This window comes from Vidua chalybeata, chromosome Z (genome assembly GCF_026979565.1).
Source record: "Vidua chalybeata isolate OUT-0048 chromosome Z, bVidCha1 merged haplotype, whole genome shotgun sequence".
Taxonomy (NCBI): domain Eukaryota; kingdom Metazoa; phylum Chordata; class Aves; order Passeriformes; family Viduidae; genus Vidua; species Vidua chalybeata.
In genome coordinates this window covers 58,222,094-58,501,181 of record NC_071570.1, presented here as the reverse complement: position 1 = coordinate 58,501,181, position 279,088 = coordinate 58,222,094, and the positions used below count along the sequence as shown (strand labels likewise).

Sequence of the window (279,088 nt, the reverse complement as noted above, 5' to 3'; positions counted from 1 at the left end):
GCATTTGATATTTCTAGGTCTTATTTTCAAATTTAGTCTTTCAACAGAAGGGCAGGATAACTGAATGATACATCATGGAATCCTAGAATGGCTTCGGTTGGAAGGGACCTTAAAGATCATTTGGTTCCTACTCCCCTGCCATGGGCAGGGACATCTCCACTAAATCAGGTTTCTCAAATCCCTGTCCAACTGGGCCTTGAATGCTGACAGAGTTTGGGCATCCACAGCTTCTCTGGGCAACCTCTGCCAGAGCCTCAGCACCCTTGCAGTAAAGAATTTATTCCTAATATCTGATCTAAAGTTATTCCCTTTCAGTTTGGAGCCATTGTCCTGTCACTACAGTTCCTGATGAAGAGTATCTCTTCAGTTTCCCTGTAGGCCCCCATCAGAAACTGAAAGGTTGCTTTGAGGTCTGTGTACAACCTTCCCTTCTCCAGGCTGAAAAGACCTCACTTCCTTAGCCTATCTTAATAAAGGGTATAGTTGCTCTATAACAGCAAATCCTTATATTTTAGCTCTCCATGGAAGATGATATTTTTTAGGCAGCAACAGGAACAAAGATTAGCTAAATTAATTGAAAACTAACAGAGGGTTTACAACATTTCTGTAGAGCCATCTGCCCTGTCTGACAGAAGGCCACCAACTTCTCTGTGCTCAATTCCTTTCTAATTAAAGAACTTCATATTAGTCGTCTGTTACAGACTTGATACTGTAGGAATAAAAACTTTCAGGAGCTCAGATGCTGAAGCAGTTGAGGTTATACAGGTTACTTCTGCAAAATTTAACTCATTTTGTGTACAACCGTCTAATTCTCTCTAATTCACACTCTAATGCCTATTACACGCTTCTATGAGCCAGGAATGGAGCAAGAGATATGACATTGCATATAAAAGGGCAACAATAATTTACATTTTTGTACTTTTGGAATTCAATTTCATTGAGACTGTTTCATTGAGACTGTTTTTCTACCTGGTTTAAGAAATTTTACAATTGGAATATTGCAGTGCTTTGCAAAATGCCCTAAACACTGTATTAGCAAAAATTCCAAGTTTGGGAGTCTTAAAATTACTTAAGCTGTTTTTTCAAGTGTTTTGTGCCAACAGAGCATGAGCCAGAATTCAGATTGTAAACCTTAACACAAGGTATTCATTTTTGCAAGATATCAGAACCCCAAAATAGTAAAGGACCTTCTTAATCTCTGTCTACATTGCAATGCACCAACAAAATAAAGTCCAAAAGCAGAGATGGGTGCTCTTTGTTTTCACTGATGCAATGATGTAGGAAGAAGCTTTTCCTCTCATACTTGCCTGTTGTCTGAAGACTTTAGTTCTGAATACTCCTGGTGGACATGAAACTGGCTGTTAGAGCTTTTCTCAAACAGCACCTCTTCACTCATAAGTAATCATGTTCAGGGAGGGACATACTTTGAAATCTCAGGTAATATAAGTGACCAGAATTAAATAATCAATCCTAGTAATGGCTGTTTCAATCAGCGTAAAACATTTTAATTCAGTTGACAACAGCACAGCTTTTCCAACCTCGACTGGATAAAGATCTAGCCCAAGAAGATGATAAGGTTTCCTCCAGTGTCTGAGTTTAAACAGGACTATTTTGCACATTTCCTATGAAGAAAACTTTTTCAAGTGCTTGTTTTCTCCCTGTGAATGGGCTTGGTAAATATTCTCATACAAGCAATCTCAGGCTCATTCTGAGACCTAGCTAAGTCAGAGGAATAAATATGTGCCACAGGTCTGGCTGCCTCCAGTAGGTTTTTTCAATATTCCAGTGAAAGTTTCAAACCATGCGCTCTACAAGCAGACCTCAAGTGAACTTGGTCTTTGCAGTAGCAACAGACCATCAGCATTTACAGAGTAAAACACTATTCCTGCCCCTCAGAAATGCCTGTTCTTATGCTTAGGACATGCACCTTCAGGGCCATTCACTGAGAGAATGATCAACAGGAGGTTTCTGCACCTGGTTCCAAGCACTCACACAGCAATTCAGTAATTTTCTTAATGGAAAAGCTGTATTCCTGTCTGCAGATAAAACAAAGGAAGAAGCATTTTTCAGCAACCTAATTTGATCAGAGTGCTCATTGTTAACAGGGCATGTTTTGCTCGGGCATCTTTTTCAAGTAGGGAGAAGAGGTTTCTTTGACTGTGGGTCTCAGAGCTTCCCAAGACAGTGATTTAGAATGAAAATCAAACACTTTGGATTGACAATGTGGTTTTATAAAGCAAACAAAACAGAAACAAACCAAACCAAACCAAACCAATCAACCAACCAACCAAACAAACAAAGATCCTGAGGATCTGATTCTGAATATTGAGTGGGAGCTGTCCTTTCCAGCAGAATTTTGCTTTCTGCTCAGGCAATATATTTTTCTCATGGTTCCTTTGTGATTCATGGATCTCAGGGAAAGTGGCCAGGTCAGGCCACATGTCAGCATGTGCCACACAATCCTCTTATGCTGTTCCTCTAATCATTATGAATTAAAGTACATTAATGATGTTTCATCTCCTGAGAAATATAATTAATTCACATATATCCATCATGTTTTAAAATGTTCTTCATCACCACATGTCAACCAAACAGCAAAACTAAGCCTGGGAGGAAGCACAGGGGGCTGAAAGAATAGAATAGACATGAAAAAGAAACCAAAGCACAAGTCAATGAAAAGCATATACACTTTATCTTTGTGGTTCAGGAAAGATTTTTTTCCTACTGGGAAGTGAAGTGCAAATAGAGTTGATTGTAACATTATGTGTTCCTCTCAACCTGCAATGAGAGAGGAAAGAGGTACACCTTAAATGTCAAGAAGTTAAGTTTTAAGAGAAAATAATGTACTTATCTGTCTGTACCAAAGGTTTCTAGTGAATTAGAGAGTAAAAGTAAAGGGGAGACAGATCTGGAAAAAGCATAAGATGCTTTCATTACTTTTTGAAAAACCCCTCAAATGCCTTTTGTATGGCATGCATAAAAGACCAATTAGGTCAGAAGAGTTTGTCTGTCCCTCTTTTGGGGGTCATTCATCCCTGAAGAAATATACTGTAGTCTTAAGCACCACAGGGTTCAAAGATATGAGATTAAATTGTTGAATAAGTCTTCATAAGAGCTACAAATGCCAGAACTCCTCTTGAAGACCTCCACAGTTGATCCATGGTGGTTTTGTTTCCTTTACCAGACACAGTGAATGGAATTACTCTCCATTCACAGAACATGAGACTGACATTTAAGGACAGTGAAATCTTTCATCAGCTACACTGGCATGAGCAGAGTATATGGTATGGTTGAAAAGCACTGAGCTTCTGCTTGCTTTGTTCTGTTTGTCTCTGCAAATAGCTACTGTAGGCAGGTCACCTCTTTTACCCTTGGGAAGGCTATATTCTTGCAACACAGCTTTCTCTCAGTGATGAGAGAAGTGTGAAAAAATAACTACAGGGACTAGCTAGTAAATAGCACATCATATGTTTGTTTGTATGTTTGTGGAGTCCCAGAACCAAAATTTGCCTCTATACATCAGCAATGGACAACGATGAACAATGTTCAAACATCAAGAGACTCAAAACTTAAATAAAAAATTGAACTGATTTGTGTATGCCAAGATTTTATAGTGAGTTAGACACAAAGTAATTCCAGGCTCAACTATCTGCAAGAACATTAAGAAACTCTTTAGGCAGCAAGGGACCCTCTTTGAGAAACAATTTCTGCTAGAGGCTTTAGAGGTCCCAGACCTCAGCATGTGAAGCAAAAGAACTGCTCACTTGCTGTTCATACATAAATGAACACCCCTTCAGATATGTCTATAGTTTCATTGTATCTAGCCCTTGTCAGCCACAGCCAAATAAACTGAGAAGGCCTTTCCTTTCCTGGAGAGCCTCCATTTTCCCTTGCATATGGCACATGCCTTCCAGTGACTCTTGGCTATACAGCCTTCCCATCTCAAATATGTCTTTGATAAACAGTTTATCTTCTTAATAATAAGAACACTCCAAACCAGAAACACCACACCCTTGGAATTTGCTGAGTTTATGTAAATATTGCACTTCACTCAGCTCCTGGCATTACTTTGCTTCCCTATGTCTTTCTGTTTCAGCTCCTTCACAGAAGTCTTGGTTAATGCATCAAATCATATTTAGGCTGAGTTCCTCCTGCTGTTACCAGCCTGGATGATTTGAGGCAGTATGTCTCACCATGTAAAGATCTTAGCAGTAAGTCAGGTAAATGTTAAACTCTCTTCAATTTACAGTGACACTGGTCAATAGCACCTTTCAGGTAAAAGCATATGAAATGCTAAACATCTGTCCATTGCACAATGAAATCTAATTGTTAGCCTACAGCATATTGCTACCTCATCAGATGGCCAGTTAACACTCTTCCAAAGCTAAGGTACATTCATATGCTAGAAGATTTAATACCTTGGCTGTTCAGCCATAATAGTGTGCAAATACTATTTTGCTATTACTAGATCCTGTGTTTTAAACTAGCACAAGTTATACAAGCGTATTTGTGTGAATGAAAAGGTGATTATACTTCTCATTATATTACTTGATATTTGTTGATTGAATATTGCTTTTAGTAGGTAGTAGCTTTATGCTTGTGCTGTTCAGAGTGCCTGATGTTAGCTAATGCTTAGAAAGTAGCAAATGTGGTGGCTGTGGTATATGTTCTAAGGACTCTGGACCCAGCTAAACATTTCTCTTGAGGTTTCCTGTATTTGTACCCTTTATGTTGGGCAGGCTACCTCCTATATGTTGAGGTATAGAGCACACAACTCCTTGGTAGCTACCTTCTTCTGAACACCTTAATTCCTGTATTATGCTATGTAATGCATGATATCATGGTTACTGTGGCTGAACGGTATTTGGGACAACTCGTGTAGATTGTTGTTATCACTTCTGCCTGTATTTCCTCTGTCCCACTTGCTGGGTATGAGTGACTAGCTGGAGTCCTATCTGGGGTTCTGTGTGTGTGCATCCTAGAACAGCTAGCTGCTCTCATCTACTGTGCCTTCTTGGCTGTCTCCCTGATCTTCCATTCCCCCTGGCCTGACTGATAGGTTTACAAGCAATAGAGTTCACTCTTTAATTCTACCTAGTAAGCAAAAGCCCGATTAATATGCTGAAATTGAAGTTAGTTAAGTGAAACGGCTTGTTTTCTGCAGAAAGATGAGGAGACCAAGAGGCACTGGGTGCAAACAGAAATGCAAGACATTTTGTCCTTTTTAACTGTAAGAGTGATAAAGCACCAAAAGCCCAGAGGGGCTGTAGTGCCTGGGTCCATGTAGATACTCAAAATCCAACTAGGCATAGTCCTGAGCAATCTGCTGTAGGTGACCCTGCACGACCAGGACAGCCAGACTGCCAGTCTCAGCTCATCTCTCATGCTGTCACACTTTCACAACAAGGCATAGGTTCATTCAAAAACACACTGCTAAAACATTTTCTAAAAACTTGACATGGCCTTTCTGGAAATGGGGTCTCATAAAGTAAATAATTTCCGGGCTTGTCAATACAGACGGAAATATGTGACTCAACCCAATACTGACAAAATTTAAACTGCTGTCTGACTAACCAGAAATCACTTACAAGACTAGGAGAATTGCTACACATTCCCTACTTGAGAATATGTTATTAACTGCATTAAATGAATGGGATAGCCTCCATGCATGCAGCTTTGCTGATTTTTATGTGTTTAATTACAGTTAACTCTTTTCAATAAAGTTCCTTTCCTATGACTAAATCTGGAGGATAAAACTAAACATCAGTGCAGTCAGTGACAGAACTCCCCCCTAACTTAATTTGAGTCAGGATTCTTTGCATGTTTGACATACTGCCAGCTTTAAAAAGTCTTTTCTAACAGTGTATTACTTGGAAAAGATTTCACGAGGAATGTAGATTTTGGTAAAGTGTGATGAATATTTTAGTTATCATGAAAAAAATGCTGAAAACTCTAAAATCAGTGCAGAAATCCAGTTTTATTTTAGTTTTCTTCTTCATTAGCTACACAGAATACTTTGGAAACTGGACATTAGCTAAATTAAGTATGATTAGTCTTCTTAAAGGTCAAATCTCTGTCCAATCAGTTTTGAAAATCATCATGCATGAAACACTTCTCTGTTCCTTTTTAAAACAGGATCTGACAAATTAAATTGTAAAAAAAAAGGGTAAAAAAATGCACAAAACTATCAAGATGGCCTAAAGCATTAAAACCTAAAAGACTTAATTAAAAACAAAAAAGGCATTGTTGTTAGTTGTATCTACTGTATTACCCATAGGTACAAGTGACTGGAAGCTTAGAAGTTTATATAGTTACTTATTACATTGAGAGCATACATCCCCATAGGTCTATTGAGAAGAATCAGATGATGTTTAAAAAACTATTTCTGATATTCTCAGTGTGATATCCAAGGTGGAGTTTAAAAGGTGTTAGAATTAGAAAACAAACTACTTAATTCTAACAGGAGCCTAAGAAAAGGCATCTAACCTCTGAAGCAGGCTATGGCACTAGTTAGCTTAGTGTCCCATAATTGGCATTTGCTCGAGGAAACTGTGTGCGGTCTGGAGACTGCCCTAGTGTACTCCGATGTACAAGTAATGAAATGGATCTGGCTGTCAGCCTTAGCCATGCAAGTCTTCTGTCCCTGGTTAAACATTCAGCAGGTCTTACGCAAATGTGTGCTGATGCTTCTCAGTTGTTCTCCTGTGGCACTCCTGTAGCCTAAAAGGAAAGAGGAGAGGTTGTTGCTTTAAGGAAAGAAGCTGTCACTGCCTAGTTCGTGGTCTCGTTGTGGACCTTTGTTCTCATAGTAACTCCTTAAAATACTTAGAGTGCATGTTTTCAGTGCTCCTTGCCAGAGTTTTGCAGAAGGCACTATGTGCCTGACAAAGTCACCCTATCTATCGGCTCTGAGTGACCATGAGTAAGATCATGGCAGAAGGGACTGCTGAGGAGTGCATCCTCCTTCAGGCTATCTTGTCTCCCTGATAGCCTGCTCTACTTCATTTTGACAGAAACTGCTTGAATGTCCAGCTTGGAAGACAGGCTGCAAACAGATACTGCCTCCCCCTGCAAAATTCCTGGCAGAAGAAACTGGTGTGCTGTGACACGCAAAACAAAATCAGTTTTCTGTCAGTGAACTTTCCTATGAGTATTCTTATGGTTTGTACTTGAACTATGCAGTTACTCCCATGGGCAAGTCCTTTGACACACTTTTTTTTTTTTAATTAAACCTATATAACTTATTGTGTATTTCCTGCAGAGTTAGTTAATCAAGACTTCATCATGGCCAGAGGCCAGAAATCACAAGGGATTTTACATGTGTTTTTTACCTATAAAATAATTAAGACAAAGAGGAAGAACTGAATGTGCTTTTGTTCGGCTGATCCTCTCACTCATAAAAGATACACAAATATACTTTACATTACTCTCTTGGTATTTATAATTTATATATCTCTGCCTCCCTGTGGCCTTCTGTGATCTGGTAAGCAGAAGAAAGTTTGCTTTTCCAGTCTGTTCTTCAGAAATCAAGTCACTGAGAACAGAAGGTTTTTGTAGCATGAAGTCATTTTAGGCAGCTGAATGGTCCAGACTTGCTAACACCTTCTTCTTTAATGGAATTCCATTTAGAGGAATTCATGAAAGAAACCCAATGATTAAGATTTAGTTCTTTCCTGTAAGCCAGATCCACTGCCCCATAAATGGTGAAAATGCTGCCAGATGGTTACAGAACAGAGTAGGGAAACACTCCAAGCTAAAATATCTAGCCTCACTTACTATCTTATGTACTAAGTATTCAATAAAGACTTAAAACAAAAAGAAAGCAAACAAACACCAAATCCTTGCATTAATTTTGTTCAGAATTCTTCCATGTTAATTACCCTTTAAAATCTGAACTATAAATTCAAATTTATTTCTCAAGAACTTTTCAAACTTGGGAAGGCCAAAATTTGTGTTTCAGCTGTTTGGTAATGTGGCAGGCTTCAGAGAAATAATTCACATGGTACTTGACAACTATATAAAACTTTAAATTGATCTGACTAAACATTCACCTTAAGAAACTCCTGAGCACTGAATTTCTGGCTTCAAGGAAAACAAAAGTGTTCAGTACCAAACAAAACTAAACAGTGTTTGAATATCTGTGGCTGAACATCCAGAATCAGTCTTTTTTCCACAGGTAAGTAGTTATTTTTCCCAATGCATGGAATAGTGCTGAAACCCTGTTAACCTCTCCCACATGTTCCAGCTTGGTTGCTCCAAAAATGGTCCTAAGATTTCTTTCCTATCCAAATAAAATCTCATGCCATTGCTCAAGAATGCAGACAACAGACAACCACTCTACTCTTAACTCTCAGAGCAAGTCTGTGAATATTGTGATTCTGAAGAATTTAATTGATTAAAGAAATATTTGCAGTAAGTTAAGAGGTTTAAAACCTCTTGAAATGTGATCTTTTTTGGCAGAACAGTTTAGGCAGGAAATGTCACACCTGACTAATGCTGGCCAAAACAATGTAGCTATTTCAGACTTTCCATGGGCTAGGTTGTATTTACTGTCATTTGCTGCCTGAAGGTGCTTAACTAGTAGCAAATGTCTCATTGATCCTCTCTGATCAGAAAGAGAGGAAGGGTACTCCACATAAGGGAAGTGCAACTCGACCACTTAAACAGTACTTGGAAACAGGTTTTATCTGATCCTAGAGGGGATGGCCCAGGAAGGGCAGTGGTGCTGACCCTTCTGCCTGTCCCGGGCCAGAGTCACTGCAGCCTGTGCAGGCAGCATTGCAGCCCCTTGCACCTGTCCCCACTGGGCTCAGAGCCCAGGGCTGAGTGAGGACCGCCTCATCTTGTACTTACACAGACAGTCCTTTCTCCAAACTGGCTGTAGAAGGTCATAGTGACTTTGTGCTTGTGCCCAGTCCTCTGATCAAAGGTGTTACAGGTGTTGAAGGGCGGGCTGTACAAATGCAGGCTAACAGCAGGCTCTGTGTGGCTTATGTTCTCCACACGGTGCAGGCCAATGGAGTCTACAGCAGCAAAGGCACAAAATGGCAAAAAGAAGGTGTGTTAGTGGGAAGATCCAATGAGATATCAATTGCCTGGAAAAAATACTTTATAAACTGTAAATCATGAGCAAATAGGCATGGCCACACTTCTATGGGCAACAAGTAACTCAGTACAGGGAATTTGACTGCTGTTCTCTAGCACAGATTCCTAAATACTCTGGTAATTCAAAATGTGTTATTGCCTTCCACAGTTCATGTAATTTCTAGATTATCTGCCACAGGGTAAAGGCCAGCAGAAATCCCAAGAAAATTAAGGAAGTATTTTTCTAGCTGTCATTCCCAAAGGACTTCAAGCTCATTTACTTTCTTAGGAGAGCTGTTGCTATACATGCTTCAGAAGCAGGAAGGGGGCAAAAGCTTTTGTGTTGCTAATTCTTTACAAGTAACAAGGGTATCAGTCACATTAAAAGTCAGCTACATGCATTTGGAGCATGGACTCATGGGCAGAGATATGGTGTCTTCTACTGCAGGCATCTGTTTCCTAATTAATCCTTCCACTTTATTGGTTTGGAGAACACATTTTTCATTTGTTTTCTGTTTCCTATAAGGTGACCAATCAGTAGTGACCGGCACACTTCCAATCATGACTGAATAGTAAGCATAAAAATGTAAGGTATGAAGAATCACATCCATGAAACAAACCATAAAATTGAGGTTTTGAGTTACTTAAGATAGACCTTGAATTTAATTTATGACCCTACTGTAAAAACAGTTCAGGCCTTTGAACTTGAATTTGTTATATAATACCTGGACTTGTGTTGTGCAACATAGCCATGGTACCCTGAGAGTCATGTGTACACTCTTAACTCTGATTAGAAGCCCTAAGAGTTGTTAACGTACTTTATCTAAATAAAGGACGTAGCAGCTGGGGGGAAAGTCCTAAATCTTTGCTCATCTAACGGGGAACTCAAATAAACAAAGTTTAGTGGGTTCTAACCCTTACATACAAGAGCAACCAAGAAGCACGCAGTAGAATCGTGAAGGCACTTGCTATCAATGTAGTTATGGCAATCAACACACTGTCAGTGTTTTCCTTCTGCTTGTTTAACGTGTTAGTTTTAAACCAAAACATCTGTTATGAAACATGGCAGAGATCCAAACAGCCTCAGAGAACTGGATACCAAATTTGTTTCAAACAGCTGAGGAAGCTTTGGGTAAGATGCACACAGTCTGAAGTAGTTTGCATTGGAAAGGACTGCATATGTACGGAAACCTGACTGAGATGGAGAACCCATGTCCCTGGCATGGGAACATCAGCAGATGTGTCAAGCTTCTTCCTGCATTTCCTGCCCTATCAATTTAGTGTTTTCATTTAGCATGGCAAAACTTCAACAGAGGGCTGCAGAACACCAGTCTTTCTCCCCAGTGCCCTCATCCCAGCTAAGTTCCTAACCCAACATGAGTTTCCCTCTAACTGGGAAGTTCCCAAGGTCAGCCCCACAAGGTGTGTTCTCCAGCGTTTAACCCATGACATACAAAGCAGATGACCTGCTTGTCTGCTGCTTCACCTTTGTTCTGTTGAACTCAAAGTGGTCCAGCATGATATGCAGGGTCTTTCATAGCACCAGCACACATTACACCCAGATGGCAATTCCAGGATGGTCTCCAGCAAAGCACAAGGTGGTAATACAGATATATGTGATGATGGCATGAATTTAGGTACTTAAAGAGCCTTACTGATGGAATCTTAGTAATTCTTAACATTGTGTTTGGTTTTGGGTTTTTTTTTTGTTTGTTTTTGTTTTTGGTTTTTTTTTTTGGTGTGGTTTTTTTTTTTTTTTTTTTTTTAGATTGGGAATTTCAGTTTTGTTCACACTGCACTTCAGCACTACAGCTTTCTGTTGATTTGGACAAGAAGTAGCACTGTCACAGGTTTCTGTTCCTGGCTGGTCAATTTATTTCATAGACAGCTTTTACATTTTCAACATAAATTTTCCATGACTGAGTAAAAGGATTACTTCTTTGGGAACCAAAAAAAAAAAAAAATTAAGCTATCTAAACTTTGATTCTCTTATTTCTTAAAAAATGCTATAATGCTATTCAAGTTTATGTTTACAAGCAATTTCAGATAATCATCAGGGGCACAATACCAAAGGCTGCTTGGGCTAGAGGAGATATCAAGTTATTGCTACAAACAATTGCTAAAATGTTTTAAGAGTGAGTGAAAAGCACATTTTTGTTGTTGCTGTTTATTTTACTGAATCTAAATACAGGCTTGTGCAGAGTCTAAAGAGTCACATTCTTAAACTGTGCATAAAGCCATAGGTACTATCCTGTTAAATGTAGGAGACTAAAAGCAGATGAACTCTTCTGTTAGGAATAAGACTCATGGACAGATAGCTGTCAAAACAAGCTTAATATCTTACCATTAATGTAGGCACATTGATTTTCCCTCAAAACTCGTTCTGATTTCTTAGTCATTTCACCATTTCCTTTTTTCTCAGGCCATTCAAACAGAGTCTCCTTTAGATTTCCCTGGAGGATCTTCATAAAGCAGTGTGAGTCAGTGTGATCATGGATACTGCTATATAGGTAAAAAGAACAATCAAACTCAGTGTGATACGCATATTTAATTTCAGTTCAAAACAGACAACGTAGTATACTGTATGGGGACAAAACCTTAGAATGAAATTCCATTCCACAAGGGACGTGCATTAAGGGATATCTACTTAAACTGCTCCTATGGAAATATATTGACATAAGTTCACATACAGCAGGATTTGGAGAAGAGTCAGATATTGGTCAGCTTATGACTTCGATATGGAGAAATATGAAGAAAGTCTGGAGAAAAGAGTAGGGCTGAAAATTTCTCCAGAAGGCAAAAATTCTTCTGGGTCAAGAAACAAAACAATGCTTCTACCATGATCCCAGGCAGAGGCTGGTAAAAACTTGCAAGTATACCTGATCTTTGCAAATCCACCATGCTCGCTCCCAAAACGTGAAGAAATGAGCTAATGCTTAATTTCTATAGCACCTTTACTGCTGGGATTCACATGCATTGTTGAAAAAAAAATGCTGTACTTCTCACTCTGATAGTACTTAATACAACCAGCTATACTAAGCTGTTGATTTCACTGGCATTTTCACATTAAAACCCAAGAGAATCTGGTAGGATTTGTTTGCTTTCTTGATCTCTCTTCTTGCTCTGAAGCATGTTTTGTTTTCCACATTTAGAGATTACATATGGGTTAGATATTTAGTTTAGTATTGGTTTCTTTTTCTTTAAGTACAGGACTGTCATAGAAGTAAATGGGATTAGGACAAAGGGAGGGCTCTCCACTCATCAGGGCAAAGGAGAAGAGGGAATTTGACCCTCCAAAGTACAGTGCTAATGAGTTTCAATCAAAAACTTGGTACTTGTACATTACTGTTTTTATTCAACAAAAATTTAGGATATCTTGCAAACTGAGATGCTGAGTGAGCAGAGCTTGCTTCAGGCACAGAACACTTCACAAATGCCACATTGTCATAGTCCTTTCAAAAAATATGAGAAAACCTTTTCTTGCAGGAAGCAAAAACAACTTGTCTCAGTCTAGCTGTAACAAATGCCCATCCAACTTGAACACAGTTTAACATAAATTACAGGCTGTGTGGGAATAGCCTAGAAGGAGTAGACGTGGTGAGCTCAGTTCCTATATTTCTCTAAGCATCATGTTATAGCATTCCCTAAAGAATACTGTACATGATCAATTGCAACAAACAAACAAACAAACAAACAAAAAAAACCAAAAAAAAACCAAACCAAACCAAAACAAAACAAAAAAAAACCACCTGTTTTAACATCTCCTTAGATTTTCTATTTAGATGTGAGAATATTTGGTCCAAAATCTGGTCCAAAATTTTGCTATTGCATTTTTTGCTTTAGCCCCCATTTCGTGAACGACCCTCCAAGGGACAGATCCTGCCCTGACATTGTGTAGGACCATGCAAACAAGTGTACAGTCTATGCATACGACTCAGGAGCATTATGATCCATTTTGAAGGAAGAGATGGGATGCATGAACCTAGAGAAAGCCAAACAGTTCTGGAAAGGGGCTGCCTTCTCACTATCTGCAGTCCTAATCCAAATCTATTTTTCTCATCTTGCCACAAAGGCAGATTTAAACACTCTGAGAGAACAAAGACTATTTAAATTGCACCTAGTCCTGCTTCTGAGGTTGGGTGTTATATGGGTCCATTGCATTGGACAGGTTGAACAGGGTTGTATCAATCATTGTATCTCTGGGACTAAAAACTTTCTCTGTCAGTAGAGAAGCTTAGCTTTTGTAGAAAAACAAAGCATTTTTGAAAGAGTGCTTTACAAATGGCCATGGAGTACAAACTTGCAAAAGTTACATATATTCAGGTCTGCTATACTAATAGGAGCTCTGGACAGTTTACTTTCCAGACACCTTCTGATAGCTCCCTCAGGACCTATTTCTTTTTCCTCTATTTTGTATGACAGTGAAAGATATGGGGAATTTATATGTTTGCTAAAATCACAGTCTTTGAATACAAACCTGCCATGACCTTCACCCCAGCACAAGATCATCAAGTTGAACTTTCCATTTCCATTGTCCACAAGATTTCTTGTATACCTGAAATACAAAGTGTTTGCTCTTTATTGAATATGTCTACAAAATAGAAAATTATACAAACATGTTTATGAAAGAAGGTTGTGACATACAAAAACTATTTTTCTTCTGTTTTCTTGAAATCCAAATTTTACTTAGAAAAAATGAAATGGTATTTATAAGTTTGCCTTTTTCTGGTAAGAGTTATTTTTCTGGGAAGGAAAAGGAATATCTAATATTTTGGAATACTATTTCTTTTGAATTACATAGATGATTGGAGTTTGGGAACTGTGAGTCAGACCAGAGTGGTAGACAGGATCAAATCAGAATGGCTATTGAATGAAGTCACTTCAGCAGCTGGCTTATAATTAGAAACAGAGGACGGCAATGAAACAAGAAAAATACATAGTTACATTCTTCTGCAATTCCTTTTCTGATATTCTTGGCTTTCCTTCTCTTACACAGAACTCATTTGTACAAAGCCAAAATAACAAAGAATGAAGATGCCAGACTTCCTGTACACGGTCCTCTCACTCTGTTCCTGAAAGTTCCATGTAGCATTTTTGTGTGGATAAAGCACCTGTGAAGGATGTTTTGCCGGCATCTACCTCTAAACAAAGTTTATTAGAGCAAAGTTTCTTTTAAAATAACATCTTATGTTTATTTCCTTTTACTCTCCTATAAGCTTCCCCTGAACTGCTGATCATGTTCTATTGAAAAGTTCATTAGAGAAAGGAATTGGATTTTGCTCTATTGCTTCCCATAGCGCGACCCTTCTGATCTGGGTCTGATGCTATGGTACAAGTAGCTCAGTGGGAGACCTTCAGATTTAATTTAGCAGTAGTCATGAGTATTTGCACTTCTCCAAGTAAAGAAAATATTTATGCCTATCATGATACTCCTCAGTCTCACCTGAAAAATGCAAGCCAGGGCACGCAGAAAGTCCACTGATGTCAATTGAATGCTTTCAAATGAGTATCTCCATAAGTCCACTCTATTTTACTCAAGAAAGGATGCCCATAAAGAACTACTTTCAAAGGAAACATGCATATCTATACACTGCCTCTCACTGCATCCACAACCTGTACATGTATTACGTAGACATATTTTTCCTATGATGTCAGAAAACAAGTAATCAATGCTGGCATTTGACAGAACTTGCTGTTATTTCTGTACAGGTCTGACTGGACAAAATAAATTTATAAATAACAGATAATTAATAAATATATAAATAAAAGGTTGCATGCACACTTCCAATGTTAACACACTTTGTTTTCCTGATTCTTAGTTTCCTATGCTCTGTTACAAATGTCATTATTTGTCCCAAATGGAAGATAGTCACAGAGAGGTGAAAGGAGGCTGAAAAAAGTCAAGCTAGAATCATGTTTTCACAACGGCACAGTTAAAAGGGAGTTTTGGAGTTTGGCGTGTTTGGAGTAGGTTTGGTTTTTTTTGGTTTTTTTTTGTTTTGTTTTTTTTTTTTTTTTTTTTTTTTTTTTTTTTTTTTTTTTGTTTTTTTTTTTTTTTTTTCTTTTTTTCTTTTTTGTTTTCTAAAGAAAACACTCGAATAAAATGTATTTATCTTGAAATTTAAGACGGCAAAGCCAACAGCAGCAGAGATAAATGAGTTGCTGGCAGAACAAGAGGGATTTAGAACCCCAACAGGTATTTTCCTTCTAGCCTGCGAGCAGCAGAGAGCCTCAATCTGCCCTACGCCGGAGCATGGGGCAGCTCCCGGCCCGCCAACACGGCAGGGCATGGAGAGAGGCACTAGATCCGCCACAGCCACCGAGCACGACCTGTGCGCGGGTCCCTCTGCGCGCCCTCCTCAGCGCTCCGCGCGAAACCCGCTCCGCCGGCGTGCTTCCCCCGGGCTCCTTCTCCTTTTTTCGCTTATTTCGGTGGCTGCGGCACACCGCTGTGTCTCCCTGGGCCATCGAGGCGGCCGGAGCGGGAGCGGCCGGGGAGGCCGGTGCGGGGCCGCCGCCCGCGCCCCGGGGCCGCCATTGGCCGCGGCCGCTCCGCCCGCTCCCCGCCCCCGGCGCGACCCCCGCCCCGCGGCCTCTGCCCTTCGGCCCCTCAGCGCCGCCGGACGGGCCGTCGGCCGGGTCGAGGCGGGGGCGGGAGGGGTTCGCCCAGCGTCCCTGCTGATCCCAGTCCCCGTCCACGGCTCTGCCTCGCCGCCGCCGCCGCTTGCGCGGCTGGGGTCTCCCTGCTCCGGGGTGTTCTCTACCTGTACTGGTCGAACTTGGCGTACTGCAGCCACTCCTCGGGGTTGCTCTCGTACGACTCCATCAGCGCCTGCACCTCGTCCACGCTGACTTTATCCTCGGCGAATATCTGATGGAGGATACGGACCAGCTCCTCCAGGCTCCGCGCCTTCCAGGTCTCCGTCTGCACCGGCTGCTCCATCACCGCCGGTCGCTCCCCTGCCGCCGCCAGCCGCTGCCCCTGGCCGGCCCCCGCCGCCTGCCTTTATGCGCCGGGAGGCACGGCGGGAGTCTACCACCGCCCCGGCGGGCGGGCCCGCGGCCAGCTGCCCGTCCCCGTCCCCGTGAGCGCGGCCACCGACCCCAGCGGGCGGGGGCAGCCGGAGGCGGCTGCAGAGGTTCCTAGCACCGCCCGCTGGTGCTGCCCCGCCGCAGCCCGGGTGAAGCGGGGGAGGTCGGGCCGAGGGGGCGTCTGGCGCTCCGGTATCCCGGGCGGGGGAAATAGGAGGAGAAGTGGCTATTGCTGCCAGACGGAAAGCATCTCTATCTCTATCTCTATCTCTATCTCTATCTCTATCTCTATCTCTATCTCTATCTCTATCTCTATCTCTATCTCTATCTCTATCTCTATCTCTATCTCTATCTCTCTCTCTATCTCTATCTCTCTCTCTCTCTCTCTCTGCCGGGGAGCGCGGCCTGCCGCTGCCTCCGTTACTTACACGTTGGTTTGAAAAAATACTTCTAAAAGCTCTACTAAGACGCACAGCTATTTCAAACACACAGAAGATTACTGCTGGAGATTGCTTACAGAAAGCCTGCCCGTTAACAGTACTGTTTCTTGAAAGCCAGTGCACTCTGCAGGAACATTCAGGGTTGCCGTAACCATTAGCGCTCAGAATGACACCCAGAAACAGTGAATGGGACAAAAGAGACCGTGCTAACACAACAGACCGTCCGCACGCTCCTCAGTCTATCCAATCTATATACTGGCAGCAGAGCAAGCAGATGCCACACCAGCCATCTTCCTTCCACTTCAGCTGTTAATAAAATGTTTATTAGTCATGAATTCTAGCAACAGAAGTCACACCATAGAACAGTGTTTTAAGAAATTCCATCTATTCTTTTTTAAAAAGAAAAAAAGGTTCAGCTCTTGAGGTCTGTCTTATGATTACGGAGCTGGAAGTAAGCAGACCGGTGGTGTGGGCTGCTGTAGCTCTGAGGCTCAAAGGTGCTCACAACACTGGCAGCTTGCAGTTTCCCTTACAGGCAGTTACACTAAGGGATTTTTCGCACACCTGCTTTCTCTTCCCTCTCCCTGACCTCTACATGAAAGTACAGACATGACAAAAAGAAGCACCATTAATAAAGTAAATACAGCTTGAGAGGTTGAATGAATTTCTGGCTTCACTGCAGTAGGGAATACTTTCCCAGTTTTAAACGGGGCTAGAATCTAGCACACTGGAGTGAAACACAAATCAATGTACTGAATAGGTACATTTTCAGCCATCACTCCAGAACCTCTCCTGGCACACAGAAAGCAGACCCTGCCTTATCAGTATTTTGTAAAGTATTGTTGGTATGTGTGTGTGAGAGAGAAAACTGCAATGATTTCAAGATTTTTTAAGGTCTGAGAGACCTAAGACTATCCTAAATCTCTTAAACACAACCCTTGTGCTGATCTCAGCAGCCATGTCCAGTCTTCCTGGGCCAAATGCAGCTAATGAACAAGCACATCACTTCCTTTGGTAACTTTTTCAAAGTCGCAATTAAGATTGAGTCTTATTTCTTAACAAACTTTGCCTCTGTTCTATGTCAGCTCTTGGCTGGTGCTCTCCAAAGACTGGATGGGCAAGTAGCACATTTTTCAGTGCACCTCAGAAGTCTCATACAGCACCATTAAAACTGCTGTAGGTTAGAAAGAGTTAGAATTAGTGTGAAATACCCTGTCATTTATTTCAAAGGTGGCTGTTGGAAGCACCACCCAAAGGAACAAAATGTCTCTCAAGAATAAATTGTAAGAATCACAATTATGGGCTCTGAAATGCAGTGTGAGGTAAGTTTTCAAGTATTTTTTTTGTCTTATTCTGATATTCACAGGATCTGATAGAAACTAATTTCCAGCAGCTATATTTCTCTGCTTATTTGTACACCTGTGCTTGGAGGTATTTTCCCTGGTATTTAAATCCAGGGGAAAAAAGAGTTATGCCACTGCCTTTAATCCCTGACACCTCAGTACTTTGACCTCTTTGCCACAATGTTGATGTGATCATTAGTTAAATACTGCAAGGAAAAGGACATTTTATACCTCCCTCTATTACAAGTAAGGGATCAGGCTGGATCTGCAGTTTCCAACTGCAGTTTATACAGTTATACTTTTTATTTGCTCCTATTCAAAAGTGTTTACAGCTTTTAATTTGGAATTGTTCAACATACTTTTTGATCCCCAAAACTTATACAGGAGTTGATTACTTGACTGACTGAACACCATTAGGAACCATTAGGTCTCTCCAACTTGTGCTTTTGCTTATGCCCTATTGACAGAAATGGCACAAGGGTCAGAGCACATACGGCAGTTATCTAGTAGTCACTAAAAATTCAATATAAAAAAAGAGAACGCTGAAATCCACACAGCATGGGAATTGTTTTTACACTCTCAGTTGTGATTCTGCACAAGGAGACTGCAGGACTTTATGCACTTTTATTGCTGGAAATCATACACCCACAGAAATTAACTATTACATGTATTTCTCAAGTATACTATTAAAAATTGTCTTGGAGAATAGGAGTTTGGGCTTTAACCACAAAAACTTTGCTTTATGTACAAATGCTGAAGCACTCTGCTATTACCCAGAAGACAGGTATAAGCAAATCAAGCAATCATTTGACATGACACCTAAATCCAAGAGACACCAGCTGAAGTGCTCAATCACTTACTGGCACATCATCTCCTACTGGGGTGCAGCTGACAAGGTTTCTCTTTTGCTTTACTGAGGAAAATCTTCAAGTCAGATCGATGGAATTATCAAAATGCAGCATTAGACACTCTGAACCATGTACAAGGCCTGTAAATGTAGCTACAAATGACTGTACTTTATTTTATATCTTGTGACTCCAAATAAAAATTGTGAGCTAGTTGAAGGTGGGATCCAAGGTCTCTAAATGACCAGACTCTTGTGGCAAACTACTATGCTGCGTTTCTTTGGTCAGTTAGCCTGGCCAGGCGATCGCACTTCAACATCATCATGAGTACTTACACCTCCTGCTCTAGATGAAATAACTTTCACTCCCCTTTTACTAAGTTACCTCTTTGTTAACTCTTTGTTAACTTTGTTAACTGTTCATCTAAGTTTCTGATGTTGGTAGAAGGCTCTAAGGACAAAACCTGGATCTGCAGCTGTACTGCAAGTTTTGGGACTACATGACTCAATGTTGTCATGAATCAATGTATCAGTGCAGCTGTCCCTCAGTCATATAACCTGTGAAGTGAGATAGATCACTCAGTATGCAGGAGATCTTTGATGAGAAACTGCTGCATGCACAGTAATTCTCAAAAAAAGCTTGAGAACAATTGTATCAAACATCATGCAGTTAAACACCATTTTCAGACTAAAAACATGCAGTAAAACACAAGTGAAATGAGGATGCCACATACAAAATCATGTCATACACTGAAAACACCAACAACTACTAAATGGCATGAGCTCTGCTGAAGGTAAAAGCAAACTCCAAACAACGCAGTGAAGAGCTGTGTGGCATTAAACCACACAGCACAGAAGGGACTCTTGGAAGAATCAGTCTGATCCACTTTTGGTGGGACATGCATGTGCTTTAAATAAAATAAAAAATATTGACATTTTTCTCTGCAAGAAAGACACTTAAATAAATTTGGTGTCTTTTTCAGTTTATGATATTTACATGAGAAAGCCAAAGTACTGGCTAGCCTCTGCATTAGGAATATTACTGTGCAGTTTTATGTGGAAATCTTTTTTCTTTCTTTGAGGTTTCCCATTAAGAGCTCTTTAGGGTTATTAGTTCTGTTACCAAACAGAGTTCAAGAGAAACATCTTTATCTGCTTTAAATCATATACTGATTTTTGCAATTGGAACACATTAACTCAAAACTTCTTTTTTAGAGTTAGGCCCTCAATGCAATTATATTTAAATACTACATTGTGTCAGTCTAATTGATATACACACATTATATAAGTAATTTGCATGTGGAATCATTCTATGAGAAGATATAGAGCAAGGATTCCAAAACTTCTACACTTAAAAAAAAAAAATTAAGTTCATCATCTACTTTTAATTAAGAAAGGTATGATGGAGCAGAGACATATAGCTAGTACTTTGCCACCATCTATAATCTGCATATTCATAAAAAAATGTTGCTGAATGTGGCTATTGGTAGGCATTTAGAGCCTATCAATTTAGTCATTTAGAGGCAATTGCATGGAGGGAATGCAGAGGAATATTTTTTTAAAAATTCCTAGATTGCTGTCGAAGTTTGACGAGGGACCATGTTTTTTCTCCCGAAGTTTAATTCTTCTCATTGCACATACCAGAGATCAAATCTCACCTGAAATTTTACCTGTGTGCCTAGAACCAAGTATCCCAAGGACTGATCCTTGGCACAGGGGCCAGCTCGCACAGAACAGATTTCATCAATGTTATTTACCTCCTGAACCCCATAACAGGCTGATCACATCTAAAGTGCCCACCAGAAATGGTACCTTGCCAGTTCCTGAATTGAGCACAGGCCAAAATCTGTGCCAGCAAGTGTTCTAACAACCAACTGTACAGATGACTGAGCTACAGTGTCCCAGAAAACTTCCTGGCACTACCAAGTCTAGTGACATAGACTTAGTGTGACAGGCTTAACATCAAGCCTTTAACGTATTCATTTTGGTCTCAGTCAAAAATGTGATTTAACTTTTTTTAACCACCTATTTTAGGATGAAACAATCTCTAAATGAGTTTTTTCACTCTAATTCTGATTAAAAGAGGCACCTGACATCTCACAGAGTTATTGCTATTAAAGCAAGAGTAAAGTATGGGTTTTTATGACATTTAGCCTTGGAAGCATATTAAATATGGTACTAACAAAGCTGAAGTGTGGTCTTTGCAAATAAAAAACACATTTTACATGTTTTCTTGATGATCCAATCCAAAACAAGGTTGAAAACCTCTTATTTTTTAATGCACATTGAATTTTATACAAGCCTGTAATAGTCACAGTCTTCATGAAAAACTCCAGTTAAAGGAATTTTTGCTCTCCCTTTTTTTTTTTTATGACCCTCAAGATAAAAATGTTGTAGTATGATAATGTCTTGAATAACCTTTGTATAATATCCCTGAAGAGTAACTGAGACTTCAGGGTAGTCAAGAACAACGTAAGCCAAAAAGCTGTGCAAACAGGCAGAATTTGATTTGCAAAATGAGCATGAACAGCAACAATTGGTAAACAGAAGCTGCTTTGGCATTGGAAGGAGTTTAAAGAATGGATGTGTGGCTCTCCAACCTCCTCACTGTGAATTTACTGTGTATCAGTATATTCAAGTTTACGTTGTGGGGATAATTAGCACAGACACATCTTCTGTTAAGATCTTAGCAGTAACTTTCCTGGACTTTAAGGTCCTGGAAATTATGACATTTGCTCAGTATGCTCATAGGCAGCACAACTGTGTATTTCATCATTATTACATCACTCTTGATGTAACTTTTGTTTCATTTAGCTTCTTCAGGTTTCTGTGTGCATTTAAGATTAGTTCAAGCTACAAACAGCAAATCTATCACTAAAGCTAGTCTCTAAACCATTATAAAAATTCATAAAAATAGTGCCTCACAATTTGAAGGGTTTGCATCTGGTGACTAGTAACTTGAAACAGGGCAACTGAATTTTGCATAGCATTATTTTTTATTATCAGAATGTTGTGAAGTACTAGGTCTATCATAAAAAGAGGGTAGTAATTTCCCCTTCCAATACTTATTTCCCCGTCTTTAAAAACTATGTATTTATTTTTTTTTTTAATTTGTCTTTTCTGTTAATTCAATTACATTAAATTAAGTGAATTAAATTACATTATAAATATTGGCAGTTCAGTATAGTAGCAGTATCAGTACAATAGCATTTTGATTGAACACAATACTCTGAGTAAATCAAGACTTCTATTTTTTTGTTTTGTACAACTCTCAGTGATCTGTCCAAGAGTCAGTCCGTACTTTCATACCCTTTCTCTCCCCCTGTAGCAACTGAAGTCACTTATATGATACCAAATGCAGAGAACACAGCTCAAGTTCTACTTGAGCTTCTGATGTTTCCAATTTATGGGAAATATTCTTTTCAAAGAGAAAAGCTTATCAGGACAATCTATGATTTTAGAAGCTATAACTGTCCCTTTTTAAAATAGGAGATATAACATGTCTCTAGCAAATTCTACAATCAATGTAATGGGAATCACTTATTTGTTCACTTGACACATTATCTACTTGACATATTAAAGAGCTACCAGAGGTAAGTACTGACTACCTCCCTGATGCAATGTACATAACCAAAGGGAAAGTGGCAAAAAGAGGACTCTCTCTGTAAAGAAGGTACAGGAGTTATATGGGGGAAATTAGCAGAACTGGAGTTGGCAGTCACTAAAAGGAACAGAATAAAGGCAGCCGCTTAGGAGCACTGAGGAAATAGAAAACAAGGGCTGGATCAGTAAGTATTCACTGTATACTGCTAAACTAGGGGCCAAGAAAAAATTACTTAGGGTTGGAAAAAAATTAAGAGCAGAAAAATGCCAAAGCAAACAGTAAAAAGTAAGTATTGTTCAGGGAACAAGCTGTATCTTAGATAAATGAATAATTCAAAGCTTCATGATTTGTTTATCCAGGTTCAAAAATGCACATGGTAAAGACTGAAAGAAATCCAGACCATTACTGTGGGTTTTACATTATTGGATTATCACATTTTGAGGAATTGAGGCAAACAGGGGTTTTTTATTCAACTTCAGAGGATAAAATTTATAGATTCAGCATAAATGACAACCTTCTACAATTAGTTGGCAGATACAATGACCTACAGTTCTTCTTCAAGATCTCAATGTGTTTTTACTTTTTAAAACCAAAACACAACGCCCCTAATACACACACACAATCAACCTTCTTGCGTCACTTCTGAAGAACACATTTGCAGTTTATCAGTAGTTTCATTTGTTAAGATCAAGTGAGGTGAAAGGCACCAATAGAACATTCTTTAAAGAGAAACAAACTAGTAGCTTATCTTAGGTAAACATACTGTCACACGGGAGAACAAACTACTTGTATTTGTAAGGCCAGCATACTATGAAAAAAATTGAACATACTATGAAAAAAATTGAAAAAGAGCCCTAGATAAAACTATGCAAATATCTTTGTCCTTGTGTACCCTCTAGTGGCTGTCGAGGTTGTGCTGGCCTCACAGCACAACTAAGCAGGCAATTTCCTCAACCAGACAGAATCAAGAGTGCTTCCCTCTGCAACAGCTCTTTTAAAGAGACGGAGATTCAGGAGATCAGGGTTCTGAGCAGGCAAAAGTATGGATTATTTGAAGTTTAAAGTTTACAACAAATTCTGCCTTGTTAGTTTAATGAAGTGAACCAAAGTTTTCCACTCAAAAAGTGCCAAGACACATCAAGCTATCTACATAGCAAGCATTCAGAGCACGTTCCTGTGTATCTGTGACATATGTGCATGCTGCACACAAACTGTGGCAATGTCAGTAAGTTAAGCTGGGTATTAGTCTTCCAGAAGTCCTCTCAGGTGGAAAAAAAATCCAATATGCAGAGACTACATAAGAGCCACTTATGTATGAAATAGCAGTTCCAAACTATTGTAAAAACATGATTTAAACTAGAACTGGGTGTTTTGTCTGTATGTGCTGAAGAACTGGATTGCATCAGGGACAAAAACTGTCATCCAGCATAAGAACATTCTCCAAGCAAACAACTAACGTTTAATTTGGTTCAGCTTCAACAAACATAAAACACTTACAACAGATATTTCAAATAAACCCACTAAAAATCTCCACCCCTCACACCCAAACTCTCCAATAAATAAAAGCAAAGGTCAGCATCCTCGTCAAGGTACTAAGTCCTCCCCATAATGGAAAAAACCTCAAGTCAACTATCACTGCTATGATTTAGCAAAAGAATATAAATTGCCTTCTACTGTTTAGTGGACGACACAGCTGGTGAAATACAAAACAGTCAAAAAGAGAATATACAGAGTTTTTAGCAGCTCATATCTACTTCTTCATGAGCTCTAGATGCAACAGCTAGTTGCATCATTCAGCTAAAGATGAAACTCATTAAACAGTGTAAGAAGAAACACCTTGAAAACTGCTGAAGTGCTGAGCCTTCAACAAAACATTACAAAATTTGTGCAGGCGGGAAGTATTGTGATACTTCCCGTGATGCTGTGCCATTATAAATCAGGTACTCAAATTACCAACACGATGAAGGCAAAGGGTGGAGTAATTAGACTAGATACCAATTCCTATATACTACAAGAAAAAAAATCAAAATACTATCTTGAAATGATATGATATAATGCACATTCAAGATGAAGACTTCACAAAGAACAGGATGTACACCACATATGTACAACAAGTCAGACGTAAACTGAATCCCAGGCTACATGTACAACGGACATTATTTTTAATAGAAAGGTTCTCTTATCTTCAGTACAGCATATGGACAGAGCTGTCCAGTCAGTTCTGCAGATAACTGAAATAGTTTGCCTTCAGATACAGCAATTAAGTAGTCAGCAGCAAGAACACTGGCTCTACTGTACATGGCAGGTGCAGGTGTTTTTTCTGTACCCCAGATCAGAAAAAAAGCCATGTGACAGTATAGCCTAACCAGCTCTTTGCTTATGCTATTCACCTGCATCATATGTTCATAGGCAGAAATGCAAAAATCCCTCTTTCGGTGTTTTTACAGCTTGAGTTTAAGTTAGTCCTTTCTCCATTTTTGAAGAGAAAACCTGAACAACTGTGTGGCCAGTCATTCATCCCCATGCCTGAGTTTTGCAGTAATGCAGTACAAGCTTGCCATCACTTCCAAAACACTGCAAGAAAACAAAAAAAACAAGAGCTGTTACAATTATTCATGGGCTAGCATATACATGAGGCAAAACAAAAAGTCTTCCCATCAGATAAACACATCATGGAATATTGTCATGAGAAAGCTCCCCATTACAATGAGAGGCATGAAAACATACTGCACACAAAGGAATGCATTTCCAGAGAGTGAATGAAGTCACATCTCTTTGGATTCCATTTACACAGATCTGTGAATATCAAGTACTCTATATTAAATACAAGCTATTACTGCTAGGGGCAGTGAGAGATTTCAAGTGCCCAAGATGTGCTGACAAATCCTGCTAAATACATTTGGAAAGGATATTTAGGATGAAAGTTACCTCATAGAGAGTCCCTACTTCCTGGTCTGGAGATGGAGCAAAAGACTGGTTTACATATATGAACTGCAAGAAAATGAGAGAGAAGAGATAGAGATCACACAATGATCCCTCTGGGAACACAGAAGAATCATTCTGCAGTTAAAAGTTCTGTTATAATCTTTAAGCATATAACAGAATACGACCAATTACTATCTTCACTTCAGCGTAGAGGAGCAACAGGACCATGAGGAGTCCCCTCTGCTGACTTCCTTTTCCTGCAAGTTGACCCACTACTTTCCATACAGCTGCACAGAGTGGTTTAGCTCTTGCTCTTATTTCAACCCAAACCACTCATGCTATTCCAGATCTGCTCAATAAGAACGGCCATCACAGAAATTAGAAACATCTTAATCTATTTTCAAGCCACCCTTCTCACTTCCTGCTCTAAAAAATACATTTACATGTATAGGAGCTAATCCTCAATGACAAAGAGGGCCTTGAGATCTGCCATGTGAGGCAGCAGTGGGCACCAAGGTATTATGTGTTATTTCCAAATAAAAGATATAAAATTCCTAGGGCTTTGTTCTTCAAGTGTAGCCTTAGGCTTCAGCCACACAGGAAGGCTACATGTTCCCGGGGTTTTTGTCCTGAGACAATGAGATGACAGTCACTGAATCAAACTGTTGAGAATGTCCTTATCATTCTTCTTTGAGATATTAAACCAGAGAAAAGCAGATCCCTCATGATTTCCAGGTGAATCAGAATCAAAAGTGCATTTATGCCTATATACTTAAATAAGATCCTCCAAACCAAGAACAGAATGAATTCAGCTACACTTTAGTTAACTACTTTAATGAGTCTAGCTTTAACTGTATATCTTAAATAAAAACTTCGGACTCTATTGAGAGTTCAGTGCAGAGCAACAAAATCAGCGCAACTGTATTTCCAGGTCTTCTAGTGTTATCATGAGGCCACTTTGGCAAGTCACTTCCGCAGGAAGAAACTCATAAATAACACTGGCAACCTGCTGCCCAAGGACAAACACTTCCCAACTCCCCATTTTAAAAGCAAAATCAGTCCTATGACAGTAGCTAAACTGTTTTAGATGTGAGTTCTAAAGGAAACAGACATTCAGATTCAGAAAGCTAATCCCAAAAACGCTGGACTGCTTCTCAAATAGTCTCTATACCCAGTTCCACCAGGTACACGGTGCCTAGCAATATTTCCCTGGGACACATGGCTGCTCAGCGTGCACACAGCTCTGCCTGGCAGATACCAAGAAATACAGAGACTGCAAAAAGCCCAAAGGTCAGTGCTGAGCACATCCACACGGTGCTGCTGCAGCTCGCTCAATATTACGTCCTGGGGTCTAGTTGGGATAGTTCTCTCGGTGCTCCTACTCCAAGCTTCCAGCAGGCAGCTGTAGCCTGGATTCCAACAGTGTCTTCGCAGGGTTTGATAACGTGGGCCCTGCGCGCTCAGCCCCCGCCCGGTGCCCGCACGTACCAGCTGTTCGGAGGCCATCAGCTTGAGGAACTTCTTGATGAAGTCCACGAGGCCCTGGATGGTCCGGGTTCGCTCCACCGCCCACTTCTTGGTCCTCATGATGGGGGTGTCGCCCACGGCCTTCAGCAGCACATCAACTGCAGGGAGCGCCGCGTCACAGAGAGCCCGCCCCCCGCTGCTCATTGGCCCGCACAGCCCGCCCGCGACGCCCATTGGCCACCACGCCTGCCCGTCACCGCGCTCGCCCGCCCCATTACTTTTCTTTCTTGCGTCGCCCGCGGGCTCCTCGGTGCCCGGCGACCCGGCCGGGGGCGGGCCCGGTTCGGCGGGCCCCGCCGCGGCCCCGCCCGCCGGGGCCTCCTCGCCGCCGTCGCTCCGGCCGCCGCTCTGCGCCGCGGCGGGTAGCGGCTGCTCCTCGGGCTCCGCCATGATGCCGCTGCTGCGCGGGCGGAGGGAAGTGACGCCACGCGAGGGGCGGCCTCTGCTGCGCGAGGAGTTTTATCCCTCGTGGGACACCGCCTTCCCGTCACGTGACACGCCGGGAGTGTCACGTGTGATACGAGCCGTCCCGCCGGCAGCGGCCGCGCCCCGCCGGTCACGTGGTGCACGCTCCCTGCCGCCACCAGCTCGAGAGCAGGACCGGGGTGGGCAGAGGGACGGAGCGGGAGAGGGAGGAACGAAAAGAAAAGAGAAGAGGACACAACACAGTTCGTCCGGCCGCCGCCGCCGGCCCCCGCCGCCGCCCCACCATGATCAAAGCCATCCTCATCTTCAACAACCACGGCAAGCCACGGCTCTCCAAGTTCTACCAGCGCTATGTACGGGCGGGCCGCTGCTCGGCGGGGCGGGCGGGGGCCGTGCGATGGCCGGGCAGCGGGTTGTACGCGAGGCCCCCCCGGCCCGGCCCGGCCCTGCCGGCTGCGCCGGGCCCCGGGCAGCGCCGTGGGGAAAGGGACGGTGCTGAGAACGCGTACGTGAAGCTTCGGAGAAAGCCGGTGCTGTTTTCGCTGGGAGTTGCCTTTTTAGGAGCTCCGGAGGTGAAGCGAGGAGGGAGGGAGTCTCATCCAGCGGCAGGCTTGTCTCCGAGCTGCCGTGTGGAAGTGCCGCTGTAAGCTCTGCTATCCGGCGGGATGCTGCGTGTCTCTGTATTACGGCAGGACTGACAGAGCCGGGGAGATGAGCTCTTAAACAGAACCTTTTCTTTCGGAAAGTATCAGTGTTTTACGAAATTGTAGTTGACGTGAACAACGTAACGAACTAGAAAAGAGCATTCTTTTGCGTGGTGGAAGGCACGCAGCTCTGAAAATGCAGCACAAACGCTCAGTCTGAATGGAAGAAGGTGCAGTGGAAACTCGTGATTTAGTTAAAGGATAGGAGATTTTAAGATAATGTTTTGAGCGTACTGTATTTCCTAGCAAATAGGAAAGGTCTGCTTGAGCATTAAAATGCAAGAAAACAGTTGGTATTTCTTAAAGTAAACAACTCGTTTTCTAGCAGTGCAGTTACTTGGATTTGTGGCCCCTTTCTTGCAGTCCTGGTTATTAGAGAACTCATAGTTCATTGGAAGGGATGTATCTTACTTGCACACCTCAGAGCAGAAATGGTGACTGTGGCACTTCAGTTTGCATGGTCAGGTTTTGAATTAAAGGAATGTTACTGGTACAGGTCCTTCTTATGTGTGACTGAAGTAGAAGGGAAAGGAGATGAACAAGTGGCCAGAGGATACCAGATTTTTTCTTGTAAAGCCATTCTGATCTACTACTTTCATAACTGGTCTTTCAACAAATTCTCAATGCTTAAAGTAGGGTAATATGTTTCTATAAACAGAATGCTTTGAATAGCAAACTAAGAAACTTTCTGGTGTAGAGAAACAGGTGCAATCATATAGATTGTATTTTTATGTGTGATTTCAATAATGTGGATTTGTTTGTGGACCTTTTGAAGCTTATACATTCTTTAGTGTCAATTGAACTGGTACTGGAGGTAAATCTCAGGTTTTTTTTCTATGAGGGGATGCATCTCCTGCTTTCTAGAGAGATTAATTTGGTCAGATCCATGAAAGAGGTACTTCATTCATAATATTAAAACTTGAAACATGGGTCTAATTTTTAGCTGATATATATGGGAACAGAAACTACAAAAAATTAAGTTAATATTATTTTGCAGTTAGGTAGAAAAATAATAATTTATGGCAATTAAAATATATGTCATCATTTAATCTTTCAGAATATAGATCTGCGGCCATAATTTCAAAGTTAAAAATTAAGTTTCTAAAGAGCCAGGCTTTTTGTGTTGAAATGACACAAACAATACATGTCTTGTTAACTGGCAGATTTAAGGATTCAGAAGTAGATAGTTTGAGAGTGCCGATATACTTTGTGTTTTACAGTCTTTTGTGCTGTTCATTGTCAATCCTTTTTAGCAAAGTGTATTTTTTTTCATAGAGTGAAGATACGCAGCAACAAATTATCAGAGAAACTTTCCATTTAGTATCAAAACGTGATGAAAATGTCTGTAATTTTCTAGAAGGAGGACTGTAAGTATCAAGTTTGAAATAAATGCCAAATACTGGCTTTCAAGTATTTTTATTTCTGATTGCAGTACATCTTTTCATGTTGTAATGTAACTGTCATGTCACTTGAGATTTGTTGATACACAAGGGATTATATAATTTTGCAGCAAGTGTACATATTCTTCACTAACTGAAGCACAGCTGTATATACCAAAATGTCTTAGGCAATAAATTTTTTTTTCCCAGTGCTATAATGGTCACAGTGTCATACCTAGTGCCATGATTGTTTTAGATACAAAGATGGAGAAAGAATGGGCAGATACTTTTTTGCTATAATCAAGATAAAGATTTCTGATCACATTTTAAGAGGCATTGGCATTTGCCATACCCACTGACTCACAGAGTCACAGAATATTCTGAAGGGACTCACAAGGTGTCTGAAGTGAACGATCTGTACAGGAACCCGCAGCCTAGCCTTGGTGTTTTTAGCACCATGCTCTGACCAAATGAGCTATATCTCTAGAAAATTAAATACTTTGGAACTGTTCTTTGATTTGAACTCCTAAAATTTGAATAGACAGCCTTTGATAGTAGGATTAGTAAAAAGGATAGTAGCCTTTTTATCAGAATTGGTTTTAAATGTGCTAACTAGTACAGTTTCCACCAAAATATTTTATTAATAAAGGAAAAGCAAGGTAGGAGGAAAGTGAGGCTTATGTGTTCTGTCTCTGTGAGACACACAAAAAAAATCTCTTTTGAATCATCTTCATTGTTTTTGAAAGTCATCTTGCTTTAGCTGAAGAAATTCTGAAATTGAGATGTGTTTTATTTTGAAGTATTTATTAGCCATTGAGAGTAAATAGATAAAAAGCCACATTCTAGAAGAAGGGATCAGAACTGGTGGAATAAGTTCACGATCTCCAGTCAGTGACAGAGACTGTCGTAGTCTATTAAGTATTATATTTATGGGAATTTCTGGTTACTGAACATTGGTCTGCTAACACCTAGATTTTCTGTTCAGAGTCAGTTAAATGCTTAGCTGTACCATATCAGCTAGCATGTCTTTATTCTTGCTCAAAATGATGCCTGATTTTTTTATATACTGTTTTTAAAATTTAAATTACTCTTTTTTGACTACTCAACTGGTGATTCTATCATCAGGTTCTTGGATATGATCTCAAGTTGGAAACATTCTGGCTTGAATTCTGTAAGTGAAAGGCAGAAGACATTTGGAGCTTTTTAAAAATCACAGCTGCTTAACAAGAATAAACTGAGACGGAAAACAGAATTCTGTCTTTCCTCCTACTGCTCAATTACAGGGTTACCATTTCAATATTTTTTTCAGTATTTTTTTTCTTTCAGGACAGGGTTCACTTTATAGTTTGCAGTTTACCCAAAGGCCACAACAGTTTATGTGTAGAACTATGTGTACTTCAAGTATGAAGTGTTTGAAAGAATTGGGTAAATAGACGACAAAAGAAGATACTTCAGTTGCTAGGTCTTTCCACTGTCCTATTGTTTGTAATAGTGTTGTCTGATACATAAACGTAATTCCTGCTCTTCAGAAACAAAGGGTTCCCCTTCCCTATCCCCATTCCTCCTCTCTGCCAAGTATTAATGCAGAGCAATGTGCTTAAACAAAAGTGACGTAAAAGATTTTTTTTTTTTTTAATTTGTGTGTTCTCTCCCTGTGAGAATGACAGAAACTAAAGGCGTGTGTTACATTGCACCAAATGTGTGATTCAGTTTTGGTACAGAATTAAGGAAAAATCATGATAGTCATGGCCATGTAGGTTCAGCCTAAAAAATACTTTTGTTTCTCTAGGAGTGGGCCTCTAACAGCTCAGAGCAAATGTCAGTGATCTGATGTAGATCTCCTGTGTTTTATGTGCCTTTTTTTGGAAGGCCATATCAGAAGAGTGGAAGAACATACCTCTTTAGACCTCTTCTCATTCAGTGCCATGATGATTAGTGAGTCCATAAAAATATAATTGCTTCTGTGACTGTAACATTGCATCAAGAACTTTTGCTTAAAGTATAATCCTACTTCTCAAGATATCAAATGTTTTGTAGCACAAGTGTTACATGTTCTTGGTTATTAAATGGATCGTAAACCTAATTTAAGGCTTTTTTTTTTTTTTTTTTGTAATCCAAGTGCCAGTCTTCATTACAGTTTTTTTTGTTTGTTTGTTTTTTTTTTTCTCTTGATGCTCTTCTGAGCAGGTCAGGGAAGGATTCATAGGCATACACTGTTAATCTGTAAAGCAGATTAATCCCTGTGCAGTGCCTGTCTGTGGTGTGGAATGGAAGTACATTTAATGCCTACTTTTTTGTGATCTGCTTGAATTGATTTTCATAAAAAGGTGCACAAGTTGATGTCATTTTTATCCATATGGGTAACAATAACTGCTTGTGTGGTGAATGTAAATTGGTCTGTCTTGTTACTTAGTCTTCCATTGGAATTACATTACAAAGCAAAAGTTGTAATATAGTTGGATTTGGGAGAGTTCCAGCTGTTAATAATAGGCCTCCTGTTAATTGAAATAATTGTGAGGATTTGCTAAGCTTATCCTGAGATGCTAACTAAGCTTTCCTTGTTTTATTTCCTCTTTAGATTAATAGGTGGATCCGATAACAAACTAATTTACCGACACTATGCCACCTTGTATTTTGTCTTCTGTGTGGATTCCTCAGAAAGTGAGCTTGGTATTTTAGACCTCATACAAGTAAGTTCTTTTTGCTGCTTAGTGAGTTTTTTAATTTTTTTTTTATTCTTAATAACTAACTCTGAAGTTGCTTAGAACTTAAATATTTTGCTTGTCTTTTTTTGGTAATATTTGGAAGGTTGCTTTTATACCAAGAAGTACCAAGAAGTGCTGAGTATTATTTTCAGATTGTTTATAGTTTTCTGGGCTGTCTTTGAAAAAGTCGTTGTCCAAGTTGACAGGAAAGTGAGGAAACTGTTGGGAGCCTCCTGAACACAAACTGTTTTTTGTTTTAGCTTTTCAGGACCTTTTTTGGCTGCAGGTAAAAATGAAACAGTTCAAACATTTGCTATACAAGTGTAGATTATGAGAACTTTGATAGGCAATGCTCTGTATGTGTATGTAAATTTAAGTATATTAATATATATCCAGACTCACACACACATACATGCATATATATATTCACTATAAATGTGTAATGCATAAATACATCCAAAACCTCTTTGGATTAAACTTTCTTTGTAGCTTATGAGATTTTTGACAGGTATGCCTTAGAAAAGGAGGGCACATGCTCCCCTAGGTACGTGTTCTGCACCTGGGGAATTGGAATGGGTAGGGTGAGGATTGGTCGGGAGAAGGATGATCCATAAGCCTAGGTTCTTTCTGTATCTCAGTAAGAAAGGCTCAACAGCACAAATGGTTTAATAAGATACCTGCTTAAAACAACAGAGTGAGAAGATGAGTGTAGATGGTAAATCTTACAGCCCTTCAGGTTCTGGGCATGCCGCCTTCATGTGGCCCCCATAGGAGCCCAGTTGGGTTTTACTGCAGTGTGTGGGGCAAAGCAGATCCTGCCTATGGAGAGAAGCTTTCCATCTTTTGAATCTTTGAGCTATTATATAATTTCCTCAAAGGAAAACAGTTCTTGCTAAAGGATATTTTTAGAATAACTTCTTGCTGCAGTTTGAGGCCATGACAAGGCCATGCAGGTGGCCTGCTCAACGGTACTATGTGGGAGCTGCCTGCAGGATCCTGTGTTACAGTGAGCTGGCTGAGTTGATCCCTTAGCCAAGGAATTTCTGCAGCACAGCACAGGTCTCTGTGTCTATTCAGGTTGTGTTACATGGATGAATAACCCCTAAACATGCAACAGTTTCTTAGAATCAGTACATTCCATACCTACGGTTCATTTTTACCAAGGACATCATAGGTTATAGATTATATTAAGAAGATCTGGCCTGCTCAGCCCAGTAGAGCAGACGTGGTCTGTTCAAGAGCACTAACACCTCAACAGAATGTCTTCTGCAAGGCTTCCAGGTACAGTTTCCTTCCAACTCAAGGACCCACTGGGACCATTGAGTTCAACTCCTGACATTGCCCAGGACACCCCAAGAATTACCATGTACCTTAAGGCATTGTTCAAATGCTTCTTAAACTCAGGCAGGCTTGGTGCTGTAGCCAGTATTTAAACTGCTAAATATGTCCATTATCAACCTAGTAACAAATACCATGTCTGGTAATATGAATGCTCCTAAGTCAAGAGGCTTCTGATTAAATCAGTGATTTTTTCAACTTAAAACTTGCAAATAAACAATTTCACCGATGATCATTAGTGAACTCAGATGTGGCAAAAAACAGTTTCACACCATTCACACCAGCAAGTGATTTATGCCATTGCATAAAGTGGATCTCTCTTTTATATATATATATATATATATATATATAACAGTAAATATAACTTACTGTTAAGCCTTTCAAAAGCTTACACATCAAAAGAATTGATTTATTACATAAGTAAAATCTGTCCTGAGACATGGGACTGTATCAATTGGTTATTTCACTGTAGAAACACCGTGGGTCTCTAAAGCCTCACAATTCCCTGCGGACCTTTCTTGAAGCTGCATAGCTTCTCACAGACACCTCCTACTGTTCAGAACACCTGCTCCAGTGTTTCTGTTCCAGACAGTAGATCCAGAAGGGTGCCTGTGTGGGTAGCAGGGAAGGAAACTCCCTTCTGGATTCTTCGGTCATCTTTGGTCATAGAACATTCTGCAATATCTGAACAGTGCAGCGTTAACGAGTAAGGTACACAATGGCTGTACCTGTTCATAGCAGTTCGTTGTACGGGGTTGCTTAATTGCCTGTTGCATAATGTGTCTTCTTACTTGGAAGTGCCAAAATTTATGATCAGAGAAAAGAAGCATATTCATATATAGACAGTGCAACCTAAATTGTACATTTACGTGGTTCAGGTGTTGAAGCAAATTGCTTGAGCTTACTACTACCCATAATTATATAGTCCTCAAACTTTTTGAATTAGAGAATTTAAACTTTTCTCTAAAATGTTTTGCTTCTTGTACCAAAAATGCTTCAATAGATTTTGATCTCCTAGTCTTTGCATTTCACATTGTTTCCAAAATGCCCCAGAGTTTAATTACATGTCAAAATAATTTCTTAAAGGAAACTGTAGTAATAAAAATGCTATTTCCATTTGTAGAAATATTTTGTTTTTCTGACTATTTTGTTTATAAATCATACAGTCTCACCACAGTACCTACAGCTGTTGTGGATTCCAAATTCTCTTACACATTGTAATGCAACCATTTGATTATAGTATAAGTATTAGAGAAATATCAAATATTAAGAGTATTGAGATCAGTTAAATATTTTTAATTTCTAGACTGGCTCAGAAGAAGGATCTCTAGAAGTAGCAATCAGAATTGAATGTATCGTTTACTGAAAGAGGGCCCTCAGAATATTTCTTATTACTTGTCAATCCCACATGCAGTGTAGACTAACAGGATATAGACAAGGATATCGAATTGAGCAAATAAGCTTTGTTTCTTCCTGAAAGTGTAGAACCATTTTTATACATCTTTGTTTACTGTAGTTCAGAGATAACGGTAAGAGTAAGACATCTGGGCTTTGTTGTGAGTCATACATATAATGAATTGTCTAAGTAAATAGATGTCATGGTTTGACATGGAAGTGAATTTTTTCAGAAAGTTAGGGACAAACCAGTCAGTGGTCAGGGTTGGATATTGGCTCCTGGAGTGACTGAAGGCATGGACATGCCTCTGAGAACACGGGGTTAAAAGCAGGAACTCCCAGGGGAACTGTCTCTTTGGTTCCGGTCAGAGGGCAGTGCAGACCCCCCTGCCCAGCCTCGGGCTGGGTGGGGGAGGGGAAGCCATGCGGCCTGGTCGAGGTAGGCCGAGGGGGCTGAAGGTCTGGAACCGGGCCGGCCTCATGCATCGAAGGGTGGAGAGAAACGGAGATGCCTTTGTTCCCCCCCACCTCAGAGGGAAAGAGACAGAGAGCTGGCGGCACCTGGAATTTGCAGGCAGAGGAGAAGGGGAACAGGGCGGGGAAGGTGCACAGCCGTGGGAATTGGAGTTCTGGGAAGAGATGTCAGTGGACCCTCAGCCCCAGAGGAGGAAGAAATGGCGGGGGGGGGACGACTGTGGTCCCAAGATGAGAAGCTGAACAGTTGTCTCTTTGGGTCCGTGGCAAAGCATCCTTAAAGGAGCCCTATGGGCAGTCTGTCCATGCACGGTGGTGAGAGCACTGTGACATGGAAAGGAGAGTGTCACACTGGCAGATTTTCTCCGGGCAGTTGCCATGTGTGACATGGCAACTGTGTTTCCTGGGGAGTCTATGGTGCAAGGGAGACTCCTCTCTCCCTCGATGGATTGAGTATTGATTATTTGAAGGGTGGCAACTTGATCAGGAATCCCAGGTGATCTTTCATGGTGGTTGTTTTGGAAATTGGGTGGGGGGAGGAGGAGTGTTTTGGAGGGTTTTCATCCTGGATTTAGTGTGTCTTTTATAGTAGCAGTAGTATAATAAAGGTTTTTTTTTTCCTTTGTTATTAAGCTTGGGCCTGCTCTGCTCTGATCCTGATAACATCTCACAGCAATTATTTGGGAAGGTGTATTTTCATGGGGGCGCTGGCATTGTGCCAGCATCAAACTGTGACAGTAGATACGTAAGGGACCAGTTTATGATGGAAAGTAAACTGGTGAAAGGAACCTAGAACTCAGTATAGCACTTCGGAGGTTTCTATCATGTAAACTCAATAAATGTATAGGAGATTAGATTATGTTTGGTAGTCTGCAGTTCTTTTCAGCAGAAAGTTTTTGTTGTGGTACTTAAGATACTTTTGTGAATGCCACTTAAATAAATCTTGACTCAGGCTTAATGAATATGCTGTATGCATTACAAATCCTAGACTCTGCCTTGTTTTAATAGTTTAATAGTGTCTTCAACTTGGATTTCTTCATTTGAAAGGCAAATTCACTTTGTTATTTTTTTCACCATTTTCTTCCCTTTTTTTTTCCTAAATATAAATATAAGTTTCTTTTTATTATATTTGCTTACTTGGATTGGGATAGGTCAGCATCTGTGCTATGCTTAGGTTTTGCAGTCTTTTGGATTCTGTAAATTCTGTCATGCTATTTTAGCATCTTTGTGTTAGCCTGTGAAATGTAAGGTTTTAGTGCATGGAAGGAAAATATGTGTGAAAACAACTAGCTGTAGGCTGCCATAAGGAGAAAATGAGGGGTTTTTGTGGGTATTCTCAGCTCAGTTAGAGAGAAAGAGAAAGGTCTAACCAGGTGACAGCCTGGGAAACAGTTGGGAAAGAATGTAAATAATTCTCTAATCTATCTTGTTATTCACATTGTTTATAGATATGTTCTGCCACTGTGTGTCATTCACTGCACACCAATGGTGTGAGGTGTTTTTACTCTAAGACCAATGAAATTCATCTTCTCTATGTTCTCTATATATAGAGCAGTACATTTGAAATAAAGAGAGAGTTCATTTTCTTAGCCTTCTGATCTGGAGTTCTCTGTTCCCGTCCTGCTCAACAGCGTCAGGTGTTTACAGTGGTACCTTAACTATGTTATGGACCTAAGATGTCTATGTCAGCTCCAAGAATTTGTAAGTGTCTTGGCCCATAGCTGTACTTCGAAGATATAATGAGTCAGCAGTCTGCAGAGTCTGTGAGGTCAGTCTTCAAAATTCACTGGAGCAGTTCAAGGTAATGGTGTTCAGTGAGAGGCATGTGGAAAGTGCAGTGCAGTTTATGTAAGATTTTTTTCTCGGTTCATAAGGATAAAGGATCTTGACCAAAGATGCTTTTATGCTAATTAAATCAAATCCAGAGAGGCATATGATTGGGATGAGAACTCTCCAAGGGCAGATTGAATTACTTCTGTCCTCAGATTTACCATTGCTGTTTAGGTAAGGAAGAAGAATGGGATATTCTTGGTAGGAGTTACTCCTGTTGTTTTTAGCTCATCTTTTGTACCTGCTTTTGTTAGTATTTGGCATTGTCTATGCTTCATTATGTTTAATTGATTAGGTGTTCTGAGTTTTCTGCTGCCCTTGTAATCTTCCTACTAATGTATGATTTACTTCATTTTTGTCTTATTTGCTTATTTTAAAAATAAACCGTTCATTGAAAAGGTGATGTTTTGTTTTGACATATGGCTGAGTAGAGGGAGCCTCAGGCTTGCATATATTCATTAAAAATTTCATATTTTGTTCATATAATTTACGTTCCCAGTGTGTATCTGTCTTTATTAAAGCATGTTTCTTACTAAAGAAAGGTGTAGCAGATTTCAATTTTTTTTCATGCTTTCTGTTTACTTACATGGAGATGTGCATGGTTTTTTCTTTTTACCATAAAAGATTATGATTTCAAAAATTAAGCACAAGGGGGAGCTAGTAATTAATTGTGCATGCATCCTTATTTTCCTGCTATTTCACTCTTTTATTTATGTTACTCTCCCAGTAATGTCACATAGTGCATCTGAACTGATGTGTGTGGAGGGTGTTTTAAAAGACCATTTATGATCGATGTAGACCTTGTCATTTCTGGCATTATTCTGAGTGAACTCACCATCATGAATGGAAGATGGGGGAAATTTCCAAAGTTTCCATGGGAAATCGTTGGTCAGTGAAAAATCTCTGTGAAGGAGTAGTCAGTGCCAGCTGATTTCCCTTAGATTAAAAAAATTTTGTTGCACATTTGGTCATGCATTGTAAGCAGAGATTTGTGAGTTTATTTAGTGTGTGGTGGGGATGCTGTGTAATAGGTTAAAGGTTTAAAAGTAACCTCTCTAACAAAGAATCAAGTGTTGCTATAGAAGCTTTATTTACTGGAAGAATGTCACAAAAGTTAAATTTTGTGTTGTTGATGTGTGAGCCTGCATGCTTGCTACTAAACACATGTGGTGGTGGGATGTTTTTAGGACTCTTGAGTTGCCTTTGTCTTTAATGAGTTCCTTTGTTTTCCAAGGAACCAGACGGATGTGAAAGAGTGTGTGAATCATGTGCAAAGTCGGTGACTACATGAGGAATAGTGTCAAACTCTTAGCTCTTGTAACTAAAACCTTTGGACAGAGGTTGCATTTACACTGTTTCCAATCTTCTTCTTGCAGCTAATATCAAACAGCACTGTCCTTGTAGCTGCATTCTCCTGAGGTGCAAGGAAAGTAAGAGAACATCTTTGGTGATTTGTTTTGCTGCACATGTTGTCAAATGTGTAGTTTTTTCTGCTTAACATACAAATTTTTTTGTTTGCTCACTTCCCTTCTTTATAGAAGACTGTTATTATCACAATGAATTAACAACTGCTTGAAGAAAAAATCCTTGCTTTGCTTAGCTTTAGTATAATTTAACAGAAGCATATTCATTTTCTTAGTTAACTTGTCACTGAACCTTACTGTCCTGAGTCTGCCTCTGAATATGCTCTGTGTTCCTACTTTAGGTGACAGATTTGTATTCTTGGTGTTAAGGAATAGTCTAAAAATGCATGGATCATTAGTTAATTTGTAGTTTGAGTTCAACATTTTAAAGACTTGAGTAGTAGTAGTAATTGCAAGGTCAGGGTGTGATGGTCCTCTCTCTTTCAGTGTGAGCAGGGTCTGAAGACCAGTGATGAAGATGTAAAAGTAATCTTTGTTGATAATGAGAAGTAGACAGTTGGGAATGGGTGATGTCAAGCAGATCTGTTTCTCTGGGTCGGTAGATATAAATACATGTCTGTAGAAGCAGGACTTCTATCCACAAAGAGTGGAGGTGAATGGAGTTATGTCCAGGTGGTGACTGGTCAGCAGTGGTATTTCCCAGAGCTGAGTGTTGGGGCCAGGCCTCTTTAATATCTTTATCAATGATCTGGATGAGGGCTTTGAGTGTTCCCTCAGCCAGTTTGCAGATGACTTTGTGCTGGGTGGGAGTGTTGATCTGCTGGAGGGATTCATAAAGGCTGGAGGGATGGGCCAAGGTCAGTTGTAGGAGGTTTAACAGCGCCAAATGCCAGGTCCTGCCCTTGGGTCACAGCAGTCCCTGCAGTCCTCCAGGCTGGGGCAGAGTGGCTGGAAAGCTGTCCAGTGGAAAAGGACCTGGGGGTGCTGGTTGACAGCATCTGAACATGAGCCAGCTGTGCCCAGGCAGCCGGGAAGGCCAATGGCAGTTTGGCTTAGATCAGCAATAGTGAGACCAGCGACTGTCCCTCTGTACTGGGCATTGGTGAAGCCATGCCTCAAATCCTTTGTCCAGTTTTGGCCTCCACCGTACTAGAAAGACACTAAGGGGATGGAGCAAGGACCAGAGAAAGGCAGTGGAGCCGGTGAAGGGGCTGGAGCACAAGTCTTACAGGGAGTCATGGCTGAGAGAGCTGGAGGTGTTTAACCTGGAGAAAAGACAGACTGGGGGGACCTTCTCTTTATATAGAACTATGTGAAAGGAGGTTATAGAGATACTTCAATCTCTTCTCCCAAGAAGGAAGAAATAGGACAAGAGGAAACAGCCTCAATCTGTGCCAAGGGGGTTTAGACTGGATGTTAAAAAAATTTAACTGGAAAGGTTATCAGACATTGGAATGGGCTGCCCAGGGAAGTGGTGGAGTCACCATGCCTAGTGTTTTAAAAGCATCTAGATGTGGCTCTCAGGGACTTGGATTAGAGCTGGATTTGGCAGTGCTAGCTTACCTGCTGGACTCATTCATCTTTAGGTTTCCAAATTAAACAATTCTGTGATCTATGTCAAAACATTGTTTCTCATTCCTATTTTTCTGGGCCTGGCAGTTTAAAATCTGGGACCTCTCAAATACTGAATAAATCATGTGGAACAGAGAATGAAAATGAGGTGTTTATCTTCCATATTGCTTCTTTAGGATTCAATTCTTAAGAATTGAATAAAAAATTGCATACAGTGACAGCTTAATAAATAATATTAAATACACATTGTGACAAAATGGCCTTGAAACATACAAAACTGATTAAATTTTTAAACAAGTTGCAGTTTATTTTATTGCCATTAATAAAAGATCAATAAATTTTTACAGAAATTAGTTTTAACTTTGAAGACCCTAAACTCAATCTTACATTTAACTTGGAGAGATCTTGACATAACCTGTATCTGTAGGAGTTATCCCTTGGACAAAGGGAGCTGTGCCTACACCTCTCTAAGACTGGAGTCTCTGACAGCACTCACCACAAGCACATGGTGATTGGCATTCAGGAACTTCAGGACTGCAAGTACAATCATCTCATTTCATTATCTGGACTAACTGGGGACCAGGTGCTGTTGGTGTACCAAAGTACAAACATAAATGCCAAGGAATCTGTTCCAGAAACACCCAGATCAAGGTGATGTACAGGCTGTATCTGGCAGGGAGCATCAGTGGCTGGAATGCAGCAGCTGCTTGGATTTTTATGCTTTTATATTCTGGATTCAGAAAGGGTTTGTTTGCCTGTGTGTAAACTGCTATAAACTTTTCTAAATTTATATGGTAATATACCTGACAGGATCATAAGACATTAAAACAGATGCCTTTTTCATCCTGGATTCAGTGGGTCTACACTGTACTGCTGCTGGAAGGAGTGATGCTGACAGTTAACAGCAAAGTTTTAACAGTCTGGTTAAGTAGGAGATGCATGCAATGCAGTAATTATTAAAAATAGTGATGGGAAAAGCTTGTTTTCTTTGCTTCATAATTGAGTTCTAATGAAATGGGAAGGAGTGTTTTGAATTACAGCTGAGAAAATTATAGTGTAGGTTATGTTACTGGCTTTTCAAGATGTATCTGTTTTTTAAAAAAGTGTGACTTTATACATACTTTAACCTAAGTTGACTTGTGCATACAGTTTTGCCCTCTACATAGATAACATATTATTGACATAATGTTAACAACATAATTACTTTAGATGCCTTTAATGCCTTAAGATCTGACCAGTGTTTAATTTCTGTATTTGCTTTTCTCAAACCTCACACCTAATGGAACTGTAGAGTTTTTGTTAGATTGACCTTTGCTGCTTTTTTTTTCCCTCTTTGCAGGTATTTGTGGAAACACTAGACAAATGTTTTGAAAATGTCTGTGAGCTGGATTTAATCTTCCATGTAGACAAGGTACTGTGATGACATCCTGTAATATTTTTGCCAAGTAAAATGTTTGATTCTGCTGATACTTGTTATTAAACTCTGCCTTACTTTCCAGAGAAGGGTAACAAAGCTGGTGAAGGGTCTAGAGAGTAAGTCTCGTGAGGTGTGGTTGAGGGAGCAGGGGGTGTTCAGGCTGGAGAGGAGGCAGCTCGGGGGATCCACACTGCCCTCTGCAACCACCTGAAGGGAGGTTGTAACAGGATTAGGGTTGGTCTCTTCTCCCAAGTAACCATGGACAGACAAGAGGAGATGGCCTCAAGCTGAAATACCTCTTCCCTGAAAGAGTTGTCAGGCATTGAGGCAGACTGCCTGAGGAAGTGATGGAGACACCATAACTAAAAGTGTACAAGAAACAAGTGGGCATGCCACTTAGTGCTATGGCTTAATCGATGTTGTGGTGTTTGGTCAAAGGTTGGACTTGAGGATCTTGGAGGTCGTTTACTTACTGATTCCTTGATTTTGTTAATTAATTATCAGTGAAATCTAGACTGTTTCTGCTAAAATACTATTTTTATTCCTCGAAGCTTCAATGGAACATGCCTTTCTGAGGAACATTAAAGTAATACAGGAGATTTGCATAATAATATTGCACATAAAGCTGTAAAATCTAAGACATCTGAATATTCTTAGAATAGGAAGAGCTTGAGGAAATAAATGTGTTCTTTTTTGTTTATAGCTTCGTTTTATATAACTCAGAACTGAAGTTGTTAAAGTGTTTTCCAGTTAGGATTGGAAGGTGCGTTTCATATGCTATGATTATGTAATTTAAAAGGTGTGTGGATCTTTCTGTTTAAAATGTCTCTTAAAAAGACTTTGTCTTTTTTCAGACACTTAGAAACAATGTTGTTGTTCCCAGCTATAAGAAACAAGTGTTGTACTTACTAATCTAGTTTAGAGAAATGTTCTTACTATAGTCACCTTTCATTTAAAAGGACTTTGGCATTTCTTGGTATTATATCCAAAATGCTGAGAATTTAATATACAGAATTTATTCCTTCAGTTGCATTTTGTATCTGCTGTTGCTTTCTGTGCAGTCGCCTTTCCCCATCTGTGAACATCTTTCTGCATCAACAGCAAAAGATGTCAAAGATAGAAAAAGCAGACTGAAAATAATACCAAGTTAGGTATCTGAAAGAAATATTTCAAACTCACTCAATTTGTTTCAAAATCAGGAAGTTCTTTTGGAAGAAATACTTGCACATTTACCAGACAGTGAAATGCAGATTACCTAGAGTGAGTGTTTAACCAATACTTAGGTAATGAAAAGTCATTAGGTTTTCTAGTAGTTTCCATTACTGGAACGTGTTGGATATTTCCAAATGACAGATTAAAGTACAAAATAGTTTGAGTGTTTATTTATTGGCTTCTGAGCTTATAGGACAAAAGTACTGCAGTCATTTTGTGGGAAGGAGTTTGATCTCTGGCTGAGATGTACTCCAAGCTGTTGCTCTGTAGCAAGTTTCATTGAAGAGTTTCGAATAACATAACTTCATAGACAAAATATTTCTGATAAAATGTAGAGAACTTAGGGGCTTCAAAATGTTAAATTTCTTGAAGAGTATTTTACTTTGTATTGGCTGTGAGATGATATTTCTTCTTGAAAATGACATATCAAATGGACACTAGAATTTAACTGTTTTGTTTGATTTACTAAAAATCTGAAAATCTGCCTGAGAGTCCCATTAAATGTTTAGACCAGAATTTTCAAACTCTGAGGAAAATGGGAACCCTAAATACTAGTTAGATACTTCAGTAAAAGTAATACATTTTCACAATAAAGGCCGGTGAAACCTTGAGTAAAAAAACTCTGAACATGATATTAACCAGTGCAGTGATTTTTAACTTCAGTATAAATGAATGAAATAGTTCAATATAGAGACATGAACTTCTGTAGTAAGGCAAGGCTCCCACCAACTGTACAGTAGCATTAGTTGGGCAACTGTGACTAATTTGATGTCATCTCCATTCTTCCTTTTTTCCCCTCGTTCAGTTTAAGTTCATCAGTATTCTTAGAGGTCAAAGAACAAAACTGGAAGATGTATTTGTGAGAATTAAATTAGAGTGTTAAATTGTCTTTAAACTGCTGATACGGTCAACTTGTCAAGAAGCATAATGTACTGAGCCTTCAGAATTAATGCATTAACTTTCTCTTTCTTGTTAATATATTTCAAGTGTGCAAAAAGGAAAAATAGCAGGTACTGCTGTTTGATCTAGACAGTCTTACTTATGTGTGGGTGCTGTTTGGGGTGAAATCTTTAATATATTTGTATTTTGAGTGGTCTGATATTGAGAAAAGTGAGGATTAACTAAGTTATTTGAATGAGAGTTATTCTGTGTCTTTAGTTTTTGATGGAGCTGTGGGAGGTTGCTTTCTTGCAATTCTCTTGTGAAAGCTGCCTAAACCAACATTTTTTCTTGTAAAAAGATGACGTGGCATGTAGAAGAGTTAAACTGTGTAATCTCAACAGCTGTTGCCTCCTTAGTAACATTGTATGTGGTATTTCTGTAAGGAAATGTTTATGCTCATCAGGTGTTTATAATTGTACAGGACTCAGCAGTGACTTAGAGTAACCTGGAGCCATGACAGATGCTTATTCAAGAATATTGATAGAGTATGATAAATTCATTTGGAAAATGGAGTATGGGTGGGGAATGAGTGTTTCTAATGTGCTGTAGCAGATGAGGACTTGGGGTGTTGGGAAGTGTAGTTCATACAGGAGAGAATTTAACTTCTCTTCATCTGTATTACAAGCAGCCAAAAAACTTGCTATAGCTGGAGCAAGAAATTTTCACGTTTTGTTAGGAGGAGGAGCAGGTTTATTTCAGTCCTGCACTGATTCCCACACTGAGTCCAAGAGCCTAATGCTTTCTGATGAAAAAGGCATCACTGAAAGCTATTATACAACTAAAGTAATAGAATACATTCAGCTAGGGATGTAAGGGTATACTTTGTTTTTTTCACTAGTCTTTGGCACCTATTGAAATATCTCTGGGAGTATCATGATCTCTTGCAAGAGTTTATTATCTAACCAGATGAGTGAACCATCCAGAATCAAATTTCTTGAAGACAAGAAAATGTGTTTTGCCAAATTTTCCTTAGAGAGTTTTTTCTTCATAAATTCCTTCTTCTTTAGAATATGCATTCATGCTTTTAGAGAGTGCATCAAACATAAATAGGAAGCACTCTTGATTTTTGTAAAAACACTTCAACATCTTTATTACATAACAGCAATTTCAGATTTTAAAAAGTTGATGTTCTCAACAGTCAGATCCCTTTTGGAATATAAGATGTCTGTTTGTTGTGCCTTCAGTCTTTCACTTAAATAATATTTTGAATACACTATTGAAGTCTCTTTTGCACTTCATTTCCACTTAATGCATTTTTATTTAAGGTGTTTTTTTTGTTGTTGTTTCTTAGCAAAAATAATTAGCAATTTTTTAAATAAGAAAAAATAGAGACAATAATGTGTATTTGTACATTTAATGTGTATTTGCAATGAATTTTAATTTGAAAAGAAAAAACAGTTACTGCTTATTTTTATCTTGCTGCTGCTTGTATATGAGCAAACATACATTGAAGAGGAGGGAGTCAGTGGATTATGTAATAGTAGTTATGTAACTTTATTAGTCAAAACTGTGATTTCCTTTCACATGGAGATTACCAAATAAAATTAATTAAATGCTGTTATTTAGAAAGCTGTCTCTTTAGAAGAAATGTGGGGCAAGACAAAATAGTCAAGCTTCTTTAAAGCCATCTATGCTTTGAACATTTTTAAATACTGTGTGTTAGACTTCACTATTGCACTCTGAAAGTAGGAAAAAATGCAGAGAAAGGTAAGAAGCATGACCCAAGGTATAGGGTGGTTTGCATTGAGGAAGAAGTTAAATATTCTAGAGACTAGAGGCAAAGGAGTAAGAAGTATATAGAAAGAAATGTTTTGGAAGAGCCCAAAGGGGCCTGAAGAGGAGCTGTTTTCAGCCTCTCTAGATACATTAATTATAAATTTGTACAGAAATACACTTAAAATTTATCAGGGAAACAAATTAAATCTTGCTTTTTGGGTATAGTACAAAACCAAGAGCTGTGTTGGTTTTTGATATACTACCTCCAGGTTATTTGCTTTAGAGATTTACTTCTATCCTTGATCCATTGAGAAATTGGAAGAATGTCCAAAATAGTAGTTAGAATTATGCTTTTGAGATATGAGATTGTACATGTGTATTTCTGAAAAGTAGAAAAATACTCTTTGTCGTCAGATTTAAATACTAATATAGGATTAAAATATTATGCATTACATGGTAACCCTGGATTTTTACAAGTGTGCAGAAGGATGCCTTTTAAAAAAGAAAAATACCCAAACCATGTCTTTAATATGGTTTGAATACAGACTCTGAAGTAGCAATTCATGAACCAAGGCTTTCATCCTCAAGTCAGGGCTGCAGGGAAGAGAGATATTCAAACATACCCATTTCAGTAATGTCCCCAGCTGGTTTATGTGCTCCTGCAGTTTGAGTCCTAGCTGACTGTCTTAGCTGTAGATACTGAAGACTCCCTATTTATCAGGTGTCTCAGGAATGTCAGTTCTACTTCTGAGTCAAATCTTGGGATCCGTGATAGGTGAGCGTCAGAGTCTCTTCCTTCTCAGCTGTAGCCCAGAGGAGTGTTTACACATCTGCTTGTGAGCAATTTGTTTAGTCTTGTAGGACCTGCTTCCTAGAGGTGTTACTGCTGTTGATGCTAACTCAAACTCTAATAATGGGATGGAAAATGGGAATAAAGAAAGAGTGTGGAAGTTTCTTAGTGTTGATAAGTGGTATAGCAGATGAGTTTGTAATAGAGCTGTGAACAAAGATATTGGAGAAATGGACATGAAATGATGAGCTTTGTTTCCAACTTTAGATTAAATGCTAACATTAATTAAGTGACTTACAGAATACATGTTTCCCTATACTGAGGTACCTAGACCATTTTTCCAGATTGTATGTAGAATATTTTGCATTTTTAAATTCTCTCTTTTGGTCTCTTTTAGGTCCATAATATATTGGCTGAAATGGTCATGGGTGGAATGGTTTTGGAGACCAATATGAATGAAATTGTCACTCAGATTGATGCTCAAAATAAACTGGAGAAATCTGAGGTGAGAGTATGCACTGTGTAGTTTCTAAACTAAAAACAGGGTTCTAGTAAATGCATGATATATAATGCTCTTTGTCCTTCACAGAAAACTAAATAGTGTAAGCTGCCTGCTTATAGTGCTGAAAATTTGCACTGTATCTCAGGGTATTGTGCCTTTCATCAGAAGTAATAAACTGCTTAGTTGCTGCTGATTAGATTTTACTTTTTGTGTCTAATTGCATTGTGCACCATTGCTATTAAGATACTTCTGTAGTTCTCTAAGTTTCTGTTGTAGAAAACCTCTTTGTTCCAGCCTATTTGTTATGCTGAACTAGTGACTTCAGCACTTAAATGAAATTAGATAAAGAAACAAAGTGTGTCTTCAAAGACTACATATTCGTGTCTGATAGCATGCTTCTGAGCATCTGAAATAAATAGCAGCAGTAATACTGCAACACAAGGAAATAAATTGAACTGAAGTGGACTAGATAGACTTTAAAGCCCAGTTTTAGACACTTCAAAGTATTCTGCAATTTTGATAATCTGAACCTTTGGTCTTCAATGAGTGAGAAAATGATATTTGGTATTTGTCCATAATGGGCTGAGTGAGGGATCACACAAAGAGTTTTAGGAATCCTTTTTCAATTCAACAATTAATTTGTGTTTAGGAAAGACATTTGGATTAAGAAAGGATCTTAGAATTACTTTATCTTTGATACAGAATATTACTGTCCCATTAACGTCACCATATGTGCCTTGTAAGCCAAAATGCTGCTGATACATCTTTGCTAAGTCTGTGCTGGATTCTAAATGATGAGAGTAATTCCACAGAGGAATTCACCAAAGCAGTAATATCCAAGTTTCTAAACAAGCCTTTGCTTGAATTGAAGACTTTCTAAAGTTGAAATCAGCTGAGCAGACTGAAATCTTCGAGGTGGCATAAATATGAACTAAATGGCGTTTTAGGAGAAGACCCAAAGAACTTCTTAGTTCTAACTGAAGTGCAGTAAAGAGAAAAATTAATTTTTCAGCTTTTTTTTTGTGGTACAATGTATTCTGTTCTTCTGATTCTGCAGTCTCAAGCTGTGCCACCTCAGGTTTTTTTAATACCTTTAATTATTTGTTTTGCACAACTTCCAAACTATATCCAAGAACAGGACAACATGTGAAAAACAAGAAAAAGCTAGGTATGATATGACACAGTACATAGCAATATGCAACTGAAAGGATTCTATAGTAGATTTTGAGCATATCCAAAGTGTTCATTTTAATGTTTTTCTCACACTCAGAATGAAACCGTGATCACAGAGATTAATATTTGGAGTTATTCTCATAATTTTTTATATATTTGAATAACTTCTGTATACATACATTTTTCCTTATTTGATAAAAAAGTAGCTGTGTTCCCAAAAGCTGAACTTGCTCAGCAGCTGTGATATTGCTTCTATCTGAAAGCATTTAATTCTGTAAATTTTGTTACCAAATCAACAGTAGACCAGTCTCTGACTAGTCTTCTGAAACACATCGATTCAGTGCTGCCAGCTGCAATACTTGCTGTCTTCCATTATTCGTCCACAAGTCATTCTTTCTTTTAAGAGCTTTTAGTATAAAAGTAGACAGATGATCTGAAAAAAACCCCACATATGACTTGAAGTATATACAAAGCAAGAGGAACTTGCTCCTTTACATTCAGCAATGAATTATAGAAGGTAAAGAAGTAGCAGTGGTAAATAAAAAACACTTGGTGACTGGGATGAAACAGAACATTACATAATCTGCTCACCACAAATACTTTCTTTTTCCTTAGTTCAGTGACTATTTCTTTTCAAATTTAACAGTTACTGTAATGCTGAGATACATCACAATACCTGATAATTATTTCCTTAGATACTTAATCATTTGTTTCATGTATATCCACAGAAAATTCCTGATTGCTATTTCTTTTCCTTTTGTATTTTTGATCAAGATTTTAAATCTTCAAGTATGTCTTTCCTGAACACATATTTTCAAGACACAAGCAACTCCATGTCAATCAAAATAAGTAATAACTTTATAAATTTTGAATGCTGGTCACTAAGAAATCAAAACTAGTGAATCTTCTTCTTTTTCTTTAATTAAAAAAAATAAAATTTAGAAATTAGTATTGATGGAGTCCATAGTTTAGAGGAGTGCCACCTGTGCCCCACAGCACTGTTGCTTTAGTCCCTTTGGCTCTTAGACCACCATCATACCTCCTGCATTTATACAGCAGCTATTTTAAGGTTAAATTGCCTTTTCTTTTATAGCTGAAATGATGAAACTAATAAAGCTGTAACTGGGTTACATTTTCTGAAATACTCCAGTTTTTATTGTGCCCATCTGGCTTTCAGTAGTGCACAAAATATAGCTATTTAATATCAGGTATTTGTTTAGTTGCGTACTAGGTTTCTAAACAGGCTTTCAGTTAGACTTTAGTGAAAAAGACTGAATGTATTTATTAAATTCACATATATTTGAGCAAAGTTACCAGCTTGAGTAATTTTTGAATATTTTCAACAGAGATTAATTAAACCAATATAAGGGAGTCCCTAGCTTTGATTTGCGATTCAGCTAATATTGTTTGGATGGGCTATAAAAGAAACTATTTGTACCCTGAGAAATGTTGTCTTATATGCATTTCCCTGCCTTTGAGTTTAGTGTTAATCTGTGAATGGGTTTCTGGTCAATCCTAAAGCCAAAGAATCATTGTGATAAAGGGAGGGAATTTGGGAGAGGGGTCATTGGGATTTTATTCTGAGCTTCTGGAAGTACTGTAGGTAAACCTGGGCTACCTCTTCTCTATTTGGAGTGTTCAACTGCGTATGATTTAGATTTTTAAGCTCGGCCTCATTTTTTCTGAACCTCCTGATCTTTTCTGGCTCTTTCCATTCTTCTCTCTTACAGACCTTTATCTTTCAGTCTCCCAGACAGGACAGGTAGAAAAAGGTATTGCTGACTTTTAGAAAAAAATGTACTTTTAACAAAAAGGGAAAGCAAAATGATGTCAAAGGCAATAAATTACGTAGGCCAGACTCAAAAATTATGTGTAAAAATACCCATACTAGTCCTTGTAGCCTACTTTTTGTGCTAGTTTCTTGTAGTTCCCTCATCTTTTTATTGGCTATAGTGTATTTTACTAGCTTTTCATTGACATCATTTTTTTTTATTTCTCTTTCTGCATTTTAGAATTTAACTTTTCTTTATATTATTGTTAAGAAACAAAGGACTATGAACTTGTGTAAATATTCGCCACAAAATGCTGTGAAATTAATGTCAATAAAAAATGAACACACAGATAACAAGATATGATGACATAATACAAATAACTTCTTTGTTGGGTGAATTTTGTCCCTGATAATCTAAAATAAGTAATATGAACTCTTTTGCTTCACCATTTAGTATTTTGAGATAAAAACAAAGAACTTTTGCCTGCTTGCAAGGAGAAGTTTCAGAATAAGCTTCAGGTGAATGAAACATTAAAAATCCCACCCCCAAAACCAACAAACTGAAATAGATCTGTATAGAGAGAATAAAATTATCAGTGCAATTTGTAAAGATGGTGTAGCAATTCCAAAGTTGATCATCCAACCTTAAGTATGTTGAACATAAAATGAGAAGGGCTGTCAGCATGTACTCAGCTTCAGATGTACATTTGCTGTCATTATAATCTGAATGTCTGGATTTTGCCCTAAGATATCCTGGTAACTGCAGTCCCTGAACATGAATGTTAACAAAGAACAGAAAAAAGAGAAGGAAATAGTAAGTTTGAAGTTCAGTTTATGGTCAATGTCAGCTGCTATTTGTTGTTTGAAACATTTAATTTAGCTCAACAGTTTGAATGATCAGTCAGTGTTAATGGCAGTACTTGAAAATTAATTTCCACTTTTTTTAAGTCTCTGTGTATTCAAACTGAAGGTATTTTAAACAGGTGGAATCTTCAGCAATTGAAACTTATTTACTTTATGAATAGCTTTGCTCTTTACTTTTTATGTGATCTTCCTAGGATAGTGTACTGCAATACCCTTGAGATTTAACAAATATCACTCCACAATTTGACTTAGTAGCACTGAATTGTAAAAGCATTAGCTAAAAATAGTTCCTGGTAACATGCGACATTTTAACCTAAATTTGAAGTATGCTACAGCACATGAAGAAAATCAAGGACTTGACCTTCATCTGCCTAAGATGTTAACTAACACTTGTAACATACATCCATATTTCATTGGTAGCACTAGGGAGCTTGATCTCAGATTTTTGGTTTGGTTTCTTTTTTGGTTTTGTTTTTCTTTTTGTGCAAAGCTACTTTTCTTTTTCTGTGTTCTGCTCACACATACTCTGTTTTTATTTTTGGGTCTGGCAATGAAAAACAAACAAAGAAATAATTAATCATTCCCATCCATTACTCTTTTTGTGATTCAAGTGCTTAAAATTTCTAAGAGTATGTCTTAAGTCTTCTTATCTGTTTGGCCTCATTTTGATATACTTGCAGACTTCATTTTGGTTTTTCTCTAATTACATTCATTTATTTAACTTCATGAGCAGGGGACATGATCATTCCTTTATATTATGTATCACATCCTTTCATGATTTCATATCCCCGCTGCTTTGAAGTCATACTTGTTCTGAAAAGAAGCATTGCTATGAAACACCAGCAGCAGAGAGGTCCTAGTACCTCTGAAGTATCTGGAAAAGGGTGGCTTCTTTTGCAGTGTTAGCCTTCATTATTTTGTTTTCCAGTAGGCTGTGTTTTTTTATATATTTATTTTAGTGCTAGCTAGCTCTGTGTAGAGTTATTTGGGATAACAGTTGGAACATTTTTATTTGTATATGCATATTAACAATGTTTGTGATGTGCAATACTTTACCCAAATGGTCTGAATTTCTTTTAGAGTAAAACAAGGTTGCTGGGATCTCTTTGATATGAAGTTACCATTTGGGCATTCTAAGAAAGGATGATGATAAGAACAAAGAAAATTGATTCCTATGGTGATTAATAATGACCTAAGTAAATTAATGACAGCTTAAGTTTCTTACTTGGTAGATTAGGACCAGTAGAGTAAAAATCCTGTTATTAAATGTGTCTATTTCAATCTATGAAATAGGGTCTTCTTTTGTTTATATGGTATTGCTCTTTAAAAGTATATGAACATGTTTACAAGCAGTTTTTTTGCAATAATGAGGCCTAAAATTTTAATATGCAGCTTGTCAACACTAAAGCATATCCTTCAACAGCAAATGAAATTGAGAGTACAAAGGAGCTGCAGCAAAACTATGTTGTATTGGCTTATTGTTATACGAACCGTATGCAATTCATCCTGTCTTTCTGAAATTGCATTAATTATATCTTAAGAATTTTTAGTTTCACTTGCTTCAGTCATTTGCTTGCTGTGACAGACAATTCATCACTCACTGCACGTTTGAAGCTTGCTACATGTTTTGTTTTTTCAAGTGGAGCAGTTTTCTCTTTGCACATCACCAACTTACCTGCTGAATTACATGATAACAAAGGCAGGTGACGTTTGTTGAGTTCAGTGTTACAGTGGAAGCTGTATTAATCAGGTGTCTCTAGAAGATGCCTCAAAAGCACATGGGGCTGAAAGTGCTTACCTGTTGTACCTTTGTGTTTATAAATACAGTTCACTTCCAGTAAAAGAAACGGAAGGACTACATAGAATCATTTGAATTGTATTTGTTATCCAGCTTGGGAGTTCAAGTGCTTTTCAGTCATTTTATCCATTAGACATTTTTTATGAGCTGTTTGCTCTCTCTTAGAAATGCTGTGTAACTGTATTGTGCTTGATAGGGTGAACATTAATTGTGCTAAATAGCATTCTACTATGCATTTTATGTATCCACTATTGTACAAATTCACTTAATACAGAGAATTCCAGGAGAAGAGAATGTAATAGTTTGAAAATCTCTACTCCAGCATCTGATAGTGAAAGATAATCTCACTGTCAAGAAATGAGGTAATCTAACAATCACAGCAGTTTTGTCAGGGATCTTCACTGATCTTGATCCAGAATGGTCCTCATGAAACATGACTGTTGGAAGTTATGACTGTGTAGGGGGGTGGAAGGGCAGTGATCGTGTCAATTGTGGTATTTTTAATAATTCTCAATTGTGTCTCCATTGTATCCTATGCCATTGGGGCGGGAGGCAGGGACTGTAAGTCTGTATAAAGAGGATAGTAGAAGGCAGGTAAAAATAATAACCAGTTATACTAAAAATGTTATTTGTTCATTAAGAATAAATAACTTCCATTAAATTAGGGTAAAGAATCTCCATCCAAGTCACCCAGAAGGCACCTCTCCTTTGAATTGCCAGCCATGTGCTACCATGCCATTACTTACTATATTTTTCTGGTTTCCCATTGTTTCAGTTATAGATTGTATAATCATTGCTTTTAATTAGTATTTTCATCTTCTCTGTGGAAAACAGTTTACACTGCCCCATTTTGCTTAGTGAATTTTTCTTCCATTACTGCAAATAGAATTCAGAGGATTAAAAGTATTTACTGTTTTATCCAATAAGATTTCACTGGAAGTTACCTCTTGATTTAAAATTAGTATTTCCAAGTTCTCAGATCTAACAGGACAGTGTTGGGCATCTTCATGCCTTCTGCACTGTTTTTTAATAAATAGAAAGAAATTGCAATGCCTAATACTGCGCCTTTAACTTACTGCAGATTCAGGGATGCAGATTTTGGATACTTTCATTTCTTAATACTGCTAGTGTTAGGTCCAGGTTTTCCTGGATTTCCTTTCCTTAAAGGTTTTCCCCTTTAAGAAAATACTGCTATTGAAAGAACAGTAGTGAAGTGAATGACCTAAGGAAAATGAAGGAAAAAGAGAGTTTCAAAGTACTTTTTTGCACCTTTTGAGTTTTACTTAGTCTGTATTTCTAAGAACTAATAATTTGGGTTATGTCAGGGCCAAAATGAGAGCAAATTTGATGACATCAGAGATGCAGTTTTCTGAGCTATCTTCTCTGCCCCCACATGCTTTTCCCAACTTTGGCATGTTTCACATAGGAGGGTTTGACAAGGAAGATATTGTTAATAGATGACATATAACTTTCTGGTCTCTGTTTCTTCTTCTGGGAATCATCCCATGAATAAAATCTAGGGATTTATGATGCTTTAGCCTTTCCACATAAAGGGTTAGTTCAGAATCAGAAATTTCAATTGGTTTTATTTTGACTTGTGTTATGTTTTTAAGGGGAGAAGGAAGAACAGTAGGTAGGATTTTAAGTGAAAATCTTATGTTAACTTGACTTTATTTCTTACAAGAGAGTAGTAAAAGGGAGAAAATACTTTTTTTCATAGCCTTCAAAAAGTAGAGTTGTTGTCTGACAAGTGTGTGGGGTGTCTGTCTCCTTTTGTGCAGTAGACCATGTGGACACCGTGGAAGTCAGGTGTACGTATGCCTCAGTAATTTTACCCTGCACTTGCAGTGAATTTCAGTGAAAATCAAGATTCTCAAAAGGTTATATTTTGAGTGGAAATCATGTACCAACACTTTTTAATAACCAAATATGACACAACCTTCTCAAGGTTTTTCTTCTTTCATTTTGCTGTATTTCTTGTTCAGAAATACTTTGTATGCAAATGGACTGGTTTCTTCATTCTTTGACAAACCTAAAATTAAAGATCTTCCATTTCTACTGGTTTAGTCTTTTTTAAAACCAATTCCTAGCATCTTGCTTTGTTTCTTGTGGATTGTTCCTTTTTACTGGACTTGCAAGATGCCACACTCTAAAACTAGTCATTCTGAAAATCACTGTGATTTTTATTGTTTGTGAATATTTTTAATCTTACTTTTAAAACATCAAAGTAAAGGTTAATTATTTTTATATATTCAGAGAATTTGGAATATTATGTCTTTTTCTGCTAATAAGAGCCCTTCTTACAAAAATCTTCCTTGCAAAAATAAAAATTATTTTTACACTTTTGTGGGAAGCCTGAAGTAAAACCACACTGCAGATTCTAAATTAACATAGAGAATCTAAACTTTTAGGAGAAACATTTCCATACTTAAAATGAATAGTATGGTTTTTTCACAACTTCAAATATAGTAGAAACACTTACCAGTATTGTTTTATTTGTCCTTAAAATAGCAAGGTTTTGAATAGGTGTTTTCAGAAGCAATAGGGGAAGATGATTTTTGGTATGGCTTCAGGTGTCTGAGCTGCAAATTGTTAGCATTTCATAATATACTTCAGTGTGCAAACTTGGCAGCTACTTTAACTAAAAGGATAACTAAATGGAAGTCAGTAATTCTCTATTGTAAAACTTGCATGTTTATACAGAAAGGCTCTAGTTTTGTATGCAAAGGCACTGCATGCAGTAGAGAACTTTAATAAAAAATAGTTGCTATTTAATTTAATAGTTTAATTTAGCATAACTGTGTTGTTGTGTAATGCTCAAGGGGATGCAGATATGTTAGTGTAAAATTAGTTACTGTAGGACAACAGGTTATTCTAGTTTGTCTGGAGTCTGCATGCTCTTCATCAACCACAAATGCAAGGTGTTTATCGTTTTCATCTTAGTCTAAGCCTCTTTGGAATACCTTTGTGTGTACATATATATGTATTTTTGTATGTGCATATATATACACACACGTGTATGTGTGTGTGCGTTTTGTATGTGTTTGTTCATTGACTTGACTGACATTCAGCACGCTGTTACTTTGAGGTTGCTTATTCTGAACCTGTAATCGATGCTAGTCAAGTGTGAACCACTTGAACTTTTAGAATAGGTAAGAGCAAAGGCAGCACACTGGACACCCAACACCTAGAGACTGTCTGTTCTGTAATGTGCACATTACACGTGCTTGGATAAGCCTCCTGTTCCTTCCTCTCATACTTTTCCATCCAGTTGACATTACATGTTTTACCATATAAAAAGGAATATGTGAACTGTTTTCTCTTTCTGGTTTAATATTTCCAAGTAACCCATTTCATTCCAAACACAATTACCATGTGGTCTTTCTAATTGTGTAACCGTGGAAATACTTGAAAAGTTAGTTGTCTGTGTAGATTTCTGGTGAATCTTCTTGTAACTGACTTTGCCTGACTTGCATTTTTCCTCACTTTATATACAGGCTGGTTTAGCAGGAGCTCCAGCCCGGGCTGTTTCAGCTGTAAAGAATATGAATCTGCCAGAGATCCCAAGAAATATTAATATTGGTGACATCAGTATAAAAGTACCAAACCTGCCCACTTTTAAATAACATGGCTACTCCGGGTAATACCAAGGAAGAAATGTAATAGAGATTTATTGCATAATTGTTTAGTAAATAAACATGTCTAACTTTTACTGTTTGGTTAAAACTCAAGGTACTGCATAGACATAATCTGAAAAATCAGAGTGTGGAGTTGAATGTTGCTTTTGTCTTGTTTGTGAAATTAAAGGAAAGGGGTAGTTCCCATGTGATTTCTAAATTACATTCCTATGCCCTTGCAAGGCATATCACTGTGTCTCAGCTGCTGCAGTATTTTGGGGAAGTATTTAAGGTGTTCTTTACTTTGTATAACCTATAATGCTGAGGTTTTTTGTATATTCACCAAAGTCTACAATTAGTGTGTTCTTTAACTACTTCTGTTTGTCATGATTATTTAAGACTTAAGTGCAAAATCTGCATGAAAACTTTTAACTCATGTTTTGTTTAAATAAAATCATAACTGGACTTTGAAATACCTGTTTTTTGAAGTCTACTGTTTGCAATAAACAATGTTATTTCCTATTCATGGAGCCAATTGACTATATATAAATACTGTTGTAGCAGGCATTGATGATGTAGTTTAATCTCTGAAGGGCTTACACAGGGGTATTGTGCTGAACATACTGGCTCTTTACATTTGTCACAAAAGCTGTTCATTATTTTACTGAAGGAAAAAACCACCTTTACCGAAGATCTGATTACTTTTGTTTACATATACATGTAGCTACTTATACAATCTGATAGACTTTCACTGATGGTCTGACTTTGTTTTGGGGAAAATGGGCCCTGTCATTGCCGTATGTTGTGAGAAGCACAGAATGGGCTGAGGACACTATATTTGGGCAGCTCAAACCTGTACATGAGAGTCTATCAAATAATGTGATAAAGAAAGGCACTCTGGAAAGATAACGGGGGATACTTTAATAGGGCCTCTGTGCCTGATGACATTTGTGATTCTCTACTTTGAGAATTAGATTTATGAGACACATAGTATTGTCAAGATCTCAGAGAAATCTAAGTGCTATCACCTCTGTGTAAGTTGCTCAGCTCTTAAACTCTTCTGTGATTTAAAAAACATAAAAGGGGGATAGTGATTGTTTTTTATAATCATGCTCTTAACCTCTGTGTGATGTACAAGTCTATTTTAATGAATAATAAAAATATAATTGGGATATTTAAGAACTCCTGCAAAGCCTTTTTTTTTTTCTCCAAAGAAGTATTTAGTTCATACTGTATATGAAAATGCAATAATACTGTATCAAGAACCACACATTTCAGGGCTAGTCTGAGAGGTCCTGCATTGCTTCAGGAATTTGGATGTGATGTAAATTCAGTATTGTATTCCTTTCAGTTGAATATTAAGACATAGTCTGTAGGATAAGCTCTGAAACACATCACATTTTCTGTTTGATCAACAGTAACTAACATCGTTTGGGAGCATTTGAAAGAGAAAAAAAGAGAAATTACTTCTGACGTAGAAAATCTGATATGATCCAAGGAATTTTAATGTATTTCTTAGGGTGGGGGTAGGGGGAGAACAACAACTTCATGTATATTCTTTGTATTACATTTAGTAAACATCGACTGATATACACCATTTAAAAAATGCTTTTGAAAACAGAATGGCTCTCTCCCAAGCTCTCGAAAAGAATATTTATTCTTCCAAGTGAGCTTTCTTAGTTTGAGGCTTCCAAAAATTTCAGATGGAATTTAATTAAGTGCCTCTTTATCATTTTGACCAAATAAATTGAGAGAGTAAACCATGGGGCCATTTCCACACCCCCCCCCACCCTTGTGAGGTATTCCTCAGTAGTCCTGAATTGGACATCTTAGTACAAAACTGAAACTCACCATTTCACCGGCTTTTGCCTACTTTTGTTTATCTTCTTAATGCTTGGCACATGTGACATTGAAAGTAAAGATGTTGAAAGCTTTCATCATTGTTGCCCCTGTTATGATATGGTTAGTTCTCTTGCCACTGGAGGAATAGGACATTTTGAAACATTTGGTACTCTGACCTACAGAATGTTCTTTGGGCTATTTGTTAAAGCAGCTCAAAATTTCAGAAATTCTTCTGAGTCCTCTAATTTTGTCTCACTTTCTTCCCTCTATTTCTTTTTTCAGATTTGTAAGCTTATGTAGTTAAAAAAAATTTTCATTCCTTGCAGAGAAATATTTTCTGTCTTTCTTTGGATGAAACACCCAATAGAAAGTATGTCTGAGATGCCTCTTGACATGAAGCATATTTCAGATAACTACTTACCTGTCAATAGCCAGCCTGTCTTTCATTTTAGTGATCTAGGTTCACTATGTTCTTCGCTTTTAACAATTATATGGCTATTCTAAATTCTGTTGGTTTAGTTTTATGGGTTTTATAACTGTTGTCTGTGCTGCTTTTTTCTGACCTGATGTGTCTTCTGCCAAAAGACTTTTTCTCTGGACAGCTCCTCTACTGACACCAGGCTTTTCATGAAGCTTCTCTGTGACTAGCCAGCAAATACTTAATGTGAGGCTGTAGCTCAGAGCTGGTGCTTCCTTATTCAGAAGATCTTTAGATGGAAAGAAACACTTAATCAGATTTTTCACAGTAAAATTGCACTCCTTTCAATGACAAATTCTCATCCATAGAAGAGACTCAATGGTAGCACTTCCCCTAAAACAAACGCTGATGCTATGACCATGTTGGGTAGCTGAACCTGTCTGCTTGCCACCCCTTTGCCAGAGGAATATCTTTACTTTGCCTGGGGAGGTACTGTCCTCTTACCATGTTGTTACACACTGCTGGGAAGAGGGGATACTTGTTTAATAGAAATTATAGAAATAGTATCTTTTACCTTCTAAGGCTTACCTTGTGTCATATTCAGATATTCATAGGCTTGCCACAATATTGATCTGCTTTTGTTCTTCACCTTCATGAGAATGATGTGCCTTTTGAATTCTTTCTCCTATTTCATCAGTTTCCTGTCAACCACTGCTTAGGATTTAAAATGGAAACAAAATGTGGAATCTGAATGATTAAGCTCTTGATTATGAATTGAAATGTTTTTAATGCTTTTATAACAGAAAAACCTACCCTTAGCAGATATAGGTGTTTGTGTATATGAATGTCAATATAACATAAGTCTTTTGCACATTGTTAAAAAGGAGAAAAGGTCATCTTGAGTCATCGTCATGTCACCTGCAGAAGACAGGCAACTAATTTGACATTCTCCAAATCCATAGGGCCTGCCTTTTAAGTGGTATTGTTAAGGGTACCAGCATGTGTAAATGAATCACTGAAAACCATTTTTCCTAACTCCAGTCCTCTCTTAGAACTGCAAAATGGATTCTTCTAAACAAATAGGGCAGAAAGGATAGTATTTCAGTAGGATGAGTGGGCATTATCGTCTGCCTCCATAGACCTGGAACAGAGCAGCTAGTTTTCCTACTGGGGCAGGGGCAGTAAGTACTGCTGAAAAAACATTTGGCTTTTCTTTTGTTAAAAGGTAAGTATCTCATATTGGCAGAGAATGCTGTCTGTGGTATCGGCAGCACAGACAGTGAACATGCTGTGTCATTGTGTTCTTCTCTCCTCCCTGGACACCACTGTTTTGAATATATTGCAGGGAAAAGGGAAAATTTTACATTACAATTGTATACAGAATTCCTCCTCTTTAACAGCTGTTGCTGCTGAGATTCATTCTGCTTGACATGGATGGGTGGAGGAAAGTGTCGTTTGTTGCAAGGAGAAACAAGTTCAAGCCAAAAATTCAAATTGCTGCTGCCTTCCTGTGAGCTCATTTGACCTTTTCTTTCTAGCAGCACATTTCAAAAAAATGCTAAAATTAGTCCTGAGTTTTACTTAGGCCTATGGTAGTCAAATGAGAACTTGCTACAGTTCTAAGGGTTATGTCATAAAACTCCTTGATACAGAATTATAGCATATGCAGGGCACACCGAAGGAATTGTCTGCTTATAACTGTTAAAGAAAAACAGAGGCTAGGTCTTGCAGAAAATATATTTCTCAACTTCTGCACAGAATATTCATAACTTTTAGGAGAAACAAGGAAAGCAACCAAGTACTGCCAAAACCTGACTGAAGGTGAACAATTAATTTCACAAAAAGTACTGTTTTGTTATTTGCTGTTAACAATTACCATAACAAATCATAAATCTTTTTCCATTGAGGAAAATGATCTGTCCTTGCAATTTTTGGTGTTGAGTGGTTACCCCAAAATATTCAGTTATTGCTTTCATTCTATGGGCAAGAACACAGAGGTAGTTACTCTGCAATGTTAGCTTGGCAGCCAGATCTCTTGTGTGCTGGTTTTGGTTTTGTGGCACAGTAGGAGTGCAGTGTGACCTGGAAGCAACCACAGGTCAAGACACCCTCTCTTTGCACAGAGTAAATATACCCATGATTGGAATCCTAGGGATATTGGATTTGATCCAGTATCCATCCCATGAGGCAGACTGACAGGCACACTTGTGTGACATATTCAACTGCTTTCCTGCCCAGTTGGGCTTTTCTGAGCCTCAGCAGCACACACAGACTTTGGGTATCCCTTTCTGTGCTGGCTCTGCTGTACAACCAGCCAGAAGGGCTGCTGGAGGAATGGAGCAAATCCCTCCAGATTCTTTCTGAACAGGACTATAAGCTTGTTACCAGAGCTGCGTATAAGCACAGGCCTGTAACGACAGCTGTGAGCTGCTTAGATAGACACCTCTCTGTAGCCTCCTTGTTTTTTGTTAGTTTTCACAGATAAATCCATAGAGCTTCTTCTCATAAGATTGTTAGGATTTGGCCAGTAGAGTTGCTGTGGAACATGAGTTGAATGTCACAGGTTGGGATGTGTGCTGGGTAACTGCATGACGTGTGTGCATGGTAGGATACCTGTGTGACCAGCACTCTCTGTGTGCACCTGAGAAACTTCACTGATGTAGCCACAGTGTGTGGCACCCACATCTTCCCTCTAAAGGGCCATCTGAATAAGTTTGGCCCAGCAGTCTGTAGAAGAGAGAAGCAAAACTGAAATGGACTGTGCATTTGAAATAGTCACTGCAATAATTTGCTCTGCTGATACGTGTCAGAATAGCAAAAATCTTTCACAATTCAAACAGCCATCCCATTCCTGAGTGAGGTCCTGTTTTATTTAATGTGAGAACTGTTTGGGATATAGAACAGAACTCATAATTTCTTTCCTTTCCTGAGACACTGTGACATATCATGTGTCATAGCTTGTCTGCCTCTCATACAAAGTCTGTTTCCACAGGGAGCCCTGTCTGTGTCTGTTTGTCTGTCTTTTGTGTGTTTTCAAGATGGGTACTACAGCCAAGTCCAGCAGAGCATATCCTGCCTGCTGTCCCTCCTCAAGGTGTTGAGCAGTCATTCAAGATGTGATTGTGCTGGCAACATGTAAAATATAAATTCAAACTGAGAGACAGTGAGTTGAGTTTACATGTTAGGGAAGCATTCTTTACTGTCTGGGTGGTGAGGCAGTAAAACAGGTTGCCCACAGAAGTTGTGGATGCCCCACCCCTGTAAGTGTGTAATGCCAAGATGGAAAGAGCTCTGAGCAACCTGCTTTAGTGAAATTTGTCCCTGTCCATGGCAGGGGCGTTGGAACTATGTGACGTTTAATATTCAATCCCAACCATTCAGTGATTCTGTGAATATGTTTCTATATAGAACTGTGTTAATACAGACATCTGCAACCTGGCTGAGGTTTCCCTTGCTACTTTAAAATCAAGGGCAGGTAAAGGTTGGTTAGAGACAAGCCCTTCTGTGGACCTTCATGCTGGAACCATAGTGCAGGCAAAGAATGGAAAATGAAAGTTAGTATGAAAGCCTTTTGCCAGAGGGTAACTTGAGACTGCAGTATAGAACTGATGGTCTGAGGAAGCCTGATGAGGTGCTACAGTTGTTCTGGGGGCTATGAGGCTACACAGAAGGCTTAATCCAGGTCTTCAGCAAGAGGTACTTTCACAGAGATGATCTGCAGGAAAAAAAATGGCAGGTGGGAGCAGAGAGAGTATTTTACAATTTAAAGTCACACAGGAAATCAGAAGGAAGGTAAGAAATAGTGCTCATCCTTTCCCTCATGGCATTAATGCAACAAATTGCAAAAGCTTTCAAGTATTACTCTATTAAATGGGCCTCCTTGGTCTTGGAAATTTCAGTTCTTACGAATCTGTTACAGCCCATGTAAGTAGTTTAATGTCACTATAATGTTCCTTTAGTTTGGTCTCAGTTTACTAAAATACTTAGTAATGTACTTATCCAATATACTTATCCAATATCCAATAATTATCCAAAAATATTTACCCAAGTATTCTGAATTAGCACAACACAGGTTAACAGCTGTCCCAGCTGTGTCGCCTCCCAGCTTCCTGTGCACTGCCAACCTGCTTGGAGTGGGGTGGTGTCAGAAAAGGCCTTGCTTGACCCTGCAATACCTGAAATGGGAGTGCTATCTGTGCTGGTTGGTTACAAATCCAAAACATAGCACCATACATGCTGCTATGAAGAAAATGAAATCTGTCCCAACCAATTCCAAGGCAATAGTACTAGGATGAGGGAAGATGATGTGAGAGGGTAGTAGGTCAATAAGATGTTGTATCATGCATGAAGTCATTACTTTAAATTCATTCTTTCATAAGTATGTATGGTGAAAGGCTTCTCGCTAAATCTCACTTAGGTTTCCCAGGAGGCAAATACCAAAGAAAGGGCTTGGGCAATAAGGAACTGGTAGTTTGCAGAGCAGCTTGGAAAGGATGCTGCCCAAAAGCTATAAGAAAAATGAGTGTGATTAAGGTTGTAAAAGAAGAAGGAGCTAAAGAGGCCATTTTATACTCTGAGAACAAAAGTGTGATGTAATTGATAAATCATTTATTGGGTTAAGAGAGAGAGAGAGAGAGAGAGAGAGAGAGAGAGAGAGAGAAGGAGGGAGAGAAAATAGCCATTGCAAACCCAGGTCTTTTTTGGCTAAAGACAAAGCAGCAAGCTTTAAACTGCTGAACCAGCTGACAGTTGCTGGTTGATCTAATTTTGCTTTTCTGACAACCATTTATCTAAAGGCAGCATGAGTGATGAGGAAGCACTAACAAAGATGAATAGAAAACAAATGGATTTAAATGAGAGAAAAGGGAAAACTTGCTGTTTCTTAGTAAGTTCTACATAGTAATAGCAGCATTTGTGAACATAAGAAAGTACTTACACCATGTTTGTGCACTTGCTGATGCAAAACAATGATAGGGCTGCTGTTGGGGTGAATATTCAAGGTATGTAGTATTAACAGATGAGTTCTCCAGTCTCCCTTTCCCCCTAGCCCACTTCTACCTGTGCTACCTATTAAATAAATGACAGCCTAAAAGGATTCCTTCAGAGTGTATGTCAATTTCAGTGCCAAGACTAGGATTCCCAAGTGATGTTTCCTTTTAAAAAAGTTTCTCTCCTGCCCCCCAGAAGAATGAATAACATTCCGGAGTCATTAAGTTTGCTTGGCATCCATGTTTTTCAAGTTTTCAGATATTTCTATTTGTAAGAATATAAGGAAGACAGAGACTTTTGATCAAAATCAAGAGTGAAAATTACAGTTTGTTTCATACTTCAGAGTTGTATTTAGAAATTCTTTTCTGAGTTTGACTGTAATGGTGTCTATCATCCACTCACTGTTCAGTGTGTGCTGTGACAGTCATACCTGTTCGCAGGAGGACACACTTCTGGATTTTCAATTGTCTCTCCTTGTTCTTCTCACTCATCATTCCTTCCTCATAATTTTTTATCCAAATATTTCCAAATAAAAGTTTGAATATGTTGGGAGGGCTAGAATTGTTAATGGAGATGGCAAGAGTTTTAAGTGAGTTTTCAAAACGAAGGTGCTTTGGTCACTTCCTCCCAAGCTGATCCTCTAAATTTTATCTTTGTTGCCAAAAAATGGGTAAAATGAAAACTCTTTAACACAAGTGTAGTATTAAGAAGCAGGCATTCTTTATTTGGGTGAATGCACAGGGACATAGCTCCTCCAAGATCCATGCATGCTGAGTACAGGATTGTTTCTGCTTTTATACTATATTTTACACATATAATGATTGATTGTCCCAGAATAAACATACATATGATAATCATTTCCACAAAATCATTAACATATTTCCCCTCCCTGCTATGCATGTATTCGTCTGGGGGTTTCTCTGGTGGTCCCTGCTGGTTGTAGACCCCACTGTTCCGGGTGACCTGGCTGAGTTGGCAGGGCACTGGGGCTGGTGAACTTCCAGTTCTCCTTCTTACACAATGGGCATTGTGCAGTTTTATAGGCCAGTGGTTTTGGGGAACAATCATTGTGTTAGCTCACCGGGTCTAGACAGTTTATCATCTGGTAACAGCTTCATCAGCTGGAGATAATATGGTGTGTTAGCAGGGAGCCTGGATTCTTCTAGAAGGGATGGGGAAACTGCAGCCTCCCGTGAGCTCTTCAATGCACGGCATGTATGAGAGAGCTGAGAATGTGCTACTGTGGCTTCAGGCTACAGATTCACCCCAGGGTGGACGGCAAAAGTAGAGCTGTGTCTAGACAGCAGCAGGGTGGCTGAATGCAGGGTGTTTCAAGTTAGGAAAAACAGTGAAGAAAATAGTCCATTGCCAGAAGACATACTGCCACATAAGTGGCTTTTCACTTACTTAGTTTGTTACATGTAAATACTGTCCCAAATGTTTGGGAGTTCCGGTGACATTTAATGGCCAAAGACCTATTTAGCATACAGGGTTTCAGCACAGAGCCAGTGCAAATATATTATAATTTTGTTCTGTTCCCAAGTTAATTATTACACCATATGTATTCTTTGCCTTAGCAAAATTGTTCTCTTTCCCCCTTCTTAGCTTCTGAGTTTCCATATAAAAAAAGGCTCACTTGGAGTTTTTGTAGAGATAGGATTATAATCATCATTGTCATCATTACTATTATTACTCTTCTTATTGATTTAGCAGATGAGGGGTTTGGGGAGGCAGTTTGAGTGAAGCACTGGTTTATTGGTGATCTGATGGACAGCTTGGGCTCACAGCTTTGTGTGTGGGAAGACCTCCTAATTCACTTGGGTACAGCACACATGGGGAGCTGCAGACTCCTCACTCTAGCTGGAGACAGAACTGCAACTCTGGTGCTTCTGTGTGAGAGGCCACTGAACTTCCTTGCTTGACATCAGGCAAGAGTGGTTTTGACAAAATGCATTAATTTAATGGATTCAGATGAAAGAAATAGAAAACTTGGGGATGCGAGTGGAATCTGAAAAGGGAGTTTCTTTGCAAGAAGATAAAAGAAATTAAACACAGTTTGGGAAAAGCGATTTGAGAGAGAGGTGATGGAAAAAGTCATGGGAAGGAGGACAGGCACACAGAAGCCATATGTAGAAATTTCTGAAGAAAAAAATCCCAGAAAGACAACTCACAAATGTAGGATGGGAGAGTAGGAATCAAGATGCCACTGGAAGACTCTGGCAAAAGGTGAAGTTCATTAGAGGACTGCCAGATGAGAAAATCAGGAGGGGCTGTGGCTTTGCTGCAGAGCCATTTGACTGAATGAACAATATGGATCCCATCAAGCCCCTGGGGAGAAATATTGGTGAAATTCTGTCTTTGGAGGGCTCTGAAATGTCTTCTCTTGAATTTTTTCAAAATTAGAGTTTTGTAGAAGGTGCTGGGTTGTGACCACAGCTGTTAAGGAGTGAATCTGAGCTGACAGGAATTTTTAATTACAGTTTTCACTGCATGCAATTTTTGTTTAAAACCAAATGTCTTTATGTCTTCATCATAAATGAAATCTTAGTACCAAACTCACATTGATTCTATTTTGTGAACACAGTAATATAAAATATATACATACATACATATACATACATATATATGCATACATATATATATGTGTGTATATATATGTGTGTGTGTGTGTGTGTGTATATCTATATATAAAAAATCAGTTTTATTCATGATAGAGAATTTGCATTAGTTATGTTACCATATTTGCCAAAGTATACAGGTCCAAATGAGTGCTGTACAGCTGCTTAGCCTTGGAATGAACACGTAAAAGTTGTGGTTTTTTATTAGTGCATTGTTTTAGTATAAACTTAAGAGTAAAATGGTACTGCATTTACTTTCTGGTTATGGAATTGTTTGGGTGGAGGGACTAGAAGAGAGAGGAATGTGAATCAAGGCTAGGGCTCTAGGAGTTATTGTTGATGCTTGTGCAGGAAAATGGGATTGAAATTGTGTAGGAGTTATTTCTAAGTGTGCAGGACGAGGCTTAAGCAGGAGATGAGATAGGCAGGTGGAGAGAGAGATACACAGATAAAAGTGCAGTAATTTATTATTCTACTACTTTTTGGAACTCCTTTTATAACTGTAAAAGGTACTTTGTCCAAGATGAATAAACCATAGCCTTATTTACATGGCAGTTTTATCAAGATGACTCTACAGTGTACACAGTGACCAAGGAATAAGCACAACAGTCATAATTAAACTTAATGTATCATGGTTTCTCTGCATTTTAAAACAACAAAATATCTCCCACAAAAAAAATACATACATACCAACATCAAATTTCTATTTTAGGTAGCCACTCTTCTCTTTCCTCTGTTTTCTATTGAATAGAATTGTACAAAAGTAAAGCAGTCAAGAAACTGGAGTTGTAGCTGTCTAAGGTGCGCTTCCAGTCTTAAAAGTCACATGCCTGTAGTTAAGAAGTAATAAGATACAAAAAAACCCAAAAAACAAAACAAAACAAAACAAAACAAACAAAAACAAAAACAAAAACAAAAAAAAAAGAGAGGTTGTGAAGGCCAGTATACTTAAATCTCTGGATTGTGTGTTTCAAAGTTTGGGTTGTGTTTGAAAATGTTCTTGTCTGCCCCTTTTGAGTATGAGAATAACCTTAAAAAGTAGATTTTTAAATGCTTTTGAGTTTGAGGTTGTCTGAGCAAGTGTGACTGGGATGTTTTCAGATCTGTTAATGTAATAGAACACTTGTTGAGCTCTGCCACACTCAGTCATACCACTTGTCACAACGAGCAGCAAGGCTGTGTTACTGCCTTATGTAGAGCTTTGTAGTGAGAGCATAAATGTCCTGACATAAAGGAGATTTAAGATTGTAACCTAAACTTTTTCAGCTGTGATGATTAACTAGTGCTGCTAAGAAATCAGCTGTGCTTGGGGAAAGGAAGAAGGACAAGTACACTGTTTTTTGAAGCAGTTGTAGAACTTCAGGCACAAAACTACCCTATTAACCAGCACTCTATTGTGACTCACTGGTGTAATTAGAAACACATCATGTTTATTTGTATCCCTAAAACTAATCAGCTAAACTTACTCCTCCTCTAGGAGTATTGAGATCCATCTCATGTTTCAGTGGATAACAAACAGAGGCTAGTGTTTTTGTGCTCAACATCATTGTTTATTTAGAAATGTCCCAATTCTCTACCACATAGCAATTCCCAAATGCAATCACTTGTAAATTAATACAGAGCAGCCTGCTTATCTGGGGAGAGAGGCATCAATTCAACAGATTATGAATTTTTTCAAAATTAGAGTTTTGTAGAAGGTGCTGGGTTGTGACCACAGCTGTTAAGGAGTGAATCTGAGCTGACAGGAATTTTTAATTACAGTTTTCACTGCATGCAATTTTTGTTTAAAACCAAAGCAACTACCAAAGCAGCCCTGGTGCATGGACAGCTAAAGCCCTGAAATCAAACAGTGGTTCCAAATTAACAAAATGTTACTATCTACTCTGAACTTCTCACTCCCAGTTTCTTTGCAGGGAATCTTGAAACATCTTGGGTTTCTCCCTAAATGGCACAGGAATAATTTTCAAAGTTGGAACAGTTTCCAGGCACTCTTCCTAACCCATTTTAACCTGTAGTTGTCTTAAGACACCATCTTCCTTACTAGTTAAACTTGAAAAATATCTGTTAAGTCCTATTCACTGAAGGTTAATTGTGTTATTTGTTTTTATCAGACATTTCCCTAGTGAAGACGAGTGTGGGATTTAAGGTGATATGCAGCTAGATTGTGAGGAGGTTAGTGGAGTTTACCAAGACAGGGTGTTTCAAAGGTACTCACTTTGAATCAGACTTGGGTAAGAAAGTTATGTGTGATAAACAGCTTTTCACAATTGGATCCTAATGATATGAAGGTTTACTTCAGGCCTATAGGTTTTTTTCCTCCTTTGCATGTCAGCATTTAGAAAACAAAGGTGTGTTTTTACAGGTTTTCACTTTTCAGAATTGTTTCCAGGTTTTGTTATTGAGACTGATTATTTTGAATGTGAGTACATTCCTGATTATATAAATATGTGATTCTGAAATGCAATACATTACAGTGCTTTCTTTAGTGTAACATGACTACATAAAAACAGTTTGTTCTCCCAAGATCCAAACAAACAAAAATATGTTCTGTATTTACTTCATGGGTTCAACCACAAGAAATTTGAACCTTTTTTTGCATAGTTTTTTTCTGTTTCAAAACATGCAATATCCAACACATTCATCTACCTTGTATCAAAACCACTATAAAAGATGATTTTTTTCTCAGTATGTGACATCTCAAACTAATAGGACATTGACATTTTTGTTTTCTGTATTATGCAATAGCAAAAATCTAATACTTTCAGAAGGTGGAGAAAATTCTTTGTTTCAGGTGGCAGTTAGTGTTATACCGGAGAAATATGCCCATATTTACAGTTACCATTATTTATTTATATGAAACATTATGTCTTTATATAATTCTTCATATCCTTCCCATTTAAGTTATGAAGGTTGTAGGGAGAGGTTAAAAGCCAGGCTTATACCATCTGGAGTTTTTTCTTAGTCTTAAGCACCAGAAAACAGGATCAGGAAATCCAGAGCTCTGACCATAGAGAATATGTTTTTCAAAAATGTCACGCTAGTTTTAACAGAGTTGAACTTTTCATTTGCGACTCCACTCAGAATTAGTGGAAACAATCAGTGTGTATAGCTGCATACTGGGAAAGAAACCAATAAAGCTACAATTTACATTTCTGAGGCCAAGCAGTACTGTTCAAACCAGCTTCCTTGATGCCCTTGCACCACTGTGCATAGAACTCTGACAGGAACAATGGAAACTGAAGATAGATCTTGCTTTGAACACAGGATAGCTTTATTTAACTTTAGTATTTTTTAATGGGACTAAGGGGTTAAGCAAGTTTCATGAAGCGTCTTGAAAGTAGGATGAGGGGCTGAACCCTGTGATCAAATTTGCCAGTGTTGCTCATGCATTTTTGCATTCTACTGTATTCTTTTGGGACCTTTGTAATTCTGGAAGCCTCTTTGGTATTACAGTTTGCACAAATTCCTCTAAAGAGTGTTAAAATTAGCAAAGACTGGCAAAGAGTGACCTAAACAAGTCTGTCTCTCCAGGGTCAACCTCAATGACAAACTCAGCATCATTTTGAAACCACATACCAAATCAAACCACAAAATCCTAGCATTCCTAAATGGTTTGCAACATGGCTGTGTGTGCAAAGACAAGGTCTGTTAGGCCATATTTAAAAGGCATTTGAACACCTAACTGCTACCGTCCTAAGCCAAGGTTCATGAAATAGCTTTGGACCTCTGCTTATGGTGCTCTTTTTTCTAGATAGCAGTAGAACAGTAAAGAGAACAGTAAAGAGAACCAATCTAAATTAAAGTTCTTTCTTTACACAGATAAAAATCTCTTTCTTTACACATATAAAAATCTGCCCAGCTGTAGATGAATGAACTAATGATAGGCTCTGCCTCAAAATAAGGAATTGCAGCTCTCCATCTACCTGCTTATTTGGATTGTCTTCCAGACTTCAGAAAAAAATAATCAAACAAGATTTAAAACAATAAAAAGGGATTAGAGTGTATTTCTGCCACCTGGATTTCATGGCCCAGCTTCTTCTCCAGTGGTTTTGGAGAGCTTGGCTTCTGAGAGTCTATCCACCCAAGCAACAATGCATGGAAAGGTAATCACTAGGGATGCTGAGAAAAGAAACAAGGATTAAACATTAAAAAAAGCACAAGAATCAGTGTCTGGGTGGATGTGTCTTCCTGAGCATATAATGAAGTCTAGTTAACCTTGTTAACCACTCAGTGGAAAGGTGCTAACACCTATGACACCAAAACAGGTGATTCTTGAGGGTTCTACATACTCTGAAGCTCCTACTGGCTTGGGGCTCTTTAGGGTTCACTGAGCATCCTGACTTGGATTTTGGTCCCTAGCCAAGCCGACTGACAGTCGTGAAGGCAAACAAAACAAATTGGTTGGAGTATCATATGAGTACATTATATTTTGAGGAGGGTAAAGGTAAATATTTCTAGCTCTAAATTAATATGAGTGAATCTAAAACAAATTATTCCAGTTGAAAAAGGAATGCAAACCAGGTGTATGATATTCTCAGTTTTCCTGTTAAATAGAAGTAAGTGAGTGTCTGCAAAATGGAGAATAATCTCTCTGGAGTTTTTTAGGAGTGGGAAAGCAGCTACATGTTGCAATGTAGGGACTTTTTTTTAGCTGAAGCGTTCCTTATTTGGATTTTGAAAATGTATTTTCTTCCTACTTTCCATACAGCAGGACACGTGTATTGTTTCCTGGAACTGGAATATCGCCCATTCTTATCCAGAGAACTTTAGCCAAGCATTATTTTCAAGCAGCAATATCCCATGACAATTTAATCTCAAAAAAAAGAGAGCCTGTATTAGAATGCAATTCCTAAAAGATCAGAAATTGTTGTTAGAATACCAGTGTTCCATGTGCTTGCTGAAACTTGGTAAGTAAACCAGAAGGAAAGACAAGCTATTCCATGAGCAGCAGAACTAGTGAATCCTGATTTCCTCTAAAACCATGCACTCTCTCATGCAACACCAAGCCAGTTTCCCTTCCAGTATCCCAGGACATGTGCATCTCAGTAACTTGAAATCTTGCTGTGGTTGCTGTGTTCCCAGTTCACCACTTGCCTCTATATTCTTGTCTCTTTTCCCATCCCCTGTGTTTCTGAGGTGATGGGACAAACACTGGCTACAGTTAAGAACAAGCTAATGAGCCAGGCAGTGCCAGGTGCCCAGGGGACGGCCAAAGCATGTGGGATGGATGGCCTGCCACACCATGCCAAAGGGAATGGTGTATAGCAGTTCCCTCAGCAAGAATACTGGATTTCATTTTTTTCTCTCTGTAGATACAGAACACCTGGGTAATTAGACATCTTTGAGATGTCTGGTTTTGTCACACATGCTGAGATGGATGAACAAAGTCAAAGGTGAGAAAGATAAACTTAAAAAGCTTTCTTCCTTAGATATGCTCATAATATTAATGTATCTCCCACTTAGCATGGATAAGCATAGCTTTAGCTATTTGAGACACCTGGATGGCATGTAATGATAGTAGTATGGAAACTCAGGTATACAAATAAACAATTACTAATCTACTGCAGTTGGGTAATTCAGTTTAGCATAAAAACCAACTGGCTGCCCTCTCATCTTGTAGAGCTGGAGGGTTCATCTATAAATTAGTACATGGATGCAGTGTCTGCTCTTATTTCCTTAGTCTTAATTATGTGATGTATAAAGAACAAAAGTTGAGCTCTACAGATTCTCTTCTTAAAGTTTTTGCTCTGTTTAATAGAGCAACCAGATCTGACTTCCCAAAAGACATATTATTTAGAATTGGATTAATGTGGTTAGCGTTTGGAAAGTTATATTTGTTTTCTTCACCTAGCCATGCCAACTGTGTTCTAACAAATAAACACAGGTATATTAAGTAATTTTTTAAAAAATTCTAATACATTGTGCTTATGGAGTTACAATATCATAAGCATATTGCATATGTTATTAACATGAGACCATCTAGAGAAAAGAGTGCTTTAACCCTTACATGAATACTAATCCAGATTCTTTTATGAATTTATTTCATTCCATTATATGTAATTTTTCTTTCACTATGGATCCTCGCATAAGGCAGTAGTTTAAGTCTTTTCCTCTATTTCTTATTAGGATTTAAGACTTCACTTGTTAAATTTTATATAATCCACATCAATGGATATAACTTCATTACACATTGATCCGCATCAATGCTGTAGCTTGATTACTCTCCAAAGGTCTTTTCATGTTGATCACATTGGGATAGCTTTCTTCATGTGGCTAGGGCAATTATATTAAAGTCTCAAGAGCAAAGACTGTATACTTTGGGAAATGGCTGTGTTAACTGGATCTGAAAGTATATGCTATTCTGTACAAGTAAATGCCATGTAATGGAAACATAAAAATAAGTAACCTTAAAGATTCAAAATTATATGTGCTTTTCTTGCAGCTCACAAAATAACTTTTACTAATGTCTGGTACAGCTGTTATTAATAAAATATGTTTGTGATTCAGTTGCTTACTTCTTTTGGGTGACAAAGTTACTTAATAGACAGCCTTTTGCTTTCAAAGAGATTAAAAATTCTGGAGAATTCAATACCTATCTACCTATTTATTGTAAAAGAGAATTAAGCATCTATCTGTTTCAACTGAGATGCTTGATTCACTCTCTGAATGCCTACAGCGAAGTTTAGTACTTTGTGCAGGTGGAAAGTTCTGATTTTTTTTCTATTCCTCAGCTCCCCTGTTTTATTCTCTTTCTTGTACAGAATACAAAAGGTCCATTTGTCTTTAAGAAATTAATCCATTGTGTATTGTTTATGTCCTTTTGCCTTTTTAGTAGCCTGTAGTAGTTTGTAGTTTTAGTAGCCTCTAGCTGTTGCTTCTACTCATTATTTCTCAGAATTGTTAGTAGCCTTTAGTTATTGTTCCTACTCATTGTTACCTTGCCTTACCTGCCTGGAAAAGGGTTCTGTTGTGTCACAAAAAGCTCTTCAGAGCTGCACAGACTTTATCAGACATGACATCACTCCTTTACAAAGCCTCCTGCTAGGTCTTGTCATTCATGCATGATGGATTGCACATTGCTCATCAATCCGAGATGCCTGTGCTGACTGCTTGTGCCAAAGTGTCTCCTGCCTCTCTTCTCCTGACTTGGAAGGACTCAGCCTTAGCAATCCATTAAAACATGCAAGGCTAAGACAGATAAGCCTCAAGACAAAGCAGAAGTGAAAAGGGGCTCCTGAGATGAGTTGCAGAGACAGATGCAGTGTAGGAGGTGTGAAAGTGTAATTCAAGACAACAACCTTGTGCTGCTTCTCAGTTTTTTATAGGACCTGGAGCATGTCAATACATCCTCAAACAGTATCTCTGCTTTTCCTTGACCTCTGAGCATAGAAAAGCGTTGCTGGCCAGTGAAACCAGCCATGCCCTACAACTGTATAGCTTAGCTGTGTTTGGATGGGTTTGGCTTTATTGGTTACTGAATAATGATAACAGAATGTAAATCTTTGTCTGTGCTTTCTCCCCAAGGCTCTCTATTCTCATGATTTCTTCTCTGCAATGTCAAGATTGTGGTCTTACCCTCACTTGTCAACCCCAGATAAATTAACCACAGGATCACTGAACCTGAAGAGACCTTATGTCTTTCCTGGTGTGTTCTAGGTTGACTGTATGATGCTTTTATCCCCAATCGTCTGTTCTGTTTATGCTGAATAATAAGTTTTGCACCTTTAAGACTTGTTCCAGGAGTGAAAGCAGGGAGAAGAAGCATGGAGTTTGTTTTCAGAAACTGCACTCACTCCACATTCCTGCTGCTGGACTGTGTTGTCTGTGGACAGACAGACAGTGAGACAGAGCTCTCCTTTGCTTTTACTTAGTTTTAGCTAGCTGAGGCAAAGAAGTTCCCTGGACTGTGGCTTTTCCTTTTCTTTGGACCTGCTCAAACCTGCTCTGCACTGAACACCCAGAAGAGCACCGGCAGCTCACACCTGTGGCCCAGAGGGCCGGGCCTGGGCTGCGGCATTTCCAGCGGCAGAGGGACTGATAAGAGACTGAGTGAGCCGAGCTGCAGCCTGGGCAGGGGGGGATTTTTCTGAGTTTGTCTCTCTTTTAAAGCGGCAAGAAGTTTCATTGTTTAATATTGTTCAGGTTTTATTGTTTAATAAACAGTTTTTTCCACTTTTCTCCAAGGAGGTATTTTTTCCCGAACCGGCTGGGGGGAAGGGCCAATTGAATCTGCTTTCTAGAGGAACCCCTCTGGGGATTCTCTCCCAGATTTGCCCTGAACCAGGACACTGGTATTACAGTTGAATGAACCTGATGAGGTTCATCAGGCATTTTAGTGGACCAATTTTCAGGTGTTTTCTGAATCTTCATCTGCCCTGTGCTGTCCATTGTAAGGAACAACAATTTAATATGTAGAGAGCCAAAGGACAGGCCTTTTTGGATGCTTCTAGGCAGTATATACTGTATGATCTTTCTGAGAAGTTTGGGCATGCAGCCAGCTTATTTAAAGGCAACAAATCAAAGACTAGGGTAAAGGTTTCTCTGTTAAACAGCCTAACATGAAAATTCTAAAGTGATAAAAGGCTAAAATGAATAGGTGTGGGAGCAAGTGTCTCCAAACACATGTTAAAGTCAGCATTGTGCCTCTGCCAACTACTCTGTTTTTCTCACCATGTGCTGGCAAGGAGTCTGTGGCTCTTTCAGTATATCCTGTCTCTCGATCAAAAACAAAAGGTTGTTATGGCTTGGATATTGTGCAGAAGCCTTCCCAACCATTGCATAAATCCTTTGCATTTTTTTCACATGCAGATGGTTTATATTTTCCATTCTCTCTTATATCTGCATTGGATAAAGTTTTTTTTCTCTTACAGTGACTTCAATTGAAAAATAAGCGCCCATCCATTTTACCCTTATACTATGTTTCTTTGTTTGAGAAAGAGTCTGAGGAGAACTCTTCTAAGTTTAGTACCTTTGCCTTAGAAATCTTAGGACTTTGTAAACCTCTTTGACATGAAGTACTCATTGGAAGCTCTGTAAGAGTTAGGAATCAATAATTCATATGGGATTCCATCTGCACTTTCTAGTCAAAAACCTTAGAAGTGGAGGATAGTTTTTTTTTTTTCTGGGCTCAGAAGAAATGGTAATATGTGGTAAGATGTGTTTCAGAAAAAGATGATTTAGTACCCTTCCAATTTGCTTCTCCAAAAGTACGTTCTTTGTTATCATAGTATAACAAGATGAGTGCTTTCTTCAGCCAGTGCTGCCAAGAAGAGGGTGTAGCCTCCATGCAAGTCATTAGTTCATTAATTCAGCAGTCTAAACACAAAGTTTAGAAGGCAAAGTCATATCACTTGTAGTAATTTGGCTTTATTCCAGTATTCATGATAAAAAACAGTTTTGTTATGCTAACCCAGAGTTTTGTCTGGCTTGCTAGCCTTTGAAGATCTAGATTTTAACTGGGAAGAATACCATGCTAGATTGTCACTCGGAAAATGATACTGCACAGGAATTGACAATCCTTATACAGATTTATAGAAGAAAATAATTCATTAAATATGAATGGAAAGGGGGCAATTATCACTTCATCATTGCTTCTCTTTTTCCACTCTCTGAATTTCTTCTTCAAGGGGATGGGGGAGGTTTATATTTCTTTCCTTTGCTCTCACAGATCCTAACATTGGCTCAGCGCAGGAGGGTGAACAGCTGCATGAAGGCAGGATTAAATAAAGGACTGAAGGAGGACAGGAAGTTTTAAAATCAGTGCTGTCACTAGAGATGTGTAAGATGAAATTTCACCTTCCACAGAGCTGAAGATTGGCTGACGTACCAGAAGTCTCACAGAGACATTCAGTATATGTGTATATATCACATGCCCAGAAAACACACAACTGGCTGCAGCAAAAAATCCAACTGGTGAAAAGTTCCAGCATTTCCACATATTTTTCTTTTCACTTTAGTTGAAGGTTCTTTGCTGAATTCTAAATACTTCACTCTGAATTTAGATTTTTTTGGGCCTTTTTTTAATAGTATATGTATTTTAAGTTATCATTTTCCTGTATGTTTTTTATTAGAAGTACTATAGATATTTTAGTAATAAATATATTAAACTTTTTTCAGTAAATTAATTACAGAGGGTAGGAAGTTGTAGTCATTATTTAATTGTTCAATGTTTCATAACTGATATTAAAAATGATGATATGACTATATAAAATTAAGACATGAACAATTAAAAAAAACATTTCAAAATTAAATAATCTTGGAAATTATACAGTCTGATACGTTTGCGGTGATTTGCTTCACATTAACTCAAAAGTATCACTTTAATATTTCTCACCAAAATTAATGTTTCCTGGTTTTTGCTCAAGATACACACATATTCTACCTCTGCCATCTAGCAAGATTTCCCTGGGTAGGTGTGCTAGCTAACAGCTATGAACTTTTCTGTCTGCAGTGGGCAAGAATAAAGCTAAGGATACAGCCTTGAGCACGCCACCTCAGTTGTGAGAGGCTTTTGAAGAGTAAGTAAAGAAACAATAGAATAAAAAAAAATTCAAAGGAGAATAAAAAACCATGAAAATGTTTTAAAGGAGAGTAAAAAAGGTTAAAGGAGAATAAAAAAAAGCATGCTGGATGCAAACTCCTAGTATTACTTTACTACTTAGAGTCTCTCTTACTGGTTATTTGGTGCTTACCTGTTTTTCTGGACCTCAGCAAGCTGTGCATTTGATTTTATTCATTTCACCAGATGGCTCCAGTGAATTGTATGGTCAAGATCTGATTCCCAGGGCTATTAGAGGGCCTTGTCCTTTCTGTATGGTAAGATGCTTACATAGCTCTACCCATTTCCTGATACTGCATTCATTTTGTTGTGGTAATCAATTTTACACAGAAGAGGTTAGATACTTTTGAAAACAACCACAAAAACTTTCTATATTAACCAGAGAGAAGTATGTTTACACAAAACATTCAGTGTAAAAGTTGTAACATTTGACCTCTAATAATTTCTCTTTTGGTTTTGAGGCAACAGTCTTTCTACAAACATTTAAACATGTAATGCAAATAAGGGATTGATCATTCAGGATTTCCTCTCTCTTTTTTCCCACTCCTCCTGTTGGAACTCTGTTGTTCCAGTTCTCTGATTATTTGGACCATTCCTGGAATTCTTGCTTTTAATTTAAAAATTCCAGAAATGTTGTTGTGCAGCTTGTCTGCATCTTTTTTTCGTAATTGCAAATAAAATCACTTTGCTGGCAGAATTTACAATATAGAATAAGAGAATCTCTAACTGTCCTAACCAGCTGTCCTAACCAGCTGTGTATGTTTACGTTCAGTGTTTCTCATTTGAATAAAGAAGCATGTGCATAAGTTGTGGCATTTTGTGAAGGTATCCTGAGATCTATTTCAGTGTCAGACAGCAGAAAAGTAATAATGTGCATATACATTATTACACATAATGTGTATGCAGCATGATGCATATACATCAGCATGTATGCCAAACTTTTAAAAAGGGGTTATCAGAAATTTATGCTCTTTTAATTGGCAATATATATGACATTCCTCAATTAGAGATACATGGACACCGTCCTTTTACCTGTAACATTCATACTTTTACATGCCTTCATCCCACACTTCTTTCCAGTTCCAAATCTGTCACTCAGTTCCCACTACATGGCCTCTTTCCCCTTTGCTAATTTCAGGAAAGCTTCTTTTTTGGCATAACAGTCATGGCAGTGGCAAGTGTTGGGGTGGCAACCCCCCCCCACTGGCCATGACCAGTGCCCAGATTTCTGCATGTGAGGCATTCATGCCTGGCAGGTTAGATGGTAAATGAGGCAATAGGCTCATTTTGGTGTCTGTGACCCATTTTCTTCAAACTGCTGGTGAATATCATTATTTCATAACTGCTAGATAGATATGTGGATGATAAAAATTGTGAGTTCCTCACAATTTATATATTGTGTACAATATATATCCAGTGTAGTACTGGATATATAAGCAACACTCTAACGAGAGTTCAGGCAAGGAAAACTGATGGCTGCAGAAGTGGAGGATGTCTCTCCTAGGAGAACTTTTAGCTTGGCCCTGTCTTCCCTGTGCAGTGGTTCATTGTCACATTGAGCTGTGAGCTGCTGGGGTAGTGGGGAACCTTCCTGAATGGACCCTCTGTGATGGTACTAAGGGATACAGCATGGCAACAGAGATATCAATAAACACAGCTGTTAGGCAAAAGTTACCTTGTTTGCAGTTTTATGAGGACAGTCATGATGTTAAAATGAAGGTACCATTCCCCACAGCAAAGTCTTTAGTTCTTGCCTAGTATGATCACATCACTTTGTTTTAGGATTGACACAATGAATTTGGGAAGAGTACTGAGATAATTCTTGGGATACACTCCAAACTCCATTACTTCTGCTACATATCCACAGCAAGGAGTCATTAAGATATTTGAAGCAATCCCTGGCTGCCATTTTATGATACAATAAAATATGTTTATGCAACTGAAGTGTCTATTATGTGAGAGAAGGAAAATAATGATTAAGTAGTGTAAAAATAGTGGCATACTGCCAGGGCTTTGACTCCCTTGCACTTTTTATTAATACAACCATATTAACTAAACCTTGAAAACATTTTCAGTTTGAGAAGTAAAACCCACAAAAAGTGACTATATGCAGTAGTTCTGGTTTTGAGATGGAGTCCTGAATAGCTGTATTTGTTTCAAAAAGTTTGTCTGGGATATTCCCCCTGGCAGTCTTTTGAAAAACTACTTATTGTTAGAGAAGATTCTCTAGGAATGGGATTAACGCCATAATAAACAGAATGTGATCAGAGGGAAGTAAATAAATTGAGAATGGAGTAGGTCATTACCGTAACTGTAACTTGATGTGCATTTACCATTCAAGCAGAATTATTTAAGGGAAAGTTCATTACCAAGGGAAAAAAAACCATGTATCAGGAGAAGCAGCTACTGAAGAGATAATGGGAGGGGTAGTGCGCTTTCTTTGGAAGGTGTATTGTCCACTGTGTTCTACATTGCTTTTTACACTTGACAACATCTTCCTGGCCCAGAGAAGTAGTGGTTAAATACTCTACACCCATATAACACCAAATTAATTGCATTGCTGTCTATAAAATTTCTGGACAAGTCAGCACCACTCCCTATTTTATGACAGCATTGGCCAGGGATTATGATCCAGAGACTTGCAGAAAGATGGTGAGATGAGATCTGCATTTGCCCTTTGTGCTTCCTAAGACTAAATGCAGGCAAGATGATCGTGTTCAACACTTGAGATTTCCATGTATTTTGAAATTAAATTGGACAGATTGTTGTAAAGGTTTGGATTCTAATGTACTCCTGTTTGTATCCAGCTATAAGAAACTGCTCACAAATGTCTCTTTGTTCAATACAGGTGACGTATCTCAGCCTTCACCTGCACAATACTTACAGGAAATCTTTGCTGAATATGTTTTAATGTAATCTATGTGATATAGGAGTATCCCAATTACATGTTGTGTGTCATCTTTACTTTGAAATATATTCTCTCCGGTCTGACCAAGGTGAAGAACGGGCAAAAGGGGAATCAGTAAAACGTGTGTAATGTTACTCTGCGCAGTGGTTTCCAAAAATTTGCTAAAGTAGAAGGCCAGTGATGGTGTCATTTTTTGACAGCCCTGGAATTGTTTTCTTGCCTTTCACAATTCATGCCAAAATCATTCTGTGTTTTAATACTTTAACTTTCCTAGCTGCTCTTCTGCATTTTGGAATGTCTTGATTTATGGAACAATACCCTACCAAGGCTCAGGGTAGTTATAAACTCGCTTGAGATGAGTAGTTGATGCTGATGTGTACTCTCTATGGTGAGCTTCATCTTTGTCTATCAACCACAGCAGGAAAAACCTTTCCTGTGAAGTATCTGTTTATAACCTCTAAGGTGCTAACAGCCTAAGCAGAATATGGAACAGTAGTCAACTAAAGGGAAAAGAGAACACTTTGTTCTGTTACAGAAAGGAACACTTCAGGGTTCACATTTTATTGGCACATACATTATTTTGTGCACATGGTGAGGGAAGAAGTCATGCAACAAGGGACCAAGGGAATATTAAATGAGTCAACATATTGAGGAGGTGCTTGAAAAGGATAATCAAAACCAGGAGGGTTTGTTACTTCAGAAGAGAAAACACTACAAAGAATAGACTGTTCATCCTGGACATCACTTGAAATGTGCATGAAATGGGTGTAGGTTTGGTAATAAAAACTCAGCTTGCCTGACAATCTTCCAATAGCTTCCCATGAGTTCCCAGAACAAAAGTTATTTAAAACTTCCCATTTGTAAATGAGCCCATGATAATCCTGGTATAGTTATGTTGGACATCTGCTTAGGCTTTGAGGTTTATCTCTCCTGGAGTGTCAGCTTTGGGGGATGGGACATGGATCTTGTGGGGTTCAGTTTTAAATTCTGGTTAAAATTGCAGCTGGGATCATACATCCCCCACTCTGTCCAGAAGTGACCCCAGGGGGAAAAATTTAAGACCCATTCATTATGCAAGGGACAGGAACTGAAAATGTGTGCATGTCCTATGATCTCTGAGGTGTGCAGTGGTCCCTCCAGAACAGGGGAACTGATGTGAGGACAAGGGTGGTGCACTATGGCTATATAGTGATATGCTGGCATTTAAGATGACTCTGAGTCAGTATGATACCAAGGCAGTATAGGAATTACAGTGATCCAAAGAGTTCCTTCAATATGTGAATGAAACCCATTAAGGACTGAAGTTCACAAAAAAGGCATCAAAAGTTTTTCTGTCCAAGTTACTGAGTGTATTATAAATTTGCCAGAAGTCACTAGCTAAGACTTTAATAAATAATTCTGGCATATGAGGCCCAGTCACCACAGCAGATCATTCCAAAGGCTTGCCAGGCAATGGGAAGGGAAGAATCCTGGGGTCCCTCTTCTTTTGAGTGGCTAGCAGTACAAAACCATGCTCTTTTGCAATGTCAGCATTCAGCTTCTAATGGCCTGAAACTTTGAATACTTTGCCAGGATATCCTTGCTTTTTCCATGGTATTTGTTTTGGTTTATCTGTATGCTAGGCTACCCTCTTCCCTTACCTCACAACTAGATTTGCTGATTTCTGAAGAATGAAGAATTTGGCTAGCAGCCCATTTTTGTACTTTATCAATGTCATTCTTTCTGTTTCCAGAACAAACTAATATGTTGCATGCACCCAAACTTTCTCAGGTTTAACTGTCTTAATTTTCAGTAATTTCTCAGTTATGAGTTGGGATTCTTGGCATGGAGACTGTGTTTCTGTCACCCCTGTACCAGACATGAAGAGTGGGATGCTCCTTTTTGTGACACATCCCTCTGTCCCTCTGTCCAAGACTGAGCACCAAGATGTTTCCTATTACCATCCGAGTAGCAGTTGCATCTGGACAGTTTTCCTTATCTCCTGTTAATGGGCCCATCAATGTCTTGCCTCATGACTCAGAGATAACACTCTCCAGGAGCCAGTTCTGTTTAACAGGTGATTAAGGACACACCTTGTGACTCAAAATAACATCAGCCCCTTGTGAGATGCTCCGCCCAGGAAGAGAAGCTAGGCATTCCCACCTGGATAAATCCAGGAATTTCTAGACAGAAAGGCAGCCTTTCCACAGGTTTCCGAGAAGACACAGCAACCACATCTGCCACTCCAATTTAGACTGTTACCAGCACGCTGGCCAGGTTGTATTCTGACTTTGTCAGTGGTCTTCCTTTTGTATCATTGCGTGTATTTTTGTCTTTTTTTTTTTTTTCTTTTCCCAATAAATTGTATTTCTGACTTAGAGTCTCTCACTAGTTTTGCTTTCAAACCAGAACACCCTCATAGAGAGTTGATAATTTCATAGTTTAGATTGATCATAATGACACAAGTTCCTAATTTTGACTTTATAATAAAATTAGCATTCTGCAGTTTGGCTTCAGTGATTCCGAAATTATCCCCTGAATGAACTAGTGGTGTAGCCTGCTGCCTTCTAGGCCCTGTGCCTTCCTCCCATTTTGCCTCACCTTGCCATTAGCTCAGAATCTTCTTCTCACTGATCTTCATGTCACTTCTGCCATCTTCCTCAGAAGTGTATCCTGACTGTGCTCTCCTAAGACTTTTCCCATATCATCTCAAAAAACACCACAGCATACTTAGGAGTTGGCGACATGGGTCAGCCTGCAATTCCACACAACTCTACCAAAAGAAAAATCAGAAATGCTTCTCAACTCTTATTTTTACTGAGCTGTTCTCAAAGGCATCTACTGTATCATTAGTCCTGAACGAAAATCCTGCTTTTGTAGCTCTAGCTTTTCCAACCCAGATAAATGAACAGAAGTGTTGTATTGGGTTTCTTCTTTGTTTGATTTTTGGGGTTTTGTTTTGGGTTGTTTCATTGGTTTATTTGTTTGTTTGTTTAATATAAAAATATATCCAAAGGCTCACCTACATCCTTTATTATATTGTGGTCTTTTTGGCATCAAAGACAGGGTCTAGTAACTAGCAGCATTATTATTTTATACACATTAATTTTAAGTGAAAAATTTATTCCTGTCCTCTTGTGAGTAGGGATGTCCTATTTCTGTATCTTATGTCACAGTCTTTGTAGAAAGCTGATTTATACAAGAGCTCAGAGTACATTGCCTCCTCAGGTCCATCCATGCAAAAGATTTATGAATTATATCTTGTAATTTATTTATTTTGAGCCTCTTCCATGGTACGTGTTTTCTTGAGACAGTTCATATGTCACCAAATGTAGACACTTGCCAAAAATATTGGAACTCTTTGCCTCCCAGTCACACAGGCTTTAGGAAGATTTTTTGGTTTTTAATTGTCTCATTGGATCAGAGCATTTGGAGATCAGATGAGATCAGCTTTAGGGTTTATCAGAGTACACCTAGCAAGTAGAAATGAAGAACTGCAATGGGATTGCAAGCTGCACCACAACAAGAATTCTAAACAGGTACTGTGCTCTGAGATGCCAGAAGAACATACTAAGGGGTTAAACTGGAGACCTGCTTTATTCCGTTTATAAATCAGGCTCAAACCTTAGTACATTTCCGCCAAAGGCCTGCCAGAAAGAGGCCCTGGAAAACAGGCTGTCTAGGGAATGTAGGGATATACAGAGCTCTGGCCAATTTGATCACAAGTTGACACGTAGCCACATTCTCCAAAGAAGAGAGTGTTTTGTGAAAATTTTCAAGAAATCTATCTTTCAAAATATGATACCTGGAATCTGGGGATAAAGATGATGCATAAGCTTTATATCTATTGGAGTCTTGGGTATTTAAGTCTCTGTCAGCATGGGAATTCCCACTGATAATCTTCAGGTCTGACTGGTTTAGTGAAGATTTTAATGGAAGATTTTAATTCTAATGAAGATTTCAATGGGGAAAAAAAAGTGTGGGGGAATAACTGTACTAATTTCTGAACAATTTTTTAAAATCTGACACATCTCAAAATGTGTCAAACAGTTTATAATCTTAGAGGACAGATTTAAAACAGTACTTAGGAATGTGAACTGTATATACTTTATTTGTTTTTTTGATGATGATGAGCCAGTGGAGCTTGCTGTATATATGCAATAATAGGGCTCTGTTCAAAGCTAACTCCCAGTACAGAAAAATAGAGCATTTTCTTAGGAAAATGGGCTAAGAAAGCTTAAATTGACATTTATAGGTGCAGTGACCCTAAAGAAGTAAAGCAGTCAGTACAGAGGACCCCGTGCCCAAAGCATGTGCATTTCAAGGGAGTTAACTTTGGATTAGCTGTGATGCCCTCTCTCTTCTGTGTCCTGGCCCGAATGCCCATCAGTGGCTGGAATGCACAATGTGGCCCAGGAGAGAGGCTTCACAAGTCCTGACAAAGACTGAGCATGGCCCACTGTGCTGGACAACTGAACTGGATGTCACCAGCTTAGTGCAGATGAAGAGGTTATTTCCAGCAGGAACAGCTTTGTCTTCTGTTACCCTCCTGTCCTAACAGGAAAGCAAGCTGGATGCGCTAAGGTTCTTCTTATTTCCCTTTCAGCTCCCTCTGCAGCTCTAGGGCTGAGGTTAGCTTTGTGAAGCATTTCCTGTACTTGGCTGTTGCAATCTTAGGCTTGCATACCGTCCAAGAGGCCTCCTTGCAACAAAAGCAGATGAAATAAGAGGAGACATATGGGTCCTTGATCCAAATCCGTTGGTCCAACTCCATGGATGAGAAAAAGTTTACAGTATCCCTATACGTCAATTTTTCAAAGTTTTACTTCATATTCCTTCTAGAGAACTGATAAATTTCAGTATGACAAGTGCTCAGGGGACAAGTACTACATTCCTGGTTAATTTCAGTGAAGCTCCCAGAAAAATAGTGGGCATCTAAAAGCTTGTAAAACATATAATAAAAAGAGCCAACAATTTAAAAAATGACACCATTCATTATATTAAGCAATATCAATCTACTAACCACTTCCTTGCAGTCTGAGAGGATGCAAGCCTTAAAATGTTGGCATATTTGGAGAAAAGCTGACACCTTTACAAGTTGTTTTTAAGTGCAGTAATAATCAGAAAATATTAAACTTCACAAGAGGAGGTTAAATGGTGTCTGGAACAAAGTTTCACGGATACACTCATCTTTTTTTCATTAAATCTGAAACAATTTTTTCTTTCAAAACTTCATTCCAGAGTGCATTGTTCCAATGGGGCTTTTTCTTGCTACGGAGACTGATGAAAATGTGATGTTTCTTTGCCATACAGCCTCAGCTGTAAGACTTAGTTTATCAGTCCTATCGACTGCCTGCCAAAACTTCAAAGCCAACTGATAGTATCACCAGCTATAAAAAAAAAAAAAAAGAACAAAAAAACAAAACCAAAACCAAAACCAAAAAAAACCCACAAAAAACCCCAAAAAACCAAACCAAAATAAAAAATACTACTTACAAAAATGCAGCTTCCTTAATTGTCATCCTCTGCTCAGATTTTGGTTAGTGGTTTTCATGTCAGCTGTGTATATTTCTGTGTAGCTTTCCACACTGTTCTGTGGATCTCTTCATGTTTCCTAGAAATGCTTTCCTGACCCTCCCTGTGGAGGAGTTGCTTTTCCCATGTATCCTACCTTCAAACAGGGCTGCAGGTTTTACTGGCTTCTTTGAATACCCTCAGCTCTTTGGAGCGAGTCTTCAGCACTGTACTCTGCTCATGGATTCATCATTATTCTATTTTACCGACACCATTTAGGGACTACTCTGTTGTCCTCCACAAGCAGAAATACCTAAATAGCTTTGTTTTGCTCCAGTGGCTGTTCTTTCTCCAGTGGTGAGAGCTGTTGCTCCTACCCAGCTTTTGCTCTTCAGATCCAAACCATCCCAGTAGTACACAGATATACAGAGGCAGTCAGCAAGGCCCTGATAGATAGCTCACAGCTTGTTCATCAAATGAGAACATAATTTACAAATTTTTGCATGGTTTCATCATCTGCTAGACAGAAGATTATCAGTGGCCTGTCAGTCTGAAACACCAAGGAACATATTTTAATTACAGCATAGGTTAAAAAAACCCTCCAGTTATAGATCATGCATCATTACCAATAATGGTAGTATTTCAAGCATGCTTCCCTGCATACAACTTTTTAAATAGATGTATAACTTGTGGTGAAAGCACTTGATTTGCTCATATAGTGACCACTGCACAATGACACCTGACTGAAAACCATTAACCTGAATTTTCTATTCCATGCTATTTGATGACATTGCAATGCTTGGTCAAATGTGACCCTTTTAAATTTGAAATCTCCACTTTGCCTTTCTGTATTGCATTGCACTGGCCAAGTAAGACAGTCTTATCAACACAAATACAGATATATGTTCAGTTGATACTGTGACAACTTTTAAACTTTATGTCCACTCACAGTTCTGTACCAGGAGTGTACAAAATCTCTTGAGGGCAGAAACAGTGGAACAGAGTCTGGGTTTGGTTTCTACTTGTTTGTTTGGGTTGCTTGTTTGTTTGCTTTGTAGTTTTGTTTTGGTTTTGTTTGTTTGTTTGTTTGTTTGTTTGTTTGTTTGTTTTTTCCTTATTAAGGAAAGAAGCATCATTCTTTCAAGTCTAATTCTAGTTCTTTGGTGACAAGTATCACATGTGTTGAGTTTGATATTGAAGATACATACTCCATAAAGAATGACATAAAGTATTCATCCTGAGTTGATAGGAAAGCTGAGAACTGCTTAAATGTGTCCAGGCAGAAGGTAAGGTCCTCAGCTGCTCATACTTTGTTCATCTGTATAAAACTTATTTGCAGCTAAGCTAACTGTGCATGGTCACCATTAGCTCACACTTCCTACTTCAGATGGCTGTGAAACATCCTGAAGAATCCACTTATTTGCACCTTCACAGCAATGGTAAAAGTTTATAGCTTCAGCATATTCCATGGAATAGTTCCTGCCACAGATGATCTCAGGCATTACAACATTTTTGGCTCTGATACATTATTGTTAAAGAAGGACAATAAATGATGCAGAGAAAATTACACTTTGTGAAATGAGCAGACCGAGTTTTAAAAAAGCAGGGGGAGGGGGATTTCACTGTGCACATGATTCTTCATGCCTAGAAGTTCTGATCTTGTAAATACAGAAGAAATCAGGCACTTCCCCAAAATCTGAAGAAGAAACATGATCAGATCTATTAAAAACAAAGTTTCAGGAGTGCTGATCACCCTCGACTGAATGCTGGAATTGCCATATAAGCCATCACTCATCCCTCAAATTAGAATGAACAAACTGTTAAGAATCTGATTGAGGGGATCATCTTTCAGCATAAAAATGATTTCACACATTGCTGAAACATATGATTATCCTATTACAGACATGAACTGTAAACTTTGAAACACTGTTGTACGCAGCATGAGGAAAGCAATACCTGTATTCTGTATAGGACAACAGGAAAAGTTATTTCTCTTAATTAATAACTAAATTAGCAGGAGATACAACCTTTAGAGTGAGGTCATTGAGGTGAATTTGCTTTAACTCTGGTGACCAAACAGACTGTAATACCTAATCCAATGCCTCAGTTTTTCAAACATAGATTTTTGGTGTTGTTTGGTGTTGAAGATGGCTCTTGTGCAGACTACAAGCCCCAGGAAATTATCTTGGGTTCAAGACAATGTGGGGGGTGTGTGTTGATTGAAAGTAAATTAAAAGGGGAAAAAAAGGAAAAAAAAGGTGAGGGAAACCCTGCTTGTAATCCTATTTACAAAGGGTCCAAGGCAGTGGCATCCAAGATCCACTGTTCCTGGCTTCTGCTCCTTCTGTTAATGTATGGCTCATCGTGATTTAAAAAGGATCTACAACTGAGGAAAAACACTGGGAAATTTTACAAGGTTTAATTTTTCAATCTTGCTGGCAATCTGGCCTCAACTGGCAAACCCTTTAAGTATGTGTTTAAATGCGAACATGGGATTGATACTACTGATTGTAATGGGGTTAACTATGTATGGACAGCACAGTGATGTTTATAGCCTCAACTGAACTGCAGGAAATGAGACTCTAAACTATTTATTAAAAACTCACTTTGGTCGCACTTTTATGTACCAAACATTTTTCAGACTTGATCACCTAGCATGTAGATTTCCCTTGAGAACAGATAATGCCCTAACCACAACACTTGCGCTCCTCAGTGACCCTGCCATTTTCTCAACTTTTCTCCTGCCACTGTGATAAAAGATGTAGAAGTATTTGTGTGGTTTTGGTTTTGGGGTTTTTTTTGGTGGTTTTTTTTTGGTTTTTTTGTTTTGTTTTGTTTTGTTTTGTTTTTTTTTTTTTGTTTGGTTTTTTTTTTTTTTTTTTTTTTTTTTTTTTTTGTTTTTTTTTTTTTGTTTTGCTTGTTTGGGGTTTTTTGTTGTTGTTGTTGGGTTTTTGGGTTTGTTTTTTTGTTTGTTTGTTTGTTTTGGTTTTTTGGTGGTTTTTTTTTCCGGCCGGTACATGGGGAGCTCCCATCCCCGGCCCGACGGTCGCCTCGGGACCAGAGCTTTCTGCAGCCCCGAGCCGCCGCCCTGCGCTGGGACACGGCCGGGACCACCGCGGGGGCCTTTCCGTCCATCCAGGCAGCGCCGTTATCCCTCATTCCCGGGGGTTCCTCGGCATCCAGCATCTCCGGCTCACCCCCGCCGCTGGTACGGCCGCCTGCACGGACATAAGGAGCGGCTGCTCGGCTGCCCTCCGTGGCGTTTCCCCCGCAGGCTGTTGAGGAGGACGGGACGAAGGCAGACGGCAGCTTACCCGCCTAAGGCTGCCGCGCCCCCCCTGCCCGCACGGGGCCGGTGTCCCCGGGCAGCCCCCCGACCGGAGTAGCCCTTGGCGGAGAGGCTTCCCCTGGCCGGGGGGGAACCCGACTCCCCTGGCCCGGCTCGTCCCGCCCTCGGGCGCGTTCACTCCCCCGCCCCGTAAGTAGCGGCGGCCTCGGCCGTCGGTGAGCAGAGCCGCGGGGATGGGGACCCGCGGCGGGGGGCTCTACGTGGGGCGGAGGGCGGCGGCCGTGGGGGCCGCGCTGCTGCTGGCCCTGCTGGTCACGGTCCTGGCGCTCGCTGCTCTCTACGGGCGCTGCCGGCAGGAGGCGGCGACGCCGCCGCCCTTGCCCCGCGCCCCCGGCCCCGCCGCCCCTCCGCCACCCGCTCCTGCTGCCAGCTCCGTTCGACGCCTGCCCCGCCACCTCCTGCCGCTCCACTACGACCTGGAGCTGTGGCCGCGGGTGCGGCCGGGCCAGGCGGGGCCTTTCGCCTTCACCGGGCAGGTGAACATCACGGTGCGCTGCCTGCAGGACACGGACACGGCGGTACTGCACAGCGCCGGACTGCGGAGCCGCGGGACCACCGCCGTGCGCGGGCCCTGGTCCGAGCCGGGCGCCGCCGTGGAGGTGGCGGGGCTGCGGCAGGAGGAGGCGGGCGAGGTGGCGGTGCTGGAACTCCGCGGCCGGCTCCGCGCCGGGCACCGCTACGTGCTGCAGCTGGGCTTCCAGGGCCGGCTGAAGGAGGACCTCGACGGGCTCTTTTTCACTCGCTACACCGACCGGGGGCAGAGCAGGTAGGCGGCGGCGGCCGCTGCGGGAACCCTGAGCCCCTGCGCCGACGGCAGCGGGGGTGCTACGGCCGCGGATCGGGGTCGCCCTTGCCGGGAGGCTGCGGGAGCTGGTACCGCGCCGGGCGGAGCCGCTCGCTGTCGGGCGCTGGAGAGGGGACTGGCTGCTCCGCACGGCGCGAGCACCTGCCAGGGAGCGCATCGCGGGCTCCAGAGGGAGCGTGCCGCAAGCTCCGGGCTGTGCCCAGGCCGGCCGCTCCGCGCTCCGGAGAGCATCGGCCAGGCTGCTCTGGCTCTCCGTCGGCAGGTTACTTCACCTGCAGCACCGGCTGGACAACTTCTGGTCTCTCAGTGCCTTTGACTGCAGCGAGGGGGTCAGACAGTACCTGTGCCCAATGCCTGGGAGACGGAACCCCTTTCAGAATCTTCATCCCGGCCCCACACATGTCCGTGTAACAACTCCCCACCTCCTCAACCTGTGTCTGTAGGGAGCATGTCTTTATCAAGAACTCGGGATTCTGGCTGTGTATTTGGGCATGAGTGTGGCGACACTGACCACATACAATTTCAGAAGCGTGGTGGAGTAGGATGGATGGCTGCTTTAAACAGCTGTTCTTTCCTTCCTTGTAGGTGCTATTGCACATGAACTTGTTCAGTTGTCACCAGACAATCCATGATTTGCATTGTGGGTACTATCAGGATGCTTTTCTTCTCTTTTGAACTGCAAAATCAGTGCTGGGACAGTGTGAGCTTATCAAGTAGTCAATCACCTAAAACATTTTCACCCTCAAAACAATTCTTTTTCTTTTTCTTTTTCTTTTTCTTTTCTTTTTCTTTTTCTTTTTCTTTTTCTTTTTCTTTTTCTTTTTCTTTTTCTTTTTCTTTTTCTTTTTCTTTTTCTTTTTCTTTTTCTTTTTCTTTTTCTTTTTCTTTTTCTTTTTCTTTTTCTTTTCTGGACGTGAAACTTGCTAAAGAAAAGTGAAATTTAAGATTAGAATCTAAGTACTTCCATTGGAAGACAAGTTTCTCAAAATAAGAGTTTGAAGAAGAAGCAGATGAATTGCTGGCTTTAAAGTTATCTCTTTTTTTAAAAAATCAAAGATGTGATTTGCTGAGCAAACACTGAGTCAAAAGGAAACTGGCAGTTAAAATTTGAGTATTCTTGGCTCTTGTCTATGAGTCCACTAAAATAATTTCTATCTCAGCAGTTCATAGGCTTCTTGTTTGAGCAGGTAAAATGCAGTCACAAGATCCATTCAAGCTTCTGCAGAGGCTGCTCTCTAGTAGCAGTGACATGAAATCACAAAATGAAGTTAATAGTTTTTACTGACATGGGGGAGGACTGTGTGCCTCTTCTCAACAAGCTGGCTTTTTAGCTGCCAGCTCTTGTGTAAATCTTGATACCATTGTCTGCCACATCTGGAAAATGCAACTTATACAGGTCTTTTTTAAAAAATATTTTTCTTTTTCTTTTTGAAGAAAAAGGTGATAATTTGGTAAGCCTTAGAGAAAAGTGCAATATGACAATAAGTATTTTAGGAAGCACATTCTGTTTTAATTTAATTGCTGGTTCTTCATTCACTGATTGTTGTTCACAGGATTATTCCTGCTAGCTAAGATAAGAAAAATCTAGAGTTTTTTTATTTACATAGCTTTATAAAAATCCAAACTAGAAAGGAACAACTACTTAATTACTTAATTCTGTGCCCGTGTGCTCTCTGATGTGGTATTAATTAAATGAAATCCTATCTGAGTGATGCCTAAAGATTTTTGGGTTTTAAGTATTTTTTATATATTTGTAGCTTTTTGGACCATTTATATGTGGTTATATAGAGTATTGCAAGGGCTTTTCTCTTTTGATATCAGGCAACATAAGAAACACTGAAGTAGATGCTGATTTTTTTTTAATTCAGGCTGTATAAAATTCAGAGTATCTGAAAAAAAAAAGTTGTTATCAGCCTTGCTGGAACAGTAGAAAATAAGAAAAAAAGTTTTAAATCATGCAAATAATGTGTATAATTAAGTTTCCAGTTGTTTAGAGGGTTTATGACAAATGCTCCTTTTCATTCTTAGCTCATCACAAGGCACTAATGAAATGTGAGATTGCAGTCTGGTTCAAAAGATGACAGTGGTATTTAGACAATGAAATAAATCAAAGAAAATCCACTGAGTGCAGATGTATTGTTTTTTTATTTGTTCCTGCACACATAACTGATATTATTGAATGATTTTTCTTTTTTTTTTTTTTTTTTGCTTTAAAAAAGGTTCCCTCTGAATCAAAGGTATGCAATAGTATCTTGTTATCTTTACTTCGCTAAGATTTAGGTCATCACTTTACCAGCTGTTTCCTAACCTGATGGGCTCCAAAAACACTGAAGGGGTTTTGCTTGGAGGAGATACGTTTTGAGTGATTTGACACATGTCAAGGTGTTAATGACAGAAAAAGCTGGATTCTAACGGCTTACATAGATGAGGAGTAATATAAAAACTTTCAGCGCCCTTCAGCTGTCAGTACAAAGCCAGTTACTGTTCTGCAAGGAAACTCCCACCTTCAGCAGACTGTCCTGTAATTTTTCTAAAGTGACTCGTACCAATCTTCAGCAGACCCTTGGGTCAGTTTCCTGCAAAGGCTTTCAGCACCTGACTGAAACCAGCAGCTGTAGTAGAAAATGTAACCTCTGTCTACGGTCATGCAGTCCTGTATTTCTGGCATGTGCTAGAAGCCTGAGTGGCTTTTGTGATTTCTGGTTGAGGAATGGCTGGGAATCTCTAATTTCAGAAGGGTCTGAGCAAGGCAAGCTTTGAGAAGTGAAGTCCCTGAAATATTTGTTCCATCTGAACTTTCTTTTTTATTGGTCATATTTCTTGGTCAGCTAACCCCACTGCTGTTGCTCTGGGTTGGAAAGCTATTCGGAGTGACAGCTATTTTCAGAAGTCTTAACCTCTGTGAAACAAGAATAAACCAAGGCTCCAACTTCACTGAATATCCAACGCAGAAATTTTTTATTATCAGTTTGACCTTTGGTGACTGTATGTGTTTTTACCAATGCTGACAATTCCTACTACCCACCTGATCATGTCTTATACACAAAAGAAAACTGAAAAATAGGAGCACTTGTTATGGATAAAGGGTAGCCCATGTCTGCAGTGCTTGCAGGAGCAAAGTGAAAAGGGAAGAAGCTCACACTTCTCTAGCTTTAAATGTCTGAAGGGTTTCCTCTGGAAATAGGGAAACAGTATTCTGCATGTAGCTGTGGTAGTCCATATCAGGACCTGGTAGGCAGAAAGATACAGAAACCAGTTTTACTCTTCTTTTCTAGCACTGCTGGCTCAAACATACACAATGCAGGGGTTTTGTTGTTCATTGTTCTGCACAGTGATCTTCTTGCACTGCCATGAATGAGCTCATGTGTGCTACTTCAGGGTTAGAGGATCCCATAGGCTTTACTATGAAGTGCAGGCTTTATGCATGTCACTGTTCGCATCAATATTTTAAAATCCTTTTGGAATTTTGTTTGGAAGCCACTCTGCACATGTCCTGTGTATAAAATACTTGACTGGATAGGGCTGAACAGGCATTCCAAAATGTAACTGAACACAGTATTTGCACTGATTTTTTATTAGTTGCTTCTGCACCAATTACAAGAATATAGTGCAGATCTGAGTCATTACCCACTATGTATGGGTGCTGTCCTGATGGCTCCTGGCTTGTTTGGGATACCTCAGTGCTAAGAATAAGCATTTCTAACCTTGTTGTGAATAAACTGCTGGGGAACACCTCAACTACAACAGAAAAATATTTGCCCTGTAGTAGTGAGGTCACAGAAGCAGGAGATCATGCTGTTCTTGTGTGCCCAGCTGCTGGTACTGCTTGGCTGACAGGTCTGGAGCTTTGAGCACCATTGCATGTGTATTTTTTCTAATTCTTGGTGTGGATGCCCTCATGTGAACAGCTCAGATGTACAGCTTGTTGAGAGTTCTGCCGCAATACATTGATTTATCTTTTGCTTCCAGCAAGTGTGTGTTGCAGAAGAGTCAGAGATAACTCCAACAGTAATTTCAGGTTTTAATATTTAACAATTAATAAATATTAAGTAAGTATTTAGTAAGTACGGATGGATTAGAAGTCAATGCTCTACACTTAAAGTTATGATGGGGTACAAAGATAATTGAGTAAGTTCCCTATAAAAATCTTGAACGTTGCATGCAGGTAAAAAATGTCACCAGCTCATCCATGTCTGGTGCCAGGTAAAGGGTCTTACAACTTCAAGGGTAACCTTGAGAGGTATACCTCCTTGAGGGGAGATCACTGCCCTGCAGCCAGGTACTGTGGAGGCAGAGCTCAGCAGACTGATAGCTGCAGATACTACGGTGTAAAGTGACTGCTTTGTAGTCAGTTTTTCTGCAATTAATGCAGTTCCTGCCATTTACCAGTCTAGTCCAGTCTCCAGTTTTAGTTTGTTGCTGAATTCTCACTGACAGCCTCACGCAGCAGGATTAACCTTGATTGGACCTACTTGCTGAGAATCTGGGTGGAGCAAAGCTCACTTGGTTCACACAGGAGGATTTCATCTGTCACAGTGTGCCATGGAGATCTGCCTCAAATTAGGTATAGCTCCTTAGCATAAAGGAGCCTTTTGAATATTCTTCTGGGCTTGCCAGTGCACTGGGACAGCACTGGTGCTGTATTCACAAGAATACTTCCCAGTGGCATTTGTCAGAGTTGTGCAAGTGCATGCATATGCAGATAGTTAACAGTTATCACAATGTTTTATAAAAATGTGTGATTAATTAATAATAAAAGAGCATGCATTAGGGAGAAGACCAGGTGTAAAGAGATACGGTCTGCTGTATGCAAAGCTTTATTCGACTCTGTTTTAGCAAACAAAATAGAAAAGCTCAAATATTTAATCTAGAAAATGCTTGCAAGGAAAAAACCCAAATGCAATTAAAAGAGACTGCTTTTCTCTACAAACATCCAAACTGAACTGGCTGTTGGGTATGGGGATTTAGTCATGACTTTAAATAATAGCTGAATCTTTTCCAAGTCTGCACATCTATGTGCTTCACTTGCTGCTTTTTCTGATTTGTTGTCTCTATGTGTTATATATGGATTTTGATCAGCTGTAGCATACTGGATTAATCTTATTTGCATTTTTAATACAGAATGTTCATTGCCTCCCAAATGGAACCAACGTATGCCAGGAGAGTTTACCCATGCTTTGATGAACCTGCCATGAAGGCCACATTTAATATCAGGATTATCCATGATCCAAGCTATGTGGCTCTTTCCAACATGCCTGCTATTGGTACGTAAACAACAACTTGATGTATGTTTTTTTCTCCCCCTACATTACTTTTAAAAAGGGTGCAATTCATCTGAGAAGTTTATGTCATCCAGAAAAGTGTTCTGTTGTCCATTTGCTAGTGTCTTCAAAAGGCACAGAAAATCTATGCCTACAAGCTTAAAAATTTGGGCACTGTTATTCATAATTAATGTCTCTGATGGTAACCATTCTGTTGAACAATTTTATCAGTTGTGGTGTGCTCTCCTCTGCCTGCTGGAGGCTGCACAGAGTTTGATTTCTAGTATTTACTGCTTCATTAGTGTGTCTGTTGTACTGTTTGATGTAATTTCCAAGCAAAATGGCGGCCCAAGAATGCAAAGCCTGTATTTGTGATATCAAGGGATTCCTTCAATTCTCAATAGATGTTAAGATATTTACAACAAACAAAATTTTTTTTCCAGGCAGAGACATTCTAGCCTCCTGTCAGAATAGAAACAAGAGGACTATAAGGCTCTGGAGATGCTCCTTCTGTCCCTTGCTGGGATCTCAAGTGGGATGTCTGTGGAGTATAAGATTCCAAACAAATTTTCTAAATTAGTGTTACTAGAGAAATCCTTTTTGTCTCTTACCTTCTTCTTAAAAACTCCTTTTTTTTTTTTTGCAGTTCAATGCCATGAATCTTTATTTTTCAACTAAATAATTTTCAGCCATAAAATTAAGTTTTATGACATTTGCATAGAAACTAAGTCACTTAGGAATTATAATAGGTAGGATTGCTGTGAGAATCGCTGGAAGCATTTTCTACCCCAAAGAATCTTGCCTATGTCCTTCTTACTTAGAGGGAAGGTAAGTAATGAAGTATTTAATAATTCTCAGGCGGACCTGACCAATATTTTGGTCATAACAGGTTGTATGTTTTAGATAGGTAGCATGGGATAAATTGTCCTCAGCTTGCCCACAACTTAAAATTGATGGAGTTTGATATCCTTCCAAGACTTCAGACAGGAAGCCCAGGAGTGAATTTTTGCTCCTTGCATGGAAGGTCACAGCTCTGGTACATGTCAGTAGCAACAAGTCTGGCTGCTTTCCTTCTCCCAGGAACATATGAGTTTGTGTAGGAATACACCATATTGAAGAACGGGGTAAAAAATAAATATGCAGAAACCTCAAAATTCCTTGTTTATTTTGGAAGAACTTTTGGTCTGAGTATTTCTTTGGTCTGAATATTTCTTTGCCTTTTTCCCTAGATGCATCTGAAGTGAAGGATGAAAATGGAACCCTGTGGACAGTTACCACATTTAACACTTCACTGAAAATGTCAACTTACTTGACTGCTTTTGTGATTTGTGATTTCGATTATGTCACCAGAACTGAGCGGGGAAATGAGGTAGATATGAGGCTGCCTAACACATGATAGGAATTTACAACAGAAGTTGGCCCTCTGGTGCATTGTGTGGTTTGAAGACATCACAGACATTAACTGTGTAACATTTCCAAACTATGTGCTTATGTTGCAAAACTGCTAACATTTGTTCCATAGATATTTCTGCAGAAAGCTTTCCTTTGGGACTATTAGGTTATTGTCTTGTCCTGTTCATTTCGTACAACTGCACAAGTAGGTATGGCCTATGAATGTTAAAATCTAGGAGCAGCTACTCTGCAGAAAGTACTGGTTATAATTCACGATCTTCTTACTTTCTTAGGTGTTTTAGTTGGAAAACATACCCACTTCCACTGCTGTCCACTGATGTTCAGTGCCTTATTCCTTAAGGTCCTTTGAGGAGCCACATGGTGATATCAGTAGGAATAACACTGTGCTCCAAACATTTTGTATACTAGTATATTAACCTTATATTCCACAGTATGCACACTTTTTAGCCTCCAAAAGTGACTGTTTTGGGTTTGAAGTTTTTTCATCTGTAAGTATTCAGTTTTGCTCTTAGAATAAAATGGCCAAGGCTTGTTGAGAGGAGCTGTAAAAAAATGTACTGCATGGCAGCAGTTGTTTCACTTTCTTTCTTTCATTCAAAGTCAACAGGGAAAAGAAGTACCAAGTTTTTCCAAAATAAATAGTAAGTTCAAGCATAAAGCTATTAAAGATAGAATTTACTTTATCTCCTTATTAAATGAGAGCACTTCATGTTTAGCTCACTCTCATCCTACTGGGGAAAGGTGGGACAATGTAAGTGGACAGTGCAGAGATTGTCTAAGAAACACTAAAAAAGAAGTCTTTTTTAAAGGGAAGACTGGATTTGGTATGTGAGATCTGCCATCTCCTGTGCTGAACTTGGTGAATACTTACAGCTATGGCTGTGGTGGCTTTTTCTTTGGCCTGAGTTCTTGGACTGAGGAGTCAGCAGAGCAGAGTATTCAAATGAGCTGTTTTTCAAAGGGAAAAGGCACCACCTGTGTTCTGTGAGATGGAGTGGAGAGGGTATTTCATCCCTTGGTTTTGGATGGAGATGCTCAGTTTATACCTCCACAGTATTTGTGTGAGCATGTTTATTGTGCCTATTTTGATGTTTCTGGTAACCTGAAACACTCAAAGCTAATACTAGGATTAGGATTTTAAGATGCTAGTTGTGTTTAGGTTTTGCAAAATTAAATTATCAGGTCTTTGAATCTCTTCTGAAGCCTTGGCTGAAAAGAGGGCCTCTCTTGACTGAATATGCTTAATTCTTTTTTTTTTTTCATTGTGAATTAAAACCTAATGCTTCCCAGTTATGCTTTCAGGGCTTGGCTGTGCAGCTCCTTGTGAGATCACGCATTGCATTTAGATACAAGAAATGAAGGTTTTGAGCTGCTGGGCACGTGGCAGGGTGTCTCTTGTTCAGAGATACATGATGGAGATATAAACCTTTTCTCAGGCTACTCCATCACTTTTGGGCAAGCAGCTGCTCTTTTTAGTATCAGTACAAAGTTGATGGGCACAGGAGAGGAAAGATTTCTTCCTGCTGTGGTCTTCATTACTCAGAGGTACAGATGTCATCTGCTCAGATGTTACCTGCTCTCTCCCGCAAAGGGGAGTACTGCTGCGCGTCACTTTTCCTGCCCCGACCGACTCCCGAGAGTGCGGTTTGGCGCCTCGGCTCCTCGTCAGGGTTGGTGCCGCCGCTACTTCTGGGCGCTTCTGTGGCTGCGCCCTGGGATGGGCTGGCTGCGCTTTGTTGTCGGCGTGAGGGAAGGAAACAAAGAGGCAGGGAATTGTTCAAACCCGTCCGTGTCGCAGCTGGGCGCTTTATTGGTTGCAGGAGCCGCAATGGAGAAGCCGCAGCCGCTCCCAGCCTCGCTTGGATGAATCTGCCCCCGAGGCTGGGGTGCCGCAGAGGGATATAGGGGTGGGGCAGGGGAGGACTGGAGCTCTCTGCCCAATGAACACAGACGCCGTGGCGGTGACGTTGCCACAATGGCTAATGGGGACACAATGGGGGCAGACACGGGGGTTCAGGGCCAGTGGGACCGCGAGAATGAGGTGACGAGCACGGAACTGCCAGGGACCAGACGGGGGAGTGGTCACAGGAGTGGCAGGGGAGAAAACCCAATGGCAGGCAACCTGGGGCTAACTTCCGTGGCGGGGGATAACACAGGGGATGCACGAGGATACATGGAACCGGTAAGCTAACAGAGACCAGAACCCCAAATCTGAACCTAAAATCCAGGATGCAACATGGAGGCTAGTGGTCTTGGAAAAAGTTCAGGAAGAGAGAACATGTGCATGTTAGGACTGCAAACACTATCTGGACATCTATTTCTCTCTCTTCAGGTGGCTAAACACAAGCTTGTCACCCAGACACACTCAGTGGAACACATTGGTTTAAGACATGTAATTCTAAATAGTTTTACAGTGTTTTCCACTTAAGAAAATAAAAGCTATGATTTTATTTGTTCCTGCAATGTATAGTTGTATTCAAATCTTTGTCCTTTTGAAGTACTGGAACTCTCCTAGATTTTAGAAGGATCAAGGTCTGTGCTGCATTTCATTAAGTCCAGTAAAACTTCAGCTGGACTTTTTTTAATTAAAAGCTTCATTGCGTGGTCTGGTGTGGACAGTCAGCATTTTTCATTTCAACAGAAGAGAAGGAAAGAAAATGAAATTTAAGGGTTGTTTAAAATAATTCTTCCTTGTTTTATTGCAGATACGTATTTGGGCCCGGAAGGAGGCAGTTAAAAATGGGTATGTTGACTATGCTTTAAATATCACAGGCCCGATATTTTCATTTCTGGAAGACATACTTAATGTCAGCTACCCTCTGCCAAAGACAGGTGAGACGACTTATTTTTTGATATGGATCAGAAATGGCTGCTGATGGTGTAATGTTCACAGAAGCTATGGGGTTTTTTTCCAGGGTCCTCCTTTTATAGTACCACATTCATGGAATAAACCCGCTAAATTTTAAATCACTGAATTCTCCTTTCTGTCTCATGGCTTTTACTAACCTGTAACTCAACACTCTTACCTGTGCATTCCACTCATTCTTTTAAAGCCAATTTTCCTAAAAAAAGGGGCAGGTTGGACAACAAAGTGGGTTGAAAGGTGTAGTTCAGTCACATGGGCTGTCTTTGGGATCACAGATCACAAAATGCAAGGATGTTGTAGTTCCTATGTCCTTGAAGTAAATCCATGCTGCCTGTATGTAGCCTGTGTCCCCACAAACATTCCTTGCTTTCTTCAGTATCTTCCTGTCTTGCTTTGGGTGCTCCTGCACATTCCTCCCCAGAAAAACAGGGAGGATAGCCCTGCAGGAAAACATTGTTTCTACTTCAGATGGACATTGGGTAAGTTGGTTCAGTCAAACTTCAGTGAAAAAAACCCGATGACACCATGTAGTTTCACTGTAGAGTTTGTTAGCTACTTGTACTTGGATTCTTAAGGGTTTCAGCATTAATATTATGGGTAAATGGGTAGAATATTGAGAAGACAGTAAACAGTTCTTATCTAAAATTAATTCTGGACCTGCCAATTATTTTAGAGGATTGCAGTACTGGGAGAAAGGAATTTCTGTCTTTTCTTGACTGGATAGTTTGTGGATTTGTCAAATCTGTATTTTGGCACTTGAAATAAATAAATTTTAATATGTGTGAATTTATTATCTCCCAGTATATTTCTCATAACTTGTAGAATTACTCACTTCACTTCTTTTGGAAAATGCAATATATGCAGTCTACACTCTTCAAATTTTCTTGTTTTAGTAATCTTACAAGCTAGTCAAGGGGTGTAGATTATTCTGTTTCATGCTTGTGTTCTTGTGTTTAGCAGCAATGTCGATACATTCATTCATTAGCATAAAACTATTACACAACAGAAGTAGAGAAACAGTGTTGTAGACTTCCTGCTAGGCATGATTTCAGTTTCAGAGAGGGCTGTAATACCATTACAATCTCCACTGTAATGCCATGCAATATCCACTGGATTTCCCAGTATCTTTCTTTGAAGTTTCACTTAAAAAAATAGTAAAATTAGACCAATCAAGAGTGCCTCCTTGTAAATGCCAGAGATTTCTATTGCAAACTCCAAATGTGAAATTAAGAATGAACACATTTAAACCCAGGCATCTTTAATGGTTTCTGTACACCTGATTTTAATGCCATTGTAAGTTAGGTCTCCTGCCCCAAGGCTGGATAAGGGCTACCTCACCAACAGTGAAATACTTTTGCTGTAAGATAGAGGCAATAATCTCAGTTGAGATGCAGCCTATCTGTAATGGGATTCAGCACCTTGCTTGCATTAATTGCCTTGCTTTTGGACTGCAACTTTCTTGTGGTCAGCTGCTTCTAAATGTTCTGTACACCTTTTCCAAATTTTGATTTTTGCTGCTCAGTTTAAACAGTGTATCTTTCCTTGAGACCCTGATGTTTTGTCCAGCTCTCACATTTGAAAAGTAATCCCTGCGCATAAGGCAGAAGGGGCAGTACAGGGGTGACAATCTTGCTGTGTATATAAAGAGATTATGTTTCTAAGGCACCTTTCAAACAAGAGTGGAAAAGATACCTCTTCTTACAGAGCTGAAAGAGCAAGACTTCTTTTTTATCAGTTGCTAGTCTGAAAAAAAGGTAATTATTACCCTACCCAAATACAGGAGAAACTCCCAGAGAAAAATTTCTGACAGCCACCAGTGAACATATATTCTCTTCTAACCTCCATTTTAATTCAGAACATTTGTAGGTAGAAAATACAGTACAGATCTGGGCTTTGAGGGAATTAATTATGTGGCTTCCTGAAAGAATGGCATCATAGGTGAAAAGCATGACAAGAAGAAATTTCAGTGATCATTTGCAAGTTTTGCTGTAATGCCACAAAGAAGCACTACCATGTATTATCCTTCAGTGGGGTGCTGAGCCACTGTGAGCATTAAAATTATGAGCATTTTATTTATGAAAATGTTTAAGATAACTTTTTGTGTGTGTGTGTGTTTGTTTGAATCAATTTAGATCTGGTTGCACTGCCTGATTTTGGAGCAGGTGGTATGGAAAACTGGGGACTAATGATTTTCCAAGAAGCATCATTGATGAACCTCCCAAGTGATAAATTCACAAGCAGGAAGGCAATGATTGCCTTAGTTGTGTCACATGAACTAGGACACCAGGCATGTGGTAAAAAATTCTATACATGTATTTGCCTGTGACATTGTTTCCTCACAGTTGATGATGATGCAGTTACTGATTAATAGAAGCAAAAGAATCACTTGGCAGTAGAGGGTGTGTGTGAGCACTAGAGAACTGAAAACCTATTTGATCATACATTCTGCTGATAAAGCAATGTTAAAAGTAGGTTCTGTCATCTTACAGACTGCATACTGATTGTACAAGACTCATTGATACAAAACTGTTAATGGGATACTTGATTTTTTTCTTACACAGTACTTGAATGCTATGAGAGAAGATACTTCAGGGATGTAGGGATGACAGTACTCTACATACAATAAATTTACCATTTTGTTACAACACTCATACTGAGTTCATCAGTATTCTTTTGTAGTGGCAGTGTATGTACATACTGCAAAGGGTATTTGTTTTTCTGTAAGACATAGCCCATAGTACAATAGAACAGAATTAACGTGAAAATACTTTGGCCTGGATCTTTGCCCAGCTTTCATAGAGATTTCTGAATTCTTTCTTACTTTATTTGGAATGATAATACACTTGCACTTCCTTATTGACAATGTTTAATTTCCTGTTATTTGCCAGAGCAACAACTATTTGCACTTAGTCAGTAAAATTAGCAAAAAAAGCTTAACTTGGCTAATGCCCTTTTATGCCTTTCTGACAAGGTCTGTAACTTTGCAGACCTTCACATGAGAAGAGTGTTTTTACTGCAGGGCAATGAAATAAATATCAATGGTTAACTAAAATCCATTTTACAATAAACTTGTAGTTCTGGTTTTAAGTATTAGCAAATAAAATATAAATCCAGAAAGGATCAGTTTTTTGTTAAGTATTAAATGCCAGATATGAGTACATAGCAGCTGTTTTGGAATATTTGTACTTGGCACGAGAGGAGTTTGCTGGTTTTGGAAATGGTTATTTCCCCAGTTTTGTGTATCATTCCTTTGACAATTTCTCTTTGTTAAGAGCATGGAAAGATGATTTTGTAATTTCTTGATAAATGCCCTACTTTTAATAATAGCCTGGTATGATATTTTAGAAATTTAACTTATATTGAGAAGTCTTTAAAATGAAATATTCTATATGAATGACATAATACACTGAGATTGACCCTCATGGTATGAAATTGTCGATTAATTAATTTAAAAATTACTGCCCTGAACCTCTGACTTTTTCTAAAGTACAACTTTTTCTACTGAATTTTCACTACCTGAAGGAATGTTCAGCATTTTATTCAATTTACATGTAGACATTAAATAAAGTTACTTCAGCCTGTTTATGTGTGTTTAACCTGCAAAAACTGGAAAACAGCACTCCAAGGAGATTTTGAGATATTTTTTCTTTCAATTTAAGTGGTTTGGAAATCTGGTTACAATGAACTGGTGGAATGATCTGTGGCTTAACGAGGGCCTGGCATCTTACTTTGAGTACCTGGGAGCTACCTTTGTTGAACCCAAGCTTTCACTGGTAAGTGCCAACACTCACTAGCAAAGTTCCATCATGTACAAAGGAAAGGAAGGTGTGGGAGATGGGAGTTAATTAAACTGTGCTATTATAAACTTTACTCCTGGGGGAAAGACCAGTAGGTCTTGATTCTTTCCCTGTAGGTCTTCATCTGTGAGGGCACCGTGATCATATCCAGCCCTCTACAGCTGATGCAAAGGACAGGTGGACAGCTGGGATCCTGCAATGGCAATGAGTGGGTGTTTGGCCCTAGATCTGTCATGCAGCAAACCCAGATTTCTCTCCTGGATCCTGTTGTAGCTGATAGTTTTCTTCCTCACCTGCCATGCTCTTTTCTAATTATCCCAGTCCTCAGGTATCTTTACCAGGCAGAGATTAGGCTGGGTCATTTTGAGTCTGCTTACCCCACTGGGTCCCTGGATGTCTGGTTGTAGATAAGACAAATACAATGCACATAGCTAATCCAACAGCAAGGGTAAAATTCCTTCCCATTCTGCCCAAATGGGAATAAGTATAAATCCCATAGCATATTAGAAGACTCCATCCATTGTTAAACTGAGAGACAGATGGATAGGGGCTGGTAATTGCTGTCATGATATGAGGCGCACTTAAATGTCTGTTCGTAATGCTATCAGCTTCTGAAGGAAGGAAGGGCCTTAAATCTGGGCAATTGCTCCAGGGTGCTTTTTATTTGGCTAAGTTGAAACACTATTTGTCAATTTCCTTTTCACATTCACCAAAGCTTTAATTACATGTTTGATTAAAAACAAATAAAGGCATGCAAAAAAATTTCTGTCAGGAGGATTTCTAGGTCATGGGATATGCCTATCTTCTTTTTTGAACTTCAACAACAGCTCACTTTATTCTCTGCAATGAAGTGTCTTAATACCACTGAAAGGTATAAAAGCCCCAGATTTTAAATTGGAAATAAATTATTGACTTCTTTTTAATTTAAACATTAATTTAGAAGATTGCCTTTCTGAAAATCAGTAGTTGTTATTTGTGTCCATAAAGTAAATTTTAATACTGGGCAATAATTCGGTTTGATACATTGCAGTTAGGTAATGTGCCTTGGGAATGTAGAATTAATCACACAGATGTAAGAATATAGGCCTCTCTTGCAAGGTTTTGTGAGTTGTAAATGCTCACAGAGTCACAGAACGGCTGAGGTTAGAAGGCACATGTGGAGGTTATCTTATCCAGCCTCCCTGCACAAGCAGGGCCACACAAGATCCAATTGCCCAAGACTGTGTCCAGACAGCTTTTGAATTATCTCCAAGGATGGAGGTTCCAGATCCTCTTAGTGCAACCTGTGGAAATACTCAGTCACCTTCACAGTGAAAAAGCTGTTCCTGGTGTTCAGAGAGAACCTCCTGTGTTTTAGTGTGTGCCCATTGCCTCTGGTCCTGTCACTAGGCACCACTGGAAAAGCCTGGCTCTGTCCTCTGCTCAGCTTCCCTTCAGGTACATACACTGGCGAGATCCCTCTGAGCCCTCTCTTCCTCAGGCTGAGCAGTTCCAGCTCTCTTAGCCTGTTCTTACAGGAGTGGTGCTCCAGTCCCTTCTCTGAGCTGTTGACTGTGGTAGGTGACAATTACTCAGGAGACATTTTCTGAGGAGCCACTTTCCTTCCCTATTTTTCACGGGGTGACAGCAGCAATGCCACATCACTAAACCCTGGTACCTTCAGTAGCTTAGGTTTTAGGTTATTGCTCAGAGTTGCAGCAAAAGAAATGGGGAGTTTAGGAGGAAAAAGCTGCCATATTCATAACAGAAGTAAATTAAATACAGGCTTTCAGTTTTCAGTATTTGTTCATTTGCTGTTTAATATAGTTGACTTATTTTTGCCTGAGGATTACACTGTGACTGTCAGGCCCAAGCCCACAGTACTTTGAAGTTGTAATATTTTCACTGATCACTGATGCTGCATGTAGAAAATGTCAGGATCAGGTATGTGGTCTCTTGTTCTTCAGTAGAAAGCTAGGGAGTTGGGGAGCTTGCTTATAGACAAATTATTCATAACAATGCTAATTCCATACTCCTCATTCTCTCCAGAGAATTAGTTTCTTCTGTTTATCTCACATGACAAGATTTGTCTTCTTCTTGCAGGATAAAATCTTTTATGCTCATGTTGTACAACCTGTCTTAAGGGAAGACAGTAAAATAGCTCGATCACTGTCAGAGAGTGAAGACAAGATCAAAGGATCATTTTCTTTAATGTCTCTGTTTGACAACATCACATACAGCAAGGTAAAAAACCAGAATTTTTTTCCCATTTCTTGCAGATTCTAAGCTAACATTACAAGGTAGATTTGGGAGGAACTGTTGAACAAAACTACTTTGTCATGCAAAACATGTTTCAGCTGCACACACAAATTTATTGGGTATTGCAAAACTACTTGGCTATGAAGGAAGAGGTGAAAACATTTTTAGCCTCTGTGAAATATGAAGTGTGGGTGTAGACCAACTAGCATCTCTGGAATATTTGAAAAAATATTGCAACAGTAATTGCAAAAATAATTCATTTTTTCTCATATTTTTTATTTTGTACTCTAGGGGGCTTCTATAACCTGGATGCTTTCTGGTTTCCTGACTGAAAAGTTGTTCATCAAGGCACTTACTGTAAGTTTAAAAAAACAACCTCCTTGTCTTGATTTATATGTTTGAAAATGCCAGTTATACAAATTGCTTGCCTTGCTAATGGTTTTCATTGAACCTCCATGACTTCTGATGCTTCTCTTTGTTTCCTCACAGTCGTATCTGAAAGAATTTTCCTTCTCAAATGCTAATCAAGATGATCTGTGGACTCACATCCAGATGGTACTCATATTATGTCTCTAGTATTCTTTCCCTGGTGTTTGGCACAATCCAAATTTAAGGCATAAACTGTTTGTAGAAGACTGCATTGGAATGTGGCTATCTGTAGTGCAGTCTTTCTCCTGCATAAAATTTGCTTTGCCGGTTCTCCCAGCTAATATCTTTTCAAGTGTTTATTTGGTTGCTTTGCTGCACCTGAGATCAGTGAGACTGAGTACAAGGAGTAGAGAGATGAGATGAGATAGGAAATCAGGACCAGGCAAAGTTTTGTGTTCCATGGTAATTACATAAGCCTACATGAAGTCACATAGCATATTGTTCCGGAGCTTGGGTTTTGCTAGATCAGAGTGTGTGATGCCTTGGGCTTGATGATCAAAGATGCTGGTATGTCACACATCAGCTGAGTCTATAGCCAGGGCAGTAGCTCAGCATTTCACCTTTCAATGGTTTTGGCAGAGATCTGATGAAGAAAAAAAATGCTAATGTTAGGTTATTTTTTAAAAATCCACCTTTCTGGTCCTCTAAAGAAGGCTTCTGTTGTGTTTCAGACTCTGTCTTAAGAATGGGAGGGCTAGAATTTCAGATATGCAATTCAGATATATTTTAAGCCAGTGAAGACTGTACCAATTCACACTACTTTGGACTCCTGCTTAATGTCTTTCCCAATTTGTCTTCACTAATTCAGTTTGTTTATTATGCCACTTAAAAATATTTGTGTTCCATCACTTCTATTTGAATGAAATTAACTAGTCAAGTCTATCATAGCCATAGAGATGTGTAAGTATATTAACACTAAAAAGGGAAAAATTAGCAGCAGGTTGTAGAATGAAAAATGTCATCTCAGCATTTCATAATTACTGAAAAAGGCTTATGCCTGTATTATGTCTTTATTAGGATGTCAGAAAGGTTCCTTGGAATATGTTACATTGATTTTTTGCATGAGCCAAAGACCAGCAAGCTGCTAAGCATTATTTTCTCTACTGCATTAGGAACACTCCCAGAGATTCACTGAAGCAATATCAGTAAATACCTGTTCATCATAAATATTTCTAATTTGTCTTTCTCTTTCAGGTCGTAGATGCACAGGATGAAGTTCAGTTGCCAGCACCTGTAAAGCAAATAATGGATTCCTGGACATGCCAAAATGGGTTTCCAGTTTTAACATTAAATCTAACAACTGGAACAATCAGACAGGAACAATTTTTTAATAAAAACAATAGAAAGAGTACTGATTCTTACAAGTATGTTTAGCTTGTGTTTTTATTGTATGTTTATATCCCGTTTTTTACAGGAAATGCTTCAGTTACAACAACATGTTTTGACCATCTGATTTTTTAATTTATGTTTTTTTCTTGTGACAAGCAGTCAAGTTAAATCTGTTTGAGATTTTGCTGGAGTTTGCAATAGTTCTGCAAATTCTGCTTGTTTTTCCTAAAAGTTGCTTTCCTCTGGAATAGTTACTTTTCCGGCCACATACTAATCAGACATTGGTGATGAGCATGTTGCAGGGAGGATTTTTGCCTGGCATTTTCTTCTTTCCTCATCCCTAAGGTCCACAGACTGGGGACCTGGATGCACCATGCTTAGCTTCTTTCCAGTGCACACATTCTCAATCTCTTCTGCCTGACAAGGATAGAAGGGTTGCATTTAAATACTTAAATAAATGACCCATTTTTCAGAAAAGTGTTGGTATCTGAACAACAGTTTTAAGTTCTTGTCAATGAGCCTTGCTAAGTGCCCGGGGCTTTTGAAAACGTATTTAGATGTCTGAAAATGATGATAGAAGTAGCTGCTTTTTGTCACCCATTTTGGAAACTCCTGGTTAGGGTTTGAGCATTTATGAAGAAGCAGTTGACATGAGTTTTGGGGTGCATGGATGGAGCCCATGAGATGAGTTGTCATGAGAGGAAAAAGTGTAAAGGAGAGCAAAATCCAAACCAGTTTTTTCTTGGAAATTATTGCTGGTAATACAAACAGACAAAAGGAATTTTGACAAGAGCCACAGGGTTTCCTTTGCTCCCAATCTCCAGGAACTAAATCTCCAGGAATGTAAAGCATTAATCCATTCAATATTCTTGTTATCTCAGATAAGGCATTCCAAGTCACAAATGTGAAGTCCTGTACAGTTAGAAAGCACAAATTATCATGTGAATGTAAGAAGGCCCAGGACCTGTATTACAGAATTTTTTAGGCATTTGAAGCATTAATTCTTTTACCAGAAAGGAGTTTTACATTCCCTCAGAAAGAAATTAGAGTTGTTGGAAAGACAGTTGTATTGCTTTCCTGGGACCTTTTTTTGGTAGGTATCTTTCTGAAAAGTAGCTTTAACGTCTCCAGAAATAGGATGAAGTGTAATAAGTGAGGAGAATAAAATTATTGCCTGGAGAAGGAAAGACAGCATAGAAAGACAATGGTATTGAAATACCTAGCACTGAACAATATTCTTGATATGAGTGCCTTTTTAAAGCCATGCTAAAGCTCCCTTTTGGAGAAGATAAATGCTGATCCAGCAGAAGTACCGTTATCTGATGAGGTTGCATGCATCAGAGAGGATAGAAGGTAGATGGAGATTCTTGTAAAATGGAACTAACCTGCACTGTAGTTTAGCATCAGCTAAGAGGGTTTTTTAAATATAAGAATTTTAATAATATCCTTTTATTTATTAAGTAACACCTGGATTGTTCCTATTTCTTGGATGAGAAATGGATCATCACAACCCTTAACCTGGCTAGATAAAAGCAACAGTAAGTAATGTATTTGTTTGCACATTCTAAAACTGAAGTGATGAGACACTCCGAAGTCTTTTTTAAAAGTAGGATATATTTGAATTGAATAGGGAGATAAAACTTCAATACAGAAATGTCTCTGTTTATCTATTGTAATGATTTTGTGTCAAAAAATAGTGGTAGATTTTCAGTTAGGTCGATATAATGTTCTTTTCTATGCTGCATCAAAATTCAGTGTAAGCTTGAGATTTTAATAATATGGTACAACACATTTTATGGGTAGAGATTTCCACAGAAATTTTGATTTTACAGTTTTTTACACAAATCCAAACATTTAGGTCCTCATGCTTCTGTAATATTCTTCCCCCAACAGATCTTATTGAGGTTAATGACAACTTTTGAATACAGACAGGATCTCAGCTGTGAAATACCAGAAAATTATCAGCTCAAGTAGTAGATAGAAGACTGAAAAAAATAACACTGGCTTTGGGAAGTGACCCAATTATTGTTACACATTAATATCTGTAATAACAAAAATTTAAAGTTTTCAACTACATTTAATTTGTTTATGCAAATTAAATTTAAAATTATCAAAATAGTAGGATTATTCAAGTTTTAAAGTTTTATAATAGAAAGTGATTTTTTGGGCATCTCCAATCAAACTAAAAATTCAGTTTTTTCTGAACTCAGTGCTTTCCAATAGCTTTTTTTCTTTTTTTGAGAAAGAATTAGTATAATCATTAAAATGGGGTAATCATTTTGCTTTGGCAAGTCAGGCATGCATCAGGTTTTAGATGAGTTAAAAGATAATACAGAGATTAATGCAGTGGAATGCTTAAGAGCAAATCTTCAATATGCTGTGCGTATTGCAGCTCTCCACCCTCTGTTTGCAGGGGTTAAAAGTTACTTCCTCTCTTTTTTAGGCAGTAAGATAGCTTGAGTGATCATTAATTCAACTGTATACAGACAGGCAAATAAGAAAAAATGTATGTATATTCCTCTGAACACAGGGTGAATCTTGCAGAACTTGTTCTGTCTAAACACTGGAGTCTGAGTCCTCTGTTCAGAGTAAAGCACTGATGGGTGTAGATTACTCATCAGTATTGACTTACTGTCCTAACAGAGTTTGCCTTTTCAAATCAGGATGTGAAAAGAGAATACTCTTCTGATGAGGCAGCTTAGAGCCTTCAAGGCTGCACTGGCTCCTTAAAGCAAAGTACGCTCTCAGGAGCAGTCAATCTGGCAAGAACATATAAATAAGTAGTGAGATGGACTGCAGGAGGAAGCTGCTAGTGAGTGATGTAACTCAAAAGGACTATGGGACTATAGTCCTTAAAATAAGCATTTTCAATTAATTGTCTCTTGGTTAAACTTAACAGGTTTTGGTTTTTTTCCTTGATCTGCATTTATCTGAATACTGGTAGGTGGTCAGTTCTTCTGTGAGGTGCTGAGCACTGTGTTTTGGAGCTGGGAGCAGCAGGTGTGCTGTGAGTCCTTGCCCTACAACAGGTGTGGGAGGCTATTTCTCCTTATCCTGAGAGTTTATTCTCAGGATAAACTTTCTGAACTCTCACAGCTGCCTTTGAGCTACAGGGCTGGAGCAAAGTGGATATTCAGCCTACTCCTTAGAATCCCAAGGTGCTCAGTACCTGAGGAATCATTGGCTTGTTGAAGTCATCCTGCTGTGCAGAGCAGAGATCTCAAGTCCACTGAGCTTTTGGGGGATTCTTTTTGAGTCCAGTCTCAAACTTGTGTCTCATATCTCAGAGGAGCATGAAGTTCATTGTTTGTAAATTCAAAAGAAGCAGTGCATGGAAAACAAAATGATACATTCTAATGTCACTTTACAGAGATGTTTCCTGAAATGCAAGTATCAAAGTCAGAATATGACTGGATCTTACTAAATGTAAATTTAAGTGGATACTACAGAGTGAATTATGACCAATTAAACTTGAAGAGATTAGCATGGTTGCTTGAAAATGATCCAAAGGTAAGATCATTTTTGTTTTCTCAAGCTTATGAGCAGAGTCTTTCCATATATTTTTTCATGCAGTTTTTACCTGGAATCACATTGATGAAAACTTGGAATAATGACAAACCCACCATTGCACCACTAAAGTCACTGGCTTTTTGTAGTGTGGAAGATGACAGGCCTGAACAGTTTCAAATAAACATGAAAAAAACCTTTATATTATATTTTGTCTTCAAATTTGTGTTACTAGCTTGTGGCTCTTCTGCTGTCTTTAAATCTGGCTCAAGGAGCTTTCAGTATGAATGCAGGATTTGAGCCTTAGCTGGTATAAAGTAATCATGAAGAAGGAAAATTTGTGAGAAAGTTTATTTCCATGTTTTGTCAAACCACAATGTTTCTGCCTATGGAATTAAAAAAAAAAAAAAAAAATCCACTGACTTTTTTTTGGGGGGTTTTTTGGTTGGTTGGTTGGGGTTTTGTGGATTTCTTTTTTTTTTTTTTTTTTTTTTTTTTTTTTTTGTTTGTTTGTTTTATTTTGTTTTGGTTTTGTTTTTTTTTTTTTGTTTTGTTTTGTTTTGTTTTGTTTTGTTTTAGATTTTTTTGGAAAATTTTCCTAGAAGTTCCAATCAATTCTATTTGAGCTCTTTCAGTCCTCTGTAGACACTGATTTAGAATAGATTTCATCCCACCTTTGACTTGCCACGGCTGAACTGAAGGTGGAAGTGGTTACAGAACAAATGTGACTCTATATGGGGTTGCATGGTTTCAGTGTTGCCTAATCTTACAGTGAGTCAGAGGCTGCAGTAATAATGTCAGCTTATTGGTTTTGGTAACAAAAGTGAGAAAATTTAACCTTTTTACCTAATAGTAATCAGTGCAAGTTTTCTCTAGAGAGTCTGGACACAAGGCTGATCAGAGCACATTAAACCTTCCTACAGCACAATGGCTTCATTTCTTCTAAGCTTCTTTCTTTCAGGGCAATTCTACATCTTCAAGATGTTTGGTGTGTGCTGACTTGGAGCCATTTTTTGGCACCATATATAGTTGCAAAATTGTAACTGGGCCAGACCAGAGGTGCAGGAATAATCTATTAACTATAGGTTTGGTCACATTCAAACAAGACAGGTTCACAAGTAGCATGGGTTATTAAAGACAACAAAGTAGTTATTTTGGATTGATAGTGACAAGTGCATTAACTGCAGAACAACTATGGATAGCACTAACAATAGGACTGCAATCACAAGCCTAATTTCTTGAGTGAAAACATTTGGCATGGCCAAGGATGCAAATCTTACCATAAAGCATCCCTTCTGGGAAGGGATCTGTGGGACACATCGATCTGTGCTACAGTTTTGCATCAAATTCTCACAATCCTCAGTCATGTACAAAATCAGGGTGCATTCTATGCCTTATTAACCACAATTGTGCGAAGTGTCTTGGGTGGCACTGTGGTCAAACCATCTGCCCTTTGCGGTAATGCTTCCTGGTGGGAAGTATTCTTGGTAGCAGTTGTGCAAAACCATCTGTTCCTTGAGATCATGCTGTATATAATATTTCTTGGTATCAAGAGGTGGAACAAGAACATGCAGCTTCCATCCAGCCTCACATTCCTGCGTGGTGGGTGTCAGCACAAGCCACCTGACTTCTGTGTGCTTTCAGCATTTCTGCACTGCTTTATGCTTCTAGCTGTCAGAGGGAATGTTTGCTGAAGCAGTGACCAAACTGCAGGGGCGTGGAACAGGGAGGAGACAAGGAGGACAGCAGTCCTGCCACAAGAGCATGAGATACATGCATGTAAGCAGAGATACACCCATGACTGTGCCTTGGTCATTTATTTCATGGTAGTGATAAACACACTGCTCTGCACCAAGTACAGATTCTGTATTTAAACCTCAAAAGGAAAAAATGTACCAAAATTGTATAACTAGGATATTTTTAAGAAATGTGGCATTTCCATGTTTTAATTTCAATGACAGGATACAAGTAAGAGGGGTCTTTAAATTCTCTGGTTAATGTACTGTAGTTATATGTTTATATACCATATATATTATGCAGCTCTGTGTATAGCACATATCTCTTAAAGCACATAAATAATTTCAGTTTAAAATTCAGGATCCATTTCTCAAGGTTTTGTAGGCTGTTTTGATTTAGAAAACCTGTTAGGGATCCTTCTGAAACATCCCAAAGCTTTTTGTAAATTCTTAATGACATGTTGATATTGACTAACACAACACAAATGCTTTCTGCAGGCTATTCCCGCTGTCAGCAGGTTCCAGCTGATAGATGATGTTTTTGCATTGGCAGAGTAAGTATGTTTCCAGTATGTTACAGAAATTGATTAAACAATATGATTGCACTCAAGATTTCTAGTTCTGCTTCCTTCGTTTCTACCCATGTGTGCCTTCAAAGAGAAACTGCTTTGACAAAATGGTGGGGGAGATATTTAATCCCTTCTTTTGTCAGTGCTAAGTGAGTAAAAATTTCTTTTGTTCCAGCTCCAAGGAAATTACTTTAAATAGTGGCACTGCCATGAGTTCTTTAGGGATTAACCTGTATTTAATGGACAAAATATTCCAAATGAAGATTCTGAATCTTCCTTCATTTATTCTGGGCTATCTCACCTGTGCTGTACTGCATCTCTCAAAACCGCTTTAATTTCTTTTGCTGAGTCATGATTTGGTTGTTAGGTCTGTGGTGCTAAAGAGGTCAGCAGTGTTGTGGGGAGCTGAGAAGCATTAAGTGTGTCTGTGCCTCACATGTACCGGAGGTAACAAAAGCATCAGACACCTATGATCCCTACAATGAGGGACCTCAGGAATGAGGTGGCCAAAGCACACTGCCCTGCTTCAGGGCCTGTGGAACTACCTCTGACAGGAGGAAGTAAAAATTCCTATTTCTCCTCCCACAAAAATGTCCTTTTTCATAAGAGAGCTCAAAACTAGTAGCTAACAAGGAATGTAACTGTGAAGTACAGAACTGCGGCGCTATATAAGTACACCAAAAATATTTTTTTCTGGAGGAGAGGGGCTTGAATTGGAATTTTGTTGTGAAAAAATGAATTCCATGCTTATTCCACACTGAGGGACAGAAATGCCATGATGAAGTAATTAATTCTACAAATAGTGTGCATGTGAATTGAATGGTTTGACTTTTACAATATTCCACAAAAGAACATGTAATGAAAATAAGTTGTTTCACAATAAAAAAAAAAGTTGTATTATAATTAAAACAGTGCTTTTCTTCTTAATTTTGTTCCAGGGGGACAGACACATGCTATCAATGTATTTGTACCATATCCTGCAGACACAAGCAGATACAGTGTGCATACTGCCATGCTTACTGCCATGACTGGCCTATTGCTTTGATAGCAGCACAGTGCTCCTTAATAGATGTTTCAAGAGTTCAGGTCCTAAAATCACCATTCATTTATATTTCTTTTATTTTTTCCAGTGTCTTTTCTAGGTTACTTTCCACACAGTATCCTGATGTTTTACTGCCTGTTCCATAAATAAATATATGTGGTAGGTGGTAAATGTGAATGAGTATGCTAAAATGTGTGGGGTTTTTGTTTTGTTTTGTTTTTTTTTGTTTTACATAGCTTTGGATATGTTCCAATTGAAACAGCACTTGAACTAACTAAATACCTTGCCAGAGAAGATGAGCTCTTCATATGGAATGTGGTATTGTTAAATCTAATACCTGACAATTTAGAAAGTACACTGAAGAACCATGAAGTATATCCACTTTTAAAGGTATGACCATTTTGATAGTTACCAAAGATATTAGACTATGCAAATACATCAGTCTAAAATTAATGCTTTTTAAATTCTCAATAATGTAGTGGTGGCTATGATGAGTCACAGTGTTTGTCATTCCTTTTGCATGACTTTATCAAGTTTTGATTTTTTTTAAATAGGAGGAGGTACGTTATATTAGTCAATAGATAAGTCTCATTGAATCTTGAGCTGTTTCTTATTGAAAAGAAGAAATACATTCACATTCTTTACAGTAAGCTTCATCCTTGTTTTTTTGAAATGGTGAATTTGGAAAACAGAACTGTCAGTCAGTAGTAAGTGAAAAGACCAACACTGTTATGTATAAAAGGTATGTGGTGTATTTTTGGTCTGTGCTTTCCATTCACTTTCATGGAGAGAAAGGAACAGTGTTTAGATATTAAATGAAATTATTCTCTCCCATATTTGACTCACCTGAGATACTACTGTCACATTTATTTCCTTGACATCTATTTGAAGATTCCACTTACGTTTGAAGTACAATCCCACAGTATTAGTTCTCTTAAGCTCTAAAAAATAAAGGTATCTTAAAATAAGTGAGAAGAACAAAGTATTTCCTATTGAGAAGGGTTTTTTCCTGTTTCTCTGAGAATTTGTTGTCTTTTATAGTAAGTTCAAATGTCCTAGTGATGTGAAATGGTAATGTGCCAGTTTGATTTGAAGTACAGGTATACTGCATTTTAGACTCAGTTAAATTTAATGTTCTGTGTTTTCAGGACATTAATTGTGATAAATGTTTAGGATAAATCTGAGTAAATAAGGAAAATAAAAACTTGCATCTAAATTAAAGTAATTTTTCTTTCCCTTCTTTTAAAAGAAATACCTTTTAAAGAGAATGTTGCCAATATACCATTATTATGCAGGTTTTATTCGTCAAAATGCTGATGCTTTGGAAGATGACTATTTTGCTCAGTAAGTATCTTTTCTTAAGAGTTTTTTCTGGTGTGACTGGATTTGATATGTTGCAGCTTTCTCATGTAAATTTAAATACAAGACACAGGAATAATTCTCTAACTAATGTGAATGTAACTGAATTGTGATTTTACTGCCCTTAAAGTGTGTATTCTTTATGACGACACCTCCAGTGCAACTGCAGTATCAGGATAGAAGCATAAAGGATGATAATTTAAGGATCATAGTGGTAGCTCTCGTTTGTCAGAGAACAGGCTCAACAGGCTGCTCCTAGTTGAAGAAAAACTGACAGCAATGAAATCAAGATATGATTTTTGAGTCAATTACTAAAACTTAAAAATACTTCATTTTGCAAGGCCACTGCAGCCAAAGGCTTAAACATTAGAATGATTTGGACTAGACACAATCAGTACCTTAAAACTTCCAAGAGGGATATAAACCACACAAAAAACTTACAAAAAAGATAGTACATTGGTTGCCTCACAAATATCCACTAATATTAATGTCTCAGGACCATTATTGTTTGTTTAATTATGTTATTAAAACTTATTTGTTCTTAGTAACTGAGGTTCTTTTGGGTTAATGGCATCATGTTCTGAAACTGTGGTGGTCAGGCACAGATCAAGTACTCCAAATGTGGTATGCATATCTTTCATTCTAACTGTTTTAACTTCCCTTCAAGAGTGTATTTGGAAAAACTCTTGGCAACAGCGTGCTGGCTGGGCCTCCAAGACTGTTTGGACCTGTCATCTGAACTGTATGCTAAGTGGAGGGACAACCCTGAGTACAAGTAAGAATGGTGATCTGCTCTTAGAGGTGTGCATGTCTAAGGGAGATGGAAAGTTAAAAGGCTGTTACAAGGGGGAGGCAGAATGAGAAATGCCTCTGTACACTGCTCTTATTTCTCAAAAGAATGGCAGAATTTAAGACAACTATGTCTGCCCAACCTCCTCCTCTTCCCCAAATCCCAGCTTTATTATGGTTTCATAATTGCTGCTTTTTACATAGACTTCACAGGCTGGAGGAAGCAGATTTTGCCATCAAGACCAAAAGCTGGTTAGCCATGTAACAGGTGAACCTCCTATGATTGCTAATATCCCACATGGCCCAGTCCTTTTGCTGTAGTACAGCCTGGGGGTTTTCACACACACCAACTCAGCTTTTAAGCTTCTCTTAACAATACTGAGTGAAGTGATGTTTGCATGATACAGCCATCTGCCCATGGTGAGCCCATCAAAGAGCCTTGCATGTTCTGTGTTCACATAAAGAGGTGCTGGGAGCAGCTGTCAGTCCTTATGCTGGTACTGGAGCCTAGTGGTCAGGAGTCTGGTCTGTGAGAATGGACTCTGGACGCTACCAGGAAGAGACTTTCTGTATTCAACCATTGCATCATTAAAAAAATTTACAATGTATTGAAATTCTTATTCTCTTTTCCTCCCTCTTTCTTTTGATGTCTTTCTATGCAATAGTCAAATAGAGTTGGCACTGGTGAGTGAATATTTAAAGTTTATTTTTATTTGTTGTAGTTGTGATAAATATTTTGGTTTTATTTGAGATATATTGGTACATGTAGTTGGCTACATAAACTGAACTTGTACTATTATATTTGAGTTTTCTAAAATAGCTTCATAGTGATCATACTCATAAAAGCCAAACTGAGTTTTGCAGTTAGACTGAAAAGTTTAAATAGCCTACATATATTTTGTTCCATTCTAGAGAGAATTTTCTTGCAATTCCACACTAAAAGCAATAATAATATGCTGAATTGTCAGTCTGTTTTCAAAACAGTCATCTTTCCCTACTAATAACATTTGAGGTGATGGAATACAACATACCTTGTTTGACCTGAATAGCTGAAAAGTCTGTGAAATATATTAGCTGACTGGGTTTTGAATTTGATGAAGAATATTACTTTTGATGTCCTTCTTGGCACAGAGAAAAGTTCAAATGGATTTTACTGGGCTATATGTGTGGAAAAAATGAAACTCTGAATTTGGTTACGTGAAAAAATGATCATGTTTTAAGGAGAAAACCCCACAGAAGGTAGGACACTTCTTAGGTTTCAAGTGACAGATCACTGTTCCCATGCAGTTAATGAAGAGATTTTACATGTGCTAGGTAGGAAAGGAAACAAGCACAATACACTTTTGACCTGTATTTCACAGACAAATCCCTTCAGATGCTCTTACATTCTCCATGCTGAGAGCAAATTCATAACAGCTGTTTTGCCACAGGTGGAACCCAGAAGGATTCTCACATCTGTGGAATGAAGTAATGCATTTCTGTTTCAGATTGAATTATCAACTTTCAGCTGAACATTTCCAAATTTTTCCTGGCAGAACATAACTGGACTTAATACAGTGCATTTTTATCTGTTTTGTGGAAACAACTAGAGCTGTAATCCCCAGCCAGTTTCTCAGTTTTACTCTTTTTTCATTACAGGAGTGTAGTGAAGCTTACTAAATAAATGTATTCTCTTAGATGCTGTTACTGGCTTGTCTTTTGAAAGAAGGAAACTAGCCTTGGGGGAGGGACAGTATTTCAGTCCATTTTACTTTTTTACTAAAGGTTCACATATACTGCTGCTACTCTCAAAAGTTAAGAAATCACCATGTTATTTCTGGTTCCAAAACAACAATGTAAAATAACCTGCCCTGCTTTCCAGCAGCTTTTTGCATCTTCCCCAAGATCCAGAAATGAGAGATCCTGGCAGGCCAGTAATCTCAAATCACACAGCCAGGAAAAACATCAAGATGAATAAGTCACACCCCTCACTTAATATAACCTCAAGCTCCAAAGTCCCTTTTTGGACCATACTGGACACCCTATGGGAGCTACACAACATAAACCACTTCAGGGCCACCACAGATGTCACCAGCCAGCAAACCATTGCCCCATAGTAGGCTACCCATCCAACCTGCCTCAAATGTTGCACATCAGAGCTGCAGCCAAATGATACACAGAACTTGTCTATTCACACACAACTTTACACTTATTAATGAACATTTTCTTGCAACTACTGGAGCAGCAGTAGTAAAATAAATAGCTGTATTTGGCCAAAATAGCCTTACCCTGTTGTCACCTTACAATGACCTCTTACTGCAACATTATGAAAAGATTATTAAACGAATTACTAGACCCTGTAACTCAGATCTGTTAGAGAAGGATTCCTCACAGGGCAATACTTTAGCCTGACATAACTACTCTACATGTCATTCTTGGTGGTAAATCCCTTATGTCCCAGCAAATATCTAGGTAAATGAATCCAAACTATTTCTTAAAGTAAATATAGAACATGCCCACACTTTCTGTTAGTATGACAGCAAAATACCCCATCTGCAACAGAACTACCAAAATCCCTGCATCTTGCCTGTTCACTAACCGTGATGTCTGTCATGTAAAATACCCAATTCTCTAGCTCTTTCCTACTAGTTTTTTGTTTCCAAAATTTATAACTTCCTTTTCTCTACCTTGTACTCTAAAGATTGATGTCATTTATCCTTCCTCCTGACTGACTAATTCTGTTGGCATCATCCTCACTTTCTCTAGGATAGTCTGCTGAAACTCAGGAATTTTTCTCAAATTGTATTTAAATTTGAATTTGCTGTTTCCAGTTTTGGACCTGAAGAATGGCTTTTCTGACCAGAAACTTAGCTGTTTTTCTAAGTTTATCCCCTAATCAAAGAGAGGGTAATTTTTACACCTTGACTTACAACCTTGGCTTAATGTAATAATAAGCAGACTAACAGTATGACATAGGGAAGTCAAATGTTTTGCTTACAGCAACGGCATCCATTCTTCTGTAGGGAATTAGTACAAAATACCATTAGTTGAAACTTTTTTCAGATAGCCTGCATAGTAGAATACTGCTATCACTGAAAAGTGTTTACAATGTCTTAATGTCAGGGACACAGCATTGCTACAGGAAAAATTTCCTGTTCAGCCTTTGCATATGGAGCATTATACTGGTAATGTTTGCATTTAGTTTCTGTTATGAAATTCACTGCCATGTTGAGGACTCTTCCCTGGGGTGGGAGTAATAGGAGGCTGCCTGTTGCATGGAAAACTGTCCCTTCTGTTTCCTTCTGTGGTGCAAATTACTTTTCCTATTGGGTGCATTCACGGAAGAAACTCAGAAAAGGCTTGTCTGGGATGATGCATATATGCATTTGTACACCCTTTAATGATGTGATCCATTTCCTAGGCTGTGATGGGGAACAGTGGCATTGACACTGTATGTACACAAAATAGTCTGGTCCAATTGCTCTAAAAATGCTGGGGTTTTTGGTTTCCTTTAAACTGCATGTTTTTTAAATGCTTAAATCATAAATAAAATAATCAGATTTCCTATCCTTATTTACACTCCTATTTTATATGTGCATTGTTGTGTATCTTTTAACTGTAAATAAACATTTTATTTCAGTTACGCATTAACAGGGTTTGCCTCTACAACAGTACAGTACCTTTAAATTGTATTTTGCCTTGCAGAATCCCCTTTTTAATTAGAAGAACAATCTGCTGCTATGGTGTTGCAGTGGGAAGTGATAAAGAATGGAATTTTGCATGGGAAATGTACAACCATACCAACTCCATTGAGGAAGATGAAGACATCCTACTTTATGCCATGAGCTGTGCCAAAGAGTCATGGTTACTTTACAGGTGACCTTGATTAAAGTATATCTTTGTGTATGTAGAAGTAAATTGCAATACAACAGTAAATAATAAGAACAAAAATACTGTGCAAAGCTGGTAGAGGTTTGCCTGCCGCAGAAGCATGTATCTTGTCAACCATTGGTAAAGTTTTAAAGAGTTTTGTTAGGCAGCAAGTATGAAAAATGCAAGAAACACAAATAAACAATCCTTCTGCAAATACAACATGTGGGTCATAAGGTCTTAAGTCCTGACTCCATGTGGGCCAACCAAAAAGTTAAGACATATATTGAAGAGTCTTGTCCAAAAGTTTCCAGAACATAGTTTGAAACACTGTGTTTATTTTCTTTTACTGGCATTTGTATTTTTGTCAGTAAAAAGATGTTAAATTCTTTAATCAGTCATGTTTGTATTACCTAAAGCATTTGTTAAGGCATGGAATTTTGGCAGTGATGCTCTAAAGAAATATCATCCAAACATTCACATAAACTCCATGGGTCTAAAGGTGTGGAAGTAACATTTTAGTCTTTCCAGCCACCTGCTGTAGTGGTGGTCATTTGGGAAGACAGAAAAATATGATTGAGAATAAGACAAGAAACGTTGCAAAGAGATGCCCAACCAACTATACTAATTTCCTATGATGCTATTGCCTTGTTCTTGGAACAGGCTAGCACCATTCCCTGATAAATCAGGGAGTTGTGATGAGCTTCTTCCTCCATGTACTTCAGTAGCTGACAAACCAATCAATTTTTTTGAAATGTCACCCAGGGAGTGTTTTGGGGTGAAGAATGTTAAGATATGCTTTCCCTGGCCCTCACAATTATGTCCATTATGTTAAGCATAGTGGTAGCATGCAAAGGGGAGAAACCCATCTCAACTACTCTACCCATAAAGTAGCTGCCTGGAAGACCCTATGAGAAAATAACTAAAAGGATTCATTTGGAAGTAGGAACATCAAGGTAAAACATTGAGGCAACAAAGAGAATAATTACTTTTCAAGATGTTCAGGCATTCACTGTCACTGACATCATTAGAAGACACTTCTGAAATCCTGCCTTAGTCCTCATGAAAAATCTTCTAACTGAGTCTTGCTGTAGGGGACCTTATAAACAGGTCGTTTTTGTATAAAAGTGTCTCACTGCTGGCACACTCTGTAGGCTTCATCTGAGTCACAGTGATGTGAATTGCCTGAAGGTGAAAAGCAGTCTGCCTTTCCACAAGCTTGTCTGGTAGGAGCAGTTGTCTTTCTGGTGCAAAGATAAGAGACACATCAGTGTCCATTTGATATTCTACACCCTCACTTTACTAAGAAGTGAAGAAGTCAGTGTGCAAGAACAAATGTTGAGGACAAAACTCGAGCTGAATACACAGCTCAGAGTGACACCAACTTTGGTATAACCTTCCACATGCTGATATTTGTTGAGGTAGGAATTTTTGTGAACTGGATTGTATTTCCAGATTGCAATATTGTATATTTCTGTTATAAACCAGCAAGTGATAGGTTAATTTCTTTCCTGCTTTTCTAACAGATACTTGCAATATGGACTCAGTGACACATTATTTTCTTCCAATTGTACTTCAGTCATAATCTCACATGTAGTGACTAAGGATATTGGGCACCATATAGCCTGGGAATTTGTTACGGAAAATTGGCCAATTTTAAGTCAAGGGTAAGCAACAAGTTTGGGCTTCCTTTAATTTCTGTGGCTCTTTGGCTTCTTCCTCTATCTTTATGTTTGAGCTGTAAAATTCAGTTGCAGATTTTCCTTCCAGAGAAAGCTATTTGTAATGACTGATTCAATTAATATGCAGAACAGAGTTTTCAGAAGATTTAACTCTGATCAGGCTTTAATGCCAAAGAATAGCTCATCAAACACAGAAGACTTTAAAAATTGGTCTGTTCATAACTGTTTCTGTACTTTTAAGTACTCCTGGGAATTCTGACTCTAGAAGTGGGTTTATCAACTAGGATTTTACAAGTGGGTGTAAATGCTGTAAATTGTGCGTGTAAAATGCTGAAGTAAAATTCTCACTTCTTTTCCAAAGAGAGTATGAAGAGCTGCTAGGACCAAACACAGTGTTATTCCCTGACTTAACTCTCAAACCTATTGCCAGCCTACCCGCACTGCTGTAGGTAAACTGCCAGTGAGCTTGGGCTACCTATTTTGAGCAAAGCAAGTATTTTTGATGTCTGTTTGAAGACTCCCTCTCTCCTTGGCAATTGTGAAAAGCAGCAGGCTGCTGACAGATTCCAGCTGCTTTTGATGGCAGAGGAGGTTATTGTGATCTAGAAGCAAAGTCAGCCATTTAGGAGCATTCAAATGTATAAATTATTGCTAGCACTAGAAAAGGCAAGTTGTAGCAGATGTGTGTAATATCAACTTGTTCTTTTACAGAGCTTTTCTGTGTTTTAAATTTATGAGAAATTTGTTGGAAAATTGCCCCCTTAGTTTCCAACTAAAAGAATAGTGCAAGTATTTATTTATATGCCACCCTCAAGATAGCAACAGGAGCACCAGTTTGTTAGACACTAGTTAGTCTTTTTAGCTCAGTTTGGCTGTATGGCCTCAGAGAGATTATCTGTTTCATGCAAAGAATTCATATTACCAAAGTACAAATACCAGATCCTTCTAGGAAATGAAATTGAAGGGTTATTATTGTATTTCATGCAGCTCAAATGTCTAAATTGAATATTAATGGTAGTTCTTTAAAAGGGGAAGAGTCCATAGTTGCAAACTTCAGCTTAGTTGGTATTTGCAGCATAGTAAATAATCACTAAATAGTGTAAGTATTTTCAAATTAGATGAAATTTAGTATATTTGCTAATGTGCTATTTGAAGGACCTTTATCTCAATTTTACAGATATGGGCATGAATTACTGCATGATGTACTAAAAGCCATGGGAAGATTTGTTAAAACAGATGTACAGATCCAAGAGGTAAACCAGAGAAGCATCTAATCTCAACTTCATGGCCAGTTTGTAAATACAAGTTTTTATTCTTTAAAGAACAAAAACATGTTCTTTAAACATGAAACCTCTACGTTTCAAGCAGAGTCCCCAAAAATTCTATCAAAACTGTCTCATTTTTCTCTACGAAATCTGTCTGTAGAGACAACCTCTGCCATGATACCTACTGAAAATGTACCAACATTCGGGCAGCTGGCCTGTTTGGTTGTCATACTGATATCTGTTTAATCCCTTATATTGTTCAATCACTGCTTCCCTCAAATATTTATTTACTATTCTTCACTCCTTTCTTGTCTTTTGGCTATTAAGACTGATGAGAAAGATTTCTTGTTCTGTGATTGTAGAACAGGCAGCACAAGAGGATTCTTCTACCCAACTAGTCCTAGACAGTGTGGTACCACCAGTACCAGTGAAGTTGGCTGCATTTGAAAGGATTTTTAGAGGAACAGGAAAAGGGCACATTCTTGATATGTAAGGAGTTTCCCACATTAGTGCAAATCAGTACCCTTGCCCCACCCCCTCTTTAGTCTCTGTCATCTGCCCCTTTTCTGTGCACTTCTGTCTAAAGCATCTGTCAGGCACACAGTTGCTTGCTGCAAGTTATTTGTGAACTAAGCTCATGTTTATTTCTTCAGTTGCAGGTTTTTTATAATGCTACTTTGGAAGAGGATGAGAGAGAGGCTATTACTATGCTACTTGAATCTGCAAAACTTGAAAATATTGAAAGGAGAAAACTACTAATCAAAATTGCCAGCTGGTTAGAGAAAAACATAGATGATTGATTTGGAACACAATTTCCAGTGTATTATATGTGATTCACTATCATATTGGTATTCATTATAAGCTGTAATTAAAGGTAAAGCACATTTTTGAGTCCTCTGGTTGTCTTTCCAATGTAAAGTCTGGATAAAACTATTCACAAAGAAATCAAGGATTTAGGAAAAGACGTTATAAACATATTTGAATCTTATATCTAAAATAATTTGCTCCTGAATGAGGTCTTAGGAATGCATTGCTAATAATAATCTAACATATAGGTACAGTCTTGAATCCTTTGGTGGTTTTCTTCTGAATATCCAAATGAAAAGTGTGCTGCATATTTGTAGCAAAAAACCACAAGGAAGCTGAAAAAGTTTATATTCTGTTTTGTTTCATTTGTACAGTGATCTATAACCTGTCTCCACTTCTATGGTTTTAAATTGCAAAGAGGACACTAATTTAGAACAGTTCTGTGAAACATAAGCTTCAGAATTACTTCAGACAATTAGGGAGGAAAGGTTTAAAGAATACTCAAATTGTAATTTTAATTAAGAAATTAATGCCTTGTCATTCAAACTTTGTATTTTTTCAGCAGATCTGTACTTAATGTGTCTGTGAACTGGATTATCTTTGGATAAAATTTATCTCCTGGTGTCATTTTGTCCATGGCATTAGCTCTTCTGGAACATCACTGTTCTAATTGCACTGAGGTTCTCGCTGATCACAGAATCACTGATTACGCTGAGTTAGAAGGGAACCCATCAGAATCATAGACTCCCAACTGCTTTGCTGTAGATTCAAAGTTAGTCACCTTGATTATACAGCATTTTGGAGGTGACAGGCAGAATTCAGCACATTTGTATTAGCAAACCATATTAACTTGTGCATAGGAAAAAGCATGGGGTCTTCAGTCCACGCAAATAATTTATTTGTAGAGTAACAGTATTGTGGCAAGATTACAATACCAGTGATCAGTTAATAGGTTATGGATCAGGAAACACTGTTATGTGGGAATGCAGGAGACAAAATAAATTAGAATACTGCTCTATGAAGAGACACGAATAAACTCCAGACATGTTAATACAAAGGATTTTTCACTGGTGCCCTCTAAATACATTTAGGAAAAATGCTGCCATGATGACTGCATTGAATTTCCTCTGCTCTCCATGACTGCAAAGAAAAATTCAAACTATTTTGAGACTACTTAAGAAGCCCTTTACTGTATGAGAATTACCAGCTGCTGACACAAGTTTGTGCTGGAAACAATTGACCTCTTAGCATTTGATCAAGTTAAGGATAATACCAATGAAAATTGTATGTGTTCTTGCAAGTCTTCTTCAACTTGACTGAGAAAGCAGGGGAAGTTGTCAAGGCTGTGGTGAATTAGAGGGGTTTTATGATAGAATCTATAGGATGGTTTGTAAGGGAGCTTAAAGATGATGTAGTTCCAATGCCCCTGTCATGGCATGGGACACCTTCCACCAGCTTGGGTTGCTCAAAGCACTGTCCAGCCTGCAGGGATTGGAAGTCCACAGCCTTCTTGGGGAACCTGTGCCAGTACTGAAGCTATTTTGCTTCAGCATTTTCTGTGATTTCCACTAGTTAATCACTGGCTCTGTATGTCTCATCATGTGGGTTAAGCAAAGCTCAAGAAACATCCCATAACTTCACCCTAGACCCAGCAGGTTCAAACCATTTCTCTACAACCGTAAGCAACCATACTCCCTTACTAACCAGTCTTTCATGCTTTTGTCACTTTTTTCTTCATCCGACTGCACAAAACTTTTAATTTGAACTGCCAATGTGTAAAACTTACTAGAAGAATTTAAAATAAGAAGTTATTTTCAAATAAAGGCTCCTGACTAAAGTCTGCTTCCCAGTGACAATCTATATTTCAGAATTTCAGCGTAGTTTTCATGGCAGAGGCAGAATAGTGAAGGTGATTGCTAGGCAAGCTGCCTAAGTAGCAGCAGATCTGAATCACTTCCAGAATCCACACATTAGCACTTGGTAGCATGTATCAGTGGCAGCTCTTGCTGCTGTTGAGTACAAGCTTAGTGCAGAGGTCTGGAGAGTGGCAACTGGGAAATACAGCAAGCGAAGAAGATGTGCACGGGAGGAATCCGGGGAAAGTTGGGAAAGCTGCTTTATTGCAGAAAGAATCTGGGTGAAGGAGAAAGTTCATTGGAAATGAGTATGAGGACATTAGGAAATGAGCTTTAATAGTACTTATGCAGACTGTGTAGGTGTTATGGGGCATGTAATTGTGAAGGTGTGCACGTATGGGGCAATTTCCAGTAAAAACAGCTGAGTGTCATTGATAGGTAGGATACATTCAGTAGGCCCTGAGTGGGGAGAAAAAGTAAAGAGCAGCTTTTTGCTTTAAGTCCTGCTTTGATAAGTTTCACTTTCACAATGTCTTACTTCAATAAAACTACTATGGTTCTTTAAGTTGTGGAAATCTTCCCCATGTCAGAGGGACAGTGGGCTCTGGTCTTTGGGGGGGGTCACTATCTGTCATTCTTTGTGATGGGATGAGACAAGGACCTGAGTAGGCAGAGGGGGAGGCTGACCTTGGCTGCCTATGGGATACCCATTGTGATGCAAGAAGAACATGAGGTGAAAAAGCACATGTGCTGTGAGAAAGACAGGGCAATCACTTACTGCCTATCATTAGGGTCATGTTGTAGTTAAGGAATGGCATTCCCCAATTTAGCACTCACTCCATCCTTCCTCCTCCCTCTGCAGCTTGATGGAGAGGAGAGGAGACACAAAGGGCCATTATTACAGGTTGAGATATGAACAGTTGACTGCAAACAACAATGAGATATGAAAACAACAGTAACAGGAACAGTACTAATGACTGACAGTACAAGAAAGAAGCAAAGATTCGCACAGAAACAATACCTGACCTGTTCTTCTGCTGACCCTTGTCAGAGGCCCTGCAAGGCCTCAATGCGGTCACTAGCCTAAGATAAGAAGTGCAGAGTCATGATGAGTGGACCAGAGCTGCCCCTCTTCCACACTCAGACCCCTGTTATCTCTCTGTAAGGCTATAGGTTGTATTCTCCTCAACCCCAGCTATTGAACCATTTCCAACTCCCTAACAGCCTACTTAAACCGTCACCTCTGCCCAGTTCAGACGGAAGAGCTGTCACTAGAACCCTTTGCAGAAGCTGCCAATAAAGACATCTCTGCAGAACTCCACACAGCCTTCACTTCTCTCCATCCCTGCGTCTGCCGAGGCACTTTGTGAGCACAGAGCTGAAATCACTGAGAGCTGAAATCACTGAAGCACTGAAATCACTCCACAAGTGCTCGCTAAAGTAGCCTGCGGCTTGGAGCCCTGGGACTCCAAGCCGTGATACGTGGCAGCCCGAACGGGATAACTGGCATCCTGGTACTCCTGAGAGCAGCATTCCTTTGTGGATCGTTACTGCCTTGGCCCGCCACGACCCTCTGAGGGTAACTTCTCCATTACAGAAGAAGTTATCTGGAAGAGGCGTCCAATGAACCTGAATATCACCATCTGGGATGAAAGTCCTCAGGAGTTGGACAAAGCAGACCACCCACCCAGCAGTCTCTGACCTAGTTTCGGCTGAAAAAAGTATAAGTTTAAAACAGCCTTTCTGCGTGCTTTTCATCTTGGGTCCCCTTTTTGGTTTTTTTCCTTTTTTTCTCTTTTTCACTGCTGGGGGGCAAGGGAACTTACAGCAATGGGATCAAACTCTAGTAAATTAAAACAATCCCAGAATGAGAGAGATATATATTTACAAATCCTAGAAATCCTAAATGCTAACAACTTTTCTTTCTCTAAAGGCAATCTTTCAAAAACTAACTTGAAAAAATTTGTAACATGGATCCTTTCTCAGTTTCCAGACTTTAACATAAGCATGATAGGTTCAGACTCCTTTTGGGACTTAGTAGGGACAAGAATGTATGTTTTCCAAACTAAAGAAGGCTTTTCTGTTACTAAATTCCTGCCTCTCTTTCACTATATCGCAAAAACGGTGGAAAAAGCTAACACAAGCAGCTTCACAGCAGCTGAGGAAATTCCAAACTTATCTTCTATACCAGATCCTTCAAATGCTAATCTCTTGGCTCACTCCTTCCTGGGATGGGGAACAGGGGAACTGCGCGGCCCCCACCCACCCTTCTTGCACCCGCGGGGTCCGCGGAGCCCGCCCATCCCTCCGCCCCCACCCTGGACATGGCAAGCCAGAACTCAGCTCCCTTGGTTACGCAATGCACAGCACGGTGCCCACGCTGCCCCCCCCCGCCAAGCTCAGGTAAAATCGCGTCAATCTCAATCGGGTCCGCCCAGCCCTGCTCCAACACCGCCGTGCGGCCCGCCGTGCAGCCCACCGTGCAGCCCACAGCATCCCCTCCTCTCCCCCCTGCCGCTGTGCCTCCCCCCCTCGCCCCAACTCTCCCCACCCCCGTTACCACCCCTACCTGCCTGCCTGCCGTGGTGCCAGCGGCAGCAGCTCCCCCCAACCCCACCGCCTCCTCTCCCCTCCTTCTCCCCTGCCTGCATTTCCAAGCGATGCATCGACCCACCCACCCTCAATGCCCCCCTACTGGCAACCCCCCATACTCTGTCCAGTCCCCCACACCCCTGCAAAATGTCGCTCCAACACGCCCAAAAAAGCATAGAGCACCTTCTGACCACACCTCATCAGAGGACAGTGAGTCTGAATCTGACATAGAAGAAATTGATCCATGGGCTCCAATTAAAATGGAAGCGACTCAGGCAGGGGATTGGGAACTAGCTCAGAGAATTACTGCTTTCCCAGTATATTACATAAAGGGGAAAAGAGGGGAGGGCACTACTAGAACAACATGGGAACCTAACACAAATAAAGAACTGATACAACTACGAAATATAGCCAAAGAACATGGTAGAAGTTCACATATTTTCAGAAACTTCCTCGAAGCCCTTTTTTCCTTGCATGTCCTTGTCCTTCATGACCTTAAAAACATTGCCAACTGCCTTCTTTCCCTGGCAAAATATATGCTATGGGAAAGACAGTGGAAAAGGCAATTAAAAACATTATCAGACACCTATGCTCAAGACGCAAATAAGCCAGATTTTACAGTCCAACAGCTGACCGGAGAAGGGGACTTACAGAAACCCTCTGACCAAGCTAACACCTTACCTAAGGCAGCCCTACAAGATTTGGCTATTGTAGCAAAAACCTCATTGCTTCTTACCCCAGATGACTATATTCCTACCCAGCACTTATCTAGTATTAAACAAGGAATAGATGAAAGCTTTATCAAGTTTGTAGACAGAATTAAAGATGCTCCGGAAAAACAGATAGAGAGCACAGAAGCAAGAAAAGAACTGTTGTGCAAGCTTGCTTTGTCAAATGCAAACAAACAATGTAAAACAATTCTGAGGGCTTTACTCTTGGATACAGAACCCACCATAGAGCAAATGGTGGAAAGCTGCACACGTCATCTGTCCGTTGAAAACACAGTGGCCGAAGCAGTCTCTCAGGGTATCGCAGAAGGAGTTTCTGGTGTGTATGCAGTAGTAACTTCCAAAGACCAGGATCACTGCTATTACTGTGGGGAATTTGAACATTTTATAAAGGACTGTCCAGACAGGTCACCTACCCGAAACCCCCGTAACACCTACCAAAGACCTCAGAACCAGCAGCGATACCAACAGCGCTCGGGAAACTTCCAGCGGAGCACAGCCAGGCCCTGCGCAAAGACAACAAATCAAAAGCCACCCAGATCCGGTCACGCGTCATCCCAGCAGATTCCAGGCCACGTGGAGAGGATCCAACCCATGGAGAGATACCGATGGGAACACGGTGCCAGTTGGTAACTGCTTTATCGTGTTCCCACAGGCAAGCATGGGCCAAAAGGTGGTCCTTTTAACATCTTAATTATAGGGGACACTCTCCATGGCCCAGAGGAAATCTTTGTCATTCCAGAGGTACAAACAGTGCACCCAGAACAAGAAATCTCTGTTCAGCTGTGTTGCACGGACTTACCTTTTTTCTTTCAAAGGGAACTCTTATCGCACAAGCCTTTCTACTCCCAAAGAATCACAGGGAACAGCTTCCTCTCAATCTGACAGTAATGTGGGCACAAGCTGTGGGACCAAGTAAGCCTACCATCGAGTGTGGTCTATCCAACAGAGGAGAAAAGTTCCACCTACCAGGGATGCTGGACACCAGTGCGGACGTAATCATCATCGCCCGCCCGAAATGGCCAGCACACTGGGGACTACAACCGGTAGCAGGAATGATTTCAGGGATCGGTGGAGCCACAGTGTCCATGCGAAGCAAGCACAACATCCTCATCGAAGGGCCTGAAGGCAAGCTGGCAACCATTCGCCCACTCGTGGTAAGAGCCCCCATCACCCTTTGGGGAAGGGATGTTCTATCCCAGTGGGGGGCCTCCCTACGTATTCCCAGTCAGGATTTCTGACTGGGGCCACTGAGGAGCGCGCACTACCAGATACCCCTTGGCTCACCTGGAAATGCATTGACCAGTGGCCCCTCTCTAAAGTGAAACTGCGTGCACTACAAGCCCTTGTGGAAGAACAGCTCGCCAAAGGTCACATCGTCAAGACCACCAGCCCTTGGAATTCTCCAGTCTTCGTACTGCAAAAACCTGGGATGGACAGGTGGAGGCTCCTCCATGACCTTCGCAAAATCAATGCGGTCGTCAAGGACATGGGCGCCCTCCAGCCTGGCCTGCCTTCACCATCGATGCTGCCCCGAGACTGGACACTTACCATCATAGACATTAAGGACTGCTTCTTCAGCATTTCGCTCCACCCCCAGGATGCTCCATGGTTCGCTTTTTCTGTTCCCTCTCTTAACAGAGAGGCTCCACTCAAAAGATACCATTGGTTGTATCTCCCCAAGGACTAAAAGTCTCACCCACCATATGCCAGTGGTACGTCGCTCACATCCTGTCTCCTGTTTGGAACCTATTTCCAGATGCCACATCTACCACTATATGGATGATGTCCTGGTCTGTGCATCAGAAAAAACTTACTTAGAAAAAGCAGTTAAAGGGACAATCGAAACCATAGAAAAAGCAGGGTTCAAGATCCATGAGGACAAAATGCAATACACCAACCCATGGACTTATCTTGGATTCCTGATCCGAGAAAGGACAATTGTACCCCAGCAGCTTGCTATCCGAGACGACCCAAAAACCTTGAGGGACTTACACAGTCTGTGTGGATCCATCAACTGGGTACGCCCCTTGCTAGGAATTACAACAGAGGACCTCGCTCCCCTGTTCAACCTTCTTTGTGGCAACGAAGACTTAGACTCTCCATGCATGCTCACAACAGAAGCCCGAGACACCATCGCCAAGGTCCAAGAAGCCCTGTCTTCACGCCAAGCCCATTGCTTCGAGCCCAAGCTGCCTTTCCAGTTCGTCATCCTTGGAAAAGCACCTCGGTTCTATGGACTGATTTTCCAATGGGATCTTCAACTCCAAGACCCTTTATTGATACTGGAATGGATCTTTACAAACAAACAACCTTCAAAGACAATTACCACCTTCCAGGAAATAATGGGACATTTAATAAAAAAGGCCAGAACTCGCCTCCGCTCCCTTGCTGGGTGTGAGTTCACATGCATATATTTGCCACTGACCATGGGGAATCTGGAACATTTGCTCCAGACCAATGAAAACCTCCAATTTGCCCTAGACAGCTATACAGGCCAAATTTCCATTCATATCCCAAAACATAAACTTTTTAATGCAGTCTTTAATCTGACCCCAAAATTACTCCAAAGTAAAACAACACTCAAAGCTCTAACAATTTTTACAGATGGCTCAGGGTCATCCCAAAAATCTGTAATGACTTGGAAGGACGCTAAGACTCAAAATTGGGAGTCTGATATCCAAATAGTGGAGGGATCTCCACAGATTGCAGAATTAGCAGCTGTTGTCAGAGCCTTTGAGAAATTCAAAGACGAACCCTTTAATCTGGTCACAGATTCTGCATATGTTGCAGGTATAGCTATGAGAGCAGAACATGCTCTTCTCAAAGCGGTTTCCAATCCAAAGTTACATCAATTGATTTCGGCATTAACACGCTTAATCTCTCACAGAAAGAAACCTTACCATATAATGCATGTGAGGTCGCACACTGATCTCCCAGGTTTCATCACAGAAGGGAATAGGAAAGCGGATACATTGGCCATGGCAATAGAAACATTCCCGACATCTTTGCCCAAAGTACTCAAACACATTTCGCCATCAAAATCAGGTGCCCTTATTAGAATGTTCAAGCTTTCAAAAGATCAAGCAAAAGCTACTGTCGCCACATGCCCAAACTGTCAAAATTACCAGATACCCTCTATGGGGACAGGAGTCAGTCCCCGAGGACTGAACAGCTGCCAGCTGTGGCAGACAGACGTAACTCACTTCACACATTTTGGAAGCTCAAAATACATGCATGTATCGATCAACACGTTGTTGGGAGCAATATTTGCATCAGCTCCTCCAGGAGAAACTAAACAGCACACCATAAAGCACTTCCTCCTTGCATGTGCATGTGCAACCTGTGGGTTTGTTCAAAGGACAGTGACGATGATAAGCCTTCGTTGGAAGCAACCACAGAAAAGCCAAAAAGACCCCTTAGCAACAGTGGAGTATGCGCCATGCATTATAGTGTCTTCCTGATTTTTAAGATTTTCTAAAGCCTTTTGAGTTTACATTCTTGTAGCAAACTTTCTCACACATTTTCTGTAAATAACTTGTTTTTGCATTCCTTCATAGAGGCAGAGAAATTTGATGGACTGGTAGTTTGTCCAGTGTCGTTGGAGAGGTGGCACTTTCACCCCCCAATCCACTGTCACCTTTGGAAAACTATAAATGCTGGAGTCAGAAAATAAACTTGCTTTTTTACCTTTACAATAGCAACGGCTGGCGTTGCACACAAGGTGCTTTCTTGTGTCCTATAGTGACATCTGGTGACCGCCGAACTGCATTGCAGCTTAGGCTGGGAACTGAGTGCAGATTGCCGGGTGGGATCGTGCTTACCCCCCTCCCCCACCTCTGGCGTTTTGCCTGCTGCTATTCTAGTAATGGAAACCTCTGTGGGTTTAATGATGGAGTCTCTGGTTTTGGACCTCTGGAGGGACCTCCTGGAGCGGAAACGTGTTTCCGTTTCCTGGAGTGATATTGAGAGATTGTTTCTGTGGGCGAGGCAGCAAGGGTTCTCTTCCAACCCTGCGGAGGCGCTCTCCAGGGAGACGTGGTCTCTCGTGGGAGGCCGTCTCATGGACCCCGTTTTGTAGACGTGGGACCACTGCTGATGCAGTGGAAAATGTTAGACGCAGTTTGTCGGGTGATGTAAATAATAAAAGGGCCAGGAGACCTTGTGCTCCTTTCTTGATAAGGCCTTTATTAAAAGATAGCCTAAGGGGGCCGGTGTACGGGGTTCACCACGCCGCCGCTACTCCCAGATGAGTCGACGTCCCAGAGGAGGAGTAGACGATTCCGTCGATTATGGCAGGGTCAGAGTCTCCACCGTCGGAGGATACATCCAGAGACTCCATTATGGCTCGTTGGTCTAAGGTGGTGACTCCGTTTGAACCTCTCAAGTTATGGCGGCCATCTCTAGGGATGTTGAAAGCTTTCTCCACTTCTCTGAGACTTCCCTGCCCTGTGTATGTGGACTGTCGAGCAGGTCCTACTTTGGTTTGTGGTTTAAGTCCATTTTTAGTCCTCTGTTGGGGTCCGGCAATCAATATGCAGCACACGCTAGGCCTCCTGGGAATCAGGAAGTCGCCTCAGGGAGCAGCGGCTAAGTTACTCGACGCCATGAAGGGCACAAAGAGGGTTTAACTTACTAGGAAAAGGGGTTCCAAAACTAGGGGAATACAATTGGAGCATGGACCGGGGATAAGGGCAAATGCATCAGGTAGGGAGAATACAAACAGGGGTAGAATCAGTGAATACATTCAAGCGAACTTTCAAACTGTGGAATAAACAGACAAAAGGTTAAACATACAAACCAATGGTTAAACCTTAGATTTATTCATAACATCGGGGGTCTAGATTTTGTAGCTCTCGGAGTTCCATGGGGGACCCTTCTGTCTCGGACGTGGACGACGGGGAATTTGAGTTCCTGCGGTATGCAGGCGCTTCCCCTTCCACCCGGGACAGTGAGCCGGAAGATGGCTCTGCCTCCGGGGTGGATCGGGCTCCCAGCCAGTTGGCCCCGAGCGGCAAGTCGGCGGACGGAGCCCCGCAGGCTTCTGGGGGCTCGGTGGAGCCGGCTCGGCCGCCCCGCCTCGCCCCGTCCCGCGGAGGTGGCGGGCTGGGAGAAGAACCGCCCTCTGTTTGTGCCTTCCCGGCGGTCGGGGGCGGCGGAGGGCCCTTGGATCAGCCTCCGCCTCTGATTGAGTCTGATTCGGTGACAACACTTTGTCCAAATTGCGGTGTTTCCACCACATACCCACTGTGGGCGGCGGGAGCGGGTTCCCCCACTCCGAATTCGAGCTCGTCTCCTGGGGGAGCGGCGTCTTCCACTTCTGAGCCTGCGCAGCCTGCTGGGCATGCGCAGGCGGTGGGAGCCGCCGGAGGCGGGGCGTTGGTCGGTGTTCCGTCAGGCCCCGCCCCAGCAGGCGGGCAGCCCCGCCCCGCTCCGCCCGGCGGGGGCGGTGCCCGCTGCGGCCGCGCGGCTCCGACGCTCCCTGGGGCCGTGCCGGACTCCCTTGTGTCGCCCCGCGGTGACGTGTCTCCGCGCGCCGCGGCTCTCTCTGCGCCCCACCCCTCCTCTGCGGCGGGGGCGGGGGTGCCGGGTTTGCGGTCCGCGCCGTGTCCGTCGCGGTGACCTCTGCCAGGGCTGCGGCGGACGGCACTGTCGGGCTGCCGGCTAGTTCGGCCCCGCCTTCCCCGCCTTCCGCAGGTGTCGGGGCTGCGGCACGGCGGGGCCTTGCGGTGTTTACCTTGAGCGCGACTGCTGATGCGGCCGGCGGGAGACCGGTGGGTTCCCGTGGCTGCGGACCCTCCCCGTCGGCTTTGTGGACCCTCCCCGCCTGCCAGGTGACCGTGCGTCCGAGGGACCATGGGCGGTTTTGGCAGGAGGTCCGAGATAAGGCCGAGGAGGTATGCGCATCTGCCTCCTCGCAGCATCTGCAGGATCGCAGAGGAGGCTCCTCTGGCTCTGCTGATGCTGCGGGGGCCGTGGTGTCAAGTGATGTTGCACTGCTCCGCAGTCCAGCGGCTGCCGCTGTCCCTATGGAGCCCACGGGACAGTACACGGCAGGGGCGGCAACCTTGCCAGGGGGTCCCCAGGCTTTCCCTGTGCTCAGAGGTGTTACTCACAACACGCATCAGCCTTTATCGTTTAAGATAGCGAAGGAAGTCCCTGATACAGTTGCCTGGCATGGTGTCGGCTCTGCTGAAGTCATGCAGACACTAGTAATGCTTGTCGCTGAGCTGCTGACACCTTCTGACATCCATTATTTGGCACATGCTCTTTTTGATCCTGTGCAGTTTGACGTTTTTGAGACCAAGTGGGCTTGGTTGGCGGCCAGCACAGTGCAGCAGAATGCTACGCTGGGGCCGCAGGATCCCAGGCGTGTGGTTAGCACTGACATGTTGATGGGCACAGGCAATTACACTGATCCTCAAGGACAAGCCAGATACGATCCCCTCATGCTTGACCAGTGCCAGACACTAGGCATGGCAGCAATGTTTCAGACCCTGGAAATGGCTGCTCCCCTGGAGCCATTTGTGACCATTGTCCAGGGGGTTGATGAGGCTTTCATGAAATTTGCAGGGAGGCTGACTGCCTCTGTGGAGAGGCAATCGGCAGATCCTGAGACAAGGAGAGTTGTGATTGTGAACCTTGCAAGGAGCAACAGAAACACAGACTGTAAGAGAGTCATAAAGGCTCTTCCTGGTGAGCCTACTGTCTCACAGATGGCAGAGGCTTGTGCAAACCTCAGCCCCTCGGTTCAAAAGATGGCTGCCTGGGCTACTGTTGTGCAGCCGGTCTGGGCAGTGCTGCAGGGCTGGCAGCAGCAGCAGTGGAATGCTCGGGCCAGCACCAAACGGGAAGAAAGTGCAGAAGGGCAAACTTCCCATGTTCTTGTATGGCCGGTGTGGAAGGCCAAACCATATGACAAATGTCTGCAAGGCAACTGTTCATGTTAATGGTCAGGCACTACCAGGCCCGGGAAATGGGAAGCAGAGCGCAAAGGGTAGGCGTGCTCAGACACAAGTTCCTCTCCAGACCCCAGAGCCCATGGAGGTTTGCTCAGCCAACTTGCAGCCAGTACCTGAGGCTCAACAGGTGTGGCTGTCTGCACAGCAGCAACAGTTGCTTTAGAATCTTGTAAAATGCACAAGGTTTCCCTGGATGCCTTTGGTCCCTTGGGTGTGGGCATGAGTGCTCTCCTTATGGGGAGGTCTAGTGCCACCCTTCAGGGCATCATTGTGCACCTGGGCCTCATTGATGCAGACTTCACAGGGAAGTTGTGTGCAATGGTCTCCACACCCACCCCCCCATCACGATCCCGAAGGGGATGCAACTTACTCAACTTGTGCCTTTTAAGTCTTCTGTTCGCAGGACAGCTGACCGGTCACATGGGGCTGGTGGCTTTGGATCCACTGGGCCACCTCAAGTTCACTGGACCACTGTCCTGACCAAAGACCATCCCAAGATGCTGTGTACCCTGTCCATCCCTGGTGCGATGCCATCGGAGATCCACCTTCACGGGCTTCTCAACAGCGGCGCTGACGTCACAGTTCTCTTCCTTGCTGCCTGGCCTCTGGATTGGCCCCTGAATCCAGTGGAGATGCCTGTCATGGGACTGGGGGGAACGGCGTGATGTTATGTGAGCCAGTGCTCCGTGCTGGTCACGAACCCAGAGGGACAGACGGCCTGTGTTAGGCCTCATGTTATTTCTACTCCTGCTAACCTCTGGGGGAGGCATGTTCTCTCTGCGTGGGGTGTGTGCATCAGGACAGGTTTTTGATGGGGGCCACTGTGACAGAGGGCACAGAGTGTTCTACGCCTCCTATACGGTGGCTGGTGGACACACCTGTTTGGGTGAACCAGTGGCCCCTCCCTAAAGATAAATTGATCACCCTTCAAAATCTGGTGCAGGAGCAGTTGGACCAGGGTCATCTGGAGCCTTCTACCAGTCCCTGGAACACTCCTGTCTTCTGCATCAAGAAAAAATCTGGGAAATGGAGGTTGTTACAAGACCTCCGAAAAGTCAATGCCATGATGGAAAGCATGGGAACATTGTAGGTGGGCATGCCACCACCTACCATGCTTCCTGCAGACTGGCCGATCTTCATTGTGGATCTGAAGGATTGTTTCTTAAGAATTCCTTTGCATCCCAATGACAGACCAAAATTTGCCTTCTCGGTGCAAGCAATTGACAATGCTGAGCCCGCACAGCGATATCAATGGACAGTTTTGCCCCAGGGGATGCGAAATTCTCCTGCCATATGCCAATGGTATGTGGCCCGTGCCTTGTCTGGAGTTCACAAGCAGTTTCCTGATGCACGTCTGTATCATTATATGGATGACATTTTGGTGGCTGCGTCCACCCAGGATGAGCTGCTGAGGATTCAGGCTCGGTTGCTTGATGCTTTGCATTCTCATGGGCTGCAGGTGGCTCCAGAAAAGGTTCAACAACAACCTCCTTGGAGGTATTTGGGGGTCAGAATTCTGGAATGGACGATCCGACACCAGGAGGTGCAATTTGTGCATTTGGTGAAGACATGATGTCCAGAAATTGATGGGTGTCATCACTTGGTTACATCCATACCTGGGTCTAACCGACACACAACTGTCTCCTGTGTATGATTTGTTGAAAGGAGACTCCGATCTAAAATCACCTCGCACATTGACCCCTGAGGCACGTCAGGTGCTGGAGGAGGTTCAGCGGGCTGTCTCTGCCTGCCAAGTTTATCGCATTGATCTCTCTGTTGATGTCACTGTGTTCGTTACCACTCCAGATTCGCATCCCACAGGTATCATTGGCCAATGGAGTGACAAATGGTCCAATCCCTTGCACATCTTGGAATAGGTTTTCCTGCCCCATCAGCTGCAGAAGACGGCAACAGCATTGGCTGAGTTGATTGCTCACTTCGTAATCAAATGTTGGGAATGGTGTTTGCAATTGATGGGTGCGGATCCCGCAAAGATCATACCCCTGGTATCCCGGGAAGATTTTGACTGGAGCTTTGCACACAGTGTATCCCTGCAAAGTGCTCTGGAAAACTTTTCAGGGCAGATCACTTATCTGCCCAGCCACAAGCTGGGCACCACTGCAGGTGGTGAAATCCACACAGATTTCTTTGCAGCCCAAAAATAGTCAGCAACCTGTGCAAGGACCCACCGTCTTCACTGATGGTTCGGGGAAAACAGGAAAGGCCATTGTTACTTGGAAGGATGGATCTGAGTGGCAGGTTCTGGAAGGTCGTCAGGATGGGTCAGCCCAATTGTTTGAATTGAGGGCTGCTGTCATGGCATGGCATTTGAGAGATTTTCCCAGGAACCTTTCAATTTGGTCACGGATTCTACCTATGTGGCCGACATTGCACAGCGATTGGGTCATTCGGTCTTGAAGGAGGTCAGTAATCCTGCCTTGTTTCATTTACTGAAGACCTTGTGGTGTGCCATTCAGGTCCGGGTTCATTAATTTTACGTTTTGCATGTGAGGAGTCATACCATTTTGCCAGGCTTTATAGTGGAAGGTAACGTGAGGACTGACAAGCTGGTTAACCCAGCGTGGGTAGCACCTCACTCAGCCTGATACACTCGTGCAGGCCAAGGCATCACATGGGTTTTTCTATCAGAACACACATACCTGGCAGAAGCAGTTTCAGCTGACACCAACTGAGGCTCGTGACATTGTTGAGTCCTGTGATGACTGCCATGCGCTTGCTTTGCCTTTACTGGCAGGGGTAAACTCCAGAGGTCTTAGGGCCTTGGAGCTTTGGCAGACCGTTGTCACCCAGATTGCTGAGTTTGGCCGGCTCAAGTATGTGCATGTCACTGTGGACACGCTCTCTGCAATGTGGGCTTCTGCTCACACTGGAGAGAAGGCCTGTGATGTCCTTGCCCACTGGAGGTAGGCCTTTGCCATTCTGGTCATACCTTCTGCTGTGAAGACCGACAGTGGTCCTGCTTACGCATCACAGAAGGTGCAGCAGTTCCTGCAGTTGTGGGGTGTGTCACACAAGTTTGGTATCCCTCATTCTCTGACTGGTCAAGCCATTGTAGAACACACTCATGGTGCTCTGAAGCAGGTTCTTCAAAAACAAAAATGGGGAATGCAGGGTGAAACCCCGCACAGTCGGTTGGAAAAAGAATTGTACACCATCAATCGTCTTACGGTGCCGCAGAACTCAAATAACCCTGTCATTTTGAATCATCATTTCTCGTTGCAGGCTACGGACGAGGCACATCAGCCTCGAGTGAAGGTTCGAGTGTGCAATTTAGTCACCAAACAGTGGGAAGGTCCCTATGACCTTATCGCTTCGGGGCGCGGGTATGCTTGTGTGTCCACAGATACTGGGGCACGCTGGGTACCTTCGAAGTGTGTTCACCCTGACCTGCAACCGCAGAGAGAGAATCTGGCCGACGGGCAAAATGGAAACCGTGACCAACCTGAAAGGCATCAAGTGGGTGAATCGTTGAGTGATGACTCGGATGCAGATGACACGAGTGATCACTCTGATGATTCCTCCATGAATGGACACTGAACCTTGTTCATTTTTTCTTTTCCTTTTTTTTAAACTGAGAAGGGTGAGATGTCGCCCTGATTTTTTAAGATTTTCCAAAGCCTTCTGAGTTTACATTCTTGTAGCAAATTTCTCACACATTTTCTGTAAATAACTTATTGTTTTTGCATTCCTTCATAGAGGAGGAGAAATTTGATGGACTGGTAGTTCGTCAGAGAGGTGGCACTTTCACCCTCCAATCCATTGTCACCTTTGGAAAACTATAAATGCTGGAGTCAGAAAATAAACTTGCTTTTTTACCTTTACAATAGCAACGGCTGGCGTCATGCTTTCTTGTGTCCTATAGTGACAGTATAGTGATGTAGATTTTGAGAATTGAAAACAGGAGGAGCTTTATGGAAAATATTGATGAATATGTATTAGCATACAGTATATAAGTTTAGCTGGGATTTTGCTTTTGTACGTGAGGCAGGGTGAAAATGCCCTTCCTTGTACCCCGATCGGTTTTGCTTATGCCTTATTAGAACCTTAATCAGACTTAATTAATCACTGCCAAACTTACTTTGTACATGCTTACTTGATTGTATTAATTATATATAAAATTGCTGCTCAATTTAAATTGCTGCTAAATTTTAATTTTTTGGTTTATTAAATTAGACATATAGGACTTCATTCATAACAACAGGTTGTAGGTTTTTTGGTTTTGGCTTGTTGTTATGTAAGTACCTGGGATACTGTGATTTTTTTTTTTCCCTGGAGTAATTTCTGGTGTACTTTTCACAACAAAACCCCCAAAAACCACTCTGTGAAGCAAAATGAATACATGTGTAGCAGCATTTGCATCACCTACGTAAGGTCTGCTGCTTGAATGATGTATCAGCTTTTGGGTTTAAAAATGTTTGGAGGGAAAGAAAAATATGTTAAATAAAAAATGTATTTGCCTCCATCAGAGAATGGGCGGATACAGCTGATTAAGATAAAAAGACATGTTGGGCTATCTGTCTAAGCCACAAAAGGAGAATTTATAAACTTGACAATTTCAGATGCTTAGGAATAGCTGTGTTATAGAGAAGAATATTGAAAGCTATTGGTGATTACAGCATGCTGAAAATTAGCATCTGAAGGTATCAGGAGAAGGCTGAGTTGTCAGCAGTACTGCAGCAAATAAACTTGAAAGGGAGCAAGCTGAAACATGAGGTTGCACTTCACTTCAGGAATTGGGGAGCATATTTATTTTTGACTTCTGGAAACAGTGAATAGAATCAAGAACATTTTATCTAAAATGGTAAAATATTTCTTTACTACATCCACATCCTAAAAATGTATCACTTTTAAATATTTTTGAAATAAAACCCACAATATTTTATTACAGGGTATTTTTATTTACTTACCTTTAAGAAAAAAAAAACCTCTAAGAAATACATTTGCTCTGTTGTTCACAGATGCAAGTGAGAAATTAGAACTATCATCCCAGTTTATCCAATTTCTTTATTCCCACTCTTTGTACTCAGTACTATGTAAAAGCCATAATTAATGAGACAGAAAGTGTAAGGTCCTTTAAGACAGTTACCTGGCACTGTCTTCAGCCTGCTTCTCTGGGGAGCACTATTTTGATTATTTGTCTTCTGTTTCAGTCTCTCTGGGACTGATGTCATACTTCCACTATCAGAGGACTTGTGCAGCAGTAAGTCCAGGCTGTGCCATTCCCCTCCTCTCTCTGGTAAGTGCAGTTTAAGATTATGGAGACCCTCCTTGCTCTCTTGCTGTCTGCTCTGAACTGAACATACACCCTTCAGAACCACAGGTTTTCAGAAGGTATGTAAGTACCTGGCAGTACCTCTTCTGCCTATTGTGTGACAATCAAAAGTTGCACATGATTTTATAATTAACTGTTTAACTTCAGCTACAGGAGCCCTCACTTCCAGATGCAGCAGAATGTGTCTGGGTTTGGGAGGGAGAATTTATGAGGATTTGTGTTATTTTACTTGGAGAGGGATGTATTTGCTCCTCCAGACCCCTGTTAAAGAATGGGCTCATTGCGTTTGTCAGGGTTCTGGTAAACCAGCTGAGTTACAAGAGATGATATCTATTTCTTCATCTGGTCTGTGTTTCCTACCTGGCTTCAAGGCTGTCCTCTGAACACACATGCATATTCATGGCTGTGAGAGAAGGCACAGATTAGATGCCAAGTGGTCTTTCCACAGCTTTACAGTTCAGTCCATAGTTGATTTGAGAAAGATTAATTTGTTCCCATTCTTAATTTGGCTGGCATCAGATGTCCTATAGAAATTCCAAGATGTGTACTTGAATGTGCCACAAAATTAACTGCTGGTTCCTGAGCTCACAGACATCTCTGCAGAGCTAGGCTGTGAGGAATATGGGACTATTGCAATAGGTCTGTCTAATCCCTGTGTGCACTTAAAAGCATTGTGGGATTTAAAAGCATAGGGGCAGAATCTCATCTTGCCCTGGCGAAGGTGATGAACATGCTCACATATCTCAGCCAGAGCATCTCTAATGGCACAAACAAATACAACTTGAAAACAATACAACTTGAATTCACTCTGGCAATCCCTGCAGAGACACTCGCTTTAGGCTGCTGAGATCAAACAGCCTGAAGTATCTGGAATGTTAGTCACCACATTTCACACCTGCTGAAATATTTCGCTGTGTAATTTGCTGGGATCATAAACAGAAATATTAAATTCTTGAAAAAACAGATATAGGAAAATATTTATTTTATGTGAATCATAAACAAATGTAATTCCTTCCAAATCCTAACAACTTCTGAAATCGTTCTCTGAGCAGAAACATCTATGTTATGGATAAGACTCTAAATATAACACAGCCTCTGATTTTCTTCCTCCCTTACTCTGCTTTTAGCCTGGTCAACTGTTTCAAGGCTCTGTGCTGAAATTGCCAGTTCTTAGCCATACACTGTAGCTACAATGGGATGTTCAGCTGTGGGTGATCACCTCCAGAAAAGTACTTGATGTATTCAAAAAGCATGGGAGAGCACAGGTTTTGGTGGAGGAAGAGTGCAATTGGTGGTTATCCTCAGAGTTGAAATTCTTATGGAAGAGAAAATGCAGTGTTCAATCCATTGTCCCCAAATTATCGCTACAGTCAAACTAAAAATAGTAGAAGAAAAAAAATCCATTTCAGGACCAAGAATACTTTCCTTTGTATAACTAGGTTCTGCAGACTTCATAGTGGGTGTCAGTGTCTCCCTCATTTCCATCTCTCCTCAGAACACACTGTGGAGGATAATCAGTCCTGCTCACTTTGTTATTCCTTTTTTGTTATCTCTCCTGGAGATTAAAATTCAACATTATCTATTTAAAGTGTATATATGTGGAGACAGAAGTCTGCTACATTCACTGCGTAGGATATTTTTGCTGAGGTGCAAGGGCATTTGAAACACGTCTGTGGAACAAGATGCTAGTTCTTTTCTGTTAGTATTTAAAATGAGGTCTCCGATTTTGTGTGTTTGGTTCTAGATAACTCTTAGGACTTAGTTGTCAAAGCAGTCAAATTCTTACACTGCCACAGGACACATGGAAACTCTCCATGCTTACTTACACTGGTAGATGCTGATGGCTTTTCTGCTCCTGAACCTGGCATACTGTGAAAAAACAGGCATGGATGACAGTCATGCATACTCATAAAGAGCTTTAACAATGCTGGATGTATGGTTGGACTCAAGAGGAAAAGTAGGAAGCAAATCCTTAGGACTCCAACTTGAGTGCAAATGAAGAGCAATACTTGCCTTCTTTAGAGTGCTGCCCTTCATACTTTTTTCAGTTGTGGACCCCTAACAAATTTCCAGTAGGAAAGCAGGCTCTCCCATCCAGTAAATATTAATTGCCTGGTAATAGAATTCCTTTTCTGATCCTAAAATGATACTCAAGTCCCAGAACTAAAACAGTTGCTGTCAAACCTCCCATTATGAACAGTGTCACATCTGTCATTCTTCAGGTTACTGAAGGGAACAGGAAACCCCGTCTGAAACTGGCTGAAGGCTGTTTCACCTCTCTAAAAGACATCCCCTCCAGGTAATACAAAGTCACTCAATTGTGGTTCCTATTCTCACTTTGACTGTCGCCCTGCAGGAAGTGGCTGCAAGAGAGGAAACCTAAGGCTTGGACTCCTGCTTATTTTAGAGAGGTGATGGTCCTTCGGCAGTGGTGAAATGAAGTTCTTCTCTGGGATAGGGCTGGGGCAACAGTCCTGAAATACAGGGAAAAGTGATAGAGGCCACTATGCTAGCTTTCAAAAGTGATGAGAGAGACTGGGCAGCATGTGGGGAAGGGTTGGAGGAACTCCAGAAATCTTAAATTATTTCTGGTTGTGTTTGGGGTTAAAGTCTGAGGCAGTGATACTGTATATATTGCATACAATTTTTAAAGTAAGTATCTACACAAGGTTCACGTTTGTACTTCTCCTAACTTCTTAGTTAATTTTTAGAACTCCAAAGATTTCAAACAATGTTTATCCTCTGGGCGCCTGGGTGTCTCACCAGACTGATAGTCTGGTGCTTACAAACTTAGAGATGAGATTTTCAAAGTGGCAGGAAGAATTTGAATGCCTAGTTTGGTTACTTCAAGACCTACTGGTATTAAAAGACTTATCCTAAGTGTTTAAAGCCAGATACTCATACTATGTTAAATTCCATTATAATGGTAACAGCAGCACTAAGCTTATTGATTTGTATTTTTCTTTTCATAATCAAGACGTAAGAGGTAGGTGATATCCATGCTGAACCTGTATTGATGGCAGAGAGGTGGTGGATGGCATTTGTAGGATAGACTCACAGAACCCACAGACCTCCCTGGGTACTTTGTTAGCAGAGTGAGTGATGCCCTTTTTCATATTAAACCTAAAACGTCCACATTCTATTTTATTTAAAAAAATCTTTCGCAAAGGAGTGAAATTCAAAAGCCAAGCAGCTTAGTTTATTCCGTTGGTTAGAATCTCCGGGAAGAGCACCGTGGATCCATGACAGGGAATGTCGCGACAGGCGCAGGGCGCGCCGCCGCGCACGGCTGGGGCAGCAGCGCCACCTGCGGGCTGACGCGGGGACTGCGTGCGCGCCGCACCTCGGAGCCACGCGTGGCGACTGCGCTGCCGAGCTCTGAGTCATTTTAACACCTGCGGTTTTCCGACATCTGCTTAGCGAATTATGGAGTGGATTTGGTGATACAGCTTTTGTACATGCTCGTGATATTGTTGTAATACAGTTTTAAAATCGAGCTTGTTACTGAACCTCATTTTGTTCTGCATTTGCTACTGATTAAGAATTCATAAAAGCCTTGTGTGGATATCACCTGCTCACCTCAAAACTTTAAATTAAAAGTCTGTTTATACTGTTGTATATGTTTAACAAATATGTGCGTATTTCACAAGGGTGGTCAAATGAGTGATCTCGTGGAAGAAAACTGCGAGAAAAGCTATTCTTCCCAGGAAACATCTGCAGAAAAAAATGTGTCTCCTGATGAGGACTGCTCAATAAGACATAAAAAATTGGTATGTCTTCTCCAGTACTATTTTATTATCAAGATACTTAAAATTGCCTTCAATTTCTTCAGTTATTACAAAAATAAAAAGCTGGAGTCAAGAGGGAAATGTCAGTAACAACAATGGTGAAATGGATCAGGTTTGTAGTGCAGTGATTTAGAGGGCAAAGAGCAATACTAAGTAAGTAGGGAAACATAAGAGTAGTCTTAGAGGAAGGACTATCACCTTATTATTCTTTTGCAACTTAAAATTGCATTATTTATGATCATGAATGCTGATGATGCTGAAAATCTACCCCAGAGTCCAAAGCAGACATGTCTGAATAAGGTACATGAGATTGCCCTGTATGTTTTCAGAAGGGTGCAGCTGAAGATTCACAGCATCAACCACCTTGGAAAAAAGTGCACTCAAGTGCATGGACATTCCTGAATCAGCAGATTGGGCTGAGCCACCAGAGCTTTCCCCTGAGAAACAGTGAAAGTGCTCAATTTTTTGTGGAAAATCACAATGAATTCTGATAGGAATGACACCCTCCAGGGAAGCCAAGAGTTGGCAAGGCAGCTCCATTTACATAATAGGAGAAAAATATAATTTTGTATGTATTTTTGTGTCTTTACATAATGAATGACAAGTGTACGGTCAAAGCTTACAGACATTGTCCAAAGGGAAATTGTTTGACATGATGCTTATATTTGCAGTGACTTTAGAAGTATCTGTCAACATACGTGTACTAAGTGGAATGGTAATACACAGAGATAATATTTTAGCTTCCAAAAGTATTCAGCAGTTTTAGCTAATTGTAAACGTGAATTCCATAAAATTGGCAGAAAAATGCATCCTCCTATTTCTCAGAAAACTGTGCTTCATTAAGCTTCTTTGTTTTTGTCTCTGTGTTAGGTTTTTTTTCCTCATACTTCTTGCTTGTTCAAATGTTTCCTTACTGTATTAGTTGCTCCTTCAGACATTTTTCTTGCCCTCAGATTGTTTGACATAGATAGTTTCTCGGCATCTGAGGGAACAGTGAAAATAAGAGTGAATCCATTTGAGATACTTGTAATCATAGTACTTGTTTTTACATTTTAGATTAAGATGAAAAACAAAACACATAATTCTGCCTCTCATATAACAACTTGCAAACTCCATGCTGCTGTACCAGAGTCATGTGTTCAAAGTCATGATTGTCCCATCTCCAGTCAGGATGCACAGTTGGTAAAAGGAATATTTGATTAATAGTTAGACAAACAAACATTTTAAATAATCAATATGATCTTATAAGTCATCAGGAATATTAATTTTAATGTCACTCAAAACCCAGTGAGGACACTTGGCTGCTAATAAATACATTTTTTCAATTGTACTAATTAAAAACTTTCTGTTGTTTTTTTATAGCAAAAACTTGAGAAACAATTAAAATGCTTAGCCTTTCAAAATCCAGGACCTCAGGTAGCTGACTTCAATCCTGAAACTAGACAGCAGAAAAAAAAAGCATGCATGTCACAGATGAAACAAAATTTTTTTTATGAGTCCAAGTAAGACCTCTAATTTATTACCTGATTTACTTAAAAAAATGCTAGTAGGCTGTTCACTGAATCTGAATTAAATTAATAAAGGCATTGTTTTTTTGCAGAGTGATTTCTTGAAAGCCATATTGGGAAAACAAGATTTTTCTGTGTGACTTTTAGGGAATTTTGATATAGTATGGCATGCGTTTATTTTCAGTACCAATGGATGTTGCAATTAGGATATAATGATGGTATTTGTTTTTGCTGTGAGTTTGTTAAAGACTAAATACTTGTACAGATGTTTTCCACATGTGTTTGGTTTAGTGTCTGAATGCGTTGAAGCACTGTCTGAGAATAATTTTTGTTCTCTTTCACAGATTTACAAAGAAGTATGACAAATATGGCAGGCTGCTTTTCAATGACATAGATTTATGTGATTGCCTGGAAATGGACTGTCTGGGTTGCTTCTATCCTTGCCCCAAATGCAACTCAAACAAATGTGGACCAGAATGTCGCTGCAATAGAAAATGGGTTTATGATATGATTGAGACTGAAGCTGGGGATGTGATCAGTGAGCTACCATTTTTTGTCCCTGACTGATAATGTTCTGTTAGTTTTTGTGCCTGAACATTATTCTTTTTTCTTCATGTTTTATTAAAGTAAATCACCACCTGGCAGAGGTGCTTGTGCTTTTTTATTGCTGCCTACCTAGTAAACTTTACCATTCCCCATCAAGCAAAAGTCTGTATTTCATTCTTCCTCATTCTTGTGAGCTTTGCTGAGGCACCTAGTCAATCCTTTCTAAATCTTAACTTTCTAAAATTGAAGGTGTCTGAACTGTTATGGGAAGATAATTTTCTTACCCTCAGAAGCTGAACTGCGTTAGTTGTAATGAGTGTTTTTTGCCAATTTCTCTGCTGGTTCATTTACTCATATGTGTGACATAACTCTTTCTTATGTGTCAGCTTGTCCAAGAGCCTTCTCATCCTGATGCATTCATTCCTTGTATAGGTGAGGCAGGAGGCATTTGAGATAACACTGTTCTTTGAAACCAGGTCACTACTTTCCATGTTTGTCTGTATATTAAGCAAAGGAGAGTGGAAACAACTCTCTCTCAGCAATTCTTTCTTGTTGCCCAGGTTGAAAAATTGAAACTGAAACAGAAACTTTAAGGAATTTAGAGATTTTAGAGAAGCTAAGACTTTAGTTAGAGATAAGTCTTACTACAGTTAATTAAAATAAATGAGTAGGCCTTGATGAAGTTAAGAGTTAGTAGTTAACTAATAATTGATTGCTTGTCAACACAATGTTTAGTTAGATGGGTTTGTAATGAAGAATATAGAAACTGACAAATAGCTTTTAGGAACATAAGACAATTATGGGCCTCCTCTGTTCTGAAACCAATTGAAGACAGGGAATGGGAGTTCTACCAAGAGTTCATTTGTCATATTTGCATTGAAAATGTAGAAAGGTCAGAATGAGGAAGACTTCATTTACTTTCTCATTTTGGGGCCGCTCCCCATGAAAGGGACCACCGACCCATTTCAAGGAACAAGCTACGCATGCTTAATAGCTTTTGGAATGATTAGCATACGAAGCGAGGAATGGGAATGGGATGTACTAAATTATGAATATGTATTTGTATTTTGGGTATTCAATTCTTGTGTGGATAAAAGGACTCTGTAATCATTTGAAAGGTGTGATGTGTATTTGGGAGCTATCCCGCACGCTGCCTGGCGTCTCAATAAACATACACTTTCTAACTTTAAACTGTTAGAGAGTTTTTGTCCGTCACAGTTGGGTATCAGTACTAGATCAATATCCATATTTCTTTAATAAATCAAAACCAACATGTACAGTCAGCATTATTTTTTTACAGCATGTGGCACATTAAGCATCCACCAGTTATTAATTATACGGCTAAATAGAGTGGATATTTTTCCATCTGGACAGAAAAATCTCTTTAGTTCCAGAAGTTTCCTCTTCATGTAAGACATGACAGATTTTAAATACAATAACCTACACCCAGTCTCCTTATGAGGTAGATATTCTTATGAGGTAGGTATGAGGAGTGAGGTCTCTCTAGATCTTGAAGGCAAGAAGGTTGCAGATGGTTGCAGGCGATTTCCAGGAGCTTGCTGCTAGTGGGGAAATCATTCCTTGGGCGTAGTACTCATTTGTTTTTGAAGAGACTCTCCTAGCTTTGAATGTGACACTACTTTTCTCCCTTACCACCGGCCATTCTCTGTGACAAAGACCATCTGCTCCAAGACAAAGGTATCTTCCGATAAAAGAAACTTGGGAACAGATCCCAAGAATGTCTTAACACCAAAACCTCCTTCTGACTTGCTGCCTTGGAAAGATTTTTTTGTTCCTCTCAGCTAACAACACTTTAAGCTTGTATCATTGCAGGCAGCATGGGCAGCAAGCTGGAGGAGCTGGAAGCCATTGTGCAGTGGGAATGCTGTGACACACCCAACTGGAGTGCTGTGATAGATGGCTGTAAACTTTTCAGAAGGAATGGGTGAGGAAGGAGAGGTGGGGAGGTAGCCATGTAGGTTAGGAAGAGTTTTGGTTGTCTCAAGCTCAATGACTGTGACAATAGGGTTGAATGTTTCTGGGCAAGAATCAGGGGGAAGGACAACAAGGCAGATATCCTGGTAGGAATCCATTGCAGACCACCAAACAGAAGGGAGGAGCAGATCAAATACTCTATAAGCAGTCTCACAATTCCTTGTTCTTCCTCTCTAGGGGAACTTCAGCATTCTAGATGCCTCCTGTCAACACAATGTAGCAGAGAGGGAAAACAGTCCAAGAAATTCCTGGAGTATATGTAAGACCATTTTCTGACACAGCAAGTCAGCCAAGGGGAGGCACCTGTTGGACCTGTTCTTTGTGAACAGAAAAGAACTAGAGTGTGATGTGATAATCTGAAGCAATCTTGAGCACAGTGATTATGAAATGATAGAGTTTTGAATTCTCAGAGAAAAAAAGGAAGGGGGTCAGCATAACTGCCATCTTGGATTTAGGAAGGTCTGTCAAGGGGCCTGGTTGTCAAAATCCCTTAGGAGGCAGTCCTGAATGGCAACGGAGTCCAGGTTTTTCAGGAAGAAAATCTTCAGGGTGCAGGCTCTCCTCATGTGCCAAAAGACAAGCTGATGTGGAAGAAGGCCATCCTAGCTGAACAGAGAGCTTTGGCTGGAATTCTGGGTAAAAAAGAGAATATATCACTTTTGGAGGAAGGAGAAGGCAACGTGGGAGGACTACAAGGACGTTGTGAGGTTATGCAGGGAGACAAAGCCCAGAAATTAATCTGGCTACTGCAGCCAGAAAACATATAAATGTTCTTATGAATACACTAAATGTTTTCATAAATACATAGAGAAGTGTTTGGACAACGTTCTCAAGCACATGGTATAGCTCTTGGGATGTCCTGTGCAGGACTAAAAGTCCCTTCTGACTCAGCATATTCTGTGATTAGGTGATCACAAATAAAAGTTGGGCTAAGGAGGATCTCCTTACCTCATAGATGTGGGGAGATGCATTATGACAAAGGATGAGTGTCACGATCTGCTCGTGCGGGGTGTTGTGATGGTTTGTTAACCAATCCCAAAAGTGCAAAAAGGCAAACAGCAGGGGACCATCAGTTTAATCACAACAAATGCACCTTTATTTACATACCAACAGCAAATGCGATAGAGGGGACAGAAAAAGAAAATAAAGAATAGAGAGAAAAGAGGGGAAGGGGAATTATATCTATCACCACCAAGATGAGGTCCTCAGTGGGCCAGCCACATGGATTCATCATCATCTGTGGGGGTTAACCGAAGTCTTGGTTAACTTAGGGGTCTTTTATAGTCCTCTGCTGAGTGGGGGGAACAGGTAATGGGGAAATGAGACTACTGAAAAGTGGGTACAGACAGTCCATGTTCCGAAGCAGGGCAAGTCAATTTCAGCAGTGAGCGAGACCCATTGTTTTCTTGGTCCAGTGAACACGCCTGCAGGCAACACCTGGCAAACATTTGCTTCAGTCAGGCCAGCTCCTCCCCACCCATGATAGGGGTCTCAGTCTCAGTCCTTGGGAGGGAGATTCAATCTCCGTCCGTCACGGTGGTTGTGAGGCAGATGACGGATCTTCCATGGGAGATCACCAAAGATACCCCAGAAAGTTCATTTGGCCAAGAGGTGGAAAATTCATGGGTTTGGGTATCGTGAAGCAGGTGTAAGTGTACAGAGCAAGCCGCTCCTTGCCAAGCCCTGCTCAAAGCGGTGTAGCGTGGCGACACAGCAAATACACCTGCAAACAATCACTTGGCGAGCATCCACCTCAGCTAGGCCAGAGCTACAATCGGGGTCTTCAGGATCTTAGTCTCTGCCATTGTGACCATCGTGAGGCAAAAATGAGGGGAACTTCGGACTGTCTCTTACAATGAGGAAAAGGCAGAGGTACTTAGTGCCATCTTTGCCTCTATCTTTAATAGCAAGATAGGTTGTTCTTTGGGTCCCCAACCTCATGAACTGGAAGACAGGGATGGGGATCAGAATGAAGCCATGACCACTGATTTGTTATGCTGCTTAGACACACCCAAGTCCATGGGACTGGATGGGATCCTCTGGAAGGTACTGAGGGAGCTGTCAGCAAAGCTCACCAAGCCACTTTCTATCATATACCAGCAGTCCAGGATAACTAATGAAGTCCCAGATGACAGAAGGCTGGCAGATATTATGCCAATCTACAAGGAAGGTTGGAAGGAAGATTCAGGGAACTATAGGCCTGTCAGTGTGGCCTCAGTGCTAGAGAGGGTCATGAAGCACATGCCTTCACTTGGCATGTATGGAGCAACCAGGGGATCAGGCACAGCTAGTCTGGGTTTAGGAAAGGCAGGTCCTGCTTGACTAACTTAAGGGTCTTCTTTTGTGAGAGGATGACCCTGCCTAATGGATGAGGAAAAGACTGTGGATGTCTGCAATGTCTACCTGGACTTCAGTAAAGCCTTTGACACTGTTCCCCATGGCATTCTCCTGGAGAAATTGACTGCTCATGGCTTGGACAGGGGCACTCTGCCCTGGGTTAAAAACTGTCTGGATGGTCAGACCCAGAGAATGTAGGTGAATGGAGCTACGTCCAGCTGGAGGCTGGTCAGCAGTGGTGCTCCCCATAACTCAGTACAGGGGCCAGTTCTGCTAAACAACAGGTTTGAGTTGCTCCCTCAGTTAGTTCAGAGATGACATTAAATTGGATGGGAGGGCTGATTTGCTGAAGGGTAGGAAGGTTCTGCAGAGGGATCCGCAAAGGATGGCTAGAGAGATTGGGTGAGATTCAACAAGGTGAGGTGCTTGGGCCATAACAACCTCATGCAGTAGTTGGACAAGAGTGGCTGGAGAGCTGCACAGAGGAAAAGAACCAGGGGTGCTGGTCATCAGCAGCTGAACATGAGCCAGTGTGTATGCAGGTGGCCAAAAAGGCCATTGACTGGTGGTGTAGCCACCAGTACCAGGCAAAGGTGAGGCCACACCTTGAGTGCTGTGTCCAGTTTTGAATTCCTCACTACAAGATGGATGTTGACTCAGGAGCATGTTCACAATCTGGAGTGAGTCCAGAGAATGGCAAAGGAGTTGTTGAAAGATCTGGATCTGGAGCACAAGCTCTATTAGGAAAAGCTGAAGAAGCTGGGGATGTTTATCTTGGGGAAAAGGAGGCTCAGGGGAGACCTTATGTCTCTCTACAACTACCTGAAAGGAGATTGTAGACAGGTGAGGGTTAGTCTCTTCTCCTGGGTAACAAGTAAGAGGAATAAGAGGAAATGGTGTCCACTTGCACCAGAGGACTTTTAGATTGGATTTTAGGAAAAATTTATTGACTGAAAGGGTAGTCGGACATCGGAATAGCCTAGCCCGGGAAGTGGTGGAATCACCGTCCATGAAAGCACTCAAAAGGCATATGGATGTGGCACTTGAAGACATGGTTTAGTAGTTGGACTAAATGATCTTAAAGGTCTTTTCCAACGTAAACAATTCTATGATTCTATAAAAACACTGACTGAAAAAAAATCATAGGAATGTCTTCTATGGTGGTTAAAACACTCTGTTTGGTAATTGGAACTGGTAATGTTCTCTCATGTACTTCATTGGTCCCCAAGTATCCTTTGACTTCTGCCAGGAGTCCAAATAGCCTACATTATATCTGAGCTATATTTCTTAGGGTAGATGTAAATCCTGCTGATGAGTCAGGAGTTAGGGATTGTTTCTTGTTCCAGATATGCCATAGACTCATTCTCGATTTGATGGAACAAGCAGCTCTTCAAGAAGATAAAGCTGATTTAAATTGACAGGAAGATGGTAGCCTTTGTCATAACCTCAAGATCTGAAATGGACAGGTTTGAATTATCATCTAGTTCTTTCTATTTTAAGGCAAAACCCTAAAAAGTTTATCATATGGATTCCTGTGGTAAGACTACATGTTACATTTTTTGAGTAATGTGGTTAATACCAGATTGGTGGAAATCCCATTGTTGAATTCATTTGTGTTACTCTCTGGTTTTTAAATTGGACTGTGACTCAGTTACAGTCATAGCTAAATGCAAAGTCTAAGAGAACTCCTTCACAAACAAACTTATTGCAACCTTGGAAATAGAGCACAAAACCTGAAAATAAAAGCAAGGTGAGAGCAAAGATAAAGAAATAATAGGGCAGAGGCAGTTCTGCTGTGGTTTGAAAATGACTCTACCATTGCAATGATCCTGCTAACTTTCCCCCAAATTCCAAATGAGCAGTTCAAAGTGCACAAGTATCATTCTAGTAGGACAGATGTACATGGGGAAGAAGAAAACTTGTTATACATATTTTTATATGGATTGTGAAAGTTAGTGGTAGATACAAATAGCAACACAGTGCCCATATCTAATAGTTTTCTTAGGCAATTATATAGTACCACACTGCATGACATTATGGTTTTAAATCCCTACAGAAAAATGGTAGAGAACATTTCGTAGCCTCTTGAGAGATTGGTTATGCTCCAGATTACATCAGATCGTCTTACATCATATAAATCAGTCTAAACAGAATATTACTTTCCCTACGGAGTAAGTTTGCTCTAGAAAGCTGATTAAAATAAGGGAAAACAGATCAATGAACTCTTCCTTAAGGTCTTTGTGTCCTTCTTCTCTCTCTTCCCACTTCCTCCCCTCCTCCCCAGATTATGCAGTTTAAACAACTTGTGACTCTGTGAATTTACTTTTCCTGTCTTTTCCTTGTCCATGTGGCTGCTTTGCTCATGGCTGCCAGTGATCCCATTGTGGCTTAAGGAAAGGGAAGAGTATAGATATACACAGATTAAACGACACCCTAAGATACCATCTTTCAATGTCTTGCCTAAAAATTGATTCATATTGTTTAATTTCAAATTATTGTGTCTTCCATGGTATTTCCCTTGATTACAATCATTATCTATTTGGAAGGTGATATTCACCCTGTGCTTTCTTAGATGTTATTACTACAAAAAAGTAAATCTCAGGGAAATGAACAGTGTGTTCCCATATGATTTTTGCATAAAGATGCTTCTTTCCCTTCTAAGCTCCTATGTACTTGGGCATTGTCTTGTTGGAATTGTTTTAATTCCAAAGACTACACTGTGCATCTCCTGCCTTTACAAACTTGAAAACTCAGAAAATAAAATTAGACTTATGCACAGTATCTTCTTGTTTGCCTGCATTGCACTGAGTTAGACAACAAACTAGAAATCTGTCCAATAAAGACACTCTCTATTTTACAATGTGTCTACTTCTCTACATCTAAAGTTGTCACAGCTTAGAAAAAAACCCACAATAGCTATCCTTTCATATTGTATTGGATACTTACGACTGCTTCTACAACAAAGGCCAATTAAAAGGAAGTATTAATAGAATTATTAGCATGTGGCTCAGAAGAGGCAAAGGCAAGAGCCATTAAATATTATGACTTTTAAGATGTAAAAGTATGCAAAAGACCATGAACATCTGAGGCTTTATCAGATGAGTTAAGAGATGTGAGTTTTGTATTGGGACACAAGGCTGGCTAGCTAGCCAGCTGTAGCAGGACAACCACTCTCGTCTACCTCTATTTCTCTGCTACTAGAAGGGACACACAATGTTGATTTTTCCCTTGCCCAGTATTTGCAAATCCTTCATGCAAAGTTCCCCAGTGAAAAATTTTATAACATAGCACTTCTGAAACACAGACTAGGAGTACAATAGATCATAAAACTACAGGCAGAAAATTGAGATCTTCTTTCCCAAACTACGCTCGCACATTTTTATATAAAAATTAGTGTGGGATTCCTGTCCAAGTGGGGACTTAACATTAGGTAACTTAAGTAAACCACAAGGCATTCAGTTTACCTTCAGTGCTTTAAAACAATGAGGAACAGTCAGTCCTGGGAAAAGTCAGATCTGTGGTTCCAGAAAGTCTACATATTTCAGTTAGAAGACCACTAAACTGCTCCTCTTGGCTTAAAACTAACTTCTGCATATGGCAAAGTGCCATTGAATTCCACTGTATAATTAAAACATAAAAAAAAAAAAAAAAGGGAAAAGAAAAAATATACATTTTAAAATTCTTTTCCAGACAATTTCCATTATCCTTTTAAAGACCTCCTATAAGAACACAATTAAACTTTGTCTATATCCATTCATACTATGGTAGAATAGATATTTTACTCACTTTAGGGCAAAAACCAAAAGAGATAGACTAAAGAAATATAGACCAATGCTTTCTGAATGAATATTCAAATATCCTTAAATAGGTATTTGCACCAAATGCATTGCAGTTACTACAGTTCCTTTGAGGTGGCATGGCAGGATACAGAGAATAGGGGAGAGCAGTGGATGTTGTCTACCTCAGCTTCAGCAAGGCTTTTGACATTATCTCTCACACCATTCTTGTAGGTAAGCTGAGGAAATGTGGATTAAATGAATGGGCAGTGAGATGGATCAAGAACTGGCTGAATGGCAGAGCTCAGAGGATCATGACCAGCAGAACAGAATCCAGGTGGAGGCCTGTAGGGATCAATACTGGGTACAGTCTTACTCAGCCTGTTTGTCCATGATCTGGATGAAGGGACCAAATGCACCCACAGCAAGTTTGGTGATGAAACAAAACTGGGGGGAGTGGCTGATCTACCTGAAGGTTGTGCTGACATTCAGTGCAACCTTGACAGGCTGGAGAGCTGGGCAGGGAGTAACCTTATGAGGTTCAAGGAAGGCAAGTGTAGAGTGCTGCACCTGGGGAGGAATAACCCCAAATTATTCCCAGCACAAGCTGGGGGCTGACCTGCTAGAGAGCACCCACTCTTTTTGTCTGTGTGCATACAAGTGTGCATGTGCTGTACCAAATGTGGGAGAAATGCTGCTCTCCTAGAATTTTAACTGCTTAAATTGTTTAAGCTATAAGTTAAGTTAAATGCTTTTGAGTTGAAGTACTTTTTAAAATGCTATTAAGTGCTGTTGGGCCTTTGGGCTGTATTCCCCTTTATCCTTCCCCTTTCTATCCTCAGTGTCCCTTGACCACTTAGTAAGTAGTAAAGAGGGCCTATAGAATCTATTATATTAAACCTGTTTTTACTGATACTTTTGCCAGTGATTCTTTAAACAATCTTAAAACATATTCATGACATGGGTGCAAATGCAAAGTAATAACAGATGAATGGATGTTTGATAAATCACAACTCTTTAGAATTCTTAGTAACAGAAAAGGTATTAGAATAAAAAGTTGTATAATGGTGCACTTGACAGCACCATGTCAAGTTAGCTCCATTATTTATTGTTTCTAATCTCACTTTACTGTGTTTCTTCAGTGAGGGTCTGAACACAGAATCATACAGGGTAGAAGCCTCCAGAGTCCGCAAGTCAAACTTCCTGTGTGAAGCAAGTCAAACCTCCTGTGTGAAGCAAGTCCAGCTGGAGCCGGGAGGTTGCCCATTTGAGTTCTTAATGTTCATTCTCCTGATTATTAATTTTAAATATTCATTTCATGCAGCAAATTGAGAAATAAAACACTTTAAAATAGGTCCAAGTTGTAAATCCAGAGAATTGGCAGCAAATCCAATATCTTTATCAACTGGAACACTGTGAAATAAGTAAGCAATTGTCTAGACTTCCTCTTGCTCTTGCTCATTTTGACTGAACAAACTTCATAAAATTCTGCTCTTGGGGGAGATTTCCTAGAACAAAACGATATGTTGGGTTTTTTTCAGTGTGAAGCAAAACACTAATTTTTCTTTTCTAGCCAAGTAAATTTCTTGCAAGAATATTGGTGGTTTTTTTTTGTGTTTTATAAGAACACAGATGAAATAGTTGAATATAATTGTATTTCATCCCAGAACATTAGCTTGAAAAATGTAATGGGCATTCATAACACTGACTGTGTGTCCAACTTCTGGTAAAAGTTTGTCTCAGTTTAAGACAATTTAAAAAGTGGACAATCTGAAATGAATTACCTCCCTTATAATTTTAACCAGTCCATTTCCATCATAAGGAGAAATGAATATGGGTTTATGTAAGTGAAAAGAATAAAGGTTTACTAACATGTGAAACAGCAGTAGGCAAATCACAGGAATCACCATTAGATACAAAATTGCTAAATCTCACTGGCCCTCCCAGAAAAAAGAGAAACTTAAAATAGTGGAGTGACCACTCCTCCAGGATGATGGCCCCCACAGCTGGCAATGTGGTTTGAAAGACAAAGGGAAGCTGGTGACGAATCTGTCCTGGGAAGGTAGGAGCTGGGAATGAAGCAGTTCTGGTGGCAGATGGAAATCACGGGCATTGTTGGGATGCGACTCTGGTCCCACAGTGTCACACTCTGGTTTGTTGGGTGTGGATGCTGCTGTCTCTCTGTTTCCTGTCATCCACTGGACTCTGCTGGCATTGGTGCTACTATTCCTGAGCCATTGGAGTGTTGGGAGGGAACAGCAGGGGGGAAACAGTCTCTCAGCACTGATGTGTGGTGACCCGACTTTGACTGGCTCAAGCTTTGCACAGGTGTTGCAAAATTCACTCCAAAAGAGGTTCTGATTGTAAAATGCAGCTTTTTGGGTTGCTACTGTTGTGAGCCCAGAAAAACCCACCTGAACCAACATCTGCCTTGAGCAAATGCCATGAGAGAAGTGAGCACTTGGCTTGGGCACTCCAACATTTTAAAGGGATTGGCACCACCCCCACCTGCCGTGCAATTCTGTTTCTGACTGTGGCACTGGGCCTTAAAGTGTAACTGTTTTGGGCACAGATAGATCTGGAATCCAATAACATTTTGGGTTACCCAGGATAGAGTATAGCGCAAATGTTATAAATGTTATTTAAGTCTCAGGTAGGAATTCTCTACTTTCAAACTCCTGTTGGAATATGGCCACATTTCTCACTTTTTTTTTCTTTTTTTTTTTTTTCCTGTTGCTTCTTAAGGCCCAGTCTATTTAATCAGATATTATCTTTTCAGGTATTCTGGCTGCAATGCTGACCATATTGAAGTTGACCCTGCTGACTAAATTCCCTTCAGTTAATTGTGGCAAGATTACAGTATATATGTTTATAAAACATTTCTTCAGAGTACTCTCAAAAATTTCCAACCTTTTCCAACCTGTCTCTTGAGGTTACCATAACTTATTATCATTTATTACCTTTGCGACACAGTTTATAAACCTTTGCAGCCTCATTCTGAAGAAGTTTTCAAAAGACTTTTAATATTTTTAGTTGGCTTCCTAGGAAAACAAGGCTTATGCAGTCATGCTGCCTGTTCCTCTGTTTGTTCATCCCAATGTCTTTGATCCTGTTTTTCAATTTCAGCCAAACTTGATGGAAAATAGAGGTCTCACAGACATTATATCCATTCAAGTGGAGTAGGAACACACAATTCAATGCTCGAAAGTTAAAGGTTCTGTTCATTTAGCTTGAGAACCTTGTACTTGGCTTGAAACAAGGCAGGGTGTGCTCTGTCTCCTATGCAGGGGAGTTCAATGGTGTGGGATGGGGTGGGACTTTGGGAGAATTACCTGGGCACAGGTTATTTGCGGAAGGTGGGAATTCAGCCAGTCACTGTAGATTCCACAGCCTCCGTGTGATAAGTTAGAGAAGACTCTTTGTTCATCAAGACAGAAAGGAGAAGCCTTGTGTAGATAACAGAAAATCAAAGGAGAAACCTTGTGTAGATAACAGAAAACCAAAGGAGAAGCCTTGTGTAGATAACAGAAAACCGCCAGACAGAAACTAGTTAGTATGTTGATTACTTAAGCTGGTTGTGTAATTAGAACTTAGGTGCATATGGAAAAGACCATTACAGGGCCGTGGACTTTCGCCGGGGAAGAAGAGAGGAGCTTCCCTCGGGCGACCACCAGAGAGTAGAAGACGACTCCCTAGCAACAGAGAGCGCAAGCGCAGAGTACACCCAGAGATACCGCGGCCCCGGAGAAAAAGAGTATAAAAAGACTGCGGGAAGGGGGAAACAGGGTGAGCCGTTGGCGGAGCAGGGACTCCCCGGCTGCACCCAGCGCTGTTTGCTGGCCATCGCTTGCTGTAATCAATAAACTTCTGATTGACTCTTGAAAGGCTGAACAAATTATTCGCCTCTATTTATAACATCCGGAACAATTGGCTGTTGCTGTAAGGGTGGCATCTTGCTTTGACAAGTTCACAGGACCGTGATGACAGGTATTTTAGGGCTGACAGTGCACTCCATGGGAACAAATGTCCCTGTGGAGCCTGAGGGGCTGAACAATATCACATGTTGAGGGCTCAGAGATAAGACTCAAGGATGAGCAGTCGTTCCCGCTGCCTGCTGGTGGGTACCAGGGCGGCTCGGACCCGTCCCGTCCCCGCCGGGGGTTCAGCCGAAGCCCTTCCGCCGCCGCCGCTGCGGAGCCCCGCGGGGAGCGCTCTCGGGCCGCCCCGCGCCCTCCCCACTGCGGGAGGCCCGGCATCTTCTCTCAGGCTACCATCGACGGGGCGAGAGGACACAGCCTCAAGCTGCGCCCGGCGAGGTTAAGGCTGGACCTAAGGAGGAATTTCTTCACAGAAAGTGTAATTAAACATTAGAATGGAATTACCAAGGGAGGTGGTAGAGTCACCGTCCCTGGGGGTGTTTGAGGAAAGAGTGGACGTGACACCCCAGTACTGTAGACTAGCTGACATGGTGGGTTCCAGCTCGATGATGGGCTGGAACAGGACGACCCCAGATGTCTTTCTCCATCAACTTCATTCCGTGATTCTGCAGGTTCGCGCTATCCTCGCTGAGAGCGGCGCGGCAGCGCTTGGCCTCGCCCAGCCGCCGTCGGGGGCGGGCCCGCGCCACAGCCATGGCGACGCCCGTCGTGCCGGAGAGCGACAGGTACCGGCGCTCTGGCGGCGTCGCTCCCGCCGGGCCGCGCTGCCCCGGCGGGCCGGGCCGGGCCGGGCCGGGTCGTGCGGAGCGAGGCGGGGCGGGGCGGAGCAGTTACCGCCACGGTGCCGGGGCGCAGCGGGGCCAGGGCCCGTCTGACACCCTTCCCTCCTTCCTCCCAGCATCCGCAGGGCCGTGTCGCTGCTCAACGCCGTGGACCCGGGCCGGTTTCCGCGGCTCCTCTCCCGCCTTCTCCAGAAGCTGCACCTGAAGGTTGGCGGGGCGCGGGGAGCCATCTGGGGGTCGTGTAACGCTGGGCCGGGCGGGGCGGGAGTGGGGGCTTGGCGGTGCTGGAAGGACGCGGGCCCGGGCCTGGCCGGAACTTGGGTAGCGCGGCTGCGGACTCTGAACGCAACCCCCGCTCTTTCTTAAGGATTTTAGATCTGGATTTCATTCATCACTAGATCTTCAGAGCTGTATCGGGGGCATGAAGTAAAAGCCGTGAGAAGGTGAATAGCGTGAGAACGAGTGATGCTTGTTGTAGCCCGCTGCCTCCAGGTGCTGGTGCCTCCGAGAGTGCTGTCAGAGGACCCGCGAGTTGCTTGGCCTTTTGCACAAACTTTTCCTTTACCCTCGCGAATGTTGTCCACAAAAATCGGATTTGATATCCGGTTTGCAAAAAGCCAGTGATTACACACTCGAGTGAGACATTGATTATTAATTTCAGAATTGTACAAACCCGATTTTCAGTGGTGTTCCCCAAGGGAAGCACCCCAAGCATCAGAACTTTTTACCATTTATACATTTTAGCAAACAAAGGCTTTAGTGTTCATTGACAAAAGTTACATAGTTCTTATTAGTTAATATTCTGTCTTCTACTGGTTGATGATTCCCTCACTTCCCATGCTAATTAGTCTGCATGCTCAGTCTTTCTCTTCCCTTGAGTCAGTGAGCTTCTTGGGTTTGTGGTCTGTGAGCTGGTGGTCACAGATTCCTCTGCAGGAATTACCTTTTACCCAACTGGAGCTGATTTCAGCACAGTTATTGAATTGGCTTTATCAGTTTCTCCCTTATCTTGGGAGTTCTGCCAAATGTCCTTGAGGCCCATACATTCTGCATTCTTGCGTTTAGTATTGGTGGTACATCCTTCCCAGGTTCTGTTATCCTTTCCCTAGGTCTGAGGTCACTGATGCATGTCAAGCCCTAAACCTTAACAAGGCAATTCTTTCAACAAGTATTTTGTCTTTCTAAAATCTGCACACCAGGCAGAGCTTGTTAGCTGCTCTCTGTTTCATAAATTAAGTCACCTTTCTTCTTGATTAGGCTTGAAAGTATACAAAGATTGACCATCAAAGAACATCCTTGCTTAAGAAAATGTTACATGTTCTGCATTTTACAACGCAAAGGAAGCACTAAATGGGTGCTTTATGTATTTTTCTGCATTTGTGGATGTCCATCAACTAAAAACACCTGTGGAGTTGAGGATAAAAGTTAAATGCAGAGCTTTTAGTGAATATTTCTGTCATCTTTGCAGAAGACGGTTATTGATTGCAGACTCAAAAGAAATAAAATAAATAAAAAAAGAGAAAGTAAATCAGTAGTCACTTTCATTTCACAGTGCTCAAATGTCAAATGCAGACTAACTCTAAACCTTGTACTAAATATTACAGGGGAAACTGAAAAATGAATCTTACACCAGAAATTATTTTGTTAGTTTCATTGTCTTACAGTGTCAGAGTTTGTTTATTCCATTGTTTTGTGTTTAGAAAAAGTATAAGAAGAAACACATAATTTGTTTTCTATGCACATATACATATAGACTAAATGGTAAAATATTACAGGAGCAGCATGGAAAAAAATGCAAATATATTAAAAGTTATAAGTCTGAGATTGTAAGGATTCATTTGATTCAGCTGCTGTTTTTTTTTTTGTTTTTGTTTTTGTTTTTTTTTTTCTATTAACGTCACTAGCTTGGATGCCACTGTTATTGCAGAGAGTTTTCTCTGTTTTGCATGTGTATTAGCTGTTAGGTGACAGGAATGCATCACCAACTTTTTGTTTGTTTGGTTTGTTCTTTTTCACTACTCCATAGCATTTTAGTAGCTCTTCACAGTTTTAATTGGCATCTATGTGAGCTGAAGTGTTTATTGTAATTCAGCCCACTCAATCTCATGAATAGTTTTACTTCCTGAAGTACCTAAGTAACTAGTTAAATTGCTGGACGCTTGAAATGAACTTCATTGCCTTAACAAAGCAGACGCTGGGAACTCTGCGTTTCCTTTTAACAACTAATGATTCAAATAATGTTTCCATTTTGATACTCTTGTTATAAATGTTGTGATCGTTGAAAGTTTTGTGTAATTGCCTCATTTTTTAATTTGGACAGCTAAATTGTTTTGCTTGTCTAGCTTTGCAGTTTTGGATTACTGAGTGGTCTAAATGTGGTGTTTGTTAGTAATTGGGTTTTAAAAGAAGGCAATATCTGCATTTTAAATTACTATTTAATTTGCTGTAGTATAGTAAGTACAACTGCTGTATTTTAAAAGTACAGCACATTCTCAATTGTCTTCAGAATCTCAGGAGGCTATAGATTCAAATTTGACTTTCAAAATAAATATTCATTAGGCCTTTATTTCCTTTGCAACAGCATGTGTGATTTTTTGAAGGGTATCCAGAATGGAAGACGCATACATGACTAACTTAACTACAGTTTTGCCTTCTGTTATCTGGGGTGTGATTTAAGTAATGCAGTTTGTATTTGCCTTATTTTTATTTATAAAAGTTTGTTGGAGATTATCTGATAATTGGAAGAATAATATTTCTGTAGTGTCTATGAGGTACAAAGAGAAAGCTTTTTCTTTTGATGTATGTCAGATAATCCTGTAGTACTGTGTTGGCTTTTAATTTTGATTTTCAGTGAGAAGAATTGCATCTGCTTTGTAATTTCTATTTAGAAACAACTGGATAGCCACTGTGTTTATAAAGATGAGGAGAAAGTTTTTACTTTGATAAATATGTTCTTGGTCCTTAAATGAAATGTTAGGACTAACCATTTTTATGCTTCAGGCTGAAAGTACCTTCAGTGAAGAGGAGGAAGAAAAACTTCAAATAGCTTTTTCATTGGAAAAACAGGATCTTCATCTGGTTCTTGAAACTATGTCATTCATTTTGGAACAGGTATTTTGTTTTCACCATTAGGCATTAATAAATGTATTTTTTTATCCAGCTATAGATTTCAAAAATAGGACAGTGTATTTAAAAAGGAATTAGTGAAAATATATCTGTAGTATATTTTGTATGTTTTGGGGTTGTGATTTAACTGCTTTTTGTTTCTTGTCTTTCTGATTTAGATGGGACTAGGTGCCTTTGTGCAGTGGTTTTTCAGCTAATGTAAATATTAATAATATGAGTGAGGTCTGCAATACTCCAAGGGAACTCTTAATAATTATGCGATATAGTATTCTCTTGTATTAATTGTATCAAGCAGCCATGCATTTTTTAGTTCTTGTGAGGAAAATCCTAGATAACATTACTGAGCACAACTTAATTTATGTTAGGAGTCAGTTATGGAAAATTTTCAAGCAGTCTGTACTGAGGTGAACAGGCACAACTAATATAGCTCAAGCATTTGGAGAAGTGGGTGACGCATGGTGTAGCATGGTGCAGACGTGTTGTAAACAGAGAAGGTTTTCTGATTTGGTGGTCTACCTCTACTAAAGCTGGGAAGCTGTTGTATTAACCAGTAAATATGGTAACTGTTTTAAAAATTGTTAAGCTCATGCTGTTACCCATCCATTTAATGCAAATATAGAAAGTGGAGTCTTGTGCAGAGGGCATGCATAGTGGTAGTCTTTTGGAGGATTGAAATCTGGTTCTTTCTTACGCATGTCAATTTATGATCAGTTCACTTAATTAACACATTCCACTGCATTAGAAATAAAACAGTCCTCCTCGTAGCTCTCATCCACCAAAAAATCAAAATGAAACCTGAGGTCACCTCTAGACTGCAATTTTTAATTTTCATCTCAGCAAAACAGCACAATTACCTGTTTACTCCCATGTCCGGATTTTGTCAGACTGCTTAATTTATATTATAATTATTGAAGATTAATAGAAAAAGCAGTTAATTCTCTTAATGCTTCTTTTGCATTAAAAAAAAGAGAGAAGAATATGAATATCTAAAAAAAAAAAAAAAAAAAAAAAAGAATCCAAGATGGACTACATATTGTATGAGAACTCTTTGTTTTCCTGCTGATAGCTGGGCTTCTTGGAGCAGCTGCTTATTCTGTCAGATAGTAAGTGTTTTAACAGCACTTTGGTCTGTGGAGGCATTATAAATAAAAAGATTGCCATACAGTCTTTGCCACGTATGTTGTTTGCTTTTTAAACTGACCTGGTGGTGACATAGTCCTGTTTTAAAAGTGAAGAACCATATAGAATGTCTTCCACAAAAAAATTGATGCTAATAGGGAGGTAATATTGAACTCATTCAGTTTAGGCAAACTGTTCCTGGTTTTCCAGAATATTACCTTGTAGTTTAGTTTTGTTTGAATAGTGTGAATTTGGAAAAGTTCTCCTTTCTTGAATTGGCGTCAAAGTGCATCTGTTTTTCATTGATAGCTGCTTTGCCATCATATAGAGTGGAAACCTGTACATATACTCAGATCTGACTTGGGTCTACATTTTTTTGTAGTCTATCTTGAGAAGAGTAATTTGTAACACTGCATTTGAGATTGTTACAGTTTTCCATCCACCAAGTAGCAGGATTAAGATGAAAAGCATGCAGATAGTTCCCCTAGTGGAGTTGCTAGTAAAAATCTTATGTGAACACAGTGGCCATTTGTGCTAGAATGTATCTGCTATGACCCGTAGAACAGCACTTTGCAACAGCACTTAATTTTTCCTTTAACAGGCGGTCTATCACAATTTGAAGCCTGCTTCACTGCAACAGCAGCTACAAAGCATTCACCTGGATCAAGACAAAGCTGAAGCATTTGCTAGTGCATGGGCAGCTGCAGGTCAAGATCTGATTGAAAAGTTCAGGCAGAGGGTTTTGACCCCTCAGAAGGTAATGCATGTGGCTTTTCTTCTGAGAGAGAATAAAGTTGTATTAGTTTGGTTTAAACTAAGGTGCAAAGTTTGTGACAAACCAGGTCACTTACACGTACTAGATAAATTTGATCAGGACAGTTGAATTCTTTTGTTTTAAAGAGATGTTACATGTTAGCTGAGCTGCTGTAACTGCTGTAACCCAGCTATATATGCACTATTAGCAACCTGCATACTGTTTGTGAACACGCTTTACAACATGCACAGGGGACAGTGTGTTCATGAGCATTTGTGGTGATCGAGCACATCAGGTTGGTCATTCTCTGTGCTTGTGTCTGAGCTCCTGCATCTTTAATTTTGTAAGCTAGTTGCATAGTGAATTTTGCAAGATACTTATTATAATTTTATGGTGTTTTCCTATGATGGCATATAATATTGCTTCCTATGTGTGTATTGCCACTTAAAACTTGCTACATGCTTTGGAAGTCTCATTGTATCTTTAGACATAGACTCTTTATCTATGACAACGTATAATAACATAATTTTGTTGATTCATAATAACCCTTCAAATGCATAAGGAATTGTATATACAACACACCAGTGTCAGCCAGGATCAAATTTTTAGAAAGAATTGTGAAACACAACTCTGTTATTCTTACTTTATTTTTATCATTGCTTTATATTTTGTTGGGATAGGATTCAGTTTGTTAATTAATGATTTGATGAGTAAGATAAACATAGAAAATAAATTGTATCTATTAAGTATACGTGATGCACAGAGAGAACTATAACAATGTAATTTGTACCAGCTTGCTTGCTCCTAAATAAATCTAGAATTTCACTTAGGTGTAAAATTCACATTTTGAGAATTTTGAGAAGATGAGGTATATCTATGGAACAGACTGAAGATACTCTGAATTGCATTACAGTTGATTTTTCTCAAAGTATTTAAACTTGATCCTTTGTAAAACTGGGTAATTTTAGACACAAAACTTACAGGATTCTGATATGCAAAATTATAATAACTCGTGAATCTAACAGAGTAATTGACTGATTGTGTAAGTATAAAAAAAAAAAAAAAGAATCAGCAAGATATTATGTGTTTCTTGTTTTTTTTGAAATAATATTACCAATGCCAAGTGTACAAGTCCCAGAATTTAAATGGTCAGTGGGATGGTAAGTATAGAGGCAGGTATGACTGTCCATTGAAGGAGGTAAGTAATTTGAAAACCAAGTGAAATAATGAAAGATTATAAGGTAAACTTTTCAACATACAGAATATATGTGCAGAATGAAAGGCAATTCTGAATATAGCCTAAAGCAGATGTCTTTAAAATTTTTCTTCAGGCAGACTATGTATTAATACATGTTTTACTGCTGGCTCCTCAGCCTATGAGAAACTAATAGAAACACCTTTCATCCTCTTTCATTTCCAGTTTGTACCTTACATACCCAAGGTCCTTCTCTGACCGGCTTTGGGAATGACTTTGCTCTGTTACTTGTCTCAAGTTTTGTCAGCCCTGCAACATAGAATGTTTCTGGTGTGTGTTACAGTTTTGGAGGTTCTTTCTAACTTCAGCACCATCTGCCAAGGCAATGGTGTTTTCCTACTATATTACATCCCATATAAAGAAGTTTTAAACTGTCTCTTTAATTGAACTTGCAGGTAAGCAACTGCAAAAATATTGTAGTGCCATTTACTTGTTTTTTAGCGTGAAAGCAGGTTTAAATACAGGTATGTGCTGCTACATATTAAACCATCATTTTCCCTCCTGCCTTTTTGTCCAGATAACAAGTTGAGTTTCAGTTTAAGCTGAGCTGGAACTTGAATTTGCTTTCTCAGTTTGTTTTGAAAGTCTCTGAAGTATTACTCCGGTAGACTTGAAGTTTATGAGAGTTTTCCTTAAAGATTAAGTTCACAAAACTAATTGCTGAATAAAGAATTAACTCTGCTAGCAAGAAGTAAAAGATTTTAAAACTTGAATCATAATGGAAGAACAACTTGCCATGCCCTTAATAATCTTCTGAATCTTTTTGTAATATCCTACAAGTGCAGTAGGTGACTGCATTGTTTCCTTCAATATTGTTTGTAATTCCATATCTGCATGTATTTTCTTTACTTCCTTTCTGTACCTTGAAAAATAGTGGGCAAAATATTCTCTTACTTGTTGTACATTGCTGTACTAGCCAATGTTTTGTAATGTTCATCATCATCTCTTCAACTGAAGTTAGAAAAAAGTTATAATCCTGATAAATGCTTAGAGAAGGATGATTGCTTTTTCGATTACAATAATATACAATCTAAAATTTATAATTTCAGATTACAATGATATACAATTTAGGTATTTATATTGATTTAGAGATTATATTAACTTATTTCTTTGTAGAAAAAATGTGTAGTCAATTATTAATACCCTCTTCAACATGTAAATATGGGTATAACATATTAAATAATTGATCCTATAAATATGCCCTCTATATCAGTATTTATTTACGTGGGCATATATGAATTTCTAATTTACATTGTTCACTTCTCTTCCAGAAGCAATATTCTGTACAGAAAAAGATTGACACTTGTATTATCACAGATTCCAACAACATAGTCCCACAAGCTGGGAGGAACTTCTGGAGTGTATCTGATCCACCTCCTCTGATCAAGCAGGGACATGTAAACCCAGTTGCTCAGGACCATGTCTAGACAGCACCTGAACATCTGTGAGGATGCAGATTTCACAATCTTCCTGGGCACTCTTTGTCAGTTCTTGGCCACCCTTGAAATGCCTAAATGTTTTCCTGTGTTCTGAGAGAGCCTCCCATGTTTTAGTTTGTGCCTGTTGCCACTTGTCCTGTTACTGGGCCTCACTGTAAAGAGCCTGGCTCAGTCTTTTCAGCTTTCCTTCACATAAGGAGTTAAAAAGCTCTCTTGGGTCTTCTTCTCATATGTGAGGTACTCTTCCATATCATCTCCCTGCCCTTCCTTCATTTTGATGGCCTTTGCTGTACACTTTACAGTACCTGCATGACTCTTATACTGTGGAGCCCAGCGTTGATTATGCTACTCCAGGTGAGGCCTCACCATTGTTGAGTACAGGGGAAGGATCATTTTCTCCAGCCTGAGGCAATACTCCTCCTAGAGCAGCCCAGGATGGCTCACGATCAACTTGGGTGTCCACCAGGAGACTCAGGTTCTTTTTCACAAGGCTTTTTTCCAGCTGGACAGCATCCAGCTTGTACTGGTGCTTGTCCTTTCCAGTGCAGGACATTTAACTTCCTCTTGTTGAACTTCATGAGGTTCCTGTCAGGCCATTTCTCCAGTCTCTCCAAGTCCCTCTGGATGGCAACACAACCCTTTGGTGTACCAACCACTCCTCTCAAGCTCTTCTCAGATCTCACATGGAGTATTGCATGAGGGGCTGGCTGAGGGGCCCCCAGTACTACACAGACAGATCTGTTGAAGTGGGTCCACAAGAGGGCCAGTGATGTGATTCAAGGGCAGGAAAACCTTTGCTGTGAAGACAAACTGAGACAGTAGGGGTTGAGCAGCCTGCAGAAGAGAAGGCTTCAGAGAAACGTTGTAGCTATTCAGTTAAAGGGGGCTTACAAGAAAGATGGAGAGGGATGCTTTACTGGGGCATGTAGTGGCAGAACAAGGTGCAATGGTTTTAAATGGAAAGATTATGGATTTGGACTGGATTTAAGGCAGAAATTCTTTATGAGGGTGGTGAGACACTGGAGCAGGTTGCCCAGAGAGGTTGTGGATGCCCTGTCATTGGAAGTGTTCAAAAGATTGGATGGGGCATTGATCAACATGATCTAGTGATCAACATGTTCCCAGCCCATGGTGGGGAAGTTGGACTAGATGATTTTCAGAGGTCCTTTCCAATCCAAACCATTCTATGAGTCTATGAATGCTAGTTGTTTGTTGGTTTTTCTTTTCTCTTTCATGTTCTTTTAAAAATACATACTGGCTTTTTGGTTATGATTGCATATTTGGTATGGACTGTTGCTGACTTGTTGAGGTGGTGTGCAGCACTACATATGAATTCAGAATTTAGTTCATATGTGATTCTTTTGTACTTTTGCTTATCGTGTGCTTCCTGCACATTAGTAACTCTGAATTTTCTTTATTAGAAGCTTTAGTGGGTGTGTAAAGGGTTTGCTTGTGTGGATCCAAGTGCAGAATCAGAGTCATGATTAATATTACTGAGGTCTCGATAGTTGTGTTCCAACAATACACAGTGTCCCTGCACACATTCACAAGACAGAGTTTATGAAATAACTAAGATATGTTTGGAATTTTATATTGTGTTTTACTAAAATCTGTGGGGCAAATTAATTCTAAGTCTTTCCTGACACATGGTACTTAGAGGTTGTCTGTTTTACAAGTATTGAAATGCTGACAGTACAGTATTTTCTGTCATGTACACAAGAAGGACTGAGCTGTAATCCATTTCTGTTTCAAAACAATAAAAAATGATGTTTTTTTTTTTTTTTTTTGTTAGGGGTATGGTTTACACATTAAGAGAACATTGGAACTTGTGTGATTGATTAGCTTATGGTCACAAACTAGTGGGTAGCTGAGTGTTCAAGCTTGTTATTTCATAATAAAGCAAAAAATTTGACTTCTGCCATTTTTGAGAGTAGGCCATTGCATCTTTTGGCTTTCAGAAGTGTTCAGGTTTGGACTCAAGACCACTAGTTATTATGAGAAATAATTTCTTGTAGGTAGTTCTTCTTTATTGTTGTGCTATTTCTCTTAAACCAGATTTTTTTTCTTGCCTGCAAACTGCAAGTTGTTAAAAAGTAGCATTCTGAGTTCTGGGTCTTTCGGTCCTGTGCAAGGGGTGTAGGTGGTAATGTGCTGGTTGATACCTTCATTAGGTATTGTGAAATTGTGTTTATTAGAGCAGCAGAACAAGTATTTCCTAGAATTCTGATTAGGTGAAGTTTACTGTGGCATATTAAACACTATTTCTAATTGTTTGAGAAAAACTATTCTTTTTTGAGTATAGGTTTTTGAATTTTTTTGTGCAGACTTCTTAGTAGATAGGGATACTATTCACCTGAGAAATTAATAAAAACTGTGGAGTTAAAATAAAGCTGTACTGTTTAATACTATTTCTCACTTCATCTTTTCATTTTTCTTTGCTGAATTATTGGCAGTCTTCAGCTGCACAGAGTTATATGTATATTTTGCTGCTGCGTTAATTGGTTCTTTAGTCCTTACTCATATGGCAGTGCCTTTATTATATTATTTCTGATGATGATAATACAATCCCAGTCAATTAAAATTATGGTATTTGTATAATGTTTTTCTTTGAACCCATTCTTAATCTGGCCTTTAAAATGATAGGCTGGTGATAATAGTTTGGTATCAATCTGATCCAGTTTTTAAGTCTCTTCTTGGTAATGTATGTTTGGAAATGAGGGCACACTGATCAGATTAAAATGTTTTTTTTCCACCCTGCAAAGAAGAGCTAGATTTTTTTATAAGGTTCACTATGAGTTCTCATGGCAGTTTTACATCAGTTTTGTTGCTTTTTTCCACTTCTCCTCCCCCAAATATAATGTTCTCTGTATGTGTTTTGGTATTCTGTGCAAATCTTTGTTTAAAGGAAGATCAAGCTAAGTGCTTCATAGCTTTCTAGTTTTGGAAAACTATTCAGGGTGTCCAGGTGTTAAAATATACATAATGAAAAAGATACAAGTCCTATGTTGCCAAGCAAGAGGAGTTTTTTATAGCTTTCAGACAGCATTGCTTAATATAATGACGTGTGGGAATGCAACTAGTGAAATAATGTACCTAAAATTCTTGACAGAGCTGTCAGTTCTGTATCTTGAGTGCCTATTTGAAGCCGTATGGGAAAAACTCTGAAAGCCATTTTCTCAGAAATTAGCCTTCTTGCTAATGGGTGTAAATGTAATGTTAATGTGCTAAACTCCCTCTGCTAAATGCTGGCACATCTACAGAAATAGTCTGAAACACATGCATCCTGTGGTTATGCCAAAAAAAAAAAAAGAAGAGAATTGGTGTGCTCTGTATGTGTATGTCATGGCAGAATTTTTTTTTCTAATATCAGAAGAATGCAAAATAAGGGGGAATACAGCTCAAACTATAAGAAATAATTTTACAGTTTCTTGTTAGTACCTGATCAACTAATTGTTCTTACAGTGACAAGCTGAGGTCACAAAAACAGTTTTGTACATAAGGGCATTGTCACAGTGAATTGTGAACCGGCTTGCATTATGTGATGCCAGTGCACTCACAAAGTGTATTGATGAAATACAAAGTAAAACTATAGTTTTATACCTAATCACCCGCTCCAGCACAAGTGAGTCTTACTCTTTCACTCACTCAGCTTTGTTAGTAGGAGTTTTAATTTTTTACAGTTTTTAGGTACTACTTCTTAAGGATTTTTTAATGATTTGCTTCTTATCTTTGCCCTCTTCTGTCTTCTACCAAGAAATTATATCTTAGGAAGGTTGGAAGAAGGTACATTTCGAGAATGTTTAGGAAGATCTATAAGTTTTGTTCTGTTCCTACATGCAAAATAGCGTTTTAAAAAGTTAGAAAGATTAGTACTGTCCTTGTCTTGTGTAATTTCCTGTGTAATACAAACCATAATTTTTCCTCAATATGTAAAAGAGCTTTTGGAACAGGAGTCTGGTTGTGATTTCAAGGCTTGAAATGACAGATAACATCTGAAGGTTTTTTATGGTTACTAAAAATGTTTGCCTTATCTCTAGTTAAAAACTGTCCAACTTAATCTTTCCTCCATTGGATCCTGTTATATTTTCTGCTAGATAAAAAGACCAGTCAGCCATGACTTAATAAAAATGGTCACAGACTGGTGTACATTTTTACTGCAGCTGTGCCCACAAATTTGCCATAGATGGATCACAACAGCACATTTGCCTTTTGCACTAAATACTACAGTTTTTGAAACTGGAATGCTTTTTCTCATGTTTGTCATAGAGTCTCTTTCTATTTGCTTTCAAGCTAGCTGTTTATCAGTAAAAATCAGTGGAAGATGAAAACTTGCAGTAACTTCAAATATGGGAAAGTCTTTTGAAGTTTTACTCTAGCTTAGCACTAGTTTTATTTACTCTACCAATGTCATGTCATATTATTTCTTTTGTATCCTTCCTTTTGAAGCATACTGGTTCTTTTTGGAGTGTGTCTTTTTCCTGATTTCTAAGGTTAAAGAGATGAGGGGGTTTGGTTTGAATATTGAACCAAGAAGTCTGAAAATACCACTTTTCTTGGTATACATGCTAAGTAAAGTTTGCTGAAAAGAAAAATGATTTTATCCTTGAAGACAAAAATGGGAAATCAGAAGAAATTAACCTCCAGCTAGTCTCGGATGAAGAATCTAGTTAAACTTAAATATTCACTAATAAGGTGGATTTAGGTGCATAATTTGCGCATATTTTTCTTTTAGAGTTAAATCCTAGTCTCTTCTATTTTTAATATGCTCTTAATATCTTCTCTGAGAGGTAAGTGAGGTACTGGCTTTTTGTTTTGCTCCTGTTGCTTTTTCTAACATTAATTATGAGCCAAAACTACCAGTTTACAGAGTTAAAAAGCTTACTGCTCTTCATTTTAATTTTTTTTTTTTTTGCTGCCTTATTAAGTTACTAATGTTCTTTGGGAAAGTTATGCTGAGAGGTCCAAGAGTTTACATGATTCTGTAAATTCACTTCTGTCTGCCTAGCCCAATCCAACTCTTTCCTTGCCTTTATACTACAGCTACTTTTATTTCTAGCTATTCTTGTCTACTGGTGAAAAGTATAGAAGTATAGTTTCTCCTTTTTTTTTTTTTTTTTTTTTTTTGTTTGTTTGTTTTTTGTTTTTTGCTTTCCTGTTTGCTGATGGTCTCACAGTATCTACAAGATTTGGAAAACTAAGGCAGAATCTGGTTTAACATTGTATTCTAGTATTGTTTCTAGGTAGTTAGGATCCATCCAGTGATTCTTACTTTCTTCTGCTTTTATGACTGAGAAACATTGCAAAAATATCATTAAAGTTTCAAAGTCTAGTCTTAAAAATTTAGTGTGAGTCACTGTAGTTGACTATGCCACTTCTGCTTAACGTGGCTGTGCATTTGTGTTATGACTAACTGTAACTACAGACTTGTAGTTCATGAAAATCTTCAACCTATTGTACTGAATATGTTATGTGGCTGAGTGGTTGTACCTATGGTTTTGTTGACAGTTACGTACCATTTTTATGGGGACTGCTCTAAGTCTTGTGTTTAATTTGAAGATTTGCATAATACTGTCAAATGAAGGTGCTAGTCTCTCATTTTGTATTTCATATATACAGGTGAAATATGCATGTTACAAATTTTAAACCTCTTATGAAGGAATACTTAACTACAAAATGCCTCAGTAACCTATTTATGAAATGGGAATGCTGAATTTTATTGTAGTTGAATATGTTTGTCCAGTAGAAGACAGTTTTTTAACTACTGTATACTTTATTTTCTATTTTCTGTTAAAAAATAGAAATCTTTTTCTATGGCTGTTAAAAATTTGGTAAAGGACTGCAGTCAGAAATTTCATGCAATCATATGAAAATCCAGCTGTTTTACTGTAGGATTGCTCACCTGTGGAGCAATTGTTACAGCGAAACCTGCTGAAAAGAAGCTGCATCTTCCAGAACTTCCTTCAAAGATATTCGTGCCACCTGAGTTCAACTGATGTCAGTAGCAACAATCGAAAGTAGAAATCAGTGTGTTTGTACAGTCATCTCCCACACTCACAATGCTCAAGCTTCCCATCTGGAGAAAATTGGTATTTGATCTGGGGCTTATCTTAAAGGAAACATTCTCTTCCTGATTACAGATTATTTCTGTTATGAAGACCCTACCTGTGGTGATTGGCAAATTTTGCCTGTCAGTCATTGCCTTCTCTTAAAAATTTGTCCCTTTTTTCTGTTTTAATATTTGTTTGCTATATTGAGTACACTTTTGGCTACGTCCTGCTGCTGTTTCCTCTGCAGTAATACTCTTTTCTTTGTATGGAGAGAGTTTTTGAAGGAATTAATAGTCAGGCATGTTTTGTCACCCTTAAATCATTCCTAAATGATTTCCATCTCCACAGCAGGCAAAATTGATATTTTCATGTCTTATTTTATTTTTGATTCTGGAGTGCTGTGTTTGATGATGAAAAGTGGAACTGGCACCTCCAGCTGCAAATTTTAGAGAGAAGAATTAACAGTTTCCTCTGGTTTTATGCTGGTGTGATTACACAGGAATGAAGTTAGAGTAATGCATTGTAAACCAATTTTTTTTTAAACATATAATACACATTTAGTCCTCTCCCATCATACAAAACTGATAGTTAATATATTAAAACTATACATACATGTTGCAATACTTTCTTTAAGTGAAAATTATTGGTGTATTTTGTCTAGTTGATTATTGAAAGATGAGGGGAAGAGATCCTCAAACTTTAAACATGAATATTTTGATTTTCATTTTTTTACAATGAATTGAGGAATATTTTGTCTTCAGTGGAGGAACAAAGTATGGCAGTTACTCTTTCAAGAATTAAACTGAGTGAAAGGATGGCCATACTAATTTTCTTCTAGTTATTTGCTTAGAACAACCAAAAAAAATACAAGTGAAAGAACTGCATTAGAAAATTTCTTACATTGTGGAGTATTTATTTCCTTGAAATATTTTGTTGAGTGGAAAATATTTTAAAATATTTTGTTGTCAATGTGATATATACTACTGTAATAATATGAGAAAAAGATTTCCTGAAGATGTCTTGCATATCCCATTGTCTCTTCACTGATCATAACAGTTTCAGTTAGGATAGTATGGATGGCTTAAATATCACGAACAGCTCTTTCAGTTATTCCAGGAAGTGTTTAATTTTTCAAGTTGGACTATTCCTCTCAAAATAGAGGGAAAAATAACTGAAGTGAATGAGTTAATATCTGAGATAAAATGACAAAATTCTGATTTCATTTGTTAAAAAAGATTTAATTGCTCTCCTTCTGTAATTGTTGTATTTGGGACATTATGGTCCCCTGCTAAAGTACATTGGGCAGAGACATTAAGTTGTAATTTTCCCCATTACTGCAAGCTGTGAAATTCTGTAGTGCACTTTTTCAGTTTGTCAGGCTTCATTTTTAAGGTATAGTTTTGCTGACACTGGGGCTATTCAAGGATAGTTCCTTTTTTCTTCAGATGTGAGAAATCTACTTCCTCAAGAATAGGCTGAAGGTTGGGTTTTCATCCCTTTTTGTGCTCTCTTCCACGGTGTTATTTACTCATTCTTAACACTAAAATAGTAGGTGTTTAGACTTCACAATCTTAAGATGTCAATATTTACTTTTAACTATGAATTAAGGTAGCCTGTTAAATAGGGAGCTTTGATGTAGTGAAGCTGAACTTACCTCCAGAGTAGCTGCTGTGTGTAAATTGAAGATACACCACATTTAGTAGAAATAGATGAGGAGACTGTAACTTTGAAAAATATTACTGTGCACTTGTGCATTATTATGGTGTTTTTAATAGAAAGAGCTTCAAGTGTGTCAATTCCTTTCTCAGGCTATGAAAAGCATAATCTGATGTTCAGTAACACCACAGTTATCACAAATACCAGATCATTTTGAACTGAATGGTCTCTCAAAATAAGGATTAAATTATTTGCAAATAAATGTGTGAATCTATATACCAGTGGAGCATGACACTAATTTCTGTATTGCTGTAACTGACCTACTTTATCTGCAGTAGTTCGTTAGGCTTGAGCCTATTGGAAGACTGTTTTCTGTGGTACCTGTAAAAAATGAACCAGTAAGAAGTTATTGGCATTCTGTTCCCTTTATGCAGGTTTTTAAAATCTCAGAAAAAATGAAGTCAATTTCACTACTTCAGCATGTCCTCAAATTAATCAGACTGCCTGAGAATGGAAGTAACTATAGATGGACTTAAACTACCCTGAAATCAGTCTTTGAGTATGGATGTAAAGTCAGGAGACCTGGGTGTTATTTCTTAGCTATGCAAGTCTACAGAAGCATTCTGTACTGTAGAAAGCTGCTGGCAACCAGGAGCAGGGGTGTTCATGTTAATCAAGTCTTTCAGCACCACCAGTACCAGGAGAGGTTGACCCCACAAGGAGAGCCTACAAGAGAGCTGGAGAAGAAGTACTTTTTACAAGGGCATGTAGTGATAGAATGAAAGGAAGAGGATAAAAACTGAGAAAGGACAGGTTTCATTTAGATGTTAGGAAGAAATTCTTTGCTGTGAGGGTGGTGAGGCACAGTACCATGTGACTCAGAGGAGTTGTGGATGCCCCATCCCTGGAAGTGTTTGAGGCCATATGTGTCTCTGCATAACCTGGTCTAGTGGAAGGTGTTTATGTGTGTGGAGGAGAGGGGAGCTGGAATTAGATGATTTCTAAGATTCCTTCCAAACCATTCTATGATTAGAAGCACTTAGCTTTCTGCCAAGATTTTAATTTGCAGAAGGAATGGTAGGATTTGTTTTCATTTGTGCTCATGTTACTGGCTTTTAATTCTGACTGTGGGCTACAAGCTCAGTTTGCTTTAAAATTCTCCTCAGTCATGTTAGGAGGCTTTAGCAGTTCCTTAGCAACTTTGTGGTAATGAAAATCTTTTGCTACCTAAAAAGGCACATGTTGGGGAGTTTTGTTGCTTTAAAAAAGTTCAGGCAGACAAACTAAACCATAGCCCATTAATAGTGGAAGAGATACTGAATAGAAGTAATACCATTGAAAAACTGCATTATACAGCTGGCTTTCAAAGACTACAATTATATGGTAATGTTATCACTTTTATTTACCAATTACCTTTAAGCTATACTGAAAACATTTTGTACTAGTTGTAGACTTCCACAAATTGTATATGTTAGTTTTCCTATGCTATATGCTCCTTTCCCATCCAGGGCTTTCATAACCTTTTTTCCTTCATAAGCATAAAACTATATGACACTTGCTGCTAGTTTAGAATTGCTTCTATATTCTCTCCTCACCAGGCTTGTTAAGCAGTTCAGCCCAGAATTGTGTTTTTCTCCCTTTTTAGGTTTTAAGATGAAACACTGTTTCTGAGCATTCTTCTTTGTCCTTTGCAAACTGCTAATCAGCATCTATTGCTCTGCCAGTAGAAATGCTCATGGTCATTTGCTTGCCAGAGAGGCTAATACTGGATATGACAAGATCTTTATACTGTTTTCCTGTAGCCAGGTTATCTGTAGTGGATCATTAAGTAGCATTTAACCTGTAACGCTGATTAATTGTGCATGTATTTTGAATCAAGTATGTTTTCTGAATGTAACATTTTATTCTATTTAGTGAAAGCTAGGTGTTCTGAAAACAGAAAATCTTGCCAAGAAAAGGGAGAGCAAGAACCTGAACAAAATAATTAGATCTCCATAACAGGTTAAATTTGATCTGTAAAGCAATTGCCTGTTTCAGAACTGTCTAAATGCCTGCTGGTTATAAGAACATCGGTGCTGTTGATTTGATGTGTCCAAGCAGTATTTCTGTAGTGTAGTTCTTGCAGGTTCATTGCTGTGTTGAACAACTCATCGTTGCCCTTGCTTTCCGTGAGTCTGTGCTTAAAGCACTTTCTAAGGGACAAACAGGTGCCAAATCATGGATGAGAAACAGTGGTTTGCATTGTATTATGACATCCTGCTGGCACTGTGGTAAGAAGTCAGCTGCCACATCAGTGAGTTCTGAGAGCCATATAATACTGATCTTCTGTAGTTTCTGTAATGATTTGTTACAAACCTTTTAGAATCAGGTAGTTTACATGAAAATTGCAGTTTTCTGCTTTAAAATTAAAGCAAACTTTAGTCTTTATGGTATAGAGACAGACAGGAGATGTGATGTCAGTTTATAAGCCAAGACTAACTGAAAAATATCCTCTTTTCCTCCTCTGGTATTGACTGAGTATTTAAGCCCCTTTTTTCTGTTGTCCTTTAAAAATACTGGACTCTGCTCCAGAAGTTTGGCTGAAGTTGGAGGTATTAGGTAAGAAATTTTAGATGGATACATATTTTCTGAAATTCTGTTCTACTTAATTGTCCCTGTTTCACAATATTTCTCCTTATTTTGTTTCTTCAAATTAGGTCATTGCCAACCATTTTTAGTGTCAGTTTCTTGTTCACTTAGGCTCTGTTCTTGCTGTTTCAGGTTGGAGCCCTGCAACATGCCTATTATTAACATTTGTTCTGCTTTCCTTCTCCAAGTTGTAGTCCTTCATTTTGAGTCTGACAGCCTGGTTCTTGTATAGTTGAGATGATTAATCTGAATTTCTTTGCTAAAGAACATTTATTTGATTTCTCATTGAAGAGTGTAAAATAAATATGTAGTGTAGTTGAGAGAAGTATTTTTTGACAACCAATATAGAAACTTGTCCTATTTGACAGACTTCTTGAATTTCTTCTCAGTTTAGGTTTAATTTGTAATAATGTTTATGGGCAACAAAAAGTGGAAGTAAGGAACTGTGGTGAAGATGTGCTGGGAAGAGACAATAGAGCATGTCAAAACACAGTGGGCTGTAAGAGAAATGGTGGATTCTGTGGGTGTTATTTTTGACTGTGTAAACCTTGATTTAGCTGGAGATTGTGCTTGAGGTTTATATCAGCTGTAAAGGCTGCCTTGACGTTTAATGCATTGGGCTTTTTCAAGAGAGTGACTTTCACACAAATGTTTTACCATAGTTATGTTAGATTGGTGATGGTCTTGTCTTACTGTGTAAAATGCTATGCTCTACTAATTAGCATGTCTACTGGATAGGGCTTGAGTTGGAAAATCCAGTGTTTTACACTGGAAGAAAATTGCTGTGGCCATCATGGACAGACCAGGTGATGTTTCTATGTACCTGTAAAGGTGCTGCTCATGTTCAGTTGAAGGGTCAGATCTTATAGTAGGGGAGCTAGCTGCTTTCTAGTGTGGATCTGCCCTGTGATGGCTGTGGATGGCCACTGAGAAGCACTGTGGGTGAGGGAGTACAGGGCTGGTTCAGCATGCAATGACACCTGACCTCTTCTACAGTCAGCACAGAGTGAGTTCTGGAAGGGGAGGTGCATAAGTTCTTCCATGTCTTTGAGTCCCGAGTGCCATGGTAATCTCTTCAGAAGCCTGAATGAAACAAAATGGACAGAACAAATGAGGATTTACAGGGCTTATTGAAAGCTTCCTCATATCTTTATTGCCCTGATTTATTTGCCAGAGGGTTCATAAAACAGATCTGAAGCATTTTCATATGTTCTTACTATCGGTTTTGTTTAGTACCTGTGTTTATTTCCCTTCCTTTTTTCCAGCTTGCACCTGTTTATTTTTTGTTGTGTTTTTTTCCTAAGCATAACCTTGAAGTTAAATAAGTGCCAGAGAGATCAGTGGGAATTTACAGCAATAAACAGTATATTTTCAACTGTGTTTAGTGTTGCAGTGACAAGGTAGCTTGCATATTTCTCACCTGCTGATGAGAAATTGTGAGAAGAAGCTAAAGGTCTACACTAGCTAAAAACATGGCTTTGTTTTCATGCTAGGCATGGAGAAATACTTCTCCTCTGCCCCAGTAAGTGCTTTTCAGTTAGTGTATCACAGATTCTGGTGCCGTTCTTCCATCATTCTTTTTTCTGTAACAAGTTTTATACAAGAAGTAAAAATAATTTTATAGTCTTTTCATATTTGAAAAAAATGCCCTAAAGTATGTACCATCTTGTGACTAACAAATACTTTGCCTTGACACAAATGCCATGGAGAAATGTATCACTACTGTCAAAAGGTTAATTAACATAGCAGGATGTTGTATATCTTCTAAGTAAACAAACACAACCATTGGCAGATCCATGTTGCATTTTTCTTTTAGGAAAATGGGCCATTTTGATGGCTTAGGCAGCATGCTATTTATTAATTAAAACTTATTCTCATAAAACTATGTTTAAAACAGAAAAATACATGAATTGTACAGGAAAACAAAGTAATTTTTAAGGTAAATTAATATAAAACGAGTTAAAGCTGCTCCTCAGCTATAAACTCAGGCAAATGTGCTGCCACATGTATTGTATTTGTTCTGAGCTCTCTACAGTATTCTGGGATAGATGTGTATAAGAAGTGAAACAGACAACACAAACTTGATTTCTTTATTTTTGGTGGTTTGTTCTTCAGTCTACACAGAGTACATGGTATTTAACAGCTTCAGAAAAGTCTTAAAAGTCAGGCTTCTTTGTATATGGTTTTTGTCTCTAGTGGCATTGTCTTATGATCCTGGGTAAACTGCTATCCTGTCTAAGGCTTGGTTTCTGTACTACAGTAATAAACTGTTTAAGTAAGTGATAGAAAGTCCTTTCTAACTTGAGGAGCAGAGGGCTTGAACTGTAGTGACTGTAGTATGAAGATATGTCACATTTCAGAGCTCGATGTCTCTGTTTTTCTCCTTAGTGGTTAGGTGTTCTGTCTAGGTGGTACTGTTACCAGTTGCCTGGTTTGGCCTCCTTCTACCCCTGTAACCCATAACTTAGGATCTGAGTCCTTTTCTGTTGACAACTATCAATCTTTGTAACTGAACTATACTTTTTTTTTTCTTGATAAAAACCCAAAAATTATTTAGTTTGGTTTTTTATTTCTAATGTTTTATCTTTATGCTCCTGAAAGAATCGGAGTTAGTTCCTTAATTTCATTGAAGTTTGTGGAGAGAAAAATGTTTTCTAGTTGTATGATTCTGGTATAATTTCCTGGAAAATAGGGGCTGGCACAGGGACTTAGCAGAGTTGTCCATTAGTGTGATTGACTTGAGCATGTATACAGAATCCACGCCAGATTGTTTTGTACTTTTGAGTGGGATGGGCTATGCACTATTATTTTCACTAAACAAGATGTAATCAAGTTAGAGAAAATCAGAGCAGAATTATGATTAAAAAATCATCTACTTTTATAAGTTATGTAACTTTATTTTAAACCATCTTCTAATTCCTAAGCTGTGGGCCTACTGTTATTAAAACTATGCTCAAAATGAGGTGGACCGGACTTGGAACATCTTCACTGGGTCCCTTTGTGTGGTCTGCATGCTTTCATGGATTTTATTAAATGTAAACTTCCTTATTTTTATGACACATTGAAGTTCAAATGGTGCATTGATCGTGGAGCAGCTGACAGACTGCAGGCTGACCTGCTGAAGTTCTTCCTGCTGTTTTGTTCCTATAACTGCACACAAACTCCTTGACTAAACTCTGTAACCATCTTGTACTGGCCTTGATGGTTAAGATATATCATGATACGTAGTTTTCCTTCTGGTATGCTTAGTTATGTGGTGGCCAGTGCTTGTTACATAGTTCTGCTATTCATCCTGCACAGAGATAAATACAGTATAACATAGATTAGTTTGGAAGTGTAAATCATATAGCTGCAAGAAATTTTGGAAGTTCTGTCTTTGAGCTGTGTCCATGGGAGAAGCTTTTGCCACCCTTTTCTATCTTTCATTTAGAGATTACTGTCACTGTAGGATGCAGGGCATGTATTGCTGTTCATAGTACAAGGCATTTGGCATGGCTTTATTCTGTTAATGATTTTAGCTGAATTTAGCTATTAGATTGGTAAGAGATTAACGAAGATGTGGCACTCTTTCACTTTTCCAAGATAAGTACAATATTTACTAGAAGAGAGGAGACCCTAGATTAAAAAGAATTTGTGTGTAAATTATCTTGGCAGATGGTAAGACTTTGTATTTCCACTTCTTCTTTTCACTAAGGCCATGAAGATCATTTTGTGGAAGCCTTGTGGTTCTTTTGTTGTGTACTTCATTTGTGCATGAGCTGTACCTTAATAATGCTTGAATATAACTTCAGATTAATGATGAAAAAAGAATTTGAACTGGATTTAAAAAAAAAAATCTATTAAAAATTCAATTGCTCACATGCTCATCTGGGTTTTGTCCTTTCAGCGTTAATGATTCAAAAAGCAAAATTATTTTTGTCATTAAGATCTGCATATGGTACAACACACATGAGTAGATCTGTGGATTAAGAAATCACCATTTTTAGGTGGTGTACTATTTATTGGGTTTTTTTCTTTTTCCTGAAAGTAATAAATATGAAATGAAATGGCATCTGCAACTTTGCTGATAAACTTCCACAAGAAGAGGAAGCTACTATATTCTGGATCTGTAGTTGTGTTCTATGGATTGGGTCCATCAGATCTGAGACATAGGAAGTTGCTCCATATGAGTGGGTGTAGGCAGTTTGAACGGTAATTTTGACAAAACAAAAGCACATCTGTCCTGGAGTCCAGGATAATTTAAGGGAAATGCATATGTGTACAAATACTTAACATTTGTAGAGTGTAACACTGTGTTCACTGACACAGACCGCTGGCAGTTCTGACAGTTGACGTCAGTGCTTCTGTACTATCTGATTGTCATTTAAACTTGTGTTTTGTAGCTTGAAACAGTTGGATGGCAGCTTAATCTTCAAATGGCGGAGTCCATGCAAGCAAAGCTGAAGACTCCTCAAGCTGTGCTAGAGCTGGGAGTGAACAATGAAGATTCAAAGGTAAGAAGTATAAGTCAGCAGAGTTGGAATGAATTGTGGTGATGGCCTTATGTTAAAGTTCTGTTAAAGGCATCCATTAGAACTCTTAATGTTATTATTGTCATTATTTTTGTTTTTATATTTTGTATAGGTTATAGTAGGTGCTTGGAATTGTGAAATACTGATACAACAGTATAAATATTCAGCAGACTGAGTGAGAGCTGTGTTACCAGCTCTTTAGGCTGTAACAGGAGAAATAGGGAATATGGTTATTTTAGGTCTCTAAAGTTTTTGTAGATAGTTTATTTTTATCACATAGCATGTGATCGTAGTTCTTATGCTTTTAATACATAGTAGGTTGCAGCCTTCTACCATGTGTGTAGTTATGTAAGACATTGCTCATCACTTGCAACTTTTCTGTGCTAATGATATATATAATTGAATGCTGACACTATGTGAGGCCACAGAAACCCAGTATTTGGAGGTTTTAAGGTAGAGTCTTAAGTTCAAGGATTTTAGTAACTTGGTGGCATATCAGAACCCAAACTCACTAAAGAAGATAATTTTTTATTCATAAAACTTATGTCTTTGGTTTGCCAGCATGTTTCAAATTAGACACATGATTTGCTTTTAACCTTATCTTGCTAATGGAAATTGGAATTTAGTTCTATGATGTCTGTCAGAATGTTTACTGACGTCAGAATGTTTACGTATGAAAAATTCAGTATAAGGAGTTTGAGGGGAGAAATCAGAATTCAGTGCTGCTTTACCATTGCATTTAATTCAGTAATTTTGCTAATATGAGTGGAATTTCTGATTTATGGTAAAATAAAAGAGAATACACAGCTTGTGTTTGTGCTTCTCACTAAGACTTGCAGCAGTTGTATTTTTTTCAGCATTTCATTGCTGCAGATACAGGAACTGGACAAAATTTTGTGTCCAAGCTACATTGGTGAACACTGAATACAGATTCAGTCTTATGGCAAAACTATTAAAAATATAGATGGAAAAATGTCACTTTCATGTAAAACAGAAATTTCTGTTTCTTGTACAAACAGAATTCAGATAGTGGACTTTTTCTACTGTTTCCTCTCTTGCTTCTTTTTGTGGATATGTTTAGATACCAAGATCAGAATTACTTTGAGATAATTACAAGTCTAGAATAAACTTGTGGTGAGCATTTAGATGAAACAATACAACAAGAAAACTGATCCTCTCAGAGTACAGACGTTAAAATCTAAAAATCTGGGTTGGTATGAAGATCACTACAGGATTACGTCCTAGTACATAAGATTGACTTATATTTGCTTAGTGTGGGTAATTCTGCTGTATCTTGCATCTTTATGATCTCTTGGTGCATTAAGTATTGTATCTGAAAATTGTAGCTACTGGATACCTCTTCTTTTCCTCTATGAAATTATGTGTCTACCTTTTGTGTGGAAATGTGGTGTGAATTTAAAATGTATATTCTTAATGATTGTATTATTTTCTCACTTTTTTCATAATTCATGGATATAATGACTTGATTTTTTTTCAGGAAATACACAAAATGCAGAGGAGCTTTTATGGTCTGGCTCATTAGGGGGCAGTAGTGCTCTTTGTCACCCTGGTTCTTTGCTTTTTTTTGAGATCAATTCGGAAGTCAGTCATTGTGGGAAGTGTTTAAGTGTTTACATTTCTAATCTGTATATGGCAATAGAAGTTTCTCTTGTGTACAGAAAAAATACAGCCTATTAATAAAAAAAACATACTGAGCAAGGTAAATTAAATGGGCTATTATTTTCACTTTTGCTAACTAAAATTAATTATACTAATACATTTGTGTTTACTACAAGTCACACTACTTAAAGAACATTTAAACAGTTCTTATTTACAAGATGACTTTTAAAATTAGTATTTAAATTAATCTCTTCGGGAGAGGTAATCATAAAACCTGTGGCTATATGGATATTACTTGTGTGTTGAGAAATAAAAAGAAATCTGCTATATGCTGTATAAATATTTATAGAGTACATTTTGTCAGCTTCAGATGAAATGCAGAGTCCCAGAGGAATAAATCCATCATAATGCAAAAGTAAGGTGTACTTTAGTTCTTTCAGGTGGTTCAAGCTGCTAGTGACATTTGCATTTCCCAGGAAATACACTGCTTGTAATTAGCAAGAGTTGTGATCAGAGCTCATGATTTTTGTTAAACTGTTTTTACTGGGTTTTGTTACAGATTTGCTGTTTGCTTATACTCAGACATGGAATTATGCTTGTGTTAGCTCCAATGTGAGCAGGGGGCTGGATCAGGTGAGCTGCCAGACACAGCCTTCCAGCCCAAGTTGTCCTGTGATCTAGGCTGCTTTGGTTGCTGCTGATGTTTTGTATGAGAAAGAGGAAAAAGGAGCTTCCAATTAGAAATCCAATTAACAGTGTTTTATTACAATGATTAATTTTTTCAAATGTTTAATTTATCTCAGAATCTGAGGGAAGTGAAATGTTGATGAACTAGACACATGAAACAAACTGGTATAATAGGAAACATATTTTTGATTTGAAAGATCCCTTTGCTTCCCTTATGACATTTTGATGAGTTTAGGTGGCATTTGAGAACGAATGTGTAATTTATCAGCTGTACATAAGGTTTTTTTTTAATAGTAAATTTGGTTTCAGATTTTTGGACTGTTGATTGCAACATGACAATCTGGAGATTCTGTACAGAGTATCATTATTTTTGTAGCTATAGGTTCAGTTGTCCAGTAGAAGGAGCACAAATTAACAATCCTGACAATCTGTGTTGCTAATTTATATTTTTGATTTGCAAACAAAGACTGATGCCCAAAAGTGCTGTGGTTTTTAGTATTTCTTTCCTCCAGTAATCTATCCACATAGACACACACTCTCACATTCCTTCCCACTGTTAATAGCAGTAATTCCTTAGGCTATCTAATCCAGAGTTTTTTAAACAAGTGTGATGATTTTCTATAACCATGGGAGAAGCCACATAAATAAATAAATAATATCAAAGTGTGTAGAAAGACTGAAGGGCTTCAGAAATGTCACACAATTGGTGCTGAATATCTTCACAGAAGAATATGGGAAGTAGGAGTGTGTTCTTAAAAGAGTTGTTGCTATTACTCATCATTAAGAAGATCCAGTAAGTCACATTACTATATAAGGTATTTGTTACTGTGTATTTTCACACATGATCTGTAGTTACCATTTATGCTTGAAAATCGTTAGGATAAATAAATTATTCGTGCTCAGTGTTGTCTATCTATAGTTATCCAATTTTCTTCTGTAAATTCACTCCACAGATTTTATTAGATTCAGTTATCTAATTGCAGTTTGTCCTATGGAAGGCTTTGCTCTTTTCTTGTTCTCCTTCTCCTTATTTAATCTGTGAATTTATTCTTAATCATAAAGAACTTCTTGGGGGAGCTCTGTTTTTCAGTATAAATACTATGTAGAGATTCCTTGTGAAAAATCAATATTTTGCTTCTTTTGTTCCTTCTTTGTAGATGTATTTGAAGAATTTTTACGGGATTTTGTCTGCTAATGCAAGACAAAAAGTAACTGATAATTGTGGTGGTTTGTTGAACCTGCTAGTGTAATATTTTTGGTAAAAAACAGACAATATTATCCTGATTTACTTTTATTTCCTTTTAAATAATTTTCCCTAACATCAAGATGCTTTAATAGGGGAATGTAACACATGAAAGACTGCAACAAATTAAGAGAGATGGGCAATCACTAACCAAATGAATTTTAATCAGGACAAATGCCAGATTCAGCACCTGGGATGGGGCAACCCTGGGTATATGGACAGACTGGTGAATGAGATGCTGGATAGCAGCTCTGTGAAAAGTGATTGTGGGTTGATGGAAGTAGAATCGGAGCCAGCAGTGTCCTCGTGGCCAGGAAGGCCCAGCGTCCTGGGGAGCATCAGGGACAGCATCACCAGCCAGGCAAGGGAGGGGATTGTCCTGATCTGCTCTGCTCTGGGGCAGCCTCACCTCAAGTGCTGGGGGCAGTTTGGGGTGCCACATATAAAATAGATGCTAAGTTATTAGAGACTGTCCATGGGAGAGCAAGAAAGATGGTGAAGGGTCTATAGGTGAAGTGATATAAGCTGCAGTTGAGGTCGCTTGCTCTGTTTAGCCTGGAGAAGGAGAGACTGAGGAGGCATCTCATAGCAGTCCAGAGCTTCCTTGTGAGGGGAGAGGAGGGGCAGATACCGATCTCAAGCCTGACAGAGCTCAAGAAGCTTTTGGACAATGTTCCCAGGTACATGGTCTGACTCCTGGGGCTCTGTAGGGCCAGGAGTTGGAGTTGGACTTTGATGATCCTTGTGGGTCACTTCCAGCTCAGGCTATTCTATGATTCTGTGAAAATCAAACTGCAGACTGATTACATTTAAAACTGAGCTGATACTACATAGTCATCATTCTACAGAGTAAGTAGAAATATAGAAATCTGGAATTATTATATTTTACTTGTTAAAATAACAGCATATGTGTTCGGCTTTTTTTCTCCTGTTTTTTACAGACTTTCCATATATTTATGGACAGTGAACAAAATTTATACATTTTTCTCTGTTTACTTCAACAAGTACACCATTCTGCTTTCTGAGTTTGCCATTGTGATTACTTTTCCCATCTCTTACAAAAAAAAAAAAAACAAACCCAAAAAACCCAAAGCAAAGTAAATGAGAAATCTTCTATCAGAGCTACATCAGTTACTTAATTCACACTATAGATTTTCTGCAGCCTTTATGGCATGTAGGCAGGACCTGCCCATTGATCAATGTTTAAGGAAATATGGTGGTACTTCCCCTTCCACCTCAGCTTAGCCCTTTGTTTTGCTCTGAAAATAATTTGTGTTTGTGGAGTGGCACAACAGTGAGAGTTGGTGGATGCTAGTAATATGATCCCACTTCGGAGACGTAAGAGGTGGCAGAATTGAGCGTGTTCCCCTTTCATTTGTCATTTCAGTCTTTGCCTTTGGGGATGATGCATTTATTGGGCTTTAAAATTTTTTTTTCAAAATAGTGGAGTAATTTTTATCTGTAGGGCCTTCAAAAAGAGGACACTTTAAAGTACTAATGCTGAAAGAACTATTATGAGGTCCAAAGATGAAACAATTGTACTTCCCACCTTCAGCTCCCTCTCAACCACTTTCTTTTTTGATGAGAACATCACTCTTTTCCTTCTCAGAGCACTAACGGCCTTGTATGTACACCCTGGAACTGAGCATAGTTTTCTCATCAAGCATATTTATAAGTCTCCAGCAATTGCAAAAAGAAGGTAGGACAGGTCTTGGATGAATGCAATAATATTTAAGGATTAGATTGAGAGAAAAGGGTTTATTCATTTCTGTTCGGAGGAGTTAATTGGAGACCTGGATAGCCTCAGACAGCACAGACCTGATTCAAGGTTTTTCTGTGTTTCTGAACAGGCAATGTTCCTGCTTTTGGCAAGGTGTACATCAAGAAATGAGTTTTGTTCTGAGTATTAAACCCTAATAAATAGTGCTGCTGTAAGGAAAGAAGAAATTTCTCTAAGAGGACATTTCAGAATATGAGAAGGTCCTCATATTTGTAGAAGCGGTAGTAAGAATGACAGTATAATCTTGAGTGTGTGGAAAAACTCAGAAAAATGAGCCTGAATTTTGTAACTTGATTCCATTGCAGTCAAATTGCTATGCAAAGATGACAAAAATTTAATTCCTCCACCATGAGTGACAGAAATTCTGCACTTAGGATGAAGAGCAAATCTTGCATTAGACTGTTTGATTTTGATCTATCATAGCTATTACCTCTGATTAAATCCATTTAAATAGAGGAAAAAATGAAGCTGTGGTCCAGAATTTTTAAAATGCTAAGAGGACTTCTTTGTTTTCTTACCAGCATACAAATGGATGCCCGTGTAACCTATGTTCTGTAAGTTAGGAGTAATTTGACATTTTTCTTAGTAACCATTTATCAGATGGTGTGGCTCCGGGAGCATGCACTCATCTCTGGCAATTGTAGTGCAACATGTACTTAATTTTCTGACTTAATTTGTGATTTTGTATTATTTAATTATCCAGCTTATACTAAGGATCTCTTTTCAGTATACTTAAATTTCTTTCACCTGGCTATATGCAAAATTTAAGAATACATACTGTAGCGCATAAATTTACAAACCTTTACAAACTGGTTACAGCCTCTACAGCTCTGTTCATGGCAGAACATCCTTAGGACTTCCTCCCTGTCTCTTTGGGTCTTGGAACTAAAGAAGAAGATGGTGCCAGTTGACTGTTTATAGTTGGTTGGAGCCTTGGGCAACCTCAACATACAGTTAGAAATGAATCTCTTGTTTTGTGCAGGAGTAAATGTAATTGTCTGTAATGTGTAGCTGTACTGTTGTCAGTCCAAATAAACAGCAGAAAAGTAGTTCAAATAGTGAAGTTTAAACTTGGCGACCCATTTCATTGCCAGGCAGAGTTAAATTTAGCGCCTTGAGGGAGTTTGAAAAACAGAAAGATCTGGTGAGCTTTTCATATTTAATTGTTGTTCATAACATCTTTTTTTCTTAGAAAACTTGTTTCCTGTTTGTCCCAAACTGGTTTTGTAGGCTTGGTCCTTCAGGCTTTTCAGATGAAGAAGACAAATCCCTGGAATTCATGGCAAATTCTCAGGCATTTATATACTTTCTTGCCTGTTATTCTCACAAATCATGCAGTGCCTTAACAGATGAACTGTTGCTTTTATTTGTATGTAGCAACGGAAGATAACCCTATTTGTTTGAAGCGATACGCAGAATAAATAAATAGACTCCACAACCTGGGGTAGTTATGAAGTGGGTATGTATGTCAGCGCCCGGCACAAGTGAGATAGCTCTCCAAAACTTGTGCCCTGAGCCTCAGTCTGACCCACACCTTTATTCCCAAAGATGTTCCATATGCCATACATTGCACAACTTTTTCATGCATATTCAACCCCTGGCCCCGCCTGTCCTCGCCTCTCATGCTAAATAGGTCCATGCCCTTCTGGGCACGCGTGGTTTGCTGTGGGGGTCTCTGGTGGTCTCTTGAGGCTGAAGATTGTGGTCTTCTTCATGGCTGAACTTTTGAACTTTTCTCCTTTGCGCGTGCGCTTTCAGTCCTTTGGTGCTTATCTGAGTACCGTCTGTCAGTCCCGGTAGGCGTGGGGACACAGAAGCCTCTTTATCTGGGTTTTTTTCATCTTTGGTCCTTTCTGGTATTGCTCTTTATGCAAGAAGCTTCAGAAATTTGCATTTTCTTTTGCCCTTTGTACCATGGCAGAGGTTTCTTAAGTAAAAGGTTAAAATTTAGCACATAACTCTACAAGCTAGAATATAAATGCTTAATTCATTTTGTTAACTTAAGTGAACACCAAAAAAAAGTCTGATTCAGTTCAGTACTTTTGCTATGCTTTTGCAAAACTTCCGGACATTATTTTCCCTCTGCTTTTACTGAGACAATAAGCTCTGTGCTTGACGCCGCGCCCCGGTCGCAGGAGAGAAGGGAGCGGCACTGGCTGCGAGCGAGCCCCGACCCCGCTTAGCGCGTGTCACGAGCGGCCGCCCCCGCCTCAGCCACCGGCAGGCACAGGGCAGCGGTTTGGCCGTCGGCTGCATCGAGGGACCGAGGGAAGGAAGAGGGAAGGACCCTTTGAGTCTCCGAGCAATCTTTATTCTTCCTTGCGCCGGAGGGCAGTGGCACAGGGTGATACCGTGTAAAGGCGCGAAGTAGGGAAAAACGGCGGCTTTAAAGGGGGGGGCTGCCCCCGGGGGGGGGGGGGGGGGGGCGGGCAGCCTAACAACAAATCAAGGGCTGGATAGGAGGAGTATGGGATGGATTTGTGTAAACATAAAACTAATAGGGAAGGAGAAGAGGAGAGTGCATACATAATGTACCAATGAGTGAAGGAAAATATCATAACTGAGAGGGAGGCTTCCAGATAAATGGGTGTAGCAAACAATGACAGACAAGCTGCAGGGGCAGGATTTAGAAGATAGGGAAGGTTCTGGAAATAAGGGAGGTATACCCCAGGATTGACATGGGGAAAGGCAGGAAAGCAGGTGGAAAAACAACTTTGGGGAGAGACTATTAGGAAAACTGAACAGGGGTGAATAGGGACAAGCCATTACAATTATATTAAACAATTTCTTAAACATAAACTTCAAAATCCCACTACTGCGGGGACTGCTGGGCTCCAGGACGGTTTGGATGGGTGATGATGAAGGATCTCTGAAGCCAGGTCTTTAGAACATATGGTTTATTGTAAAGGGTTAAGGGCCCTGCTTGGAGTTGCCAGCTGCAACTCGTGGCAGGCCCAGGGAGAGCAGGGGGGAGAGAGAGAGAGAGAGGGAGGGAGAGAGAGAGAGAGAGTCCCAGGTGAGCATCCCAAGAGGAAGGTCCAAGAGAGCGTCAGGTCTCTGGCCACACCTTATCAGGGGGCTTCAAGGTGGGCTGGGACAGGACTTGGGCCAATGGGGTTACAGATACCTGATACTTCAGGGGAGGGTTACAGATGTGGGATGAACCATACACTGGGGGGTGAGACAGAACATTCCATTTGGCCTTTGGATCTATCAGAAGGGGGGATTGCTTTCAGCTTGGCTGTATTATTGTTTTCGAGATGCTCAGTAATTAAGGTTTGGTATTTCAAACCTTGTTTTCATCTCAATATCTGTATTTTCTGACTCTTTTGCCAGGCCATCATATTTATAGGGCTTTGCTATTTCATCTTCCCCAACACACTACAACATGTGGTACCTTCACAAATATGTTAAAACCCCTCATCTCTCCCATGTGTGTTTTTTACCAGCTCTGTAGCAGAAAGATAAGGTAGTCTAAGAAATGAGTGAGGTTAGGGAGAGAGGAATGTGAAAGCTGGACTTGCTCTAACAGCAAATCTAAGGTTGCCAATATTGCTCTTCTGCCTTTTCCTATGTCACACTGATGTTGACTGTTGTCGTTGAGAATTGAAGGCTGAGGCAGAAGTGGACAAGGTATAACAAGAAGGACAGCAGAGCTGGTGAAGGTTCTGGAGTCTGATGAGAAGGGCCTGAGGGATCTGGGGATGATCAGCCTGAAGAAAAGGAAGTCAAGGTGAGAAACCTGATGGTTCTCTGTGACTGCCTGAAAGAAGGTCGTAGCGAGGTGGGGGTCAGTATCTTCTCCCAGGCAAGATAGGACAAGGAGAAATGGTCTCAGTTTGCACCATGGGTGGTTTAGACTGGATATTAGGAAAAATACCTTCACTTACAGGGTAGTCAGACATTGCATATGAAACTGCTTGATTTGGGTTAAGAAATTACAGATTCTATTACTGTATAAAATAAGTAAAGTAAAAATACTGTGCAGCCAAAAGGAACAAAACTGATTTGTGGCAGAGCATTTGCATCTTGGTAGGACCAGGCCCCACAGCTTACTTTGGGACCACTTTGGGGCTGTGCATCCTGTACCTAGTCATGTTTCCTCCTCTGTACACAATCTGTCACATGTCTTGTGGAAAGATATGTACTTATCTTTTCTTCCTGATAATGTCAATACTCATATCAGAAGAGGCTGTGAAAACAGTTGAATGAGTGACAAGGAGCAGCTGCCAAACCAATTCAATACAAGGTGCAGATCACACCTTGCTTTTTGTCATGTACCTTTAAAAAACATTATGTTAAGAAGGACCATTTCCAGTTACTCTGTTGGTTCATACCTTGCCAGCAGTTCTGTCTTGCTTAGACTATTATGAACTAATTAGGTGTTTTATGTGACAGGCATCTCACCAGGTCTGTTCAGAGCAGTATAGAAAGAGCCCACACTTCTTCATTTGCATTCAGTTTACATTTCTGTTCACCATTGTAATTCTCTCCTGTGCTTTACTTTTTCTTTGTCACTTCTTTAAATTCATTGTTTTGTGAGTTTTGGTACAAAATGGTACTGTCAAGGAAAAGTAATCTTGTGGTAATTAGTTTCAAAACAAGCATCTTTAGGGGTTAATAGCATGGTTTTGAATTTAAAAGCAGTTTTATTGCCCACTTTGCAGAATTGCTGGACTTGTGTTCCTGTTACTTTTGCTAATTTTTTTGTCAGTTTGTAACTAATGTTATTGTCAAATCTGGCTTTCTGGAGAAATAGTATGTCTGTTCTTGAAAGAGTAGAAAGTTAGCATCTCCTGCATTGCTAACATCTGTGCTGCTCAAGGCAATAAATATGCACTACATGCTGTCAAACAGTATCAATGCTGAGAATTTGACATCAGCAGGTGTCTAACAATGTTGTTGTTAGACAACAACAACAAAGGGTGTTAAACACCCTTTCCAGTCCCTCTTCAGGTGGAAGAAGGTAAGTCATCACCTCAATCACATGCAAGGGAGACAAATTTCAGTTGTCTTGTTTCATGTTGTTTATCAGTGACAGGAATTTGGTGCCTGAAACTGTGTGGCATCTCAGTTTGTGCCACTTGGCTTTGTATGAATGTTTAACAAACTTTAAAAGCTGCTATGACAAGTGACCTTTTTCACTGGTTAAAATACATGAAATATGACCTCTTTCACAGGAAAACCACAACCCACAGCATGGCCTACAGCCTCTGAGGAAATCTTGTTCAGTATGATTGTATAAAATTACTATTAATGAAATAAAACATATTTCTAGAATTGCACACTCAGTGGCAAGACAGAGATTTCAAGGGAGAGAGCAAAAATATTTTTTCCATATCGAGACTGATACTGTAACTAAGAATACATTTTGAAGCCTTGGAGTAATGAAAGGATAATACAAAAGGCAAAAGAGAGCCAAAGGTACTGAAAATACTTGTCTCTCTTTTTTAGTAACGCCTGAATTGCAACTTTTTGTATTACCTCTGGTGTATAGAGGCAGGCAGCAGACTTTTAACAAGGTTAAAAATACTAGATTATTTCTCTGTCCTCTTTTGCAACAAAAACAAGAAGTTGGGAGATACCTATGCTTGGAAGTAAGCCTTGTTATGAGACTAGGAATTTGACAGCAAAGCAACTTGCCAATATCTAGATTACTGTGGAGCTCTACTACTTCTACTTCTGTCCTGTTGGTGTACAGTTCTTTGATTAGGTACTTCAGCACTAACGGGTTGACTTGCCTGCTTCATGAGTTGGAGTAATATATTAAAGAATTATAGAATCCTTAAGGCAGGAAAAGACCTTCAAGATCATCAAATCCAACCAATAACTTAGCATTGCTAACCCATATCCCCAACGCCTGTTTGAACACTTTGGGGATGGTGACTCTACCATTTCTGTAGGCAGCCCATTCTGATGCCTGATCATGTCAGTGAAGAAATTTTTCCTTTATATATCTTTAGGAGAGTCACAGGCTTAAGCTTTCTGGAGGATGGACACAGTATCTCAGGGGCTGCCAACAGGAAATTTAGATGTGCCATCATACCTAGTAGTTCTGGAAGTTTTACAGTTTGGAACTGAGTGTAGGATTCAGTAACTGCAGAGAGTTCGAATTCATGTCATCTTTACTCCTCTATTCTGAATCCTAAATAAAGGAATTTCAAAAATCTAACCATACACATGTGAAAACAAATGCATCTTATGTTCAGGAGCAAGTGCATTTTTAGGCAAACACTGCCTGAAAATACCTGAACTTACTACTAGAAAGTAAATTGCCTTTTATTAGAAGATCTTAAGAATAGTCAGGAGGAGAAGGTTTATTTGAAGATGCAGTTAAGAGCCAGGAAGAACACCTTCTGTAAATTCAGGAAGGTCCTTCTGGCTACAGAGAAACAATTCTTGAGCTGTTTTCTTCCTTGTTGTCATTTCTAGATCACTTTGCCTCTTCACATTCCCATTCCTTCTTCTTTTTTGTCATCTCACCTTCATAGGAGCAGATGCATTGTTCTCCTATAAAAGAAATGCAACAGATTCCAAAACATTTTTGAAATTCCTCAAACATCAAAGTTGCCATTCAAGTGTGACAGAATTCCTCAATTTGATACTGTCTAATAAATTCAATACAAGCTCTCAAGGGCTGCCACATATAGCTACTAACTTTTTTTTTTCCTATGGTTGTTTCTGTTTATTTTATTGTTGAACAATGGTTGATTAAGTAATATATCATTATAATACTTTATTAGATTGGTTTCCTTTGTTGTTGAGGCCTTAGAGCCCTTCTTATGCTGTGGGGTATCTTTTACCCCAAAAGGATGTGAAGCACAGTGTTATATAAATGCAAGATGTTTAGGCAGTTTTTACGCAGTTTCAGAGTTCATGGGTGGCAGTATATTTCTGTCTGCACTTTTGAATGCTAAAATCAACCAGGTTCTTGAGTGAGCATTTTAGTTTCCTCTTTCTGAATTTGCTTTCCGTTTAGTGAAAATGAAAGTCTTTCTTGTGAGGACCGAAATGGATTGGTAATAATATCGATGATATGAAGAAAAGCCAGGTTTTAGTATTGAAATTGATTTCTTTGATTTCTTTCCAAGTGTGGATGTATTTGAGACACCATACAGGAGGAAAAGGTAAACCTTTTCAGGAGAGCTATTTTGCTGTAGCAGCAAGGAGCTGCTCTGTTGGAATGCATTAATTTGCATTAGCCAGGCAGATTCAGGCAAGCTGGTACAGTGTTGTTTGAAAATGGTATAGCACAGAGCAGAAGTGCATGAAACAGATATAGGGAGGTGGAGGCAGTGAAGAGCACAGAAATGCAAGAAAGTAGTGTTCATTGAGAGCTACCTGAAGTTGAGCCTGGAGAAGTTTTTTGGAGTAAAACTGAAGATAATTATCATGGAGGAAAATGATGACTCTGAGAAGGGTTATGCAGCATGATGCAGTGTTTTGTTTTCAAGCACTGAACAGTCATTCTGAAAAGCTCTTGAAAATTCAACTCAATCATAATTTGATTTTATTTTTTAGTGGAATTGCTTTAAAATTCACATTACCATTTCAAACTGCAGTTGTATACTTTTGTGGCCTTCAGAAGTCACAAAGCATTGAAACCATCCTTGACTTTGACATTGAGGGCTTTGATGCTTGTTTAAGATGATGTATAAGTAAATTGTGTTTGCTACTTTCAGAAGATAAGATCATTTTTCTCTGGGGGACTGCATTCCAACAGTGAGCCACAGACCAACAGCAGATCCTTTGAGGAAGTGTGAAAATAGTAAGGCAGAAGAAGGATATGACAACAAAAACTCAAAAAAAACCCAAAAATTACCCAAAAAAGGCATCTACTGTATTTGTTCTTTATGGATAGACAAACGAAACATATTTATCAATGCAGAGCATGCGATATGCAGTGCTGTAACTTAAACATCGCAGTGAGGCATCAGGTTGTGGATACTTGTTCTAAATGCCTTCTTTTCAATAAAATAATTTGTTTTCAAAACATTTCAATCCACCTTGAAAGACTGCTGGCTTTTTATGGGGATGTGGCTTTAGATGCTGGAAAAAGAAATTAAAAAAATACTTCTGTTCTTCCCACTGTTTTATGAAGCAGTTCAGTAATGTGCTTTCATCATTAGCCTTTTTACTTTTCCCTTTTTCTTCTTTTTTTTTCCTTTAAATTTAACAGCGATGGAAATAAAAATTGTAGACCAAACATGGATCAGCATATAAAACTGCAAAAATAGCTTTGCAAAGTGCTATTATTTTAGTATGTGTCTTCATATGCAGATAATCACATCCCATTTGCAGACATATGTGAAATTGGTATGTGTTTAATTCTGTCAAAAAAGGTTGCAAGAGTAGGGCAAGTTTGAGTGTCAGGAAGACTGCACATTATTACTACTGGAAAGTGTGCTGGTCTAGTAATAGGTTTGGAACAAGTGCAAAAGTAATCTGCCATTGTATTTGTACATGTGTTGATACCTTCATATTACCTCAGAGCTTGAAAAATTAAATTATTCTTTGGCTTTGTGGAAGCAAAGGGTTTTTTTTTTAAAGTACCTATTTACCTATTTCCATGGAATCACTGTTTGCTTATTTGCATCTAATTCCTAGGCTTCCGGTAGAAAGCTTCCATAACTTCTCTTCAGTTATGGGTTTGAGGTTTCTTCTTGTGAGTGTTTTTTTGGTGTTTTATAGAACTATTTTTGTGAGGGGAGTTTGGGTTTGTGTTTGTTGGTTTGTTGTTTTTTTTTTGTTTGTTTTTCTTTTAGTTAAAGAGTACTAGTATCCTTACTGATGTAAAAATGTTGAGAAGAAAGCCTTAGTGGCTAGAAAAGTGTCTTGTAGTTTGTGCCACAAAATGACTTTCAAGTTTAACTGACCTAAACTATATAAAAATTACCATTTGATTTCTGCCAATGGTTTTTCATAGGACTCCTGGAATTTTACCCAAACTCTAGGTCATTATGAGCATTCTGAGCTAAGGTCAGGCTTTGATGTCATTAAACACCACACTCTTGGCACTGTGGGGAGTATGTAGTCCAGGTGCTGAAGATAATGCACCTTGGAGTTGAAGAGGGCTTGGTGCTGCTTCCTGCCTTGAATGTTAGTACAGGGAGTTAGCTGCCTTCTCTCCACTTTCTGAACATGGTATATAAGATAATGTAGAAGATGATAGCTGATATTCCCACAGGTGGGTGAATGCTCTACAGAAAATAAAAAACCCCACCATTCCCAGGGAGTATAAAATATAAAATATACTATATATAAAATAGGACACACCCGTACTAGCAGAAAAATGGGTGAGGTGACCAAAAGGATTCTCCCAGTAAGTTTTTTGATTGTAATAAAATAATTTCCTAACAAAAATTTTATTTACATATATATATATATATATATATATATATATATATATATGAAAGTAAGGGACTGCATATGTGCTAGTGACATTAAAATCTGTGTTGCTCTCAATTGTCTTCCTCTGTCTGTGGCTTGCATAGCGCCTGGAAACTAGTTCAAAATGGGGCAGGAAATTCTAGACCAATGAGGAGAAGATTACCTTTGGAACAGGTATCAAGGACAATAGCCTATCGTGGGGAGTTCTGTTTTCTTGACTATTCTTGTTAGAATATTGGAGATGTTTTTAATTCTTAATGATGCTTAACTTAAGTGGTATTTTTTTGCGTATGAAAGTAGATACCTTTGTCAGCAATTGTCAAGTATCCTTCAAGGCTAGCACAACAGCAGTAGAACAAACTGTGATTGTAGATAGAAACCTTGAAAATAAAAACAAAGCCAGACCCCTTTCTCCTTCTGTCAGTTGAGAATCGTGTTGATTCTCCTTCTAAATACATCAAACCTCCAATATTGTGGGTTTTTTTTCTGTAGAGGGTGAATGAAGTTCACATTCTCATAGTTGTGTCTGTATGTTTGTAAAGCTGTGCTACAAAATGGAACCCTGAAATTAATTAGAAAATGAAACAAAACTGATGGCCTGAAGGTTCTTAGAAATTATGAGACCTTATGTTTTTGGTGGGATCTACAGAAAAATTGTACTGGCGCTGGAAGGAATAAACTGATTTGCAGGTGGTTGTGAGTTGTTAGCATGGAGAGGGGTGTGACATAGCAAAGAAAATACAACTTTAAGCTCTGCCCTGTTGTTAACTGTTATCACTCTTTTTCACAAAATAGCAGTCATCTCCCATATTTAGTAGGCATTTAAAGACTATCATTCTGCTTTAAAGATGCAGATAAAAGTGAGGCTATTAAATATGTATGTTTGTCCCTTTAGTATTGTACTAATGCAAAGATTAGGATGACTAAAACTTATTCTTTTCAAAGGCAGAAAACATAAATTACTTGCATGGAATTTGTTAAAGTTGATGCATTGGCATTTCTTTTTATTGAAATCAGATCGAAGGAGAGAAAACTAAATATTTTAAAAATTCCCCACAAAGTAAAAAAAGCAGGAAATTGCTTAGCACCTTTTTTTTTGTAGTCATGTTTGTCTTTGTCTGAAGTGCTATTTGATTTGAATGTTTCTCTGCTATTAGCAGTGTTGCTCATAACCTCAACCTTAAAATGACGTAATCTTTACCCTAAACGGTTCACTTTAAAAGAGCTGTTGTATAAAATTTTAGAGATGAACATATTTTGTGCTGCTTTAAAATAATAGCTGTTTTAAAATAATTTTCCATTTTGTCCAAACATAAGCCAAAGAATACAATATGAAGAATTTGATATGTAAGTGAAATATATAGAACTGAAAGATACAGGTATGAAATAGCAATGATAAGAAAGAAAAGCTTATGTGGTTGTAACAGCATGCATTATGAAAGAGAAAACAGGAGAGGGAGAAGAATGGGAATTAAGGAAATGTCAATGTGGGCCACATTTAGAGTAAATATTGGGCAAATTAGTAATAGATAAGATAAAATGAAGTCATAATACTTTGGTTAAAGGATTAAGAGTGACATGAAGTATATGAAATTGATCAAGGCAGGAGATGAATGGCTGAGAATCAAACTCCTCTTTGAGCTGCAGGAATTAGGCTACCACTTTGTTTTTGCCGCTAATAATTGGTGTGTATCTAAGGGAGCTAAGGAAATAATGGATGAGAGGGATATTGTTCATAATATATCCAGTGATATAAAAAGAAATTCTAAAAGTGCTCAAGAAAAGCCAAAAAAGGGTTGCAATGATCAGAGCAACTGCAACTGAAATAAAGAGATACTTGTCTATGATTACAGTGATTATTATAAAAAGGATTTCAGTGTATTCCTTTAGTATTTTAAGTAACATTTTCAAGGAGGGGAAAAAACTGAGAACATCACTGGAAATGCCTAAATATGGTTTGGAAGAATTGGTTTCAAACTTTTCAAACTTGAAATTTGAAATTTTCACACTGTAGAAGTGCTGTCTTCAACTAATATATGAGAAATAGACAACTGTGGGGTATATGTTGAAAATTCTCTGCAAAGTAAAATATTTGGACTTGCAGAGGTATCCCTGCTTTGAGCAGGGAATCTAGGGATGGTTGGGCTGGATGGCGTCCTGAGGCCTATTTTCAGGGTAAATTATTTTGCAGTTATGCAGAGATTTCATTTATGAAAATGTAAATAGACTCTTCTAAAGAACCCTGAAAAATACACTGAAGAGATTAATGGTACTTTTGTATTTAATCTGCTCTGTTTTGCTTAAACAAGAAAAGTGAGAGTGTGTGGGTTCCAAAGATGAACCTTTTGTGGAAGGCTTCTAATTTGTTTTGACTCTTTCTAAAAACCATGCTGTACTAGCCAGTTTTCCATTTTGAGTTTCGTGTTAAATGTCCAACTGAATTTTCATTAGAAATGCTGCTTAATGGGAGATGTAAAAAAACCTCCCAACCTATAGCATTACAGATGAGTTCTTCAGTGAAATTGATTCTCATTAAAAATCACTCAGTCTTTATTAGATAATGGAAAATAACAAGTAGCTTATAGCCTGGCAGACTTGGGACCTATGTCAAACATTAATCAGTAGTATGATAGTTAGCATAGCCTGGCATTATAGTAATTATGTGAAACATGCACAATAAGGAGCAGTTTGGCAAGAATGAGCGCCGAAATAAGGTAGAAGCTATTTACAGGATAAATAAACCAAAGGCAATAGCTGTTCTGTGTTTAGAGTGCAAATTCTGTGGTATCCCATATTTGTGGTTGCAGTTACTCTGGGCATGGCTTGTAGTTTGAAAAACAAACAGTTTGAGACCTGGATTCTGATCTCTTGTGACTCTTTACGATTATGGACTTAGTTTATTTTTACTAGAGTAATACTAGGGATTTAAGTTTGTTTAGTACCAATAAGCAGAGTAGCATTTCAAGGAAACTTTCTTCTATTTCTTCTATGAGCCTGTAATCTGATTCTGCGTTTTACAGTGTAGAATTTGATGAGTGAGGCATGAAGATTAAATATTAAAATTAATTATTTTTTTTTATCCCTGGAAAGCTTCAACATTTCAAATGTTGACCTTAATTTTGCTGCATATTTCTTTCTAAACTCTGCAGTGTTCTGCATGGAGAAAATACATTGTTGTAATAGGTAACTTATATGATTAATTTCCCCTGGAAGGTCTGAAATTAGTGGTAGATTTGTTTTAACTTGTTACTTTGTGTGTAAATAAGCATTTGTAAATTCCTTGCAGCCATGATCCATTTTTGTTGTACTTAAAAATAACAGATTTTTGCCACAATTGGAAATTATTCCTTCAGGCTGCTGCTAAAGGCAGTTATTGATTTTAGTCCAGCAGTTTCATATTTCCTCATATCAGTGTTCTAAGTTGTTTACTGTTACACCTCGAATTCTCTCTGCTGCTTTCTTTAGATGCTAATTTTAATACAATGCTAATGCTTTCTAGAAAAATTGTGGAAATGCTGTGGAAGTTTTGGATTCTGCATAGCTTTGTCTCTCTTTTTCACACGTAATGAACAGTAGCGTTCCTTATTTTAATCCACTGGCTGCTAAAATTGCATCTTGACTGTACTTCAGTGTGAGAAGTTACGCACCCAGTTCACACCTGCGCCCAAGCTGGCGTGTGTCATGGGGCAGGCACACACCTGTGCTGCACTGCCAGCTCAGGGCTGCTTAGCAAACACGTCTGGCTGCTGAAGCCATCGGTGGGATGTGCAGTTCCAGCACATCCCGTGGCACCTGGCACTGCACCTGTGTGTCCACAGTGCCTCCACAAGCAACTCAGGTGTCAGGAATGTGCTAATGAAGTTTCCCTTAGAGGTGCAGCCAAAGCATGCACTTCCTTCAGTTCACTGCAAACACCACCAGCTTGAGGGTGGTGAGTGAGGGCAGAGAAGCTGGGCAGCTTGCTGGGGAATGTGGAATAGTGCATGGCTGCATTTCTGTGACATTGCTGGGTGGTGTATGTAGGATCACTTTTTAAACCTACTGAAGGTGTTTGTAAAACAAAAAATGTGCAAGCCAGTTGTTGGACTGAATTCACATGTAGTTTTCAGAAAGTGTAAGGAACAGAAAGATGGTAGTAAAATGTTACATTACTGTAGTTAATAAATAAAAAAAGTTTTTAGAAAATTTATCATAGAATAGAAAATACTGATTATTATTAGACTAAGCTTGGAAGCAGGATTTTGCTTGTTTTTTTTTTTTTTTTTTTCTTTAACCATGGTAATCTGCCAGTGGAAGGTGCTCATCCTAACATGCAATGCTTGCTGGTGGTAAAGGTATGTTGTGCTTGTTACAATATCTAATGGCAATAGTAATGCTGTTGCCTTCCTCACTTATTTATTGTAATAAAAATTATTTTTTTATTTAAAGTAAAAAAAAAAAAATTACACACTGAAATATGTGCCTTACATCCCTTTGAGTCTTGTTTATTTTATTGATTAAATTCTAAAATTAGACTTTTGAAAAGTTTTGGAAATGCAAAATTAATCCTTTCTTTCTTTATCATATGAAACAACCTTTGCAGTGAAGGAGGAGTTATTATTTTTTTTCTCTCTGAATGCTCTTGTGAATTAGTAATGGAATCACTTTTGTAAATGGATAAAAGTTTAAAAAAATATCAAACCAGAACAACCAACATAAATTCTGTAATCTGAAACAGACTAATGCACAGAGGTAAAATATTAGCAAAGGATCATGCTGCACTTTGGTGGTAAGTTCAGGAATAGAACCCAAGCACTTTCTACTGGGAAGCAGGGTGTCTTAATTCTACTTCTTGTGAACAGAAAGGAACAATGATATTTGTGATGTGTTTTGTAACAGCTGGTGGACTCTGAACTATTCTTACACTGTCAGATTCTTAGAAGTAGTAAGTATGTCTGAGGCATGGCCACTTAAAATAAGAAATTCTCACATGCTTTTATTATCTTTAATTCTGTGCTGTAACAATTTTTTAGGTCTGGACTGTATTACTGCAGCTTATTCCTTTGTTTTACTTTTAGCAGTGCAAATATGACATGCAGAGCAACATGGTGGGGGAGTAAAGGAGTGGATTTTGACAGGCATGATGTTTATGTGTTGCATCCTGGGATTGGGTTTTAGGGGTTCTTATTTGTGTTAGCTAGCCGAGTGCTGTGTACCCCCACGCTTCCCCCATGTCGTTCCCCACCCCCCCACCTCGTGGTTTCTAGCCCCATGCTGCCTGCCGTTGGGCTATCCCCTCTGCTGCTCCTGTAACCACTCCCCAGTCCGGCCCCGGGAACCCTGTGTCCGCTACCCCATCCCCACGATCCCACTCAGCCCGAGGCTTGGTGTCTGCCCCTGCGATGTCCGGGTTGGTCGCTGTCTTACGTCATCATCGCGGCACCTGTATGGATTGGGGGGGGAGGGGGCGTCTGCCCTCCCTATCACATTCCCTATATCATCCCGCTCCCTCCCGGGTCCCGGTGCCATTTCCCCCACATGGAGTGGGAAGCACAGGTTGCTACCCCCCCACCGCAGCTCTCCGCAACAATAAAGCCTTCCTGCTTTCCTTCTTGGGTGATCTGGACATTCCTTCCCTCTTTGTCTTGGATCCCGTAGCGCGGGCGACAGAACCCAGCAGACCCCGACCCACGTGCCGGTGCCAGCGGCACACGGGAGAGAAGCGACGGACCCGGAAGTCCGGGGGGAGGCGGCACCGGAGGGCGCCGGAGCTGCCCCAGACCTGGAAGAAAGAGAGAACGCTGCATTTATGGCACAATTAAAACAGTGTAAATGAAACTTTAGATTTGCATCTCACTGGGGCTATATATTTTAAGTAAGGTTTTATATAAGTGGATAATCTGAAGAAATCTTAAAATCACTGGGGTGTGTTGCCTTGTTTTCTCTAAGATTTGCATTTACAGTGGCCATTTGTGCAGGAGCTTTTTTACAGCTTCTTGTAGCATGTGAGTTGTAACTTCTGACAAAAGTGAAAACTAGGCATAATTTTTAGACTAGATTTAACCTAATAGTCCTGTCTTTCAGGTCTTTGATTGTAGACATACTCATTATTATTTGAATAATTTATTACAGATGCTCTTTAACAGGATATGTTATGTATTATTCTAGTAATTTTTTGACATCATAATTTGATGGATAACTTGCTTGTTGAAAGTAAAAAGCATGTTATTTACTTTTTCTTGATTAATTTTTTTTATGAGCAAGGGATTAATTAATTCCTTATACTTTATCAGTCCAACTGATCTAGTTTATTGCATTATGTCCATGATACCTATGACCTTGGAAAAGCCATAAAAATTTCAAATTACCTCTCCTGTTTGCCCATTTTACTTTAAAGGACAGTCCTTCTAGGGTAAATGGCAGCAAGCAGAAACAAACATGCAATGTGGAAAACAAATACCTTTTTCCTTCTTGCTTCTATATTTATGTTTCAATACCTAATTTGTGTTTTGAGAGGCCAGGTTTTTATAATCCAAATAACCTGAGTAACCTGAATTCTGCATTTGACATGCCAATATTAATAATTGACATTTATATTCATTGCTGGACAATATTTCAGCATCTTTGCAGGAATCAGAGAACTCAGTGCAACAGTTACTATGAACATGGTACACAAGCTAAATATATTTGTGGAGGTGGTTTTATAGCTGTCTGTTGAGGAATACTGTATGACTTTGTCCTGAAAGATACTTTTAAATTGGTGTTTAGAAGGAATAAGCTCTTGTTTCCCAAATGTCAATATTTGTAAACAGGACATTGTGATCTAGTGGCACTGTGAATAATGTGGCAGGCACTATTATAAATTCTGGTCTAACAGGTATTTTTGTCTTAAGGATTTTTTTCTTAAATAATACAGTTTGATAATCAATTAATCATAAAACATGGATTGAAGTTGGAGCAGAATTGTTGTGCACTATGGAGATACCTGAATATAATGTTACTGCTGTCCAAAATCATTGGAGTAGTACATTGAACAGAATAACTGCATGCAGTACTGACTCAAAAGAAAACAGTTGTCTCTTGTTTATCTTTTTGCTGTGACCTCTTTTTTTCAGTAGCAATTAGAGAGTGTGTTAAAATCAAGTGAAGTGTATCACTGTAGGGCACATGTGGAGATTTTCTTTCCTAAATCAAATACTACAGTTTAGCAAATAAGATTGCATAAAATATTTTATCATTACATTGTTTCAGACTTATGTCTTAGTTTTTTCTGGTGTAATAGTGTAAGACTTTACACCTTGGGTTTTTTTTTTCTTTTTTTGTAGTAGTAGTGGTAATGTAAAAGGTTAAGGAACATTTTACATCTAAAATTGTGTTTCTGATGAACTCCCATGTTCCCATAGCAATTTTAGTAACCATGCGCTGTTTAACTGGAAGAGCAACTTGAGGATATTGCCTGGTTTCTCTCTACCTCCCATGGTAAACCTTCTGTTTGTTTTGTCAGAGGTGTGTGGCTAAAACTTGCCATCTCCTACTTAATGATATTTCACAGCCAGCAAGGCTGCCAAACTGCTATACAACTTTTCTTTTTCCTTCATTAAGCAACACAGAGGAGCAGATCAGAACAATTCTTTTCTACCATAATGCCTCCTGTTGACTGAAACATTTAAGTCTTAGATATAGAGCAGTACCATAAAATAGAAGGCTTAAATGGGAGATGGACATCTTCACAACTCCAAATAGGTCTAAGGGGAGAAAAAGTGCAGAGACCCAGGTTAAGAAAATTGAGCTTTTTCAGGTAAGTGCAGCATGAGTTGAAAATGGTGAGAAAAGGTCAAGCTATGCTTATTATAGTATATTGTATTAGAGATAAAATTTAAACTTTTTTCTTTCAGCAAAAACACACTGAAGGAACAAAATGGAGCTAAGTGTTTCTGCTTTCCCTAGTGGCAACACTTGAACTGTAGTGACACTTAAAATAATCTGTATGCTATTTTGCAAAGAAAATGACTTATTGGAAGTTCTTTAGTAACTGTCTGACCAACCTGCATCTGTGATGGTCTAAGGGTAGAGCAAAAGTAGTCTGATAATCCTCTTCAGATATCAAAATGGCTTGCAATATGAATTGTTTAGTTGTGGTTATGAAGTTTGTGATTTCATATGTGTATTTTGGTTTTCAAGTGCTGTAATTAAAAAAAAAAAATATATATTTCCTTCTTTCTTCCTGTCTTCTCTCCAACAACAAAAAATTGGCCCCTCATTCATCTGTAATAGTGGTTTTGGCACATGGTGTTTTGTTTGTTAAAAGGCAAATAGACTCAGTGCTTGTGTTAGCTTGCCTTCAGGGCTTTTTTCCTTGAAGCAGCAGATCAGAAAAAACTTTCAAGAAAAGAAGGTGAAGAGTGGACAGTAAAAAAGCGTTCTGTGTGCAGACCACTGTATCCATTTAAAACACTTCTGTGGCTCTGGGAGAAGCCTGCAAGTCAGTCAGAATAAAATTTGATCTCCACAATATATGATAGCAAATTGTTAGTACATACATGTGTTTCAAAAGTGTTTTTTCTGTTGTAGGTGGGCATAGATCACAGTTAATGGCTAGACTGTGGTAGTGGTGGTGTTAACTGAGGTTGTGTCTTGCTGAGGACTTACTTTGCTTGTGAGTTCAGATTTCACTGGCAATTGGGCAATCGTGATGATGCATTTGCAGAAGAAAATTGCCACTTCGATAGGCTTACAGTGTGACAAATTGTGGACAGCACCTGGGGAGGGCTGGGAGATAGCCTGCTATTGTTTAGTGGTTTTACATTGCATTGAGGATTGATAGATTAGGTTACAGCAAAGAATAAATATATAATGATTCTTCTTTTTTCCCTCTTGTCCTATAAGGAGAGTAGGTTCTGGAGCTTTGTCCGTGTAATTTTTCATTGGTTGTAGACTTGTGTTACTGCTTAATTTACATACTGATGGAACCTCCTGTCAGCTGCTTGCAGAGTTATATCAGTAGCATGCAAATTACTTTGCTAATACTGCCTGAAAATACTCCAGAACATGCTGCTGTGGGATAGAACACACTGAATTAATCTTGCACTTGAAAATTAGAGCTCTACAATTCTGATTGTTTCTATTCTTCAGACAAACCAGGACAAAGACAAAACAGGAGAACTGACTCTTACAGAAAGCAATTTTGAATTGTTGTCCCAAATTTCCACTATTTCTTTATTTGTGTTTGTTATTTTAACCTGCTTATCACTTTAAGTCTAGGTGATGATTTCTAGAGTAGTGTCTAGGCTGTCATATTCAGTTACGGCCTTTTGATAAAATAATTTTAGCTCTGAAAATTTGACATTTCATTGTCTGAGATTCTGTTACTTGTTCTGGCTTCATAAATTTTACCCTGAACCTCTGGCCATTTCAGCTTATTTTTGCAACACAAACCTGAAATAATGAAAATACTGAATTATTTGAATTGAAAATGTCAAATTGGGCTTTGTGCAGCAAGGTGAGCCATGACTTGATAAGTAATCAATTTTGCTAATTATGCATTGAATTAATTGTAGAGGAAACTACTGGGAATTCTCTTCTGCTATATTTTAGGATTTTTCTTGCATGATTTTCTCTAAGGAGTCCACAGAGATCACTTTGTTGAGTAATGGGTTAATGTAATTAGTTGAGTAGACATAAATTCTCCTTCTGCATTTAAACTAATGAAGCTGCAAAGAGGCTGACTGTTTTCCCCTGCTGCAACAAGCAAAAACAGGAGATTTTTTTAATGTGATTTTGAAGAAAATATGTAAGTGCAAAAACTAATTTCTGTTACTATAATAAAGGCATTACAGATGCCAACTCCTCATTAGGATGATACTCCATAAAACATACAGGTCTGTGCAAGTCTGTGATGTGTGCTGACTGACCCAGTGATACCTTGGAGTACTCATGCAGAGTCCCAGAGCTGTGGTGGATAGAGTGGAAGAAGACAAAAAGAGCAAAAGTGAGCAAGTTTTTTGAACAGATGACCTACAAAGCTTCTCCTGTTACAGTACTGGGTGTCATTTGCCTACTGTGTGTCTTAATCCACTGCAAAATACTCAGTCATGCTTCTTAAGAAAACTAAAAGATGCCAAATCAGAACCAGACATATCACTGAGCTTCTGGATTATTTTTATTTTCTTGCTTCAGGAGGTTAAAAAAAATAAGCTACTTCTCCACCAGGAAAGGAACCTATAGAAATAAGTATGCAAGAGCCAATAATAAGGGCTGGCAGTCTGCTAAATAACATTAGAGATTAGACTGAAAATATTAAGCTTTTTAAATAGAACTTTTATTATCCCATTATCTTTTTAATTAGACTGTAAATCAGGAGTTGTTTTAATTACCACTAGAGGTTTTAAAGAAAAAGTATGAGCTGATACCTTATTAGTGTTACTGGGGTGGTTGACAAATCCAGAAGCACCAAGGACAAGTTGTAAAACACCATTCATTCTTAAAGACAAACTTAGTAGATCATAGGATACTATAAACACACTACCAGTCAGTTTCCTTTGTTGTAAAGTTTAGGTGTATCCATGTGCATGTTAGAAGTGCCTTGGCTTTGATTAACTCAGCCTGTAGGGTGATAAGAGCTGTAAGGTAAGAGGAACAAGTATACAAGTGGTTCCTCACAGTTGCCAAGTTTTTCTCTTAAGTGCTAAAGCTTGTTTGTGTATAAACAAACTCACGCAATGATTATAAAACAAAGCCTAAAAATGAAGGCAATAAGGGTCTTCATGCTCAGACTTGGTCTTTCTTATGAATTTGTTATGCTGAGCTTGAAGTTTTTACAAGATAAAAGTGGGATTTTTTTTTTCCATATGTGCTGCAATATTGCATTATTGAAGAACTTCTTAAAAAAAAAAACCCAACCCTCTGAAAGATATTTGGTCATTGAGGACTAAAGCAACATTTGCATCACTGGTCTTTTACTTCCTTTTGCTACATTTGGGTTTGGAGACATTTCTGAAAAACACCGTATCTGAGAATCCTGGAATGTTTTGTCCTAATTTGGTATTTGTTCAGTGCTTGCACTGTACAGCTCAATGTGAGAAGACATGATTTTGGGAGACCATGCAATACTTGCATTAAGTGCTTATAGTGCTACAAGCTTTGGTGGTTTTAACATGAATTTTTCAATTTGCCTTTATTCTCACAGGTTTCATGTGAGAATCTTAGATTTCATTTTGTCTGAAAAGGGGTGAGCTCTTTTTGAACTGAAACCTAAGTGCCTTTTCTTGTTCAAAAGGAGAGCCTTTACGGTTGCCAGATAGAAAGATGACAACCTGCATACTTGTTTGCAGTGTTTCTTGTAATGTTGACATCCACATAGCTATAACTGGATTACTCATAAGGAGTAACTATTTGCTGGAAAATACAGAATTTTTTCTTTTATGAAGAGAATGGTGAGTAAAAAATGGTGAAATTGAGATGAGGATTTATTCCAGCTTTTTAAAAGGTTGAAACTTTCAGATCAGAGATCTGTTGTCTCTGAGTTGATTCAAGAAAGAAATAATGTGTTTATAACATCTATTAATAAATGTTTGATCAATTGAGCATTGTAATGTCTGGAGGTTGGATAAAATACTGGAACATAGCTGGATAGATATGCAGCCATTCTTTATTTTTTATTTACAATTTTAAATGATGATATTTAAAGTGTGAATAATCTACATGTAAAAATCTGTTCCTGTGGAATAATGTAGTCTTTTTAAAATAAATAAATTTACAGTAATGTGTCAAGACAGTATTGAGAAAATAGACCCCAGCCACCTTCCTTGAAAAATAAGTAATAAGTCACTCAGTATTACCATTTTTTAAAAAGTGAAAACAAATCTTAAACAATGCTAATGTTCAGATCAAAGTGGGAGTTCATGGCATATGTGGCCGTCATAAACCCAAACAAGCATTCATTGTCTAGTTTCTTCTACTTTCTTGTATTTGCATTTATTTGGGTTTAACCTTGTGAAGTGTAAAACTGGTTTAGGTATGAGGGATTTCTTACATACTGTAATTTTGAACTGTACATAGGAGGTACTGAACAATACATAAAGAAAACTGCACGTACAACCCATTTACTTTAGTGTACCTAATTATTTGCAGATAAAAGGGACAGTTTTAGTCTGGAAAACTGGTATTCATGCTTTCACCTCTGTGCAGTGAAGAACTGTCTGCTGTTTCATTAATGCCTTTTTCAGGCAAATGTTTTTTCTCCTTGTTTCAGGCATTGCTGTCACTACCCCACGGGTCGTAAAGCAGTAGAAAGTGAACTTTTATCATCTAGAACCACTAGATATAGGAAAAAGAGAGAAAGATGCATTTAAAATGCTCCTATTTAAGATATGTAAAGCAGAATTAAAATTTGGTTTCTTATCAAAGTAAGGCTTCAGTGCCTGAACTGACTCCAAAAGCAAAGCAGCAGTATATAAAGCAATGCCACTTTTAGGGTGGTTTAGCAACACACACCTAAGCTTCTTATCTTGGTGTCTGCTTTTCACAAATGCATACAGTGGCCTACTTAATTCTTCCAATTATTTTAACAAATTTCTAAATGTCTGCAAGCAGTGGCTGCTATGTCGGAAAAAATACTCACCCCCAGCAAACCCAGCTGAAATGCAGTTATAGGTTCATCAGCTTTTTCCTATTGTAACATCTTTTACAGTATTTCAGCGTAATTAGTTTCAGAACTCTGTTTGAAAGGACACAGATATATTTCATGTCCATTGAAGCTTTCATATTTCTTTGAAGTTTTCAGTGTCTATAAAGAGTGGGAAAGGAAATACTTCATGAAATTTTGCAATGAGAATAACATATTAAAAATACTTCATAAGCTTAATAATAATAGGAAAAGGGATTTTTTCTTTTTTTTTTTTTTTTTTTTACTTTCATGTGTACATTTTAGAATTGTAGCTTTAACTTCCACAAGATTGTTAATAACAGTGTTATTAAGATTGTATAATAAACTATTAAATAGATTTCTGAAATGCAGCAAGGACATCCAATGTTCAATACAATACTGATTTTAATTATATAGTGTTCTTGTCATGCATCTTATTCCAGCCAATCTCCTTTTTAATGATTCATTTGTTGGAATTTAATACCATGGCACATGATTTTTGTTTTAGAGGTTTTTTTGTTTAGTTAGTTTTTCTTTTTCTCTAAGGAACAGTTTTGTACTCCTAGTCAAATTTCATGGCTTCCAAGTTAAATTTCATATGAAATGTAGGGAGGAAAGATCATTATGATGCTTATATTTTCAAAAGGAAGAATCCCAGGAGGGAAGCCTTTCTTAGTACCATCCAGAAAGCAGGAAGTATTGAATTAATTTATTTTGTATTGTGCAGTACACCTTTGTTTTGGCATTTGTTATCACATGGCAGTAATCTCCATCAAAGGCTATGATTTAAGGTTACTGGTCTGGATGCTGTTAGCAACATACTGTTCATCTCCATTCTCTGGCATCTCCAAAGTATCATGCCAGTCTTTACCTCAGAGGGATAGTCCTGGTCAGTCGCTGTAGGAGGCATCACACTGTCTATGCAACTGCCTCATCCCAGTGAGGGAGGTGTACTGGTGCTTCCTGTGCTTCCAGATGATGTCCTAGGGGCCTAGTCTGCCTAGTGGTTTTCTGTGCTTTAAGCCAGTGCTGTTTGGAGTAGCTTTTCTGCTTCTGAGATGAGATTTTGTCCTTTTATATTCCAGTTGAGGAAAATGAATATTGCAAAGAAAGAGTGGAATTAATATATGTTTTACTTCAAGCTAAATATTGAACTATGATCTATGTAGTAATTGCAAATTGAACTCTACCACAGGTAGTCATGTTGGTCTTGGAGAAGAAGGACATTATGAATTTTTTGTGGTCATGGGCTTGTGCTAAGTTATTGAACAATTGCTTTGGGTAGAATAGCAGTAGACCAGGGCACTTTGCTGTGTATTTCTATTGTTTGTAATAAATTGTCATTTAGCTGTGCTACAAGCTTTGGTGGTTTTAACATGAATTTTTCAATTTGCCTTTATTCTCACAGGTTTCATGTGAGAATCTTAGATTTCATTTTGTCTGAAAAGGGGTGAGCTCTTTTTGAACTGAAACCTAAACTTCATCTAAAACTTCATCTAAAAGTAATATTTTATTTAAGCTGAGTATTGAAGTGGTATACATAAGGTAGTAGATACTCAGGTATCTTGAGGAAAGCACTGAAACTTGAACATTGCAGTGCAACTGCAGATGTAGCCAGTTTCTCAGAACACTTTGCTGGAGTGTTTCAAATATGAATTTTGGACAGAACAAATTGCACTTAGAAAAGAGAACAAAAAATGGCAGTCTGTTTGTAAGGCTATCGTCTGGGGGTGTGGATACATATTTTTAGGCAGCTGGTCTGAGATTGTCTGTATACAGTCACCAGTTGGTAGTGGATATTAATAATTTGGACAGTTTTAACAGATGCTGTGCTCAGATAAAGCTGTCTTGTGGTTGTATTACACATTTTTTTTGTCACTGAGAAATAGAAGCACATGGAAAAAACACCAGAGGGTGAACATCACAGTTCCTGATACCTGACAGATCCATACTGTGATTTAAATAATTTTAAGTGCCTAGTTGGATTTCCATAGAGCAGAGCACACGTATAGCCTGTATTTTTAACCTTGTTGTTCTTCATCTTGTGTAAATACCAATTTTTTTAGTTGTATTCTCTTGTATTGGTATTTTCGTGTTTTCTGTCCACAAATGCTTTAGGAATTTAGGGAAAGAGCTACACAAAGAATTATTAGATTTTCAATGTCACATTTGATTTAAAAGTTTGCTATATTATTTTAGCCATTTTCCTCAATCATCACCTTTTTTCAAAGACTATACCATTAAAATAAAATCCCTCTTCATGGTCTGTTTCAAAACTGATGGACAAACCATACAATAGGAAAATCACATGTTGTATTTTTGTAGCTCTTAAACTAAAAGGAATGTCTTCCTCAGATTAGCAACAGAAGGAAAAATGACAGTGAAACAGAAAATTAGTTATGGTGTTACTTTTGAAAGGTAACTTTAAAGTACTGATTTCTAAGGAAAATATTTTAATTTAAATTATTATTATATCTTCTTCATTTGTTGTCATGGAAACCTTCATAATGAATCAAGTAACTTCAGTAATCAAATATTTGTTGTCAAATGAGTGATTTTTAGAGAACCAATGGAAATGCTGGTATCTGCTGAGATTATTGTATACTTGCAAAGAAGACTAAATATGTTTAAGCAGAGAATGCTGTTTTACCGGAAAGGACAAATCTCTCAATGAAAGGTTATTGCCAAAGATACCTCATATTTTGGTTATAGGTGAAGGGCTGCATGCTAGCAGAATTGAAAAGGAATGTATGATTCTCAGTCTAATTATAACATTACAGATGGCCATTACATAAGCAATGCCTCCAAATCAGTATCATCCATGTAGAGAGACTTCTAAGTATATACCTGATCCTGAAAGAGCAGCAGCTTGGTATTTTTCCCCAGGAATGTAGCTCTTGAAGCAGCAAGGAAGACCTTCCCTTCCAAGTTACCTTCTTGGTTGTGCTGACTTGGTATTTACATTTGATTTTCCCTCCCTGATCACCATGCTACCTTCCTTAACATGGTTTTCTTTTTATTGTATGCATGCATCAAGCTGAACCACATATTAGATGGAGACAGTTATGCTTTATTAAAAATGAATGATGAGTACCCTTGTGGCGTTCTGCTGTTTCTCCCAGGTCCGGAGCAGCCACCGTGCCTGGTGGGGCACCACGGCTCCTCCGATCCCGGTCCTGCCACTGTTGCCGGGCGCCATGCGCTCCAGGAAGGTGGGTCGGCCGGTTCTACCGCTGCGCGCGAGGGACCTTGATAAAGAGGGGTGAAGGAAGGACCAAATTCCCCATGGCAGGAGCTGACAGCATTTTATTGGTGTGCTCCCAATCCCTGTATTGGGGAATATGGCTGCCCAGCTCCTGTCTCATGGGAGTTTTATGGAGGGTGGAGCGGGGGGCGTCACGTGGTCTGGGAAAGCCAATAGGGACGCAGTAGGGGATGGCACCAGGGCCTGGGGTGGTCTCAGGGCATGGCGTGGCCCGGGGGAGCCAAGAGGGGCACGGCAGGGGCGGCGCCGGGGCCCGGGGCAGTCCCGGGGCTGTGGGGGTGTGGTGTGGAAGGCAGGAGCCAATGGGGAGGTGGCAGGGGTGGCGCCGGGGGCCCGGGGCGGCCCCGGCTGGGGGGAGGGGTAACAGCAGGAAAGGACGGCACGGGTCCAGTGAGGGCACGGGGAAGGAGTGGTCTTACAGAGGGAACCAATGAAGGTAACAGAAGCTGAGAACTTACTATAACAGGGGAGTAGATTAAACACTGATTGACATTAACAAGGGAGGGTACAATATTTGAAGAACAGGTCCCCTTAGACTTCTGTCACCTCCCACGGGAGTGCAGGGGCCCCTCCCACATCTCCCCCCTTTTTGTTAATTAAATAAACATTCCCTAAAGTTTTGGTCAGGGTTTTCTTAAAAAATGGTTAAAGCTAGTGAAATCATAAAGGTAATGATTAGAATCCAAATAATTCCTTTTAAAATTGGAACCACCCACCCAGGAACACCCCATTGCATAAACAGTTTATTCACCACGTCCACAGCCCGAGTTTCTGTCTTTAGGTCTTTGACTTGCGCTTGGATCTGTTGGATGTTGGCCTGGATGGATCTGCTTCTAGATGACAAGCTGAAGCAGCACATCCCCTCAAAATCCTCACAGCTGTGGCCATGGGTGAGCAGCAAAAAGTCTATGGCTGCTCTGTTTTGCAGGGTGGCGTGTCTGGTGGTTTCTTCGTCCGCCAGCAGGTCTGATAGGGTGGTGGATGTAGCGTTGGCTTGCTTACTTAGCCAACACCCCAGGTGAGAAATCTCACTGAGGGCCTTTGCTGCTACATACCACGGTAGAAAAAATGGATGCAGTGAGCCTCTTGGTCTTGCCCCAGTCGTAAATTTCGGAGTCACAATTTGGATCAAATTCTCCATAAGACCGTTTTTGGCGAGCCAATTGACTTTCCTTTTTGCAGTCTAGAATTTGGGTTTTGTTGGGTGTCAGCGTAGTAAGTTTGCCAAGGCTACAGGGACCCCCTTTGATCTTGGAGTGGATCCCAGCCCACACTCTGTCCCCGCAGATCAGAAACACTCCCTGGGGGAGCTCCTTGGGATATGGGTAGGACTTGGACCACACAATGCTGGTAAAATTGCACCAATCATCTTTGTATTTTTGATCTATTGGGGAAATGTCCCTAACTGTGTTATGTGGGTTTATTTGTGGAGCCTTGTAATAAAATCGAATACAAACATGGGCTCTTGTGGACCCCAGTAAGTCCAATTCCTGAGGTTCCTGTGGTGCCTGTGGAAGGGTCCTTATCCACCCAAGCCAGGAGTCCGCCAGGTTAGGTTTCATCCCTGTGTAAGGATATTCGTTTTCAGACAGAGGGACTCCCACCAGACACGTAGACAATAGGTTGTCTACATTGCCCATGGCCATACAAAAGTGGTCTTGGCCGATGGATTTTGCCAGCGTGATCCACACATTTTCTTTGGGCTGTGGTACAATCCAGCTTCTTGCCACTTGAATCCATATGATGAAAGCGATGGTGATGGCAGCAAGCTGGTTGCAGTGGGGTGTTCCAGCTGGTAAGTTGTTGTTCTGGTGGTTCTGATTTAATAATAAAGCAAAACATGCATTAATATGGATGGCTTTTCTTTTGCTCTCTTCTCCCCCGTTTTATTAAAGGTTATAAAATAAATAAGAACTTTGGGCTAAGGGTGAGGGGTAGAAGGTCGAGGGAAGTGGTAAGAGGGAAAAGGATAGGGAACAGAAGGGGGTGGGGTAAGAGGGTGTATGGTAACAGCCAGTGGGAAGTGTCTGTATGTAAGGATTGCCTGCATGGCGGTGTTGGTCAGCACGCCTTTCTTCTTTTTCCTGCGGCCCCAGGCTCCAGAAGACGGTGTCTTCTGCTAGAGGTGACGTCTCGGGGCAGTGGTCTGGGGGGTGGCTTTCATTGGAGGTGGTGTCCAAATACGGCTTGATGTATTTTCCTGGGATCCACTTGGGGCCCTGTTCGGTGGAAACACATCCATACCCTCTCCCCCAGGTTACAAGAGGATATGGACCTTTGATGGTTTTGGACTCAGGGTCTCTAAAGAGCACAGGGGGTCTTTCCTTAAGACCCCTTTCCTTAAGACGCTCTGGTGTTATTATGGAAATGGCACAAGATGGGAGGATTTGGCTCTTTGTCCGAGCAGTTCATGAAATTTAGAACATAAAGGGCCTTACATAACCTCTCTACAGGGCTCATTGTCATTGCTGAATTATGTTGCTGTTCTAATAGTATTTTAATTTCTTTGTGGGTTCTTTCCACAATGGATTGCCCTGTAGGGTTGTGGGGAATGCTGGTGTTATGGGCAATACCCCACCGCTGCAGAAATTCATTGAACTGCTTGGACGTGAACCCTGGTCCATTATCTGTTTTCAGAGACTTTGGGACACCCAAAGTGGAGAAAGCCATATAGAGGTGTTTGATGATGTCCTTGGTTTTTTCCCCTGTACATAAGGAAGCAAAAACTGCTCCCAAGAACGTGTCAACCGAAACATGAATATATTTGAGTGATCCGAAAGAATTGAAATGTGTAACATCTGTCTGCCAGATTTCTAATGCCCCCAATCCTCAGGGATTAACCCCGGTAGCAAGTGTTGGAAGTGCATAGGATTGACAATTGGGGCTTGTACCTATTATAGCTCTAGCCTGCTCTCTGGAGATTTTAAATTGGTGGCTAAGTGCCGGCGTATTTTGGTGGAAAAAACACATGGCTGAGCTTTGCTTGGGTATGGATATCTGGCAGGGTAGGCTTCAGTATTGTGGAATTTATTGTATGGTCATCATCGCCAACATACCTGCCTTCTGGTTACCCTCTGTGATCTCTCCTGGTAAATCTGTGTGTGACCGGACATGCATTATGTGGTAGAGTTGCTCTCGGTGGGAGATCAGCCAGATTAATTCGGAGAGCAAGTCATATAAGGTTTTGTTTTGAATTTCTTTGAGCAGGGCATGTTCTGCCCGCTCTGCTATCCTGGCCACATATGCCGAATCAGTAACCAAATGAAAAGGGTGTTGGAATTTTCTGAATGCTCTCATGACCGCAGCAAGTTCTGCGATCTGGGGGGGAACCCTAAACCAATTGGACATCAGACTCCCACTTCTGGCTGTCCGGGTCCTTCCAAGTGATCACCGATTTATGGGATTTACCAGAACCATCGGTGAACACCGTGAGAGCATTTTTTATTGGAACCTTGCTTTTAAAGGATTTTGGAGCCATATGTAAAGTGTCTTTAAACAATTTATGCTTGGGATGATATATGGAAATATGGCCTGGATAGCTGTCCAATGCAATTTGTAAGTTTTCATTTGTTTGCATTAAGGATTCCAATTGTTCCAAATTTAGGGGAAGAAAAATTCATGCCGGATCACACCCAGCAAGGGTCCAGAGGCATTGGCGGGCTTTCAGGATAAGTTTTGACATAAGTTCTGCAGGGGTTGTGTTAGTTTTCGCTGGCTGATGAGGTAGAAACAACCACTCGATGATAATGAGTGGGTCCTTTTGGCTCGCATCCCACTGGAAGACAAGGCCGTGCAAATTAGGGCACTTACCCAAGATGGCACAGGTAAGTGGGAGGGACCATACCACCCGATGCGCCTGGCGGGACTTGAGGGTGTCTGTGACTCTCTCCAGGGCTCCACGGGTGTCAGATGTCAACTCGTGAGGAGATGCCAAGTCGCCGTCGCCTTTAAGAAGATTGAACAGGGGCGACAGCTCCTCTGTGGTGAGTCCCAGGAGAGGTCGAATCCAAGTGATGGTGCCGCAAAGTTGTTCAATGTCCCACAATGTCCGTGGATTCTCCTTGGTGGTAAGGGTCTGGGGTGCAATGGTCCTTCCAGTTATCAGAAAACCTAAGTACCTCCAGGGGGATGACAGCTGTATCTTCTCATCAGCAATTTGGAACCCTGCAGCTTTGATTGTCCTGATGGTCTTGTCTAGAGCTGCTTTTGGATAGGTGCTACTAGCAGTGCAGATAATAATGTCATCCATGTAATGTAGAAAGATGGCCTCGGGGAAGAGTTTACGTATAGGTGAAAGAACCTGGGCTACGAATGTCTGGCAGAGCACCGGGGAATTCTTCATTCCCTGGGGCAGAGTGGTCCATTGATATCTCTTGTAAGGTTCCCTTCGATTAATTGATGGAACAGAGAAGGCGAACCTGGGAGCGTCTCCGGGATATAGTGTGATGTTGAAAAAACAGTCTCTGATGTCAAGGACTGCAAGCTGCCAATCCTGGGGAAGCATGGAGGGGGAGGGAAGGCCTGGTTGAAGGGAGCCCATATCTTTGATGACTTCATTAACCCTGCAGAGATCCTGGAGCAGGCGCTACCTGTCTTTGCCGGGTTTTTTAATAACAAAGACAGGAGTGGTCCAGGGACTGGTGGAAGGTATTAAATGCCCCAGGTGCACCTGCTCTTCTACAAGTTCATTGAGCGCATTCAATTTCTCTACCAGCAGGGGCCACTGGTCCACCCACACCGGTGTATCAGTTTTCCAGTTTAAGGGTGGGGAGGTGTGCTCCGCAGTGGCCCGTACTAAAAATCCCACACAGGATTAGGGATGTCAAGTCTGGCGCCCCACTGGGACAAAACGTTCCTTCCTAGCAATCTGACGTTGGAAGAAACAACAAAAGGCCTAATCATTGCTATCTGTCCCTCTGGTCCCTCCACACATACCAGGTGTTTAATTTGATGGGAATTGACAGCTCCTCCCACTCCGGAGATCGTGCCGCAAGGGGACACCAACTCCTAGTCGCGGGGCCACTCTGTCTGAGGGAGGATGGTAATGTCCGCTCCGGTGTCTGCCATTAGGTTCAAAGTGATGGATTTCCCCTGAAAAGAAATCGTAGATGTTATTAAAGACCTTTCTCGGCCTTTAATATGTCCTTATCAGTCCGATCGTCTTCTTGCGCATTGAGGATGTAACATGATGCGAACGGAGACCACTTGCACAAGGTGAATGGTGGATTGGTGCAAACTACGGAGACAGTGATCTCAGTGCCTGGCTCAAAGCAAACAACCTCCGGAATGACGGTGATGTCGTCTGGTGTGTGGGTGGTGTTGCCGAGGAGGAGAACAGTGGCAGATTGGTGGCAATAGGGCGATGGGAGGAATCCCGCAGGGACATGGACCAAGTCCTCGTCGGGGAAAAGGACGTGGATGTTACTGCGGAGGACTTGGCGGCAGGTGTGACTTAGCTGTTTTGTCCTGCGGAGGAGCCAAAGTCCATCCTCATGGCTGCGGATGTCTGGAGAAACGTACTGCTGGGGCAGTGGTTTTCCGGGAGGGTTGGAAGTGCAGGATGTTGGGACGGACCATTTGATGTCATCGTGCGGCCCCTCATCGCGCTCTGCCATCCGTTTCCCGACCGAAATGGCTGTTGCTGGTGGGGATTCCTGTAAAAAGGTCTTGGGGAGGGGGTGTACTGATGGTGAAAACGTTCTGGCAGCCAATGTGGGCAGTTCGCTTGTATATGGCCCAATTGGCTGCATCCAAAACAGCGGATGTTCATGAGGTCCACCATTGCCTTCCCTACCCCTTTGCTGACCGCAAATACCACTGTCTGCTCCATGGAGGTTGCCTTTGAGCATGCCTTGACCATCTTGGAAATGGTGGGCTCAGGGTCTTGAGGCAATGCCCGTAAGATCTTTTTCATCTCCGAGTTTGCATTGGTCAAGGCCATTTTCCTAAGAAGTTCTTCCCTGGCCTCGGCATTATCTGTCTATCAATGGCCTCTTTAAGTCTGTCAACAAATTTTATAAATGTTTCCTCTGGGCCTTGAAGAACAGATGAAAAGTTCTGGAGAGGGGTCGTGCTGTCTGGTATTTTTAGCAATGCCTCCTTTCCAGCATCACGGATTTCATTTAATAAGTTCTCTGGCAGCAAAATTTGATCTTCTGGTTTGCTGAACTCCCCCTCTCCAACGAGAGCTTCAAGGCCCTCGGTGCCATCTCCTAATACTTCTTTCAAGTCATATTTTTGGAGGAGTGGCTTTATTAATTTTTTCCAATGCATCTCCCACAGAAGAAATTCCATGGGAGAAAACAAGGCCTTGACAATGTATTTCAAATCATGTTGAACTAAGGTATGTCTGGCAAAAGTCAAGTCCAGTACATTTTTGAACAAAGGCGAATTACGCCCGTAGTCCTTGGCCGCCTTCCTCAACTCTTTTACCTTGGTGTAGGGTAATTGTTCCCACCTTGGCTCTTTTCCCCTCCTATGGGTGACCGGTGCTGCAAACGATCCTAGATCCCTTGCAAGATCTAGGTCCCCATCTTTGATGGCCTCAGCCCATATCTGAGCCCAGCCTCCCCCCGACTTTGTGGTAGGTCGGGTGCCGTCACTGTCCTCATCCTCTTCTGAGGATGAAGCAGGACGGGCTGGGGCGTAGAGCCTCTCCTTGACCAGCGGGTCCCGTGACAGGAGACCCTGCAGGCCAAGATGGCCTGCTTCCGGCCAGGCCTACTTCCAGTTCCGGTAGTGTGGGAACCGGAAGTGGCAGGAGAGGGGGTGTGGCCTTCTTGTAGGTCTGTCCCACCCACAAGGGGCCCACCCAAGGGAGTGGTCAGGGAGGCAGGTGGGGAGGGTCTTGATGACACAGAAGTTGAGGCAATGGAGAGGGAGGGACCCGACGCAGGGGCAGCAACTGATGAGGAGGGAGGTGACACTAGAGTGGCAGGAGCCTGAGGGAGTGACGAGGAGGTACAGGCACCATTTTGTGGGCCATGGCAATCAGCCATGATTGATTCAGTGAAACAGTGTTAGAACCACTAGAACAACTGGGAATAGAACCGGGATTGAGGGTTTTTGGAGTGAGGGAGTGGATAGAGTTCATGCCAGGATGGCCAGTCACAGCACAAGAAGAGGACAGAGTGGGACAGGAAGCAGCAGGGAGACAGCAGCAACCCTGTGCCTCTTTGTGGCAGGATCTGTCTCCCGACCCACCCTTAGGGGAAATGGGATTAGGAATGACGGAGGAGGAATGAGGGGTAGGAGACCGGGGGCCAAACTCTCCCCTTTTGATTTTACTAAAATAAAAATAGAATTATAAATAGGAAAGAAACGTCCCACTTTAAAATTCCCCGAAACTTGAATATCATAAATGTGCCTCCCAACTTTTCCCCAAAAGGAAACAGATAAAGCATCTTCCTTTGTAACATCCGGAAAATGCTCAAAAATAAAATTAACAAAAGATTTAAGAACCCTCTTATTGAAAGGAATATTTCCCAGAACAAGGGAGGATTTAACTTGGGAATAAAACTCTCATCTCGCAGGGGAAAGGTGATTGCCCGTGTTTCCCACTGCAGAGAAAAATCCCAGCCAAAGCAAAGGAAGAAAAGAAAAGCAAAGGGCCTGCGTCGGCTGCTAGCACAGAGCAGCTAAACTCACCAGACCGAAGAAGAAGGATGCAGGCGAAAAGAAGGGAGCCTTGGCAGGGTGGTGGAGTTCTGCCGGTCTCGTAGAATCCAAAGCTTCCCCCGAAACTATGGAGTAGGATGTCTACGAGGTGTCGGCAGAGCCAGGAAACAGAAGTCTTCTCAGAATAGAAGTAGAACTGTCCCTGGAATTGGATCTGAACGACGCTTGAGGTCCTGAAGATCTGGGTCACAGATCTGAGAACTTCGAGGAGACGTTCTCGCTGGCCAGGGCAGTGGTCAGCGTGTTCGGGCGCCAATTGTATTTTGCCACCTCAGCCCGGGTGCTGGGTCAGGTGGGGAGACCTTCGACTGGCCGGTCTGCGGGGGGCGCTGATGGGGTACGGATAGTTCCACCAGAAGGACAAGAGGTCACTCAGGCTGCTGTGTTCCTCGAGGGTTTATTGAGGGAGAAGATAAGGGTGCAGGGAGACAACCACTCAGGAAAGGGAGCAGGCTCCGAGAGCCCTGAGGGAAGGTGGGGCTGGATATATAACTGGAGAGGAGTGGGAGTGGTTAAGGTACAAACAGTCCAATCGGGAAAGGGCTAAGGGGAGGAGCAGGGATGGGGTGACATATACAAAACCAGTGAGGGCATGGGGAAGGAGTGGTCTTACAGAGGGAACCAATGAAGGTAACAGAAACTGAGAACTTACTAGAACAGGGGAGTAGATTAAACACTGATTGACATCAACAAGGGAGGGTACAATATTTGAAGAACAGGTCCCCTTAGACTTCTGTCACCTCCTACGGGAGTGCAGGGGCCCCTCCCACATGGATCGACCACCGCAGGGGGATACATGGGGGTACACAGAATTTGCTAACACACATTAGAACCCTGATCTAAACCCAAAGTCCAGGATGCAACATACCCTGGTTAGGATTTTTTCATTAGAAAGAAGAGTATGGTGACGCAGAGACTGAATTTAGCTGAAAGGGGGTAAACCAAGCTAGCAAGGGAATAATGTACAGAAGCCATAGTTGCCCAAGCTAAATTTGTCTTCAAGTGCCTGCAGAAACGGGCAGTGGGCTTTCAATAGCAGCAGTAATTAAGATTAGTGTGTTAGCACACTACCTGCAAGCGCAAGCTCTAGTGAACTGGAAGGAAAAGTAACTGAGTAATATAACAATAATATAATAGTGGTGGGAATTGGGCAAACAAGTTGCACAATTTAAGTGATGATTAGGCCTAATACAGGATTAGACATTAAACAATCTATCCTATTTTCATACTGAATGAAAATACCTCCCCATCGCTAGGTAAAGAGCTCATCACTCAGCACATAAGGAGGATTGTGTTTGTATCAGTGGTTCATATACTTCACATCTGTAACTAAGCATACACTTCTGTGTTTAGTTATGTTCAATTCTATTGTCATCCACTTTTAAAATGCAAAAATACATGCTAGTTTGATGGTGTATTCTACACAGTTTTAAGTAGTGTAGTCTTCCACCTGTATCTGCACTGTCCTGGAATTGCTTTTCTACAAATGACTGGGTAGACAATTTTGAAGGGTCTGAACACCAGGGATTTGGGATTTGTGTACGCATCTGTCTTGCTGGATGCATGTTCATAAACTAGCCAGATGAATGCAAATAACTAAGGTGCTAGATAAATCAAGGTCATATTAGAGGAAGACCATTGCTAGTCTGCTTGGATTTCTGGACATGTGTCTTTTCATAGCAGAATACTCTTCATTAAGATAATGTGCAACTTCTGGGTAGAACAAGCAGTGTTTTTACAGTCTGCTGCCCCTCTGTTTGAAAAAAATAGGTGCCTTGCTAGGTTGCTATCACGGCCTGGTGTCCCGGGGGTCTGTCCAGCCCCCAGGGCAGCAGCCGCGTAGGTGTCCCGGATACCACTGTGCTGATGAGGCGCAGCCTGTCTGGGCCCCCTGGCTAGCTCCTAGCCACAGGCATCTTTAGCTAGCAATTGTGGAGTGATTTCAGCTCTAGTGAGTTCAGCTCTCAGTGATTTCAGCTCTGTGCTCACAAAGTGCCTCGACAGATGCAGGGATGGAGAGAGGTGAAGGCTGTGTGGAGTTCTGGGGAGATGTCTTTATTGGCAGCTTCTGCAAAGGGTTCCAGTGACAGCTCTTCCCCTGAACTGGGCAGAGGCGAGGGTTTAAGTAGGCTACTGGTGGATTGGAAATCCTCCAATGGCTGGGGTTGAGGAGAATACAACCTATAGCCAGAGAGATAACAGGGGTCTGAGTGCAGAAGAGGGGCAGCTCTGGTCCACTCATCATGACTCTGCATTTCTTATCTTAGGCTAGTGACCGCCATGGAGGCCTTGCAGGGCCTCTGACTGCTACAGGTTTCTATGTGTAGGTTCAAATAACTATTACAGATGTAGCATATGTACTAAATTGAACATACTTCGACATGATACAGATTGCAAAAGCACATTTCAAGCTTTTGTAAGGTCCCTGCAATTGTTGGGTTGCATGATCTCAGCTACTTCTGATTGTGAAAGGGTACTAAACAGCTAATACACTCTTTTCAAGTGTTACAACTTTTACGCATCCTTATTTATTTTTTTATGTTTAAATTTGGACCTTATTTTTAAAATGCATTATCTTTTTAGCATTTAAATAATGACATTTGTTATCAGTATGATACAATCATTGTGTGTAATGATACATTGCATGACAAAGTTATATTTCTTGAAAGATTGAAATCCTTACATAAGGTGCTCACAATGCCAGGAGCTTGCTTATATTAAATAGCGTGGTTAGAGTGCTTGGCTTGTTGATTTAGTTTGTTCTACATTGCAGTACAGAGCAGCTGTTAGTATATTACCAGCTTTCTCTGGGATTACAATATAAGGATAGGGAGAAGAAGCTGGAATTGGCAAATTGGTTAATTATGCAAAACAGCACGAACAATAAAGTTGTTGTCTGGTGCTGCTGCATTAGGATGTCTTGCAGACATCAAAAATACCCTAAGTTTTTATTTACAGGAGAACCTGACAAAACTGCCTCTGCACCTTTAGGTTCATTAGTGGTTAGGTCAGAAAACACTGGTATTTTAGCTTTTCAGTTGGAGCCTTCAGGCTGAGGGATACCTCAGAGTAAGGAGGTTTTGTAGGCAAGTGTGTGCAAATGGTTTTCCACACTGTATGTATGAAAAGATAAGATGTGAAAGAAATGGCAGTCAAAAGAGTGGTTTGTGAGCTTGGAATATGAGTAAGGCACAGACCTATAGAAAAAAGGACTTCTGAGATCTTCTGGCTTTCAGCAACAGTAGTACTGTTTATAACCAAACAAAAAAATCAACTTACTCCTGTGATGTTCCTTGCCTTGACTACTGCTAGCAAAAATCATTCAGCATATTGTCCACTTGGTGATGAAGGCTTCTAGTTCCCAGCACTGCTTGTTAATACCCACTTCTTGTGTGCCAGTGTTGCCTATAGTTTAAGAGTTTTTCTCCTTCCATTTTCTTACATCCCTGGTTTGTTTACAGAGAGTACTAACTGCCTCTCAGCTTTCATTTTACTAGTCTAATTAAACAAGCCTCCATTGGTATCCTCTTTATACTGTCCTCTCCTTGCTTCTGTGGTTATTCTTATAGTTTTCCCCTGCACATGCTGGAGCTTAAATCATAAATTTTTTAAGACAGGTGACCAGAACTATTCACAGAGCTCTGGATGAGATTTTACCAGTTTCTTGTAAAACATCCCCATCTCTACTGAAAATTTGTCCCTTGATATAGTCAGATTGCACATGCCTTTTTGACAGCTGTAGCTCTTTGACAGGTTGTATTCATCCCAACTGATTAATACATCCAATACATCCGATCTCCTGCTCTATTATTTTGACTTGATTATTCGCTAGTAGAATTACAGTAGAAATTTGTCCTGTTCCCAGAATGTCTTTGTGCTATCACTTTGTGCTATCACTTTGGTCCTCAAAACTGTTCAGTTCTTGCAATATAATATTCTGATTTTACTCTGTATTGATACTAGTTCCAATTTTATTATTTTTTTAACCATCATCAAGTATTGTATTTACGATCCAGGGCTTTTTGTTTATTTTTGCTACAAGGTCATTTCTCACAATGGTTTGTAAGGAACTCCACTCTTAATCTTAGTTTTAGTTCAATGGTTTTCTTCCACATTGTAGCCTCACTTTTTCTAGTAAAATCTTTGCTGTTTTGCATTCAGTTGGTTTTTTTGTATCTTACTTACTAGTGTGCTTGCAATTTTATACTGTAAGACTTCCTGAAGTACCTGTTTTTGTAAGACACATTGATTTCAGTCGTCTAAAATATTAGTTACATCCACAACAAGTTACCCTGGGCTATTGTGCTTCTGTATGTGAACATAACTAAGTCCAGCCATTTTTGTTTGGGTGAGAATCTGTTCATTAAAATGCAATATGAAGTTGATAAAAATGCTTAATGAAGAAAATTAGGTTCTTCAGTATCAGAAGAACCATTAGTCACTCTTAGCAGTCTCTCTGAATTTCTTATGAAGTTTTCTGAATGTAAAATGTGCTTATTTATAAGCTTGTCTGTGCCTTTTTATGAGACCTTTAGTTATAAGACTGTCTAGGCATACTTTTCAAAAGTGTATTAGGTAACTGGGAACCCTGGTGACACTTCATTTTTGGATTATAAAATTAATGTAGGCTCAGAAATACATTGAATTCCTGCTTGCTTCATGCTGTGAGAAAGAGGCAGAGCATTTTACATTTTTTTTTTTAATCATAAAAAATTCCTTTTTTATGATGTAAAGGATTATAAAGGATATTAAAAAAAATCTGTGAATATTCCACTGGCAGGCCAGCCACAATATTACAGAACATCTTAATGAAATACACTATTCAAGACTGTCTTTCTTGAATGAAAACATACTATGCAAATCTGCTGGAAAAGGCCTGTATTAGAGTATGCCTGCCTTAACCAACATGACTGTTAGATGTGACTGTTAGATCCTATCTGTGTCAATCTTGCTAGCCTTCATCTTGATAGTACCTGACTGTCTCCTTTGTATTTAAAAATAGAAATTACAATCTCTCTTCCTCTTCCTTTTTAGCTTGATTAGTTCATAGTTGAAGGTGTGAGACACTTGAGGGAAAAGCTAAATTGAAGGGTTGAGGCTCCCATTCTGCATGTGGTTAAGATGCATTGTTCTTCCAGGAGCAATTGCTGCTGTCTTTTGTCACAGTCACATGGACATCTCCAATTTCAGTGCTTTCTATTGTTTGTCAGTTGTGCTGGTTTGGAAGATTAAGGCTGTTGTGCTATTGGAATAGGGAATGGAGAGGGAACCCAGCCTTTCAGCAGCCGGAAGAAACACTGGGAGATGCTTAAGGCTGTGCTCAGGACACACCAAAAACTGCACCAAAGGAATGGGTGCTCACCTTCCTGTCATATAGGCTTTCTAAACTCATTTATGTATGAACTGTTTTTCTGTTAATGTGCTTGCAGTGTTTTTGCACCCACAATGATTTAAAGAGTTCAAGGTGGAGGTCAATGTGGTATAGTTTGTTTTTTGTCTATCATGGGCAGTGATGGAATGAAAGGTTACTGTCTATCGATGACTATGAGTGATCTTTCTCCTGTTTTTATCTTAGTGTTTAGTGACACTGATGCCATCAACAATGTGTGATGCTAAGCAGCAGCAAAGAAAACATTACTGTACATGCTTCTATGAAAAAGCAGTTTCAGTGGTTATACAACAAAAATAGATGAGATAGGCTTTGTGCTAGGTAAAGAGACAGTGTTTGGACTGAATACTGTTCAAGGGGAAAAGGAATAGAACTTCCTTAAGGGATATGAAAATATCTCTTCCTTCCCTGTACTGTATAGATCCTATCTAAAGAAAACGTGTGCTTAGTTCTTTCTCATGATTCCTCAAATTTTTCTTAACGCTGGAAATGACACTTCTCAATACTCTCTGTCTGGCTCTAGTCAACATTATTGTAATTACTTGATGTAATTAACATTTTTTATTATTCCATAATTTTGTGCAAGGAGAATCCTGTTATTTACATAATATGAGTAGTATCTTATGAACAAAGAGAAAAAAACATAAACTTACAGATAAACCTCATTACTGTACTTGGAGTTCTCTATATTGCAGAAATGTAATTCAGGATTTTGTCTTTTTGGTAACTGAAGCTGTTTAAAAATATATACTTTCACCTTGATAGCATCAGATGAGTTCAGATGCACTAGGGTGAGTCTGAGGTTTTTGTGCAGCTTGGGGAACGTGTTTAAAAACAAGCGGGGGACAGTGTTTAAAAACAAGACAGTTATGAGAAAGAAACACTAAGAAAATGTGAATGTGTCACTTCAAGCTATGTATAGAAATACAGTCTATAGATATTCATCCCCTCCTTCAACCAAATATGCTTTTTTTCTTTTGCCAACAGAGGGCCTGTAAGTAGCTCTGTATTGCTACATTTCTGTGTTGAAAATTATCCTACCCAGGGGCAGGTTATGATCCTTCAGTGCTGTGTTGGCAATTATGGAATGCAGAGAGGGAGAAGATAAAAGAGAGCTTGGTACATTTTCTCATGGGAGATAGGACCCAGGGCACAATGGAAGAGGCATTGCAGTGATGCCAAACAAACTTCTGGAGCATTCAAGCTCAATTTGTCTCCTCTAGTAACCCTGCTTCTGTGAAAATACTCTCAAGTGTAGCAGGGAGGGAGCATGGCCAACTTTCTCTTCAGGCGAGTTTGGTTTAGCCACTGGGATTGAATGTTAATTTGGAAACCTACTCAACCTGAAACTTCATCTAACAGAAAAAATGCAGAACTATGATATGACTGAACATATTTATTCTGATGAATTTTTGCAGATGCTGCACTGAAATAACCCTCTGAAAATGATGTGTTTAAGCCCTGTATACCTAGGTTTCAGACTGTCATAGACATTTAAGTAATAAGGCAGTCCTGTCCTACAGAAATATCCCTGTGTTGTTAGAAACGCAAAATAAAAAAAAAAGAATTTCTTGAAGCCATTCTAGCAGTGAGTTGCCTCTGTCTTGTATAAACTAGAGGAGTTTTTTTTAAAGTATTTCAGAAGGCATAGGAAGTTGATGCACAAAGATAAATATGAACTTCTGTTCGTTGGTTTATTTATTTTGGGCTTCTGGGCTTGGGATTTTTCTTGAAATGTGAAACTTGATATTTGTTCCTTTACTTTTTTTTTTCCCACCTGAAAAAAAAAAGTAATATTCAACTTAATTTTTCAAAGATCTCTTATATTAAGTGTCTTTTATTTTGTGTTGTGATGTGCTTGAATGCTATTATTTTTATTATGAATAATTATCACTGTTATTATTCAGATATGCTTGACCAACAAGAGGTTAGTTCATCCCATTTTGCAGCTACTACTGTTTGCAGTTAAAACCAGAAGTGACTGTATATCCCTTTTTTAATACAGAAGCATCTTGAATCCTTCTACATTACACCTAGGTCATAAAATGAAACTTGTGAGAATCACACATAATGAAGAAAAAAGAAATCACAAAAAGAGAGCTCAGGAATAAAAGAGGTAGATGTGTAGAGGATAAGTCTGATGAGTAGGAAGGAAATAGGTGTGCCAGAACTCCAAGATTTGCTTCTCAAACCCCATGTACTTTGGAAGAAAATAACTCAATGGGCGTAGCCTGCAAAATTCTGTAAGTTAGTGTGGACATTTAAGAAATATGAAAAGTATTTTAATTTCCCAAAATCTTCTCATTGTAGAATACAACTAACATACTAGAGTTACTGCTGTGAGACTGTTGTAGCTCAGAACAGGCCAGTTGTATGTCTGTGAAATGAAGGGCTAGTTAGAAACTCTGAAGTGTTGTCACTCTTCATGTATCTAGGGAAGATAGAATTGTGTTTCTGTCTAATCGTATACACATAGCAGAATATAGCATTTAAAATATTGACCATCATAACTGTATTCATAAAAGCCACTTAAAAAAGCAGTACAGCACGTACTTTTTATTCCTCTTTTGGCAAGTCCCAGGATCAGTGTTGTCCTTGGTCTTGGTGTCCAGTTGTCCTTGCAGTTGGTATTTAGGATATCCTTTTCAGAAATATTCTAGTTACCAATATATATTGGTAACTAGAAATACATTTCAGTGAAATTACAGAAACATAGCATTTAGAGTTAAGAGATGTAAAAATAGGTTATAATTGGAGGTTTATTTCATTTTGGCTTAGTCTAAATATAATTCACTGTAAATCTAATATGCAGATAAAAGAAGTCCTTACTTATACAGAAGATTTAATTAGTCTAGCAGCAATGTATTAATTTTCAGATAACAGTTACAGGTATACTTGTGTATGCATTCTGAGCTGACCATATGGTTAAAGTATTCATTAGTATTTTATATATTTAAACACTCGGTACTTGTAGACACTGTTAAGCATTCCAATAGAAACATCCTTTGTTTAAATGTAGATGAAAAAAAAAAAAAAAAGACTAGCTTCCAAGTTGCTCACTAAATTATTGATATTAATCTAGCTATGTGCTACTTGCTGATCCTTCATTGTACTGTAAAGTACGTGTCATGATTACTCCCTGCCATTAGGTTGGAGCTGTTAGCAGTGATGTAATTTCATCTTTGTGTTGTGGAATTGGATGCAACTACTTATTTAAATTGAGTTTTTTTTTTTTTTTCTCAGTATAGCTGAAAACAGCTCCCAGTTTGATTGCAGGAGAATCTCTACATTCTAGCAGTTTATTTTACTGCTGTAAATTGAAAGTTTCTGTGTTAGTTACTTGAATCGTACCATACTAATGTGGTTTCTTCATGAAGCTTGTGTTGCCTAACCCATGATTTGCGCAAGTACTGCTCCAGTACTTCTTCTTGCTTCCTAGCTTTTTTAAGTATTCCTTTTAAAAATCAATGTGAAGGATTTGATTTAAACCTTCAAGGCTTTAAAAACTGCTTCCAAATTTTAAGTTGTCTTTGTGTTATTCATGAATTATCCAAATAACTTTGTCCACTGCCTGTATTTGACACTGTAAGAAGAGAAACAGTGGGGATTTTATATGGTTATATTTTATTTTTCTTTCCTTTTTTCACTTCTCAGTACAAAAATATTGGTAAACTATCTCTTAGAGAGCACCAGCAGCCTTCTGTTCTTAAGTACATCTCTAGATAAATAGATGTACAGCCAAAATGGAGTCAAGAGTCAAGGATAGTAGACTGACTATCAGCAGAAGGTATGAATGGTTTGATGGTGAAAGACACCATTTTTAAGTGACTGGTCTAATGGTGAAAGAGACCACTATTACCAGACACTAATTTGTCTTGTATTTTGTGATTTTGTCTGTGACATTTGTTACAGTGCTTTGTATATTTCTTATAGCATGATAGCAAGTGTTTAATAACCCGATCTGTGGTGTTTCGGCTCCCTTCTACCAGTTTTCAGTTCAGAAAAATTGACTTCTAGTTTTGCCGTATTGGATTTCTTTGCTGCTATACCTTCATCCACAGCACATATATATACAGAGGAAGTAAAGCTTAGTCTGTTATAATCCACATTCATCATTATTTGCAAATCAGACATTGTGCTTGGTCAAAGTAATTTACGAAACTCAAGGTCCTTTTTCACCATGTTAATTTGATCTTCTATAAATGTCACCAAAAGAAATGATAAAATGCCACATGCAAGATACACATATATGCAAAACTGCTGTAGAGAGCACTGACTGCAGTTTTTTCACCACAGATGCTCAACCTTGAGAGTCAGTGCACTTATTTGAAGTGTTTCTGCTTGTGAGAGGGAAGATTAGCTGTCATTTCATTGAATATCTAATTGTGGATTGATGGAGGAGCAGTCTGTAGAATTGATGCATGTTTCATAAATGATCCTGAGTTAATTACTTGCGTAGCATTGTGGAGTTTAAGGCTGCAGATTCAGGCACAGGACGTTAGAGGGTACGTCTGTGTAACATTCTTTGACTAGAGGACAATGTGCTGTTTTTTCATAACATTTCTCTCTTTTGTAGAAGATGTATAATGATGTAGGCAAATGTATCAGGAAGAAGAAGAACAGTTGTGAGACAAAGAAAGTGGGATATTCCTTGAGAATTCTTGGAAAAGCTAAATGAGTGTTTGCCAAAAATTATTTAAGTGAATTTAAAAGTAAAGTCTGAGGCAGACAACTCCATGGAAAATTTTAGCCCAAGAATTGTTTTAGCAGTGTTGCCAAAACCCTCCTTGAAAAACCCCAAAATCCTATGTATATGCTTATGCAAACTGGGATTGGACAAAGTAGTTAGTGTATATGAAGATATTAGATAGTTACTTGTTGGGGACAATACATCATATTCTGTTGAGATTTGGTCCCTTGTAGCTAGTGACTAAATTTAAGGCACTTCTAAATTTATTCACAAAAAGTTTCAGAAATATTTGCATCCAATTTTTATTACTCCAGACATGTTTTTTAAAAAAGCACAAAACACTTAAGTTTGAAGTTGGGATCATGTTTTATTTTATCTTATTTTTGAATAGGTAGGATTTAAAAAAAAATCTAATTGGATTTTTTTTTTGCCTACACAAAAAGAGTGCTAAGCACTAAACAGAGTCACAGGTTTCGTAAATTTAACTTAGTAGACAAGAGATTTTAGTTTGCATTATGATTTATGGGATCTGGGATTTTAATGTGGTAGTTGTGGACTAAGCATTTTAAATACAAATCTAGGGTTTGAAGCTGATAGTGATAAAATACTGCCTGTTATTAAAACACTTCTTAATAGACATTTCTTAATAGATATGCACCTATAAATATAGTTGCCTTTCATTTTTTATTTCATAACTATTGCATCATTCATTTTTATGACTTTTATGTGACAATAAATTGCAAAAAGTTTATCACTGAAGTCAAATCTTCCTCTAAAATTCTCTCTGCACATTTTAAGGTAATTTAATATTTGTTCTTGTCATGTGCATTTTGAAATACTTTTTTGACTGCACCATTTGTTACATTATTTTAAAAAATACTAAATTTAATAAAAAATGAAAGTCTCTCCCTGCTGAATTGAAACTGCAAATAAATTACAGATAACATTTTATACATAACAGAATTAGTGACTCCTTTATAATCTGTGCATTAGCATTTTCTTACATTACCCTGTCTTTATTTTGGATTTGAGACCAGTACTTAGACTTAAATTGCATGGCATTGCTTATCATAATTTTGCAATTATATTGCACTGATAGAGGTACCTAATATATAAGTTGGCTAACCAAACACAATACAAGTTTATATTGTTGGATAAAAAAACCCTAGGTTTTCTTAAATGCCTAATAGAATTTCTAGTGATGCCTGACTGCTGTGGTCTCATTGATGTGACTGGACAGCTCTTACATGTCTAGAAGCACTGTTTAGATGTTTAAATCACTTACAACAGAATGTGTAAATTGGATGGTAATTTAGACTAAAAATTTCACAATTTCAGCAGCTAGACAGTGGGATGTATAAAGACACGTTATAGGAGAGAGAGTAAAACATGTAGGGACATGCCTAGGTGGAGGAGTATTTCAGGAGAACAAAAAATAGAAGCTAAGTGAATGAAAAAGCAGCTCAGCTGGATTGCAAATTGTATGGTGATGTGATAGAAATCCAAGTTATATTTTTGATCTCTAAGTTAATTCTGTAGTGTTTCTTTTGTGGCCTGTGTATGATGTGTGGGAAACACTATAATGAACAAATCCCTAGTTAACGCGTTTATTTTATGATCTATTCATACACTGCACCTTCCTATACTTGCAAGATGGGCTGCATAAGCTCAGATGGTTATTATGGTCTTGGAATGATCTTGGTATTAAAAAACAGTTTGTGAAGACAACTGTTTGTGGTGCTGCTTTTTCACTGTGTTTTGTTGGAACGTAAAAGAAATGTATTGTTCAATTGTTTTCTTTCACTGTGTAGTTACAACAGTATAGTTTGCTTTTCTTTCTTTTAGCTACCGGTAATTAATTTTGATTAAAAATAATTTAATCAAATGCAGCCTGAAATTATGATACATATGAAAATACATACTCATTTGGGGAAGATAAATCTCTCATAATGACTCAATTCTTCATAAAGCATATTAATAAATAGTTACTAATTTATTAACTAAATCCTTAATTTATTCAGCAAACTTTTCTTTACTGTTCCGTTATGGCAGATCCAGATTTTCAGTGAGGTTGGGAGTGACCAAAATTGTTGAACACACAGATCAAGCCATTTTTGACAGTGTAAAACCTTGAGTAGGGAGCTTTAACTATATGTTCTCCAAAATCCCTTTCATCTTCACCACTTTCTGAATCTGGAAAGGCTTCTTGTATTGCCTGCTTAAATGGAAAAGTGTAAGGGAGGAGATGCAAAACAGGATCCTGCTCAATGTTGCTGGATTTGCATTAATTCTTCCTTACTGCAGAAAATTTGCTGTTTCTCTAGATACAGGAGTAGTTGGCTGCACATGTTTTGGGTGCCACATTTAGTGGTCTGGCCTGAAGTGCAAAGCAATAAGATAAAGTCTTAGGGCTGCATGTAAAAATACCTATGGTAACTGCCCAAGTTGTTCTGGAAGCTATCCTACATTTGCACACTTCTCTCAGCAAAATGGAGAAAGTGGCAGGTAGGAAGTAATCACTGGAGAGCAAAAGCAAATTCATGGAAATTTATGCTTAAGCCTTTTTCAGGAAATAATTCTTAACTGTTGTTTGCATTTCCCAGTGGCAGAGATTCTTAAGTTTCCTCTATACATTCTACTGATGCAAATTTTCTTTCTAGCTCCATGGATATTAACATTAAATCTCTCTGACTGCAATTTGGTCTGTTTAGTAGTTTTATAATGAAAAACACCACAGAGCACAGATCTCTCTTGTAACAGTTTTCTGAACATAACAAATTGTGAAATATATAGCCTTGATCAATTCTTTTATTAGAAACAGATTATTTTTTCAGTTTTTTAGTTTATCATATTCTCTCTTCATAAATGTTGCTTCATGCTGGTGCTTTTCCCTGAATTCATTTCAGTTTGTGCACATTTGAAGTGAAGTAACTGAAATCGAACACAGCTGATGCTTTTTCTTTTGCAAAGAAAAAACCTTAAACAAAAAACCTCTGTGTCTTGTTTGCAGCAGTACTCTTAAAGCACTAGAGAGGGCAGCATCCTCCCACTGTTGATTCAATTTGTGGTCTGAAGTAGGTTCAGGATCCTTTTCTACAGAAAGGGCTCACCTCTGAACATTTCAGCATTAAATTTCTTTCAGTAATGGTGGCATGGTTCCTTTGTTGGCAATGGCTTTGTTTTCTCTTTCCTCCAAATCTGGAACCATTTTTCATTCTGTAGCAAAAGAAAAGGAAGGGGAGTTATCTGCATTTGAAACACTTGATATCAGAGTTCTGACAGGTTGATTGCTTTTTTAAAAATTTTTCTTCCTGTCTCCACTCTTTTCCACCCCCCTCACCCCTACCTCTGAAATCTGTAACAATGAAAAGGAGATTAAAGAACAGCATTAGAGACTCTGCAGAGTCTGACTGCAGAGGTCACTCTTCTATAGAGAAAAAAATCTTAAGACCTTTTTTTTTTCCCCAAGGAGAAAATAAAAAAGTTTCAGGAAAGAAGGCCATAATACAAATCTTTCCATTGGAAAGTCTCTGAAAAGAACAAAAGCTGGCTTAGGAAGATCACAGAATTTTTCATTCACTTTTATGGGAGCAAGCATGGCTCTTTAGTCTTGGGGTCAGAGCTTATGGAGAATACAGCTTGCTTTTTTTTTTTTTTGTTTCCCTAGGAACATTTGAATCTATTCCTTGGGTTCTGTTTCAGATCCCATTTCCCATAGAAGCATATGAAGCAGGATGAATGCATCTAAATGTAAATCTACCATTCTTGTAACAAATTGTCATTAAAAAAATAAGCAGAGTCAACCCAACAGTTTCCAGAGCATCTAGTATTTTCTGCATCCTGTGCAGGTCTTGTCCACCGTGACTAAATGATGCTCTATGGCAGGAACCTTGGAAAAAATACAAGTGATGAAATGTTTGCATGTTATATGAATACTGCATGAAGGACGGAAAGAGCAGGGAGGAGGAGGGAGAGCAGGGGAATTGCTTGTGTAAGTATCTTGTCTGGATTGCACTTCAAATATACTGTAAGTCTAAAGTAAAAACAGTGATACAGATTTGTTAGTCACAGTAAGATTAATATGCAATTGACTTCACTTGTGTGTGGCATTATATTAACTTTACAATATGTTTTTCTGTGGAGAAGTGATATTAATGAAACAGTGGTTACAAGGCACGTGTCATTTTTAGCCACTCATGTTTGTACCAGTCAAATGTCTGAGACATGTCAGTGTAAATATTATTCTGTCTGAGTCCTCATCAGAAACTTCTGTTGAAAAAGATCACTTCAGCTTCCTGTATGGGTGGGTAAGGCACACTGTTAAGTACAGGTAAATTTAGTCTGGATAAAACCAAAATGTGATTGTATTTGGAGTTTTCATTACAATTACAGTAAGATGCTACACTGCCTGATAGTTATCATGTTGCCTAGTCCGTGGCCATGAGCACAGGATTGTGTGAGGACATAAAATTGCTCTTTTTTTTTTTACTGGAAAAAAAATATCTGAATACCATCTTTTTGCTGAAAAACCAAGTAGCCTTGTTTTTCTTCCCTTCTTACAAATTCTTTGAATTTCCTATCCTTTAAAGCTCATTATCTAGCTATAATCACTTTAGAGATTAGTATTGAGGGGAGGATAAAGAAACAGTGGCATTGTTATATGAGTAAAATTGTGTTAAGAATAAGGATGGTATTTATTGCAAAAATAAACTCAGTTACTGGAAATTCTTCCTCCACTCCTCAAGCTTTTGTTGACATGCAAAACAGATTTTAAGTAAGTAAATGAATTAAAATACAAAGCAAGCAAGCAAACTGACATATGCCTCTGGCCTACTTTTAGTTTCGAATGGGTTCTGAAATTTGAGATTGAATACACTTTCTTTCCCAGAAAATATCTAGGTATACTGGTTTATAACTTACAATTTATTATTTGTAACAGCTGCTAGATTCTGAATTTTCATAAGCCCTGAATGCCATGAACGGTGTAATTGTGGTTTTTTGAAGGTTAATAAGGTGTTATTCTCTTCAATCTTCATATTCTTTCATTAAAGGCAATGAAAACTCTAGCCTGAAAGGCCATATGAAACATTGAAAACAATGGTGAACAGACTTATCCTCATGCTACTATTCTGCATAGTTAATTTGCTCAATGGAGTCTCACTAGTCTGTCTCTCAGAGCAGTATCTGTTCTAAAAATCAGATCTTTGTCCTTTTAATTCTTGACTCTCTTCTATTATACATTGCTGTTGGACATCGCATCAGGATCGAGTTAAACACTTTCCTGACAAAGCTGAAGACAAATACTATCTTTCTTAAGTTAAGTGCATTTAATGGTAAATATTTATGGACTGATCTTATTCAACCGTGTGGGCTAATTCTGAAACAGACTAGAATTTTCACTTTTTGAGTAATCAGTGCACCATTGTTTTGTTTTTTTTTTTTTTTTCTGTTTTCCACGAGTCTTTGGATTCTACATATTTGTCTTCAAAATAACTGAAGAACAGCATTGTCCTGAATTCCTCTTATTCAACTTGAATCCATTGTCACATCTTAAACTGTGATTCTGCTGTCACAAGAGCTTTTATTGCTGTTTCTGAAAACACAGAACTCCTGTAGTAAATCAGTAAAGCACAGCCTGTTGCCTTGGGAGGGGCTGTCACACCTGGTGCTGCTGCCTGTTCCTGCAGGCACGAGGGTTATCATGACCTTGCTGTATACTGTGCCAAGGCTGCCAGCTGAATGCTGCTGCTGGATGAGGAGTTGGCTTCTGCTGGCAAGCAGGAATGCTTGCTCTCATCTACAGAGGCTGCTGTCACAGTCCCTTGTGTCTCTTCCTATAGCAGCACGTAGGTGAAATACTGTACTAGTAATAAACCCCTACAGAAACTGCATGGATTTCTGTTGTTTATTAGTAATTATGTTGCAAAGATTTTTTACCTCTTTCAGAAGCGAGTTGAAATATGCTCCTTTTTAGAATTCTTGAATTTTACAATTCAGAACGTATATGATAGTGCCAATAATGGAATGGTTCATATGGCTCAAACCTTTGGTTTATGGAACTTATTTGCATTACCAACTACTGTGAGCACAAGTGTGAGAGAAAGAGTAATACCATTGTTATAGAGCAGGGAAATATACACAGGAATTGGAGAGACAGGAATGACTGAGGGGGTCCACAAGGTTATTAGTCAAATCTTGGTCTTGAAAGTTTGTATTTCTTCACAGAAAGTGACAGCAAAGAGATTTCATAGAAGTTTCTATTATGACAGCTACTATGCTTGTGGTTTCATTTTGTGAAGTCTTACTATTTTGAAATAGCAAGTTTATATTTTAGTTCTGGAAGTTTTACTCAACAGTGGATATTTAAGGAGATGTTCAGCTTTTTGTATGAATTGTGCTCTTCCAAGAGGAGAAGTGTTGGGTGGTATGTCAACACCGTATGTATTTCTCCTGCTGATTAATTAGATCTAAAATAGTTCAGATGTTGGAGTAACACTTCTCATTGCTAATGTATATCTGTCCTGGCACCCAGTCTGAAAGGGAATCTTCTGGAGTCTTTGGCATATATTTCGGGGTTACTGAGTAGACCTCTCTAACCTTTTCCCATTTTCTATGTTTAAAATATTAAAAGCTCATATTTTAAAATTCATTCCCAAAGTCAAGTTTTTCCCTCCTGCCCCCAGTTATTCAAGATCTGTAATTTTTGTACTGTTTTTCTCCTTTTGTAATCAGATTCACGGGTTACTGAATCATATAGTGAAATAAGATCTTTTCATCTTAGGGGCTACTAGCATAGCATTTAATTATTTTCATAGCAAAATTATATACTGTAATAATTAAGACCATGGTAATTTAGTGTATTTACTGCTGCAACTGGTATGGCTACTTGCTTGAATCTTTATGCTGATTACATTTTAGGATTTGATATTGAAAACAAAGTGTCATCTAAGGGGAAAAATTAATAGGTGTAGAATGAAACTGAAAGATATCTGGAGCTGTGTGATTGTTATATGCAGCTTTATTGTACTTGGGTGGTTTATCTTTGCTATTGCAACTAAGTTTTTGACCACTATCTATGCTCTGAGAACAATGAGCTTTTTTTATTTGGTCTCTTTTCAGTCTTCCCTCCTTATTTGTGTGTGTCTGTGTGTAAGAGTTATCTTTCATCCTAAGACTTTTCTGTAATGCTTCCTCTGACATTTAAAGAGCAATTTTATTCCTTGATTGCCATTGTATTGCAATCCTATGCAAGCCAGGCTACTTTTGTTGCTAATGTAAATAAGCTTTCCATTCCCAGAAATTCCTAGCATCCTTTTCCTGTTCTTCTGCCAACTTGAATCATATTTTTTGCAAATGGATCACCGGATTTGCCTGTCTCAGTTCTGATGAGGTCTTACTGGTACCCTGTACTGTGGTTTGCAGAGTGTTCCAGCAATTTAATGGCTGGGTTCCCGCTCTTGTCCTGTACTTTACAAGATAGTAAACCTTGTGTCATCTGTGCAGTCAGTGTTTGTGTTCTCAAGCCCTAGCAATCTGAACCTTTTATTCATTTCCTTCCAACTTTGGAAAAAAAGGGTATCAAAGGTAATTTCTTCCCTGCTAATCTTGAGATCAGGATGTAGAGCATTCTGTAAATCCTTGACTAGATTAAAAGCTACAGAATAAGTTTACATGCCATCTGGCAAAGAGAGTCCATGCAAGAAAGAGAAGTCAAAAATGCCTCATCTTACCTGGACCACACATGTGTGTGCACACAGGTGCATAGCCTATTAAGGACTGCACTTAATTGTTACCAGTTCATTAGCTTTCCAAGTTTTGTTTTGCTTTCTTTACTTCTCCAAGAAAATTGCATACTCACTCAGCAATATGAAAGATCTGTTTCGTTTGATTGCCATACAAGTTCTCAGATTTTTTGGTTGTTTTCCAGGTATGTTTTAAAAAAATGTCAAGGTCTTGCCTTTCAAGTCACTGAACTGAACTGTTCAATAAGATTTCACTGTTCTTACATGTTACTGTGGAGCTCTACTCCAACAGACCATTTATATGTGGTACAAGTTGTACCTGTGATACTTCTGTTTCCTTTCATGGGACTACTCAGATATTTGAAAATGATCGGATTTCTATATTCTGTTGAGTTGGAGCAGCTGGGGTCAGAAGATAAGAATTACTGCATCTGCCTCAAAATTGCATGGGGGATTTGTGTTTGCATTGTCTTAAACAAGGTTAATCCATTCATCACTTCAGTGGAGTACTGAGAAAAGTGACTTAGGCTTTCTGGGTTGTTCAGTTTTGTTTTGCTTGTTGTGTCGTTTTGATTTGTTGATTGGTTCTTTTTTTTTTTGTACTCTTGTTGGATGGTGAGATTACTTCCATGCCTGAAAGCAGGGTAGTCTTGAATGCTAAATGCATATACTTCAGAGCACTGTAGGGTCACTTGAATGGTTAGTTTAAACAAATTTCAATATTAAATGGATACATACTTTGATAAAAGTGGTTTATTAGCTGTTAGAAGTGTTGGAGTGTTGAAATCTGTAGTCAGTATACAATAATACTGCAGCAACAGAAACTGCATCTGTTGAGTTCTTGCACATTTTGTCACCTTTTAAAATGTTCTTCTGAAACTATGGATTTGCTATATTTTCAGAAAAAAATGTCTTGGAGTAACATCTCTCTTGATAAAATTCTAGTTGTGTGTGAGCCTATATTGACTCGTCAGAGATGTATAGAGACTCAGTTCTTCTCTCTGAAATTACTGATTAGATGAACAGTAATAGGTGACTGTTGCTTTTTAGGGTTTTTCTCATCTTTAGTAAATGGATCAGTATACAAAGTCCACTTGAAATATATTGAAAAAGCAGTCTAAATAAAGAAGTCAAGCTATTTAACTGAAATGTGATTGAAACTCATCAAGCTATTTAACTGAAATGTGATTGAAACTCATTACTTCAGGAATAGACAAAAGAAGTTATTTTTGGTCTCAGGAAGACAGGCTGTATGTGAGGCTGGCACTTTCACGGAAGTGACATTTGTGAACAATACTGTTACAAGAACTCCTCTTACAAAATAAAGACGTGTTAGCACATATGTATCTCATGGATATCATAGTGTTTAGGGAATGCTTAAGCTTAAGTGTACAATCAGTATTTCAGATCTTCTCTACCATCTTACTGAGAGGAAACAGCATGACAAATATAGCCCAGTTATTATAGTTTTAAAAATATATACAATGTCCTCTGAATGGCTTCCTTTTTTTATTCTTACCATTACTTTGTATTCTTTATTCTTGGCATTTTGTATATTGACATGGTATTATGGATATTAAGAGCTGGATTGTTAAGAAACAAAAATTTACCTTAATGAAGCTGTTACGTTTGGAAATAAAGCCTTTCTTTAATATCCATAAAACTCAAGATCACTTTTTCTAGCACTTAAATTAGCTTTCACTGTGCACTTCAACATGCTGTAGGTCCCCTGATTCTCATGACATTTTTGTTTTATTTAAATCTGAACAGAGGTTAGAGGGCAAAACTATAAATTAACTTTATGGGGTGATCTTAAAGAAGCTGAAGCAGACTGAGTAGATGCAGTACTATTGCTACTTGTTCTTGAAAAGGATACCTCTTTAGTTTTGAAGATAAAAGATACAACAGGGTACAAATCCAAAGAAACTTACCTATGTGGAATGAATGATTGTTGTCTGTTATCATTTAACTTTTCCTTGGACACTGACCACCCTTCTAAGAATGTTTTATGAGAAGAGCTAGATGTAATGTGATAAAATGAAAATGGAGAGCCAAGAAATACTACTTTTAGTGTCTCTTGCCGAAGTGTGAAAAAATTTCTGTTTCTGAATTCCTTTGGAGTCCCCATTGCGGTTCCCCCAAGTAGCTGGAGAGGTGAATGGCTGATGGCAGCAGCCTTTGGCTGCAATCTGGCTGCCAAGGAAAGCATCCAAGTTCATGGGATAAAGCAGTAGGACCAGTATTTAATAAATACAGTGCTATTCCTGCCTCAGCAAGCCTGCGTGTCCCCTTCTGTGAGATTCTTTTCACCTTCTTAGCCACCCAGCAGCTCTCATGCCTCCACTGAGTAAACTCAGGCTCTGGGATTTTCATCTTCCTCCAAGTCATATGTTGCTTTATAGTGCTATAAATGATGAATCAAATCTTCTTGATGGAAGCTTTTTAATAAAGGTGAATTTTAGACTGTTACTGACATGCTGAAATGTAGTGACCAATCTGAGAATGAGGTAAAACTGAGTGATACACAAATGTAGCCAGGACACTAGGGATGGCCCTAAAAAACAACTTTACTTAAGCAGTTGGTATTGTGAAGTAAAAGAAAAGTTTCTGGGAGCAGAAAAATTTCCCCAAATTGAGTGAAAGAATAAGGGAGTAAGAAAACTAATGAACATCTCCTTAATGAATTGCATTTTGATGGAAGGTTTTGCATTTGTATAATGTATCTCATGTGACTAAAAAAAGGACAGATCTTCACAGGAGATGAGGTTTGGTGGGTGCCATTGTGTGTAATCTTTTTCTAGAATTGTGCCCTTTATGCTGAGCAAGTGGAATACTGCTTTCCCTAATGCCATGTAATGATAATTATACAAGTTTTCTGGAAACTGTATAAAATAAGTTATCATTTGGATGAAAGTGCCATATTTTACAGGAATTATTCTTTCTTAAGTATTCTAATTTGGAAGTTAGAAAAGTTAGAAAATTTGAAACTTTGAAAATGCTGTATCCTGCTAAGCCACTGGTATTTCTATTTTCAGTACTTGGTGTGCTGCTTGAGTCATATTGATTTCCAAATACTTTTATAGTGTACAAAACAGGAAGAATGTAATAGCCTCATACAGCAACTGAGATGTTGATGGTTTTTTTTCCCTAATTAAAGTATTTATTAAAATTGCAACAGGAATTGCTCAATGTAACAAGAAGCTGCATTTCCTCTGTTTGCAATCCAAGCTACTGCTTGAACTGATTCCAGTTGTTTCTTGTTATTGTTCAAGTGCAAGCATTATCTGCTGTGGATGAAAAGTAAGGGATGTACTTTCTTTTAATGTCTTTTCTAAATGTAGGAATACACAATTTGCAGGTCAGTGGTGAAGTCTAACAATACCAAATTACTGATGAAATAATAATTTTCCTTGTGTCTGTGTTATCATTGTTTGATCTATTTATTTGAATGTCATTATAATAATTAATATTGCAGAACACCAACTTTTTGTAATTAGAGTACTTTTTGTTTCTCTTACCTTGAATATTCTAAAATATACAACCTGGATAGAATTTTAGTTGTGAAATAGTGTTGACAGTTCACATTTACATGTGAGTTTTGTTTTGTTTTTTTTTAGTGAGAATGCTTGCAATATTTTTACTTCTAAAGTAAGTTGCAAAATTCAGGAACAGTGTTAGTGTTTTCTGTTTCTAATATATATGGGTACCAAATACTTCCCCTTTTTTCAGGCAGAAAAAAATCCCTAGAGCACCTGTTTGGTTCCTCTCAGGAGGTTTTAAGTTCTGGGATTTGATGGTTCCGCATAGCTGGTCATGTCCTAAGAGTGATCAACAGTCTGCCAGATTTCCTGCACAGACATTAAGAAGTCTGGTGGAAATCATCCAGTAGGATTTATTTTTGTGCTCTTAAGTGACTTCATTTTTTCCCTTCCTACACGCTTGTGATTTCTCTGAAGGACAGGGACAAATACCAGAGGCTGAAGCCATCACCATCAATGTGCACCTTCCTCCTGGAATACAGAAAGCTTGCCTTTTGCTAGTTGCGTGATCCCCATACTGGGAGGGAGAGGTGGGTTCCCATGTGATGCTCAGTGTTTTGGCTAACAGCATTTTACAACTGTGTACTCAGCCTCTGGTTTTCACATACAGCTCATACACTAAGTCGCATGTGGCTAGACACATCTTTTTTATCCGAAGAAGAGCATCTGAAGTCTGTTATAAGCATTGCCTGTTATAAGCTTAGGTCCCACATAACATATCCTTTATTATTACTGGTGGAATTCTTGGTTTAAAGAAGGAAGAAATCAGTGATAATGTTACATTTGTCAATATAAAGGCTTCCTGAATCTGAGGAGTGCAGGGTAGTTTGGACCTTCTCCAAAGCTTGATGAGGTGACTGGGTTATTTCTGTAGCTGCCTGTGAGCTGTAACAATAGCAGCTTAAACACAGGAAAATCATGGGATAATTTTGAGCATAGGTGAGTTTTAAACATTTTGCTCCAAACTGCATAATGAACTTGTAAGAGCAGAATATGAAGTCCAAATTTCATAAGGCACAAGCCCTGCCTTCATCCATCTTCCTCTTGTACTGCTGATCCCTGCTTTTTCACAATATTTTAAATATAGCCTTTTTGTAAGCTGGTCCTTTGCTATTCTTGCATCCTCTGCTTTTCAGTTTTCCATACCTTTACTAAGATTTCTCTTTCTGGGAGAATACCTCAAGAGTGTGAACCAGGCTGTGCTGAACAGCAGAGAAATGGGAGGATGATGTAAGGGCAAAGAAAAGTGTAACTAGAGCATTCTGTATTCAGAAGTATCTCCTCAAAGAATTCACATAAATGGAAAGAAGGATTAGACCTCTGAATTAAGGGTTTGCCAGGAAATCTGTTGCTTTGAAGACCAAGGAAATAAATGAATAAAAGCTTCACTAACATGGGGTTAAGATTATTCATTGGTGCTCTGTAGTTTTTGAGGATGTAGAGAATAGCTAATACAAAGACTCTAGAAACCAGAAAGTGAATGATTTAATGTGTTGGGCTTCCACTACAGGGTTTTAATTCTGAATTTCTGGAATCATGCCTTGCTATATCTTTACATGCTCTACACAGCCTCTGCAGGTGCTCTAACAGCTCTGGCCACAGAACACCTAGGCTCTTTGCCTGGCAAAATTTGGATTTTTAAATAGGTATGGTAAGTAGGGTTTTTTCCCAGCACTGAGGTTAATCTTCACAAATTATACCTGACTTGCCTGGGGTTTCATTCTGAGATACTCCTTTCATTTGCCCATTGCTATACTTTCAGGATTCATTGTCATATATGCCAGTAGGCTATTAGTAATTCCATGACATGGAGGCATTTTTGTTCATCTCTAGGGAACTTTTCCCACACAATCAATTCAGTTCAGCCCTGAAAGGAGGCATTCTTGATTCTTTGGGATAAATATATACTCTTTTCAAATCACAAGATGCAGCTCCTCCAGGCTGCTCTCACTAACAACTCCACTGGTTGCCACACTGAGCGTTAACATAGTGAATGCAGCTGGAGTGTTTGCAAATATATGCTGGAATGTAAATGTGTGAATACAGCATAAACAATAACACATTGTTCTAGTTCATTCACATTTCTATTCATGTATCTTGTAGCAATTTTCAGGCCCCTGAGAACCATCATCTAGTCTGGCCTCTTGGCTATCCTTTCTGTATGGATTTCTCAGACAGTAGCTTTTTTCAGGAGTTCGTCTTTGAGCTCCAAAGAAATCAAAATATGGACAACCTCTACTAACTGCAGAGGTTTCCCTATCCATAAACACTTGTCACTTAAGCATTCCAAGAGACTGTTGGCAGCTCCCTGACTTTGTAATCAAATGTATCCCATTGCTGAGGTGATAAGTATATTATATTTCATTTCCTAAGGCACAGTCTAAAAGCATCTGGGGCACCAGTGGCACATTTGAACTGCATTAACTTAGCTTTGTGAAAATTCAAAACATACAGAGTTAAAGAGTGGTTTTTTTGTCATATTTCTTTCCATCTTAACTTTTCATACAGAAATGTGGAAGAGAGCACTAGGTTTCTTAAAATACACTGTTTAGGTCCAGGTGTAAGATTGCTCAAGTTCTCCTGCTTCATTCCTGTGTACATGGCTCAGCAAGTCCATACAGGCTGTAAGTCAGATGAAGAGGAGTTAGCACATGAGTTGCCTTAAGGGGAGATCTTAAGAGGATCCAGCTGAGAAACAATACTTTTGTTGAACTTGAGTTTTGAGTATTCACTAGCACCAAAACGTAACAAGGGTTTGCATATTAACTTGTGGACTGTGTTTTCTCAGAGTGTTTGCTATGCTCTTCCTCTGTTAATTTTCTGTATGTGATTGAGCTGTGTTTTGGGAGAGCCATAGTCTCTAAAGCCTTAATGCTTTGTATTAATTTATCCGTGGTACTTTGCCGGCTTATTATGAGAATAACGGTTGCCAATGCTCTCTATTAACTTTCATAGTTATCCTTGCAAAGAGTAATTGATCTTTTGGTGAATTTAAATATCCTTCTTCAAAGGCATGCTGGGAGATTTTTTTTCTGTGGCTGAGCGATAATCTTTATTATATTTACAACTTTTAACAAAGCTCTGGTTTCTCAGCTAATTAAATTGTGTAAGGTTTCTTTCTTTTTTCTTTTAATAGAAATACTTTAATCTTCACTGCTTTTTACCTCTTGAGATATTTTTAAAATTAAAATGATAATATGAAAAAGCCACAAGACATATGTTATCCAGTCTTGGTTTAGACATTTGTAATGGATTCTTGAGCCTCAAGTGAGAATGTATCAAGAAAAGTTTAATTTACTTAACCAGAATGATGAAGGAATTTTGTTCATTTTGACACAATAGTAGTCAAATTTTAATAGAATTAACTCCTGATCTGTTGCTTGTGCGTTAAGACTGTATTAATTTCCACTTCTTCTACTTGCTGTATTTCAAATATAACTTTTAAAAATTAGCTGTTGATGGGTCCTACATCATGCGCCTCTTCTTTTATCCTGCACATATGTTGCAATATAGGTTGCATTAGTAGAACTTACGTTATTTGAAATAGTGTCTGAAAATCTATAGTAGCATATATGTGTTTCAGAATGTGTTATTTTTCTATATACACATATATTTTTACTTTCCTTTTAAATCATTGCAATGTTCACTACTGTCAAATCAGGTTAAGTCAGTACAAATTTTTTTAAACTTGGTCTGGGAGGAACAAATAACTAATGATATATTTTTACTGGATCAGGAAACTTTCTTAGTGCAAATGTGAGTTCTGTCTCACTAACGTCATTATTCTTATATGAGTTTTACATGGATTCAGCAATCTAAATTCTTCAGCAAAACAAATAAAAGTCTTTTAATTAATAGTCTTTAGGGTCTTTTCAGTATTCTGTCCTGAAAGTGGAAGGTTTTTATTGTGCGTTTTTAATTAAGAAAATTAATTTTGTCTTTATCTTACAATGTATTTTACCCATGACATACTGAGCAATGCTATTTTTTTCTGCTGGTATGTGAAGTATTCTAGAACTTCCTTGGAGTCATTTGGCTTTGTTAAACTAAGTACTTTGAACATGTGAGTATGTACCTTTTTCTCCTTGATGTTCTGTATTTTGAGAGGTTCAGCAACTAAGGCATCTATGGGCTTCACAGAGTAGACACAGTTTTTTTCAGACTTTTCCATGCTGGGTAGGGCGTCAAGAGTTTGGTTTAACCATTTGGAATACTTCAATTTCAAGGGTTACATTTTGGGGGATTTTTAATGAATTTTTATATGAGCTGCATAAACAGTAAAAGGATGGTGGTATTCCCTTTCTGGAAGCTGCATTTGAGAAATCTAGTAGAAAGATGGGAGCTTTATAAATTTGAGCCAAGTCTACTTATGTTGAGAATGGAGGAATAAGATTTTTTTGGTGAGCTGCATTACTAAGGATAGAGAAAGGTTGTATCATATTAAAGAAAAGGTGCCAGTAATTGGAGTTTTTTGTATTTGGGTGAAAGCATATTTATGAGGACTAGGCTGCAGATTGAAAAGAAGGGACCCAATTTTGAAATGCTAGAAATAAGTTGTTTTTTACCATCATGTAACTGGTAAGCATGCTTGCTAAGGACAATAACCCCTGCGGTATAAATGAAAGTATACTGTAATTAGAGATGCAGTAGGGGCTTTGGACTCTACAGTTAGTATCAATAAATGTGCTTTTCCTGATCACAGGACAGTGGTAAAGTGTGAAGGCTGCTCACACTTTCCTTACAGAGCAAGTTCTTTTATAACAAGCTAGAATTTATTGTTCTTCTGCAGCATCAGGTTACTCAGGTCTCTGAGTAACCTGATCTAGCTGGAGATTGTCCGTGCTAATTTCCAGGGGGTTGGACTAGATGACGCGTAAAACTCCCTTCCAGCACAAACCATTTCATGATTCTATGATTTCTTCTCATCAGTAAGGCTAGAATTGAAAATATTTAAAAGTCAAACCCAACCAGTCTGACTACAGTATATGAATTTCATCCAAAAGAAGCCTGGAAATCCCTTTTCAGCATCTGTAGAGTGTAGAGTGTAGGGAGAAGAAATGAAGAGACCACTGCTGCTGTTGTTTGGTTGGTTTTTTTTAATTCCGGATGGTTAATACATGAAGACTGTGTTATGATACAGGCTGTGCATAGGCTATTGAGGACAGAATGTATGGCTTGTGGGATAAGCAAGTGTACCTGATCTCAGGCCCTGATTGTACTTCACAGCATGTGCGGAGAACGTACTGTCTCAATGTGAACATGTCTGATGCTTTAGTAGTTGTGTTGTGTGTTTGTTGTGTTTTCTTAGAGAAAGAAAAAAGACTTTTACCATTTTGACAGCCTTTATTCAGGAATATTTTGGGGGAAAATATATTCTCTGATCAGCTGTCTCCTAGGCAGTGTACTGGAAAGTTCTCACTGATTTTATGGATTTAGAAGTAAAGGAACTGAAACTGAGGGAGACTGTGAATTTTGTCACTGCAAAAATATTCAGCAGTTTTTAGCCAGTGTACTCTTTTGAGCTGCTTTGCTCAATTTGATAAATTATTCACAGATGACTGCAAATTCTAGCCAAATTGCTTATTTAAATGCATCATTACTGGACACCTCATCAGCTTCTCATCCATTTTCATCACAGTGTACTTTCTACTTCATTTCAAAGCTTATTTTGCTTAAGAAACCACTCTATTTTTTCTGAGTTAGTGGCTTTGCTCAGAAACTTATGATTTTACTATTCTTTTTAAGCTGTTTATGTGTTGCTCACGTTGCAACAGATACAATGCTTGACTGTAAGGCTTTTTTCATGCTTATTTGGACCAGTTTATATGATAATGTGTAGAGTAATCTGTTATTTAATAAACAGTCGTTTATTCGATTTTACCCTCCAGATTAGGTTGGTAGATATTTCATATGGAATGGGTCAGGATTTCTGGATCCAAGATGTCATAGTACATGTAGTCTTTTGCTATTCGAATGTTTTAGCTGAAATGTAAGTGAGAACAAATCCAAATTTTGTTGGGGCAAATCCAAATTTTAGGGGGCAGACGTTCTCTTGGATGATACCACAAATGTGGTTAAATCAGTTGCCTTACAGAGTACAAAATTAAGTCCTAGTGAAGGGGCAAGGGAAAGAAAAGATTAATTTATTACATTTTCTTTTATATTGTTTGAAACCCCACCAGCAACACAAATGAAGACCAGATACTTACTGTGTTTTGTCCTTTGCAACAAAAAGCCATTGCTTTTATCAAGCAGGCTGAGGCTGTAATAACTACAAAGCCTTCCCACACCTAACAGTAGGTGTGGGAAAATCATATACAGATAGGGATCTTGGTTTCTTACAAAGGAACTTGTCAGATGCCAAGATAACCCCAATGACTTTGTAAGCTACCCTGTATGACAGACTAGCAGGTGTTTGGCCAGCTGCCACCCAGAAGTGCTGGTAGCCTTGGGGATCGGGCTGGCCAGCAGACAGCCTATTGGCCAGAGCTTCCAGCAGGTCCTGGAGGTGCTACCTTCAGGTCTGGAGCTCAGAAACCTCAGTATCTTCATTGTGCACAAGCTAGGACTGGCACTGCTTTGGAAATCCCAGCCTGTGGCTGTCTCAGTATTTTTTGCTCTGCACCAGTCCTCTGGGCAAAATGGTAGAAAATGTGGGAACTCTTGTGTCCTTCCCAGTCTTCAGGCTCAGGGAAGCCAGCAAAGAAGCAGACAGAAGAGAGGCATGTTTCCAGCTAGTCTTTTGTTAGAATTAGAAATTTTTTCAGGGATATGTCAAATTCAGCATTTTCTATCCAAAAGTTACTGTACTGAAACATTCTTAACTGGCTGTATTGAATCCTTAAATTCTTTCAGCCTGAAAAAGAAAAAAAAAAAAATTAGGAGGTTGGAAGTTGGTGATATCTTGCATATATGTGTCTACAATAATACTGTTTATGAAGTCAGGTCAGAAAACTAAAATATCCAGAAGAGATAAGGATTTGGATGTTTGGTTTCCAGGAAGGAGCTTGAAACAGTATTAAATGTTTTGCAGTTAATTTAGATTTTTTTTTTTTTTTTTAATTTGACGGAGGAGAAAGATATTGGGCATAAGAAAGAGGTTATAAATAATTTCTAATTATTCTCACACTTTAATTCTGATTTAATTCTGAATTACAGTCAACAGTTTGCAAGGCAGTGTGCCACCCAAGTTTTCCTATATTTAATAGTTAAAATCTCAAAACATTTTCATTTTATGTTTCTATTCTTGAGTATTTGTTCAACTTCTAAGCACCTGGTTTAGTTTTTTAAAACTACAGAGCTTAATAGCAAACATTTGATCTCAATTAAATATTTTTATTTTAATTGCTAGCATACCAGAGAAGGGGAGAACAGTTTGTCCTGTTTTCAAATACATTTTAAAGCTTGATGAGACTTACTGTCAATCAGAGCATGACAAATGTGCATGTTCCTGACTGAATTTTTACAAAGATTACCTTGAGCACAATTGTTATCTTTGTCTAATATTAATTAAACAATGTATCCCAAAGAACATCAAGAGTGAACAAATAAAACCCCAGGTGGATTGCTACTCTCATTTGTTAATCTTCTTTTCTTTCTCTTCCCTTGTCTCCCTAGAATTGATATTTCTATTTGAAAATGCTAGATCTTAAAGTGGATGTTTTGAAAAGTTACTGCTGTTAATGTGGCAGAGCAGATTTATCATTTAGAGAAGGAAAGATAGCTGGGAGGAGGCAAGAAAAGCAGGTGGCAAGAAGCCCCTTTTCTGTTGTGCTTCATTCTTGTGTGTCTCTGTGCAAATCCAGTACTTTAGTACTAAGACTGTAATACTACATCATCCATTGTCCTGGGGTTATGGTAGTTATGCAGACATCCACATTTAGCAGTAGGGTAAACTTTAATTTAGAATGAAGGATAATATTGAAATGTTTATAGAAAAGTAAAAATAATAACAGAATAAAATTTTGTAAATCCTTCACCACCAACTGCTTGAAAAGACTGACCATTTCAAGACATGTTCAGATTTTTTAAACTTTGTGTTGTTCTCACATGCTGGAACAGCTCCTTACTTCTGTATCAAATCTATAATGTATATTTTACACATTGCCTCTTTTTTATCTCCTGTTCTCAACAGAGAGATCCTTGAAAGTAGCATGTAAAGATAGGCATTGTGTTTAGTGGCTTTATACTGTGGTAGCTATTGACTTGTGCTGAGAAACACTGCTCTTTTTCAAATATTTCAAATAAAAAGCATAATCCTCCTTTTCTTTTTCACCATCATAAAATAAGTTATTCAGACATGATCCTACACTATGGCTTCTACGAACCACTTAGCTTGAATTTACATAGTCTTTTATTAATTTTTTCTTAGTGCTCATGGTCTCTGATGTGTGAATTTGCTATTTACTCTGTGTGTGTTCATACAGACATATGCCTGACAAGGAATTTGCTTGCTTTGTCATTGTTTTGTTTATAGCTCCTCTTTCTTCTAAAAAAAAACCCCAAAACCCTAAAGATGCAAAAGATACTACTACATGTTACTTTCTTTACAAGTTTGCTTTTAGAAATCAGAATGTACCTCACACAGGTCCTCAGTTTTCAAAGCAATTTTTGAGGAATAGGAAACTTTTCTTACTATTTGAGGGTACTTTCATTAAAAACATTAAACTTGTTTTCACTCAAGTGCAGATTGTTTAGTTATATGCAATTTTTGAATTGTGACAGGATCCTTCCACAAAATCTCCTAAAATCAGCTTTGCAGTTTAAATGTTCTTTTTATATCCATTAGCTGAATGAAAGCACAAGAAGAAAATTAAAATTAGTTTCTGTTGTGTATCTGAAAAAAGCATCAGAAGACTGCTTTTAAAGAGAAATTTGAATGAAGAAAGCTTCAGGTTATTCTGGTGCAGAAGCAATTGGCTGTAGGAGATGAGATGATATGGAAACAGGAAGATTGGAGATTTTCAATTTGGAGAAGAGCTGACTGTTTTCTTTCTGTTGTGTGGAAATCAGTGCTATGATTGGTTTAGGATGTTTGATGTAAAATTAGGTGTGGGAGAGCTGCTGGTTAGAGTATGCAGTATCTTGGGGATGGTACACAAAACTGAGGGTCTGGGCATAGTGGATTTTTATCTTACAAACTGTCACAATATACTGCAGCAAAATAAATGGATATTCTGTCTGATATTCTGTCACTTCACAGTGGTAGAAAGCCTCCTTCTGAGATTTTGTAGGTGTGACAAAGTTAAGGTGCATGTTGCTATTGATGATGTGTTGGAAGTAGAACTGAAAGCTTTATGTCATGTTGGGTCATATTAGCAACAGTATTGCAATCAATGGGCAAAGAGTAAGGTATATGGGGGGCTGCTTGTTTATTTTGAGCTTCATGGTTTTAAGGTTCAGTGGAGGCTGGTGGCACTAGCTGATCTTAGCTGTCAATATCCAATGGATTTTTGGTTTATTTTTAATGTGGCTTAATATTTAACATGCTTTGAGAAACTAATATTCTCTAGTACCTCTGAATTTACTTTGTTGTAATATATTTAGTGGTATAAATACCTTCTGATTCAGGGTGCATCACTCTTTAGATGAGAATTTAAGAATCTGGAGCTAAAAATCTGCTATTATTTTATTAGATTGCTCTGTCATATAGCACCTTTGTAAATTCTCTGATCTTCATTATAAAATTAATTCAGATTTTTTCCCCATTACTTTAATGGCAAGACTCTTCTAGGCTTATCTGTCACAGTGATTAGGAACCTTCATTTCAATTTGAAGTGAATATTTGTCTAATTAATGTCCATTTGTTTTCATTCCAATGTTCTTTTACCCTCTTCTTTCTCTCTGTTGTATTTATGCTCTGTAATAAACTTAAAGAATCCTGCATTGTGAAAGAATTTGAGGGAGCCGAGGTAAACTCTCTTTAAGCATCTCAATAATTATTTGCTTCTTGTAATAAACTTAAAGAATCCTGCATTGTGAAAGAATTTGAGGGAGCCGAGGTAAACTCTCTTTAAGCATCTCAATAATTATTTGCTTCTAATTTTCTCCCTGCCTTTATACTGGTCAGTCTTCTCTACATTTAGTGGTGTAGCATTATACCACTGTCATGGTTTTAAATGCTAAGTTTTCAGTACTCCTTAGGACTTGTATTCCCTTTCTCTTTCTAGATGCCCTGTACACTTCATGCTTGATGATGTAGAATACTATGTATAATATTTCCTGCATGTATTAGTGCTAGATTTGCTGAACTTTCTAAACATTCAAACTAGCTATTGCAATATAATTTTAACATGATATTCTGTGCAGCATTTTATTTTCCAGCAATGAGTATGTCAGTGTCATCAGCACAGATTGCTTTTGTTCAGTTCCTTTTATTTAGATGGACCTCAGAAAAGTATCTATTATGTATGACCTCTGCAGATGCACTGTGAAATCATAAGCTGTCCAAATGTTGAGCTGCTTTTTTGTTACACAAGTGCCAGTAAATTTACAGTTATCAAATACTAAACTAGTTCTGTCCAGAAGGACCAAGGCAGTAATGTGCATTCAACAAGTTCTTTGTTTTCTTCATTGCTATAAAGACAAAGATCAAAAAAACACGTTGTCAACAAGGAAAGCTGGCTAAATGAAGAACAGAGATTGTCTCTGCAGCCTGTATTTGAGATTCTTACAAAGGGAGCTGAGGAGCAGCAAGATCTTCAGCTAGAATTGTACTGCTGTTGTGCTGAATTTTATAAGCATAACAGGCTTGATCAGAAATTAATTTAAATAACTGTTAGGCTAATCTTAACAATTTCTTAGGTGTAGATACTCTTTCTGAAAAATGCTGTGACATATATTCTGAGAGAGAAAATCACTTTCAGCATCTTTTAATATTTCCCTGTATGTAGAGTACATCTTGTCGACTTTTTTCCTCTTTTGCATCTCATTTCTCTGCTTTCTTGCAGAACATTAAAGAGTGAGTATTATTTTATGACTCAAGATTCATCAAGTCATTACAGTAAATTATGGCTTTACAGTGTTCTTTTTTTCCCCTTATATTATGAGAATAATAAGCTTGCCTATTGTTTACTTCTGTAAAAAATGGTGGGCATAAGTATATGTATCTTATTAAAAACCTTAGTCTTAATTAGAGTTATGTTAATACAATTGCCTACAAAAATCGCAGAATTCTGTTAAAGGTGATGAAAATATTTATTTGTTCTTATTAGAAGTAGTACATGATAAGCAGAAACCTTGGTGAAAGACATCATACTCCTCTGGTGGAGAAAAAGATACAGCCTTAGAAAGTAAATAAATTGTTTAAATGTTGACATATGTGAATGCTACAATGTTATTCTTATTTAGCTTACAGTAGACTCCAACTAAGACTAAGAAATTTGAAGGGTCTACTCATATGTCCTTTAGATTAAATTTTAGCTGCTTAGGTCCTAAAACAAAGATTCGAACAAACAAAAGGAACCCCAGCAACAAACAAAACAACCCCCAATCCAGTAAATAAAGTGTTCTTGATTGTTGCAAAAACACAAAGCAATGTAATGGGTACTAATGCTCTAAAAAGTATTTCCTATGCTATAAAGGATATGAATTCTTTTACTTACTAAATTCAGACAAGTTGTTGCTTTACTATTGAAAAAAAACCTCTGAAATCTTGGTAGAAGAAGGGAAATCTGCTGCATGTTCAATTTGGGGGTGGCTCGTGCTTCTTACCATGTGGCTGCATACCAACTTTGCAATGGCTTGAAGCGGCTAAGCTTTTGTGGGAATGTAACATCTAACTTCATTCTTTTGCCTGAAAGTCTTTGTGGATTTGAAAAATTGACTCACATTACCCAGCTTGCTCCTTATGGATAAAAGTATGTCAGCTGAACTCTCCTGAACTGTGCTGCTTTAACCAGCTGCATATGCATAGAAGTCAGCTGTCTTTTAACTTAAGCTGATAAACATTTGACAGCTATAGCAAAGATTTGTCTGGGTGGAAATACTTTTTTACGTTAATGTGCTGTCACCTAAAACTGTATGAAATCTTGAAGCATATTTAGACATGTTTAGGCAGAGTCTAGTGTTTAGCAGCTAGGAATTTCTGCAGTAGAGCAGCAGACTACATTTTAATGAAAGAAAGGGAGTCAGTAGATGAATTGAAGTGATAGCCTTGCATAGGGGGATTGCACAAGGAAGGAAAAATATTTTACCATCTAGAGAAGCAGTAGGTCCTTTGGCAGGAAAAAATTCATCAATTACATACTTTTTGTAGTCTGAATACATTTTTTAGTATTTTTACTGTAAATTTGATGTTCATTAATAGTTAATATTTTTATCCAATATTTGAGAGAAAGAGGGCTCATTGGGTTCTTAAATTTGAACAGTGTGAGTGTAGAGGAAACAATATATACTAAATCTGCAGAAACAATTAAATCAATTACTGTACTTTGTGTTTACTTAAAAAATAATATAATATTCTGTAATAATATTCCTAATTCTAAAGGACAACAACCGTTTCATAAAAAAATGGGCTTTAGGAATGGAAATGCAAAACTGAAGGAATTATCCACGTGTTGAAAAAGAATATTGTGGTAAAAAATGCATGTTTGCAAGAGGGTTGATGGCAAGCAGTAATTCTGTTTCACTACCAATGTAATTTCATAATAGTAATAATGTTTCACTACCAATGTAATTTCATAATAGTAATAATAATGATACTATATTTTTTCAGAATCAAATAGAACTGAAAGCAAGACATCAATGCTTTTCTGAGTTCATTCACATTTCAAAGTCATATTTAGCCAATTCCTGGAATTAAGCGTGGGATTTTTTTCCTGAAAGGAAGTGAAGACCTCACAAGGCCTCTGTGTATAGAGAGAAAACTAGATTCTCAGGAAAGAGCAACTGGAAAAAAGGTGGAAAAAATGGAACTGAGAGTTAAGGTGCTTTGGGAGTTAAAGCAAATTCCTTCTTATTGCATTATGAAATATATCTTTCTAAAGCTGAGTGGATAAAATGCAGTATGACCTTTAAGCAGCAACTTAATATATTCTCAATTTGACAATGGCATGACAATTAACAGATGAAGGGAAGGCATTTACTGACATTATCAATACAACTGTCATTGACTCATACTAACTTTATAAACTGGGCTGATACATCAGGAAGTATTTTTAATTGAAGTGAAAGTGTTGGTACGGTCACAGAAGTAATAATCCTTTGGGAAGCTGTGCTCAAAAGTGTGGTTGCAAACTTTTAATGTGAGTTTAAGGAAGGATGGAACAAGTCTACGAATAGAGGTTGAAGGTTATTAGACAAATAAATTCACATGAGACTGAAGAAATCCAGGTGAATTCTGAAAGGGTGTCTGATGGGAATGCACGAATACTGCCTTTAAAGACTTTGGTTTCAGAGTGTGCACAGTGAAATAGAAGAAACCTGAAAATATTATATATTTTTTAATATATAAAGCTGATTATTTTTTAAGAGAAGCTCTGCCTGCACATTTCCTTTATCTTTTTCATTCCAATCTTTGTTCCATAATTTCTGGCATTTTGATCCATGGGCTGACTTGCTTGAGAATTTGTCAGGTTTTGTGTTGTGATGTAGAATTAAACTGAAGTGCCATTTGGTCTAATTCTGTAACACTAAACAAAAATTGTAATGACCAAGAGTGTATTTCCAAGTTAATTTTGCCAATTAAACCCCTGCACAGAAGGGTTATTTTGATAATGTAAGTAGATTTGTGGAAAATAAATGAGCATTTGATGATTTTTGAGGGCCAGACACATCATTGCAGGAGGTAGTTTCAAGGAGCATTGACAGCAATACCAAAGTGTTTGAAATACTTACCCTGCAAATGCATGAAGGGAGAAGAGAAAGTCTGAAGAGCATTTACCAATTGAAATTGGTGGCATTTAAATGGCGTTGGCAGTTCTGGTTAGCAGAGCATGACAGAATGTGTTTCTTTCTGGACCATTGAATTGATTTCAAGTTTGAAAAGTTTGTTGAGGGCTTTAGGATCAACTTGGATTAGGAAGGTAGTCAAGCTCAAATATGACTTTGATTTTCAGAATTCTTTGATCTTCTGATATTGCAAAATAAAATCTGTTGCACTTCCCATCCCTGGAAGTGTTCAAGGCCAGGTTGGATGGATTCCTGAGCAACCTGATCTAGTGAGTAGCATCCTTGTCCACTGCAGTTGAAATGAGATGATCCTTAAGGCCCCTTCCAACACAAGCCAGTTTGTGATTCTACAATGAAAATAGCTTACTTCTCCAAGATTGAGTCTCTGGCTTCTATGGTATTACTAGATATTCCTGTAACATGCTTCAAAGTCTCTTGTTGAAATTATTTCTAACACAGGAAAAAATGCATTTGCTATCTTAGTTTTGTTTCATGGTAATTTTTCCCCATTTATTTTTTCTCTCCTCTGCCAGTTCTACTTGGGCAAAATCAAATACAGCTATGCATTTTAAAAATTATGACACTTGGTTTATCCTCGCTGTATAAAATGCATATGTCACTATTTTGAAAAAAGTAGTTCGGGACAAAAGGTTTGCCATTGAGAAAATTTGTATTGTCAGTCTCCTTTCTGTACAGACATGTGACCTGCTCATGTTAAGACTGGCATTCTGATTCCATGCTAATAGGCCCATTGTTATTAATATATGCTGCCTGTTTCTGATCTTCTCTGCTTAGAATTCATGTGGGGTTTTAGTGTGTGTGACATTTAAGGGCTATGGATTAAAAAAATTAAATTTTCCAAAACAAAAAATATCTCATACATTTTTAACAGAGTTTACAAAAGAGCCATTCTACATTTTCCCTCTAGCAAGATGGTACAGTATTAAATTAAGTGTTATTTCTATGATCATGTAAGACTTAATGTTCTGGGCAAAGATATTGTCTTTTGAAATGGACAGATGGTTTTGCCTAAAACCTGGTTGTTAATTAATTGGATTTTTGAAAAATACGTAATTTTCAAATGAGATTTGAGTCTCAATTTTTTGATAGAGACTTTTTTGTATTGTAGGCATGAGGTTTTTTTTAAGAAGTATATTGTGTGATGTAACATTTCCTATTGGATCATGAAAGTAGAATCTAGGTAGGAGAGGAGTTTACATCATCACTTGTGCAAAAGATGTCCAAACCTGGACTGAAAATAAATAAAAATTACTCAAGAGTCAAGGTGTTACAGCTCTTCATTACAATGTGAGGAAACTGAATTTACTGATTTATACAGATCTGCACTTTACTCTTAGTAAAAAATATAAACTGCTAGTAGGAAATGATATATGAAACAAATTACCACTCTTAGAATCTCCTAAGCTTTTTCAGAAGTGGCACTTCTAAAACTTCAGCTGCTAGTGTTGAGGGTCAAGAAGAAAATCAAGTCAGCAGAAGTGTTTGCAAGTCATTTCATCTTTCTGCAAAAGGGAGAACTGAACATCAGAGCTGTGGCTAGGTAAATTTACGAAGAAAGCGTTAGACTGTATAGCTGGTCTAATCTCATCTGCTGTGCTGCAGATGACACACAAACCTGTGAACAAATGTAGTATATCTTTGGTAAATTCTCGGGGATGCTGGAGAGCTCACTTGTGTACATTTTTATACACTTGTGTACACTTTTGCAGTTCTTTTACTCTACACTGGTGTAGTATTAATTCAGTGAACACAATAAAAGCTCGTAATTTTACCCTGTTTCATTCCCTCCTTTTGTCCACTGATATTTATCTTAATTATAATAAAATTATTTCATGCTAAGCATTTACATAAGATATGGATACCCTTGAGCACATTTCATTTTTGTTAGAAATTATCTGTAAAATGAGTTTATTTCAGGTGCATTTTTCTCCCTGTTATTCAAAAAAGCTTGAAGTGAAAAAAAATGTTTTAAAGAAGAGAATACAAGATTTTAAGTAACGAATGCTGCATATAAGCACCTAATATTTTCCCACAGGTTTTAGGGCAAGATTTTTATACTAGATAATAGTAGTGCAGAAGGAACCATTTCTGATATAACATGGATAGGCTTCGTGATAGGGGGCCCAAAAAAAATTAAAATGCCCAAATAACATGTTCACTGCAGTTCACTGTAAAGCAGCTAAAAAAACAAACAAACAAACAAATGAAATAATAAAGCATTTCCTACAGTTCACTGAGAAGTAGCTATACTGGCAAAAATACTGGGCATACTTTGAGACTTTAGCATCAAGTGAATGAAAGATTCTTAAAATTTGCTTAATTAAAGGTGTTAAAAATTTATTGCACTGATGGGGCAGAAACTTTTTATCACTGCAAAACTTAATAATTTTACTTGACTTTATAAAAACATATTTTAAAAAAATTCTCTGTTACTACTGAAGCACTCTAGTCAAATCCTTATTCAATAGGAACAAGTTGATTGTAGGTACATTTTTTAAATAGATGGACTTTGTGTTCTTTTAACTGTGGTCTCTCAAAATTGCTTTTTGCCATGGAAATACAGAGACAGACTGTTACAGAAGCCCAGGTATCTTCTAATTGGTTGTTACAGGCATGGCAAAAGACGGACTGTCTTTCCCTCCTCGCTCCTAGAATATGGAGTGATGGCAGGGCTGGACAGAAGCCACTCTTGCAGAGTCTTGATCCTGAGGTCTGTCTTTTCCAAGGTCTGTGTTGATTTCTAGATTGAGCTCCATGAACTAATCACTTTCTTTGTAATCCCAAGTCACAACTGATTTCACACATTTTCTTGATTGTAAAGCTATTTAAACCACCACGATCAGGGTGGAAAACATTATTTGTGAAAAAGTTAAATTTAGTTTTAAAATCTTTGTATTATTTTGTGCTTTCAACTGTAGCCATCCAACTAGAGAACATTTTGGAGCTTTTTGTAGTCAACTAGAAACAGTGGGATGCTGGGATGATTGATATGATATGATATGATATTATAATTACTTTGTAGTCAACTAGAAACAGTGGGATGCGGGGATTATATGAAGTAACTAAAGTAAATTACCTTAAAATTTCATTAATTTGTGTAGGTTTTGATTATGAGTCTCTGTCAGTGTTTCTTGGTTTCCATAAAACAGTGTTAGAAAAACATATTCTTCTGGAAACTGCAACACTAGGGAGATGATGCCATGCTGCATTAGAGAATAGTGTAGAAAATACAGCATTTTCTGGTAGCCAATGTTATTATTATCATCTGAATAATGGCCTGTGAGATTCATTCTGGTATAGCTTCAGAGTAGTGAAATATTCCAGGTAACTTTTCAGTAAGAGCAAGGTAATTTACAGCCCCATTTTGATATCTATCTTCACCTCTTCAGTCTCTTATTTGCTTGACAGTATTGCCACATACTGGCCTGTAAATAGCATTTTCAGTTCAATTCATAGCCAATCAGTACCCAGCTGTGAAATAAACAAAGTCTAATTTCACAATTAGGTTAGCGCCATGGAGTCAAGGCATGATTTCACAATCATTAATACTATATCTCTGCACTGCTGGATTGCTCACAGTAGAATTGTAATGTTGGGTACAAAATAGCCATTCTGTCACATTAACTGGAATATATGCAGCTAATACAGAGTTCATGCTAGTCTTGTGTTTTTATGATGTCTTAGATTCTGAGACAATGGGCTATGCAACCACTAATGCAAAATTAACGTATTGACTTTCTATTAAGCACATTTTAGTGGTTGGAGGTAATCTAGTTCCTTGTATTATGTGACCGTAGCATTTTCCCTCTAAATCAAGAACCCTATGGCCCAGTGGTGCTCTGAATGGTAGTATCTAGAGAGGTGTAACTGACTAATAGCTGCAATTTTTTATTTGAGAACTCTGGACCCTTTGGGTATTCACTCTTATACTTGCTTTTTATGGATGTTTTATACTCTCTTTAAAGTTTCAGAGTTATTGAAGTTTGTGCTGGAATTTTTTAATCACCCTTCAGTTGCAGCACTTTCAAACTGCTGGTGATAAACAAACAGGAGGCCAGTAAATCTTCAGATCCCAAGACTTGATTGTTCAACAACCTTGTTTCTTGTGAACTTCAGTGGCCTCCTACCAAGTTATCTAGATCATCTTTCTGGCTACTCTCACTGCTTATCAGTCAGTATCTATTGAAATGACTTCTGCATCCAGATATAGGTCTTTTAAGAGTGAAGAACTGTGGCCATCTAAAATGGGCAGTCACCAACTTTTAAGGACTTTGGATCAGCTCCCTGTGAAAAGTATCTGGAGAAATTGAATGGTCATGAATGGATTGAAATTGTATTCCTTGTCAATTCTTCAGCTAAGGGATGGTTATTATTTGTTGCCAAACATGATTCTTTTTTACAGGGTGAACTCCTCAAACAGATGAGGTCTCTAGTATTTAACAGAACAAAGTAAAATCACCTGTCACAGCGGTACAATTTAATGCTACAACTGTTATCTATACACATATAGGTGTATAGATTTGAAACAGTTTAAAGAGGTGGGCAGTCTGAAATTAGTAATTCCCTCCTTGATTCCAACTAATCCCTCTCACCAGTAATGAATGAGATACCAACAGATGTAAGTGAAAAAATAACAAACAAAGTGGCAACAGGCTAATATTAAATAACGGCTAGATAGCAAACTGCTGCAAACTTGTGATCTGCTGCACCAACAAAGAGACCTGAAATGCTGAAGATGCCCTTCCTGAGACCAGCAGGGATGGCCTCAGGCTTGTAGGACAGAGGACGAGATGGCAACGAGAGGATGAGATCCCTCCTGGAAGGCAGAGCTCATGGGGCGGGTGCAGCAGCAGATGGAGACCTGATGGCTCCCCAGTGCCGGCACCCTCCCTCAGAGGCCCAGCAGGGTGGGGGGCACTCGGTGTTCCCTGTCCCCTCTGGCCTGGGACACTTGGTGTTCCCTGTCCCCTCTGGCCCAGGACACTTGGTGTTCCCTGTCCCTGGCTGGGCACTGCCGCTGAGCCATCAGCGGCTCGGCCGGAGTGTGGCCACTGCGGGCCAGTGCCTTGGCTGTGGACAGGCACCTGTGGAATCCTCCCCAGGGCAGCCCAAAACCACTGCTGCTGCCTCTCCAAGATGAGGAAAAAGAAAAAAAAAATTAAAGGAGAACCCAAAAAGGAGAAAATCTCTGCTTAAGCGAAGACCAAAGAGCCAGTGAAGCTGGTACCACGTGGCAAAACCCAGGAAATCTCATACAAGAGATGATTGTAAAAGCACCTGCGATAGCACACTTCCCACCAGGGTTCTCATTTGTAGGGTCTTAAAGATATAGTGAGAATTTTTTGGGCATAGGTAGAGATGAAATACAATATCATTAAGGATTACATCAGGATGATAGGACTGCAGGTAGATCCCCTATTCTTAACCCTCTTACAAATCCAGTATATCTCGATATACCAGGTGTGAAGAAATACTACTTCTAGTATCTCTTCACATCTAGTATATCTGGATGATAACCCTTCAGATCAACTCCCCCCAGTTTTCAAACATCTAACCTGTACTGGGGCTGTGCAGGACTGGAAGCAGTATCTCAGATGAAGCCTTACAAGTGCTGAACAGAGGAGAATCACTGCACTGTGTCTGATGGATGCTTTTTGCTAGTGGAGGTAAACATTCTCTTCTCTTCTTCTTACAATGGAATATGCTTGAAGATAAGAATATCTTGTCATTCGTGTATTAATCTTGAAGGGTGTATTTTAGAGAGCAAAGTTTTAGTTCCCAGAAGAAAAAAGGAATGGAAGGTCTTTCTGGATCTTCAGTATTCTGGATCTTCATTCACTGTTGTACCAAGGATAGCTATTGTTAAATGGCTTGTAGCTTTTGACCTCCCATATGTTTATTTTCACATTTCAATATTTTCAACACACAGAAAATATGAACAACTACTGGAGAAACATTTTAATTCAAATACAAAACCTTATTTTGAGTATTTATCAAAGTTCTTGCTGAAACACACATGCAGTTTATTTAGTTTATTCACACATGCAGTTGACCCTTTATCTTGTAATATCAGACTTTGTTACTACATTCTAGAATCTCATATGTGTAGACTTCAGCTTTAGAAGAATATTATATAGAAGGATTTAGAGGATATTACCAGTGCCACAAAACCCCAAGTGCTGTGTTTATCATTTTGAGAAGTAGATTGCCAACTGGCAAATCAGCTTTTTTCTTCTTTAGGTAGCCACAGAGCCATTGCCTGACCATAGAGTCCTGCCTAGTTTATGGTTGTAAACCAGTCAACCATTTTATCTCCAAAATAAACAAAATAGCATTACTTCCAAATAGCATTACTTCTCTTTCAAAACAGAGTTTTAATCCTTTCAAAATAATGCTCCCAAGTATATTAGACTGTTGTTCTCATTAAAGAAACTGGTTTGCAATTTGGGCAATTCAGTCTTCCGGGATTGGGTTTTGGAATTACTTTCTTCAACAGATAGAAAACATTTCTCATGCCTGGAATCCAGTAGCATCTCCCTTTGGTGTGTGTTCAACTGTTAATTCTGTCACACCAGTAAGAAAGCACAGATACTCTTAATATGCTCTTTTATAAAGACTGCCGTCACCCTGATCCTGACTAGGATCATCAGGCTATCTTTCTGGTTCACCAGTTCAGCTGTCACCCATTCATTCTTCTAGTTCATTTTTCTGCTGCACAGAGACCAGTTCTGCACCTCAAATGCAACTGGTTACTGCCTTGGTACTAACAGCTACCTCAAAGGAGGTTGTGGAAAGGTAGGGAACTAGCAACAGGACAAGAGGAAATGGCCTCAAGCTGCTCTGGAGGTGTTCATGTTGGATATCAGGAAGAAATTCTTCCTGGAAGGGGTTGTTAAACATTGGAATGGACTGCCCAGGAAGATGGTAGAGGAAGTGTTCAAGAAATAACTGGGTGTGGCATTTAGTGCTGTGGTTTAGTTGGCATGGTGGTGTAGGTCAAACCACCATGTTTTCCAACCTTAATGATGTGTGATTCTAAAAGAGTAATATCTGCAAACTGACCTGTAACATCTTACTATTCCATTTTTCCCTTTGAAGAACTCATATGTTAAAAAGATAAAAAAGACATTAAATTTAGTTTAAATATTAATTTCATATCTTTGTGAAAAGATGACACCACACAGACTTTTTATTATATGTTTTTTATTGCTTGCTCTACCATTTTAGTTTTACATCATGCAGTGCTGCTTTGAAAGAGAAAAATGTAATTAATTGGGAGCTAAATGGGTTAGCTTTGAGAGAGAAGCATAAAAAGTATCTTGGTTTTAATACTTATTAAAATCATTGCAGCCAGCCTGAGTACTGGATTGTGCTCCTGCCATTTGTAAAATAATCTGAATCTACTACTATATTCCTTCATATTACTTACTGTCTTTTAAAGCAGCCTGTATGAACTGTAATTCAATAGAACACAGACTTGAAGAAAATAAAAAAGGATTTGATATCCTCTTTTGAGTTGCTTATGTTAGCCAAAAGTTGTTTTTTTTATTTCCTGAGAGGACATTACTTACACACTTATGTTCATAGTCTGGCTTTGAAGGAAACTATGGGTGAGAGATCTCATTTCATCTTTGGTGTATGTGAAAACACACAGAACTTGTACTTTCAGTCCTTAGCACTTTGTCCAGTTTTCAGTAAGCAGTGAGAATTCACACCACTCCATTGCATCAAACTTTAAATAACTTGTCATCAAAAGTAGAAAAGCAAAATTGCTGAAATTCCATTGTCTGAAATCCAAAATAGCTAATTTTGTGTCATTGGAATGTGTATAACCTTCAGTGACAAATGAGAAAGTTGTTGCTTGGTTGCTTTGTAGTATAGTGGTTGTTTCCACATTCTTATTCATTTTGTGCAGTTGTAATGAAAAGACTGTATAATCTATTTGTAATGCTTGTAAAAAGGCAAAGCTTTTTTGTCTGATTTGAGAAGCTTTGTACTGTGGTCTGTTGTCTGAGAAATGTTCATGTTTACTTGGTCAGGCTAGTGATGCAATGTAATTTTGTTCACACTCTGACATCAGTGTGTCCTTGATACAAACAGGTAGCTCTGGTTCAAGGCTTTGCTGGATTGCTTATGGCAAGGAAGCATTACCACCACTTATTTGTAAATTATGAGCATTGTAGCAAAAGCTGTAGATATATTTACCCTTAGAATGCATTAAATGTGTAAGTAGGTGACTTCCTCATAAAAATAAGTAAATTTTAAAAAGGATAAAATATACATTACTTTACAAACAACCTTATTCCCTAAGAGTTTTGCCTTTGGTTCTGCTGGGGACTAGACTGATAGTTAACGTCCCTCATTCCTGCATGACTTCCCTGTTTTTCAGCAGCTGAGATTTTTGTGCAAGCCCCCAGCTACTAGCTACTGGAAGGATTTACCCGCTGGAGAGTAAAAACATACTCGCTGACAGCCACTAGCATCTCTGTAGCACAGAAAAAAAAAGCCCCAAACATTTTATCTTTGCTGATCTGCCAAACAAAATCCAAATTTGTGATACTCCAAGTGACCCATTTCAAACAAAAAAAACTAATTTACAGATTGTCTAATCTTGACATTTTGTAAATATTTAAACGGATTTTTGAAAGATGTTTTTACATCAGTTACATTGATTTCATGTGGATCTGAGCTTCCTTAGGTCTTTCCTCTCACTGCTGGATAAAATCATCTTTTATCCAGCTGCTTTTCTTGTGCCTCAGTAGAAGCAATAGATACTTTCAGGTATTCCAGTGGTGAAGGTTCTTTATGGTAAAACAATACAGCATTGCAGTTTCTTACTGAACCTGATAGGCTCAGAAGGTAATAATTCAAAAAGATGCCAGCTTCCTCCATTCCTAAATTTAGGTATAAACCCTTCTTAAAAAGTCATCTGCATGACATCACCATATAATATTTCTGTCATATCTGTAGCTCTAGATGTGGATGCAGATGATAACGACCCAGGTTTCTTCTCTGGACAGAGGAGGTTTTGTCTGTTTTTTTGACAAGAACAAAGGGGTGGTTTCCTGAGTGGTTTGGATGAGAGTTTGAGCTTCCTCTAAATCCAGCTTCAGGCCCAGCATTGGATGTGTGACTGATTAGAATATAAAGTATGTGTAACTCCAAGTTAATTACATCAGCTGCAAGCAAGCTGTGTGAGAAGCTCTTTAAAACACTTGGTGCATGGTGTTGCACTGCTCTTCTTGGTAATAGGGGGTTTTTACCATTGTATATCTAGATGCAAAGAGTTTTCGGTCTGCCTTTGATGCTGTCGGCTGAGCTTCGCTGTTGCATCACACTTACCCACAGTGCATTGTTTGCCATTTAAGCTCATAATCTTAAATTGGTGGATGACAATACTGGGCACTTAATATTTATACTCAGTTCTGTTAGTTTCCTAGAATTTGATTATTTTCTGATCTCAGTAATGAAAATATTTCGCAACTATAGCTACGTGACAACTTTTTGATATATAGTTCGTAAAATTTAATGGGGCATCAAATCAAAATGGCATCAGCTGTGGTCAAATCTGGTGAACATGTGAGGTCAGAAAAGCTTGAAAGCATTTCTGGTGCCAGCATGCCTAGGCTTTCCGTTTCTTCAGCAGAGGTTATCTGTGAATACAATAATAAGAAGAAAAGTGAATTCCTTATAATTTAAGGTGAATATAAGACTGTTGTGTTAGTTTTGATGTGAGCTATCTTTAGAATGGAAATGTGAACTCACTGGTCTTCATGGCTTTGAAGACTTACATGCTAGCCCCAGTAAAAGAAACACAGAATCACAACTGCCTGGTTTTCTTTGCAGTGTTCCTGAGCTTAATTTTTTAAATGTCATAAGTTCTGTGACAAGTGAGGTGTACCAAAATGGGAAAGATAAGAATTTAATTTCTTCTGAGGAATAAAACCACTTATCACAGTATAGTTCTGGTTAAAGAAGAAAGTTGTATTTTGATATTTACAGACAGTATAAAAAGTATGCAACAATTAGGGTGTGTATGATTTCCTGTGAACTCTTTTTTCCAAACTTAATATAGTGAAATTTAATAGGAAGAACAGCTGTTTGGGTGGGGTTTTTTGTTTTGTTTTGGTGTTTTTTTTTTTTTTTTGGTTTTTTTTTTTTTTGGTTTTGTTTTTTTTTTTGTGTGGGTTTCCTTTTTAAATGTTCAGTAAGACTGCTTCTTGTGAGAGCTTTCTGCAGTATTTGAAATACAGTAGAATTTGCAAAATTAGGTCAGAGATGAAACAGGAAAATAATAATTATTAGGACCTGTGTTCCTCAGATTAATCTGTGATGTTCTTAGTAATTGTGGCAGCCTTTCAGTGAATGAACCAATTTTTAAACATGTTTTGTTGAATATACTGTTTTTGGAAATTATGCATGTTTTGCTATTGAATCCTAAAAATATAACAACATTCATGTGGATGGAGGCTTGTTGCTCGTAGCGAGTGAATCTATGTGGAGTCTGAGGAATCAATCAGGAGCTTGTGCAGTGTGTATAATTATCATCAAAGAAGGAAAGGGCATGTGAAGGTAAATACAAATACAGAACTGACATAAAGCAAGTCAGCCTTTCAATAGATCTTCTATGAGCCATTTTCTGTACCTGCAACATACAGGGAAGTATCAATATAAAAGACATGCTTTTAAATGATAGGCATACACTGATACACATCTACCACCTATTTCTCCAAAAAGCATGTTTGTTCACCGTGATGTTTTTCTAAAAGTGTATTTAACGTAATCTGCACAGAAGTGTCAGCACTCTTCTCTAGATTTATGGTTTTTAGAGGTTTTCCATGCAAAAGTATCATTGAAAGACCAACCAATATAATGATGGTACTTACAGGAATGTAAATTGCTAGGAACACTTTTCTTGGATACAGCTATTGGAAAAAAAGGCTTTTCAATCTCTCTTTTCCTTAGCAAGATGGTATTTACTCTGACACAATGTACTGAGGTGAAAACTGTAGTTTTGGGGTTTTTTTTTCCTCAGATAATTCTCTCTGTTTTAAAAGCATTTTTCTTATCTACTGTGAAAAATGGGACCTGTCTGCCTCTAATGTTCTTTGATCTTCCCAGCCTATGTTGTCTTTTTAGTCATTGTGTCCCATTTCCTGTCTATAGTTTTGCATCAGTTCATTCAGCCAGCAATGGATATTTTTGTGAGGATGGAGAGGAACAGGAATAATGAGAATGGTAGTGACTGACAATTCTTACTGCAGTTTGGAAGTATGTCAGGTCTTCTCTAGGTCTCCAAATGCCTTCAGAATCTGTTGCCTTATTATGAAATTGGACAATAAATTCATTCTTGCAAACATGTTTATTCACTCCATGCAAACATATTTAAATCATCCTGAATCTGCTGGAGTGAGACTCAAGATTTATCTGTATCTCCATAAATCCCAGTAGCACATTGGTTAGATTCAGGAATCAACACAGACCTTTGGTTAGGATTCTTACATATAGATTGCAAAGAGAGTGAAAGACATCTTTAGTACTATGCAGATCTTGATCTCCCTGAATCCACAAAGAATTTGAATTTCTTAAGCTTACATGAAAAAGAAATACAGCTTTGAAAGGTAGAACCCAGTACGTTTATGAACTAAATGTTAATATGTTGGTCAGGAAGAGTGGGTTAGTTGCGGCGTGGGTTTTTGCTCTCCCCGGCTGCACGCAGCTCTTGGGAGCCCGGCTGTGGCGTAGCTTCCACGTGCTGCCGGAGTTTGCTGCCGCGGGTTCCCGGACACGGCTCCGTGTCTCGGGCGCGTGGGCTGGCCAGTCTCTGTTACCGTGCGCTAGGGACCCGGCAAAGAGGTAAGGAACTTGTCCATTTACTCCGTGCTTGGCAGGAACGGTTTATTGGTCACACATGGCGCGGTTCGATGGAAAGACGCGACTGCTCCCGGCACTCGCATGGGAGCAAATGGCGTCTGACTGCCAGCGGGATAGGGCTTTATAGAGGGGCGGGGCGAGAGGATCCACAGCCTGCCGGCCAATAGGGGCGGCTGCCGTGGCGGTGACGCCAGCAACAGCGACCAACCAGAGAACCCCGCAGGGGCGGGCACTGAGCCTTGGGCTGAGCGGGATCATGTGGCTCGGGGTGGCCAGCACGGGGTTTCCCGGGGCCGGACGGCAGGGTGGTTACAGGAGCGGCACAGGGGTAAGGTCCGGCAGCAGGCAGCGTGGGGCCAGAAACCGCGGGGGGGAACAACGCGGGGGAAATGCGGGATTACAGCACTTGACTTATTTTAACATAAATTAAAAACCCTAATCTAAACCCAAACTCCGGGATGCAACAGTTAGTATCTAACATTTTATAACAGTTACACACTGAAACTTTAAATGCATGTAATTCAGTTATAAAACATGATTTTTTTTCTCTACAAAAATAGTAATTTGGTATTGCAAATGGAGATAAGCTTGGAAAAAGAATGAAGTTTACAGGTCACATTTTTTGATGATGTGAAAGAAGTTTAATTAGGAATATATTAGTCTGTATTTAACTCCCAGTGTTTTGCTGAATTCCTGATCTGAATTACATCCATCTGTAAGAGTATGAATAAGTTTTAATTAATGTCTCTTATTTGCAGAGAGTTAACAAACAGGTGTGCTTCTAAGAGATGCTGGTCTATTTTAATGCATACGCTCTTAAAATTGATCTTCCTGACAAAGCAGCAGAAACGTTTTTATAAATTCTTTGAGATACAAGTAGAAGAAGGGCTGTAAGTTGTAAGTGCCTAGGTGAATGCACAGTTCTCTGCGGTCCAAGCAAGTTTAAAGGAAGTCTGAATTAATGTAGCACAAAAAATGATAGGTCCAGAGGGAAATGTAGGCTAGTAAGAATCAACTGGGGTCTGTTTAGGAATGAAGACTTAATTTGTCCATAAACTGATTATCTTAGTTACCCATATAATTCTGTTATATTTGAGATTTTAAGGATATCTAATAGGAATAAATTGGAGAATGGATAGCAAGTCTGAAAATATTTTTTCTTTCAAACCTAATGGAGATGTGGCTCAAGATAGTATTAAAGGTTATATTAGAATATGAAGACTGGGATGTATGTTATTTAAATTAGTTACTATTAAAAAGCTTTGCTGAATACACTATTTTTTAACATGTGCTCAGTCACAGAACATTATCATTATCAGTAGACATTTAGCTTATAAATATATAATTCAGCTTATCTCTCCATTTGCTTCAAAATACTTAGCATTTATTTGTTCAAAGTCACTGAAGTAGTTCTAGCTTTGCAGTTGAGTACAGTAGTATCAGTTTTTTGTATCCAAGTTAGACTTAAACCAGAAGTTTAGCTTTCATTTATAACTTCTAGTGCTTTACTCTATGTTTACGTATGGGGTTGGAGACTTAAAAGTATGGAATAGCTGTGTAGTATGTAAGGTTGCAAAACTCTGTCATTGTTAATAAGGCTTTTCAGAGTAGCACATTAAAATGTGAATATTTAGAGCACTGTATTAAAAAAACCAACAAACCACTACAATAAACATCCCCACTGTAAAACCAACCAACCAACCAACCAACCCCCTAAAAGCAAAACCCAATCCTTTGGTTATAACCAGAAATTTGCCTCTGCTTTCTGAAGTATTTTAAGGAGATAATTTTTGCTTGGTTTCCACAGAAAAGTTTTGCAGCAAGAAGGTATTTGTATTTAAAATAGTTAGCCAAGATAATGGGAAATTGGAGACTCTGACATGTCCTGTATGTTTGTATCTTCATCATTTTATGCTGATGATCATGTTCACCTAAAAAATTTGCCTATTTGGTGGTAGTTGCAACCTAAGTGTATATTGTCTTTTAATATTTTGTATTTTGTAGAATTAGCCAGACATTCAGAATGGCTGTTTTGGTTAGGATAACATAATAATATTGACTGTGAATACAAAGGTTTTATCTTCATTTTCCTCTCATTTATCTTTCCTCTTCCCTGCCCCCCTTCCATCCCAAGGGAAATTTGATTTTAGACACTGATGAAGATGTTATTTTTTAAAATAATAGCAGACAGTAAGTGAGAAGATACTTAAGGGTAGAAAACAATCCTAATCAGTTAAACTTATTAAAATTTCACAGTTCTCAGGAGGCTGTAAGTTGTAAATTGATACAACCCTGGGGTGAGAGAAGAGGTGGAATGAAATCAGATTTCATCTAGATGTATGAAGGCAAAATGGCACTAAAATCTAATTTTTACATTTAAAATACATTCACTAGTGATACATGGTCAAACATGTTATACCACACATTTCAGAAAGCTTATTACTGTATTCCTTGCAGTGAATTCAGAGTGATACAAAGATTCTTCTGGTGACACCTGCAATTCACACATACCTTTCAGGTAGTAAATGCTATGCTTTGTCATGTTTTACAATAGATGAACACACTGAACTTAACAGCAACTTTGTTTATCTAATGTGCTGCACATACTCTTTAGCTATACTCATTGTATTGCTCCAGTGCTGTCCCTGCCACCCTTCATGGATATTGTGTCAGACAAAAAGCCTGTCTCCTTGTTTTCAAAGCAGCCCAAAGAATGAAAGTTTGGTACTTTAGAGGTTTCTTTGTCTTCATAAGAATAGCGTGTTCAACTATGTTTCTCTGATGCTATGAAACTGTCACACTCAAGGCTAAAACTCTTAAAAGTAGGAGCTAGGAATTAATACTGGCACAGCAGCAAAATTTGGGATGTAATTAGAAAAACTGTTGTACTGACAAAGTGTGACAATGGGAATAAATTCAGTTTAGTGTTCTGGTTGCTTAATTTAGTTTTCTTTCACATGAAGATGATAAAAAGAAAGAGAAAATGAGATGCCAAAAAAGATGGGGAGAGTAGTGTGAAGGTGAGGGATGGGAAGATATTTATAAGGAAAGAGGAAAAAAGAATGATACATTTGATAGAAAGAAGAAGTTAGACATCCAGCAAATTGCTGTTTTCTTATTTATGTCTGGGAAATACATATTAGATCAGAGGCAACATCTGAAAACTTGTATGTGCAGATAAAAGAAGTCAGCTTAGCTGTACTTTTCATAAATAGGTTGAGGCTTTGTCTGCACACAGTGACATTTAATTAAGTAAGTAAGCTGAAAGCGATTTTTTTTATCCTGTGTTTTAGTTACGGTTGAAATATTATTGGGGTTTGTAATTTTGTATGCTTATCTGAGTAAAATTCCATTAAGTATATTAGGAGTTTGCCTGCTCTGGGGGTTTAGCAATATTCTATCTATACAGTCATTTTAAAGACAATTTTACTGAGTAATTGAAGAACTGGATGGTAACCTAGTCCTGTGGCATACAATTTTAATTGCACTTGTTTATATTCACATAGAATAAAACAAATAAGTAGATAATGGATATCTTAGCTAAAAATGGGGGGCCACCTGAGAAATAGGGTTTTTTTGTAGGGATCTAGTTATGATACAATATTTTTGTAATTTGTATAGAAACTCCTGACCACATAATAATGATAATTTGTCACCTTCCTTAACGGACTCATGCTAGTGAGAAATTTAATATAGTAAAGTAACATTTTTAACTGGTGCCATATTTCTGCATGGGTTTTTTTCTACACCAGTTTGTGTTGAAGTGGTGTAGTAGATGTACCAAGTTTTTACACATACAAACAAATGTGTTTTAGCAGACAATTAAGTGCAGATAAACAACATATTTCATACAAGATTGTTGCACCTCTCTCCCATTGACAGTCCTACTCCCACCCCGGAACAGAAACACAGCCTAGCATGCATGGCATGCTTTCTTTTGGATCTCCACAGACATTTGCCTGCCACAATCCAGCATAAATTTTGTCCAAGTTATCAGAGTATGATTATTAAATAATAATGGGAAGAGAGATCTCATCCTGTTCATAAAGCAGAGTGTTTTTTTTTTTTTTTAAGTGTAAAGAGAATCTGAATTCAAGGGTCTACACTTCTTTTCATTTACATACTCTATATTCTAACTAACAGTAACTAATGTAGTTAGAAAATATGAAAGACTAGCAGTGAGAGATAGAGAGAATTTATTGTGCTTGCTGATCTGAAGTAGTACTAGAAGATGCCCAACTTGAATGAGACACGGTGACTGGAGAAATAAGACCTGATGGTCAGAGGTCATTCTCTGCCCCTCTCTGGAGGCATTGCAAAACTGTCATATCAAAATGCAGCAGACTCCCCTTCCAGAAATCATTCAAGAAATTATCCTATCTATTAATTGTGACTGATAAACTTCTAAGATACAAGATATCTTCCTTTTGGTGAACCTCCTCTTTGCAGTTCTGATTTCTTCCATTCAGTTGTCAAAATCCTTCTAGGAAGGCAAATCCCAAGCAAACATCCCAGCTGAAATGGCAGATCCCTTTCCTATTAGTGTATCTTTCTTCTTTCTTCTACCCACTTTCTCTTGTGAAAAAACCCTTGTTTGCTTTCTTTTTTGTTTCTTAGCTGTTAGAAAGCCTTTAAAAGTGCTTTTACTTCCCTGTCATGGCATTATGCTCTTTGGAGGGAGGATCAGCTGGAGTCATGGCAAAGAAAACTGCTGTCCTGGTAGTTTTATTTTGTATTCACCGTACGATTCACACTATTGCATTGTTCCTTCCCAAAGGGGGAAGATTGGTCTCTCATGCAAATCACTGGTCCTTTTCTAGGCTTTTGTAGCTGTCCTGAAATTGTTGGAAGGGATCCTTCTTTCTGCAGAGCGAGAAGGAGGAATTGCACCAGACAGGCTGGCCCCAGTTTTTTTATCTCTTTCCTGTGTCTCTTACAGCTCCTTTTGAGGAGCAGGCACCAGGCAGTACCTATATTGTGTTCCCAGGGCTTCTGCTGGTCTTGTGCATTTGGTGCGCCAAATTCAGTGACATTATTTGGCATAACTTCAGACTTGCATTGCTTTGAGTACACAGAATCTGGCCCTCAGCCTTGTCTGTATGCAGAACTGTCCTTGCTCATTTAAGCTGAGTGGATAAACAAGTGTTTTTCTATTGACCCAAGTGGTATCTGAAGTTGCTACCAGTTAAGGAAACGTGGTGTGTGTACATTATTTCAGCTGATAATATTTTGTGAGTAGAGGTGTCCAGAGGTTCAGCTTTCACAAAGCCTTCTTATTGTTCATGGTAGTGCAGCTTTTATCATCAGAAATGCCTCCAAGCCTTGAAAAGTCTAAGAAAAACAAAGAGAATGTGCAGAAATAGAAATTTACTTTTAAATAAATAAATTCACAAAGTGAAGATAGATCTGCAATGTGATTTAAGGTAACAGGCTCCAAGAAAGTTAAGCAGGACAGAAGTTTTAATTTAACCCCCATCTTCACAGACATCAGCACATGCATGCAGAAGATTATTACCACCATCTGTTTTATCTACAGCAGTTTTCATCAACTGTGTTATTTTGTGGTTTTTTTAAGTGCTTAATCACTGTTTTGAAGCTGTTGTGTTAATTGTTATCTTGGGCTGAATCTGCATGGATGCCTATAGCAGTTTCAGCATGCTAAGATTGGAATTTTTTTTAAATTAATGAATGGAAATATCAGCTCTGTGCCTGTGAAGTACATTAATAGCTGTGCCAGTTCAATCAAATACACTACTGACTTTGTCACTGTGAAATGGTATTTACCAGATCTTAGATGGATTGCTGAGAAAGGTGAATGTAATCTTTCATTTTAGTCTGACTTAAAAATAAGGTAACTAAATTCTTTACATGAATTGTTTTATTACTGTTCTTCACAGGAGGAGAATAAATATACTGGTAGATTTGAATTCTTCACTTAAATGAAGTATACATGTATGAGGAACATTGTAGTAAATAGAAGGAAACTAACCATAATCTTTCATATAGCTTAATCTCATATTCTGATTTAATGGAGTCAATGTTAAAGAAAAGAAAAGAAAAAAGAAAAGAGAAAAGAAAAGAAAAGAAAAGAAAGAAAAGAAAAGAAAAGAAAAGAAAAGAAAAGAAAAGAAAAGAAAAGAAAAGAAAAGAAAAGAAAAGAAAAGAAAAGAAAAGAAAAGAAAGAAAAGAAAAGAAAAGAGAGAAGGAGAGAAAGATAAAAGGAGTATGCTTATTCCTTAATTTTTTTAAATTTGTTTTTTCTTTCTTCTTTACAGAACTTGAAGAAGGTGTTTGTAGAATTTAGCCATCAGGAGCTATTTGAGTTCTACAACAAGGTCTGTAGATTTTACAATACTATAGTTTCTTTGTAAACACCTTATGCTGCTCAGCAGGAAGTGTTGCCTATATTAATTCAATCTAATAAAACTGGAAAAAAGGGATCCATCTTAAATTAAGGCTGTTGGATTCCTTTGATCACATAAACCATTTAAAGAAGAGCCTGTGCATGCAACTTTGGAATAGGCAGGGCTTGGGTCGCTGTAAGTGTACCTGGCAGTTAGATCAGGAGGAGTAGCTGATGATTGACAAGTGGGGATCTCTCTGGAAACAGCATCTTCATGTCAAGATGCTAGGCTCCTAATCCAGTCAAAATTAACTCTTATTATGATTTTTTCCCTGTTATTATGCATTGGAAATTCACAGAAAAACATCTGTGCAGGCTAAAGAGGTAATATTTAGACAACTGTTTCTTTAAAATTTGAATATTTAAATTGCAGCAATGAATTCTAATAGCTTCATGTAAAAACAAATATTCATGAGTACAGGATTTTTATATTGGTATGCAAACATATTTGGTATGCATAGTTGAAGATATTGGATATTTCTGTTTGCATGTTTCTAAACAACACTTTATGAGTGGAGGCTTTTTTCTCTCTTTTTCTTTCCTTTAAATAGCTGGAAACTATACAAGCACAGCTGGATTCCCTTACATGATGTTTTTGAAGACTTATTTCTCCATCATGCTCCTGCCACCTCATTATTTTGAATTGAAGACAGATTGCCAAGCTGCATTTCCTGAAGGATTCAGTGGGTTGCTTCTTGTAAAATTATGTGGCTTATCTGCTTTTCAGACCAGTACCATTAGCCAGGAGTCTGTGTCAAGGGTCTGAAGATTCTAATGGACTTTCTCTTGTTTGCTTAGCAGCTGTGAAAAATGTCCTCTTTACTTACAGTGGGGAAACACCCTGCCCACCCCCTCCCCCCCACAAATAATGCTACCCTGCTTCAGAAATATCTGTTTCATTCTATTATGCATATTACTTGGTTCTGGTAGAAATTTGCATATTAGTGAGAGACCTGTAAAAAAACCCTTTTTGTAGACATAATTATAGAAGTTGTAAGAAAATACACAGCTAATAAAATCTCTATCCTTTTAAAATAACGTTCACACAATTGGTAATGCTTCTTGCAGATTTGTCAAATTCAGAATATTAAAGTTTATTTTGAGGCTAGTCACACTTCATTTCATTATCTTTGTTCTATTTTGGTTTGGTAGAGTTTTTTTCTTTGAAATAATCAACAATGTCTCTGACTTCAGTGTTTACTCTTGGCACTAAAAATAAACATGGCTTCTTAGCACTGCATGCCCACTAATGAATCTAAGAAGTGTGGTGTATAACAGACGGGAGAAATCTCAGAGTACAAAACAAAATATACTGAAATGATCTGACAGATTTCTGAAAGCTTTGTTGATTCTTTCTCATGCTCTTTTTGCCATCAGCTTTTTTACATTGAACAGGAAAAATTGAAGTATAGTGATTAAAGGCCAACTTAGTCATACTTTCACCCATTAGTTGCAGATGATTCATGAGCAGCAGGAGAAAGGTGAAAGTTGTCTTAGTTCTTGTTTGTTGCCATTTGTTGACAGGCAGCTTCTTGCTACACAGTATATGACTGGGCCTATAGAAGGTGAGAGGAAATTTGCTTGTTCAGAGATTTAAGAATTTTTTTCTTCCTGATGCCTACATCAGGGAAGGTTAATACCAGCCTACAGTTTCATTCTGTAGTTTATTTGCTCATGACTGTAGATATAAGTACAATCAAATGTATGTTTTGAATAGCAGGTTCTCCTGAATAGTTTAGGTCCTCCTGTGCCAGATTTCCCACTTTGTTGCTTTTTTGTGCCTTTTTGTTGCTTTGTTGCTGTCAACTCTAGAATACTGTGAGGCTTACACAAGTTGTCCAAGCTGAAAATTACTAGATTCAGATGATAAAGACATTAACAGCCTATGTGTGAGTAAAGGGCACTGAAGAGAAAACACACATTTACCATCGTTCTTAGCTCTTAAAAGAAATGCCAAATGATACTCTACTGCTCTGGTACAGTATCACTGTTACTATAGAAGAAGAAATGAGTCACCATTGCTGGGCAGAATATCCTCAGCTATCCACTATAGCTTGGGAGGCTGGTTGCCAAAATCATTTTGTGTCATAAGCCCCTGGCACACATGCCATATCTTCTGGAGATACAGATGTCACCTCGTCGGTCTGGCTGTTTAACAAGAGCTTGGCAGCTTGCTCATCTCACCCTGCATAGACTGGTGCATTTCTGCAGGTGGATACATCCCCACCATTCCCTCTACTTGCTGACAGTAGCAGTGCTTTGTAGTTAGTGCAGCTGGGGGAATCTCCTTCTGCATGACATGTCTTCTCTACCAGTCTTGTGGCACAGTATGCTTTGTGCAAGAACACTGCTCTTGAGCCTTTTCTTGGAGTTTCCAGATCTTATGTTCTGGAAGTCAGAACATAAGTCAGAGTTCAGACTTTCCTGTGTGGATATGGACATACTAAGGCAGTTGTGTGAGGGGTTTCAGTTATCTTTGTGAATGTAGGCAGTGATTGACGAATCCCGGAGGAGGAGGTGAAGGCTGGAGTTTGGAGAGCAAGAGGCTTTGGACAAATCAGCAGGCACATCTTAGAAAAAGAAGTCAGAGTAGGAAGAAATGGGGCACAAGAAAAATGAAGGGTAGAGAAATGGATATTCCCAAGGATGGAATTTGGGTGTTGGAAAATACCAGGAAGAGAGCAGAAACACTGGAAAAGATGACAAAAGTATATATACAAAGAACACATTATGCAGAGGGGTAGAAAACCTTACAGAAGAGTGAGAGGAAAACTGGGGAATCAGAATAAAGGAGAATTAGCTGTGGAAACTAGCCAGTTGTATAACTGCATCTAGTATTTCAAACTAACCCAGAACTGCCAACCTTGGTGCAAAGTTTACCAAGATGAAATTATAGGATAATGAAATACAGATTTTAAATCTAGCTTTAATAGGAAATATTTTAAAAATCATAAAATTATGTTGAAAGGGAAGAAAATGCCTCAGGTTGCAGTAATTTTGTAAAATTTATTTAATGTTTATCCTTGTTTGCAGATGACTGAAAAGATTGATGATTTCTTTACAGTGGCTGCCTTTTATTTTTTTACTACCTGTACTGAATTCTTCGTGTCAAAAGCTTTATTGTAAGAAGTACAATGGTTACCTTCAGTGAAGGACTGCTGAGAAATAAATATTTAGTTTAAAAAGACTTTTCTGTATGTAATGGGAAGCTTTGGGGTTGTACATTGTTATGGAGCAAGAGCATAACTTGTACCATCTTAGAAAAGAGCACTGCCACTTAAATTTAAGTGCTATTGACTAAGGAGAGAAAATTGGCTAACTGAGAAAGAGCAGAAGACTTTGTGGGGTTTTGTTAGGTCTTGCAGAAAAGAAGGCTTTTATCCTGGTTGCTTCTCTCTGAGTGTGAGTGGACCTGGAGAGGGGAAGATTATTCTTCTCCTGAGAGAAGCTGTCTCTGCTTGGTTTGTATAAAGTCCTGGTGTCTCAGAAGTGTCAGTGAACAAGAGTAAAAGCAAGCACTGGCAGAGACCGGGTCGTGTGTGGGTACATCTGCCTGAAGCAGGGACTCAACTCAGTGCCTTAGGGGTGGCAGAAAGAAAAACACTTCTGGGAGGATGGCAGCATGTAGACTACACAGAATGACCACACCAGGCTGGTGTGAGAGCCTAGACAGGTGTATGCATTCTGAAGGTGTTCAAGCTTTATTTATGGGTACTGGTGAAAAACAGAACAGTGAGTCTCAGTGCTATTTTGAATAGCCCCAAGAAAAAAAAATTGAATTTTTTTATTGCAGAAAACAAAAGGGATGCATACCATGCCCTTTCCAGTTCAGGATCCTATCATACTGGCCTGTAATACTTCTTGGACATGATCGAGATTTAAAATTACCAAGGCTTCAGATAGTGTTGAAGGAAAATATTTGCAGAGATTTATTGAACTCTAAAACTGGAAATTGGAATGAGTAAGAATAACTAAATCTTCTTTCAGATCTTTCAGTGCATTTTAAAAACATTTGATTCATCTTTGTTCAGACATTAAAGACAGTGTTTTCTGTGACTGTATTTCTTTCAAAACTGTAATGTCAAAATCTGCCTCAAATGGACTGTTGGCAAAAAAAGGAAATCTTTTGCTTCAGATGTAACAAGCATCAGTAATATTTTGACATGAAGATTTGGAGTTCTGGACATAAGGGAAAGCCAGTTCTCAAACTGCCTCAAAAACACCAAATTACTGGTGAAGAGCAACCAATTGTACATCACTGAGCAAAACCAACACTAATGGCACATTAATTCTTGTTAAGTACAAATGAATTAGATTATCTTTGTCCAGTTCAGACTCAGACATGTAATTCCTGTTTTTTAAGTAAATACAAAATGTCTGTAAGTTTTTGCATTTTATTTTTGTTGAAATAAAATACATAATTGGACAAATATAGCTTTTCTCTCTCAAATTTTGACTAACTGCCAAATCTGGTTTGGCTCTCCAGAGGAGGCTTTCAAATTCTCCTTTAATTTCTGGGTTTGCTGACATAAATTTTGAGTAATGACCTGCAGCTTCATTTCTACAGTCTGATTTTAAGGGCTCTGAAGTCTTGTTCTTTCAAAGCATGAAGAATTTACTGACATGCTAGTTCTTACCTTGGTCAAAGGAAGAAATGTGGTTATTGTTATAAAATAGTATAAGCGCCCCTTCACACTTGTTCATATTAGCATATTCTTGATTCCATGATGATGATTCCAGCATCATCAGTAACATTTCATTGCCTGGCTGAATTGGCATATCATATCTTCAAAGATTATGAATTCTCTCACATTATGGTAAAATAATGACAAAGCTTAGTAATGTCTGTTGACCAGTAGATAAGTATCATAGCATTTTGTGTTATAAGCTTTTATAGCTTATTTGACCAATTAAAATAAGTAATGTTTTGAGCTACTGTGTGGAATTTCCTTTTCTATGGAGCAGAAATGAATAACAATGATTTTGAGTAGGTGTGTGAACCACAGTGCTGCTGACTGGTACACTATTGATGGTGTCTCATTAAGATAAACTAATAAGATGCTTTTATCTGCAATTGCATAAGTTGATTTCTAATTTCCACAGAAATTAATCAGTTTTGTTGGATCTTCCCGTGGCCTCCACAATTGTTGATCAGACCAAATAATATGCTGTGATTTTAACTGAAATAAAGTGTTTAGACCATCCCTTCATCCCCTCATTATTTTATTTCTCAAGAGATAAAAACTACTGGTCTGTTACAAATCAGATAGTGTTCATCTGTGTTCAACTATGCATCCAGGAAGCACTTGCCCCTCTCACTTAGAGGGATTAGTCTTTTTTCTATTGAAGTTCAAATAAATTTAATGGTTATCCAATGTTTTCTCCAGTTATTGAAATCACAGGAAGGCAATTTGGAGTCCTACACATGGTTGAAGCATAACTGTCTCGTCCAGCTGTTCTAATAAGATGATCGCATTTTTGGAGCACTTTTAACTTCTTTTCATTGGTGTTAAACATTAATTGCCCCTTTATGGTAATATAAAACATACATTCAAGAAAATGTGGATGCATGTAGTACCTGTCTCTGAGATCCACAGAGGCCAGCACAAGCAGCTGTGGAGTACTAGTTCTGGGACTAGACAGCCTGGAGAGGCAGATTAGCTCTTTTGGAATTCCCCCTCTGGTTATTCAGGACAAGGGAAGGGAGGAAGGAAGCAGCACTCTCTGGACAGTGCTAAGGAGAGTCCTCACATCTGCACTGTGTTGGAAGGATCATCCCACAAGGGTTAATATGAAGAGCTCTGCATATGGGTGAGTTGCCTTTATTTCGTTTAGTTCTCATCCATGGTTTCAGTAGGTAGGGCAGGTTTTTATTAAATTTCATTTCTTAGGCAGCATGAGAACACTGTTCTTT

At 39.1% G+C, this 279,088-nt stretch overlaps 6 protein-coding genes across 13 annotated transcripts; 4 read left to right on the top strand and 2 right to left on the bottom strand.

Moving 5' to 3' along the window:
- Positions 1–2,305: 2,305 nt before the first annotated feature.
- Positions 2,306–16,193, bottom strand: CDO1 (cysteine dioxygenase type 1). Of its 3 annotated transcripts, none has more exons than XM_053932381.1 (6): positions 15,849–16,193; positions 13,562–13,639; positions 11,429–11,586; positions 8,854–9,023; positions 6,670–6,720; positions 2,306–2,778 (listed from the first exon to the last, which is right to left on the bottom strand). In XM_053932381.1, the coding sequence occupies exons 1-5, from the start codon at positions 16,025–16,027 to the stop codon at positions 6,691–6,693; spliced, it is 615 nt and encodes a 204-aa protein (XP_053788356.1). In that variant the 5' UTR covers positions 16,028–16,193; the 3' UTR covers positions 2,306–2,778; positions 6,670–6,690. The 3 variants fall into 3 exon arrangements, with proteins under 3 accessions (XP_053788356.1, XP_053788355.1, XP_053788354.1); XM_053932380.1 differs by lacking the exon at positions 2,306–2,778 and adding an exon at positions 5,959–6,138; XM_053932379.1 differs by lacking the exon at positions 2,306–2,778 and having other exon boundaries at positions 5,959–6,720; positions 15,849–16,189.
- A 2,311-nt stretch (positions 16,194–18,504) lies between these two features.
- On the bottom strand, positions 18,505–27,254 carry ATG12 (autophagy related 12). The gene is made up of 4 exons (XM_053968856.1): positions 27,018–27,254; positions 26,761–26,897; positions 25,276–25,338; positions 18,505–24,921 (listed from the first exon to the last, which is right to left on the bottom strand). The coding sequence occupies exons 1-4, from the start codon at positions 27,187–27,189 to the stop codon at positions 24,862–24,864; spliced, it is 432 nt and encodes a 143-aa protein (XP_053824831.1). The 5' UTR covers positions 27,190–27,254; the 3' UTR covers positions 18,505–24,861.
- A 79-nt stretch (positions 27,255–27,333) lies between these two features.
- Positions 27,334–73,284, top strand: AP3S1 (adaptor related protein complex 3 subunit sigma 1). Of its 4 annotated transcripts, XR_008435438.1 has the most exons (8): positions 27,362–27,578; positions 29,205–29,296; positions 31,887–31,998; positions 41,326–41,397; positions 46,461–46,568; positions 49,469–49,510; positions 70,968–71,048; positions 73,180–73,284. XR_008435438.1 is itself a non-coding variant. In XM_053968855.1 (7 exons), exons 1-6 carry the CDS (start codon positions 27,510–27,512, stop codon positions 49,502–49,504), a joined length of 489 nt encoding a protein of 162 aa, XP_053824830.1. In that variant the 5' UTR covers positions 27,362–27,509; the 3' UTR covers positions 49,505–49,510; positions 55,669–55,739. The 4 variants fall into 4 exon arrangements, 3 of the variants coding, with proteins under 3 accessions (XP_053824828.1, XP_053824830.1, XP_053824827.1); XM_053968855.1 differs by lacking the exons at positions 70,968–71,048; positions 73,180–73,284 and adding an exon at positions 55,669–55,739; XM_053968852.1 differs by lacking the exons at positions 49,469–49,510; positions 70,968–71,048; positions 73,180–73,284 and adding an exon at positions 55,669–56,970 and having other exon boundaries at positions 27,373–27,578.
- A 14,852-nt stretch (positions 73,285–88,136) lies between these two features.
- Positions 88,137–123,330, top strand: LVRN (laeverin). Its single transcript, XM_053931793.1, has 20 exons — positions 88,137–88,729; positions 93,890–94,032; positions 95,259–95,398; positions 98,148–98,274; positions 100,441–100,595; positions 101,968–102,081; positions 104,188–104,328; positions 104,635–104,700; positions 104,833–104,898; positions 105,967–106,136; positions 107,563–107,639; positions 109,472–109,611; positions 111,843–111,898; positions 113,192–113,345; positions 114,205–114,299; positions 114,982–115,089; positions 118,788–118,958; positions 120,479–120,619; positions 121,812–121,887; positions 122,553–123,330. The coding sequence occupies exons 1-20, from the start codon at positions 88,137–88,139 to the stop codon at positions 122,697–122,699; spliced, it is 2,880 nt and encodes a 959-aa protein (XP_053787768.1). The 3' UTR covers positions 122,700–123,330.
- Positions 123,331–142,377: 19,047 nt separating this feature from the next.
- On the top strand, positions 142,378–146,077 carry ARL14EPL (ADP ribosylation factor like GTPase 14 effector protein like). Its single transcript, XM_053932109.1, has 4 exons — positions 142,378–142,436; positions 143,788–143,907; positions 145,288–145,427; positions 145,778–146,077. The coding sequence occupies exons 2-4, from the start codon at positions 143,797–143,799 to the stop codon at positions 145,998–146,000; spliced, it is 474 nt and encodes a 157-aa protein (XP_053788084.1). The 5' UTR covers positions 142,378–142,436; positions 143,788–143,796; the 3' UTR covers positions 146,001–146,077.
- Positions 146,078–158,698: 12,621 nt separating this feature from the next.
- On the top strand, positions 158,699–278,378 carry COMMD10 (COMM domain containing 10). Of its 3 annotated transcripts, none has more exons than XM_053932940.1 (7): positions 158,699–158,750; positions 158,924–159,014; positions 161,808–161,918; positions 163,654–163,809; positions 181,214–181,324; positions 273,047–273,106; positions 273,726–278,378. In XM_053932940.1, the coding sequence occupies exons 1-7, from the start codon at positions 158,719–158,721 to the stop codon at positions 273,762–273,764; spliced, it is 600 nt and encodes a 199-aa protein (XP_053788915.1). In that variant the 5' UTR covers positions 158,699–158,718; the 3' UTR covers positions 273,765–278,378. The 3 variants fall into 3 exon arrangements, with proteins under 3 accessions (XP_053788915.1, XP_053788914.1, XP_053788916.1); XM_053932939.1 differs by lacking the exons at positions 273,047–273,106; positions 273,726–278,378 and adding exons at positions 211,807–211,896; positions 212,731–212,924; XM_053932941.1 differs by lacking the exons at positions 273,047–273,106; positions 273,726–278,378 and adding an exon at positions 182,841–183,304.
- Positions 278,379–279,088: the final 710 nt, after the last annotated feature.

What these genes read in the sequence shown, in the direction of transcription:
- AP3S1 (XM_053968852.1), top strand. Translation starts at nt 27,510, where the DNA reads ATGATCAAAGCCATCCTCATCTTCAACAACCACGGCAAGCCACGGCTC. An exon ending in CCAAGTTCTACCAGCGCTAT is followed by an intron (nt 27,579 to 29,204) that starts GTACGGGCGGGC and finishes TTTTTTTCATAG; the next exon opens with AGTGAAGATACGCAGCAACA. An exon ending in AATTTTCTAGAAGGAGGACT is followed by an intron (nt 29,297 to 31,886) that starts GTAAGTATCAAG and finishes TTTCCTCTTTAG; the next exon opens with ATTAATAGGTGGATCCGATA.
- LVRN (XM_053931793.1), top strand. Translation starts at nt 88,137, where the DNA reads ATGGGGACCCGCGGCGGGGGGCTCTACGTGGGGCGGAGGGCGGCGGCC. An exon ending in AAGAGTACTGATTCTTACAA is followed by an intron (nt 106,137 to 107,562) that starts GTATGTTTAGCT and finishes TTATTTATTAAG; the next exon opens with TAACACCTGGATTGTTCCTA. An exon ending in AGGGACAACCCTGAGTACAA is followed by an intron (nt 115,090 to 118,787) that starts GTAAGAATGGTG and finishes TTTGCCTTGCAG; the next exon opens with AATCCCCTTTTTAATTAGAA.
- ARL14EPL (XM_053932109.1), top strand. Translation starts at nt 143,797, where the DNA reads ATGAGTGATCTCGTGGAAGAAAACTGCGAGAAAAGCTATTCTTCCCAG. An exon ending in CAATAAGACATAAAAAATTG is followed by an intron (nt 143,908 to 145,287) that starts GTATGTCTTCTC and finishes GTTTTTTTATAG; the next exon opens with CAAAAACTTGAGAAACAATT. An exon ending in AATTTTTTTTATGAGTCCAA is followed by an intron (nt 145,428 to 145,777) that starts GTAAGACCTCTA and finishes TCTCTTTCACAG; the next exon opens with ATTTACAAAGAAGTATGACA.
- ATG12 (XM_053968856.1), bottom strand. Translation starts at nt 27,189, where the DNA reads ATGGCGGAGCCCGAGGAGCAGCCGCTACCCGCCGCGGCGCAGAGCGGC. An exon ending in GGGCGACGCAAGAAAGAAAA is followed by an intron (nt 26,898 to 27,017) that starts GTAATGGGGCGG and finishes CGCTCCCTGCAG; the next exon opens with TTGATGTGCTGCTGAAGGCC. An exon ending in AAGTAGGGACTCTCTATGAG is followed by an intron (nt 24,922 to 25,275) that starts GTAACTTTCATC and finishes GTTTTCTTGCAG; the next exon opens with TGTTTTGGAAGTGATGGCAA.
- COMMD10 (XM_053932939.1), top strand. Translation starts at nt 158,719, where the DNA reads ATGGCGACGCCCGTCGTGCCGGAGAGCGACAG. An exon ending in GGGTTTTGACCCCTCAGAAG is followed by an intron (nt 163,810 to 181,213) that starts GTAATGCATGTG and finishes TGTGTTTTGTAG; the next exon opens with CTTGAAACAGTTGGATGGCA. An exon ending in TGAACAATGAAGATTCAAAG is followed by an intron (nt 181,325 to 211,806) that starts GTAAGAAGTATA and finishes TGTTTCTCCCAG; the next exon opens with GTCCGGAGCAGCCACCGTGC.
- CDO1 (XM_053932381.1), bottom strand. Translation starts at nt 16,027, where the DNA reads ATGGAGCAGCCGGTGCAGACGGAGACCTGGAAGGCGCGGAGCCTGGAG. An exon ending in TGGGGTGAAGGTCATGGCAG is followed by an intron (nt 11,587 to 13,561) that starts GTTTGTATTCAA and finishes TTACCTATATAG; the next exon opens with CAGTATCCATGATCACACTG. An exon ending in TTGGAGAAAGGACTGTCTGT is followed by an intron (nt 6,721 to 8,853) that starts GTAAGTACAAGA and finishes CTTTCCTTTTAG; the next exon opens with GCTACAGGAGTGCCACAGGA.